The following is a 257344-nucleotide window of genomic DNA, read 5'->3' on the forward strand; positions in this document are numbered from 1 at the left end:
CGATCAGGTTTGGTTTAATAAAATGATAAATAGCTATTTGAAAAAAAAAAGAGGAACAATTAGATGTAACTTATTAACATTAGAAAAAATACCTTTGACAAAGTCTCCCTTTTTCCCTGCTGTACCCTATCATCCCCACACACATCCCAGCACACACACATCCCCTGCGAACTGTGTCTTAAAAAGATACACTATAAGATTGGAGGAAATGCTTTATTTTATCTAGAAATTGACTAAGAAACCAGGAATGAAGAGTTGGAACAGTTGCTTTTTAAAAAAGAAAACCGGTAGTTGGCTTCCTCAGTAAGAGGTACTGACATTAATCTAAAATGTTTACAGATGGAGCACTTACATTAAATCTCTGAGTTCACAATTGTATTAAACAAGTGATTTTTACATGTAAAAAAAATTAACAAAGAGATTTTAAAAGTCTGAGATGCAAGGAGAGAGAACAGAAGAGAGTTGAACTTTGGTATGGCTAAGGATAAGATAAGGTGTATGACTAGAAATAATTCAAATTATAATTGTGGGGACATGATCTTATGAGAGTGTAGACTTTCCCTACAGATTTTTGGAAGTTAAAAATGATGGTTCACGTTTAAAACATTTTTAATTTTATCTTTATTGTGGTGAAATATACATAACATAAAATTTACCATTATAACAATTCTAGTGGCATTAAATATATTTCAGTGGTATTAAGTATATTCACAATATTGTACAGCCATCATTATCATCCATTTCCAGAACTTTTTCATCATGTCAAACAGAAACTTTGTATCTATTGAACAGAAACTCCCCATTCCCCTTTACCCCTTATCCCTTGGTAAACTCTACTCTCTCTGTCTCTATGAATTTGCCTGTTGTAGGTACTCCTATAGGTGGAATCATATAATATTCGTCCTTTCATGTCTGATCTGTGTCACTTAGCATAATGTTTTCAAGGTTCATCCATATTGTAGCATGTATCAGAACCTGATTCCTTTTTATGGCTGAATAATATTCCATTGTATGTATGTTTTCTTTTATTTTTCCTTTTGTAGACAGGATCTTGCTCTGTTGGCCAAGCTATAATAGTGCAGTGGCACTCTTGTAGCTCATTGTAACCTTAAACTCCTAGGCTTAGGCGATCCTTCTGCCTCGGCTTTTCACAGCACAGGAATTACAGATGTGAGCCACCGTGCCTGGCTTATATGTTTTCTTTAAAAAGGAAGTATATACTATCAGCCATGCACTATGTTAAATATTTTATGGCCAATATCTCATTTAATCCTCACAACAGCGAATAGAGTAGATAATATTATTATCTCCAATTTATAGATGAGAACACTTTGCCCTAGAAAGTTTAAATAACATATTTTAGTAAGTGGTAGAGATGGGATTTAAACTAGGTCTGTTTATCTCTACTGTTCAGTTGCCAATCCTGAACTTCAAAAACTATATGAGGGCAGAGGAAGGTGGTAGAATAGAAGCCTATGCCGTTCGTCCCCCTCACTGGAATACCGAATTTTAACAACTGTCTTCACACAGAAAAGCACCATCACAAGAACTGAAAATCAGGTGAGCAATCACAGTACCTGATTTTAACTTCGTATTGTGGAAAGAGACATTGAGGAAGGCAGTCTTGAATTGCCGATGCCACCCCTCCCTCATCACCCAGCAGCAGCCAGTGTGGTGCAGGGAGAGAATTTGTGCGCTTTGGGGAGGGAAGAGCACAGCAGATGGGGAACTTTACATTGAACTCAGTGCTGCCCTGTCACAGCAGAGAATAAAGCCATGCTGGGCTCAGCCAGTGCCCGCACAGGGAGGGAGCATTTGGACCAGCCCTAGCCAGAGGCGAATCACCATCCCAGCTTTTGGAATGTGAGTTTCTCGGCAAGCCTTGCCACCGTGGGCTTAAGTGCCCTGGGATCTAGGTATACTAGAAAGGCTGTCTAGGGCACAGGACTGCAATTCCTAGGCAACTCCTAGTGCTAGGCTGGGCTTAGAGCCAGTGAACTATGGTGGCACCTGACCTAGGAAGACACCAGCTGGTGCAGTTAAGGGAGTGCTTGAGCCATCCTTTCCTCAACCCCAGGCCGCACAGCTCACAGCAACAAAAGTGAGTCCTTCCTTCTGCTTAGAGGAGAGGAGAGCAAAGAGTAAAAGGGACTTTGTTTTGCATCTTGGATACCAGCTCCACCACAGTAGGATAGGGCACCAGGGAGAGTTGTGAGGCACCCCATTCCAGGCCCTAACTCCTGGATGATATTTCTTGATATTTCAAGGGAATTGCTGCCTTGAAGGGAAGGACCAGTCCTGGTAGGATTCATCACCTGCTGACTAAAGAGCCCTTGGGCCCTGAATAACCACCAGTGATAACCTTGGAGTATACCATGGGCCTTGGGCTGTGAGATGTGCTGGCTTCAGGGGTGACTCAACACGTTCTTGACTGTGGTGGGAATGGTGAAAGACTCTGTTTGAGAAAAGCAGATGGGGAAGGTAAAGGGGACTTTGTTTTGCACCCTAGGCAACAGCTCAATCACAGCGGGGGCAGAGCAATTAAGCAGGGATCCCTGAGTCCAGGCCTAGGCTCTTGGGCAGCATTTATAGACCTGCCCTGGGTCAGAAGAGGAGCTTGCTGACCTGAAGGAGAAGTCCCAGACCTGGCAACATTCACCGCAAGCTGGGTGGAAGAGTCCTTGGGCTTTAAACATCACGGTGGCCTGGCAGAACTCCCTGGGGACCGATGGTGCTAGTGGCCACAGGGAGAGTCTCCTCTGTCTATAGAGAGAGGAGAGAAAGGTGGAAAGAACTTTGTATTATGGTTTGAGTGCCAGCTTAGCCACAGTACAATAGAACATCAGGTAAATTGCCAAGATTTTTTGACTCCGATCCCTAGGTCCCAGACCGCATCTCTGGACTTGCCCACAGCCTGGGAGAACTCACCACTCTGAAGGGAAAGGCCTTAGGCAAGGATGAACGGCTGTGCTGGCTTCATCTGACCCCACACAGTCCCAGTGTTGGTGGCCACAGGGATGCTTATATCACCACATTCCCAGTTCCAGGTGGCTCAGCACAGAGAGAGATATTCCATTTGTTTGGGAGAAAGGGAAAAGACTAACAGTCTCTGCCTGGTAATCCAGACACTTCTTCCAGATCTTATCCAAGACCACCAAGGTGGTACCTCTATGAGTCTGTAAAAACCACATCATTATTGGGCTTTGGGCCCAATTCCCTCAAAATACCTGGAAAGCCTTCACAAGAAGGACAGGCATAAACAAGCCCAGACAATGAGGACTGCAATAAATATACCTAACTCTTCAATACCCAAATGCTGACAAACATCTATAAGCATTAACAACATCCAGGAAAACATGACCTCACCAAATGAACTAAATAAGACACTAGAGACCAATCCTAGTGCCTTATTTATGCATCTATAAGCATCAACAACATCCAGGAAACATCTATAAACAACATCCAGGAAACATATATAAACATCTGTAAGCATCAACAACATCCTAGAAAACATGACCTCACCAAATGAACTAAATAAGGCACTAGGGACCAATCCTAGTGCCTAGAAGCAGACATGTAACCTTTGACACAATTCAAAAGGGCTGTTTAGAGGAAACTCAAAGAAATTCAAGATAGCACAGAGAAGGAATTCAGAATTGTATCAGATAAATTTAACAAAGAGATCGAAATAATTAAAAAGAATCAAGAAAATTTAGAGTTGAAAAATACAATTGACATGCTGAAGAATGCATCAGAGTCTCTTAATAGCAAAAAGGATCAAGCAGAAGAAAGAATGAGTGAACCTGAAGACAGGTTATTTGAAAATACACAGTCAGAGGAGACAAAAGAAAAATAAAATATAAAAAAAGAAGCATGCCTATAGGATCTAGAAAATAGCCTCAAAAGGGCAAATCTAAGAGTTAATGGCCTTAAAGATGAGGTAGAGAAAGAGATACAAGTAGAAAGTTTATTCAATTAGATAATATCAGAGATTTTCTGAAACCTAGAGAAACATATCAACATTCAAGTACAATAAAGTTATAGAACACCAAGCAGATTTAAGCCAAAGAAGACTAGCTCAAGGCATTTAATAATCAGACTCCCAAAGGTCAAGGATAAAAAAGGATCCTAAAAGCAGCAAGAGAAAAGAAGTAAATTACGTATAATGGAGCTCCAATATGTTTGGCGCAGACTTTTCAGTGGAAATCTTATAGGCCAGGAGAGCATGGCAGAACATATTTAAAGTGCTGAAGGAACAAAACTTTTATTCTAAATAGTATATCTAGCGAAAATATCCTTTAAGCATGAAGGAGAAATAAAGAGCTTCCCAGACGAACACAAGCTGAGAGATATCACCAACACCAGACCTGTCCTACGAGAAATGCTAAAGGGGGTTCTTCACTCTGTAAAGAAAAAGGATGTTAATGAGCAAGAAGAAATCACCTAAAGGTACAAAACTTACTGGTAATAGCAAGCACACAGAAACACAAAGAATAGTATGACATATAATTGTGGTATGTAAACTTCTCTTGACTTCTGTAGAAAGACTAAATGATGAACTAATGGAAACTAATAATGACAACTACTTTTCAAGGCCTAGACAGTAAAATAAGACATAAAGAAACAACTAAAAGTTAAAACGCAGTGTTTTTTTAATGCAATCAGTGTTAAGTTGTCATCAATTTAAAATAATGGACAATGGGCTATAAGATAGTATTGGCAAGCCTTATGGTAACTTCAAATAGAAAAACATACAACAATACACAAAAAATAAAAAGCAAGAAATTAAAGCATACCACTAGAGAAAATCACCTTCACTGAAAGGAAGACAGGAAGGAAAGAAGGAAGAGAAGACTGTAAAACAACCAGAAAACAAATAATGAAATTGCAAGGGTAAGTCCGTACATATCAATAATAACATTAAATGTAAATGGACTAAATTCTCCAATCAATAGACATAGAGTGGCTGAAAAAAACAAGACCCAGTGATCTGTTGTCTACAAGAAACACACTTCACCTATAAAGATACACATAGACTGAAAATAAAAGAATGGAAAAAGATATTCCATGCCAATGGAAACCAAAATAGAGCAGGAGTAGCCATACTTATATCAGACAAAAATAGATTTCAAGACAAAAACTGTAAGAGGAGACAAGATCACTATATGATGATAAAGGGATTAATTCAGCAAGAGGACATAATGATTGTAAATATATATGCACCTAACACGTGCATATATATTTACAATATATATTAATAGCATCGCTGCTGAAATCTACCAAATTACCCAGATATATAAAGCAAATATTATTAGAGCTAAAGAGAGAGATAGATATACCCCAATACAATAATAAATAGAAACCCCAATATAATAATAAATAGAGACTTCAACACCCCACTTTCAGCATTGGACAGATCTCCCACACAGAAAATCAACAAAGAAACATTGGACTTAATTTGCACTGTAGAACAAATGGACCTAATAGATATTTACAGAACATTTCATCCAATGTCTGCAGAATATACATTTTTCTCCTCAGTACATGGATCATTCTTAATAATAGACCATATGTTAGGTCACAAAGCAAGCCTCAAAGCATTGAAAAAAATGGAAGTAATATCAAGCATCTTCTCTGACCACAATGGAATAAAACTAGAAATCAATAATAAAAGGAATTTTGGACTATATAGACACTTGGAAATTAAACAATATGCTCCTGAATGCCCAGTGGGTCAGTGAAGAAATTAAGAAGGAAGTTGAAAAATTTATTGAAACAAATAATAATGGAAACACAACATACCAAAACCTATGGAATACAGCAAAAGCAGTACTAAGAGGGAAATTTATAGCTACAAGTGCCTACATCAAAAATGAATAAAAATTCAAATAACCCAATGATGCATCTTAGAGAACTAGGAAAGCTAAAGCAAACCAAACTCAAAATTAGAAGAAGAAAAGAAATAATAAGAAACAGAGCAGAAATAAATGGATTTGAAATAAAACAATACAAAAGATCAATGAAACAAAAGTTGGTTTATTGAAAAGATAAACAAAATTGACAAAACTTTAGCCAGACTAAGAAAAATGGAGGACCCAAATAAATAAAATAGATGAATAAACAAGATAAGAGACATTACAGCTGATACCATAGAAATTCAATGATCATTAGTGGCTACTATGAGCAACTATGTTCCAATACATTGGAAAATCTGGAAGAAATGAATAAATTCCTAGACACATACAGCCTACCAAGATTGAGCCATGAAGAAATCCAAAACCTGAACAGACCAATAACAAGTAAAGAGATGGAAGCCATAATGAGAAGTCTCCCAGTAAGGAAAATCCTGGGACCCAATAGCATCACTGCTGAAATCTACCAAACATTTAAAGAAGAACTAATACCAATCCTACTCAAACTGCTCCAAAAAATGGACAAAGAGAGAATACTTCTAAACTAATTCTGTGAGGCCAGTATTACCCTGATACCAAAACCAGACAGAGACACATCAAAAAAGAAAACTACAGGCTAACATCTCTTGCAAATATTGCTGCAAATATCCTCAATAAACCAGCAACCAAATTCAATGATACATTAAAAGCTCACTCATCATGACCAAGTGGAATTTATCCCAGGGATGCAAAGACGGTTCAACATAGGCAAATCAATCAATGTGATACATCATATCAACAGAACGAAGGACAAAAAGCATATGATCATTTCAATTGATGCTGAAAGAGCATTTGATAAAATTCAACATCCCTTTATTACAAAAACTCTAAAAATCTTGGTATAGAAAGAATATACCTCAACATAATAAAAGCCACATACAACAGACTGACAGATAGTGTCAAACTGAATGGAGAAAAACTGAAAGGCTTTTTTCTCTTAGATCTGAAACATGACAAAGATGCCCACTTTCACCACTGTTATTCAAAATAGTACTGGAAGTCTTAGAGCAATCAGGCAAGAGAAAGAAAGTAAGGGCATCCACATAGGAAAGGAAGAAGTCAAATAATCCTTGTTTGTAGAGGATATGATCTTATATTTGGAAAAACCTAAAGACCCCACCAAAAAACTATTAGAACTGATAAATTCAGTAAAATTGTAGCATACAAAAATCAATAGCATTTCTATATGTCATCAGTGAACAATCTGAAAAAGAATTCAAAAAAGTAATCCCATTTAAAATAGCCACAAAAAAGTACCTAGGAATTAACCAGAGAAGTTAAAGATCTCTACAATGAAAACTACAAAACACTGATGAAATTGAACAAGGCACCAAAAAAATGGAAAGATATTCCATGTTTATGGATTGGAAGAATCCTAAAATTTATGTGGAATCACAAAAGACCCAAAATAGCCAAGGCTATCCTGAGCAAACAACAAAACTGGAGGAATCACATTACCTGACTTCAAATTATACTACAGAGCTATAGTAACCAAAACAGTGTGATACTGGCATAAAAACAGACACATAGACCAATGGAACAGAAAACCCAGAAAAGAGAACTCACAGACAAATCCACACATCTACAGTGAACTCATTATTGACAAGGTTCCAGGAACGTACACTGAGGAAAAGACTATTCAATGATTGGTTCTGGCAAAACTGTATAAGCATATGCAAAAGAATGAAACTAGACCCACATCTCTTGCCATATACAAGAATCAAATAAAAATGGATTAAATACTTAAATCTAAGACCTCAAACTATGAAACTACTCCAAGAAAACATTGGGGAAAGTCTCCAGGAGTTTGGTCTGGTCAAAAATTTCTTGAGCAATACCCCATAAGCATAGGCAACCAAAGCAAAAATGGACAAATGGGATCACATCAAGTTACAAGACTTCTGCAGAGCAAAGGAAGCAACAAAGTGAAGAGATGAGATAACCCACAGAACCGGAGAAAATATTTACAAACTATTAATCTGACAAAAAATTAATAACCATAATATGTATGGAGCTTAACTCTATAGGAAAAAATCTAATCTGATTTAAAAATGGGCAAAGATTTGAATAGACATTTCTCAAAAGAAGACATACAAATGGCAAACAGGCATATGAAAAAGTGCTCAGCATCACTGATCACCAGTGAAATGCAAATAAAAATTACAATGAGATATCATCTCACCCCAGTTAAAATGGCTTTTATCCAAAAGACAGGCAGTAACAAATGCTGGCAAGGATATGGAGAAAAGGGAACTCTTGTATTCTATCAGTTGGAATGAAAATTAGTAAAACCACTATGGAGAATGGTTTGGAGGTTCCTCAAAAAACTTAAAACTAACATATGATCCAGCAATCCCACTGGTAGGTATATACCCAAAAGAAAGGAAATTAATGTATCAAAGAGATAGCTGCACTCCTATATTTGTTGCATCATTGTTCACAATAGCTAAGATTTGGAAGCAACCTAAGTGTCCATCAACAGATGAATGGATAAAGAAATTGTGTTACTTATTCACAATGGAGCACTATTCAGCCATAAAAAACGAGATTCAGTCATTTGTGACAACATTGTTGGAACTAAAGGTCATTATGTTAAGTGAAATAAGTCAGGCACAGAAAGACAAACATCACATTCTCATTTATTTGTGGGATCTAAAAATCAAAACGATTGAACTCAGGGAGACGGAGAATAGAATGGCGGTTACCAGAGGCTGGGAAGTGGGAAGGTGGCAATGGTTAATGGGTGCCAAGAAAAAAAAAATTAGAAAGAATGAATAAGACCTAGCATTTGATAGCACAATAGGGAGACTATAGTCAATAATAATTTAATTGTACATTTTCAAATAACTAAGGGCATAATTGGATTGTTTGTAACACAAAGGATAAATGCTTGAGAGGATTGATACCCTATTTTCCATAATATGATTATTATACATTCCATGCCCGTACCAAAATATCTAATGTACTCTATAAGTATATACACTTACTATGTACCCACAAAAAAATTTTTAAAAAGAAATATATACAGCTATAGGAAAACATATAGGGAATGAAATTTTAGAGTAAACAGAATTGAAGGATTTTGCTGTTGCAGGAACTAACAGATACATAATTTTTTTTCTGAATAGATGAAGGTAGAAAGGCAAAATGGTTGGAGTTAAATCTTGAAAGATATGTTTAGGATAAATGTAATATTTTTTGATAAATCCTGGAATATTAGAAATAGAGATCTTCCCTTAAAATTTTTCAACAGAAAAATTTTAAGTAAAGAGAATTACTGTATTATTTAAGAAGTAGAAGTCATGGAGATTGAAAATATAGATAGTTGTAAATAAGGGTTTATATAGGTTCACGTATTCTATTAAGAAAAAATAAGGATATTATGAGACTTCAACCCTAACTCGTTTTCAATTAATTCATTAATTTGTTTGTTTGTTTGTAAAGCCAGGGTCTTCCCATCTTGCCCAGGCTGGTCTTGAATTCCTGGCCTCAAGCAATCCTTAAGCTGATGGCATGTAAGGCAACTATACTGTCCCACATCACATGCTGTAGTCACATCTTTAAAGCCAGATGAATTAGCTTAAAGGTTATCTGTTAAACTTTCAATCTCCAACAAACTGTTCATTCATATGTACTTTAACACTTCCGATATTAGGAAGAACACAATTTCATTTCGTCATTGGACTATTCAGACATTCTGCTTTTGTTTGCTTGTTTGTTTGTTTTCTTGAGACAGAGTCTCACCCTGTTGCCAGGCTGGAGTGCAGTGGCACCATCTTGGTTCACTGCAACCTCCGACTCCCTGGTTCAAGTGATTCTCCTGCCTCAGCCTCCCTAATAGCTGGGATTACAGGCATGCACCACCATGCCCAGCTAATTTTTTTTTTTTTTTTTTAGTAGAGACAGGGTTTCACCATGTTGGCTAGGATGGTCTCCATCTCCTGACCTCGTGGTCTGCCTGCCTCAGCCTCCCAAAGTGCTGGGATTACAGGCGTAAGCCACTGCGGACAGCCAGACATACTGTTTTATGTTGAGAGTATATCTTCATCTTTTTACTTTCCAGCCTAGGGTCTTATTCCTTTCATGAGACTATGCAGAGCAAGTCTAATGTTTTCACCCCATGAGCATTTCAAATATTCGAAGACATTGTCAAATATTTCCTGCTTTCTTCCTCTTAATCTTAATCATGGCTCAAGATTAGTAGCCACGACTAGAGAGGCCAAGATACTAGAGAATAAAGTTCAGATTTTGCTCTTAAGATACTTATAGATTTCTAACAGGCTACAAAAGCACTTAACTATAAAGGAAAATATGAATAAATCAGACTTCATTAAAATTAAGAACTTCTTTTCATCAAATGATACTATTAATATAAGTGAAAAGTCAACTTACAGAGAGAAAGAAGATATTTGCAATATACTATGTCTGATGAAGAACTTATATCCAGAATATATGAAGAACTCCTAAAAATCAATAAGAGGTAACATACGAGATAACAGAAAAATAAGCAGATAAATTGAACTGGTACTTCACAAATGAATACATTCAGTTGGCCAATAAACATATGAAAATGTACTCAAATTATTAATTATCAGAAAATATAATTTTAAACTACAAAATACTTCTACTTACCACAATGACTGACATTAAAACAAAATCCCTGATAATACATAGTATTGTCTTAGAGGTGGAACAACTAGAACTCCCATATGCTCTTGGTAGATTGTAAATTATGAATTGGTACTAACATTTTGGAAAATGATGGAAATATTTACTAAAATTGAACATATGCAAATCCTAGGACACAGATTTTTTCCTCCTTGCATATTCCTTAAGATGCAAAAACAAAACAATCCAAATATTCATTGACAGTAGGATGATATATTTATCAAGAGTACACATACAATGGAACACTATGTAGTAAGGAAATAACTACCTTTATATACAATAACATGAATGAATCCCACAAACACAAATTTAGTGACAGAAGCCAGACACTAGATAGTATATACTGCAATTTCACTTACCTGAAATTCAAAAACATGCAAAACAAATTGATAGTGGTAGAAGTCAGAATAGTTTATTCTGGGAGGAGATAATTATTGAAAGATGATGGGAGGGAGGCTTCTGTTTTGCTGATTTTATACTCTATTTCTTGATCTAGTGGTAGCTACTTGGATGTATTCACTTTGTAAAAGTTTGTTGAGATGTATATCTATGTATCTGTCTCTCTCTATATGTATATATGACTCATATATACATATATACCTCATATATATATATGAATTGTATACTTTTCTGTATGTATATTAAATTTCAAAAAAATTAGAAGGAAAAATTGGCCCTAGGTGGGTCTAAAAATTCCAGTTACCTAAAATGTAGGGCTGCCATATTGTGTAATTGGTGAGTCTGTACTTTCATAATAATCACAATATAAAAATACTGAAACTTATGCTGCACGTAACAAATTAAGTTTTGTATTGGGACAGTCTGAAAAATACACAGACAGTCATTTCCTAATCCTTCTCCCCCAGTAAAAGAATTCTAGCTCATCCCTTTTTTAGCATGACAGCTGGGCAGTAAATGAGTCAATCACTGATCCAAATTTGTTTTAGACTGGGGTTTTAGAACATATATGAACTGCTCAATGTAGATTTGGCACATATCAAGCACCTAAGATATAAATTATTATCAATTTTTTGATATTTGCATCCCACTTTACTCTTGAGTTTGCTGCTAACTGAAATATCAGAGTCTCTTTCACAAATGGTACCACTACAAACCTCGTGCTTGTGCAAATTTTGAACCTATGTAGTAATTCCTGTTTTATTTTGGTACAATTTGTTCAATTTCCAGTCTGTTGAAATCTTTATGGATTGGGATTTACTTAATTTTATATTCAACATTGGTGAAAATGTTGGTCAGGGAGGACTAAAGATGAAACCTTGTAGACCATCCTTATTAACTTCTATCTTGGCTCACAGTGATCCATTAGACCCTTTTGGACATGGTCATTCAGTCAATTATGACTAGTGCTAATGGGACTCACATCTAGTCCATGCTTATTTGGTCAATAAGAATGTAAAGATAGAAATGACATAAAATGGCTGGGCGCAGTGCCTCACGCCTGTAATCCCAGCACTTTGGGAGGCCAAGGTGGGTGGATCACCTGAGGTCAGGAGTTTGAGACCAGCCTGGCCAACGTGGTGAAACCCCATCTCTACTAAAAATACAAAAATTAGCCAGCCATCGTGGTGGGCACCCGTAATCCCAGCTCCTCGGGAGGCTGAGACAGGAGAATCGCTTGAACGCAGGAGGCGGAGGTTGCACTGAGCCGAGATCGCACCACTGCACTTCAGCCTGGGCAACAAAGAGTGAGACTCAGTTTCAAAAAAGAAAAAAAAGAAAGAAATGACATAAAATATCTTTCATAATATTTTTAGATGTCTGTTAGATGTTTGTACTCTTATTTTAGCATGGTCATTTACCTAAACTTTGTTAAAATAGTGAAATATTTCCAAAGTCTCCTAATTTTTTTTACTGCAATCCTAACTCACAGGCAACATTTAATGTATGAATATTGCTTCCAAGAAGAGTGGTGGGATAATATGATGGCAAATTAATCTGGTATAATGAAAAATGTTATAACACTAAATTTTTTTTGTATAAAAGTGTGCTTTTCCAGGATGTTGTTTGAAGCTTCTTTACTTTTCACTTTTCTCTTTTCACCAGCAGAGGGCAGGTAAGGAAGAGAGAAGAAAATACTATAAAAGTATCTCATCCTCTATTCAATTATTTAAAACACTTCTCTGATACATTTACAAAGTGAGCTATTTTGTTTTCTCTTTAGTTATGCTATTTTGAAAATAATTGATCTAAGTATAAATTTTAATTTCTTACATATATTTGGTTTAATGAATCTCCAATGAAATTAGTACTTTGAATTTTTAATTGTTTATAAACCAATTATAAATTCAGACTTGAAAAGTCTGAATATTCTTTATATTTTGAAGTGATAAAAATGTCCCCTTTTATTTTGGGTAATTCAATTAATTAGACTTTTTCCTTTTATGGTTTTCTAATTCAATTATGGGTAAGTTTATGTGAATATTTTCCATAGACATCTTAATATAGCCATTTGGTCATTTCCTTCAACATGCAGAGTTGTTAAGCATGGTTTTCAGTTTTATTAATCAAGTAATGTATCTTATAAACATAACTGAAGGAAACTCAAATGGGATGTGATGGAGTTTTTTTTGTTTTTGTTTTTTTCAATAATATACCTTACAGGAATGTTTAAATATAGTTTTAGTAAGTATATTAGGATATTTTCTCTTGAAACTTTAAATTTAATTAATAATAAAACATCTTTTTCAAAACATTAGATGATGTGATAAACTATGTAATTCAACAGTTCAGAACAGCTTGCATGTAACCTTTGTTAAATCAAAAGTCAGGTGGCAACCTGGATTTTTGCCTTTTCAGCTTGAATAATGGCATTGTTCTGGAAGTACAGTAGTGGAGAGAGATTGAGTAATTCCTGGGAAGATAAATCCCCATATTGCTTATTCCAAGTACTAGAAATTACTTCTTTCCTTTGCTTATTGATTACCTCATCTTTAAGAATCTTTTTTTAACTGTCAAGCAAGGTTATGTATTAGGACTCCCCTTGGTCATACTAAGGAATATTTCCAAATACTGGACAAAAATGAACTTCCTCAGGTCACCTAATGAATACAAGCTTATAGTTATTATAGCTTAGAACATAGGTGTAGGGAAGAAAACAAAGAAAGGATCCCTGGGACTAAGCAAAAAGGAAATTCTTCCAATTAGGCAGAGTGATGAAGCTTCAGGCCTAGGGTTGCTGTGACAGCCTCTTTACTGATTGCCCATACGATGTCTTCCTTTTCCACTAGGCCACCATGTGTATTTATTCTACTTTTTTCTTTCTAAAATGCAACACGTTGATGTTATTTCCTTACTCAAAACCCCATACTAACTCCCTTTTGCCAATGATAGTAGGTGTGGGACTTTTCTGCCATTTCAGACTCTGAACCAAGGTCTCACTCTGATTTTCCACATTTACTCCTTCCTCTGCTTTTCACAAACCATGCAAACAGTGCGATTTCAAAAGTATGTCCCTTTCTACTCATATCTTTCTCAGTCATCTCTGCCTGTCAGAGGCCCCTTGTCTTTCTTTTTATTTAGTTTAATTTAATTTATTTATTATTATTATTATTATACTTTAAGTTCTAGGGTACATGTGCACAACGTGCAGGTTTGTTACATATGTATACATGTGCCATGTTGGTGTGCCCATTAACTCGTCATTTACATTAGGTATATCTCCTAATGCTATCCCTCCCCACTCCCCCAACCCCACAACAGGCCATGGTGTGTGATGTTCCCCATCCTGTGTCCAAGTGTTCTCAATGTTCAATTCCCACCTATGAATGAGAACATGCGGTGTTTGGTTTTCTGTCCTTGCGACAGTTTGCTCAAAATGATGGTTTCCAGCTTCATCCATGTCCCTACAAAGGACATGAACTCATCCTTTTTTATGGCTGCATAGTATTCCATGGTGTATATGTGCAGTGGCCCCTTGTCTTTCAAGATCCATTGTCAATGACATTTTCTCCTGAAGACATATCTTATTCTTAAGTGGATGATCTTTGGTGCCCTTAAGTCTCATGGCTATTTGCATCTCTAGAGTGGCCCTCATCATATTCTATTATTGGTATTTGTATATTTGTTTCTCTTTATATGCCAACTATAAACTCCTTGATAGTAGGGACTGTGTCTTGGTGTCCCCAGAGATTAGCATGATGTCCTGCAACTGGCAGAGTCATTCAGAGACACCAGGGCTCTTTGTATTTTTTCAGGCCCTCAGTATATTAAAAACTGAAAAATGCCAGGGTTACAAAATTGTGGCATATTTTAAATGTTACGTCAAAAAATGGATGTGATGAAAACACATACATGCCCACAATAATCCCCAATGTAATTGTGTGCTGCTTAAGATAATTATAGGATTTCTAAAATATTTAACTCATGCTATTTTTAAGTTGGCATAGTCTGATAACTGTACACAAGTATAGTGTTGTGTGTTTTGCATGTTTTCTTCTTTCTGTCTTGTCAGTTTACCTCTAGGACTGTTAATCTGAGGCCTTGGCCAACAGACCCTCTGGACTCTCTATGAGGGGCCCTCACATGTAGATCTCTGATAAATGTTCACTGAAATGAGTTCAGTTTAATTACACACCAAAACGATGCTATATATAATTATTATACAATGAATTTCTATTTTTGTGTAATCATATTATTCAGAAATAAGGTTGAAAGTTATTAAAGTCTAATTTAATATCTAAATTTAACTTTCAGTTATTTTACACTTTGAAGGTCAGAGAACTAGATATTGGGGAAGAGTTCTGGGATACATGTGCAGAAGCTGCAAGTTTGTTACACAGGTATACATGTGCCGTGGTGGTTTGCTGCAACCATCAACCCATCATCTACATTAGGTATTAGGTATTTCTCCTAATGCTATCCCTCTCCTTGCTCCCCACCCCCCGACAGGCCCTGGTGTGTGATGTTCCCCTCCCTGTGCCCATAAGTTCTCATTGTTCAACTCCCACTATGAGTGAGAACATGCAGTGTTTGGTTTTCTGTTCCTGTGTTAGTTTGCCGAGAATGATGGTTTCCAGCTTTATCCATTCCCTGCAAAGGACATGAGCTCATTCTTTTTTTATGGCTGCATAGTATTCCATGGTGTATATGTGTCACATTTTCTTTATCCAGTATATCATTGATGGACATTTGGGTTGGTTCCAAGTCTTTGTTATCGTGAATAGTGCTGCAATAAATGTACGTCTGCATGTGTCTTTATAGTAGAATGATTTATAATCCTTTGGATATATATCCAGTAATGGGATTGCTGGGTCAAATGGTATTTCTAGTTCTAGATCCTTGAGGAATTGCCACACTGTCTTTCATAGTGGTTGAACTAATTTACACTCCCACCAACAGTGTAAAAGTGTTCCTATTTCTCCACATACTCTCTAGCATCTGTTGTTTCCTGACAACAGAGTAGAATCGCCATTCTAACTGGCATGAGATGGTATCTCATTGTGGTTTTGATTTGTACTTCTCTAATGACCAATGATGATGAGGTTTTTTTCCATGTTTGTTCTCTGCGTAATAATGAGTATCCAAATAGGAAGAGAGGAAGTCAAATTGTCTCTGTTTGCAGATGACATGATTGTATATTTAGAAAACCCCATCGTCTCAGCCACAAAACTCCTTAAGCTGATAAGCAACTTCAGCAAAGTCTCAGAATACAAAATCAATGTGCAAAAATCACAAGCATTCCTATACACCAATAATAGACAAACAGCCAAATCATGAGTGAATTCCCATTCACGATTGCTCCAAAGAGAATAAAATACCTAGGGATACAACTTAACAAGGGATGTGAAGGACCTCTTCAAGGAGAACTACAAACCACTGCTCAAGGAAATAAGAGAGGACACAAACAAATGGAAAAATATTATGCTCATGGATAGGAAGAATCAATATCTTGAAAATGGCCATACTGCCCAAAGTAATTTGTAGATTCAATGATATTCCCATCAAGCTACTGTTGACTTTCTTTACAGAATTAGGAAAAACTAGTTTAAATTTCATATGGAACCAAAAGAGAGCCCATCTAACCAAGACAATCCTTAGCAAAAAGAACAAAGCTGGAGGCATCATGCTATCTGACTTCAAACTATACTACAAGGCTACAGTAACCAAAACAGCATGGTACTGGTACCAAAATGGATATATAGACCCATGGAACAGGACAGAGGCCTCAGAAATAACACCACATATCCACAACCATCTGATCTTTGACAAACCTGACAAAAGCAATGGGGAAAGGATTCCCTCTTTAATAAATGGTGTTGGGAAAACTGGCTAGCCGTATGCAGAAAACTGAAACTGGACCCCTTCCTTACACCTTATAAAAAAATTAAGTCAAGATGGATTAAATACTTAAACGTTAAGACCTAAAACCATAAAAACCCTAGAAGATAACCTAGGCAATACCATTCAAGACATAGGCATGGGCAAAGACTTCATGACTAAAACACCAAAAGCAATGGCAACAAAAGCCAAAATTGACAAATGGGATCAAATTAAGAACTTCTTTACAGCAAAAGAAACTATCATCAGAGTGAACAGGCAACCTACAGAATGGGAGAAAATTTTTGCAGTCTATCCGTCTGACAAAGGGCTAATATCCAGAATCTACAAGGAACTTAAACAAATTTACAAGAAAAAAACAAACAGCCCCATCAAAAAGTGGGTGAAGGATATGAACAGACACTTTTCAAAAAAAAAATACTCATTTTTACTACCTGATTAACTAGTTATGTATTTCCCTGCACTATGAGGCACATGAAAAGTCAAATTGTATTCTCCATGACTCTCCTGAGTTAGTAACAAAGATGAATGCTTCATAAGAATTAGTATAATTTATTTTTCAAAACTAGCCTACAGGTGGAAAATGAAGAATTCTGTCACTTCAATGTATTTAGAAATCATTACCATAAGAGTGCAAACTGATATGAATACTCAATCATTCTTTGTTATTGGACAATATAGCTTAATTTTGCATAGTTAGAGGTATGGGATACCTGAGGAGCATAAATACATGAATTATGTATCTTTGTAATTCTCTTTCTAGTATAGAGCATATAAATTAGCACACCTGGGAGTAAGAACTCATCATAAGAATTACCATTGTTTATTTTTTTGACATGTATGTATTTAGATTTTTTTATGATATAATCTCATTCCCTTAGACTAATTAGTAGAATGATATGTTTCAAGCCCTACTTTGCTAAATTAACATGAACCCAACCTTTCCTATAAAATTATTTTATAGTGAAAAGGAGAACAAGAAATGAGTTGTTATAATTCAGCAGTAAGAAAGGAAATTTGGTTGTTTAAACATTAGGCATCAAGTTTTTCTCCTACCTCCATGCAACTGAGAGATTTGATGCTTTTTCAAGGAGCAGGGTTGATTCAAGGAGCAAGGATAGAGATGGATTGGACATAAGGGGTGATGAAGTTTGAATTAATTAAATTATACTAAATGCATGTGCTCCTGAAATGTCCTCTGCAAGAATCACTTGTAAGAGATACATAATTTAATACAGAAAAACTTGAAAGATGAAGTTATTTGTGAAATTTATTATTTTAAATGTTAATTTATTTACACTTATTTAAAATGTATCACATGTTAAAAACATTTAAAAATCCATAATAGCACTAAAGGTTTTTCTATGACTGGAAGTAAGTTGTAATTTGAATAACCCATCCTCACACCTCTTTCGTATTCTCATTTTTATCCACAAATTTTTATATTCACCAAAAGTAAAAAGCATTTTGTTAACCTACAATTTGTTTTTAACTAAAGCGCACGAAAGCATTTTAAATAAATCACAATAGAACTTAACCTTGGGAAAACTGAATATCAATATGCAGATGTGATAAAAATAGGATTTTATGCAAAAAGGTGAGGACAGTTTCATAAAACCTAAGGAAAAATTTCAAGAAGACAGTTTGTACATACAAAAATATGCCTGAGGCTGGGCACGGTGGCCCATTCTTGTACTCCCAGCACTTTGGGAGGCCGAGGCGGGAGGATCGCTTGAGCCCAGGAGTTTGAGACCAGCCTGAGCAACATTGAGAGACCTCATCTCTGCAAAAAATAAACAAAATTAGCTGGGTGTGGTGGCACGTGCCTGTAGTCCCAGCTACCCAGGAGACTTAGGTGGGAGGATTGCTTGAGCCAGGGAAGTCGAGGTTGCAGTGGCCTGAGATCACACCACTACACTCCAGCCTGCACGATAGAGTGAGACCCTGTATCAAAAAACAAACAAACAAAAAATATGCCTGAAAGGATAGTTTTAATACTGCCCAGTACTTTTCAGTTCAGTAGGCATGTATATGTCCAACAGGCATCTGAAAATACACACTTATTTGTGGACAAAATCCTGTTAATTTTGTAATTGTGAAACATGCAACATAGTCCCAACCATGTCAAAGTCTCCAATGAAAATTTAAAATTTATCTTATTTGGAAGGACTATAAATTTTAATATTTATGTGCAATATTATAAAACAAAACCCACTACGTGGCTTGATTTATATATATAACCACATGGAATTTCATACTGAAGCCCAGCAAAACTTCCATTACCCTCCACATCCATAATTTATCCTTCACTCTTTCTGCCAACCACAGGTGTTGGACAATGATTTGAGGTCTTAGCCTGAACTTTTGAATGAGAGGTGCCCCATCAACTGGACTTCTCCTGAGTGTTGAAAAGGTAAGAGGGTTTTGCTTCTTTATTCACTCCTTTCTTACTATTTGCATTATAATATAACTCTCTTGGGACTCAAGGGAACAAACCATACAGTGTCTTTTGCTAAATGCCAAAAATCAAGAAGCCAGTTGAAGTTTTCAGTTCAAATTATTTCACAAGTGTTACACAGTAGAAAACCTTTCTGGTGGCTCACGCCTGTAATCCCAACACTTTGGGAGGCCAAGGTGGGTGGATCACGAGGTCAGGAGTTTAAGACCAGCCTGGCCAAGATGGTGAAACCCCGTCTCTACAAAAAATACAAAAATTAGCCAGGCATGGTGGTGGGCACCTGTAATCCCAACTACTGGGGAGGCTGAAGTAAGGAATTGCTTGAAACTAGGAGGCAGAGATTGCAGTGACCTGAGATCGCGCCACTGCACTCTAGCCTGGGCGACAGACCGAGACTCCATCTCCAAAAAAAAAAAGAAAAGAAAAGAAAAAGAAAAAAAAAAAAGAAAAACAACAACAAAAAAACCAAAACAAAAAACCTTTTTTTTGTGTGTGTCAGTTTGAGGTCTCTTGTTACAAATTTAAAGAAAATTAATTTTACAATTTCCTATTCTCAATGATTTTGATTTACTGATATTTTACCCTACAACAATATAGTGAAAAAGTGTGGTCATGGGATTGGTTAGACCTAATTCAGGACTACCAATACTAGATGTGAGGCAGGTGTGTTAAAGATTCTTTGGAATCTTATTTTACTCAAGAGTAAAATAGTATGTGTAGTAATAATTATTTCATAAGTATATTGAGAGCATTAAATGGGGAATAACAACCACATAAAAGGCTTAGCATATTAGAGACTTAATACAAATCAATTTCTTGCATTTTGCTTATCCTGGATATATCGTGGGTTTGCTTCAGATTGGAAAACAAGACAGCAACAAAGATCCATGTTTCATGCTTCAGTGACTTAAAATATTAGTTGTTCTGGCCAGGTGCAGTGGCTCACACCTGTAATCCCAGCACTTCAGGATGCTGAGGTAGGATGATTGCTGGAGCCCAGGAGTTTGGGACCAGACTGGGCAACAAAGTGAGGTCCTGTATCTACAAAAAATAAAAATCATAGCCAGGCATGGTGGTGTGCACCTGTGATCCCAGCTACACGAGAGGCTGAAGCAGGAAGATTGCTTGACCTTAGAAGGTTGAAGCTATAGTGAGCCTTGTTTATGCCACTGCATTCCATGTATTAGTTGTTCTACAAATAAAAATATTTTACTTTCAAAACATGTTTTACTAAAAGTTTTTCAGTAAGGATGTAAAAACTATTAATGGTCAACTTTGACTACTTCCAAAATGCTTTTTTTGAGTGAAATGTTACACCTCTTTGTTAGTTCATTGCAATAATACTTAAATATTTAAAATTGAAAGTCAGTAATGGTAAATATAGAAGAATTAGAGGATAAAATGAGTGGAGATATGGAAAGGTACAGATTGAATATAATTATTTAAGTAAAATCCTTTCCTAGAGAAAATAGAAAATAGAACTTTGAGGTTGAATCTCTTTTAATATAATGTTTTTCTCGAATCCAAGTGTTTTTACACTATACAATAGGAGTAGAAATTTGTCACCACTCTGTGGCCAAACTCACTTTTTCTTTCTTTTTTATTTTTACATTAAAAAAAAATTTTACTTTAAGTTCCAGGATACATGTGCAGGATGTGCAGGTTTGTTACATAGGTAAATGTTTTATTTTAAATTTAATTTAACACTTTTTATTTTTAAGTCATACAACTCTCATAGCCAGTAGTTAATATTACCTTGAAAGTTTGGTATGGTTGATGAATTGCATCCTGTTAATAATTGCTACAGATTTTTGAATAATTGCAGACCAGTTTGATGGTCCTGGGTTGGCATAAGAACATGAAGATTTACTTTTTCCTGTGAGCTTTCTTGGGATGAAGAAATTTAGTGGTTTTTTTTAATTTTTTAAGAAATATTTATTATTTTTTACATGATTTATTTCCCACTGAAAAATAAATCCCACTGGGCATAAAATGTGTTTTTTTAAGTCACAGAGTAACCCAACTTGAAGCTAGTTTTTCAGACTTAGGCAGTTCATGCTGTAAGCCCTAGATCTCATGGTCACCCTTGCAAGAGAAATATCTAATTGAAAAAAAATATGAAGAGTATTAATTTTGATAGTGCTAAAATGACATAAAGGGGTCTCACTGGGCTTGAGATATTAAGTATTAAAATTGTTAAAGGTTTAAATTGTTAGTAACTTGTTATTGCATAGAAAATGTGCCAAATGTCGGCCGGGCGCGGTGGCTCACGCCTGTAATCCTAGCACTTTGGGAGGCCGAGACGGGCGGATCACGAGGTCAGGAGATCGAGACCATCTTGGCTAACACGGTGAAACCCCGTTTCTACTAAAATTACAAAAAATTAGCCGGGCGTGGTAGCGGGCGCCTGTAGTCCCAGCTACTTGGGAGGCTGAGGCAGGAGAATGGCGTGAACCCGGGAGGCGGAGCTTGCAGTGAGCCGAGATCGCGCCACTGCACTCCACCCTGGGAGACACAGCGAGACTCCGTCTCAAAAAAAAAAAAAAAAAAAAAAAAAAAAAAAAAAAAAAGAAAATGTGCCAAATGTCAGTAAATAAAAAAACTTTTTTTAAAATAAAAATTTACAGAAAAATTATGACGATACTACAAAGAGGTTCTGTACAACCCCCTCCCAGTTTCTCTTACTTTAACATCCTAAATTAGTATGTTACATTTGTCACAATTAGCGAACCAATATTGATACATTAGTATTAACTAAAGTCAGTGTTCCTTTTACTGGAGAATGGTGTTAGAAACTAAGGTCTGGGCACTGTGGTATGGTGGTTGCTATTGAGATGTCGTTATTTTTAGGTTCTTTCTCAGCTGACAGAGCAAAGAAATATATGTGTGTATATTAACCTATGTGTACACATACATCTATGATTATTTCGATATGTAACATCTGTATCTTTATTAAGCTAAATATGAGTTCATATGGTGTCTTCAATTCTAATCAATTACTGTATAGATTATTCTAGCCTCTTCCTCTTGCTTATCTGTAACTTCCTATTTCAAACCGTGAAAAATCTGTCTTCCACCACCTACTATCTGCTTACCTAATTTCTCATTTCCAGTTTATGTATACAGTGGTTTCAGAATTATTACATATAGCCCTGTGGGATACAACTTTGTCAACTAGAGTGGTGCTTATGTAAGTTCTTCTATCTTTAGTTTTACTGACTCTACTCATTTCCGAAGTTGCTTAGTCCAGAACATTTCACTCATACTCCTCCTAGTGAAGTTGTTTCATATGTTAGTAACACAGATTCTTTTTTTGCAGTCTGTATTCCATTTTAGGGTTCCCTCCTCTCCAATCTCCTAAATTATTATTTTTTTAATTCATATACATCAAGGTTTATTCTTTGTGCTGTAAAGTTCTATAGGTTTTGACAAATACAAAGTGTCATGTACCCATCATTACAATGTCATACAGACTCGTTTCACTGCCCTAAAAATATCCCTTGTCCTTTGCCTATTCAACCCTTCCCCTCCTTTCCCAAACTCCTGGCAACCACTGATCTGTTTATCATGGAGCTGTGTCTCTTCCAGAATGCATATAATTGAAATCATACAATATGTAGACTTTTCACCCTGGCTTATTTTGTTAGCAATATGCATTTAACATTCATCCATGTCCTTATGTGGCTTGTAGTTCATTACTTTTTACTGCTGGGTAGTATTCTATCATAGAAATATACCACAGTTTGTTTATCCATTCGCTGATTGAAGTATATCAATATACCTTGGAACATGACTGCTAGATAGTATAGTAAGACTATATTTAGCTTTGCAAGAAACTGCCAAACTGTATTTTAAAGTGGCTGTACCATTGTGCCACCAGCAACTCCTGCCAGTAATCCAGTATTGTCAGTTTTTTGGGTTTTAGCCATTCTAAAAGGTGAGTGATGGTATCTCATTGTCGTTTTAATTTGTAATACCCTAATGACAACTGATGGTGGATTTCTTTTCATATGTTTGTTTCCCATTTGTATATCTTCTTTAGTATGTGTCTGTTCGGATGTTTTGCTTACTTTTTTTAAACTGGGTTGATTGTTTTCTTTTTCTTTTTCTTTTTTTCTTTTGAGACGGAGTCTCGCTCTTTAGCCAGGCTGGAGTGCAGTGGCGCCATCTCGGCTCACTGCAAGCTCTGCCTTCTGGGTTCAAGTGATTTTCGTACCTCAGACTCCCGAGTAGCTGGGACTACAGGCGCCTGCCACCACGCCTGGCTAATTTTTTTGTATTTTTGGTGGAGACGAGGTTTCACCATGTTGGTCAGGCTGGTCTTAAACTCCTGACCATAGATGATCTGCCCGTCTTGGCCTCCCAAAGCTAGGATTACAGGCTAGGATTACAAGTAGGATAGGCGTGAGCCACTATGCCCGGCTGATTGTTTTCTTATTGTTGAGTTTTATATTCCTTTATTTTGGAATGGAGTAAATAAGCACAATAAAACTGGTTGAGAAGATAATCATTTTAAAAAATCATAATGAATTATATGATACACATTCTATTATTTCATGAGAAAAATCATGGAAGAGTCAGTTCAATATTCAGTGAATCATTAATGTGAGGATGTAAAATTTGATACACACAATTTATTGAGCACTTATCCTATGTCAATCAGTGCGCTAAATTTTTTTCTTTTATATTAACTCATTTAATTCCCACTACAGCCCTGTGTAATGGAAGCTGTTCTTCCCACCATTTTATAAATGATGAAACCTTAGATCACACTCAGTGGAAGAGTTCTAAAGCCCTATGTGGTGCTGTCTGATAGAAAATATATTTTAAAATGAGATGATCTAAGGTATGTTTACCTACAGAGCTAAAGGAAAATATGTCTTAAATTTAATAATGAGTGATTATAGAAACAGATTACAGGAAATAGTCCATCTTTCTTGAATTATCCAAAGTGTTACAAGCCTCAAATTCATTGTTGTTTGTATGAGAACATATTTAGGTGATCGGATACAAGTATATAGTTTTTCCCAGATGTTTATTTCACATCAACTTTTTTTTCCTCTTTCCTTTCTTCAAGGCAAGTAGGATAGAATGTAATAATCAAATAGGTTTTTCCCCTACCCCATTTTAGAGCAGTAAATAATTCCAAGAGGCATTTGCTTTGTTATTGGATAAGTAATTAACAAAAAGAATTCCTAAAGACAATTAGAATCATGACCAAACTGGGTCTTGAAAACATAGCAGTGCAATCACAGCCGATGGCTGGCTTGGTGGCTGGCGATGAGCCTGCAGCATGGGACTGGGTGTTCCACCACGGCTTGGCTGTTGTCCAGGGAGCTTTCAGTCGCTGGGGTTCCCACAGTGCCAAGCATGAGGCAGGTGCAGAAAGGATGAAGGTTTCTGTTCCCCATTAGTGTTGAGGGCATGCAGGTCGTCTGACATGAGGGGCATGAGAAGTGAAGTTCCTGCTTTGCTTTGGGTAAGGAATCTGCATTGACAGGGGCTTAAGAACCTGCTCTTATACCTCACATGTCTTAGCCTGGCCTTTGAGATGAGTAGGGAGTTTGAGTGGGAGTTTGAGTTTCCTCTTAGAGAAACAGAACTGAGTGAGGCACTTTCATTTTTTAGTTTCCTAGTACTTTTGTTAAGAAAAAAAAAGCCAAAATGAGTGTTAAAAATTTAAAATTTTTAGATTTTAAATTTGCATTTAAAAAATTAATGCTTTTTTTTTAGATGGAGTTTTGCTCCTGTTGCCCAGGCTGGAGTGCAATGGCGTGATCTTGGCTCACTGCAACCTCTGCCTCCCAGGTTCAAGCGATTCTCCTGCCTCAGCCTCCTGAGTAGCTGGGATTACAGGCGCCCGCCACCACACCCAGCTAATTTTTGTATTTTTAGTAGAGACGAGGTTTCACCATGTTGGCCAGGCTGGTTTCGAACTCCTGACCTCAGGTGATCCACCTGCCTCAGCCTCCCAAAGTGCTGGGATTACAGGCGTGAGCCACTGCGCCCAGCCAAAATTAATGCTCTTAACATGTAAAAAGTAAAGTGCAGTGGAACTTTGGCACTTATGCAAGATAATACAACTTAAAAGATTTATAAGAATATTAACTGCTAATGAACAGTAGAGGGATCTAATTAACATTGAAAGTTACATGAAGAAAGTGTTTGTCTTCTATTCCCAACAGGGCATCTTTGTAACTATAATGACTCTTGAGAAGATTTTGTTTTCAGTCTTAAAACAGGAATGGGGGAAAAATGTAGGCCTGGGTAAGTATAAAAAAGAGAAATCGAAGGAGACTAGGGAGTTACTGTAGATTTTGCAGGGCTGAGGAAAGTCAGAATAAATACAAGAGACAATGATGCCGGTAATTTTCTTTGGGCTCAGAGAAGTAATGCTTTGCTTTGTCAGAGTTGTAGTAAAATTTAGTCCTAAGAAGCTCGTTGGAAGTTGTAGCAGAATCCTGTCTTGTTTACTATGTCCACTGCCTGGCACAGAGATGGAACACTATAAGCTTTCCAAAAACATTTGTGGAATGGAATCAGAAAGTCACTTTACTTTCCAAGATGCAATTCTTTATTTTGAAAGATAAATATTTTAAAAGTTTATAAATTTTTGACATAATTATGACATACATCCTTCCAGGCTTTTTTCAATGCTTATGCAAACATGTATATGTGACCTGTAGGTCTCCTTTTACCCAGTTTTTGGAGTACAAATAAGGTCACATCTCTTCTTAACTTTAAATGTTTAAAACATTGAAGTTAGCAAGAAGCCCAGAAACTTTTTCTAAAGAACTTTTTCTACCCCTAATTGTCCAAGAACTCCAAGTTTTCTTGGTTCAAAGAGGTAATTTCTGTTTCTAAACACTAGAAAAAGGAGAATATGAAGGATCTGACTAGTCCATTGTCACATGCCCCACCCCATTTTCTGCTGCAAGAGCCTCTGTCACCACAGCATTGTGTCACTGATGAAAATAGGTCCTCCCACAGAGTCAGATGCATCCCAGTCTATTGCTACTATTATCACCCTGTTGGAACAGATCCCTGCACAGGTCACAGCAGTTCCTGGAAGATGAAACTCATTCTCCCAGCCTTAATATCGGCCAGGAATACTTTATTCTTGGACTTCCAAAGTTGCTATAGTAGTTTCCAAAGCCCACCTAGCACCTAAGGATGGGTGAGTAAAGACAAGCTTCCAGTTTCAGCTGCAGAAACAAGAACCCATCTCCCACCACATAGTAGGTGTTGGCATTAAACTTCTCTCTTATGATGTAATGTGTTCTCCTTGGGATCTTTGGTATTTCTGTTTGCATACTTCAGTTGGGGTCATCTCAACACACCAAACAGATTCTAACTACACTGAATCTCAAAAGAAATAGAAGTAGTCTTTGTCAAGCCACAGAAAAGAGCTTGTTCTTCTTTCTTCTCCTCCTAGACACCTGCATACTTTTCATTCCTCTAATGAAGAGGGTCCATTCAATAAATTCAGAAGAAATGAAGAAAAAAATACAAGTCTAGTTTGTGATAAGTCCTTGTTTTCACCTAAACAGAGAAGCAGGAACATAAATTATATAAGGCACCTTCTCTTAATTAAACAAAAGAGTTCTATGTGGTCTAGTTACACAGAGATCACAGTGATTAACTACTCAGCTCTGGAGCCAGACAACTGGGTTTATTCAGATTCTGGCACTCTTTCTTGAATTTGGGCATGACATTTGACCTTCTGTACCTCAGTTTCTTCATTTTTAAATTGGGATGTTAATAATAAAATGTACTAACTTTATAGGGTCTTTCCTGAGGCACATAATGTAATTTAAACAACAAACAAGTATACATAACAGACATTTTTTTCTTACAAAGACGGTACCATACTAAACTTAATCTGCTTTTTTTGAAAAATTATATTTTTAGGTAAAACTTTGTAAGTTAATTTTTTTGGGTGAAAAACATGATACAAATTTATCAATTTGATTTTGCTTCATTAGCATGATATACTTTGTTCTAGAAAGGACTTAGGCAATTTTCATACATGTCTTTAAATATAATTTTTGCACATGTAGACAAGAGTTCCAAAGTATTTTGCCATCACTTCATCAGTGTTGCCTCTCAACAGCCTTTGAAGCGAGGAGATGCCAGTCACTGTCTCAGACACAAGGATGCAGGCTGTGGAGGCCAGTGAGCCATAGTCACCGAACTGGGAATTGGCTGTCCTTTTGACCATACAGATTAATCACTGTAGTTTCACCAATCACATTGAACTTGAAGATCAATAAATGACCCTAAAACAATGAGATTTCATAGACTCTTTCTATATAGTGGAAGTTAAAGCAAATCAGAAAGGAGTCCCTAAACCTGTGAATTCTTGAATTTTAGTTTTCCAGGTCAACAAGCCTTCTTTAAGTGACTTCATGTCCCGTCCTTGGTTTTTGATCATAGACTGATATAAGAAATGACCATAAAATAAATGTTTTTGAGAAAATTATAGCTGAAAATACTGTCCATGATACCACTCAGTGATATAAGTCTCTAAACAGCAAACTCTTCCATGAATGGGGTGGAGGGAAGATGGTTTTTCTTTCCAGGTGAACTTACATATTGCCTTTTCTCAGATATCAGATTATGAGAATAATACAATGGACTGGGCTTTGACAGCCAAGACTTTCAGAATTGCTGTTAGTGCCCATGTGCAATAAAATTTTTCTATCATGTCTCTCTTATTATTTCAAATGCCCTGTTTTACTGTTTTGATTACTAATTATTTAGAGGGAAACAGTTATAAATAAATAATTCACTGTTCTATTTACTATGCACCCCTGCCTTTCTAAATATAACTCTTCTATGTAGCATGTAAATTATCACAGAACTCATCTCAGAAAAAATATCACTACTTTTCTTTTTAGAATTCAAATTTATAATATCTAATTCTATAGATGGCATCTGGCCTTTAGCATGATATCACCAATGAAAATTTAATCTGTGTTATGAATTCCCTTGTTTCTAGAAAAGCTTCAGCAGGAAAATGAGAAGAGAACCCATAAAAACCATAAAACATTTCATGAATGGTAGATTTAGAAAATCTTACAGGATTTGGTAGCTTTTACATTTATGACAAAGTGGTATTTTTGATATAGTTCATAATTATTTCAGTTCATTAGCAGCATTAATAAGCTCCCGTTTTGTACAGCTTGAAGATCTTTAAGACTTCCTTAATGAGAAACTACCTTTAAGCTACAGAAGACCCATCAGGGTGCCAAATTCCATCTGGACACAGTTACAAATACACCACTGTTGATGAGCTGAAAATTAGAGCAACCAAACAACAGAGCTTTAAAATGTTATTTCAATGCAAAGGGACATTTTCACCATATAAAAATAGAAGTTTGCCTCTAAATAAAAATGATTTTACAATTGCAAGAGTACTTGTTTTACCCCTTTACATTTAGTTCAAATACCAACAATTTCTTAAGGAATGAGAAATTCCAGTGTTCCTGAGAATTCTGATAGCTTTTAGAGAGTTCAGTTTTCTGTAGCATTCCATTTTGCAATCCTATACAAATTTCTAATTTATAACCAGTGGTATGTAATGATAATTTCTAATATTTATTAAGTGTTTATTGGGTTCTAAGTGCTTTATGTCTGATATATGTATCACATTTAATTTATTTCATCCAGTGGTTCTCAACTGGGGACAACTTTGTACCTCTCTCCCCAACATATTTGGCAATCTCTGGAGATAGTCCTGGATCTCCAGATCTATCTGTCACAACCTAGGATGTATGTGGTCCTACGAGCATCCAGTGAATAGAAGCTAGAGATACTGCTGAACATTCCACAGTACAAGGGCAACCCCCACATCAAAGAATTATCCACACCCAAATGTCAGTAGTACTGAGGTAGAGAGACCCTAACTTAATCTGTTCAACAACCCTATGAGGTGATTTTTTTTTTTTTTTTGAGATAAGGTCTTACTCTGTCACCTAAGCTGGAGTGCAGTGGCATGATCACAGCTCACTGCAGCCTCGATCTCCCAGGCTCAAGCCATCCACCTACCTCAGCCTCCCAAGTAGCTGAGATCAGAAGCATGCACCACCACACCTGGCTATTTTTTTTATTTTTTGTAGAGACAAGGTCTTACTGTGTTGCCCAGGCTGATCTCAAACTCCTGAGCTCAAGCAATCCTCCTGCCTCAGCTTCTCAAAGTGCTGGGATTACAGGCATGAACCTTGGCACCTGACCAAGGTGGGTGTATTTAACCTCACTTTCAGGCAAGGAAACAAAAGACAGAAAAGTTAAGTAGCTTACTTAAGGTCACAGAGCTAAGTGTGGTGCCAGGATTGAAAACCTAGTTCTTTATTGCTTTAGCACGGGCTATTTCCACTATACTCTGTCATGTTCAGAGAATGCTGATGTCCATCAGTGGATTCTAAATTTTGAAGGATGGAGATACTGCCTTATTCTGTACATCTGCTTTAGCACCCAAGCTCTTGCTTGGTGAAAAATTAATAGTAAACATTCATCTTTTGAGCATCTTCAAATATCCCCTTTAGAATGACATTCAACTATTAGGTCAGTAACCCCAAGAGAAAATGGTTGTTTGAGTGTATATACTGTATTACAAAATAAGGGGTGAATTCAAAGGAAAACATAAGATGCAATTCGTGCCTCCAAGGAGGTTGTAGGGAAGAGGGGTTATGAATGTATGTAAATAGAAGTTGGTGTGCGTGTGTGTTTATAAACAGAATTGTCAGACCAAACATTATTTTGGAAGCAGTAAAAGTAAACTAGAATCTGGCCTAGTCATGTCCCAGGACACCTCTTTCAAGTCCTGAAACATCTTTGTAAGACTGTAATGTGTGTTTACATCCTAGGTAATCACTGTGGCCCACTGTTGAAGAGCTGTGGCTGTTCTTACCCTTCTAGCTTAGATAAACTTATAAGCACAACCAGACTACATATATGAAGCTGAAGAGACCTTGTCTTTTTTTAACGAGCTTTTCTTCCCGATAGGAATGACTATTTCTTTTCTTCTTCCACATTTTCAGGTTTTAGTGTACTTGTGATTGCTACCCACTTATCACTATTAAAGTCTACTCAGGAGAGAATCTGAGAAACACTCTCAAATTAAGTTGAACATGATGGATAAGTAAAGTATTGTGAAAGTTCACTCTCATGATTTCTAATGGTGAAACCTGGCAGGGTGACTAATCTTTGACGAGAAAGTTATCACTTATAATCTTTCATATATTGAGATCATTTGTAAGAAGCACCCAGCACATTGCTGCTGAACACAAAGTAGGTATTAAATAAATGTTGGCTTCCTTTTCTCCTACTCCTCCTCGCTCTTCTTTTTAATATACCTTTAAAATGATGCCACAGAAATGGCCACCCAGTCTTCTATATTTAAGGTCAGTTCTTGCATTAGGACATTCTATAGGGGAAGTATGTGTAGTCAGTCATTAAATGCTTGGGCTCTGGCCACAGATTGTTTAGGTTTAAATCCCAGTTTCCTCTTTTATTATTAATTGTGCAACTTGCTTGGGAAAACATGAAGCTTGTTTTTCCTCAGGTTCATTATCTGTAATATATAGTGAATGAAGAAGTTTCCTGTCCCATGAAGGTGTTGTAAAGATTTAAAAAAGCAAATTAGGCTGTGTATTTGTCATAATAATTGGCATATATGGTAAGTGACCAACAACCATAAGGTATTATAAAATTGTTATAAAATGATATGAGCTATCATTGAGCAGCATGAAAGAAGAGCTTCACTGTTTCACCTACTATCACCCTGGCCCATTAATCTCTTTCCTGTTCCTGACATTTCAGAGATACGTTTAGGATTTCAATCATGACCTTAAGCCACATTTGAACAATTTTCTGGTGGATAAGTCCTCATTCCCACATTATGTATGTACCTAGATGCAAATCCTGAATATCATGTCGCAATTAGTGCATTTGGACATGCTTGCTAACTGTGTTAAAGCTCTGAATAATGGTAAAGTTTTATTTCTACCAAAACAAATTTGGGCTGTAATGTTTTATGATAAAAATCTGTGGTCTTCCTATGTACATGTGTGTGTACATGCTTAAAATGCAATGTTATAGTTAAATGTAATTCATTAAAAGTATGTAACTCCAGTGGCTACTTAGTTTGGCTACTTGGTTTCTAGATTTCTGCTTTCCTGTTTCATTGTTAAACAGGTCTAGAAGTTATTATTTCATGAAACTAATATGAGGAAAAAGACTATGTTGATATATAAGTGACATTATATAAATACATGAGGGATGATTTGATTAGAAGCAGTATTACACAGTGATAGGAGTAATGGTTTAGAACTAGACTCAGGTTTGAATCTTAGCTCTATCATTATAGGCATTTACTTAACTTTTCTTGTTTGCTTACTCAACTGAAAACTGAAGATAATAACACCTATTTACATGGTTGTTGTAAGGGTTATATGAATAATGTCTGGCAAATAGTAAGAACTCAAGTAACTGTTTCACTTTTTCCAGAAGGAGATTGACTGAAAAATATTTGGAGTCTCCTCCAGCCATATTCCTTGGTCAGCTTCTATGATCCTCTTTGGAGCTTAATTCTTAATCCCTTTATTTTCACTTGCTTGTTGATAACAAAGAAGAACTAACTATTAATTTATTTCAAAATGCATGTATTATATTTGATGGACCACACTAACAGTTATAAACCAAACAACAGATTGGGAATGGGGAAGTGGATGTGGTGAGTTCAATCACATGTCTGGGAAAGTCAATAGTGAAGACAGAGTCTCACAATTTTTTGTCATAATGGAGAGATGAAAACACAGGTAGAGGATTTCAAACAACAGAGTGGATGGTGAGTTAAAAATGCTGAAGTTCTTTCCTGGTGTCTAACTTAATGCAATGTGGTTTATCTCTTTGCTCTTTTCTCTACTATTCAAATTTAGGATAATAAAGATTAAATGTTTCTAAATCTTACTTTACAATATCAAGAAAAAAAGGTATGCTTTTGCCCACTGAAGGGCAAAGCAGAGCTATGAAAACCTGCTGAACACATTCTTTATTTTCAACACAGGTTCTTGTCTTTCCGTCATGAAATGCACATTTTATTTGTACTGTATTTGGGTGACCACAAGTCAACAACAAGATAATTCACAAGACCCTTGCCTTAGATGTGTCGGCAATAAAGTAATCAGGCCAAAATTTTTACTTTCCTTTGAATTTTTCAATTCAAACACAATGTGTGCTTGCTTTTACACAGTAGCGTTCAGGGATTAGAGGGTTGGCTCTTTAAAAACCGTCAGAGACACAGGCAATCCTACACAAAATTCTCAGAAGGCAGGCGCCGACGCCTGGGAATGCCCAGATGCCCCTCAGAGAGTTGAAGATGGCGTTTCTCTGAGTCAGGTCAAAGTTAACACGTTACCTTCGCTTCAAAGACTGCTTGGATTCCTTTCGGTGGATTAGTCAAGATGTTTTGCTGACTGAGACTAGGAAATCTATAGGAGGGCGGGTTAGTTTACATTGTTCCTTGTCATTATCGCTAAAACACTCCAAAGCCTTCCTTAAAAATGCGCACTGGGCTAAAAAGGATAGACAAGGAACACATCCTGGGCCGGTAATTACGCAAAGCATTATCTCCTCTTACCTCCTTGCAGATTTTTTTTTTCTCTTTCAGTACGTGTCCTAAGATTTCTGTGCCACCCTTGGAGTTCACTCACCTAAACCTGAAACTAATAAAGCTTGGTTCTTTTCTCCGACACGCAAAGGAAGCGCTAAGGTAAATGCATCAGACCCACACTGCCGCGGAACTTTTCGGCTCTCTAAGGCTGTATTTTGATATACGAAAAGCACATTTTCCTTCCCTTTTCAAAATGCACCTTGCAAACGTAACAGGAACCCAACTAGGATCATCGGGAAAAGGAGGAAGAGGAGGAAGGCAGGCTCCGGGGAAGCTGGTGGCAGCGGGTCCTGGGTCTCGCGGACCCTGACGCGAAGGAGGGTCTAGGAAGCTCTCCGGGGAGCCGGTTCTCCCGCCGGTGGCTTCTTCTGTCCTCCAGCGTTGCCAACTGGACCTAAAGAGCGGCCGCGACTGTCGCCCACCTGCGGGATGGGCCTGGTGCTGGGCGGTAAGGACACGGACCTGGAAGGAGCGCGCGCGAGGGAGGGAGGCTGGGAGTCAGAATCGGGAAAGGGAGGTGCGGTGCGGCGAGGGAGCGAAGGAGGAGAGGAGGAAGGAGCGGGCGGGGTGCTGGCGGGGGTGCGTAGTGGGTGGAGAAAGCCGCTAGAGCAAATTTGGGGCCGGACCAGGCAGCACTCGGCTTTTAACCTGGGCAGTGAAGGCGGGGGAAAGAGCAAAAGGAAGGGGTGGTGTGCGGAGTAGGGGTGGGTAGGGGGAATTGGAAGCAAATGACATCACAGCAGGTCAGAGAAAAAGGGTTGAGCGGCAGGCACCCAGAGTAGTAGGTCTTTGGCATTAGGAGCTTGAGCCCAGACGGCCCTAGCAGGGACCCCAGCGCCCGAGAGACCATGCAGAGGTCGCCTCTGGAAAAGGCCAGCGTTGTCTCCAAACTTTTTTTCAGGTGAGAGGGTGGCCAACCGAGCTTCGGAAAGACACGTGCCCACGAAAGAGGAGGGCGTGTGTATGGGCTGGGTTTGGGGTAAAGGAATAAGCAGTTTTAAAAAAGGTGCGCTATCATTCATTGTTTTGAAAGAAAATGTGGGTATTGTAGAATAAAACAGAAAGCATTAAGAAGAGATGGAAGAATGAACTGAAGCTGATTGAATAGAGAGCCACATCTACTTGCAACTGAAAAGTTAGAATCTCAAGACTCAAGTACGCTACTATGCAGTTGTTTTATTTCATTTTTCTAAGAAACTAAAAATACTTGTTAATAAATACCTAAGTATGGTTTATTGGTTTTCCCCCTTCATGCCTTGGACACTTGATTGTCTTCTTGGCACATACAGGTGCCATGCCTGCATATAGTGAGTGCTCAGAAAACATTTCTTGACTGAATTCAGCCAACAAAAATTTTGGGGTAGGTAGAAAATATGTGCTTAAAGTATTTATTGTTATGAGACTGGATATATCTAATATTTGTCACAAGTAAATGATTCTTTAAAAATTGAAAGCAAATTTGTTGAAATATTTATTTTGAAAAAAGTTACTTCACAAGCTATAAATTTTAAAAGCCATAGGAATAGATACCGAAGTTATATCCAACTGACATTTAATAAATTGTATTCATAGCCTAATGTGATGAGCCACAGAAGCTTGCAAACTTTAATGAGATTTTTTAAAATAGCGTCTAAGTTCGGAATCTTAGGCAAAGTGTTGTTAGATGTAGCACTTCATATTTGAAGTGTTCTTTGCCTATTGCATCTACTTTGTTCCTGTTGTTATACTGGTGTGAATGAATGAATAGGTACTGCTCTCTCGGGACATTACTTGACAGATAATTACCCAATGAATAAGCATACTGAGGTATCAAAAAAGTCAAATATGTTATAAATAGCTCATAAATGTGTGTAGGGGGGAAGGAATTTAGCTTTCACATCTCTCTTATGTTTAGTTCTCTGCATGTGCAGTTAATCCTGGAACTCCGGGGCTAAGGAGAGACTGTTGGCCCTTGAAGGAGAGCTCCTCCCTGTGGATGAGAGAGAAGGACTTTACTCTTTGGAATTATCTTTTTGTGTTGATGTTATCCACCTTTTGTTACTCCACCTATAAAATCCGCTTATCTATTGATCTGTTTTCCTACTCCTTATAAAGTCAAAATGTTAATTGGCATAAATTATAGACTTTTTTAGCAGAGAACTTTGAGGAACCTAAATGCCAATCAGTCTAAAAATGCAGTTTTCAGAAGAATGAATATTTCATGGATAGTTCTAAATACTAATGAACTTTAAAATAGCTTACTATTGATCTGTCAAAGTGGGTTTTTATATAATTTTCTTTTTACAAATCACCTGACACATTTAATATAGGTTTAAAAATGCTATCAGGCTGGTTTGCAAAGAAAATGTATTACAAAGGCTGCTAAGTGTGTTAAGAGCATACTCATTTCTGTTCTCCAAAATATTTCATAAGGTGCTTTAAGAATAGGTATGTTTTTAAAAGTTAAGTTCCTACTATTTATAGGAACTGACAATCACCTAAAATACCAATGATTACAAACTTCCTTCTGGCCTTCTGGACTGCAATTCTAAAAGTGTAAAAAACATATTTTCTGCATTAAGTTAGGCAGTATTGCTTAGTTTTCAAAGTGGTAGGCTTTGGAGTCAGATTATTTTGATTCAGATCCTACATCTACTGTTTAGTAGCTCTGTTGCCTGAGGCAGGTCCCTTAACATCTCTGTGTGTGACTTGACCTTTAAAATTTGGAGACTGTCATAGGGGTTAATCCCTTGAGAAAATGAATGTGAAAAGTTAGCCTAATGTTAACTGCTATTATTATGGATTACCATATTTTCACATTCATCACAGTACATGCACCTTGTTAATATAAGATGCTCAATTCATCTTTGAGTATAATTTTGTAACTCTCAATCTGGATATGCAATGAGTGGGCCTGTATGAGAATTTAATTTATGAAAAATTGTGTTTCACGTGGCCTTACCAGATATACAGGAAACACTCCACATGTTTCTATTGTATGTTGTTAAATGCCTTAGAATTTAACTTTCTGAATAGGATCCCTTCAGTTTGAGAGTCATAAAAGAGTAAAATTATTATGGTATGAGTTATAGATTGTATTGAATATCTCTTTATATGTCTAGGTTTTTTCATTGGAAAACCAAAAAAGTTCGGAAAAAAATCTAAGTTATTTCTTACTTTCTTAATTTTGTGTGGATTTCACATCAAGTATAAAATTTGAAGAACATCTGAACTATCATAATCCATATATATATATATATATATATAATAAACATAATCTAAGAGAGAATTTCACCATGAAAAATTCAGGTAGTTCATGACTATCACAGCAAACAAGTACATTAAATTGAAACTTTTATGAAAATAACATTTATGAAATAGGAAGCTATTTTTAAACTAGAAGTGATATATTAGCATATAATTTATAATTCATATACAAGTGGGATTGATTTATAAATGGTCACCAACAGAGATTGTGCTATTTAATTTGGGAAAATTTTTTAAATTTACATTTTCTCACAACTTTTAAGGTAGTTATTCAGTTTGTTCCTCTCTGTCTCTTCTCTCATGCCCTGAATTTTTCATATTTCGTTTAGTTGTAAGAGTGTATATCAAACCATGTGTCACGTGACATAACTTGAATTTTCGTCGTGATATCTGTGCTATGTCTAGGTCTATACTGAGGAATTGTGGGAACCCCACAGAATCCAAGTATACAGTGCCACTGATTTCTTACAAGGGATGTGGGGTCTCCTGTAAACTCTGCAGTTAGTCTCAAGTAAGACCAAAGAGTAAAATATTGTTAGGATCTAAGGTGGAAATTCAGCAAAGAATCACATAGTCTAAGTCTCGAGTTTAACAGTAAGATAATTTGAGATACTTTTGTAATTATTAAACACAAAGTAATGAGATATTTTAAAACAAACAAATACACCTGAATTTATATATCAGAATAGGTATGGTGGTTCAAAATAGCTATCTAATAAAAACCACACTCGTATTCTAAACATTTGCCTTTGATCAAAATAATTTTGGGTCTCTTATTATGAAATTGCCTTTCTAAATAATACATAAATTTCTTCTCATAAGTATATATTAGCCACATTATTTTATAGTTATTGTTTTATATTCATAGCTTGCTTTAGATTAAAAATTATATTACCCAGTCTGGTCTCTTGGACTTGCTTCCAAGTGACTTTTGACTGTATCACAAAATCAAATTCACTCTGAAAATATAAAGATTTTTCATCATAATTTCCTTTGTTAACAGCCAAGTGCTACCTAATTTTAGGTGTTTTCATTAAAAAAAAATGCATTGCAAACTTTAAAGACAATTCTTTTGTTTGTTTATTTTTAAAAGACAGTCTCACTCTGTTGCCCAGGCTAGAGTGCAGTGACACAATCATAACTCACTGCAACCTCCACCTCCTGGGCTCAAGTGAGCCTTCCATCTTGCCTCATGAGTAGCTGGGTCTTCAGGTGTACAGGTGTGTACCACCATGCCTGGCTAAATTTTTTTTTTTAAGTTATATAGAGACAGTATCTCACTATGTTGCCCAGGCTGCTCTTGGAGCTCCTGGCCTCAAGTTATCCTCCCACTCAGTCTCCCAAAGTGCTGGGATTACAGGCGTAAGCCACCTCACCCTGTCAGCCTAAAGACAGTGCTTAATGAAGAGAAATATAAGTGCTTTGAGCAATGGAAGTATAATTAAAATTATACTATGAAAGATTTATAAAGATGACCATTTTGAATGGGACCACACTTATTTGGTTATATAAATTATGATACACTATTAAAAATTCATCATGATGATTTTGTATTTACATTTTATTTCCATGTTTGCAATTTGTGAGGAAAGCTAAAATTATGGCTAAGCCATAAATATTTTTGCAGTTTGTTGAGGGTGTTTGTAAAAGTGTTGCCAAGGAAGACCAGTTGGCTACCCAAACAAGGGTTTAGTCTAGGTCTGATCAATACATACGCATTATCTCAGGTTTGTCTATCAGAAAAACCTTAGGTTATCCAAATCAAAATAAAATAGATGCATAAAACAAAGGCCAATATGTGTTGAACAGTTATATTGTGATATACAACTGCCAAGCATTCCCGATTACCATGAGTCCATTTAGTCAGTCCATGGGCAAATGCCATCAATGAGGACAGCCCAGGGTTTCCATATTCTCTCTTGGCTTTACATCCTATAGGAATTGGAGGGGCCCACCTCTGGGATAGGAGCCCTTCTGTCTTGAACAATGTTATCTGAACACTAACAAATGTTGACTTTCTACACCAGTCCCTCAATAGTCTTTTCTATTTATCTTCCTTTTGCTGACCATGTTTTGTTATTACACAGTTGAGATTTTTCAGCTGGGAATCTGTGTTAATTTTGTATTAATTTTGATTAGCTTAACTCTCAGAGTTCTAAAAGTACCTCCTGTACCTGATATATGACAAAAATTATAATTACATTTATTTATATATAAAATATCTTTGTATATGTAAAGTATCTTTGTATATATAATTATATAATTGTTTCTTTTAGTTAATTTTGCAAATTTTAAAAAGTTCTCCTTTGTTTTGAAGTTTATTCCTATAGTTTTTTATATGCTAGTTAAATTATTAATCACTTGATTCAAGTAATATTCTTATATACTTATAAGGAATAGTGTAGTTTTAATATTTAATTCCTTGCTAAAGAGAGAAGTGGAATCTATTTTTCTTAGCTACTTCATCAATATTTTATGTTTGATGTGACAGTCAAAATATCCCTCAGAGCTAACTGTTACACTAGGGAAATCACGGTTTTCCAGTTTTCCATTTATGTTTTATGGGAGGGAGTGGAACTTAGTGTAATAATATTCAATACATAAATGTTAACACTTGTTTAAAGGTCCTTGAGTGAGTACTGCTATAAAATGCATTATTATTGCTAGTGTCATTTCACAAGAGTCTATAATTTCAGTGTGATAGAGCTACAATATAAGTATAGTATTGCAAAACCATCAGGAAGGGTGTTAACTATTTAGCATGCAGTTATGTGTTGGTTGTCAAAACGTTAAAAACATCTCTGACTCAGCAGCAATTTTGGCAATTTTGATCCTGCTGCATCTGTGTAGGGCATCTTCCTGGAGAAAAACCTCTGAGATGCAATGAGGTCAAAAGGGGAAAACAGACTATGATAAAGATCAAGTTGTTTGGAGATCTTGTAGAAAGATTAATTTACAAATATGTCAAGTGCATTATCCTGGAGGAAAACATTGCTATTTCTATTGGTTCTCTTCAGAGCTCTAGAATCAATTTACCACATAGTTGTTTCAGTGTGAAATTAGCATTACAAAGTGGCTTTACCGTAGGGCTTTGTGTCAGCAAAGAGCTTAGGCTTCTTTTAGCAAGAAGCTTGTAAAAATTTAATTTACTCTTAGATTGCTTGATGTAGAGAATTACATTCCTACAGAGCTCTGAAAAATCTTTTTTCAGAGTTTTTCACAGCTGTATTCAAGTTGCAAGGCTTGTCAACTTTGCTATTTTTCTGTGCAGCTCTGTTAACTTATTATCTTTTGACATAAATTATGATTTCAAATTGTAAAGCTCTGGATGTCAGGGCCTTTTCTAATTTGTTTAGTATGATATTCAGACCATTTCTAGACTCTTCCATGGAACAATTTAATAAAGATTTTTTTGTGATGTTAATGAGTTCATGGTGATCAACCCTAGAGACCTGTGTCTATTGTAGATCGATGACATTCAACAGTCCTGCAGTGCTGGCGTCATTTTGATAAAAAGGGGTCAAAGCAAGTGGGACTGTGGGCAGATTTTTAATGCTTAGAACAATTATTCCATCGAAGTTTTCTTGTGTCCCTTCTGCCTTAGCCTTTGTAGGATAGCATGCTTGCTAATTTCTTGCTCATGGGGTAAGGAAATGAAGATTTTTGCTAGGTCCGTAGGATTATTAGGACTCTCAGGCCTGAAGCTATGCCTGGATATAGCCAGAAAACTCTCCCATAGCTTGCTCCAAGGAGCTGAGATACAGCAGTACTTCCTTTGTAGGTCATGATTCTGGGTAACTTGGAAGATGACCTCATTCATATTCTGTATTCTATGTGAGACGTTAAGAAGGTAGAGGTGGCCAAGAAGGAAATTGTTGCTGCCTTTATGGAACAAATTATCTGAAACCCAGCTTTCTTGAGGGCTTCATAGAAGTACTCAACTGGGGCACTTAACTCAGTCTAAGGCTGGTCAAGGAAGGCTTGCTGGGGGAAGTGTCTTTTGTATTCACACCTAAAGGAGGTTATTCAATAGAATTATCCAAAGAGGGTAGGGATGGGCTAGGAAAAATTTAAACAGGTAGTGTGGAAGACTGACAGGATAAGTAAGCATGGCACCTTCAAAGTATCCTGAGAAGTTCCCTATGACGGGAACATAAAATGTGTGACAGAGATTTGTGGGAGATGGGTCTGGAAACTCTAGCAGGGGCCAGATCGTAAGGGGGCTTTGTAGGCTTTGTTTGGGCTTTATCATACTGGAAGTGAAAAGCCATGGCTTTTAAACAGGAGAGGGACATAATCAGTTCATATACTGTTGCAGTTTTGTAAAAGAAAAGATGAGCTGAAGGAGTGGCCATGGTGGAGGTGGGTGGGGTGGGGGGGAGGGGGCGGGGAGAGAGAGAGAGAGAGATTTGAAAGACATTTAGGAGGTAAAATCAACTGGTTTGGTAATCAATTAGTAGTTGAAGGTGAAGGAAAGAGAAGAGTTAAGGATAACATCTATATTTGTTGATTTGGATAATAGAGGGGACAGTGGTGCTGCTTATTGAATGAGAAAATTTAATCGGAGAAGAAGGCATGGAATAGGAGTGCAGACCTATGTGACTCTACTTCTCTCAAAACCAGAAACGGAAAAGATGTATATGGCTCAGGGTTAGGTAATATGGTTATTTGAAAATGTATTAAAGTGATTTAGAGCTTAGTCTTAGGTCAGAGATATAAGATGTCTGAGGTGACAGTTTTATAAATATGTAGAGTGCCCACTTGTTTGGCCTTATTGTAGCATAGTGTGACCTGAGAGTGTTAGGAAGAAGCAGCTGAGTTCTAGGGACAGTACTGGTTAAATTCTACTTAGAAATTATACTTACAACTCTCCTATATAACCCTCCTATATAACCTGCTAACTGATGTCTGAACCTCCTGATAACTTCACTCCTTTAGGTAGTGCTTTTCACATCATGGGACACAACATATGAGAGATCATAGAAACTCAATGTGGTATGAAAATCTGCTTGGGACTTCAGATATTGTCTCCAGTGATTGAATAAAAATAGGAGCTCACCTACTATGATGAGGTTTCTGTGTGTGTTAAAAGAAGGTTTTCATTACTTTTGAAAAGGTTATGTATCCTTGTTTTATGTTAAAACTTTGAGCTTTGTTAAATATGCAGAGTTCTCTTTCTTAGCATGGCCTACAGAGGTGCAACTACCTCCTACCTGACTTCACATCTACTCCCAAATGCCTAGTGAAGGCTTAATAATTTCAAAAAGGGACTCTAGAATTTCATTTGGTACCAGTCAGACAAATATGTGAAAATTAAGCATTATAGGCAGAATCCCAGGGGTACTGACAGCTGTGTTAAGAGGTGATTCAAGGGCCAAACCTTAGAGTCCAGCATTGGTTATGGGTGTGACAAGAAAATGAAGCCTATATTGGCTGGGATTAGCAACCACAGTTCTAGAGGAAGCAAGGTGGAGAAACTATATAGGGGGCTCCCTTTGTACGTTTTATTTATTTTAAACATCTCTATAAACTCTAGAAATTAAAACAACAATACCAACACAAAAGCATCACTTTTTCGACCAAAGACCAATTGCTATACTTTTTTGTGTAAAGGGCTAGATAGTAAATATTTTCAACTTTGTGGGTCACATAAGTCTCTGCAATAGACAATATGCAAACAAATGAGCATGGCTGTGTTTCAATTAAACTTTATTATGAACATTAAAATTTGAATTTCATATAACTTTTACATGTTGCAAAATATTCTTTATTTAAATTCTATTGCAATATGCTTTAAAAGATACAGTTTTTAGTCTTTCTAAGTTTAAAATAAAATCTAGAAAAAATTTTAAGTCTTTTATAACTGAATAATTTTAAAAGTAAGTGAAACATTTAGACATGCAAAATGGACTTTTCAGAAGAAAATGGTAGCTTAACAGTTATTAGATTATTGTCCAGAATAATTTTTGACTTATAAGCCTCTGTTGACCATTTCATTGCCTCTTTTTTTGGAATATGCATCTTTTAATGTGTCCTTCAAGACAAAGGCTCTATCTTATCTATCTTGTGTCTTGCATTTTCCCAGGGCAATGTTTTTCACAATTTTTTAAAAAAACAATACTATAATCAATTTTCAAATAAAATTTTCCATGGGACCGCAGTGTATACAAATAGCAGTGACAATAAAAGATAATAACTCTCCCATAAATACAAAGAAACAGTTAACCTAGTGCTCTAAAGTAAAGGCTACAGTGATTTTATATAACATTTATATGTAATTTTCTTGATCCTACATGCTTGTGTTTTTCACAGTGTTGCGTTTCTGAAATCGAGATGCCTTTTATAATTGATGTCAAAAGAAACTTGTCAGCCACCAGGCCCAGGAATAAGTTGTAATATGGGAACTTAGCAATACATAAAGGTATATATACTCCTGTGACCTCAGCTGAATTATTTGCATTGGTTGCATCCCACAAGGTTGACTATTAAATAAATTTAGTTTGTTGCTTGAAATTTCTTGGGATAAATTACTTTGTGATCTAGTTTTGAAAAAAAAACAGGTAATATTTAGTCTGAAGTTTGTCTGACATACTAAGCAATGTAATTAAAGTAGAAGTCACCTAAGCTCAGCACTTTATTATGCCTTGAAATTATACTGCCTGTCCTACAGGTGAAGGTGTTATGAATGCAGTTTGTCACTGTAACTCTATTCATAGCTCTGAAAGGCTGAGAGTGACTCAGAAGAATATTTTTGCTCTGAATATGAAGAACGCTTAGACTAAAACTTTAATTACGATGCTGAAGAAGAAAGTGGTAGGTGATTGCATGAATAAGTACGTAATATTGTTAATTTCTAAAAACTGTGTATAGTTAATGTAGTGCTTCTTTATGGAAAGGCTATTGTTAAATTGATGGTAAATTCTATAACCAATATCACCTTAAAGCAAGTACGCATGATAAAGTATTATAAAACCATGATATATCATATGTGGCTTATTATTGTTCCCTGAGTGTTGTACAACTCTGTTATGCTGTGATGAAACCTCATGCAAACAGGTATGTCAAAGATATGATGGGCTGTTAACTGAGCTTGGCCCACATATGGTGTAGTGACATGCTCACTAATGCAGTGCAGAGATAACCAATAACAGATCATAACAGGTTTAAGTATGTTCAAGGAGATGTCAGCAGAAGCTTTCCTACATAGTGAATACTAAACAAGCCTGACAGCCCAGGATCATGTTCGGATCAATCTAGTGTGCTAAAATTAACATATAGTCCTACATTTGAGAATGTGTGATTTTCTTGGTTCCTATCTATAAAATAATATTTTAAAATACATACATTTCAAATCAGAAGTTGGTGAATTCACTGAAATATTTCTAGAGAACACTAGGTATTGGGGCTCACAGTGTGAAAACCACTGACTTAATTCTTCCCGCGTCTTGGTTGTTCGTGATCTTCCTTTGTGTCCCTCATTCCAGCCATTTGTATCCTTAGAAAATGATCTCATATTCTACTTCATCTTTATCTTCATTGTCAACTGTCAGGTAGCAATATATGATGGAAGAAGCATGTACTTTGGAATCAGACAGACCTGGCTGGAATCCTAACTCTGTCACTTATTAACAATGTGATCTTAGGCAATTTACTTAATCTCTCTGAACCTCAGCTACTCTCATCAGTACAATGAGTTATCCTTATCTTTACATGGCACAGTATTATTATGATATCAAAAATTCATTGAGTATTTACTCTGCATATTAGTCAAGGTTCTCCAGAGAAGTAGAACCAATGATACACACACACACACACACACACACACACACACACACACACACACACACAATTTATTATAAGGAATTGACTTACATGATTATGATGGCTAACAAGTCCAAAATCTGCAGTATGGGTCAGCTGGCAGGAAACCCAGGAGAGTCAATGTTCCAGTTTGAGTCCGAAGGCAGTCTGTTGGGGAATTTCATCCTTCTCTGGGAGGCCAGCCTTTTTGTTCTATACTGGCCTTCAACTGATTGGATGAAGTTCACCTTTATTAGGGAGGGCAATCTGCTTTACCCAAAGTTTACTGATTTAAATGTTAATCTCATCCAAAAACACCCACCCAGTTGACACATAAAATTAACCATCACTCTCTGTAAGCACTTTCTATGCATTAAGTGATAGCAAATAATGCCAGACATAGGGTGTCTTTAATAAATGGTAAGCACTGTTATCAGCAACAATAGGATTATTATAATTAGCACCTTTTCATCTTTCTGTCTGGGCTCTGAGAAAGTACCTCTCTTCTCTAAATTAATCCCTCCTTTCCTATGAATTAGACCCAGTGCTTTCTCTGAATTATGAAGGTCACACTCCTACAAATGCCCCTTCCCAATTCCACATCTGTCGGCTTTCTTTGCCATTGACTTTTATCTCTAGCTTTTAAATTTACAGGCATATGTCAGTTAACAATGGGAATGCGTTCTGGGTAATATGTCCTTAGGCAATTTTATCATTGTGAGAATACTATAGAGTATACCTACACAAGCCTAGATGTCGTATAGCCTACTACACACCTAGGCAATATGACATAGTCTTTTGCTTCTAGGCTACAAACCTGTACGGCTTGTTACTATACTGAATACTGCAGGCAGTTGTAACACAGTGGTATTTGCATATCGGAACATGTCTAAACACAGAAAAGGTGCAATAAAAATACTATGTAGTGATCTCATGGGACCACCATTGTATATGCAGTCTGCTGTAGACTGAAATGTCATGCAGTGCATGACTGTATCTTAAATACTCAAAAGTATCACCTTTGTTTGTTTGTCCCCTTGTGTGCATCATCCTAACGTGGAATTTCTCTGTTGATTAGGGCCAGTGTATTAGTTTGCTAGGGCTACCATAACAAAATACCACAAATTTGGTGGCTTAAATAACAGGAATTTATTATCTTATGGTTTTGAAGACTAGAAGTACAAGATCAAGGTGTTGGCAGGTTTTTCTTCTAAGGGCCATGAGGAAGAGTCTATTCCATGCCTTTCCCCTACCTTCTGGTGGTTTGCTAGAAATCCTTGGCATTCTTTGACTTACAGAGGCATCACTCTGATCTCTGTTTTCATCTTCACATGGCATTCTCCCTGTGTGCCTGTCTCTGTGTCCAAACTTCTTTACTATTAATATAAGGATACCAGTCATATTGGATTAGGGTCTACTTTAGTGACCTCACTGGAATGTTATTACCTCTGTAAAGATCCTATCTCTAAATAAGGTCACATCCTTAGGTACCGGGGGTTAGGACTCAAACATACCTTTTTTTGGGGAAACACAATTCAACCTATAACAATCGATAACAGTCTTTAGGAGCAGAATGTGATATGGAAGTAATTTGAGACCATAAAGTATATACATGTAGGGAGTTAATCTATGAAACCTTTTGAAAGCCATATATACCTCATGTATAGTGGTCCATAAATAGCATGGAGACATTGCAGAGGATGTTAAGTGATATGATACAGGAACAATCCAAGAAGGTCATAAGAAAAAGGACCTTTTGCTCTTGAGAGGACTGAAGAATGACTTTCCATTTATGAAATTTTGGTACATGTCCACTAAAAATAGGATGAAGGCCAAACTTAGGAAGAATATTTTGATAATGGAGAAGGTTGCATATAAAAACATTTTATTGAGGACAATTAAATAATGTTGGCTGGAAGTTTTAGGATGATCATCTTTAGGACTCAGAAAAAGAGAAGAAACATTATTAAAGAATGGTCCCTGAACAAGTATAGGCACCCTCACATTTGCATTGCATTTACTATAGAATTGAAAAATGTTTTGACCTTTTTTTTTGGCTTTTAATATATTTGACCAAGAGTAACAGCTAAGCAATACCTATTTGCAATCAGTGTCCTCATGTGGGCTCTAAACATATCATGTTTGTGTAATTAATTGATTGACCCATTAATTTGTTCAATTTCTGCTCTGTTCCAGGCACTGAACAACATGATGGGGATAAAAGATAAATATTACACCTGACTTGTCCTCAAGAAGTTAGTCTTCTGAGGGAAAGAAATTAGCAAACAAATTGTAATCTCAGTTATGTGCCATGTTCCATGCTGGGCACAGGGGATACAGTAGCTTAAAAAAAACACAAGGTCTATAAGGTGTTTCTTCTTGTGGACCTTACAGTCTAGGGTGCTTGGAAACATGGGGCATTGGCAGACAAGTAAATACACATTTTGTGGTAAAGGCTCAGGTAGAAGAAGTACAGGATAGAATAGAGCACACCATGGGGAATTAATCTAGACTTCAGAGAGGCTCACACATACATAATTTATGTGTGACTATTTCAGTGCATTTGAGGTTTCTTGGAAATAGAGGTTAGGTTTTATTTTAAGGAAGTTACCATTTTTTTTTTTCAGTGTGATGTGGTTGAACCAAAGAATGCCATGCCCAGTGATGGTAATAGGATAATATTTTTAAAAATTAAGAGCCACCTAATAAATCAATAGTTTCATTCAGCGGGAGCTCTTGCAGAGTTCAAAAAGAAGAAAATCTGGCACAGCGTTTCCTTTAAAGTTCATTTTCCTAGAGTGTTAATGGAAGCAAGAGATTATAACATTTTGAGGTCAAAAAAATTCTGAAATGCCTATAAAAATGATTTTCTCCAAATTATCATCATTTGTGCTTTTAATGACCTGATTGCAAAGATGAACATTTTGAATTCTTAAATTGCTTATTAGGATTGGTTAATGAATCAATTATCTATTACTGTATGTTTTGCTATTGGAAAAAATAGCAACTTAAGTGTTTTGCAGACCTTTACTTAGGTATATGTTGCTTTTATGAAAAAAATGTAAATATTAAGTAAAAGGGATTTAAAGCAAGGCTTTTGAGGTAGAGTCTTATTAATTCCTTGGTAAACCTTGAGCCAATTGTTGTCTATGTTCTCTCCCTCTGTCTTGCTCCTTCCTTCTGGGATTCACTGTGGGAATGGGGGATTGTTAATCTGGGGATGCTGTCCAATCCTGCCTCTCTCAAGCTTTGCTATTGATCTCCCTCCCAGTGATAATAAAGCTTGAAGAAAATGAAAGTAGCGTTAGTATTGGTCCTCAAACTCAAGAACAGGATGAAACTTAAATCTTGAGTCATACAATTGTGTCTACATACTGCTCCCCAAAAAAGAGAAGTAAAGAAGATGCTAACTTTCCTTTTTAATTTGCAGTACTTAGCAATTTGTTTTCTTGAGGGTTAAGTAATAACAGTGGAAGAAAAAAAGGGTTAAAATGCCACCAAGAACCCAATTCCATGTTTAGTTTGAAAGTGGGAAATCAGCTGCCACTGGGAAGTCTGAATCCAATGCCATGATGTTCTTTGAATCCTTCTGAGAAATAATCATGTGTAGCCATAACATACCTGTATAACAGAGCAGAGAACATAAACAAATGAAGGTGAAGGGAAGATTAAGACAGAAGAGAAAAATTCCAGAATTGACTGATCATTTTTATCTGTTTAGGTGATTTCAGGCAGAATCCTAGAGACCAACTTTATCACAACTGAATTTTAAAAATCACCAGCTTTGTCATTGTGATGCAGCGTCAGTTTCAGTATTATCCTTGGAGTATTAATTCTTAATCATCTTCATCTTAGAACATTTCTGAGGTCACTTCTAGTCTCTATTTCACCAGTGAAGAAACAAAAATCCCCAAACTATATCAGGTGGAATTACACAGTATTTTTTTTTAATTTTGGGGAAAGTCGATTCAAGGCAGTAACTTGCAAGCTAGTGTTAGAAAGGATTTAATAAATAGTGGTTTTTCTGTACACATAGTGAGAGGTCATTACATCATTTGGTTGTTGAAAGTCATAAGGATGTCTAGCATGCGCTTTGCCTGTAGTGGTTCATGCCAGGCAGATTCCTGACTCTATAACCCAGAGCTTATCAGAGGATTTATGTCCCCAAAGAGAAATGTCACCTCCATCTTTCAATAAACACTTTAGCAAAGAAAAATCAAGTACTTTAATTCCAGATCTTGAGTTAATTCCAGAATAACAACGATGGCTCGGAAAAATATGGGTATTTCTGTCAAAGGACAGAGAAACCTAGTAGAGAGTATTTACTTTGGGTCCTAGTGATGGTATCTGAACAAGCTAGGTGAACAAAGAGCCTCAATAAGGGATTTTGAGGTCTAGAAAAAGAGAGGAAATACCAAATAAATGGAATAATTATAAAATAAATACCAGCAAAGTTAAATCAATATATCATGTGGGAGATATCCTTATATCACTCATGTGATTTCTATTTTGTTCCTATATTAGGCCAAAGAGAGGTGGAACTTGTTTTCCTTTTTCCCTCTCAGCTACAAATGGACATACTTAAAACTGTTTCTCTGCTTCTGTTCTCTAAAATGTGATTGTCTAACAGTAACCGTGATGACGTTTTGACAGTTGCACAAGTTTCTTTAAGCTTTAAAAATGCCAGCCAGTAACCCAGTGGCATTTCTACTATAAAATCTTAAGGCCAATCCATTTCCCCTCTTCCTTATTTTCTTGGTTTCAAATATATTTTTATTGCCAATGGAAATAAAAATCCTAAATTAGAGAGCAATGGCATCCCTTGTCTTGTGAATAAAGAGCTCCTAAATGTGAACTTATACAGGATGCAGCAATTTATAGGGTAGTTAATCATTCTTCTTTCTAGCCAGTTGTTCCAGCTACAGTTTTGTGGCTCTTGTTAGTGGCTTCATTCCCAGATAGAATAAAAATCAAACCAAAATCCTGGAAAGGCACTCTGAGGATGCTTCTCTAAAGTAGATGGGCATCAACTATAAATCACAATGCTTTGTTTCCTCTGTTATGTTTCAAGATGGGCGGGATTTTTTTTTTGTAGCATTACTTATTATTGCCTCTCAAGTGCTTGAGTCTTTGAAATCCAAGTCATGTGAGTGAATTAGATACAGCTGTTAGAAGTGGCCTTTCAATGCCAATGGTACACATTCCTTGGTTTCTTTACGATACTATTGCTCTTACAACTTTTATCTGAAGTCATAAATTCATAGTTGTCCCAGAAGTTAAGTTCCTTGCTTCTAGAGGACAGAAAACAAACAATTTACACAACTCATGGTGCATGTCACCAGTCCTTAGATCTCATGAAATATGCATGAAATCTTAAATCACTTGCTGTAGCCACCCAGCCATTAACATATTTGAAGGACTTTAGTGTATCAAAGTCAGGATAATGAAAATTTTGATTTCACCAGTTCTAGGAGTGAAAAATCAAATGTTTAGTAAAACTTTCTAAAATTAACACTGACAGTTGATTTCTGTATGCTGTTGTTCTTAATAATACCTTTATTGAGATATAATTCATATTCAAAACAACTTACCCATTTAAAGCATACAATCCAATGATTTTTTAGTATCTTCAAAAAGTTGCCTATCACCATAACCAATTTTAGAACACTTTCATCACTGTAAAAAGAAACTCCATTCCTATTAGCAGTCATTCCTTATTCCAAATCCCCCTGCTCGCCCTAGATAACTACAAATGTACTTTCCATCTCTATAGATTTGCCTCTTCTGGAAATTTTATGTAAATAGAACAAAGTGTTCTTTTGTGACTGGCTTATTTCACTTAGCATTTTTTTTCAAAGATTCATCCCTGTTGTAGCGTGTATCAGTGCATCATTCTTTTTTATTTTTTTAGAGACAGGGCCTTGCTCTGTTGCCCAGGTTGGAATGTGCAGTGGCATGATCATGGGTCACTATAGCTTTGAAGTCATAGGCGAAAGCGGTCCTCCCACCTCAGTCTCCCGAGTAGCTGAGACTACAGGCTTGCACCACATGACTGTCTAATTTATAATTTTCTTTAGAGACAGGGTCTTGTTATGTTGTCTAGGCTGCTCTCAAACTCCAGGGCTCAAGTGGTCCTCCTCCCACAGCATCCTAAAGTGCTGGGATTATAGGTGTGAGCCACAGCACCTGGCTTGTATCATTCTTTTTATTGTTGAATAATATTCCACTTGTAAGAATATGTATTTTATTTATCCTTTCCCCAGTTAATAGATATTTCGATTGTTCCTAATTCTTGTCTATTATAAATAATGGTGCTATGAACATTTGTGTACAAGTTTTTGTGCAGACATCCATTTTCCTTTCTTTTGGGCATATACCTACGAGTGTAATGGATGGGCCATATAGTAACTTTATGTTTAATATTTTGAGGATTTTTCAAACTGTTTTCCAAAGTGGCTGCATCATTTTAAATTCCTTCCACCATTGTGTGAGGGTTTCAATTTCTCCACATATTTGCAACACTTACTATTATCTACTCTTAAAAATTGCAGCCATCCTACTGGGCATGAAGTGGTATTTCATTGTGAGTTTTTTTTTTTCTTTTTCTTTTTTTCTTTTTTTGCTAATGTTTGTGGATTTTCTTTTCATTTTCTTGATGGTGTCCTTTGAAGCACAAAAGTATTTAATTTTGATAATTTCCAATTTATTTTTTGTTATTGCTGTTTGTGCTTCTGGTGTTGTATCTAAGTGTATGCTACTTTAAAAAATTAGTTGTAATATGGCAAATTGGATACATGTGTAGGCTTTGGTGTCACAATCCTAATTTTAAAATTCTAACTCTGCCCTTGACAAATTAACTAATTAAGCTTCCTTAGCCTCAGTTTCTCAACTGTAAGTTGGAGATATTACCAAGACCTACCTCTTGAATTGTTGTGGGGATCAGATGAAATAATGTATGTGAAATATTTAGAATTATGCAGGTCTATGGTAATGAATACTAATGTTAGCTATCATTATTGTTATAATCCCAATAATAAATTCTGGTGCTTTGAAAATTAAACCAAAGCCAAGCAGTTGATATGAAGAAGCATGTAATAATGTACAGACATAATGCTTTGTAGACAACATTGAATTTGGCTCTCATGAACATCAGGAATAGTGGTCATGGTAGTTATTATCTCCAGCAGGAACTGTAGCTGAGAGATCTTCAGAGCTTTTTCCAAGGTGATATCACTGGGAAATAATAGAGACAAGGTTACAAGCTAGGGCTGTGTTTTCTTCTTAAAATCTTTAGTTCAGTTTTTTTCAATAACAGATTTGTAGTAGGCATCAGGTGACTGGGGATTCGTATTCTTCAAGTTGAAATATTACCTTGTTGAGAAAGAAACCATGTGTGAGACAACCATGTTGAGAAAGAAAAAGTGATTTTATAGAAAATTAATATTGATAGTGAGCATTATATGAAAATCATGAAGTTAGAACATATTTGGCCAGAAAATTTACATTAATAGTTACCCATAGCAATTAATGCATTATAATTACACATACCTTTTCTTTAATGAAAAAGAATTCTTTCCTTCCAAAGTTATGCATGCTATTGTTAAACATTAGAGAATATAGAGAAGCAAAAAAGAAAATATCTTTTTTGATATTTTCTTAATATACGTCTGTTCCTAATAATGTTTATAGTTTAGAAGCATTGCATGAAATGGGTAGATCAATTTTCTATTTAATGTTTGGATTCATTAGGTACGAAGTTAGCAAATTAATTTCCATTAGGGTGCCTGTATGGTTGTAAATCCTGGACCTCCAGAAGATTTTTCAGTATTGGTTTGTAGTCTTTTGTTTAGCAGCAAATAATTAGTTCTCCAGAGCTTCTGAAATTAATTGACCACTTTAATGGTGTTTACCTACCTAGAGAAAGAAAAAGAACTTCTACAAGTCCCTTGGTAAAATTAAGCCTCATGAACAATTAACTCAAATATACACAAGGCTTGTCTTTAGCGAGCATATACTCCCTAAAGTTGATTAAGCTGACCAAGTGCTTATTGCTTATAAATTCACCATTTTATGGAGAAGAAGCAAACACTGCTAAATACCTTGTGGAATCAGAGGAGGGGAAATTAGTAACTTGACCCCAATACTGCGATTTTAAATTGAATTCTTGAAGCCTACAAGTTTTACACAGGACTTTAGAGAGCTGGATAGTGTCACTTTGTCAAGTCTTACTTTTACTATGATTCTTTGAGAAAAATACATCTGACTAAATAACTCTGAATCTAAATTGGATAAAATAAATGTGACATTCAAAATGTTATTTATGATTTTAGAAAAATATCCTTATAGACACTAGATGAGTTTTAGTCTCAAATCAATCCTCCCCATCATAGTCACTTATCAAAATAACTAAAGCAAAGTGGTAGAGCTGTGCTCTAGAAGTTTGGGATTTATGATCACAATCTTTTCCAATGAGTCCCCTCTTTCCTCTGCCTGTCTTCAACATTTGTTTTTTTTTTTGGTTAGGACTATCCAGATTGTGTGGCCTATTTCAAACTCATGGCAAATACATTGGATGATCGTAAATTATCTAATGTATTTGAATTTGTCTACACAAACTAGAGTAATTGCTATTAGTTCCTCAAGTGTTAATTATTTCATGCAAAAAGGAAAAAGGCTATTAGTCTTTAAGTGTATTAGTATGTCAGTATTTGAGAGAAGTGTCATGCAATTAGTGGTTTGAATTTGCTATTTTATTTTATTACATTTTATTTTATTTGCCTAGTCAAATAAAAAGTAATGTTAAATACATGGAAGCATGATTGTTTTCTACACTAAAAATCATTTTGACTTGAAAAGATCTGATATCCATGACCTTCATCTGAAGTTTTGGCAGATGAAAATGTCAGATGCGTCTGTTGGATTAATAAAAGGCAAATGTCAGATCGAAAAATGAGTATAAGCTTTAATTATATGACTTTAGAAGGATATGTTATGAAAATCAAAGCTTTAATAGTGATTATAATTGGCAAGTTCTTTTTTTATAAGGAATTACAAGTCACTCTATACAAAAATTGGAATTTTTGTCCTAAGAAATGAAATTTACTATAGTTTCATCTGTATGTGTGTGTGTGTGTGTGTGTGTGTGTGTGTGTGTGTGTGTTTAAAAAATCAAGTGATAGGGCTTTTCCTCAATAAAATCTGAAATCTCTTATAGTTAAGTGAACAGAACAGTGTATCTAGGATGCTAGACTTTTTTTTCAAAGTTAGTTTAAAACTTATACATAGTAAAATCTGTATGCCTTAGGGATCTCTGTTTGCTATCCCATAGTGAATGATTAATTAGCTTCTGTTAGAAATAGTCAGAACTAGGCTGGGCGTGGTGGTAGCTCATGCCTGTAATTCCAGGACTTTGGGAGGCCAAGGCAGGAGGATCTCTTAAGCCCAGGAATTTGCAACCAGCTTGGGCAGGCTGGTGAGATCCTATCTCTACAAAAACAAACAAACAAACAAAGGACAATAAGAAAGAAAGAAATAGCCAGAGCTTTGAACAAAATTTCTAAGTAGACCAATGTAAAAGTCTGTCGTCAATATGTAGTGGCTATGAATGGAGGTTATGAATGAAAGAGAAGGATAAGATGAACTAGAGGTGAGAGGAGAAGACAGCAGGCCCAAGTGAAAGGCAGAGCCGAGTTTATTGCTTTTTGGTTATTCCAGGTGTGTCTGCTTTGTCTCATGAAACACCTGGATGATCACTGATTTCTAGTGGAAGAAATGCTGAAAAGTCCTTACTGTGCATTTAAACATTCTAGGTTTAATATACTCAGGGTTTTTCAAAAGAAAGGGTGGCTGGAGTTTTGCACTAACTAATATTTCATAAAGTGTCTAAGTATAGATGTCTGGTTTTTTTTGTATTTCTAAGACTGGCTTGAGGTAGGCATGGAGAATTCTTTGATGGGACATAATTTTCTTCCTTACTTTTTTTTTTTTTTTTGAGACGGAGTTTTCCTCTTGTTGCCCAGGCTGGAGTGCAATGGCACAATCTCGGCTCACCGCAACCTCCGCCTCCCAGGTTCAAGCAATTCTCCCGCCTCAGCCTCCCGAGTAGCTGGGATTACAGGCATGTGCCCCCATGCCTGGCTAATTTTTTTTGTATTTTTAGTAGAGATGGGGTTTCTCCATGTTGGTCAGGCTGGTCTCGAACTCCTTACCTCAGGTGATCCACCCACCTCGGCCTCCCAAAGTGCTGGGATTACAGGCATGAGCTACCGCGCCTGGCCTGATGGGACATATTTTTCATTCAATTTTATTGATTTAACCTCACAAAATAAAATATTTCCTTAAGATGACTCTGTGGTCATTGTTGGGCAGCATAAGCTTAATGGATTTTAGTTATCATAATTTACCTTAAACCCAATTTGTATTTCAGGATATAAATAGAGGTTTATTGTAGTGATCTTCCAGGAAATACTAAGTGATACTAATAATTATAGATGGTGAACTTAAGTCTTTATATTACTGAATTTGTTTGGTTTGATGATGCTAGGCTATGGCATTCTTGCTAATCAAAACGATGTGTCATGGTGTAACATAACTTATTAAAATGGGCACAGATAACACAGGAAGCTTTTTATAAAAGCAGCTCACAAATTGTGTTACTTTGAACTGAACTGGCCATTTATGGGAAAGGTCACTGGGTTGTAAATAAGGACCAAAAGAATTACGTTTATATTTTTTAAAAGAGATTGAGGAGATTTATTTTTACATTTCTTGAAAATGCCTTTTTTTGGTATGGTATTGACAGATAGTGAAATTCTGCTCATTTGTAAATATAGTGTCATATTTTAATAATTTCAAACATATTGAAAATGCAGAATTTATTAATAGTGGGAGCACATTTTCCTTTTTACTAAATGTTCTACAGGTTCTTTTTCCATCCACACACAGTGCCATTACCCTCATTCTAAGCCTTTCAAACATCTGGCAGTAAGTGATCTGCTGCACTTAGCTCTTTCCAGCTGAGCTGATTTTTAAATTTTCAGAAAATTTGTGAGCTAATTGTTAAACATGGCCATTATTAAAAATTAAATTATTTCAACTTATAATTAAATAAATTATATTAAAACAAAAGTATTAAAAACTCAAAAGTTGGCTGGGCACACTGGCTCACGTCTGTAATCTCAGCACTTTGGGAGACCGAGGCAGGTGGATTGCCTGAAGTCAGGGGTTCGAGACCAACCTGACCAACATGGAGAAACCCTGTCTCTACTAAAAATATAAAAAAATAGCTGGGCATGGTGGTGCATGCCTGTAATCCCAGCTACTCTGGAGGCTGAGGCAGGAGAATTGCTTGAACCCAGGAGGTGGAGGTTGTGGTGAGCTGAGATTGCTGAGATTGCTCCAGCCTGGGCAACAAGAGTGAAACTCTGTCTCAAAAAAAAAAAAAAAAAAAAAAAAACCAAAAAAACCAAAAAACAAAAAGCAAACAAACAAACAAAAAAACAAAAATTATCACTTCCTAATTATTTTACATTTTACTATTATTTATGCTATTAACGTTATTTGCCTTCATTGTATTTGAAAGGTGGACTATATTCTATTGCACTTTCATTGTACTATATTCTAATATGGAACTGTGTATCCCTTCCCAACTCTGTGTTCAATGACTTTATATTTGGTTGCTTTAAAATGGTGACGATGAGAGTATTTATATCATAGAAATTGGCAAATGCCGTAAGTCAGTTTTTGTTTTTGTTTTTGTTTTCCAGAGAGGGGATTGTTAAATATTTGCCTGCATGCAACACCACTACATGCAGTCTGCTATCTTTTGTTCTTCCTGCTTTCAGGCTCTTCTCCCAGCTGTCTGTCTAGCACAACCCAGCATACCAAATTTTCTTAAATAGGGAAAGTTGAACGTGGTAAAAGAATGAATGAAGTCAAAAGAATGTGGAAAGACCTAGGCTTTGCCATTTAGTAAAGTTTAGCATCTCTAAGCCTCCATCTCTTTATCAATAAAATTGAGCAATGATCCCTTTTAGTTCTACCCATTGAAGAAGATTTTCAAATGAAAACCACAACCTGCTCATGTTTATGAAGGCACTTTGGAAAGCGCTAAATACACGGTTTTTTATTAGTAGTAAACACTTACTTCACCTTTTCACTTCTTGACTTTAGTTTACAAGGGCTCATAATCTAAATTATATCATAAATTGCTGTCCCAGATTTTTTTACAGCCTAATTGCCACCTGTATGTTCGACTTTCCTTCTGTTCTTTGTGTTAGATACTGGGATAGTATGCACCAGGTGGGTGTGCCATCACTTTCTCAGACGATGTCCACTGATGATCATGGCATTCATTTTCCTGCTGTATTCAGACTGGCCTCAACTATTTTCTTTATTGCTCTCCAGGAAAAATTACAAATGAATCAGACTGGGCAATGAAGGGTAAACCTAATTATCGCTCTTTGTTAAAGACAGCTCTTGTTAAAATGCGGATATTGCAAATTAATGGAAAAAATATGACATAGTAAACCATACTCACTTATTAATATCTTAGTAAGGAATAATTGATGAAGTTACTTAACCTTAGAGCCCTAATTCAGTTAAGTTTTAATGAAGGACAAGTTGTAGAGATATCGAGAACCCAGGGCAGGCGCCTACTGAAGAAGTTCCAGACCAAGGAAGTATAAAGAAGGACCTGGGTGGGAGCAGTGAGGTTGGATATGAGGGCCACCGGCAAAGTTTTGCCCCAGAACAGTGTCAAAACGTTTGCATTTGGCATAGCCCTTTCTCTTTTTGTTCTGAATGGCTTTGCTAGAATATCTTTTCTATAATGAATTTATCTTGCTTCTCAGATATTGCTAAAGCACTCCCTTTTGAATTTTGGTGCTTTAACATGCATTTTGATACATTACCAAATAAAGTCTGAATGACACAAATTTTAGAACTCTCCAGAGAAAAGAAAGATGCTGAGGGAAAAAGCATAGGTTTGGGACTCACTAAATCCCAGTTCAATTCCTTTCTTTAATAAATATATTCAATTTTACCTGAGAAAGCTCTCATGCTCTCGAATTTTATTTAGAAATTTCTCTTTGTACATGATTGATTTCACAATCCTTCTTCTGCCTCCTCTTCTACTTTCTTCTTTCTAGATTTTCCTATCTTTATGAAGATTATTCTGCCTTATCCTCAACAGTTAGAAACAATATTTTTGAAAATCACTAGGGTATCCTGCATAGTGATTTCCCATGCCAACTTTACTAATTTCCATTATAAATTATTATTTATTGATGCCTAGAGGGCAGATGAGTGTAGCTGCTATGGAGTGAGGAGACAAAACATAAGAAAGTTATGATCCTACCCTCAGGTAATGATTCAGACATGATAATTAAGTCAACAAATTGATAGAAACTAATCACTAACTCTCTGGCTATAGTCATTCTTTCAATGAATAGCTCATTACTGAGTATGCATGCTACAGTAACAAAATTATATAAGGCTGTTGATTAAATGTTGATTAAGTGCATGTCTTATTCAGAGTTTTTTTATATTTGAAATGGAAGAGGCTGGACTTCAGTAATTTGCTATAAACTGCTAGTATATGATTATTTGGGGGCAGTTATTTTTTAAAGAATAATTTAAATATGGAATGTTTAGCAGTTTGTTTTTTCCCTGGGAAAAACCATACTATTATTCCCAATCCCTTTGACAAAGTGACAGTCACATTAGTTCAGAGATATTGATGTTTTATACAGGTGTAGCCTGTAAGAGATGAAGCCTGGTATTTATAGAAATTGACTTATTTTATTCTCATATTTACATGTGCATAATTTTCCATATGCCAGAAAATTTGAATAGTATCAGATTCCAAATCTGTATGGAGAGCAAATCAAGTGAATATCTGTTCCTCCTCTCTTTATTTTAGCTGGACCAGACCAATTTTGAGGAAAGGATACAGACAGCGCCTGGAATTGTCAGACATATACCAAATCCCTTCTGTTGATTCTGCTGACAATCTATCTGAAAAATTGGAAAGGTATGTTCATGTACATTGTTTAGTTGAAGAGAGAAATTCATATTATTAATTATTTAGAGAAGAGAAAGCAAATATATTGTAAGTTTAATTCTTATATTTAAAAATAGGAGCCAAGTATGGTGGCTAATGCCTGTAATCCCAACTACTTGGGAGGCCAAGATGAGAGGATTGCTTGAGACCAGGAGTTTGATACCAGCCTGGGCAACATAGCAAGATCTTATCTCTACACAAAATAAAAAAGTTAGCTGGGAATGGTAGTGCATGCTTGTATTCCCAGCTACTCAGGAGGCTGAAGCAGGAGGATTACTTGAGCCCAGGAGTTTGAGGTTGCAGTGAGCTATGATTGTGCCACTGCACTCTGGCCTGGGTGACAGAGCAAAACCCTCTCTCTCTCAAAAAAAAAAAAAAAAAAAAAGAACATCTCATTTTCACACTGAAATGTTGACTGAAATCATTAAACAATAAAATCATAAAAGAAAAATAATCAGTTTCCTAAGAAATGATTTTTTTTCCTGAAAAATACACATTTGGTTTCAGGGAATTTGTCTTATTAGAGACCATGAGATGGATTTTGTGAAAACTAAAGTAACACCATTATGAAGTAAATTGTGTATATTTGCTTTCAAAACCTTTATATTTGAATACAAATGTACTCCCTGGGAAGTCTTAAGGTAATGGCTACTGGTTATCAAACAAATGTAAAAATTGTATATTTTTGAGTACCTGTTACATGCCAGGTAGAATATCTCCTCTCAGCCACTCTGAGTGGAAAGCATTATTATCTCTATTTTACAGAAAAGCAAACTGAGGCTCAGAGAGATAATATACTTTGCCAGTTAATGAATGATGGAACCATGATTCCAGCTGAGGTCTGTATTGCCTTGCTCTCTAGGAATGGTAGTCCCCCCCATAAAGAATCTCTCAGTTTCCTTTCCAATCAAAAGGTTAGGACCCTTTTGATTGCCAGTGACAGAAACCCAATTTACTAGCTTAAGTAAATAAAAAGAACGAATTTATTGGCTCATGAAGCCTGAACTGTGTGAAGACCTAGGTGGAGAACTGGCCTTAGGAACTCAATGGGACCAAGGACTCAAATGCCACCTGGTGGCATTTGCCTTATGCTGGTTTTATTTTCTCAGACCGGACCAGCTTTCTACATAAAGTGGGTCCCTGGTTAGAACTCTTTGCTCCTATCTTTAAGGACCACGAAAGAAGGAGCCCTTTGTCCTTGGCTAAATGTGAAAAATCCCAGAGACTCTTGAGTCACAGTGCTTACCCCTTTGGCCACTCGTAGTCTAGAATGAGCTAGGCTGAGTCTCGTGCCAACAGCACAGGCCTGATGCCAGATAAAAGGGAGAGTGAAGGGGGATAAAAAATAAGACATAGCTACTAAATTATTGCACCAAAGTAAAAACATTGAGTTGACTTGCAATTTGTTTCTTTTAATTAAATTCATTTCCTTTTTTTGGCATTTTGAAGGCAAAGTAAGATATTAAACTTTATTTTTATTGATTTTATTCAAAGAATTAAGCTAGTGGGAGTAGCAGATTCACACTTCTAAGATCAAGGGCCAGCTTCTATTATTGAACACTTGGTGTGTGCAAATGCCATGAGGTAGGGATACTTTGTTTTGTTTTTTATTTTTTATTGGGTTCGATCTCTTTTGTTTATGATGTATCCCCAAGTGCCTAGAATAGGGCCTGGCATATGGTATATACTCAACAAATATTTGTTGAATGAATCCATGATGGAATGTGAAGTGGCTAGCATTACACATTACATAGAAACCTGTAGCATTGCTGGAGAGATAAAATATATAAACATAATCCATTGCAGGTATATTGACAAGTTCAAAATAATATAATGGGTATTGAATATCTAAATGTTTGTTGTTGTTGTTGTTGCTGTTGTTTTTGAGACAGAGTCTTGCTCTGTTGCCCAGGCTGGAGTGTAATGGTACAATTTTGGCTCACTGCAAACTTTGTCTCCCGGGTTCAAGTGATTCTCCTGCCTCAGCCTCTTGAGTAGCTGGGTTTACAGGCACCCGCCACAACGCCTGGCTAATTTTTATATTTTAGTAGATGTGGAGTTTCGCCATGTTGGCCAGGCTGGTCTTGAACTCCTGACCTCAAGTGATCTGCCCACCTTGGCCTCCCAAAATGCTGGGATTATAGGTGTGAGCCACTGTGCCCAGCTTTGAATATCTAAGTTTTAATTGGATGCTGAGGGAATGATTAATCAGAGTAGGGCTGGGTTAATTGAAAAATGTGATACATTTGTATTTATGGCCAGATAGAGAACATGAATCTGAATTTGCAGAATTATCTGGCTTAACATTTTTTTCTTTCCAGTTTTCACTGTATCCCCCATGTTGATTCAATTTAAAAAATATACCTATTTTACTTCAATTCAACAATGCTATGCCAGTACAAACCCATACGTTCTATTATTTTTGTTTTGTTTTATTTTTGTATCTCTTCACCCTATTACTTCTTTTCTTATAAAATTGGTATTTGAAATTTATTGAAATACTTTGGAAGAGTGACATACCATTTTTGGTACTTTGTACCTCTGCACCCTTGGGAAGTGACCCTGGCTTCACATTTCATAACTGCCTTGTGACCATGGCCCTCAAGTGGTTGCCAGATGGTTGAAGAACATTAACCTATCTGGCTCAATTTTGTGACCATGGATTGAATCCTCTACATAACTGCAGTGTGCAAACCACACATCCGTTCCAAGATTGTAGTCAGGATATGAACTTTTTAAGAATAAAACTTCTTCCCTTCTGATCTGGGCCTGGTATGTGGTCCTACTAGAACCACATCACCTACTCTTGGTGCTAACAATTTGTGGCACCAAGTTGTTCAAGTTTCACCCATTAAAGAAATTCCCCGACCTTGCCTTCTGCTCAGGTAACTACCCCATTCTATTTTTTCTTTCATAGCTAACATTCTCTGCTCTCCTGGTCTCTCTACTTCACTTTCATTTACATCTCAGCTCCTGAAGTATGGTTTCCACCATGTTCCTAAAACTACATTGCCCAGGGTCACTAGAGACCTCTTATGAAATATAACAACACCTTTCTACATTACTTCGGTGTGGACCACTTTTTCACATTGAACCCATTTTGTTGGTTTATGTACACACCCCTTCCTTGGCTTTCCCATCTGATCCATTTCTCCTTTGATGGAGAAGGTGAGTCCGCTCCATATTTAGCTTCTTACTCTGAGTAACCAAATGTTATGGATGGGAGGTTAGCTCTGTGTGCGAGAGAAAGGTGGAGAAGCGTGTGGGGAGGGAAATAGATGGGAAAAGGTAATTAGGCTTTATAGAAGGGCTCTCATTAGCAAGCTTCTAGGGGATGCCAAGATCCATGCTTAGAGATTGCCAGGCTTGTCTTCAAATCTCAGCTGTATATTACTCATCTATGTTTTTTGTTTGTTTGTGTTGTTTGTTTTTGAGACAGAGTCTTGCTGTGTCACCCAGGCTGGAGTGTAATGGTGTGATCTCAGCTCACTGCAAACTCTGCCTCCTGGGTTCAAGCGAATCTCAGTCTCCTGAGTAGCTGGGACTACAGGCGTGCACCACCATGCCTGGCTAATTTTTGTAGAGATGGGGTTTTGCTATGCTGGCCAGGCTGGTCTTGAACTCCTGACCTCAAGTGATCTGCCCGCCTTGGCCTCCCAAAGTGTTGGGATTAGTGGCGTGAGCCACTGCCCCGGCCTATTACTCCTTTAGAGTGATTTAGAGCCATGTTTACTTATGGTAACTTGACAGTAATGGGAATAACCACTGATGAAACGTAAAGCCTTTGTCTAATTGTTTACCTAGTTCTTCCTTGTGGTTCATGAAATTTTTCATCTCTGTACAGTTTGAAAATTAAGATGATAATATTTAGAGATATTTTATTCCTTTGTGAAGAGAAAAAAGGCTTTCATTAACAGAAATCAGTGGCAATAACTTAATAAATACAATCAGCTGGTGTTCCTATAGTATTTAAAAGAAAACAGAAAGTTTACTAGATTTCAGCCAGTTTTCAGACTATTTAATGTCTATTCTTACTATAATAGAAAATATATAATTTGATCTTGTTCTCATTTTTCAAAGGCCTTTAATAAATGATTTTAGTAGTTGAAAATGAAGTTTAATGATAGTTTATGCCTCTACTTTTAAAAACAAAGTCTAACAGATTTTTCTCATGTTAAATCACAGAAAAAGCCACCTGACATTTTAACTTGTTTTTGATTTGACAGTGAAATCTTGTAAATCTGCCACAGTTCTAAACCAATAAAGATCAAGGTATAAGGGAAAAATGTAGAATGTTTATGTGTTTTTTTCTTCCACCTTGTTCTAAGCACAGCAATTAGCATTCGTAAAAGCCTTACTTTATTTGTCCACCCTTTTCATTGTTTTTTAGAAGCCCAACACTTTTCTTTAACACATACAATGTGGCCTTTTCATGAAATCAATTCCCTGCACAGTGATATATGGCAGAGCATTGAATTCTGCCAAATATCTGGCTGAGTGTTTGGTGTTGTATGGTCTCCATGAGATTTTGTCTCTATAATACTTGGGTTAATCTCCTTGGATACACTTGTGTGAATCAAACTATGTTAAGGGAAATAGGACAACTAAAATATTTGCACATGCAACTTATTTGTCCCACTTTTTATTCTTTTGCAGAGAATGGGATAGAGAGCTGGCTTCAAAGAAAAATCCTAAACTCATTAACGCCCTTCGGCGATGTTTTTTCTGGAGATTTATGTTCTATGGAATCTTTTTATATTTAGGGGTAAGGATCTCATTTGTACATTCATTATGTATCACATAACTATATTCATTTTTGTGATTATTAAAAGACTACGAAATCTGGTGAATAGGTGTAAAAATATAAAGGATGAATCCAACTCCAAACACTAAGAAACCACCTAAAACTCTAGTAAGGATAAGTAAAAATCCTTTGGAACTAAAATGTCCTGGAACACAGGTGGCAATTTACAATCTCAATGGGCTCAGCAAAATAAATTACTTGCTTAAAAAATTATTTCCTGTTATGATTCCAAATCACATTATCTTACTAGTACATGAGATTACTGGTGCCTTTATTTTGCTGTATTCAACAGGAGAATGTCAGGAGACAATGTCAGCAGAATTAGGTCAAATGCAGCTAATTACATATATGAATGTTTGTAATATTTTGAAATCATATCTGCATGGTGAATTGTTTCAAAGAAAAACACTAAAAATTTAAAGTATAGCAGCTTTAAATACTAAATAAATAATACTAAAAATTTAAAGTTCTCTTGCAATATATTTTCTTAATATCTTACATCTCATCAGTGTGAAAAGTTGCACACCTGAAAATCCAGGCTTTGTGGTGTTTAAGTGCCTTGTATGTTCCCCAGTTGCTGTCCAATGTGACTCTGATTTATTATTTTCTACATCATGAAAGCATTATTTGAATCCTTGGTTGTAACCTATAAAAGGAGACAGATTCAAGACTTGTTTAATCTTCTTGTTAAAGCTGTGCACAATATTTGCTTTGGGGCGTTTACTTATCATATGGATTGACTTGTGTTTATATTGGTCTTTATGCCTCAGGGAGTTAAACAGTGTCTCCCAGAGAAATGCCATTTGTGTTACATTGCTTAAAAAATTTCAGTTCATACACCCCCATGAAAAATACATTTAAAACTTATCTTAACAAAGATGACTACACTTAGGTCCAGAATGTTGTCTAATGCTCTTGATAATTTCCTAGAAGAAATTTTTCTGACTTTTGAAATAATAGATCCATAATATATATTCTTATGGAAATCTGAAACCATTTGGGCATTTGGGGGTAAAAAGTATTTTATTAGTAAATTTAAATGAGGTAGCTGGATAATTAAATGACTTTTAAGTTACCTTTGAGATGATTTTTCTCAATCAGAGCACCACCCAGAGCTTTGAGAAACAATTTTATTCACAGCTTCTGATTCTGTTTGATGTAATTTTTAGAAAATAAGTTTTGCTGGTTGCTTTGAATCAGGGTATGGAGTACAGTTCACTCTGATCCTATCATATAAATCATGTAAGTATATAACATTTTCAATAAGTGATTGTTGGATTGAAGTGAATGATATTTCAAGTAATTGTTATGTCATGGCCAAGATTTCAGTGAAACTCAAAATTTCTCCTGGTTGTGTTCTCCATTGCATGCTGCTTCTATTGATTAACCTAAGCACTACTGAGTAGAAGCTGGAAGAGGGGTCTAATTAGAAGGCCCCTTTCTATGCTCTGCTTGGCTTGTAAAATAATTTATTTCTCTAGATCCCACCAACATAGTAGTTTCATGTATGCAAGAACACCCACCTAAATGTCAAAGTTTGTATGATACATGGACATATCTATAGAATTTTTTTTGGTCTGGTGCATGCCAAAAAATAAACATGATATAGAAGAATTTAATATTTATTGAGTAACTAATCTGTTCCAGTTCAATATGAAGGTCTTTATGCAGATTATTTTACTTAATTTTCCTAGTAACTCCATGGAGTGAAAATTATCTCTAATTTATATAATAGGAAGTTGAGCGTGAGGCAAATTAAGTAACTTTCCCAAAGTTACACATATGATAAATTTGAGAGATATCCCAGTCTCTTTAGCTCCAAAGCCTTTGACCCTTTCACCATACCAGATTATGATTGCTATTAATATATAATTATAATTATAATGATTGTATTTAGGTACTCAACAGAATGGTGACTCTAGTAACCAGCCTTGGTTCTGCTGAGCTTCTCTGCGTCTTCTCAGGAGATACAGGCTACAGAGCTTGAAGGCTGAGGATTCTTCCAGGGTCACTTCAGGGGCAAATCTGAAACTTTCTTCAGGACAGGAATCAACGAGATCTTCTCACTTACTTATACCTGGGGGAGGAACTGTATGAAATCCACCCAAGAACCAGTCATGCTAAGGGCCAAACCTATAGACAAAAAAAAGGGATAGGAGAATGGAGTATGTATGGAGAAAGACTAAATTGTTCTTAAACTTCTCAAGCTTAAAAATATCCCAGCAAAAGAGATCGTAAAAGCCCTTCATGGCATATTAATTATCCATGCATGGGGGTGAGTGGAAAGGTACTCCTGAGCCCGAGGCTACAGCTTTGGAACTAGCAGCACCTTTGAAGGGGAAAGCGTGTTTCCACCATCTCAACTCCTACTGATAACCAATGGAATATTGGTGAGTAAAGGATCCTGGGGGAAGAAGCAGCTGAAATGTGTAGGTGAGAAGGCAGAGAGAAGAATATTTATATTGGGAATGGCACAAGTGTGATGAGGCTGCAGGTTTTTCACCCTTGTCATAGAGAAAAAACCACGCTGACACCATGCAATTTTAAATAGTGAGAAATTTGCAAATTGTTAGGTCTTAAATAATTTAGATAACCATAGTGGCCATTTAGATTATTGCAGTTTTTTCAGGATATCTGATCTCTTGATTTCATTCTTTTTGTCTCTTATAAGAATAAAAGAGGGGGAGAAAATTTAGCCATTATAGTATTTCTCTACATTTTCTCTGTCGTTTTACATAACTTACACCAGTGCCTTCCTATTTATAGTATTCTTTATGGGTATTTCTTCTTTTCTTTCACTGCGCAAGGATAAATGAGCCAGGGATTCTTGAAACTACTGTAACACTTCTCTTAGAAATAGATGGTCATACTTTCAGAATCTCTACACATTCTTAGTCCCTCTAAACAATGATAGTTGGTTGGTTTCAGGACTGATAGAGAAAAGTACTATAAAATTTGCTGTTAACTGTGAAAGGTTAAAAAAAAGGAGGTGCCATCATGAAGGAGCTCATCTTTCTGAAGTACTGCTGTAGTTTTAAATATTATTAGCTATGACTTCTCACCATTAACTATGCACTTGTTTTTTCTTCATCTGACTCAGCAGCCAGATAGATGCAACATTGTCTTTAACATTTAAGACTCCTAGCAAGTCCGGGCACAGGGGCTCACACCTGTAATCCCAGCACTTTGGGAGGCCGAGGTGGGCAAATCACAAGGTCAGGAGTTTGAGACCAGCCTGGCCAATATGGTGAAACCCTGTCTCTACTAAAAGTACAAAAATCAGCCAGGTGTGGTGGCGTGGTGGCGGGCACCTGTGGTCCCAGCTACTTGGGAGGCTGAGGCAGGAGAATAGCTTGAACCCGGGAGGCAGAGGTTGCAGTGAGCCGAGATCGCACCACTGCACTCCAGCCTGGGTGACAGAGCGAGACTCCATCTCAAAAAAAAAATAAAAAATAAAAAAAAGACTCCTAGCATGGAAGAGAAACTGTCTGTTGAAAACCTGAATGTGAGAGTCACTCAAGGATAGTTTGAGGGAAGCCAAGTAAAGGAAGCTCTCACAAGAAGATTGGTGAGAGAATATGATTATACAATGCATTTATTATGATAAGAAATTCACAAGCGTTCATTCAAAATACTCTTGATTCCTAGGCAGCTCTGGGCATATTTCTACCAACAAATTGAGGCATATGTCAGTGCAGCCTAGGTCAGACTACCTTTTTTCATTAAACCTCACAAAATTAAAGGACATACAAGAGAAGTCCTGGTACTCATGTTGCAGACTACAGTCTATATGGCAAAGGAGGATCTCTGTCCCTTATGTTTGGATGAAAACATTGGGTAGGCATTTGAATACAAGCCTACTGCTAATACGGGGCTAAGGTCTTTGGCCCCCTAAAGGGTTGCTGAAATATTACTGACAGGAGGCAGATTGATAAGAGGAAAGGCACATAAATATATTTGACATGTATACATGGGAGCCTTCAGGATGAAGACCTACCCTCTCAGTGCAGTATGGAAGCTTGTATACCATCTTGAGGTTACAGAAAGAATGGGGGTTTGGATCTTTGTAAAACAGGTTTCAGTGGCAAGACAGGTTATGAGAGGGAGAAAGGAAGAGACTTGGGTAGCAAAGGGGGTCTTGTTTTGTAGCTAAATCCTTGGCAGCCCACAGAGAAAATAGATGGTGAATGTTTCTTTTCAGACCTTGGCAGGTGTCAGATTCTCAGTTAATCTCTCCTAGATTTGAAAAAAAAAAAAAAAAAGGTCTAGAAAGGGAGAGCCTGGCTGCACTAACGCATTTTCTACAGATGCAAATTTCTCCCACAAAATACAGCTTTGCAGGTCCACTTCTGTCTGCTGGGCCTGTGGCAACCATTTCAAAATATGTGAATGAAATATATGTGGGGGTAAACTATTTTTATTTACTTCCCTAAAGAAGGGATGGTGTTCTCTCGGGAATTCTATGCATAGAGAGCCTGTGGCTTAGGCACTTTGATTTATGTATATCTCTTCCTGTGATTGGCTATCTAGGGACTGCTATCTCCAGCAAATCTTCTAAATGTCTGCCATGTAGAATTCCTTTCTCATCTTTCTGTCTCACCCCCTTATCTAGCTGCTTCTCTAACCCTAGAGTGACACTGCACTCCCCACAATCTCCTATGTCCTGAATATTTTACCCCATCCTAAACTCCATCTCTAACACAGATGCACTTTCTTGTGCTGCCTACTGCATTGTACATCTTCCCCTTAGTTCCCATGATGCAACTCTGCCCTATCCCAGAAAATGTAATTTAATTGGTCTGGGATAAAACCTGGGACACTATCATTCTTGAAATGTTCCCCAAGCGATTCTAATTATATAGCCAAGGTTGAGAACTACTTGTAGACAGGCATCAGCATGATCACTTAATGATTTGACTTTTGCTAGATCTAAGGTGAGGAAATTGGAGAGTGGTATCCATAGGAAGAACTGTTTAGTTTAATTTTTTTTATTTCTTCTTCTAAAAAAAAATCCAACAACGAGTTACATGTGCGGAACATGCAGGTTTGTTACATAGGTATAATGTGCCATGGTAGTTTGTTGCACCTATTGACCCATCCTCTAAGTTCCCTCCCCTACTCCTTACTTCCCAACAGGCCCTGGTGTATGTTGTTCCCCTCTCTGGGTCCACCTGTTCTCAATGTTCAACTCCCTTTTACGAGTGAGAACACATGGTGTTTGATTTTCTGTTCCTGTGTTAATTTGCTGAGGATGATAGTTTCCAGCTTCATCCATGTCCCTGCAAAGGACATGATCTCATTCCTTTTTATGGCTGCATAGTATTCCATGATGTATATGTACCACATTTTCTTTATCCAGTCTGTCATTGATGGGCATTTGGGTTGGTTCCATGTCTTTGCTATTGTAAATAGTTCTGCAGTAAACATATATGTGCATGTGTCTTTATAGTAGAATGATTTATATTACTTTGGGTATATACCCAGTAATGAGATTGCTGGGTCAAATGGCATTTCTGGTTCTAGATACTTGAGGAATCGCCACACTGTCTTCCACAATGGTTGAACTAATTTACACTCCCACTAACAGTGTAAAAGCGTTCCTATTTCTCCACAGCCTCACCAGCATCTATTGTTTCCTAACATTTTAATAACTGCTATTCTGACTGGCATGAGATGGTATCTCATTGTGGTTTTGATTTGCATTTATCTGATGATCAGTGATGCTGAGATTTTTAAAATATGTTTGTTGGCCATGTAAATGTCTTTTGTGAAGTGTCTGTTCATATCCTTTGCCCACCTTAATAGGGTTTTTTTTTTCTTGTGAATTTGTTTAAGTGCCTTGTAAATTCTGGAAATTAGACCTTTGTCAGATGGATAGATTGCAAAAATTTTCTCCCATTCTGTAGGTTGCCTGTTCACTCTGATGATAGGTTCTTTTGCTGTGCAGAAGCTCTTTAGTTTAATTAGATCCCATTTGTCAATTTTGGCTTTTTTTGCAATTGCTTTTGGCATTTTCCTCGTGAAGTCTTTGCCCGTGCCTATGTCCTGAATGGTATTGCGTAGGTTTTCTTCTTGGGTTTTACGTTTAAGTCTTTAATACATCTTGAGTTAATTTTTGTATAAGGTATAAGAAAGGGGTCCAGTTTCAGTTTTATGCATAATGGCTAGGCAGTTTTCCCACCACCATTTACTGAATAGGAGATCTTTTCCTCATTGCTTGTTTTTGTCAGATTTGTCGAAGATCAGATGGTTGTAGATGTGTGGTGTTATTTCTGAGGTCTCTGTTCTGCACCATTGGTCTATATGTCTGTTATCATACCAGTCCCATGCTGTTTTGGTTACCGTAGCCTTGTAGTATATTTTGAAGTCTGGTAGCGTGATGCCTCCAGCTTTGTTCTTTTTGCTTAGGATTGTCTTGGCTATATGGAGTCTTCTTTGATTCCATATGAAATTTAAAATAATTTTTTTTATTCTGTGAAGAATGTCAATGGTAGTTTGATGGGAATAGCATTGAAATTATAAATTACTTTGGGCGGTATAGCCATGTTCACAATATTGATTCTTTCTATCCGTGAGGACGGCACTTTTTCCATTTGTTTGTGTTCTCTCTTATTTCCTTGAGCAGTGGTTTGTAGTTCTCCTTAAAGAGGTCCTTCACATCCTTTGTTAGCTGTGTTCCTAGGTATTTTGTTCTCTTTGTAGTGATTGTGAATGGGAGTTCATTCTTGATTTGCCTCTCTGCTGCCTGTTGTTGGTGTAAACAAAGTTCATTTCTTGTTCTTATTTGTGAAATTTTGGAACCAAATCTATTTTCAAATTAGAAATTGCTTGTGATAATGGTTTTGCAACTTAGACTGGATATGAGACGATGAGATATTAGTTCTTTCATTCCTTTGTAGGAATATGGTGCATCTTGCATTCTTTTAGCTAACTAGTATCCTTTAATGACTAATGAATATGACATGGTGAAACAAAGTAAAATATATATGATGCACTAAGTATGCATTGTTTCCAAAGGTTCAGCTTTTTTTTTTTTTGTTAACTCTGCTGGGATCTGCTTTATGCACTGATAACATAAACTTATTTTATGATCTTAAGCAAATAAAAACACTTGTCTGGACCTCAGTTTCCTTAATTGTACAACTGAGGGAAACTGTATAGTATAGCTATAGTACAGTATACCATCTTTACCGTCACTTCCATCTTTTAAATTATGTGTATATAAGATGGGGCCTAGATAAATGATATTTATCTTAAATTACAGTGATACTAGCTTATAACTTAATTTGCTAGGTCATGTTGAACTGATAACAATGTGTGAACTGATGAGCGACTGATAAGTAACCAGGTTGTGTTATAACAGTTTGTTTTTGATTTAGGGATATCAGTGAGGGTGGCGGTGGGGAGGGGACTTTGGAGTCTAACTGTCTAGTTCAAATATTAGTTTTTGTTTATTTTTATTTTTAATTTTTGTGGGTACATAGTAGGTGTATATATTTATGGGGTACATGTGATGTTTTCATATAGGCATGCAATGTGAAATAAGCACATCATGGAGAATGGGATCCATCCCCTCAAACACTTACCTTTTGAGTTACCAACAATCCAATGACACTCTTTAAGTTATCAAATCACAGTTTTGCCAGCTACTAGCCATGTGATTTTGGGTAGGTTACTTAAATTCTCTTCATCTCAATTTCATTATTGTAAAGTGGAGATAATGATAGCACATTTTTTCTTTTTCTTTTTTCTTTTATTTTTTATTATTATACTTTAAGTTCTGGGATACATGTGCAGAATGTGCAGATTTGTTACATAGGTATCAACAACTCTATAAAACATGTTCTATCCAGCAAAAGAAACTATTATCAGAGTGAACAGGCAACTTATGGAATGGGAGAAAATGTTTGCAATTTAGATGGCGATTGCAATGGCGGTTTGCTGCACCCATCAGCCCATCATCTACATTAGGTATTTCTCCTAATGCTATCCCTCCCCTTGCTCCCCACCCCCTCACAGGCCCCTGTGTGTGATGTTCCCCTCCTTGTGTCCATGTGTTCTCATTGTTCAGCTCCCACTTATGAGTGAGAACATGTGGTGTTTGGTTTTCTGTTCTTGTGTTAGTTTGCTGAGAATGATGGTTTCCGGCTTCATCCATGTTCCTGCAAGGACATGAACTCATCCTTTTTTATGGCTGTATAGTATTCCATGGTATATATGTGCCACATTTTCTTTATCCAGTCTATCATTGGTGGACATTTGGGTTGGTTCCAAGTCTTTGCTATTGTGAACGCTGCAGCAATGAACATACATGAGCATATGTCTTTCTAGTCAAATAAGTTATAATCCTTTGGGTATGTACCCAGTAATGGGATTGCTGGGTCAAATGGTATTTCTGGTTCTAGATCCTTGAGGAATCGCCACACTGTCTTCCACAATGGTTTAATTAATTTACACTCCACCAACAGTGTAGAAGCATTCCTATTTCTCCACATCCTCTCCAGCATCTGTTGTTTCCTGACTTTTTAATGATCACCATTCTAACTGGTGTGAGATGGTATCTCATTGTGGTTTTGATTTGCATTTCTCTAATGACTAGTGATGATGAGCTTCTTTTTATGTTTGTTGGCTGCATAAATGTCTTCTTTTGAGAAGTGTCTGTTCATATCCTTTGCCCACTTTTTGATGGGGTTGTTTGTTTTTTTCCTGTAAATTTGTTTAAGTTCCTTGTAGATTTTGGATATTAGCCCTTTGTCAGGTGGATAGATTGCAAACATTTTCTCCCATTCTGTAAGTTGCCTGTTCACTCTGATGATAGTTTCTTTTGCTGGATAGAACATGTTTTATAGAGTTGTTGTGAGAATTAAATGCATTAAGCACATAGAATAGATTCTGGTACATAGCAAGTGCTCTCTCTATATATGGAACTCTATATATAGTTGGTGCAAAAGTAATTGTGGTTTTCACCATTGAAAGTAATGGCAAAGACCGTCATTACCTTTTCACCAATTTAAATATATGGAAGGAATATATATATAAAACCTATATATATATGTCACATATATGTCTCTAACCTATTATTATAATATATAATATAACATATATTATAATCATAATTGTATATAACATATGTTATATAATAATATAGTAATATTTATTCTAAATAAACATATAATACTATAAATAATATAATAATTTATATATATGATTATAATATAATATATAATAGGCTATATTATATATTATTAATATATGCATATGTGTATATATATGTCTTTCATAGACTTAAATATATAGCAGCAATAATAGGTTAGAAAATAGCAAACATATATATAAACATATATACATATAGAAAACATATATAAAAACATATATATATATGTATGTGTGTTTTCTGCCTTTCATTTTTAGAGACAGGGTCTCATCATGTTGCCCAGGCTGGTCTCAAACTCCTGGGCTCAAGCGATCCTACTGCTTTGGACTCCCGAAGTGCTGGGATTTCAGACGTGAGACACTGCACCCAGTCCAGTCCCTATATTTTTAAATAGACTCTCTACCTAAGTGCACAAATACTCATTATTTACATTTAGTTATTTCTGTATATATGCTATAAGCAAATCTTGTAGCACCAGTTTGATTTTTATAAGCCACAAGAATATATTTTACTAATGATTTAAAATGACAGCTAGATTCTAGTATTACTTTAGAAATTAAAATTAATATTTTAACACATCTTTCATTATTGTGTTATCTGAACCAAACCTATTATTGCTGCTATTTCAGCAAATCCAGGGGCTTTTTCTTATAAACTAGGAAGAATATAGCTTAGATTTCTAGTGAAGATGTTACCAGTAATAATTAATAAAATCAGTAAGCACTAAAAGGAAAATACCAAAACCAAAGCATTTTGAATTAGTCATTGAATCTAAAAGAAAGGTAGATTTTTTTTTTGAGATTCTGTTCTAGGTGTGGTATATGTGTATTTTTGCAAAAACTATAAACAATTGTGGCAAAATGAAGGAAATATTTAAAAACAAACCTCTTAATTCTTCAGTGGATTAAGCGTGAATATGTTTTTATTTTCTATGATGAATATGGAAAAATTGATTTCCTTAGCAATTTGTATGAACCCAAAAACTATTGTCAGACTCTGCTGTATCAAAATAGACAAAAAATTGACACTCACTTTTACCCTGCCAAAAGCAAAATCTTAAACTTTTGCTTTAGTATATAAGCCAGCATTCATTGTATCCTATGATAGGTTCTGAGTGTAGGTGTATTTGCTTTCTTCCATTTTTTGTATGCATGTTTTCTTTTTATTTATTATTGTAAGTTATATGAAATTTTTATCCAAATTTTTATTTTCTTCTGATTAATAATCAGAATAATCAGATAATTACTGGTAAATTTGATGTTAATCCTTCCAGCTTTTTCCCATGGGAATTTATACTTAATAAAGGGGAGGGGTCATCATTACATAATGTGCTATTAATCTGCTTCTCCCTTTAATGTGTTGTGAATGCCTTTCCATGTCATTAGATGTTTTTCTACCTAGTTACTTTCATGAATCATATGGCTGTACCATGATTTATTTAATCAGTTCCTCATCATTGAGTGTGTAAATTGCCTCCGTTTTTTTACTACTATAAAAGGTCCTTCAGTACACACCCCTTTAAAAGCTGACTCTTAGAAGGTGTTCTTGACTCTCTACCTAAGTGTAAAAATACAAATAAATTGCTTTCCAGAAAAGGTGCACTACTATTTTACTTTCCTGATACTAAACTATGAAAATTCAGTCCTAACAATAGATATTTAAATAAAGTTTTAAAAATGCCAAGTGAAAAAGAGCATATTATTATTTTCATTTGCATTACTTTTGGTTCCTGGTGAGTTTAATCTGTTTTTGTATATTAATTATGCATTTATATTTCTTTTTGTGTGTGTGAATTGCCTTTCATGTTCTTTGTGTGTTTTTATTTTGGTGTATTTGTCTTTCTTGATACATGAGAGAATATTTTCCCTAGCCTGTCAATTGCCTTGTAATTTTGTTTCTAGTGAGTTTTTTTTTTTTTTTTACAATTAAAAGCTTTAATTTTTGAAAAATTTGCTGGCAAATCTATATATCTTTTTCTTTGTTTTCTGCTTTGACATTATTCTTTTATAAAGGCCCATGCCACCCAAATATTATGTAAGCATGCATCTATGTTTTTATTACTTCATCTTTTACATTTAAATATCTACCCTATTTAGAATTCATTGTGATGCATGTATGAGGTAGAAATCTAATTTCAAAAAGATGAGTATCCAGTTTGTCCATCATTTATTGCATGATCTCTTTCTCCACTGAATTAAAATGCCGTATTTTATAATATATTAAAGTATTACATGTGCTTGGACATGTTCCTGGACTTTTGAGATAAATCAGTCTATTTCTTTGTCATGTCACATATTATTATGGCTTTATGATTTAATATCCAGTAATGTAAACCCTCTGACACATTATTCTTATTCCTCAAATGTTTTTGATGAATTTTCTTCCAAATGAAATTTATAATCATTTTATTCATTGATTCAACAAATATTTGTTGAATGGATATTCTGTGCTTAGTATTGTGCATGGTATTAGGATTGTTGCAAAAATTGAGACTGACAGTCCCTACTCTTACGGTGCTAAAAATTCACTTCCAAAAAAATCTTTAAATGTTGATGAAGATTGCACTAATCTTATAAAATAACTTGGAGGGGAATGTAATCTTTGCAACATTAAGTTCTTCATTTTAGAAAGTTTTAAGACTCTCCATTTATTTGAGACTTTTAAAATATGTCCCAATAATGTTTTGTGAGATGTATATTTTAAGATATATGTCTTATTGCTATTACAGTGTATCTTTTGTTATATTGTTACTATGAATGGGATACTCATTTAATTAGATGTCATTTTTGATATATAGAAATCTATTTTCTTAGCATAGTCATTTTTTAAACCTCGATCTATTAAATTCTTGATTCATTTACATTTGTTACACAATCATATTCTATGCTGATAATACTTCTTGCTTCTTCTTTCCAATATTTGTACCTCAATCATTTTTCTTGTTGAGTTGTATTAGCTAGAAGTTCTAGAAAAATGTTAAATGGTAGTAATAGCTAGTATTCTGTTTTTTCCTGACTCTAAATGTAATGCATCTAGACTTTTATAATTATGGCATTGATTGTTATTTTGAGGAAGAAATCCTTTTTCAGGTTAATAATGTATCTTTATATTCAAGTTTATTAAGAACATTTATTGGAAACATATTGAAATTTTATCAGATTCCTTTTCAGTTGTTACTGAGATAATCATAGGTTCTTCTGTATTCTTTTAATTAATTTCTCAAAATTAAACTGTCCTAGTATTCTTGGAATAATGACATATAAAGTACTGTATATTTAAAAGAAGTTAAAATGATAATGGTGATTTTATTAAGTGACCTCACACAATAGAAAACAGTGTAGCCTTAGAAGTTTTCCAAGTGACCATTCTACTTAGAAACAACCCTGCTTTGGGATCAGAACTGTAATTTTTAAAGTAAAGTTTTGCGGGTTTAATTCATTTAGTGTAATTACAAGCATGCGTTCAGGTTTCTATTTTTTTCACCTGAACTTTCCTTCATGGTTTGAATATCTAGAAAAAGCAGACTTTCCTATCTCTAGACTAAACATTTGATCCTATCTTAGGTATGCATTACAATTTTTTTAACCATAAATGGTTAAAGAATTTAGACTCATCTACAGTAACTTTGAAGCTCTGGTCTTGAAGAACATGTGAGAAATGAGATATAACTCCTAGAAGATATAGGAGACATTTTTAGTCTTCCAAATTTTCCCTGGGAGGCTGATCTAAATTGAGTCACAAAATTATTCCCACCAGGAGTGCAATCACTTGAGCTGTTTTCTAATCTGAGCCCCTCTACCCAGATGATCTTCTGAACTCATACTGTTCAGACTTTCATCCTTCTGAGTAGAAAACAGCCATAGTCGTGGCAGGATGAGGGCTAGGACAATTACCCAAGGAATTCTTGGCCTCTGCCATGGGACTCTGCAGACTCAGATCATATAATCAGAGATGTTAGCACTGGAGGGGACATCACAATTAGCTTTCTCCACCTCTTAGTTTATCAGTGAGGAAAACTGTCCAGAGCATGGAAGGGACTAAAATAACACAGCCAATGTAGGTAATGTGCTGGATAAGAATTTGGAATTCACGATTTTGAATTCAGTGTGTATTTCACCATCACGCTGGCTTACACATTGGTATCAGGCTTCTTCTATTATTGAAGTGAGCCATTAAGTGAATTCCATCTTGATCTGTGTCTGATACAGAGTAATAAACTATTTTATTAAATATCCAAATAATTATACATTCCTTCTTCTTACATGCAAGCCTAAGTTTGCTTGTACTATTTCATGTGGTAGCAAATCAGGACACTTCCTGTGTCTCTGAAAATACTCTGAGTAACGGAGTACAGTCAGCTTTCTTGTACCAAGAATATAGGGACTATGTTTCTCCCAGTCATTCTGGGGATAATTTTTGTGAAGGATTGCACTTCATAGATTAAGCTAGGTATCAGTTACCAGTGTTTTTTCCAAATAAAAAAAAATCAGGTGATATCTGTAAATGGTTCCATTGTAAATATTAAAGAACATGATGCTTAAAACAGATTAGGGAAAACTATAGAAGGGGTGGGGTTTCGGAGTGCTAATTTTGTCCTTGAATGGTAACAGCTCCATGTGGTGGTGAGGTTTATGTTGGTTTGCTGTTTGCAGATGATCTTATTATTAGAATTTTTCATACCGAAAATAAACTGCATTTTAGTTTGTAAACATGCCCTTCCAGAGTAATGCTACCAGTTCTTTGTGAAATAGCTACTGTTGTTCAAAGGATGACTATGTCCTCTTCGGTTGAGGAAAGATGACAACAAACTCAGTAATGACATGTAAAATAGGTATTACAAACCAGGTATGGTGGCATGAGCCTGTAATCCCAGCTACTTGAGAGGCTAAAGCAGGAGGATCTGTTGATCTATGGATTTGAGGCTGTAGTGTGTTGTGATGGCACCTATGAATAGCCCTTGCACTCCAGCCCGAGCAACAAAGCAAGACTATCTCTGAATTTTTGTTTTGTTTTGTTTTTTGTTTTTTTTTTTTGAGACAGAGTCTTGCTCTGTCGCCCAGGCTGAAGTGCAGTGGCGCGATCTCCACTCACTGCAAGCTCCGCCTCCTGGGTTCACGCCATTCTCCTGCCTCAGCCTCCCGAGTAGCTAGGACTACAGGCGCCCGCCTCCACGCCGGGCTAAATTTTTTGTATTTTTAGTAGAGATGGGGTTTCACCGTGTTAGCCAGGATGGTCTCGATCTCCTGACCTCGTGATCCGCCTGCCTCGGCCTCCCAAAGTGCTGGGATTACAGGCGTGAGCCACCGCGCCCGGCCCCTGTCTCTGAATTTTTAAAAAAGGCATTCCACTCAAATTAATACACATTTTAATTGTGTTTTGTTGTAAATTACAACTGAATAAAAATTTAACAAATAAGTCTATTGTGGTAGGGAAAAGTCTATTGTGATCTGGAAAATATAATGGAGAAATCCAGTGGAAGAGATTTTATTTCACATTACTCAAAAGAAAAAAATCTTATACAAGTCTTTACACTTCTAACTTGAAAAATTCTGTGCTAAAATTTAGCTTGGTTGCTAAAATATTTCTCTTTTTTTCTCAGAAGCTTCTTTTTAGCATCCTATAGACACAAGTTACTTTTTAAAATATTTGCATACTTGCTTTGCAATGTATTGTTTATCAGTAGTTCTATATTCTTTGAGATAGTCTATCCAGTCTTTCTGTATTTATCATATGTCTGTATAGATATATATTAGCAGATAAATGAGTTCTGAAAGGGGAGAAATGTGTTTATGCTAATCATAATATAAAGAATGACTTTATAAGCAGTGTTCACAGGTCATACCTTTCCCGTTATTGTCTTACAGTGAACAAGAAATGATGCTTTCTCTGGTATGCATGGTAAATAATGCCCCTTGCTCTCTGCTTCATGACCACATGTGATACTTCTAACATAGATAGCACATGTAAATCCAGTGGCCTTGACTGCAACTCAAGAGAGCATTTTGGCCAAGTACAAACCCACTAGTCATGAAAAAAAAAAAAAAAAACCAAATCAAAGTAAATTGATGGTATTGACATTTGTCTATGAAAAACAACATAATATAGAACAATTCTGGGGTAAAATGTTGATCTAAAATAATTTTAAGGATTAAATATTACCATTGTAAGCATACTATGAGCAATTATGTTTGTAATGCAGATATATTTATAATTTTAAATCCAAGATTTACCTTAATTGTACATTTTCCTAATTTAAAAAAGTTATTTTGAAAAAAAAATCCTCGAATCTAGAGAAAGGTTGGCAAATACATATGGAACTTTGTAAAAAACATCCAGGGCAGCACTTTCACTGACTGCAGTAGCTTAGGAGTGAAAAACAACACAACTGCTCCAATGTATGGCAATGGGCAAATATCCCGATTTATTCACAGGGTGGCATGTTAGGCAGTGCTTAGAATAAATGAGTTGGTTATACAAGTATCGATAGGGATAAATGTGAAAAACACAGTGTTAAGTTTTTAAAAAGTTGTAAAAAGCACAGTAGGTTATTTATATAAAATTTAAAAACCTCAAAAACCATTCTTCTTTGATATATATTCTAAAGATGAACATATATGTAATAGAAGTACAAAACATACATAAAATAATATACACTATGCAGTCATTTGTGTACTTACTTTTCAAAAATATTTCAGTAGATATAGCAAACAGTTAACATGTAATATTTGGGTAGGAGGTTGGCAATTTTCTTTTTAGCACCTGCCTGTCTGCTATCATTCAAACTCACATTTGAAATGTGGCTATATGAGATGACAGAACTATAATATTCCAGGTTTGTGATTAGTTTGGAAACTTTTTAAAAGTTTGAATGTTTTCTTGCATTCAGAGCCTTGGTTGACATAGTTAATTCAAAATAAAACATTGTATATAAAGCACAGAATGAGCAGCTACACAAAGCTACTCAATCAATGACAGCTCTATATGGGTTAGGGTTTCTTGTGGGGATGACATTGATGTAGAAAGCATGGTCATCTATTGAGAATGATGGGGCTGGAGGTATTGGATACTTGAGGTTTAGAAAGTACATTGTAGAAAATGGAAAAAAACCCCTCAAATTAAGGGATGAGGCAGAATAATGCTTGGCAATACCAGGGGTAGGCTGCAGTCTTTCTTGGAAATATATATTTTAAATGGAACCAATTATCATAGCATCATTTCCTTTCAGGGTTACCCTCTGATCCCTATTTTACTAAATCATTATAAAACAAAATGAGGAATTATGTGTCCTTCCCTTTTGAAGTCAATGTAACAAGATGGGTAAGAATTAGACCTCCTGAGTTCAAAATCCCTGGATTTAGATCTATTCCTGTATATTCAGGAGAAGTGGTAATAAATTCGATGGACAATTTGGTTTAGTAGTCGATTGAGGACCCTGATGAGGTATATTTGAGAAAACATAACTTCCGCTCTCTCTCATTGACTCACGGGCCTTTGAGGAGTCCAGGAGTCATTGGAATCTGGCCTGAGGTTGAGGCTGCTGGCAAAACTCCTTCCCCAAAGTCCATTCCTATTGCTGACTGAGAAGGGACTAGCATTGGAAGTGGCTGATTTTAAATACGACTAGTGCTGGTGTGCTCCTCCCTCCCATTGCCAGCTCTGCTTTATGTAGTTGCCTTGAGAAGCTAAGTTCATTCTGAAAATAATGCCATTGCACAAAACACTTTTGAAAGTTCTAGTTTGAAATTACATCAGGTCACTTGGTCTGTTTGGCCTCAGTTTCTTCATCTGCCATGTGAAAATAATAATGCCTACTCTGTAGCAAAGAAAGTCTCTATAGTAAACAAAAATAGCCTACTCTGATACTGAAAGTTGTTATGAAAAATAAAAAAGGGAAATGCTTTGGAAACTGTTAAGTGCTATGTAGATGTTACTAATTAACAAACCATTTCAGAAACTATACTTTTTATTTTATGGCCACTATTCACTGTTTAACTTAAAATACCTCATATGTAAACTTGTCTCCCACTGACTTTTGCTATAACAAATCCCAAATCTTATTTCAAAGTACCAAGATATTGAAAATAGTGCTAAGAGTTTCACATATGGTATGACCCTCTATATAAACTCATTTTAAGTCTCCTCTAAAGATGAAAAGTCTTGTGTTGAAATTCTCAGGGTATTTTATGAGAAATAAATGAAATTTAATTTCTCTGTTTTTCCCCTTTTGCAGGAAGTCACCAAAGCAGTACAGCCTCTCTTACTGGGAAGAATCATAGCTTCCTATGACCCGGATAACAAGGAGGAACGCTCTATCGCGATTTATCTAGGCATAGGCTTATGCCTTCTCTTTATTGTGAGGACACTGCTCCTACACCCAGCCATTTTTGGCCTTCATCACATTGGAATGCAGATGAGAATAGCTATGTTTAGTTTGATTTATAAGAAGGTAATACTTCCTTGCACAGGCCTCATGGCACATATATTCTGTATCGTACATGTTTTAATGTCATAAATTAGGTAGTGAGCTGGTACAAGTAAGGGATAAATGCTGAAATTAATTTAATATGCCTATTAAATAAATGGCAGGAATAATTAATGCTCTTAATTATCCTTGATAATTTAATTGACTTAAACTGATAATTATTGAGTATCTTCTGTAAACTGCCTCTGTTGTAGTTTTTTTTTTTCTCCTAATCATGTTATCATTTTTTTGGAATCCATGGTTTCCTGTTAAGATGACTCACACAGCCTACATAAAAGCAATTGACAAAATATCATCTTATAGTAAAATGCCACATATCTTTATGTTCAGCAAGAAGAGTATAATATATGATTGTTAATGATAACCCAAACAACGAAAGTTTTCACCTTAACTGGTTGTCATAAGTAGTAGTATCCACTGCCTTATTTTGAGTTGGATTTTTATCATCCTATGAGCCCTACAAATTTAAAGTTTTTGGAACAGCACGTGCATTGAACCCATAAGAACCTACTCTGCTTTTCTGCATGTATTGTCCAGACAAGAGACCAAGTTGCCGAGGCATCATTTAGGTGAATTCTAATTAACATTTAGCTACCTTACAACCACAATTCAAGGTTGTTTCAAAGGCATGTGCTTGCATCATCCTGATTCACTACCATGTGTTACTAACTTGGATCTGCAAAGTCATTATAAAAAGCTGTTTTTGAGGGACTTATTTGGATATTGCTTTACCCTTCTTCTCTCTTTTCTTTTATCAATGTAAAAATGTTATATGTTAAATACTTGGCTTTTAAGAGCATAGATCTAAAATCTGCCTCTAGCAAATAACCCATAACACTTCCAAGATATACCTGCAAGGTCAATTGTGTTGTAAAACCTTGATAACCATACTTTATTGTTCAAAGAAGCCTTTTATGAAGGCAGAAGTAAAAAACAAAAAAACAAAAAACCGGAGTCCACAGTTATCACCTCAGCTACAATCTCATCAGTTCACAAGTACCAGCAAAACATGTGATAAGTCAACAAATGTTTTATTTCAATCTGAACATTTTACCTAAGTGAAGACATTGTTAGATATCATTTGGAATGTGGAATCTACACAGTTGGCATATCAGAGAAGGTTGAATTCAGTTTAATAAATGTTTATAGAAAGTGCTTGTTATCATAATGATAATAGCTCAGGATGTGCATGACAAGCTTTTAAGCGATTGGGTACACTATCTCATTTGATCTTCTGCACAACTATTAATGGTAGGTACTATTATCCCTATCTTATGGATAAGTAAACTAAGATTTAAAAAGTACAGAACATGGTGTGAACACTGCTTCAAAATTTCTAAAATAGGTAAATCACGATCTCTAAACTGGAGGGTTGTCCAACCACTAGGGACAATAGAGTACTGATATTTAGTGGTCAGACTGTAATGCGGGAAGAGACAGGCATGGGCTAAACGGGTGTAGAGATCAAATAAGGGGCAGGTTAGTTTGTAAACATGTCCATATGTAACATTTAGCACAAATACAGGATATAGGTGCTTTCAGACCCAGATGCATTGATAAAAAGTTAGGTGGTATTGTATTTGTCTTCCTTTCTCAATGTTGCATATCTGTGTTCTTGCCCAGTTTGCTTCATCTCTCTAGCCACACTTATTGGCCTACAATGGCATCATCACCAAAGAAGGCAATCCCATCTCCGTGTGGCTTTGGTTTGCTCCCTAAAGTGAACCTTGTGTTTACTTTTCCCAGGTCTCATGCTTTCCCATATCTGACCTGTTTCGTCCTCATGGCCAGGATATGTGGGACCTTTCCTACAATGTTCCAAAGTTTGTAATAGAGCTCTTCTCTGCTTTGTTCCAAATTCTGCAACATTTTACTTTAAATAATGAATTTAAATACAAACAAACTTGAGCTTTGCCTATACTTTTCAAGAATGCAGAGATAACTAAATTAATAAAAATATTCATTGAGTCCTTACTGTGCACACAGCTCTATATTAAGCCTTGTGCAGAACTCAAAGTCACTCGAGACTAAGCCTGTTACTAAGTTATGTGCAATTTAGCTCAGTGGATTTCCCCCACTTCATATTGCTCTGATAATGTTTTGGAATTAACTGCCTTGATTCCTTCTTTTCTCTGCTTGTCTATACACTATTTATTATTCTACACCATCTCAAATTCTAACTCCTCAAGAAAATCCTTCCAGATTTTTCTAACCAGGAGTTTTAACTTTCTTTTAACTACCCTATTACTTTCTACTTCCTTAACTCATCTATCATATTATATTTAGTTATTTATATACTAGGTCGCCTTGAAGAAGGGATTGTGTTTTAATAAATCTTAATAATCCCCGAGGCATCAAGTAGAGTGATTTTCATTTACTAAATGCTCAACAAATATGTGAGGGATTCACTTGAAACTAATATTAGATAATTCCCAGTCAAAGTGATCTAATAGCAAATCAATTCTTCAGTTTTATAGGCAAAGTATGACTCTGGTTTTCCATAATCATAATTAATTTGTCAACTTTATAATTTTAATTAAGTAAATTTAATTGGTAGATAAATAAGTAGATAAAAAATAATTTACCTGCTTAACTATGTTTCATATAGCATTGCATTTTTCTTTGTAAAATTTAAGAATTTTGTATTAATAAACTTTTTTACAAAAGTATTAATTATTCAGTTATTCATCATATACTTTTATTGACTTAAAAGTAATTTTATTCAAAAGAGTTAGTATAGGACTACATGAAAAATTCAAGGCCAAGGCTTAATTTCAAATTTCACTGCCTTTAGCTCTATCTTTTAAAACAAAACAAAAAACTCCCACACAATATAAATGGGTATTTAAGTATAATATCATTCTCATTGTGAGGAGAAAAAATAATTATTTCTGTCTAGATGCTGGGAAATAAAACAACTAGAAGCATGCCAGTATAATATTGACTGTTGAAAGAAACATTTATGAACCTGAGAAGATAGTAAGCTAGATGAATAGAATATAATTTTCATTACCTTTACTTAATAATGAGTGCATAATAACTGAATTACTCAGTCATATTATAATTTTACTTATAATATATTTGTATTTTGTTTGTTGAAATTATCTAACTTTCCATTTTTCTTTTAGACTTTAAAGCTGTCAAGCCGTGTTCTAGATAAAATAAGTATTGGACAACTTGTTAGTCTCCTTTCCAACAACCTGAACAAATTTGATGAAGTATGTACCTATTGATTTAATCTTTTAGGCACTATTGTTATAAATTATACAACTGGAAAGGCGGAGTTTTCCTGGGTCAGATAATAGTAATTAGTGGTTAAGTCTTGCTCAGCTCTAGCTTCCCTATTCTGGAAACTAAGAAAGGTCAATTGTATAGCAGAGCACCATTCTGGGGTCTGGTAGAACCACCCAACTCAAAGGCACCTTAGCCTGTTGTTAATAAGATTTTTCAAAACTTAATTCTTATCAGACCTTGCTTCTTTTTAAAACTTTAAATCTGTTATGTACTTTGGCCAGATATGATACCTGAGCAATTCTTGTTCTGGGTTGTCTTATGTGAAAAATAAATTCAAGGTCCTTGGGACAGATAATGTGTTTTGTTTATCTTTGCATATCCATTACTTAAAACAGCATTGGACCCACAGCTGGTACAAAATTAATTACTGTTGAATTGAGCAAATATTTATTCTAAATGTCTCTGTCAAATGACAGAGTGTGGTTGTGTGGATTAAGTCCCTGGAGAGAGTTCTTTGTTCTCTCATGTTCTATGCTGTGGTTCTTGCTTTATGCAAAAAGAAGTAAGTTACTTAAAACCTGGACATGATACTTAAGATGTCCAATCTCAATTCCACTGAATAAAAATATGCTTAAAAATGCACTGACTTGAAATTTGTTTTTTGGGAAAACCGATTCTATGTGTAGAATGTTTAAGCACATTGCTATGTGCTCCATGTAATGATTACCTAGATTTTAGTGTGCTCAGAACCACAAAGTGTTTGATCATATAAGCTCCTTTTACTTGCTTTCTTTCATATATGATTGTTAGTTTCTAGGGGTGGAAGATACAATGACATCTGTTTTTGCTGTGCTTTTATTTTCCAGGGACTTGCATTGGCACATTTCGTGTGGATCGCTCCTTTGCAAGTGGCACTCCTCATGGGGCTAATCTGGGAGTTGTTACAGGCATCTGCCTTCTGTGGACTTGGTTTCCTGATAGTCCTTGCCCTTTTTCAGGCTGGGCTAGGGAGAATGATGATGAAGTACAGGTAGCAACCTATTTTCATAGCTTGAAAGTTTTAAAAATTATGTTTTCAAAAAGCCCACTTTAGTAAAACCAGGACTGCTCTATGCATAGAACAGTGATCTTCAGTGTCATTAAATTTTTTTTTTTTTTTTTGAGACAGAGTCTAGATCTGTCACCCAGGCTGGAGTGCAGTGGCACGATCTCGGCTCACTACACTGCAACTTCTGCCTCCCAGGCTCAAGCAATTCTCCTGCCTCAGCCTCCGGAGTAGCTGGGATTAGAGGCGCATGCCACCACACCCAGCTAATTTTTGTATTTTAGTAGAGACAGGGTTTCACCAGGTTGCCCAGGCTGGTCTCGAATGCCTGACCTCAGGTGATCCGCCCACCTCGGCCTCCCAAAGTACTGATATTACAGGCATGAGCTACCGCGCCCGGCCTAAAAAATACTTTTTAAGATGGTGTAAATATTACTTTCTGTATCAATGGTACATTTTTTGCTTGTCGGTCTCTAGAATTTCTTTATAAATATGTTGATTCAGTTCATTTTTGTAGATTATAAAACAGGTAAAAAAAGGATAAAACATTTATGTGAATTAAAGGGAATACCTAATTTTTGTGTAGAGTTTATTAGCTTTTACTACTCTGGTTTATGGATCATCACACCAGAGCCTTAGTTACTTTATGTTACAGAATAACTAATATGAGTGAATGAATGACTTACACAAGTCACTGCTTACGATAAAGGGCTTGAGTTTGTCAGCTAGAGTATGACAGAAAGTATCTAAGTTTTGGAGTCAAATAGCACTTTGTTTGAATCCCAGATTGCATGCTTACTAGTTATGTGACCTTAGTCAAGCCACTTCACCTCACTGAGTCTTTGCTTTTTTCATCTCTAAAATAGAGATACCCACCGCTCATAGGCTGTCATAAGAGATAGAGATAGCATATGGAATGAGTCTGTACAGCGTCTGGCACATAGGAGGCATTTACCAAACAGTAGTTATTATTTTTGTTACCATCTATTTGATAATAAAATAAATGCCCATCTGTTGAATAAAAGAAATATGACTTAAAACCTTGAGCAATTCTTAATAGATAATTTGACTTGTTTTTACTATTAGATTGATTGATTGATTGATTGATTGATTGATTGATTTACAGAGATCAGAGAGCTGGGAAGATCAGTGAAAGACTTGTGATTACCTCAGAAATGATTGAAAATATCCAATCTGTTAAGGCATACTGCTGGGAAGAAGCAATGGAAAAAATGATTGAAAACCTAAGACAGTAAGTTGTTCCAATAATTTCAATATTGTTAGTAATTCTGTCCTTAATTTTTTAAAAATATGTTTATCATGGTAGACTTCCACCTCATATTTGATGTTTCTGACAATCAAATGATTGCATTTAAGTTCTGTCAATATTCATGCATTAGTTGCACAAATTCACTTTCATGGGCTATAGTTTTATGTAGTTGGTCCAGGGTGTTATTTTGTGCTGCAAGTATATTATACTGATACATTATTAAAGAATTTCCTACATATGTTCACTGCTGCTCAATATATTTATTTCGTTAAAACAATTATCTAGATACTGAAGGCTGATTGGTAACTCACATGGAACTGGGAGAGTATACAATTCTGAACCAAATAAATGATTCTCTATTATTATATCTTAATTTATGTGTTATGGTATATTAAACATGAAAAAAATTGTATTTGGTTAGAATATGTTTGCTCTTCCTTAACTCGGGAACGACATAGGGTAATATTCACAGATTGGGTTCCTATAAATCCTCCACTTGAAGTGAAGTCAGTTCAAGTAATGAAAGCTACCTCCTGAGATAGAATCAGTACTTGGCACCTATCTCTAGTGTTCTTTCACCTCATATAACCTTTCACTGATTAGTAAAGATTATATCCAACAAAGAAAGTACAGCACAGACTGAGATATGATTACTGAGATAAATTTGGGCAAAATATAAACTACAGCATTTCTGTAGCAATGAGACCATTTTTCTTCAGTTGAGCTCCATGTTCTACAAACTCCAATCAAAAAAGGTTCTAGGAGACTCAGTGAAAGTTGATACACTGTTCAAGGAACAAATAATTTCAGCACATGGGAATTTCACAGGGAAAAATATACTAAAAAGAGATGTACCATTTTGGATGGTGTCAATATGGGTTATGAGGAATTCAGGCTGCTGAGTCCAGTATACAATGGTAACTGAGCTGCAGGTGTGTGATTGTAACAACAAAAGAAATGCTGAAATAGTAAGTCCTTTGCCATGTAAATAGAAAGAGTAAAAGAGTATTTATTTCCCAAACATTATTGCTCACCTGTTTTTGTTATGCCTTTCAAGATAAATCCAGGAAAGGAATTGCATTTTCTTTCCAGAAAACAAGTTCTTGGGGGAATTGTTCAATTGGTAGATGTTGTTTTTCTCATTAACAAGTGAGTGCTCCATCACACTTGCTGAGTGCTCCATCACACTTGCTCTCTGCGTTACTCCTCTGCCTGCAAACACATATATAGCAAGGGTGATGACAAGGATATCAGAGGGTCTGGTTTTCTCAAACTCATGATAAACTCATGGCTGGGTCATGGTGCTGATTTTACTTTGTTTTTTGTTGTTATTGTTCCCTCTTCCTCAAAAGATGAAATCTATCCCTCTTACTTGGAATTTCTCTTTGATATATAGCGAATGTTTGGTTGTAACCTGTATAATCTGGCATGAAATTGTCACTCGAAAAGGCTAGAAGTGTTGACGTAAATATGGGACAGCAAGAGTTGCTCCTACTCAAGAGAGCAAATATAATGTTCTGGAAGAGATTGGCAGAATTCACATCAAAGGAGTGATTACTTCAGCCTGGGCCACTGTTGTACTGGTCAAAAGGCTGTGCAAAGCTCTCTGAAAATCCACTCTTTTATTGCTCTTTAGTAATAAAGTCACTTTCAATTTTAAAAATAACAAACTGATATAATATTTTTATGACTCATAAAATGTTAGCAATTATATTATGGAGAATCTACTTTCTGGGTGATTCTTACAAATGTTCTTGGATCCATTTTTTTTTCTTATAGTACCTATTCTTCCCATTTTTCTCAGCTCTAGTTAATATATTTCAACAACAGTTCAACAAATTTAACATTTTTATAAAAAGTGTTTCCTATCATTTTATAAATACCAGCCTAGTCCATGTTATTCCTTTTCTTGTTGAGGAGAAAGGACACACATTGTAAATTCAAATATAGACCTCTACTGTGCTATTTAATCTTGGCAACAACTCCACAAAGGAGATGACATGTTTTCCTTCTATAGAGGTAGATTCTGTAAAGTCAGAGGGAAGAGTGACTTGCTTAAGATGGCATAGCTGTAACTGGCAGAACCAGGATTCAAAGCCAGGTGGGATGCCAAAATCATAATCTGTCTTCAGTGTCAAGTTACTGAAATCGGTAAACATTAGACCTAAATAGACGGAATTGCAGTCCGGGTTGGGCACATTAAACTCCATTTTCTTCATCAATGTGCTCAGATTACATTTTACTTTTCAGGCTAAAAATGGAAAAAAAGAGTCCCTCTTAGTTCTGCACTTGAGAATGAGAATAGCTTTTCTGAATTATACAAGGAAGAAGAACTAATGCCCAAATGCCAGGTACCCACATGCACTATGCCATGGCACAGCTGTTGCCCCCTTTCACCAGAGCCCTCTCTCTGTATCCTGGTTGACCTTTCCTTGGGCAAGAGCTGGGTGGGGAGGATCACAAGTGACTCCAATTTGGATGGCTTCGGGAAGACTGGGACCGAGCTGAAGGCAGTGTTGTCCTCTGCACTCCCTGTTTTCTGTCTGATGGAGCACTGAAGCCTCACATATGTATTAAAAAAGTAATTTCCATTTGCATTTCAGACTAGAAGATTGAACGTATAGTGTAATGTGATTGCAAATAATTATATTGAAATGAGACAGAGAGGATGTAGTATCTACTGTCATAATTTTTCAAAACCCACCTGCAACTTGAATTAAAAGAACCACTTGGGTTTTTTTTTTTTGTTTCAAACACAAATCCTGGAAACCTACTGAGACTCATTCAGTCAGTATCTCTAAGAGGCAGGCTTGAGACTGTATATTTAAAAAGCATCTCAGGTGATTTTTACACATGCCAAGGCTTAAGAACCACTTCTCTGTAGCTTATATGTTATTTTCAATGTTCCTCAAAGCCAAGTTAGAATTTCCAAAGTGCTAATCCATTAGACAATCACAGAATTGTCTTTTTCCTTTATAAATCTTGCAATGTTGTTCTCATTTCCATACTTAATTACTTAAAACACCAACCAACCAACAAGCAAAAAATGATTAGTCTAACTAATCTTACAAGTTAATAATGAAGTAAAGGTTTAAAAATAATGTCATAATAATGTTAATAGCAAATTATTAATTATAATTTAAAAATAATATTTACAAGTATTATGTGCAAAACACTGGTACTTTCATTGTTATCTTTTCATATAAGGTAACTGAGGCCCAGGGAGATTAAATAACATGCCCAAGGTCACACAGGTCATATGATGTGGAGCCAGGTTAAAAATATAGGCAGAAAGACTCTAGAGACCATGCCCAGATCTTACATTCCAAGATCCCTGATATTTGAAAAATAAAATAACATCCTGAATTTTATTGTTATTGTTTTTTATAGAACAGAACTGAAACTGACTCGGAAGGCAGCCTATGTGAGATACTTCAATAGCTCAGCCTTCTTCTTCTCAGGGTTCTTTGTGGTGTTTTTATCTGTGCTTCCCTATGCACTAATCAAAGGAATCATCCTCCGGAAAATATTCACCACCATCTCATTCTGCATTGTTCTGCGCATGGCGGTCACTCGGCAATTTCCCTGGGCTGTACAAACATGGTATGACTCTCTTGGAGCAATAAACAAAATACAGGTAATGTACCATAATGCTGCATTATATACTATGATTTAAATAATCAGTCAATAGATCAGTTCTAATGAACTTTGCAAAAATGTGCGAAAAGATAGAAAAAGAAATTTCCTTCACTAGGAAGTTATAAAAGTTGCCAGCTAATACTAGGAATGTTCACCTTAAACTTTTCCTAGCATTTCTCTGGACAGTATGATGGATGAGAGTGGCATTTTATGCCAAATTACCTTAAAATCCCAATAATACTGATGTAGCTAGCAGCTTTGAGAAATTCTAAAGTTTTCAGGTGATAAGACTCAATTTATACAAAGCTAATTGGATAAACTTGTATATGATTAAGAAGCAAATAAATACTTATTATGCTTTTTTGCTGTTTATTTAAATATTTAACCCAGAAAATAAGTCACTGTGACAGAAATAAAAATGAGAGAGAAGGGTGAGCCACTCTTAGGTAGTTCTGGCATTATTTAATCTAGGCCAGAGGTTGCAAATGGTGTCCCATAGAACTAATTTTGGCTCCTAGACCTGTCTTATTTAACCTTTCATTAAAAAAATTTGTATTGGTTGCCAGCAATTAAAAATTGGGAGATGTCTCACACACACACACACATAAACACACACACTCATGTGTGCAGCCTCTTTTGAAGAATTGGAATAACTAGTCAACTGCGTCCTCCTTTTCCACAAGCTGTGACAGCTCCCTGCTCACAGAGCACCTGCCCTCTCCTGTTCATCATGCTTTCTTCTCAGTCCCATTCCTTAATTATATCACCTATTTGGTCCTGAGACTAAGTGAGTTTGAGATCTGTGATTTAGACAAAGTGGTGAATCTAGCTCTGAATCATAGTAAGTAGCTCTGGGAATCATCTTGTCTTCTGTTAACCCATTGAGAGAGAAATAGAGAGAGAGAGAGAAAGAAAGAAGAAGAAACAGATCTGGGGAGAGTCACTGAATGGGAGCATAGAGACAGAGAAACAGATCTAGAAAACCAAACTGGGAGAAAATGAGAGAAACCAAGAGAGAGGTAGAGAGGAGCAGAGAAGAAAATGAAGAAGCAAGGCAAGGACCAGGCTTTTTCATTATTTCTTATGGCCAAGACTTCAGGATGCGTGGACTTAATTCTTCTTTATGCTCCTACCTTCCCTAGGGAAACTGATTTGGAGTCTCTAATAGAGCCCTTCTTTTATAATCACAGTTTGATGCCTTAAAACTAGTTATATACCTTCACATGCTTCCTTAACCCACAGAAGTGATGCTAATGAGGCCCTTAATAAGGAGCATGCTATTAAGATGAAGACATTCATTTTTTTCTCCGTCCAATGTTGGATTAAGGCACATTAGTGGGTAATTCAGGGTTGCTTTGTAAATTCATCACTAAGGTTAGCATGTAATAGTACAAGGAAGAATCAATTGTATGTTAAATCTAATGTATAAAAAGTTTTATAAAATATCATATGTTTAGAGAGTATATTTCAAATATGATGAATCCTAGTGCTTGGCAAATTAACTTTAGAACACTAATAAAATTATTTTATTAAGAAATAATTACTATTTCATTATTAAAATTCATATATAAGATGTAGCACAATGAGAGTATAAAGTAGATGTAATAATGCATTAATGCTATTCTGATTCTATAATATGTTTTTGCTCTCTTTTATAAATAGGATTTCTTACAAAAGCAAGAATATAAGACATTGGAATATAACTTAACGACTACAGAAGTAGTGATGGAGAATGTAACAGCCTTCTGGGAGGAGGTCAGAATTTTTAAAAAATTGTTTGCTCTAAACACCTAACTGTTTTCTTCTTTGTGAATATGGATTTCATCCTAATGGCGAATAAAATTAGAATGATGATATAACTGGTAGAACTGGAAGGAGGATCACTCACTTATTTTCTAGATTAAGAAGTAGAGGAATGGCCAGGTGCTCATGCTTGTAATCCCAGCACTTTGGGAGACCAAGGCGGGTGGATCACCTGAGGTCAGGAGTTCAAGACCAGCCTGGCCAACATGGTAAAACCCGGTCTCTACTAAAAATACAAAAAATTAACTGGGCATGGTGGCAGATGCTGTAGTCCCAGCTGCTCGGGAGGCTGAGGCAGGAGAATCACTTGAACCTGGGAGGCGGAGGTTGCAGTGAGCTGAGATCACGCCACTGCACTCCAGCCTGGGCAACAAGGCGAGACTCTGTCTGAAAAAGAAAAAAAAATGAAAATAAAAATAAAAAGAAGTGGAGGAATATTAAATGCAATATAAAAGCTTTTTTTATTTTTAAGTCATACAATTTGTTTCACATAACAGATCAGGAAATAATACAGAGATCATAAGTTTTGGAGCTGGGTTTGAATCCTGGCTCTGCCATTTACTTTCTGTGTAATCTAAGTCAAGTTACTTAACTTTGTGGGCCCTCTGGCTCTCCATGTGTAAAATGGAGAATATTAATATTTACCTTGCAAGTTTGTTGTGAAGACTGAAGGAGAGAATTTAGGTAAAACATTCATCAGAGTACCATGCACACAGTGGTTCCTCAATAAACATTAGCTTCTCTGATTGCAAGTTCCAGTCTAAAGTGCTTTACATATACCAGCCAATAAAAGGATGCGAGAGAGATATACCAGTGTATTGTTTTCTACCATTTTAAACCTATTTTCATCCACTGTTACAAATTCTATCATACTGCTCCACATAAAAAATATTATCAATGATTTTTAGTCTCTGAAGTGCAATATTTGATTATTGAGCACACCTGTTGAAGTTTTAGTTTCTTCTCACTTACATGGGTTGTGTAAAGGTAGGAGGTATAAAACCAATGTCCTAGGTCTAAAATCTTTCTTAATGTCATACTTTGGATTCATTGATATAAGTAACTTGAGCACCAGCGCTTCATTTTACTTCATTTTTTAAAGATATAGTAAGAGTAATTCCCATCTGCCTAGCAAAATTGTTTTGTAGAAAAGTTTGTGGATCAGATTTATTTTACTTTGATTTTAGGAATTTCAAGTGTCTTTGTAGGCATGAAGGAAAAATATGCAGTTTGACATTTTCTACTACTTTCAGGTCATTATTTTCCTACTCTGGTGCAAAAACCCTCAATTCGTGTCTCACTCCATCTAATCAAATAGGTAGCATGCTTGAGCCCTTACTATGTGCCAGGCACTAGGATAAGCACTTTATATGTTTTGTCCCACTTAATTCTCACAGCATTTCTATGACCTAAATAAAATTAATATTTTCATTTCACCAATAATAAAATGGAGGCTTCAAAAAGTTTAGGGACTTGGCTCAGCTCACACAACTGGCAAGGACTGAAAATGGATTTTAGTCCCAAATGTCATAGGCTAGAGCCCTTTCACTAAACTGTTGTCTTCCATCTGGTGGCATCCTCCTCCTCCAGTCTTTGTCACCTAATCTCTGGGCACCCCTTGATGGCATTTACTTATGATGGTGATGCTTGTTAAACTTCCTGTTTGCGACTTCAACGTCCATATAAACAAGTCTTCCAATACTGTACTTAGAACTTATATTTTGTAGTGACTTCTTCAGAAGCTTTCTCTCTTAGTCATATCCTGAGTTTTGTTAGCACCTGGACTTACCTCACTTTGGAAATGTTGCACTCTGAAATCTCTTTCTCAGCTTGGAATTTCCTAATCTTCCAACTGTTTGAGTCTTTTAATTCTACATTTACTGCCTTTCCATTTCATCAGGATTTCTAGTCTCTTTAATTCTTCCTTTTGAACTCCTCCTGATTTAACCTCTGCTTATTCGAAGAACAATAATTTCATTCTCTCAGCTGCACTCTCAATTCCCTTTTCCTTTTGGTGATTTTTCTTTTTCCTACAGAACACTTACTTTATCAATTTTGGAGAAGGAAGTGCTATCTGGGTAACAGTAGTGCTATCTGTTGACTCTAGTCAACTGTAAGTTTTATACATTTATTGTTTAAACCTTATATGGGTCTATAATCCTTCTTGGGAAATCCTTTCATTTGTCTTTAATTTCCTTTACCATTTCCCTAAAGGCTATTCCAGATTTTTATCACATTCACAAAATTCCCATCTTTTCTCAGGATCTGTTCACCCCCAGTAGATAGCCTTGTCTCCCACAATAGAGAAAATAGAGGCCACCGTCATATTTGAATGTTTCCAACTTCTCTCTTCACCTTTGGAATTATCTTTTTCTTCTTTTGTGTCTAAGAGAAAGATGTATACTTCTTCTTACCCTTGTCTGAACTATTCTATTTTGCTTCATCTTCTCAGAACAGGGGACCAGCAATTATTCTTCCTCCAGAAGCTTCAACATCTTTTGTCAACTGACTCCTTCTCATGTTTAAATATTTTCAAGTCAAACAATTTCTTTCCTGACTTTTGCTCACGCAGCCTCATGCCCAAAACCTTATCACTCTTCTTCCCTTTGCTGTCAAGGCTGTTCTCACTTCTTCACTTTTTGTGGACTTCTCCCCACTACAACATAGATTCTGCTATCACCAATCTATTAAAACTGTTATACTCTTGTGGAATTTATCATTTAATTTAGCTTCAGTGAACCGTTCTTTCCAGATTATTTTGGCCTCAGACCATGACTTCTAAGTCTGCCGTGCTTGCCACTTAAGTGATGATGGGCCAGTGGGTCCCCACCTAGGCCTCTGTGTTAGTCTGTTTTCACGTTGCTGATAAAGACATACCCAAGAATGGGCAATTTACAGAAGAAAGGGGTTTGAGGGACTCACAGTTCCATGTGGCTGGGGAGGCCTCACAGTCATGGTGGATGATGAAAGGCATGTCTCACATGGAGGCAGATAAGAGCATAGAACTTGTGCAGGGAAACTTCCCTTTACAAAACCACCAGGTCTTGTGAGACTTCTTCACTATCACGAGAATAGGATGGGCAAGACCCTCCCCCATGATTCAATTATCTCCCACTGAGTCCCTCCCACAACACATGGGAATTATGGGAGCTATAATTCAAGATGAGATTTGGGTGAGGACATAGCCAAACCATATCAGCCTCCTTCTGGCTTTTTATGTTCTCTGTGGGTGACCTCTCTCAGGCTCAAGTGATAACCAACGTGCTGATGACTCTCAAATGCGCATCTCTGGCTTCAGTTTCTTCCTTGAACTTCATACATATGTTTCCAAATTTCCTGCGTGTACCTCAAGGTTCTTGTTCATCACTTCCCAAGCTTCATAAACGCACTCATTTTAGTGTATTCTCTGTCTCCTTTGATAGCATCCCTGAGAGGCAAGTCCCTGGTGAGTTATATACGACTCCTCCCTTGCTCCAAACCTGAGAGTAAGTAACATTCCTATTAACATATTAGGAAGCTGAGGCTTAGACAGTTTAAGTAACTCAAGCATGGTTACACAACTAGCTAGGGCAGAGCTAAAATGTCAGGCTAGGCTTCTGTGACTCCAAAGCCCTTTCTCACTCAGCATATCATCACTTATTTTTTTTTTTAAATCACATATATGATTTTTTTTTTCTTTAAGAGATAGAGTCTTGCTCTATCACGTGGGCTGGAGTGCAGTGGCACAATCATAGCTCACTGTAACCTTGAACTTGGGCTCAAGTGATCCTCCTGCCTTAGCCTACTGAGTAGCTAGGGCTACAGACACACACCACCATGCCTAGCTAATTTTATTTTATTTTATTTTATTTTATTTTATTTTAGTTTATTTTAGTTTAGTTTATTTTATTTTTTGAGACAGAGTCTCACTCTGTCACCCAGGCTGGAGTGCAGTGGTGCGATCTTGGCTCACTGGAACCTCTGCTGCCCGGGTTCAAGCGATTCTCCTGCCTCAGCCTCCTGAGTAGCTGGGATTACAGGTGCCTGCCACTGTGCCCAGCTAATTTTTGTATTTTTAGTAGAGACGGGGTTTCACCATCTTGGCCAGGCTTGTCTTGAACTCCTGACCTCGTGATCCACTCACCTCGGCCTCCCAAAGTGCTGGGATTACAGGTGTGAGCCACCACGCCTGGCCACCTACCTAATTTTTAATTTTTTTGTAGAGACAGGGTCTCACTACGTTTCCCAGGCTGGTCTTGAACTCCTGTTCTCAAACAATCCTCCTGCCTTGGACACCCCAAGTGCAGGGATTACAGGCATGAGTCATTGCAGCTGACCTGTATATATGATTTTTAGTATATGTAAATATACATATTTATTAAATGTAAATATAAATATAAATGTGTGGAGTGATATCCATTGAAATGTTAAACATAGTTCTCAGTGGTACAACTACAGGTGATTTCTCTTTTCTTATTTCTGGTTTTCTATGTTTTCCAAATTTCTTGAAATGTGTCTTCTGTAATCAGAAATGAAAGTTATTAGTAACAACAGTCTTCCACTGGTACAAGTGCTTATTGGATAAAAGTCCCACTTTCTAAGCATGATACTCACAACTTTTAGGTTAATAGCCTTTGTCACCTTGCCATATACATCTGATCCAGCCACTCACACCATTCCTGAGATATATTTTGTTCCTTTGTGCCTAAATCATTGTGCATGCAGATCCATCTTCCCGGAACACCTATAACCATTTCTTAGTCCTGTGAAATCCTACTTACATCCTTCATAGCCTAGCATGTATGTCATTTATTTGGTCAAGGGTGAGTCGGTTGTTCTCTTGAATGTACTGCCATATGACGTGGTGTGATTTCAATGGTAGCACCAAGCACATTGCAATATTAATTCGTTTGTCATTCTCCCATGTAGGATGTTTGAAGTAGTTTCTAACACAGAGATTATACTCAATAAATATTTATTAGATAAATAAATGAATAAGGGAATAACAAATGCCTTTGTCTCATTTTAAAATACTTTCATTGTTAGCTACCCATATAATAAAAAACTAAAAGCAGTAGTCTTCAAGCATGATTGTTTATGTATGCCTTAAAAGAATTTTGAAAACCTATGTACCCCTGACACACTTTTAAGTTAACTTATAAATATTTCAACATAGTTTTAAGTGGTGGCAAATAATGTAGTTTCTTATGTATTTTATACTGCTTAAGTATGCTATACATGGATTTCTTCAAAACCCTGAAGCTGCAGTTTCAGTGCATTCAATTTATGGAAAAGAAATTAATTTATAAAATTGGTTCTTATTGTCAAGTCAATCAGCTAAATATAACTTGCTTTCTGTCAGGAAAAGTCTGACTTTAAAATACAGATAAGTAATAACTATTATTAATTAAATGATTAAAATTAAAATAATTAAATAATTTGTTAATTAAAATGCCTTATTCCCCTACTTATTTCTGCAATTTGACTCTAAGAATAGATAGGACACGTAGATTGCCTTAGGTTTGAAATCTGGGTGAAATAAAATACTGCCTCCTTCAGTATTTCTGCCTTTGCTTTTATGGGAGCCTCTTTCAAGAAAAAGTCATTCTCTCATGGTCCCTTTGTTTGAGTCCCAGAGGTTTTCCTACTCCAGAAAGTGCAACGTAATAAGACTAGTACTATACTCCCTTGCATGGTAAGTGAGAAGGCTGTCTGTATAAAATGAGGGAAGGACTCATGAGAGGGAAGTAGGTCAGGAGAAATGATAGGTTCTCAGGCAGGTTAATTTTAGGAAAGAGTTAATAGAGTCCCTTAAAACAAGGTGCATCTGCTTCTTCCTGATCAATCTTTAGGACTGTTTACTTTGATTTGAAGACCACTATGCTAAAGCTTCCCACGGGGGCAATAGTGAGGCAAGGAATTTTTAAAAGGGAATTACTTCTTCGTAGCTACTTTTGTGAAATGAATTCATTTGAATTATCTGGCAATCTCTTCATATTTATATTCAACAATAATTACTTAAAGAAATGCTTTGAGCTTCTCAGAGGAGGGTGCTACCAGTGTGATGGAGTAGAATTCAGATTTGGGTAGTGACTTTAAAGCTGTGTGACTTTAGTCATTTAACTGCTGAGTCACAGTCTACAGCTTTGAAAGAGGAGGATTATAAAATCTATCTCATGTTAATGCTGAAGATTAAATAATAGTGTTTATGTACCCCGCTTATAGGAGAAGAGGGTGTGTGTGTGTGTGTGTGTGTGTGTGTGTGTATGTGTATGTATTCATGTATGTATTCAGTCTTTACTGAAATTAAAAAATCTTTAACTTGATAATGGGCAAATATCTTAGTTTTAGATCATGTCCTCTAGAAACCGTATGCTATATAATTATGTACTATAAAGTAATAATGTATACAGTGTAATGGATCATGGGCCATGTGCTTTTCAAACTAATTGTACATAAAACAAGCATCTATTGAAAATATCTGACAAACTCATCTTTTATTTTTGATGTGTGTGTGTGTGTTTTTTTTTAACAGGGATTTGGGGAATTATTTGAGAAAGCAAAACAAAACAATAACAATAGAAAAACTTCTAATGGTGATGACAGCCTCTTCTTCAGTAATTTCTCACTTCTTGGTACTCCTGTCCTGAAAGATATTAATTTCAAGATAGAAAGAGGACAGTTGTTGGCGGTTGCTGGATCCACTGGAGCAGGCAAGGTAGTTCTTTTGTTCTTCACTATTAAGAACTTAATTTGGTATTCATGTCTCTTTTTTTTTCTAGTTTGTAGTGCTGGAAGGTATTTTTGGAGAAATTCTTACATGAGCATTAGGAGAATGTATGGGTGTAGTGTCTTGTATAATAGAAATTGTTCCACTGATAATTTACTCTAGTTTTTTATTTCCTCATATTATTTTCAGTGGTTTTTTCTTCCACATCTTTATATTTTGCACCACATTCAACACTGTATCTTGCACATGGCGAGCATTCAATAACTTTATTGAATAAACAAATCATCCATTTTATCCATTCTTAACCAGAACAGACATTTTTTCAGAGCTGGTCCAGGAAAATCATGACTTACATTTTGCCTTAGTAACCACATAAGCAAAAGGTCCCCATTTTTGTTAACATTAGAATTTTCAGAATAGATTTAGATTTGCTTATGATATATTATAAGGAAAAATTATTTAGTGGGATAGTTTTTTGAGGAAATACATAGGAATGTTAATTTATTCAGTGGTCATCCTCTTCTCCATATCCCACCCTAAGAACAACTTAACCTGGCATATTTGGAGATACATCTGAAAAAATAGTAGATTAGAAAGAAAAAACAGCAAAAGGACCAAAACTTTATTGTCAGGAGAAGACTTTGTAGTGATCTTCAAGAATATAACCCATTGTATAGATAATGGTAAACACTTGCTCTCTTTTAACTATTGAGGAAATAAATTTAAAGACATGAAAGAATCAAATTAGAGATGAGAAAGAGCTTTCTAGTATTAGAATGGGCTAAAGGGCAATAGGTATTTGCTTCAGAAGTCTATAAAATGGTTCCTTGTTCCCATTTGATTGTCATTTTAGCTGTGGTACTTTGTAGAAATGTGAGAAAAAGTTTAGTGGTCTCTTGAAGCTTTTCAAAATACTTTCTAGAATTATACCGAATAATCTAAGACAAACAGAAAAAGAAAGAGAGGAAGGAAGAAAGAAGGAAATGAGGAAGAAAGGAAGTAGGAGGAAGGAAGAAAAGAAGGAAGTAAGTAAGAGGGAAGCAGTGCTGCTGCTGTAGGTAAAAATGTTAATGAAAATAGAAATTAAGAAAGACTCCTGAAAGGCAATTATTTATCAATATCTAAGATGAGGAGAACCATATTTTGAAGAATTGAATATGAGAATTGGGAAACAAAATGCCACAAAAAATTTCCACTCAATAAATTTGGTGTCAGGCTGGGTGCAGTGGCTCACACTTGTAATCCTAGCACTTTTGGAGGCAGAGGCAGGTGAATTGCTTGAGTCCAGGAGTTTGAGACCAGCGTGGGCAACATGGCAAACCCCACCTCTACAAAAAATACAAACAAAAGAAAATAGCTGGGTGTGGTGGTGTGTGCCTGTAGTCCCAGCTACTTGGGAGGCTGAGGTGGGAGGATCACCTGAGCCTGAGAGGTGGAGGCTGCAGTGAGCCATGATTGCACCACTGTACCCTAGCCTAGGTGATAGGCTCAAAAATAAAAAAAAAAAAAATTGGTGTTCGCAATGCTAATAATACAATTTGGTTGTTTCTCTCTCCAGTTGTTTTCCTACATACGAAACAGCTTTTAAAACAAAATAGCTGGAATTGTGCATTTTTTCTTACAAAAACATTTTCTTTCTTAAAATGTTATTATTTTTCTTCTATATCTTGTATATTATTACTAGCAGTGTTCACTATTTAAAAATTATACCATAGGAGGGGCTGATACTAAATAAGTTAGCAATGATCTAAACAAGGATGTTTATTTATGAAAAGGTAGTAATTGTGTTTCATAGAATTTTTAAAATTAATTCTGCGTATGTCTTCAAGATCAATTCTATGATAGATGTGCAAAAATAGCTTTGGAATTACAAATTCCAAGACTTACTGGCAATTAAATTTCAGGCAGTTTTATTAAAAATTGATGAGCAGATAATTACTGGCTGACAGTGCAGTTGTAGCTTATGAAAAGCAGCTAGGAAGGCAGAGTTAGAGGAAGGCAGTGGTCCCTTGGGAATATTTAAACACTTCTGAGAAACGGAGTTTACCAACTCAGTCTAGGAGGCTGCCTTTTAGTAGTATTAGGAATGGAACAATTTATAGTTTTTTTTGGACAAAAGATCTAGCTAAAATATAAGATTGAATAATTGAAAATATTAACATTTTAAGTTAAATCTTACCCACTCAATACAATTTGGTAATTTGTATCAGAAGCTTAAAAGATAACCTAATAGTTCTTCTACTTCTATAACTTACCCAAATATGTTTGCAGAGATCTTATGTAAAGCTCTTCATTATAACACTGCTTTCAGGAGCCAAAAATTGGGTGGGGGGAGCCCTATAAATGTTGAATAATAGGGGTTTGATTAGATAAATTTTGGTGTAGTTCTATAATGGCATGTTATTCAGCCAACAAAAGGTTTGTTAAAGAATGACTGTGACAGATGTATATGATATACTCTTAAATGAATAAAGAGTTACAAAATGTTATGTACAAGTTACAAAATGTATGTACATTATGATCCATTTTTCATAAAATCATATGTATGTATATATGTGTGTCTGGAAGGATAAATTTATCAAGTTGTTATCTCTGAAATTTTGGGTATATTTTATATTTCTAGATTTTCTGTTACTTTGTTACTTTACTGATAAAGTAATAACGTTGTTGACTTTTGTCACTCTCCCCTATTAATAATCATCTAGGCTGCAAAAGGATCATGTCTTCTTTATTTTTATATTCCAAGGACTGTCAACAAGTGCCTAGCACTTGACAGGTATATTATAGAAATTTAACTGAATATCTTTAGGAAATAGATTTTTGTTGGTAGTTGTTCTAGTCTACATTAAATGTCTTGCACTTATGAAACTTCCTTGAATTATTTTAGTGAAGCAATATTAGTATAGAATTTTGCATCACTGGATGCCCTTGACTGAATGCTGGCTTATGGCATCTCAACAGTGTGTGGGGAGTTTCAGTCCTTCTGTTGTCTGCATCACAGCTGAAGCAGTGCTGTTGCTGACAATTCCTGACACCACCTTGTCTCTATTATTGATCATTGCCTCACTATAGTACTGAGTTTTAGCTTATTCTTGTAATAACTGGGACTCATATGTATAGAATAAGCTATTAGCTCACGTTTTTGCTTGCTTTTTATACAGAATACATGTCTGCAAATAGTTTTATCAATATTTTGGAATTTTGAGAGATATGAAGTTAAAAACATCATTGAATATATATATATATACACACACACATATATATATGACACTACACATGATTTATTTTATTTAATTTTTAAAATTTTATTCTTTTTAGAGATTAGGTCTTACTCTGTCACCCAGGCTGAACTTCAGTGGTGTGATCATAGCTCACTGTAACCTTGAACTCCTGGGCTCAATTGACCTTTCTGCTTCAGCCTCCCAAAGTGCTGGGTTTATAGGCATGAGCCACTGTGTCTGGTCCAATATGCATATATATATTTTTAACCTGGATTATCAGAGCTATATTGCGTTTAGGTTTATAAAGCTGTACTATGTGAAAATATCACTTCTAGGTTTAATTTTGTACAAAGGAATTTTATATAGAAATGAGGTAATTCAGATTTTTTCCCATGTAATAAGAATTGTAAAATTTACTGAAACAAACATCAAAAAGATATCTGTTACATGACCTTCCTTTCTTCTGAATATATTTCAGGTGATATTATTTATTAAAATTTAAAAATGAAAATTAAAATATATAAAAAGTTGGAAATTATTCCTTTCTTTACTGTCTCTCATCTGTCCATTTTCCATTCTCCTACATTCCCTCATCCAACCAAGGTAGCCAATCCAGGTAATTTTTTTTAGTATCTTTCCAGAGATGTTTCTCTCTCTATATATAATCAATATATATTTTTTATTGTTCCCCACCTCTCTTTTTATGTAACAATATGCAGAGTTTTGTTTCTTGCTTTTCCCACTATCTTGGACAACTTTCCATATTCAAAGCACAGAGGACTTGCACATATGTTCAGACTGCTGAATATTTCTGTCTCTCCCCTGCCATTCATATGTTGAAATCCTAATTCCCAAGGTGATGGTATTGCAGGGTGGGGCCTTTGGGAGGTGATTAGTCCATGAGGGTGAAGTCTTTAGTAAATGAGATTAGTGTCTTTATAAAAGAAACCTTAGAGAGACCCTCACCCCTTAGAGAGACCCTCACCCCTTTCTGCCATGTGAGAACACAGCAGGAAGACAGCTGGCTATCCAGGAATCAGGAGTCTCTTAGCAGACCCAAATCTGCTGGCACCTTGATCTTGGACTTCCCAGCCTCCAGAACTGTGAGAAATAAATTCCTGTTGTTTATAAGCCACACAGTTCATGGTATTTTGTTATAGCAGCCTGAACAAGGACACACACACACACACACACACACATGCACACACATTTAAATAGATGCATAGAATTCTATCATATGGATGGATATTCTATGATATAATGAATCACTATTGATTGACATTTGGGTTGTTTCCAATATTTTGTTAACACAAAGAACAACGCTACAAATAACTTTATATACATATCATTTAGCACATCTGCAATTGTATCAGTAGGCTTCCTATAAGTGGTCAAGCATTTGTGTACTTGTGATTTTGGTAGATGTCGTCAAATGTCCTTCCCTGAAATTTGTACCAATTCGTACTCATGCCATACACTCTAAATAGAGTGCTGATTTCCCCACAGCATTACTAACAGATGATATCATCTAATTTAAAAAGCTTCTCATCTTATAGGGAAAATAGTATGTCAATGTATTCTTAACTTGCATTTCTTTTATTATAAGTAGTGTAAAATATCATTTCAACTTATACACAGGAGGAATTTCCCTCTATATAAAGTGATCCTAGAATCATAATGAAAAATATCACCAACTCATTAGGAAAATGTACAAAGGATTGAATAGATATCTCATCAAAAATAAAAATATAAGTGGCCTTTAAACATTGAAAGGTAACATTTGAACAAAGACTTGCAGGAGGTGAGGGATTAGGGAATGCAGACTCTGGTAAGAGTCTTCCAAGTAGCAGGTGAAGCAAGTGCAAAGCTTTCAGATGGGACTGACTATACCTGTCTGGTTTGAAGAACAGTAAGGAGGTCACTGAGGCTGGCATAGAGTAAGACAGGGAGGGTAGAATACTGTCAGAGAAGTAATCGGCGGTGGAGGTAGGGGGTAAACCATAAAGTGCTCGTAAAGACTAAGGCTTATTTCTCTGGGTGAGATTAGAGGCCACTGGAGAGTTTTAAACAGAAGTAACAGGGCCACTTTGGCTAATGTTTTTAGGCTATTCTGTAGGGAGACAAGGGAGGAAGCAAGGAGATGAGTTAGGAGTCTATTGTGCCAATTCAGGCAAGTGATGATGGTGGCTTGATCCAGGTAGTGGTGGAAGTAGTATAGTAGGAAGTGATCAGATTCAGAACATGCTTTGAAGGAAGATCCAATAGAATTAATGGATAAGTTGAACAATGGCATATGAGAAAAGTCACAGAGGAGTCAAAGATGATTCCAAGCTTTCTGGACTGAGTAATTGGAAGGATAAAGGTGCCGTTTACTAGAATGATAATGGGAGAAACACGTTTTGGATGGAGTTTGGTTTGGGGATATTAAGTTTGAAATGCCTATTTGACATCCAAATAGAGAGGTTAGTTGGATGTACAAGTCTAGTTTCAAGGAAGAGGGGGCTGGTAGTGTGAAGATGGGGCTGGATAAGATTCTAAAGGAAAGAGGGTTTATAAGAAGAGAAAGGGGTGTAGGGGTTAGCCTAAGGGCATTCTAAGTATTAGGAGTTAAGGAGGTGGGTGAAGAAAACCCAATAAAATAAAAGTCTGAGAAGACAAAGCTAGTGAATGAATGTGATATCCCGGAACCCAACTGATGTCAAGCAGAAGGGTGTTATCAACTAGGTCAAGTGCTCATTCATCAAGTAAGATGAAACTGTTATAATTAACCGGTGTCTTTTGAAATACGGAGATAACTCACGACTTAATGAAAGCAATAGTAGAGAAGGTCAAACTTGACCAGAATGAAATTAGAAAGAATAAGAGGAAAGAAAAGACCAAATACAGACAACCATTGATGCCTTATTCTTTTGATATACTCCTGGAGTCCACTTGCTAATACAATTGACCCTTAAACAATACAGGCTTGAACTGCATGGGTCCACTTATTTGTGAATTTTTTTTCAATTAATACATTGGAAAATTTTTGGGGTTTTTTGACAATTTGAAAAAACTCACAAACTGTCTAGCCTAGAAATATCGAGAAAATTAAGAAAAAGTAAGATATGCCATGAATGCATAAAATATATATAGATACTAGCCTATTTTATCATTTGCTACTGTAAAATATACACAATCTATTATAAAAAGTTAAAATTTAACAAAACTTAACACACAATAACACCTACCCTACCTGGCACCATTCACAGTAAAGAGAAATGTAAATAAACATAAAAATGTAGTATTAAATCATAATGGCATAAAACTAATTGTAGTACATATGGTACTACTGTAATAATTTGGAAGCCACTTCCTGTTGCTATTACGGTAAGCTCAAGCATTGTGGATAGCCATTTAAAACACCACGTGATGCTAATCATCTCCATGTGAGCAGTTCTCTCTCCAGTAAATTGCATATTGCAGTAAAAAGTGATCTCTAGTGGTTCTCGCATATTTTTCATCATGTTTAGTGCAATGCCATAAACCTTGAATAACATCAAGCAATCCATACAAAGTGCCACTAGTGATGCACGGAAAAGCTGTAACAGTACAAGAAAAGAAGTTGAATTGCTTGGTATTTACCATATATTGAGGTCTGCAGCTACAGTTGCCTGCAATTTTGAGATAAATGAACCCAGTATAAAGACTGTTGTAACAAAAGAAAAGAAAATGTGAAACCATCAGTGCAGCTATGCCAGCAGGTGTGAAGTCTTGCACTTTTTGCAAAATACAAAATATGAAATATGTGTTAATTGACTGTTTATGTTATCTGTAAGGTTTCCACTCAACAATAGGCTATTAGTAGTTAAGTTTTTGTGGAGTCAAAAATTATATGTGGATTTTTGACTATACAGTGGGTTGGCACCCCTAACCTTCATGTTGATAAAGGGTCAATGGTATATTATTTAATTTTTTTTGTATTTATATTCATAAATAAGATTAAATCTATATTTCCAAGTAATCTCTATAAGATTTTGTTATTAATATTATTATTATTTTTGAGACAGAGTCTTACTGTCACCAGGCTGGAGCACAGTGGTGCGATCTCGGCTCACTGCAACCTCTGCCTCCTGGGCTCAAGCAATTCTCCTGCCTCACCCTCCCAAGTAGCTGGGACTACAGGCACGCACAACCACACTCAGCTAATTTTTGTATTTTTAGTAGAGATGGGGTTTCACCATGTTGGCCAGGATGGTATTGATCTCTTGACCTCATGATCTGCCTGCCTCGGCCTCCCAAAGTGTTGGGATTACAGGCATGAGCCACTGTGCACAGCCATTAATATTATTGTTACCCAATAAAAAAAATTTGGAAACTTGTCTTCTTTTCCCCTGATTCTGTTTAAATAGCACTGGAGTTACCTGTTTTGAATTTTTTTTCCAAGCAGTCCCTTATGAGTTTTCTCTGTGTTTTATTTGTTTCATTTCTTATAGCGTATTTTTGCAACTCCTTTATTGATACTTTTCTTCCTGATTAGGTTTCTACTAAAACCAAACAAGCTTTCCATGAATTAGCTTTTAGATTTACTTATTAGTTTAACGGTTCTGTTGTATTGTAACTCATTAATTTATAATTTTATCTTTATTAATTATTCTATTTTTCTTCTCCTTTTTTGTTGTTTTTCTAGTTTTTGAGTTAGATGTTTGACGCTTTTTTAAAAAGCTGTGCATTTTCCTCTGGGTAATAACTTTAGCTGTATATTATGGATTCTGATATATAGTGTTTCCATTACATTGTTTTCTAGAAAATCTGTAGCTTTGATTTATATTTGTTTCCTCTTTGACCTAAGATATCCTAAGGGAAAGTTTAACATTTTCCAGAAAGAAAACAAATTTTCTTTGTTTTCCAAGAATGTTGTTCAAATTATTTCTACTGCTTGGAATTTTTATCATTTTTGTGTATCCAGTAAATAGTCAATATTTGTACTTGCTCTCTGACCACATAAAAGAATATATTCGTGTAGTTTCTATTAATAGATTAGAGTTCAATTCAGATATTAAATGTACATCATTATTCATGATATTTAGGTCTTCTACATCTTCACTTATCTTTTTTCTACTTGCTTTGTCATTAACAGATAAAGTTGAATTAAAGGCTTCTATTACATACGTTTCTCCCTGTTATTCCTTATAGGTTCTGTAATTTTTGCTTCAAGAATATTGCTTTTTAAATTTAATATATAGATACTTATAATTACACTTTAGCATTATAAAGAGCCTTTTCTTTTTCATTGAATGTATTTGGGCCTGCATATGTCTAACATGAAAATTATAGTCCTTTTTTTGTTTCTTTGTTTGTATTTACAGTTTTAAGTTCCATTTTCAACCTTTATGCATTCTTTGCTTTAGGTGTGTCTCTTTTAGTTAGCATAAAGTTAGGTTTGTCTTTAATTTCACCTGAAGTCTTTTCCTCTTAATAGATGGGTTAAGCCAATTGAAAAATAAAACTGACTTATATACTTTTATTTCAAGTATGTCCTCCACAAATATTTTTTGAATAGATTAGCTTATATACTTTGGAATTTGTTAAAAAAAGATTTTTATAAAAAATAATTCTGGTGAAATGTACATAACATAAAATTTATCATTTTGACCATTTTTAAGGGCATAGCTCTGTGGCATAAAGTATACTCACATAGTTGTGCAACTATCACCTCCTTTTGATTTTTATTTACTAATTTTGTAAATTTGTTTCATCTGAGCTGTCTCATTATGTTTTGTTTTATGTTTTTCTTTCCTTTATTATGAAGTCACTGTATTGTCTGTAGGCTATGTGTATCTGTGAGTGTGTGTGTATATGTGTGTATTATGGTTTTTTAAAAAGTCTATATTTGTGTTCCAGTGGCTATACTTAATACTAATAACTTTATGTTAAATTTTTCATTCTATGTGACTCTAGTTCACTAATATGAGCTCTGATAAAATCAGTGCTTTTTCGAGGTTAGGAGATCAAGACCATCCTGGCTAACACAGTGAAACTCCGTCTCTACTAAAAATACAAAAAATTAGCCAGGCGTGGTGGCGGGTGCCTGTAGTCCCAGCTACTCGGGAGGCTGAGGCAGGAGAATGGCGTGAACCCAGGAGGCAGAACTTGCAGTGAGCCGGGATCGCGCCACTGCACTCTAGCCTGGGCGACAGAGTGAGACTCTGTCTCTAAATAAATAAATAAATAAATAAATAAAATCAGTGCTTTTTCTTCCTCTGCTACCTCCTTTCCTTCTACTCAGTTTTAGTCAGTAGTATTATCTTTTTTCAGATTTATCTTTGTATTGTTAAATCTGCTTATGCTTCTATTACTCTATTTATTACCTTTAAGTGATACCTTTTGACTTTCAGCTTTTCTTAATAAAGCAATCAGCAAATTTCCTTTACACTCCACACTTATACCCCATTTCCTTTGTTTGTTTATTTGGTTTTTACTTCTAACTTTTCTTATTGTCAGGACATATAACATATTTAAACTTTGTTTTTCAACTCGAATTCTGCCATTAGTTTTAATTTTTGTTCACAGTTATATAAATCTTTGTTCACTGATAGTCCTTTTGTACTATCATCTCTTAAATGACTTTATACTCCAAGAAAGGCTCATGGGAACAATATTACCTGAATATGTCTCTATTACTTAATCTGTACCTAATAATATGAAGATAATGAATCTACTTTGTAGGATTTCTGTGAAGATTAAATAAATTAATATAGTTAAAGCACATAGAACAGCACTCGACACAGAGTGAGCACTTAGCAACTGTTAGCTGTTACTAACCTTTCCCATTCTTCCTTCAAACCTATTCCAACTATCTGAATCATGTGCCCCTTCTCTGTGAACCTCTATCATAATACTTGTCACACTGTATTGTAATTGTCTCTTTTACTTTCCCTTGTATCTTTTGTGCATAGCAGAGTACCTGAAACAGGAAGTATTTTAAATATTTTGAATCAAATGAGTTAATAGAATCTTTACAAATAAGAATATACACTTCTGCTTAGGATGATAATTGGGGGCAAGTGAATCCTGAGCGTGATTTGATAATGACCTAATAATGATGGGTTTTATTTCCAGACTTCACTTCTAATGATGATTATGGGAGAACTGGAGCCTTCAGAGGGTAAAATTAAGCACAGTGGAAGAATTTCATTCTGTTCTCAGTTTTCCTGGATTATGCCTGGCACCATTAAAGAAAATATCATCTTTGGTGTTTCCTATGATGAATATAGATACAGAAGCGTCATCAAAGCATGCCAACTAGAAGAGGTAAGAAACTATGTGAAAACTTTTTGATTATGCATATGAACCCTTCACACTACCCAATTATATATTTGGCTCCATATTCAATCGGTTAGTCTACATATATTTATGTTTCCTCTATGGGTAAGCTACTGTGAATGGATCAATTAATAAAACACATGACCTATGCTTTAAGAAGCTTGCAAACACATGAAATAAATGCAATTTATTTTTTAAATAATGGGTTCATTTGATCACAATAAATGCATTTTATGAAATGGTGAGAATTTTGTTCACTCATTAGTGAGACAAACGTCCTCAATGGTTATTTATATGGCATGCATATAAATGATATGTGGTATCTTTTTAAAAGATACCACAAAATATGCATCTTTAAAAATATACTCCAAAAATTATTAAGATTATTTTAATAATTTTAATAATACTATAGCCTAATGGAATGAGCATTGATCTGCCAGCAGAGAATTAGAGGGGTAAAATTGTGATGATATTGTATCCCTGGCTTTGAACAAATACCATATAACTTCTAGTGACTGCAATTCTTTGATGCAGAGGCAAAATGAAGATGATGTCATTACTCATTTCACAACAATATTGGAGAATGAGCTAATTATCTGAAAATTACATGAAGTATTCCAAGAGAAACCAGTATATGGATCTTGTGCTGTTCACTATGTAAATTGTGTGATGGTGGGTTCGGTAGTTATTGCTGTAAATGTTAGGGCAGGGAATATGTTACTATGAAGTTTATTGGCAGTATACTCCAAATAGTGTTTCTGATTCAAAAGCAATATCTTTGATAGTTGGCATTTGCAATTCCTTTATATAATCTTTTATGAAAAAAATTTCAGAGAAAGTAAAATGTAGCTTAAAATACAGTATCCAAAAAAATGGAAAAGGGCAAACCGTGGATTAGATAGAAATGGCAATTCTTATAAAAAGGGTTTCATGCTTACATGAATGGCTTTCCATGTATATACCCAGTCATTCAACAGTTTTTTTTTTAGAGCCCCATTCTTATTTTTTATACACTTTGAGAGCATAATGAAAAGAAAAGCTACCTGCAAAAGTTTTGGACTTACCTCAAAGAGGATATACTTCATTCCTCAAAAGGCCTTCTTCCAGGAATAGTATTTCATAACCTGGAGGTTGGAAAAATCTGGATTTGTTACAAAAAAATCTGAGTGTTTCTAGCGGACACAGATATTTGTCTAGGAGGGGACTAGGTTGCAGCAGTGGTAGTGCCTTACAAGATAAATCATGGGCTTTATTTACCTACGAGTGGAAAAGTTTCGGAAGGTGCCTTACAGACTTTTTTTGTGTGTGTTAAGTATGTGTTTTCCCATAGGAATTAATTTATAAATGGTGGTTTGATTTCCTCAAGTCAACCTTTAAAAGTATATTTAGCCAAAATATAGCTTAAATATATTACTAGTAATAAATTTAGTACTGTGGGTCTCTCATTCTCAAAATGAGCATTTACTAATTTCTAAACACTGTGCTAGGTCCTGGGAATACCAAATTGAATAAGACATAGTCTATTTTTCTGAAGGGTTTATAGCAGAGTCCCCTGTGTTAATAATGAAGGAGTGTGTGGTATGTGAATCATATATCAATAGGGTTGTTAAAAATAATGAAAAAAGGAGAAGAGGAAGAACATCTTTTTTTTTCTGATTGCATAGGCAGCCTTAAAATTATTTTTGAAGTGTACAATTCAGTGTTTTTTTAGCATATTCACAGGGTTGTATTATCATCACCATATTTTTGGCCTCTTGAAAAGAAATCCTGTGCCTATTAGCATCCAATTACCATTCCTTTGTAGCTAAGTCTCCCCCATTCCAGCTTTAAACAATCACCCATCTACTTTCTGTCTCTATAAATTTGTCTCTTTTGGACATTTCACATAAATGAAATAATATAATAGGGTTTTTTGTGCCTAAATAAGCTTCTAAAGAAGAATAAGGTAAGGAATCATTATTCAGCAAATATTTATTAAGACTTGCTTTATTTTATACAGTGTACTAGGAGCTGGAGATGAAAATATGTGTAGAATATGAATCATATACTTCGGGAATTTGTGGACTAGTGGGAAAGATTGACATATCAATAACAAATCGAATTAGTGATGTAATAGAGGCATTTTTACAGGAGTAAAAGGAGGTAGCATGGACTCTATCTGGGTCTGAGTAATGTGAGGAGTAACCTCCTTACACAAAGAGGCACAAGGCTGATGTCCTCTGATGGAATGATTCACCATGCAATTCTAAGGGTGACAAGAATGAAACTTAGGGCCTTGAAGGAATATTTTGATTAAGAGCTGCCAATAAAGTAGAGTGAAGATTAGATTGATGTGAATAAGTGGGAGATTAATGAGTAAATGGTCACTGGCTTGTTGAGAAGATTAAATGAGATGTACATGTAATGTACCTAACACAACGTCTTGTACAAAGTGGCCATTCAGTAGAGACTAGCTTGTATTATCTCCCTTTGAGGTAAAGAAAACTGTTAGAAATAGTATTTCTACTACTGATAGTATTTCTTCTACTTATGCCTCCCTTTGAGGTGAAGAATACTGTTAGAAAACATGACATAGGAGAAATACCCCTGAGAGACATTTCTTATTAGTGACTACTGTGCAGAAAAGATGGAGGTTGGTATAATTAAGGAGAAGGAAAGCCATGAAGCCAAAGTATTATGAAAAAGCATCAATATGAATTTTCATGTTGACAAAGTGGTATAAAAGATAATTATAAAGATGGTCACTTATAAATACGGTAGTTCTGTGTGACACAATTTACAGAAGTTGGTATATCGTGTGGAAGAAAACAGCATAAGATCCTGAAGGTTTGAACTGTGGGCACATTGGTTCCATGCTCAGGAAATGGCAATGGGGTTGGGGAAGTGATTCCACTTTATGTCCCTTTCAGACACATAAAAATTACTTGTGTGAGTATCTTATGCCAGACACTATTCACTGTGTAGTGAGCATGGTGGGTATGAAATGACAACTTTATTGTCTTTGTCAAAGAACTTGTAGGCTGATTGGGGGAAAGAGACCATTTCAATATGAAGTGCTGAGCTAGAGGTACCCTTAGGGCACTACAAAAGCCTAGCTGATGGCTTTTAGCCTGGCTAGACAGTTCAGGATCTCTAAAAGCAGGTGCCTTGAAGGCTGAGTCAAAGACAAAAATGTATTTTGGACAGAGGAAATTGTATGAACAGAAACACAGGACATGAAACTACTTGGTTGGTGCAGGGTATCATCAGCATAGAACCAGACAGAACCAGAGTGTAAATAAGCCAGAAGGCCATGTCATGGAGGCCTTGTATACCAGTCTCAGGAATTTGGTTGTGGAGAGCTTTCATCAGGGGAATGATGTAATCAGCTTGGAAATGTAGATATATCACTGACTGTGATAGTGAGGAGCAGAATTAAGGTGGACATGATTAGAAGCTTTGTGAATAGCAGAAAGAACATAGATTTTGAAAGCTGACAGACCTAGGTTACTGAAGAAGGTTACTTAACCTTGCTATGTCTTAAGTTTTATCCTCTGCAATATGGGGATAATACTGCCTATTTTGTAGAGTTTTGTGGATTCTTCTGGCATATATAATAGAAAATAAAACAGCTATTATTATTATTGTTGATGGTACTATTTGCTATATCTGACTACAAGGAGAAAGACTAATAGGAAGCCATTTCAGGAATCCAGATATGGTCATGAAGGACAGGAAGAGACAGGAGTTACATAGAGGAATTCTGGGAAGATAAGAAATGTCATTTTTATGTACTATTTGCATCCATCAGACAAGGCATCAGGAAAAATGATCCTTCAGGAAAGAGTGATTTTTTTTCTTCAAGAAATTAGAAGAGGAGAGAAACCGGTTTAAGATTAAGGACTCCATGCATAAGAGAAATTGGGAGGGAAGACAGGTAGAAATGCTATGGGGTTAGGAAGGAAGAATGCAGAGGTGGATTACTTAGAATTGAGACATCTGATCAAGACAGAGGGATCACAGCTTTTGCTAACAAAGTACTAGTGGAGGATGCCACTAGGTGAGGTTTAATAAATAATTGTTGACAATAAGCTCCATTTAAAAAATAAACAATTTATGCTTCTTCTTTGCCTAAGTGTCAAATAAAACATTCAGATTTTTATTTCAAAGTATCCCTGAGTCCCTGTTCCCTTTTTTGTCCTGCTGACTTTTGGAACTGATTTAGGCTTCCTTAGTCATCTCATAATAGAAAAAATCACCCAGGTATTTCCTACATTTCTTGTATTTAAAAAAAATGTAATGGATGTAATGAATTTTAAGCAAATGTAATGAATACAATAAATAACTTAGTATATGCTGTTTTCTTCTCTATGCTGAATGTTTCATACATGTTATTTTCTATACAACTGCATGGTCAATTCCTTGAAAATATCAACTCCAAAATCTTTATTTTGGTATACTCCACATAGCACATTGAGAGAGTTTTAAACTCTTGTTGGATGACTGTTTCAAAAGTGTTTTGAAGTAGGCATGTCAGTTGCAAAAAGTTTGCTCAGCAAATGTTGTTCTGTCTCACAGTCTCAGACATTGAGCAGATGATTACATGACAGCACGTGATTGCTGGGAGTAACAGACAAAAGTAACTGAAAGTGCTTGGTTATCTTGACAGTCAAAATCAAAAGTGTCCCCTATTTTCAGTGACCTAAGAGTTTCTTTTTGTGTTTTTGGTATTGTTGTTAAATAAGTGTTCTCACCTTTGAAAAGGTCAATAAGAATTCAATACAGTATAATGTCTGTGTGCCAAATGAAGGTGCCCCTTATTTTTAAGTGTGGAGGAGTTTTGATCATAAGAACTTGAAATACCTACAGAATCCTTGATGGTTAAGCAGCTGGTGCCAGCACAAGAATCCCTCAATATGTTCTCTATGAAGCCCCGATCACCAAATGCAAACATTCATGATTCAGTATATTTTCATCTTGACTGCCAAAGTTGATCTGTTTCTTAATATATTACATCTAGACTTGGAACTGGAGATGAGAACAGAATATTATCTTCCTCATTTTTGTGTTTTTGTTCAACTCTAATGTCTGCAAAGCACTTGCGTATGTAATGATGCTCAGTGTCATAGGAGCAGGCAGGTAAGTGTAAATTTGTCTGGATAGGAGAAAGCATGCACAACATATTTCACATAGTTTTCTGATTTCAGTTTGTTTTTGCAAATTATTCACTCAGTGAGATAGCTTAAAGACGTTATCACAGGGAAAGGCATGGAGATAGTTCTGTGTTGATAGAAAACTTGTAATGTACAGCCATGAGTGAGAAGTCAGGTTCAGATTCTTCACCTTCAGTCCTCCTCTTTCATAAACAGCTCCATGTCCTGTTTTACATATCCTACTTTAAAACGAGATTATAGAAGAATGAATTTCTAGGCAAAGTGACACTTATTTGAAAATACTATTATGTATCCCTGTGCCCATTAACTTATCCTACCATTTTTCTTCCCCTGTGTCCAAACCACCTTTAGGATCTCCTCAATATTTGTAGCTATTGTAAACAGCACTGGAGACTTTGCTAGTTTAAAAGGAGAAATCAACACAATTAAGCCCTAGTTAATTTACTTATCCCTTATGAGATTATAATTGTATTTTGTTATTAAAAGGGGGACAGAGTACACTGTTCTCTTGCCTTTTTAATTTCCAGACTACCACTTCTCCTGCACTTGACAATACCGTAGTCTACCACGTAGTCCCATGGCTGACAGGAGGAGAATTCTAGGCAGGCCAGTGTTTGAGTAGTGAGTAATTGGACTGTCTTTACCCAGCAACTCACTGTTTTATAAATGTACCTGAGTTTGGAGAAGTAATTGGCTTTTATAAGGGGTGCGGGGTGGAGGGTTGGGGTGGGGAGAGTGAGAAGGAGGTCAGAGCTTTAGGATATATAATTGGTCTCCACAAAGTTGTTGTGATACTTTTGGAACCACGTAATGGTCTTCATTAACTAAGCGTCTGTCATGACAGCCATTACATATGCATTATAATAAAAATTTATTTACAGTGTAAGTTGAAGAAGGTAAAATCTGGATGTAGTTTCTAAACTCTGCTTGGCAGTTTTCATATTTAAGCCACTAGAAGAAAAAAATTGGGAGGAAAGCTGAGAAGAATTTACTGAAAGAAAAAAATACTTGGGAGGGAAATTGGCAAGAAGTATGAAAAAGCTTGGGAGGGAAGTAAGCAAATAAATGAGTTAATGACTGTTCTGGAAAATAAACTCTATCATGCAGATATCACATGACTGATTAAATTTGAATTTGACCTCCTGCTTTCCAGGTCTGGTAAAAACTAACCTGTAAGAACTTGAAACTTAGCCTTTGAATGGTCAATCCACCACTGTAGGAGAATTTATGAATGTTCAGTTGGGAGAACTGAAAATAAAGAAGTACCATAGGAATTAACATTTGCATTCAGTAGCCAAGATATAATGGACATCTGAAACAGGTATTTGAGGCCAGGTGTGGTGCCTCATGCCTGTAATAATAGCACTTTGGGAGGCGGAGGTGGGTGGATCACAGGAGGCCAGGAGTTCAAGACCAGCCTACTAAAACACACACACACACACACACACACACACACACACACACACACACACACTAGCCAAGCGTGGTGGTGCACGTCTGTAGTCCAAGCTACTTGGGAGGCTGAGGCATGAGAATAGCTTGAACCCAGAAGGCGGAGGTTGCTGTGAGCTGAGATTGCGCCACTGCACTCTAGCCTGGGTGACAGAGTGAGACTCTGTCTCAAAAATAAAATAAAACATATATTTGAAACACATTGAATTATGTCCCTTAAACAAGAATAAACATCACTAAATGACTGTACCTTGAACTACCTGTAATTTTCTCCTGATAGGTAATTAAGCTTCAAAGTACTGACACTTATTTACTGTAATATGAAGCAATAACTTTTTTTTAAAAAAAAATAAAACTATTGAACCAGAACCAAACAGGAATGCCACAGCATTTTGTAAACTAAACTGCTATTTCATTTCATTTGAGCCCTGGAACTTGAAAATAAATGCTAGCTAACATCTGTGAACAGAACATACCCATCAGTACTGTGCTAAGCACCTTTCATGAACTGGTCATTAAATCCTCACTTTCCATTTATTTAGTGACAACTTCACCCAGAGTTTGCAGTCAAAGTGAAAATGTGCTGAATTCCAAAAGTGTGAGCTAGGTTTTAGAAGTTAATCACAATTCTGGAACAAATTACTAGCTTAACAAATTAGAGTTCTTATGTCTCTAAAACCAAAATAGCCCTAAGTCTGTCCCTCCCAGTAAGATTTGGGCCAGTCAATGGAACAGTAATATACAAATATAATTACAGCTGTCTAGGAGCAAACTATCCTCTGAATAGATAATAAAATTAAGACACTTAAGCCATGTTTTCATATTAAAACACAAAGTAAAAATTCATTGTTTTCCAAAGATAAAAGCCATACTGTATCATGACATATATATGCCCGATGTTTCAACCCTCTTGAAGAATTGAGATTCTCGACTCTACACTCTTAGCATTTTCTATATTGAACAGATGTTTAATTTAAGGAGGTCAAGAGAAATCTTACACTTATTTTTTAATGGTACCTTAGACATAGAAGGAACCTCAGAAATCTCTGGCTGAATATTTCCATCTGCAGATGATCATGTTACTAGGCTTCTGACTCTATAGCCATAGAAAAATGTTCATGAAGACCTTTCAGGAAGGGAATGTTGGTATTTCTGAAAATTGAGTACAAGTATTCTCTAGACAAAACAGCTCTTGAAATGGCAGATTGTATTCCCATTATTATATTTCAGAATCAAGACATTAATACCTACTTTTTATTTACCAGGTTTAGTTATCCTTGAATTAGATTTTATAAATTAAAGAAATAGATTTCAATAAATATTTGTTGAGTTCCTAGTATGGACACATTGTGTTTGGCACCAGGGATGTTGCCTGCAAGTATAACAGGAGTTCGTATTTGTAACGAGTTTATGATTTACAGATATTTGGGGGGCAAAGATATCATTCAGTAAATACTTATGAGTGCAAACTTTGAACTAGGGACTGGGCCAAACTCTAGGAACATATTTGATGACAGAGACACAATCCCTGTCCTCAAGGAGCTTTCATTCTAGTAGAGAAGATGAAAACCAGTACAGTTTGGTAAGTTAGATGATATTGGTTAATGTAGGGTTCTTATGTAAGTCTAGAGAAGTAGCATTTAATCTGTTCTTAGAAGGTCAGGAAAGATTTCCCTGGAGGAAGTGACATTTAAGCTGAGAGAGGATGGATAAACAGGAGTCATCTGAGTGAACAACAGGGAGAACATTCCAGAAGGAGAACAAAATGTATGAGGCCTGATGCCAAGAGAGAACATTCATTGCATTGGGGAACTATAGTCACTTCTGTGTGGCTGGGATGTAGAATGAAATGAGCCTGGACCCAAGAGAGCACTTTGCCCTTTGGGGAAGCTGTAAGTATTACAGTAAGGTTGGAGTCTGGAAAGAAAGGGGTATATTGTGAGATCTGAATTGGGAGAGGACAGTTATATCCAGACCTTTATATGCTCCAGTAAGAAGACTGAACTTTACACTGGGGGGCCATGGGACTCACTGAATGGCATTAAATTTGAGAGTGGTCATGTGATCAGATTTGCATTTTACAAAGATTGTCATTGACTGCAACATGAAGTATGGAGTATTGGAGGAGCGGTAAGGCTGGTGGCAGGGAGATAATTTAGGAGGCTGTCGCAGGGCTTTAGGTGAGGGATGATAATGACTTGCCAGGTAGGAAGGAGTAAATTTCTTCCCAGTGGATAATTAGAAGATTGAATGGATGGACTTGGTCACTATTTGCTATAGAAGGGGAAAAAAGATGTCAAAGATGATGCCAATTTTTAAAAATAATTTAACTTATTTATTTTTAAATATTTTTTCAGCCTTATTAAGGTATAATGGGCAACAATTGTAGGTATATGTCATTTACAACATGATGTTTTGATTTATGTATACCTTGTGAAATGACTGCCATAGTCAAGCTCATTAACATATCCATCACTCACATAATTAACATTTTGTGTGTATGCAGTGAGAACATCAGGCTCTACTCTCTTAGCAATTTTCAAGTATAGATTACATTTGTTACCAACTATAGTGGCCACACTGTACAATAGAGCTCCAGGACTCATTCATCCTGCCTAACTAAAACTTTGTACTCTTTGACCAACATCTTCCCATTCGTCTGTCCTCCCCATGCCAAGTTTCCATCTTGGTCAGTTGGGTGGATAGTAGTACTATCTGCCGAGGCAGGTTGGTAGGGTGAAAACAATGTGTTCCCTTTTGGAAATGCTGAGGTGACCAGGGAACTTCCAAGGGAATCTGTCTGGATCTAGAGCTTAGAAGAGATGTTTGGGCTGGAAACAGACTTCAGGTATTCTTCAGTATATGGGTTGTAAATGAAGTCACAGGAGTGGGTGATATCACCAACGGTGAGTGTAGTATAAGAAGACTGGACTGAGGACAGATTTCCAAGGAATTTCAATACTTAAGAGGTATGCAGAGAAAAGAGGGGCTGTGAAGGACACCAAGGAGGAGACTAAGAGCCAGGAGGGAAAACTTTCAAGAGTATTGCATTATGGAAGGGAAGAAGAGAGAACATTTTAAATGATACGCAATGCTCAATAATGGTATCCGCTTTGGAGAGGACAAGTAAGATTCGTAAGTACCCATTGGATCAAGGTCCTTAATCTTACAAAAACTTATGCAAATCAATAATAAAGAGATGATAACCCGATAATCAAAAATCCAAGAAAATGAATTAAAAATATTCAAAGCATTCAACATATACAAATGTGCTCAATCTGATATATAATGAAAGAAAAGTAAATTAAAACAACAATGGGCATGACTAAATAACAGTATGAGGGAGCCTGAGGAGAGGGAGCATTTGAAATTTCAGTACAGAAGAGAAAAGGGGTGACTTATAGAAAAAGGAGACAGAAACCATAGAACATGTTTGGAGGATAAGACTCAAACAGGTAGTGGGGACCCTTTTCTAGAGTAGGATGAATACAGGTAATGTGTGTGGATGCAAATATGAGGTAGGATGTAATGGGAAGTTGAGCGAATTCATATTTAGTCATTCATTCAAAAATACTTAATTGAGTTACTGCTGTGTGGCAAGCATCATTCTACAAACAGAGGACACAGTGATAAGCAAGCCAGTTTGTACTCTCGTGTAACTTACATTCTACTTTGAGAAGACAGATTATAAATAGGTTAAAAAGTCAATAATATGATGTTTCAGCATTAACAATAAAAATTAGGGTGATGTATAGAGTGCCAGGGAAAGTGCTTTCATGGACCTCTTCATTCTCTCCTCTCCTGGTGTCATAAGCTACTCCTTCATCCATGCTGCCATTTCTCTTGGTTTACGGTTCCAGTATAGTACTCATCACATTATTACTATAGAGCCATCCACCTTATGAAGGTGAAGGTGTCCATCTCCTTACTTCAAAATAAAAAAACAAACAAAAAAAACACAAAACAAAAAACCCGAAAAACAAAAAAAGAGGCAGAAAGACAGAAGGTCCTCCACTAACTTTCATGTGCCATGTAACCAGCGAAATCCAATTATTTTACAGCATTCTAGCTATAGAAGAGTTTGGGAAGCGTAGTGCTTAGTGTTCTAGACTTTGTAGCACAGGAAAGGGCCTGGAAGGAAAGGAATTGTGTCTTCTGCAGTTGCTTTTCTTTATGGGGAAGTGCTATAGCCCAAACAATATTTTAGGAATTTTCATCTATTGTCAATATGCAAACTGGAAGGGGATAATGAAAATGTTGTGGTTAGAAGTTTATGAAATATTGTTATTCACATTTTAAAGTAAAAAGAGGGAATGTTTAAGAGACTTGTTTAAGATCACATGTCTCATAATTGGTGGGACCAGCAATACAATCCAAATCTAACTACTTATCTTTTTGCTATGCCCTATTAGTGTTCATATTAGAAAAGAAATTCTATCTCAGACACTAATGATTTGTTCTTTGGACACCAACGACTTTAAGTTAAAACTTCATACTAGTTAATTTAATTATGGTGTAGCAGTATTATTAAACTATCAAGACTATAAATTTTCTATTTGTAAAGGAGATTATGATACCAAAGATTAGTGAACTAATGATATTGAGAATTCTATGACATAATTTTGAAAAATATTTGCAGGATATTTATTTTTGTGTAAATGATGCTTTCAAGCTACCATAATCCTAAGTAAGTGTATATTTGGGAAAACCAACTATTCTAACACACTTGAAATTTAAATAAGTCAGGAAATTTTTTCCAGATCTTCTCCCAAATTATCTTCGTCTTTTTCTTCTCCCCTTGGGAAAGAATCTCTTCATGCCTCATAATATCCAATTTAAACTATGGAAGTCCAGGTGGTGGACAGTCAGCAAAAGGGAAGATGAGAAGCTTGTGTTATAAAGCCAGCTCTTGTCAGAATAACGATCTGGTAAGAACTTCAGAAGTAATGGGTAGGTAAGTATGAAGGCCAGCTCCTAAGATCTAAATTACAAAGCAGAAGACTTACTTACTAGGGAGCTGGAAAACATGTTAGGAAATCCAGAGCAGGAACAGATTTCAAGATAGCACAATAATATAGCAATGAAGTACTGAGAAAAGAGTTTTTTTCACGGGTTGGATTTATTCTAGCATTTTAGGCAGCATTTGGGCATTTCTAAGTGGTCAGACTTAGAGGAGATAGTTAAGGAATTAGCAGCTGCTAAATGCCAATTCTTGGACCAGTTGAATCAAAATCATCTAAAAAGCTTTCAGAAACCAGACTTTTTAAGGGCCATTTGAGAGACTCTCAAATCTGGAATCCAGAAATCTATAGCTAGATGAGTTTAAAGTAGAGCCAGAATAAGAAAAATAAAATTGTTTGTTTGTTTCAGGTATCTTCTCCAATATTACTTCCGAACCTACGCCAAACACCTTAAATCACTGCATTCTATAGCCATTCTTTTAAAAATGCTTGAGTTATTAGTTTTCAAAAACAAATACAGATCTGCACACATACAGAAATAAACATTAAAGAGACATAAAGATATTAAACAGAGTTACATATACTTACAACTTCACACATATATATTATATATAAAACTGAATATTAAGTGTTTGATATTAGTGACAAAATCTGTAACATCCATTATATTAGTGCTTTTTGTACTTTTTGTTGGGTGTAGTAAAAATTGCATTCGAATTTGAGTTTTCTGCTGTATATTTGGTCAGTTCCTATCAGTGAAGGAAAAACCTTTTTTTATTATTTTTTTATTTTTTATTTTTTGAGACGGAGTCTTGCTCTGTTGTCCAGGCTGGAGTGCAGTGGCATGATCTTGGCTCACTCCAACCTCTGCCTCCCGGGTTCAAGCGATTCTCCTGCCTCAGCCTCCTGAGTAGCTGGGACTACAGGCACCTGCCACCAGGTCCAGCTAATTTTTGTATTTTTAGTAGAAATGGGGTTTTGCCATGTTGGCCAAGTTGGTCTGGAACTCCTGACCTCAGGTGATCTGCCTGGCTTGGCCTCCCAAAGTGCTGGAATTACAGGTGTAAGTCACCGCACCTGGCCCCTTTTTATTTTTTAAGCTGATTGAAGATTCTTAGTTCTCATGCTTTCTAGTGGTGATTAATCTTTAGCCAATATTTCTATATACAGCTATTTGTAATCATGTTTGACTTAGGTCAACAAACGATCTTTCCTAAAAAAACAGAACCCCAATTTTAATTTCTGAATTATTTAGTATCTGTTTTCTGCTGTGGAAGTTGAATTATGTTGATATATATCATACAGGGCCATGTAACACTCTCAGCTACACGTTCACATGTATAGTAGCTGTATACAAAAATGTTACTTCATTCTCTCTCTCTTTATAATACTCTCTTGGCTCTCTTACGTTCTCTCACACACTCTACTCTTCCCTTCCTCTGTTCTTTCTACGTGTTCCCTCTGCTTCTACCACACTTATTCCCCCCTTGTCCATTTTCCTTGTGCATAAAGCACAAGTGCTTAGTAATTATCAAATATTAATAACAATGACACTAACCACCCAATGATTTAGTGTTAATGACATGCTTTATTGAATGGCATTACCTCTAAAGTTCATGTTTCCTTTACCCAACCAAGCTTCTTACCCTCCTCCCTTACCACAAGAATCTATATTGTCAAGGTTGTTATAAAGAGTAATAAGCCAGCCATTAAAAAAGGGCTTATGGTATTTTCCTATCTACAAAGTCACAGGAAGCTCAAATGTACTCAGTAAATATTGCAAAATTACACAGGACCATTAAATATAACACTCCACCCTTTCTCTCTCTCTCTCTCTCTCTTGCTCTCTCTCTCTCTTTCTGTCAATATAGCAACACCCTATATCATTGCCCTGTTGTATGTGCAAATCAGAGTTAATAAGCTTTATATTAGCAATTACTCCTTAACAACTTCTGGTTTGTTTGGTCCAGTTGAATAATGTAAGCACTTAAAAAAAATAAAATTATAAACATTTATGTGAAAAGTGCATATATCACATTGGATATGTTGTTATGCACTCCTTAATAATAAAGTAAGTTAATCTTTATTGCACACTTATTATATTACTTTGACCCTCTCTAGTACTCTTTATCTAAGTATTCTCAAGTGCTTTACAATCTCAAACAGACCCAATGTGTTGTATGCACAGAATCCTTTGAAGCTGACATTTGCCTTTCTGACCAGCTTGTTGTAAAGGAAATCAGCCAAAAAACAAGTATCTAGATGAGTAGCTCAAACATTAGTACACATAGTAATCACAGGTCAAAATGCAGATAGATTACCCTGTCCAAATTCTCCTGAGTAAGAGTAGGTGAAGCATTTTTAAATAAACTCCCCAGGTGATTCTGAAATTGGTCCAAGGACCACATATTAAGAACTAATGATCCAAACAATTTGACTTTTTATCGTAGATTAAACCATGCTGAGAAAATTATTAAAAATGGAAATGGCAGTGGAGGATGGTTTGAAAGAAAGGTTTTTCAGGGCCCTTTCAACAAGAAAATTAATTGAACACAATATTAAAACTCTATATTTGATTTAAGACTAAGGTTTTCATTGTTTTTAAATCTCAGTAATTTTTATGTAACAGGTCAATTCATACCCAGCATCTTAATTCCAATGAATGATTTCCCACAACAATTTTTGTGGATAACTCCAAGGGAACTCGAAGGAAGTTGTAGCATGAACAAAGAGAAGTAGAATTTGTCCCTGTGTGTAAGGCTTCTCTGATAAGCAGCACAGGCTCTCATACTGCTTTTTAAAAAAATTATGATAGCACCAAGTGGAATTAATTTTTTTTAGATTATACTTTCACGGAAGGGAAGATCTACTGTGAAGGCTGGAAAACCAACACCCTTAAGATAAATATATTACCAGATTTGAGTGCTCTTAGTAATCAGCAAAGATAAATGTTTAACAGTGCATACAAAATGAAGTGTTTTATGTTAAATCAAATAGAGAAAGCCAAACACTAATAATGTGGTTACAAATGAACAATAAATTAGGTAATCAGAACAGGTACAGACATTAATAGCAGGATATTGGTATTATTAATGTATTTTGTTTTAAAATAATGAACTTAATTACAATTCTCCTCATCCTACCCCCACTATTTTATTTTATTCCAGATTCAGCAGCTTCATATTATGATCTCTGAAACAATTATTATTAAAGTTATCCAAATGTACACATTTCTCTTTATATAAATGTTTCAGTCCAGAAAAGGAGGCCAAATACATTAGCTCAGAACATCAAATCTTCTCAGATGTGGGAATCTTTTATTTTCACACTTTTAAAGGTAATCTGTATTTCTAGCATCTATTATAGACAGAAAACTTTCATATGACAACATTCCTATTTTCTTAACTGCCTTGATAGGGGCGAAGACAAATTCTAAGTAGGACTTTTTACCCCATTCTTCTTACCATCATTCTTTCACAAAACCCCCAGCTTTAGACAATCGCTATTATGAATTTGACATGTACTATTCCAATCCATTCCCATAAATTTACACCCATATATACATATAGTTATCTATGAACAATATTTAGTAGCTTTTTTGTGTGTGGCTTTAAAATTTACATAAATTGCATAATTTGTGCACATTCTTCTTTAATTTGCCTTCTTGGCTACGGTTATCTTTTTGAGATCTAGCTATGCTGCTGGTATGTAGAATTCTATTTCATTCTTTTTTCATTGTTGTTTTGTACCCATAATGTGTCACATTTTATTTATACCTTCTGTTCCTGATGGACATTTAGATTCTTCCAGGATTTTACTCAATACTGCAATGAAAATCTTTGAATTTTTCTCTTTTGCACACATTCAAGAGACTTTTCTGACATATATATCTATAGGTGAATTGTGTGGTCATATGATACATACACACATTTTAAATTTCACTAGATACTGCCAATTTGCCCTTTGAAATAGCCATACAATTTATAGTACCACCAGCCACTTATGAAAGTTCCCATTTCCTCAAATCTTTGAAAGTTCTTATTATAAACAGACATATTAATTCTTGCCATTCTGATTTGTAAATCAGAATCTCTATTGTTCTACCTCTAGTTCTAATTTGGAATTCCCCAATTACTTGTAAGATGCTATATATTTTCATGTTTGTTAGTCATTCTGATTTCATATCCTTTGCCAATTATCTTTTTGGTAAGTTATTGTGGTGGCCATGAGATGTGCCTTACAGAGGCCTTGCTAGAGGGAATGTGATTGAATGAGAGCCCCAGATGCTGTGTATTAAAATCCTTCACTGAGTTTGTCTCAAGATTTCTCCTTGCACGTGAATGAATGAGTACAGCTGGGATACTAAAGCAGATGTGTATTTGGGAGATATGAGACTTCTTTAGTGGCTGATTTTTGGCTCATAAATGACTTTGCCAAACCTTCCTTAGACTGCTCAGTGTTCTAACATCTTCCATCCAGCTTTCTACCCTTCTTTCCTTTACTAGGGGATTGAATTTACATTGAGGTCTTGTAGCCTTCTCTGCCTCTCTCCTTATTTCCTTTTATACAAATATTTCCCCTAATAAATCCTTGCACATTTAATACTATTTTGCTATTTGCAACCTGCAGGTCCTGGACTAACACAGTTCTATACATTGCATTACCATTCTCTAGAGTGGGATCTTTTGTTGTAGAGAGTTTTAAAATTTTTATGTGGTCACTTTTATCCATATTTTTCTTTATGGTTTATATTTTTGTGTCTTCTCTTTAACACATCTTTTCTAGCAGAATTCATAAATATATTATTCTATATTGCCAAAAGTTTGAAAGTTGCAATCATTAGAATTAATTTTTGTATATTGTGTAAGTTAAGAATCTAATTTTATTGTTTTCCATTGGAAAGCCATTTGTCCCAAGATAATTTTTTTAGTAGTCCCTCCTTCCCCTATTGTCATTCTGACATATTTTTTCTAGGTTCCGATCTATGCATGTGTTTCTTTATGGAAGAGTTGGCCATTTTATCTTTGAGTTTCGAATCCATGGATTCAATCAACCACAGATAGAAAATATTTAGAAAAGCGTCAGAATTGAACATGTACATACATTTTGCTTGTCATTATTCCCTAAACAATATAGTATAACAACTATTTATATAGCATTTACATTGTATTAGGTATTGTAAGTAATCTAGAGATGATTTAAAGTATACAGGAAGATGTGCATATGTTACATGCAAATACTACCCCATTTATATAAGGGTCTTGAGCATTCATGGATTTTGGTATCCACAGAGAGTCCTGGAACCAATTCCCCACAGATGCCAAGGCACAACTGTATTTATTCTATCATCTACTTTTTAAATCTCACATCAGTATCTACTTTTGAAATAACAATAACTTTATTATTTAACTTTTTTATTACTTAGGATTAGAGAATTTCCTCTGGTGAGGCATCATAGTGTCTCAAGCTGGCCATAAAGACAAGTGAGGGCTAGGATCAGTAAGACTGGGCAGAGGAAGATACAACAGATCTCCTATGCATGAAGCAAAAGTGCAGCTCAGAAGCCAGCTCTTTCATTAAGTTGTCCTCTATACCCTCACTAGATTGTAAGCTCTTGAAATGAGAGGCTATACCTTAATTGTCTCTGTTATCTAAAGTACTTCACTCACTGCTTGGAACATATTGCCTGCAATAATTAAGCTTGCCCTGGCTCCCAAAGCATAGAGCAAATCACACTCCTCTCCTTGCCTTTGAGAAGCTCACAGTCTTTGAAGGTAGAGATATGTCAACAGATAAGAAAATGGATGACACGAGAACAGAAAGGCATGACTGTCAGAGAAGTCATTGGAGACTTTACAGTGGAAATTAAATTTTTATTGATCTTGAAAGAGTTTGCCAGATGAAATAGAGGACAGGCATTTTAGACAAAGGGAACAGGAAATGTGAAAACACAAAGTGATGGAAGTCATGGTGAGTTTGGAGAACTATAAAACTTCAATGTGGCTGAAGGGTAAGGTGGATATAGAGGAGTGCTGGGAGGTGAGGCTGAAGAAATAAGCTAGGAAATGTCTTTTTATGCCATTTTTTAAAGTTTGGACTTTATTCTGAAGTTCACATGGATCCAATATTTTTTGTTTTGTGTTGTTTTAAGCAGAAGCGTGACATGATCAGCTTGAATGATGAACAACTTGAATTGTTTAAAGTGGATCACACAGTCTACTGTTTTACAGTTATTCTTTGACCAAGATATTCTTTATTAACTGAGGAAAAAAGGGGCTTTCCTGAATTTTGCAGTCATGGGATATATGATAAGCATTCTTGATTTATCATCTTCAATCCTGTTACATAACATAATAACCATTGTTATTACCTTTAGCAATGCTTTCCTCAGTATTATTTAATGGCCTATAAAGTGTGACTTTCATTTGCAAATACAGTACATCTAACAAGAATTTACCACAGCTGCTATGCAAAATACCAATACAATTGACCCTTGGACAATGTGGGGGTTAGGGGTGCTGATTCCCCATGCAGTTGAACATGTTACATAACATAATACATAACCATTGTTATTATGTAACAGGATTGAAAATGATAAATCTTTGGAAAGTGGGGCAAATGAATTCTTATGAATTCCATATCTTCCACATGTGTTTTACTTTTTTGATAAGAAGTAGTAACCTAGTTCAGAAAGAAAATAATCATCCCCTTTTACTTATGCAGGATACCAAGTCTATCTTAGCACCATAATAGTGAATGATAGGAATCAAGCTCTATGAATACATTCACATGTACATATATATGGCTATATAGGACACATGCATGCACATATACATATATACACTTGCATATATGTGTATATACATGTACATATATGTATGTATATTCAAATGTATAGGTGTATATAGCCAAGTTATTGTACAGTTGACCTTTGAACAACACAGGTTTGAACTATGCAGGTCCACTTACACGTATTTTTTTTTTTCCATTTCTGCCACCCCTAAGGCAACAAGGCCAACTCCTCCCCTTGCTCTTCCTCCTCAGCTGACTCAACATGAAAACTATGAGGACAAAGACCTTTATGAAGATTCACCTCCACTTAATGAATAGTACATACATTTCTTTTTCCCCATGGTTTTCTTAATAACATTTTCTTTTCTCTAGCTTGCTTTATTGTAATAATATAGTATATAATACATATAACATACCAAGTATGTGTTAATTGACTGCTTATGTTATCGGTAAGGCTTCTGGTCAACAGTAGACTATTGCTAGTTAAGTTTTTGGTAGTTACAAGTTATATGTGGATGTTCGACTGCATGGGGAGTCAGCACCCCAACCCTCATGTTGTCCAAGGGCGTTGTCCAAGGGTCAGTTGTAATTGGTATTTTGGATAGCAGCTGTGGTAAATTCTGGTTAGATGTACTATATTTATAAATGAAACTCACATTTTATAGGCCATTAAATATTATTGAGGAGAGCATTTCTAAGGGTAAAATCTTGTCTAATGCTTGAAACATCTTCATTTTCCTGTCAGTTTAGATCTTTTTGAAGTAATTCTGAAAATCTCTCTTTTAAGCTAAATTTAACACAACCGAATAGCCAAATATTTAAGTTCCACTAATGAAGATATCTAAATTTCTGTTAAAAATTTAAGATATATATTAAACCCTTCTAATATAACTCTTCTCTCAGTCAAACTTTTTTTTTAACAGTTGCTTTGCTTCTTCTTTCAAAGTCATACTTCAACAAAGTTGCTATTGAATATGTCTGACTAAACATGTTAGCTATATGATAAGATGGCTGGATAAGAGATAAATATAGAAAATGTAGCTTTTTTTCTACTTGCAATAACCCTTTAGGAATTAAAATGGAAAACTAATAACTATTTGATTCATAATAGTAGCAAACCATAAAATATTTAGACATAAATCTACTAAGAAATTTATAAGACATATATGGAGAAAATTCAATTGAATAAACCGTTATTGAAGTATATAAAATAAGATCTGGATGAATAGAAAGATCATAATTTTTAATAAAATTTTGCATCTTAAAAAGTGAACCCTCTCCAAATATATGCACATTTAATAAAATTATAAATACATCCCAATGAGGTTGGTTTTGAAATTTTGTTAATTGGAACTTAAATTTCACCTAAGAAGAAAAAATAAAGAATAGTTAAGAGTGCATGCTTTGTAGACAAATTGCCTTAGTTAGAATCCTGGCTCTATCATCTATTAGCTATGTTATCTTTGGGATAACATTCATCTTTTCTTATAGATATGCTTAAAACAGTGTCTGACATATAGTAAGCACAAATATCCATTAGCTATTCTTCTTATTATTTATGTTATTAGTATTGTTAATATTTGTTATTATATGGAAGACTAAATGACCAAAGAGAGTCAAGAAATTTATGAATAAGATTTATGCGTTGTTAGATATTAGAGCCATTAAAAAAAAAAAAACCAAAGTGCCAAAAAACCTAGCACAATGTTAATACAGGCATAAAAAAATGGATCAGAGGAACCAAACAGAAAAGCCAGAAATGGATCTTAGGAAATATGAGAAAATGATATATGATAGATGCTAAATGAATTCAGTATAAAAATATTAATTTAATAAATCATGCTTGCTATCCAAGTAAAAGAAAATGAGGTTAGATTCATGTCTCATACCAAATATAACCATAAATTATACCTTGATTAAATTTTTTAATTAAAAAGCAATAATATTTGAAAAGAAATGTAGGATACTCAATGTATAACCTGAAGGTTGGGTAGTACTTTTCAACAAATATAGGAATTTGTCACTTGAAATACTAGAAGAAAAAAAGATAGCAAACAAATACAGGAATTCCAATTTCAAGCAGATATAATGATTTCATGAAATGTTAACTCTGCACGTGATAGATGGTCTATGGATAGTGTAAAAGAAAAAGAGAAAAGAAAAAATGTTTTTTAACATATGCAGCAAAAAAGGTTTTTAACATCTATTACATACAAATAAAAATGAATGTATGACACAGACTTCAAAAAAAATAGGCATTTCACAGGAGAACAATTCAGATGGCCAGTATTTACAATTTCATAGGTATTAAGGAAAATACAAATTAAAATGGCAAATTAGCAAAAATTGAGGTGTGATTATATTAATATCTGTTGGTGGTGGTGATTATGGGGAAAAGGGTACTTTCAAAACTTGCTAATATAAATATAATTCTTTTGGTTGTTTTGTAAAGGAACCTGACAATATCTTTTAAAAATAAAGAAAACGCATACTTTTGACCTAGCCATCCCATTCATGAGGGTATGTCTTAGAAAAATAAGATCACAAAATCATAGAGATTTATGTGCAATGATATTGTTGGTAGGTCATTTTTATGAGGAGGGGTGTGGATAGTAAATGCCAGGGTAAATCACATAGCATCTAATAAACGTATTTATGAACTACAAAAGCTTACACTTTCAGTCTAGTCTAGTCCAGACTGCAAATAAATGTGAGCAAGTGAATTCAAGCACAGAAGTGCTTGAAGGCAGGTTTCATAAATCTACTTTCTTACAGTATCCTGATATTGACTTATTGAGAAGGTTACTGTGGGGTTGATTATTAAAATATTTATGTATCTAGGTATTTTTCATTCAGTAGTATGTTATTCAATTAGCAACAAGTGTGGGGATTTAAAGATATTCTTGTTTGTTTTTACTGCTGAAACATATTCTAGTGGAAATTTCAAATAAACGATTAGTCATCCTAAAAGCAAGATACATTTTCTCAGAAAAGACAAGGTAAAGAACTTGTATATCCTCCCTCAATTCATTTATAAGGTAATAAGATGAATAAAAATATCATAGTACAATTTAGCAATGTAAAATAAAATTAATTGGTCATCTCTAGTGTGGTCGTGCTTGGAAGGTGAAAGAAGCCAAGATCTTGTCTGGGAACATCATGTCTACCTTGACCTCACCCTTAAGAATCCTAGCCTTTAGTTTAAAATCACATGGCTACATACATACCAACTTCAACAATAGTACATCTGGCAAGGTCATGCAAACCTGGGACTTGAGCTTCTGATTCTAAGTCCAGTGCTTTTTGTGTACATCATCTCTTGTACATACCTTATGATGATATGCTAATAAAAGCTACGTGATCAGGCCTTAAAAATCTGCTTTTTTTTTGTAATGGTAGAATGGGGCATATTATCACATCAGGTAAACACTCTATTCAAGGATAAATGGAAATGAATGTCATATATAGATCATTGATAAATATCTCATTACAAAATTATGAGAGTTACCAATGTTTGAGTGTATATTATGGGCCAGCCCTTTATATTAAATTACTTCAAATTTTTACAACTGTTAAAGGAAGATATTATTATACCCATTTTATAGATGGACAAGTTAGGGCCAGAAAAGACTTCCTCAAAGCTGTTAGTCCAGTAATGGAGACAGGGCTAAAAAACAGGTCATTTTGCTCTTTGACTAATGTTACTACTCATGTTTTGTATTTTGTTTAAAGTTTTATTTTATTTTACTTTATTTATTTTTTGAGACAAGATCTTACTCTGTCACCCAGGCTGGAGTGCAATGGAGTGATCACGGTTCATTGCAGCCTTGACCTCCTGGGCTCAAGCGATCCTCCCACCTCTCAATCTCCAGAGTAGCTAGGACTACTACAGGTGTGTGCCACCATACCTGGCTAAATTTTGCATTTTTTGTGGGGACAGGGTTTCACTATGTTGCCCAGGCTGGTCTTGAACTCCTGGGCTCAAGCGATTCACCTGCCTTGACCTCCCAAAGTGCCAGTATTACAGGCTTGAGCCACCATGTCCAGCCAAGTTTTATTTTAGAATTAAAAAAAATTCCACTTGGATTGTTACATTTTATCTCATTGCTTTATATTTATAGAATTACTTTATAAATGCCACTTTCTTAATTTTCATAGCTAGCACTCTTTATGAAACATAAACTATTATTTGACCCAGGTTTTTGTTAGAGGAATTGAGTCAGAGAGCTGTTAAGTAACTGAGATTTCACAATAAGCCAGACAGACCAGGGTTCAAATTCTGGGTCTCACATTATCCAATTCAATATTCCAGCTTTGTTACTTATTGAGCAACCACTACAAGCATAGTTTACATGACATCTGATAGCTCTCAAAATGAATTTTACAAACATAATTCAGATTTCAACTCAGCAGTGACTCAGGAGAAAGGACACTTGGATGCATTTCTTTATGGCATTTTTCCCAGGGTACACGCAACCTGGAAGATCTCCCAAGTATGGGGGAAGGTTTCACCCTGAGGAATCCCATTCCCTCTAATCTGGGACAAGGGGGAGGAGAGTACTGTCTCTTATCAGCCATCTCCCCAGGGAGGCCTGGGCCCTCCTGGAATGCATACCATGGCTTACTGACTCAAAGTGTTGAAAAGACCAGGCACTGGGAAACGCAACACTACTCTTAAAATAAAAAAAGAATCAGAGTAGCTTGTGGTTATAATTGAAATGGACAGAGTAACATGGTACCAAGAAACTATTAGCAATTCCTTCCCTAAATCCCTCATTTTCTTAAAGCATTTTCTCCTTTTCCTCAACAAGCTTTAAGTTGGATTTGAAGAATGATAAGACTAAAAGGAGGGCTGTTTCTGGTCTTTGGAGGAATTTGATATTCCATTCGATCTGAGTGTGCAAAGCCTGAGTTCACATGAATTCTTCTGATCTCTTTCTCTAATATTTTTTCACCTTATTCATATGGGAAAGATGGAGGGGAATACTTTATTTCCATTCTCCCTCCTCCTATTTCCTTGACTTGTTTAAAATATAAATGTTATAGACACCTAAGATAGAAATTTGACTGAAACAGCCTCTTAATTATTGTCTTAAAAAATTGGTATAATGAAATTGCATTTGTAGTCTTTGGACATTTAAATCCAGAAGGGATATTTTCTTTTTCTTTTTTAAAAATTTAATTCAATAGTTTTTGGGCTACAGGCGGTTTTTGGTTACATGGATAAGTGCTTTAGTGGTGATTTCTGAGATTTTGATATACCCATCACCTGAGCAGTGTGCACTGTACCCAATATGTAGTCTTTTATCCCCCCCCACCCCACCCTTCCTTTATCGTCCCCAAAGCACATTATATAATTATTATGCCTTTGCGGCCTCATCGCTTAGCTCCCACTTGTAAGTGAGAACATGCGATATTTGGTTTTCCATTCCTGAGTTACTTCATTTAGAATAAATTGTCTCTAGCTCCATTCAAGTTGCTGCAAAGGCCATTATTTCATTCCGTTTTTTGGCTGAATAGTATTCCATGGTGTATATATGCCACATTTTCTTTATCCACTTGTTGATTGATAGGCATTTAGGTTGGACCCATATTTTCGCAATTATGAATTGTACTGCTGTAAACATGAGTGTGCTTTTTTTTTTCCCCATATAATGACTTCTTTTCCTCTGGGTAGATACCCAGCAGTGGGACTGCTGGATTGAATGGTAGTTCTCCTTTTAGTTCTTTAAGGAATCTCCATACTGTTTTCTACAGTGGTTGTACTAGTTTACAACCCCACCAGCAGTGTAAAACTGTTCCATTTTCAGCACATCCATGCCAACATCTATTATTTTTTGACTTTTTAATTGTGGCTATTCTTGCAGGAGTAAGATGGTATCTCATTGTGGTTTTAATTTGCATTTCCCTGATAATCAGTGATGTTGAGCATTTTTTCCTGTGTTTGTTATTTGTTTGTATATCTTGAGAATTATCTATTCTGTCCTTTGCCCACTTTTTGATGGAATTATTTGTTTTTTTTTCTTGCTGATTTGAGTTCCTTGTAGATCCTGGATACTAGTCCTTTATCGGATGCATAGTTTATGAATATTCTTTCCCACTCTGTAGGTTGTCTGTTTACCATGCTAATTATTTATTTTGCTGTGCAAAAGCTTTTCAGTTTAATTATTTCCCATATATTTATTTTTGTTTCTGTTTTATTTGCTTTTGGGATCTTAGTCATGAACTTTTTACCTAAACCAATGACTATAAGAATTTTTCCAATGTTATCTTCTAGAATGCTTATGTTTTCTGGTCTTAGATTTAAGTCTTTGATTCATCTTGAGTTAATTTTTGTATAAGGTGAGCATTGAGGATCCAGTTTCATTCTTCTACATGTGGCTTGCCAGTTTTCCCAGCACCATTTATTAGATAGGGTATCCTGTCCCCACTTTATGTTTTTGTATGCTTTGTCAAAGATCAGTTGACTTTAAGTATTTGGCTTTATTTCTGGGTTCTCTATTCTGTTCCATTGTCTACTTGCCTATTTGTGTACCAGTACCAGGCTGTTTTAGTAACTATAGCCTTGTAGTATAATTTGAAGTCGGGTAATATGATGCCTCCAGATTTGTTCTTTTTGCTTAGTATTCCTTTAGCTATGTGGACTCTTTTTTAGTTCCATATGAATTTTAGGATTTTTTTCTAGTTCTGTGAAGAATTATGATGATATTTTGATGGGAATTGTATTGAATTTGTAGATTGCTTTTGGCAGTATGGTCATTTTCATAGTATTGATTCTACCCATCCATGAGCATGGGATGTGTTTCCATTTGTTTGTGTCACCTGTGATTTCTTTGAGCAGCATTTTGTAGTTTTCCTTGTAGAGATCTTTAACCTCCTTGGTTAAGTATATTTTCATGTATTTTAGTTTTTGTTTTGTTTTGTTTTGTTTTTGCAGCTGTTGTAAAAGGGATTGAGTTCTTGATTTGATTCTCAGCTTGGTTGTTGTCAGCAGGGACATTTTCTAAAGTATAGACTGTAGTTCCTTATCTTCTATCTGTTTCTTACTGTCCCCTTCAGTATTCTTGTCCTTTTTTCCCGCTATTATCTTTTTGACTTTTTAATATGTAGATATCTACTTCTACTTCTGACAATTTTTGCTTCTCCAATTTTCTTTCTTTTTCTCCTCTGCACACATTTATTTATTTTCTTCTATGTACTTTATTTTTAACTTAATATTTGATTAACTTCCCTTCCCTGTCTCTTTTCCTTCTTTCCATAAATCTTCATTAATTGCCTGCACTGGGCTAGGATTCTATACTCTCTAAATCAATAATCTATTTTCTATAGTCAACTGTGTTATAATCGTACTGTCAAGATAACTACTTATTTTTAATACTTAAAAATATTTTGAAATTTTAACCAATTTAATTAATACAATGTTGAGTTCAAATTTGAAAAAAACAATGGAAAACTGTAATAATTCTAGCAACCTCCTGCTTTTTAATAACGTATTAGAAAATTTGCCTCTTTTTCAAAAGCCTACAGTGAATCTATTCATACAAGGCAAAAGCAAACCATTCTCTTCATTCTCTTTTTTTCTCCAAAAGATTTAAGTGTTTTTTGTTTGTTTGTTTTGTTTTGTTTTTTAGATATTGAGTCTTGCTCTGTCATCCAGGCTGCAGTGCAGTGGTGTGATCATAGCTTGCTGTAGCCTCGAATTCCTGGGTTCAAGCAATCCTCCTGCCTCACCCTCCTGAGTAGCTGGGGCTACAGGTGCATGCTATCATGCCCAGCTAATTTAAAAGAAAAAAAATTGTGTAGAGATGGGTCTTGCTATGTTGCCCAGGCTGGTCTCAAACTTCCAATCTCAAGCATTTCTCCCACCCAGCATCCTGAAGTGCTGAGATTATTAGTGAGCCACTATGCCCAACCAGATTTAGTTTTTAAAAAGAGAATACGATTTGAAAAAGGAAAAATGTGAGGCAGGAGAGAAGAAATACACACACGAGCTGTTTTGTAATTGCTGTAAAACTGAAATCTTCAGCCTCACTAAAGGAGCACTTGCATGAACACCTCTAAATTACCTTATTACCTTCTAAATTAGGTGTGAAGTCTAACTTCTAAATTATGAGTGAAATCCACTGCAATTCTTGTTATTTGGATGGAATCCTAGGTATGTGGTCCAGTTCATGAGTTGAACAAAAGCATGCTCATTTAGGCCAGGTAGAAAGAAATAAAGACCTATGTTTTACATGTCTCATAACCACTGAAGGTCCTTCTCATAAGCAGTGCTTATGGGTATTAACGACCTCTCTATATTTTACTTCTCCTGTGCCTAAGTAGCCGAGTCCACTGAGTCCTACTACATCTCCTCCAACATGTCAGCATTTTTTTCACAGGCCTTTTGTTACTCTAGATCAGAAATGTTGATAGCAACAGTTCCTTGAGGGCAGCAGCTAGCATGATTCCAGCCAACAGGAACCACCAAATGGTTCTTAATATAAATTACTACTTATTAATCTATTTACTTTGTGCATTTGGAGTTTTGCAATGTGAAGTCCTATTTATGTCCATATGGTAGATAAATGGAACAAATGAATAACAGAAGTAACCATTTTGACACTTTAGATATAGATAATATTGGATTATTTCTGGATTGTGAAAGAAGAAGGAAGAAGCATATGGAAGAGAAGTTTTAGTAGAGGGGAGGAAGGAGGAGGTGGAAACGAATGTACAAGGATGGGAGGAGAAAAGGGAGAGAGCCTTTTTTTTTTTTTTAAGGCGAGAGTTTACTACCTATCTAACTCTTCACAGTCTTGAAGTCTCAGACAAAATCCCATTGGTTTGAAAGCCTCTAGGCTATTCTATCTATTGCATACTTCTGTTATGTACAAAATTAATTTGCCAATTAATTGTGAACTGTTTTATAAACTATCTTAAAATGGTTAGTTAAATCTTTGGGATAGTATGTAGCTTTCTCCAGGATTATGACTTACCTTCTAAATTAGACATACAATGCCTAGGAGTCAAGGACTATTTTGCATAAATTCCAGTCTTCTTTTACAATGCCTAGAATGATTGTTACCACAGAAATATTCATTACCTGGGAGAAAGGATGACAGGAGGGGCAGAATGAATGGAGAGAGGTCATGAGAATGAGGTGCTGAGGATGGACGAGGAAGAAAGCTGTTTTAGTTGGGAGGATAGGTGACAGAAGCATGGAAAGGAATTGCCTTGGACCCATGGAAGCCCAGTGAAGATACTTAGATCCTGCAGGGGTGTGAATAATGTTCTTTTAGTTTCTCTTCTTAGGAGGTTTGTTCATTTTGGGAGATTTCTTTTGAAAAGAGTGAACTTACATTGGAGAAAAGTACATTTTAGTATGTTGATAACATTTGAATTTGTAAAATGGACCTATGGATGATCTACACATATTTACATACCCATAAATATACACATATTTTAATTTTTGGTATTTTATAATTATTATTTAATGATCATTCATGACATTTTAAAAATTACAGAAAAATTTACATCTAAAATTTCAGCAATGTTGTTTTTGACCAACTAAATAAATTGCATTTGAAATAATGGACATGCAATGTTCAAAATTTCAACTGTGGTTAAAGCAATAGTGTGATATATGATTACATTAGAAGGAAGATGTGCCTTTCAAATTCAGATTGAGCATACTAAAAGTGACTCTCTAATTTTCTATTTTTGGTAATAGGACATCTCCAAGTTTGCAGAGAAAGACAATATAGTTCTTGGAGAAGGTGGAATCACACTGAGTGGAGGTCAACGAGCAAGAATTTCTTTAGCAAGGTGAATAACTAATTATTGGTCTAGCAAGCATTTGCTGTAAATGTCATTCATGTAAAAAAATTACAGACATTTCCCTATTGCTTTATATTCTGTTTCTGGAATTGAAAAAATCCTGGGGTTTTATGGCTAGTGGGTTAAGAATCACATTTAAGAACTATAAATAATGGTATAATATCCAGATTTGGTAGAGATTATGGTTACTCAGAATCTGTGCCCGTATCTTGGTGTCAGTGTATTTGTTTGCCTCCTAGTATAGTTTACTACAAATGGAAAACTCTAGGATTCTGCATAATACTGGACAGAGAAGATGTAAATATCTGTTAGTTCCATCATAGACCCTGCCACTCCAATGTACACACCAGCTTTAGGCTTCTTGGTATAGATAAACATACATTTTCAAAATTTTTCATCATAATTTTCATAACAAAATAGGAAGGCAAATGATGTCACTTGGCTTAAAATCTATAATATTTAAAATAAACAGGACAAATGCATTAACATTGTTGGGGGAGGAGGTCCCTTAGTAGAAAGACTCTTGGTCCAAGCATTTTAAAGCTGTCAAAGAGATGTAAATATAGATAATGTATGTCAAGGAGAGAGCTTTGTGGTTAAACTGTAACTTTCAGTTTAAACAATTATTGGTGACTCTGATGTCAAATGTTTCTCAAGCTTTATCTGAACAAAATTCTTCTCACTTTGTTGCCAAAGTCATTAACAAGAAATCACATTGACTCATTGATGTTTTGGCTCCTTTCCCTTCCTTTCCGTTGCTTTCCAAAAGCTGAGACAGGAAACTAACCCTAACTGAGTGCCTGCAATTGCCTGGTAGTATTCTAGTCATGTGTGTACTTCTGTGTGTATGTAATCCCCTTACAGCTCTGCAAAGTAAGAATTGTTCTCCCTGCTTTACAGAAGAGATCATAAGATAATTGAGGCTGTTAGATGTTAACTTGCCAAAAGCCATACAGGAAAATGGTAGAGTCACAATTTGAACCAGGTCCTTTTGATTCTTTACATTAAACCATGCTTTGATCTTGGAAATACACTGTAAGGCAATAAATCAATAGATACGGATAATTCACAGGCTTCTAAATAAATGGAAGCTGATTGTTTTTATCTGTGAGCCAAAGTAAGACTTATTCTAAGCATTCCACAAATTTAGATGAGATAGAGTATATGGCTTCTAGACATCCAACATAGAACTGAGTTTGTGTTATCAGTTTAAGATTTGGTTTTGCTGTAAGGTGCACACACTTTGAGGAACTAAAAATAATTGTCTATTCTTATTCTGATCAGAATGTGTAATGTGTTGTCCAGTTTTGGATGATGAATTTCTTATTTCTAATCTCATAAGAAACTTGTCATAGATGTGAGGGAGAGAATTAAGAACAGAGTGTGGGGAAGAAACTGTGTACATTTTGATGGGATCCATTATGTAGCTCTTGCATACTGTCTTCAAAAATAAGTTACACTATAAAGGTTGTTTTAGACTTTTAAAGTTTTGCTATTGGTTTTTTAAAAAAATTTTAAATTGGCTTTAAAAATTTCTTAATTGTGTGCTGAATACAATTTTCTTTATTACAGAAGTACCAACAATTACATGTATAAACAGAGAATCCTATGTACTTGAGATATAAGTAAGGTTACTAACAATCACACCTGAAAAATTTAAATGTTATGAAGAAATTATCTCATTTCTATTAATATGGGAACTGTGTCTTCATCTTTATTACTGTTCTAAGGTCAACTCAATGTAGATTTTACTTGCTTATAGTTTCATATTTTAGCTAAATAGTAAAATAATATGGATATACATTTTGTTGTGACTTACTCATACTTTCCTTATTTGGAACTTTTATGAATATGATATAGAGACTGAAACTACAAGGAACAAAATGCAATATCAATTATACAGTTGTGGCAGCACTGCTATCAATTTGTTGATAGTGGTTAACACTTAGAAAAACATTTTAAAAATAATTTCACATAAGTAATGTAATTTATTAGCTGTCTCTGACATTTTACAGTTTGGAATAGTTTATTTTCTTTTTGGTGTCCTCACCAAAACCCAACATCTTCAAGGGCAGGAACTGTATAATTTTTGCCATTGTATTTTGAGCATATAGCATGGTACTTGCCTCTAAATAGATACTATTGTTAAAATATTTTTTAAGGTAATATTTTAAAGTGTATGCTATGGTACAGTTCAGTTTGTGACTTTTGCTAGTTTATGCCACTTACAGTTAGCAAAATCACTTCAGCAGTTCTTGGAATGTTGTGAAAAGTGATAAAAATCTTCTGCAACTTATTCCTTTATTCCTCATTTAAAATAATCTACCATAGTAAAAACATGTATAAAAGTGCTACTTCTGCACCACTTTTGAGAATAGTGTTATTTCAGTGAATCGATGTGGTGACCATATTGTAATGCATGTAGTGAACTGTTTAAGGCAAATCATCTACACTAAAAGACCAGGAAATAGAGAGGAAATGTAATTTAATTTCCATTTTCTTTTTAGAGCAGTATACAAAGATGCTGATTTGTATTTATTAGACTCTCCTTTTGGATACCTAGATGTTTTAACAGAAAAAGAAATATTTGAAAGGTATGTTCTTTGAATACCTTACTTATAATGCTCATGCTAAAATAAAAGAAAGACAGACTGTCCCATCATAGATTGCATTTTACCTCTTGAGAAATATGTTCACCATTGTTGGTATGGCAGAATGTAGCATGGTATTAACTCAAATCTGATCTGCCCTACTGGGCCAGGATTCAAGATTACTTCCATTAAAACCTTTTCTCACCGCCTCGTGCTAAACCAGTTTCTCTCATTGCTATACTGTTATAGCAATTGCTATCTATGTAGTTTTTGCAGTATCATTGCCTTGTGATATATATTACTTTAATTATTATTATACTTAACATTTTTATTTACTTTTTGTGTTAGTATTTTATTCTGTCTTCTCCTTAGATAGTAACCTTCTTAAGAAAATATATATGCTAAGTGTTTTACTGGTTTAATATAGGTGAATGCTTAGACTACTCATCTACCTCAATACTTCCTTGGAGATCTCCTCCTCAGTCACACAGAGCTCAGGACTTATATTTCCTTGGAACTCCTGTTAGGGTCCAATGTACATGAAATTCCCTAGACAGACAGACAGTCAGTTATATGGCTTGATTTCAAAGTTTCAAAATGATTTAATGGACTATCAAGTAGTTTATTAGGAGAACAGTTATTATACTCTTCTAAAAATAAAGATTTTAAGCAATAAAGATGTATATGTATATAAAATGGCTGGGTTATTCCTAGAAGTACCTTTCTTAGAATTTAGTTAAATTTAATATCCAAGATACTATCTTTTCAACCCTGAGATTGTGAAAAGTAACTTCTATCAATATAAACTTTACTACATTTGTATTGTGTTAGTGTGTTACAGTATAATCTAGAACAATGTGTCTTTCTATATGATATATGACATTTTAATGCCTAAAAAAACTGATATGTCTTAGATGATTCTAGTCAGGATTTACTTCTAGAATAGATTAAAATTCTATTTGAGGAGAGTCAAATTAATTATCGAATTCTCAGTTGTTATTATTGCTGTTTTATTTTTAGTGAAACAGATTAGTCTTAATGTAAACACTTGAGAAATAAATTGGTGGTCAACCTAAAATGTAAAAAAGAAATTAATAGAAAATTTAAAGAGCAACAAAGCTCTGACATTTAAAAGAAATGAAGTACAAATCTCTAGGGACCTTAAAGATCATCTAATAATTTCCTCATTTTCTAGATAAATAAACTGAGAGACCCAGAGGATAAATGATTTGCTCAAAGTCAAATATCTACTTAATATAGGAAATTTAATTTCATTCTCAGTCTGTTAACATGCAACTTTTCAATATAGCGTGTTATTTCATGCTATCAGAATTCACAAGGTACCAATTTAATTACTACAGAGTACTTATAGAATCATTTAAAATATAATAAAATTGTATGATAGAGATTATATGCAATAAAACATTAACAAAATGCTAAAATACGAGACATATTGCAATAAAGTATTTATAAAATTGATATTTATATCTTTTTATATCTTAAAGCTGTGTCTGTAAACTGATGGCTAACAAAACTAGGATTTTGGTCACTTCTAAAATGGAACATTTAAAGAAAGCTGACAAAATATTAATTTTGCATGAAGGTAGCAGCTATTTTTATGGGACATTTTCAGAACTCCAAAATCTACGGCCAGACTTTAGCTCAAAACTCATGGGATGTGATTCTTTCGACCAATTTAGTGCAGAAAGAAGAAATTCAATCCTAACTGAGACCTTACGCCGTTTCTCATTAGAAGGAGATGCTCCTGTCTCCTGGACAGAAACAAAAAAACAATCTTTTAAACAGACTGGAGAGTTTGGGGAAAAAAGGAAGAATTCTATTCTCAATCCAATCAACTCTATACGAAAATTTTCCATTGTGCAAAAGACTCCCTTACAAATGAATGGCATCGAAGAGGATTCTGATGAGCCTTTAGAGAGAAGGCTGTCCTTAGTACCAGATTCTGAGCAGGGAGAGGCGATACTGCCTCGCATCAGCGTGATCAGCACTGGCCCCACGCTTCAGGCACGAAGGAGGCAGTCTGTTCTGAACCTGATGACACACTCAGTTAACCAAGGTCAGAACATTCACCGAAAGACAACAGCATCCACACGAAAAGTGTCACTGGCCCCTCAGGCAAACTTGACTGAACTGGATATATATTCAAGAAGGTTATCTCAAGAAACTGGCTTGGAAATAAGTGAAGAAATTAACGAAGAAGACTTAAAGGTAGGTATACATCGCTTGGGGGTATTTCACCCCACAGAGTGCAATTGAGTAGAATGCAATATGTAGCATGTAACAAAATTTACTAAAATCATAGGATTAGGATAAGGTGTATCTTAAAACTCAGAAAGTATGAAGTTCATTAATTATACAAGCAACGTTAAAATGTAAAATAACAAATGATTTCTTTTTGCAATGGACATATCTCTTCTCATAAAATGGGAAAGGATTTAGTTTTCGGTCCTCTACTAAGCCAGTGATAACTGTGACTATAAGTTAGAAAGCATTTGCTTTATTACCATCTTGAACCCTCTGTGGGAAGAGATGCAGTATAAATAACTGTATAAATAAATAGTAGCTTTCATTATTTATAGCTCGCAAAATAATCTGTATGGAAATAGCATATATAAGGTATATAAACATTTAGCCTCTTGATAGGACTAACTCACATTCTGGTTTGTATATCAGTCTTGCCTGAATTTAGCTAGTGTGGGCTTTTTTTTATCTTGTGAGTTTGCTTTATACATTGGGTTTCTGAAAAGATTTCTTTTAGAGAATGTATATAAGCTTAACATGTACTAGTGCCAATCTTCAGACAGAAATTTTGTTCTATTACGTTTTAAGAATAAAAGCATTTTATTTTTAAAACAGGAAATAATATGAAAAGGAGAGTTTTTGTTGTTTTAGTAGAAAACTTAATGCCTTGGATGAAATGAGCCATGGGCAGGGTTGTAATGAATTGATATGTTTAATAGTATAGATCATTTGTGAATAATGTGACCTTTGACAAGACACAAGCCATTAACATCTGTAGGCAGAAGTTTCCTTCTTTGTAAAATGAGGGAATAAAATAGATCCCTAAAGTGTGTAATTTTAGTATTTCTATACTTTATGAAGGTTTCCTAAATGATAATTCATCTATATAGTGTTTTTTTGTGTGTTTGTTTGTTTGAGATGGAGTCTCGCTCTGTCACCTAGGCTGGAGTGCAATGGTGCAACCTCGGCTCACTTCAACCTCTGCCTCCTGGGTTCAAGCTAATCTCCTGCCTCAGCCTCCTGAGTAGCTGAGATTACAGGCATGCACCACCATGCCGAGCTAATTTTTGTATTTTTAGTAGAGAAGGGGTTTCATCATGTTGGCCAGGCTGGTCTTGAACTCCTGACCTTGTGATCCACCCACCTCAGCCTCCCAAAGTGCTGGGATTACAGGCATGTGCCACCACGTCCAGCCTGAGCTACTGCGCCCAGCCCATCTATATAGTTTAATATCAATCTAAATGAATTTCTCAATCCTGAGCCTAAAAATTTAGTTGTAAAGAATGATATCCTTGACTAATAATAGTTTCTATTAATGGATTGCATCTAGTGCTAGGTGGCATATATTTAGTCCCCACAACTACCCTGGAAGGTATTTAAAATTTTTCACATTTGCAGATAAGGAAACTAAAGTTCAGAGTTCAGCAACATGCTTGAATTCAAGCGGCTCCTAGGATGTTAATGGTGGAGGTTGGTTTCAAATCCAGATCTGTCTGACTCAAAAAATGCATACTCCTAACCAGTGCACTATATCCCAATTCCATAGGAGCCCTTCTTTGTGATTCATAGCACTTTCCCATGAGTTTTGTTGATTTTGTGAGAAACAAAACTCTTTTACCTTTGGACTGTCTGGAATCTCTCTTTTTCAAATTTTTGAAATGTATTTCTATGCCAAAAGACAAAGATTTCTAGAGGAATATGCCTAGGATGAGAATTATGTAATTTAAATCACAGCTGGAAAGAGAGAAAGTCCTAAGTTACTAAGAAATGTTCAAACACAAATGGGCTTTCAGTCTATTGGAAGACTTTTATAGCTAGAAGTATACTGAACTGTACTTGTCCATGGACCCCTGAAGAAACAGGTTAAATCAAAGAGAGTTCTGGGAAACTTCATTTAGATGGTATCATTCATTTGATAAAAGGTATGCCACTGTTAAGCCTTTAATGGTAAAATTGTCCAATAATAATACAGTTATATAATCAGTGATACATTTTTAGAATTTTGAAAAATTATGATGTTTCTCATTTTTAATAAAGCTGTGTTGCTCCGGTAGACATTATTCTGGCTATAGAATGACATCATACATGGCATTTATAATGATTTATATTTGTTAAAATACACTTAGATTCAAGTAATACTATTCTTTTATTTTCATATATTAAAAATAAAACCACAATGGTGGCATGAAACTGTACTGTCTTATTGTAATAGCCATAATTCTTTTATTCAGGAGTGCTTTTTTGATGATATGGAGAGCATACCAGCAGTGACTACATGGAACACATACCTTCGATATATTACTGTCCACAAGAGCTTAATTTTTGTGCTAATTTGGTGCTTAGTGATTTTTCTGGCAGAGGTAAGAATGTTCTATTGTAAAGTATTACTGGATTTAAAGTTAAATTAAGATAGTTTGGGGATGTATACATATATATGCACACACATAAATATGTATATATAGACATACATGTATACATGTATAAGTATGCATATATACACACATATATCACTATATGTATATATGTATATATTACATATATTTGTGATTTTACAGTATATAATGGTATAGATTCATATAGTTCTTAGCTTCTGAAAAGTCAACAAGTAGAACCACTACTGATATTTTATTATTTCATATTACATATAAAATATATTTAAATACAAATATAAGAAGAGTTTTTAATAGCTTTTTAATAATAAAGGTTAAGAGATTCAAAAGCTCAAAGTAGAAGGCTTTTATTTGGATTGAAATTAAACAATTAGAATCACTGTTGATATTTTATTATTTCATATTACATATAAAATATATTTAAATATAAAGATAAGAGTTTTTAATAGATTTTATAATAAATGTTAAGAGATTAAAAAACTGAAAATAGAAGGCTTTTATTTGGATTGAAATTAAAGGCCAGGCATGGTGGTTCATGCCTGTAATCCCAGAATTTTAGGAGACTGAGGGGGGAGGATTGCTTGAGCCCAGGGGTCAAGACCAGCCTGGGCAACACAGTGAGACACCGTATCTACAAAATAATTAAAAAATTAGCTGGGCATGGTGGTGTGTGCCTGTATGCTACCATTAACTAAGGAGGCTGAGGTGGGAGAATCGCTTGAGCCTGGGAGGTCAAGGCTGCCCTGAGCTGTGATTGTGCCATTGCATTCCAGCCTGGGTGCCAGAGAGAGACCCTATCTCTAAATAAATAAATAAGTAAATAAATAAACAGCAACAACAAAAACACTCAAAGCAAATCTGTACTAAATTTTGAATTCATTCTGAGAGGTGACAGCATGCTGGCAGTCCTCGCAGCCCTCGCTTGCTCTCGGGGCCTCCTTGACCTTGACGCCCACTCTGGCTGTGCGTGAGGAGCCCTTCAGCCCTCCGCTGCACTGTGGGAGCCCCTTTCTGGGCTGGCCAAGGCCAAAGCCGGCTCCCTCAGCTTGCGGGGAGGTGTGGAGGGAGAGGTGCTGGGGGAACTGGGGCTGCAGGTGCCCTTGTGGGCCAGCGCGAGTTCTGGGTGGGCGTGGGCTCGGCAGGCCCCGCACTCGGAGCAGCCGGCCGGCCCCGCGAGCCCCAGGCAGTGAGGGGCTTAGCACCTGGGCCAGCAGCTGCTGTGCTCGATTTCTCACTGGGCCTTAGCTGCCTCCCTGCGGGGCAGGGCTCGGGACCTGCAGCCTGCCATGCCTGAGCCTCCCCTCCACCTGCCGCTGCAGTGGGCTCCTGCGTGGCCCAAGCCTCCTGACGAGCACTGCCCCCGCTCCATGGCGCCCAGTCCCATAGACCGCCCAAGGGCTGAGGAGTGCGGGTGCAGGGCGCGGGGCTGGGAGGCAGCTCCACCTGCAGCCCCAGTGCGGGATCCACTGGGTGAAGCCAGCTGGGCTTCTGAGTCTGGTGGGGACTTGGAGGATCTTTATGTCTAGCTAAGGGATTGTAAATACACCAATCAGCACTCTGTATCTAGCTCAAGGTTTGTAAACACACCAATCAGCACCCTGTGTCTAGCTCAGGGTTTGTGAATGCACCAATCAGCACTCTGTATCTAGTTAATCTGGTGGAGACTTGGAGAACCTTTATGTCTAGCTAAGGGATTGTAAATATACCAATCGGCACTCTGTATCTAGCTCAAGGTTTGTAAATACACCAATCAGCACTCTGTGTCTAGCTCAGGGTTTGTAAATACACCAATGGACACTTTGTATCTAGCTAATCTAGTGAGGAGGTGGAGAACTTTTGTGTCTGGCTCAGGGATTGTAAACGCACCAATCAGCACCCTGTCAAAACGGACCAATCAGCTCTCTGTAAAACAAAGCAATCTGCTCTCTGTAAAATGGACCAATCAGCAGGATGTGGGTGGGGCCAGATAAGAGAATAAAAGCAGGCTGCTTGAGCCAGAAGTGGCAACCTGCTGGGGTCTGTAGAAGCTTTGTTCTTTTGCTCTTTGCAATAAATTTTGCTACTGCTCACTCTTTGGGTCCGCATTGCGTTTATGAGCTGTAACACTCACTGGGAAGGTCTGCAGCTTCACTCCTGAAGCCAGCGAGATCACGAACCCACCAGAAGAAAGAAACTCCTAACACATCCGAACATCAGAAGGAACAAACTCAGGACACACGGCCTTTAAGAACTGTAACACTCACTGCAAGGGTCCTTGGCTTCATTCTCGAAGTCAATGAGACCAAGAACCCACCAATTCCGGACACAATTTGACTGCAGAAAATGGATGTCCAACCCTGTGGTTTCCCTGGGCCACATTGGAAGAAGAAAAGAGTTGTCTTGGGCCACACATAAGACACACTTACTATGGCAGATGAGCTAAAGAAAAGAAAAAAGTCCATGCGTAATCTTTGTGATATGTGCCACCACCAATAAGCAAAATTGTTCTCTTATTCAAAAGGTTGGACACAGCTGCTCTAGATATTTTATTATTAAATATGCAGGCAATTACTGTTTAAATGAAGATTTCTTCACAGAATGAGATTGAAAGTATATATTAGTGGCTTAGCATTCATTTTAGACAACCATTTTAGAGATTCAAATCACACACTTGCTTACAGAAATTTTGTTGTCTTCAATGTCCCCATTGTGGTTTCTTTACCAAGCCTCTACTGTTCTTCACATCACCAAGTTAAAAAAAAAAGGGGGGGTGGGCAGAATGAAAATTGCATGGTAGGCCACAAGTTCAGATCCTCATCGACACAAGAGGCGCCTGAAGCAGTGGATGAGGCTTTTCTATGGATCATGAGCAGCCACATAAATGCTTAAAAGGGCCTGGCAGGGAGCATCAGTGGGTGATGTGGCTGGGAGGCTGAATGGAGAGCATTTGTTCTTCAGTTATCTATAGAAGGCAGCTGTCACTCAGAACCAGCTAAGGGCTTCCCATGAGGGAACTGGAGATCAGGTTTCCCAGATCTTTTTATGTATCAGGATAAGACAGAGATCCAGCTTTTTTTGGGTAATTATTTCCTATTTTAAAATACGGGTAGTTGATTAAATAAAAACAAACGAATGAACACCATATGGGCACAACAAAACACATCTGTGGCTTGGATTCAGCTTGTGAATGATTACTGCAGATATTTATTCTAGAGGACACCCCTGGGTATGTCCTAATATAAAACCTAAATCTAAACTCAAGGCCCATGCTACCTTCAGAGAATAAATGACCCAGAAAAAGAACCACCTCTCCTAAGGAAGTATAAATGTGTAAATAACTGAGACCCAAACTTACAACTATACATTTTTCTTATTGTTGGGCTGTTGCTAACCTCAATTAAGAAGGCTTGATGATATTTGTAAAGTGTCATCACTCCACCATGGTCCAGTAACATCTGATCACTCCACCATGGTCCAGTAACATCTGAATGGTCAAGAAATATCTAAACATATGTACCAAAAATTTGTGTATACTACTGTACCAATAAACCATTTGTTTCCATTTGATCTCTGAGTGTGGTAATACATGTTATTTGCCCTGCTGTTGTAAATAAACAAACCAAATGGAGGCTTGATGCAAGATGCAGTGTAGCATAGTGCCAACTCTGGACTCCGACTACTCAGGGTGTAAATTCTAACTCTGTTCTATTAACACCATGAAACTGAGCAAGTTAGTTAAAACTCGCTGGGCCCATTTTCTCATTTATACAATGGAGATTTTAATAGTACAGCTACATAGGCCATTTTGTGGTTTAAAATACATCATGATTATAAAACACTTAATGTAGGGCTTGCTACATAATGAGCAAGGTTTGTTGCTGTTATCATTAATATCCTTAATTCTCATTATTATAAAACTTGAGATAGTATGAGGTGAACAAGTTCATGACAGCAATATAATGAAAATTTTAATAATTCCTTTTATACTTTAACAAAAATACGAGATTGGGTAATTTATTATTTTTACATGAGTAATAAATATTGCATTAAAATATATTTAAAATTTACCACATTAATGTCTGCCAGTCATGCCAAATGACCAACATGAATGTGAATAAAACTCAGTCTGTGCCCATTTAATCTTAACCAACCCTTTATAATTGTTAATGATTTGAACCTCTGCCTTGAAAGATCACATTACTTGATTGTCTTCAACTTATCTGAATGTGGTAGTGATTTCTGTAAATTTATAGGACCTTTGTCTCATGCAGCTCCATGGAGTTGAACTTATGCACCTTTAAAATGGTATATACTTAATTAAGTGTTGATCTGCTTCACATGTGTATAATATTATTAGCTCACTAAACCAAGAAAACAGTGGTCCTTTAGGGAAAGAAACTAAATTACAACAGAGAATATAAATACCATATAAATATCTATTATTTATTGAACTGTCACAATTATTGCAAAAAATTACCTTTTAGTGGACAAAACAATTGATATTGCCCTTTTCTGGGAAAGAAATAATGTAATATATGATAAATAGTTTTGGCCAGTATTCTCTAGACCTTGCCAGTTAACTGGCTCTCAAAATTTTGAATAATAAAAACTTGGTGATAATAGAAAAATAGTAATTTTTTAAAAGTATGTGCACAATTATACAACTAAACAATTCATTCACCAGTGTTCACAATTCTATTGCCTTCTTTGAATCAAAATTTACATAGTTTTTCTTTTAGACTAAGCTCCTTTATGATACCAGTGTGCCCATTTCTCATTACCATTGAAATGTCTCATGAGCACGTCACATTCTGGTACAACTGCTAATCCAGGATGACAGTTTAGTTCTTTTAAATCCAATTGAGAGCCTTCTACTCATGACCAGAGAACCTAAAGAAAGGTTAAGATACATTTATTCCTTGGTGTAAGTGATTTGTCTATTTTTAGTTTTCCTAAGGGTCATATTTCAATTTAGATTTATTTTTTTTTATAGGTTAGGTAAAATATGCTTCCCTTTTGCAATATGAAATATGTAGTCTTTTAAAAAATTTCTTCAAAGCTATTAAACTGAAAAAAATTAATTTGGTCTATTCAGTTTGTTAGCACTTACCATTTTGGAAAGAGAGTGACTCTACTTTTGTATTTGGTAACATTTTCCCTACTATAGGGCAGTATCTTTTGTAAGTTCTTAGATATTAGCACCAAATAAATAGGCAAAAAAATTCTATTATGTTAATTCTTAGAACCCCTGCTTGGCAGTGCATCATTAACTAGATGGAGAAGAAATGAAAATAATACATTAGGAAGCAGTTTCCTGGTTCTTTTGAAAACAACTAGAGAGTCTTGTTGTTGACTGGAATATCTGAAGATCCTGTTTAATGCTTTCATTCTATGATTGTTAAGAATATGTCATAGAACTGCTGTATCCTGTTTCTTTATGTCTTCCCTTCTGTTTGCTGATTAGAAATCCCTGAGTGGCTTTACATTATTAGTACAGTAGATATGTAGTATATTCCCATAATACTACTGCTGCTATTGACTAATAGTAATTATTTTAGGGCAGCTTTATGACAGTTGGTTTATGTTTTAGGGTGTCATTTGACTTGTGAAGCATTGAAATCTGGGTATTAAGCACACTGTTTTCTATGTGGTATGGAATGATTCTTAAAGCCCTGAGAAAATGGAAAATAAAAATATTTTTCCTTTTTACCATAATCACCTACGACTGTCACTCTATCATAAACTGCATAAACTTTATAACCTCAAAGCATTTTGGAAATGAAATGACAGAACTTGCTTACTCAATTGCTTCTATATACACCAAATATTTTTTTTAAGTATTATGTTAAGTCCTTGAAAATATTTTGTTCTAGTCAATAGAAGCAGTTTAGGTTGGTAGTTCTATGTGGAAACAGTGAGGAAATAATTTTATATTATGATGACTAGACCAGTCTTTGAACATCACTTTGGTTATTTTTCCATTAGTAAATATTATAATTATTTCTGAGATTTACTCACCTTCAAAGAATGTTGGCAATGCCAGCATTATTAACACTCCTCTAGTTAGAACAAAGAGGAAATGTAATAACAAAACATAATAATAGCCAAATAAAGAGTGACTTAGAATGTACACCCTTATCTAGGATCCTGAGTAATTCGATTATTCTTAGGAAATACACTTTTGTGCTAGAACAAAGACTTTTGAAATAGCTAGATAATTTCTGGGTTTCTTTTCATTTTGAATTAACTTGAATTTCAAGGAAACAAGGATAGTTTTTACTGATACAGTGCATAGAAGCTCTGTGTACAATGAAGAAAAGTAGGAAAGTGAGAAAAATGCCATTAGATTTTTCATCGTTATACTATCTGATATGTGAATTTAACTAAAACTTATATACCTCATTATAGTACTTCCTAATGTAATTTCTTAATTTAAGTGTTCCCCATAAGGTTTTTTTAAATATAAACTTAAATACTGTTAAATATTTAAGGCAAATTCAGATATAAAATAAGACTTGTTGATATCTTATTCCAAGCATATTTGTTTTTCTCCTATTTATTTTTATTCTGTGTTCATTTCCAAAATTGTTTTACTCACAACTGTTTGTTTTTTCTGTTTCATTCTGTGGTAAAGGTATTATTTGGCTAATTGTATAATTTCAGTGTCATTTCTAATATTCCAATTGTGATAGTATCAACACAAGATTAAATTTCTCTACATGGTTTATGAGAATGGAATGCCAAATTGAAATAGAACAGAGCACAGATGATCGAAATATAAAAAGAACTACAAAAATCACAGTTGTTTAAAAAGGTTTTTTGTTTGTTTATATATGGTGCAGAACATTTGTTCCTTAGCCAAATGTTTCCACCTTGAGAAAGCTATAGAGATTCTATGTAGTCCTAGTACCAATAATATGTTTTAACCTGAATGTACCTTATCTTTATTCATAAACTGTGACTTTTTACACTGTTGAAACTTTTTTTTTTTAAGACAATCTCACTCTGTCGTCCAGTCTGGAGTGCAGCAGTGGTGTGATCTTGGCTCACTGCAACCTCTACCTTCTGTGTTCAAGCAATTCTGGTGCCTCGGCCACCTGAGTAGTTGGGATCACAGGTGTACACCACCAGGCCTGGCTAATATTTTTTGGTATTTCTAGTAGAGATGAGTTTTGCCACATTGGCCAGGCTGGCCTGAAACTCCTGGCCTCAAGTGATCTGCCTGCCTTGGCCTCCCAAAGTGTTGGTATTACAAGTGTGAGCCACTGTGCCTGGCCTGAAACTCATAATTCATTTCCATTAATATTAATCTCACCTTTTCCAATAATTAATTGATTTCACAAGTATTAGTCTCCTATAATCATTGAATGGCTAATAAAATTATTTATAGCAAACAGATTAATTATCTGCCAGCAGGCTGAGATTAGTTTCTTTAAAAAATGTTTATTATTTAAAACATTCAGCTGTGATCTTGGCTTTCTTGTGAGGTTCAGTAGTTTCTGTTGAGTAAAGGAGAGAAATGGCAGAGAATTTACTTCAGTGAAATTTGAATTCCATTAACTTAATGTGGTCTCATCACAAATAATAGTACTTAGAACACCTAGTACAGCTGCTGGACCCAGGAACACAAAACAAAGGAAGATGAAATTGTGTGTACATTGATATTGGTACACACATCAAATGGTGTGATGTGAATTTAGATGTGGGCATGGGAGGAATAGGTGAAGATGTTAGAAAAAAAATCAACGGTGTCTTGTTCCATTCCAGGTGGCTGCTTCTTTGGTTGTGCTGTGGCTCCTTGGAAAGTGAGTATTCCATGTCCTATTGTGTAGATTGTGTTTTATTTCTGTTGATTAAATATTGTAATCCACTATGTTTGTATTTGTTTCATTTCTCCCAAGCATTATGGTAGTGGAAAGATAAGGTTTTTTGTTTAAATGATGAACATTAGTTGGGTGAGGTGACACATTCCTGTAGTCCTAGCTCCTCCACAGGCTGACGCAGGAGGATCACTTGAGCCCAGGAGTTCAGGGCTGTAGTGTTGTATCATTGTGAGTAGCCACCGCACTCCAGCCTGGACAATATAGTGAGATCCTATATCTAAAATAAAATAAAATAAAATGAATAAATTGTGAGCATGTGCAGCTCCTGCAGTTTCTAAAGAATATAGTTCTGTTCAGTTTCTGTGAAACACAATAAAAATATTTGAAATAACATTATATATTTAGGGTTTTCTTCAAATATTTTAATTTAATAAAGAACAACTCAATCTCTATCAATAGTGAGAAAACATATCTATTTTCTTGCAATAATAGTATGATTTTGAGGTTAAGGGTGCATGCTCTTCTAATGCAAAATATTGTATTTATTTAGACTCAAGTTTAGTTCCATTTACATGTATTGGAAATTCAGTAAGTAACTTTGGCTGCCAAATAACAATTTCCCTTTTGCTTTACAGCACTCCTCTTCAAGACAAAGGGAATAGTACTCATAGTAGAAATAACAGCTATGCAGTGATTATCACCAGCACCAGTTCGTATTATGTGTTTTACATTTACGTGGGAGTAGCCGACACTTTGCTTGCTATGGGATTCTTCAGAGGTCTACCACTGGTGCATACTCTAATCACAGTGTCGAAAATTTTACACCACAAAATGTTACATTCTGTTCTTCAAGCACCTATGTCAACCCTCAACACGTTGAAAGCAGGTACTTTACTAGGTCTAAGAAATGAAACTGCTGATCCACCATCAATAGGGCCTGTGGTTTTGTTGGTTTTCTAATGGCAGTGCTGGCTTTTGCACAGAGGCATGTGCCCTTTGTTGAACCTCCATTTGACTGGCATGCACATGTCTCAGATATTATAGGTTATCATATATTGTTGCTCCTAGTATTTCTGTGTTAGATAATTAGAGTAGCTTGGTTTGTAAGAATGTGATGTTGGTGGGACTGTAGCAGAACAAGAAGGCCCTTATGGGTCAGTCATACCTCTCTTTTCAAATATTTGGTCTAGCTCTCTTCTGGGCATCTTGTTGCCAATATATAGTATTGCTCAAAAGGGCAGGAGATTTGAAGTGATCAAGGAAAATATATTTTTTCTATTGATTAAGTCTTTTGATGGGGTAGAATAATCTAATTTCATGTAACTGCTCAAAGTTATATGGTAGGGGGATCCCAAATGTATTTTAAAACTATTTTTATATCATCATATTTGAAGTAATAGAAAGTCAGAGTAGCAGAATAAAGGTACTAAAAATTTTAAAAACTAATAAGGTACTTCGAAAGAAATCAATTATGTTGATTCCTCATTAGACAAATTTGCACTTAAAGACTGAGGTTAATAAGGATTTCCCCAAGTTTTTTCATAGCAACCTGTGAGCACTTTCTCTGTTGAGGCATTTGTGGTATGAAAAGATGAGTAAGGCACAGTTCTTGCCCTGGAGAAGGTCACAGGTGAGAGGAGGAGTTGACACAGAAACATTTGATATAAAGCAAGGAATAAATTCCAAGACTAAAATTTTCAGAAATCTAAAAAACTCAAGATAAGAAAAACCCATCATATTTTCTGGGTAACAAAATTTCAGTGTTATTAACATGTAGGAAGATCTTGATATTTATTCTGAAGCCCGTGTGTGTTGCTGAAATATTGCCTCATTTGCATATACTCATCACCATCCTCTGTTTTGGAGCTAAGAATTTTAGACTCAAGATGTCTAATTAAGTTGATCCATTGATTTTATTTTTTATGGAAATCTGAGACCCACAGAAGGCAGGGGATTTGCCCACATTTCTAGAAGAGTCAGACATGAGCGATGAGGCACAGTGGAAAGAACATGAGCATTGCCTGACCTCTGAGTTGGCGCTATAAGAGCAGTGATCATGGGCAAGTGATTCTTCTGAGCCTTGGCCTCCTCACCTGTTAAGTGAGGAAAAGAATATTTCAGAAGATCTTTGTGAGAATGAAACAAGGCAATTTACTTGCCTGCTACATAGCCAATGGGAAATCAATATAAGTTCCCCGTGGTTCCCTTCTGTGGGGTTTTGTTCCCACAGAGGGTGCACTGGCCATTCCACCTCTTCTTTTCCAAGCTCCTCATTCCCTTTAACACTGTTCATAGTTGGTTCCAAACCATTTGAAATATAATAAGCACCAGGATGGTTTTTTCTTTCCACCAAAGCAAATTTCATTTTCTAAACACCGTTTATAAATATCAATGGCTATTTTTTCAATTTTTGATTATCATGAAAATATACAAATATGTTTAATTAAATATGCTAAAGAATGTATTAATAAATATGTGTTAAATAATTCCTACATATAAGGCCTTTTTGCTTGGGGTATGGGTGATACAAAATAAATGTGGCATGAGCCCACTGACCTCTAGCAATTTATAACCTAGAAAAAGAGTTATGATATGTTTATAAGTTCCTGTGATATAAGACATGCATATAGTCATTATAACAGAGGTGCAAACAAGATGTATCAAGTATGTCCAGAGGAGGAAGAGATTAATCCCAGCTGGAGGAAACACTGATGCTTTCTTGCAGCAGGGGCATTTGAGTTGAGAAAGGGAGGAAACATAGATTTTGACAATGAGAGCTGAGGGGAAAGGGGTTTCAGGTGGAGGGAACCGCATGGGGAAAGCAGGGAGGTAGGAAAGTGTAGAGTGTGTTTAAAGAATAGACCAGTTTGGCTGAAACAGGATATTTGAGCAGAGGAAGCTTGTACTAGGTAGGTGGGTTAAGGCCAAATTATGCAAGGCATTAAATATTAAACTAGGAATTTTGGACTTTATCCTGCAGTTTATGGGGGGTAAATGATAAGATTCAATATCACTTTATTTGTACAGTATTATGTTACATTTTATCTAATTGTTTGTTTAATTCCTGTCTAGACAATGAATTCCTCAAGGGCAAGGAGCATGGCTTATTCACCTCAGTAATTTCAGTGCCTAGCATTGTGCCTGGTACAAAGTGGACACTTGTATATAACCTTTTTTAACTGAAGCAACAAGTTGTCAACCTTACAAATGTGAATCCGTGATTCAGATGACAGGTTTAAATGTAGATTGTCCGCGAAGAGGGCAGAAAGAGAGTATGACAAAGGAGGACAAGACAGTGGGGCAGGCAGGGAGAGAGAACAGCCAGGGTTTTGGTAGAGGTATGTCAAAAAGGTATGGAAGTCAGAGGAGAAGGAGACCCCTATGTTATGGAATACAAATGGAAGGGAAATGATGACAACAGTAAGTTGTCATTAAATGCAAGGTTGCAAAAGTAAGATTGTAAAGCAGGATGAGTACCCACCTATTCCTGACATAATTTATAGTAAAAGCTATTTCAGAGACATTGGTCGTTACTTGAATCTTACAAGAATCTGAAACTTTTTAAAAGGTTTAAAAGTAAAAGACAATAACTTGAACACATAATTATTTAGAATGTTTGGAAAGAAACAAAAATTTCTAAGTCTATCTGATTCTATTTGCTAATTCTTATTTGGGTTCTGAATGCGTCTACTGTGATCCAAACTTAGTATTGAATATATTGATATATCTTTAAAAAATTAGTGTTTTTTGAGGAATTTGTCATCTTGTATATTATAGGTGGGATTCTTAATAGATTCTCCAAAGATATAGCAATTTTGGATGACCTTCTGCCTCTTACCATATTTGACTTCATCCAGGTATGTAAAAATAAGTACCGTTAAGTATGTCTGTATTATTAAAAAAACAATAACAAAAGCAAATGTGATTTTGTTTTCATTTTTTATTTGATTGAGGGTTGAAGTCCTGTCTATTGCATTAATTTTGTAATTATCCAAAGCCTTCAAAATAGACATAAGTTTAGTAAATTCAATAATAAGTCAGAACTGCTTACCTGGCCCAAACCTGAGGCAATCCCACATTTAGATGTAATAGCTGTCTACTTGGGAGTGATTTGAGAGGCACAAAATTTATTCCCAAAATCACTGGCCACAAAGTGTGACATTTTGGCATTGGCATCACTATTTGATGGAAGCCAACCTCCCCCCAAAAGGCCTGTATTAGAATGAAGATGGATTCCCTGGGTGGGTTACACTTGAAACTAGCCTCACCCATGAACACTTTGGCACAGATTAGCTAGCCCATTCCCCCACAGTAAGGACCATAAGGAAGGGACAGAAGCAAAGATAAGTTTTAGAACAAAAGAGAGGGGAAAGAAAAATCTAGGGTTTTATGAGGGCTGTCCCTGAGTGATAGATGTGAATAGGCCTCCAGAGCAGGCTGGCTCAGAGGCTGACTCTTTGGGTTGGGGTGACTGATTGGTGGTGAGAGTGGAGAAGAAAAGGGGAGTGGAGGAGGTGAAAGTGACCTTGGAACATTAGGTCTCCATAAGTGACAGGATTTAAGGAGTGTTGTAAGCTGTGGTTGTTGGACCAGGTTTAAGCACAGCTTCCTGAGCTTCCTGACTGGTTTAGGTCAAGCTCCAGAGAGCAAATGCCACAGTCTCAGTGATCTCCTTGGAGAAACAGTTGGAATAGGATGTTGCCCATGTTGGGATGAGTCATTGTCCGCTCTTGCTCTTTCCCTACCCCTGCAAAATAATAATACTGTATTTGATTGAACATATAAAACAAAAGAAGGATTATCACGTAAGTATGTATATATAACCAACATTGGCAGGTGCAGAAAAACCAGACTGTCAGTTTGCCTCATCTGAAATGATTGACACAAACAAATATATTTACTGTCCCAAGTGAACTTTGGCATTTTGGATATCCTTCAGTTGTTTTGTTTAAAGATATAACTTAGAAGCAGCTGATGGAATATTTAAATCCATGCGTTGAATTCATGCATTCAAAGAAACATGTCCTGAGTCACTAAATGCTGACATTTGTTTTTCATGTTAAGAGTGTAAATAACTGGTCCCAAATATAATATTATTACATCAGATAAAAACTGGAATGTGAACCTCTTAACTTGATTGTGAAAGTATTTGCCAATGGTGCCTCTTGATAATTATTTGAGGCTCACTTCAGAACTCCTCTGGAAGGGTTAATTTTTAAATAGTCATTTTATAAATTAACATTTTTGACATATGTGATGGCTCTCAAATTTTTTCTTTTATGCCAGTTTGAATCATTTCTGCTCAATTTTTTTTTTAATTGGGATGGAGTCTCACTCTGTTGCCCAGGCTGGAGTGCAGTGATGCAATCTTGGCTGACTGCAACCTCCACCTCCTGGGTTCAAGCGATTCTCTCGCATCAGCCTCCAGAGTAGCTGGGATTACAGGCGCGCACCACCATGCCTGGATAATTTTTGTATTATTACTAGAGATGGGGTTTCACCACGTTGGCCAGGCTGGTCTTGAACTCCTGAACTCCTGACCTCAAGTGATCCACCTGCCTCAGCCTCTTAAAGAGCTGGAATTATAGGTGTGAGCCACTGCACCAGGCCCTGTTCAACTTTTAATGCTAAGATTCATTTGTTGTTGTTTCACAAGTGATTAGGCAGAGGTCTTTTATATTAATTTACTCATTTTATTTGTAAGAGAGTCTCATATTAAGGAAGCATAATATATGACAATCCAAATACAGTACAAATTTGGTTAATTTTGATTTTGTTAAATAATTAATCACAGGGGTCCTTTAAATTGTGAGCTCCTCTGGTTATACTTATGTTTTACCTCTGGTTATACTTAATTTCAAACAAATGAAATTTCATTCTATTCATGACATTTCAGAAGCAGATCTGTTGCACAAAATAAAGCATACCTATAAATTTTCTTTTTTTTAAAAAAAGTCTCTGTTCACTCTATTTTCTATTATTTTTCTCTTTTTAAAATTTGAATTTTATTGTGGCAAGTCCACTTAACATGAGATTTACCCTCTTAACAGATTTTTATGTGTAAAATACAATATTGTTCACCATGGGTAAATGTTGCACAGCAGATCTCTGGAACTTATTCATTTTGCACTACTGAAATTTTATACCTGTTGATTAGTATCTCCCCATTTCCCTCTCTCCCCTGTCCTGTTACCCATGGTTCTGTTCTTTGCTTCTTTGAGTTTGAGTATTTTGATACCTCATGTAATCTTCATTCTATTTTCTAACTTTGACAATGTTCTGACAAATTTGCTTTCCGGATTGGAGCACTGTATAGTGAAAATTGAAAATCTTGGTTATTTTCTACAGATTCCCACTATTTTACCTTGAGCAGACACTTATCTTGAAGGGTCTCAGATTTGTCACTTGTAGAATGGGGAATATAAACCTGATAATGGTCCCTTTCAGTTCTAAAGTTATATCAGTTGAAAATACATGTGTCACTTATGGAAACGGGTAGAGAACTGGCTCACTGAATAGCATATGGATATTATAAAGTGGTTTTTTTTTAATCCTTTCTGCTGACAGTTACTTTATTTATACTTTATTCAAATGGATTATTGTGAAGTAAGTGTTAGTGGACTTTGTACCTTTTAAAAATGTATGTATTTGGTGTAATGTAGAAATATAGAAATTTATTAAGTATGATTTATTTCAATGTTAAGCATGAGAAAATATGCTCCGAAAGGTTAGATAGCTTGCCTAAATGACAAGCTTGTATTTCAAGCAGAACTTTCTGAATCAAAAGACTCCAAGATGAATGCCCAGCTTTCAAAAATTGTCTAACCAAAATAAATCCTAAGATTCACCTTCATACTAAAATTATTTAAAAATAGTTTATTTTAAATTAATATTCACTTAAAATGTATTTATCATGCAATACTTTAAAGTGTCTGGGAAATGAAAATATCCAAAGATCAAAGAACACCATGTTTTCAAACTTCAAAAATGTTATCAGCGACCTAAACAATTTTTAAAATTTTCATAGAGCCTATGAAAAATGTACTTGCAAATGGCTACTTTCTGACTAGGAATAGAATGGGGAGAGTACTTAGTCCAACACTGATAGACTGGATTAAGAAAATGTGGCACATATACACCATGGAACACTATGCAGCCATAAAAAATGATGAGTTCATGTCCTTTGTAGGGACATGGTTGAAATTGGAAAACATCATTCTCAGTAAACTACCGCAAGAACAAAAAACCAAACACCGCATATTCTCACTCGTAGGTGGGAATTGAACAATGAGATCACATGGACACAGGAAGGGGAATATCACACTCTGGGGACTGTTGTGGGGTGGGGGAGGGGGGAGGGATAGCATTGGGAGATATACCTAATGCTAGATGACGAGTTAGTGGGTGCAGTGCACCAGCATGGCACATGTATACATATGTAACTAACCTGCACAATGTGCACATGTACCCTAAAACTTAAAGTATAATAAAAAAAATAAAAATAATAAAGTTTGAGGTGTTTAAAGTATGCAAAAAAAAAAAAGAAATAAATCACTGACACACTTTGTCCACTTTGCAATGTGAAAACGTTTACTCACCAACATGTTTTATTTGATCTTACAGTTGTTATTAATTGTGATTGGAGCTATAGCAGTTGTCGCAGTTTTACAACCTTACATCTTTGTTGCAACAGTGCCAGTGATAGTGGCTTTTATTATGTTGAGAGCATATTTCCTCCAGACCTCACAGCAACTCAAACAACTGGAATCTGAAGGTATGACAGTGAATGTGCGATACTCATCTTGTAAAAAAGCTATAAGAGCTATTTGAGATTCTTTATTGTTAATCTACTTTTAAAAATTCTGCTTTTAAACTTTTACATCATATAACAATAATTTTTTTCTACATGCATGTGTATATAAAAGGAAACTATATTACAAAGTACACATGGATTTTTTTTCTTAATTAATGACCATGTGACTTCATTTTGGTTTTAAAATAGGTATATAGAATCTTACCACAGTTGGTGTACAGGACATTCATTTATAATAAACTTATATCAGTCAAATTAAACAAGGATAGTGCTGCTATTACTAAAGGTTTCTCTGGGTTCCCAAATGATACTTGACCAAATTTGTCCCTTTGGCTTGTTGTCTTCAGACACCCTTTCTTCATGTGTTGGAGCTGCCATTTCGTGTGCCCCCAAACTCTACTTGAGCTGTTAGGGAATCACATTTTGCAGTGACAGCCTTAGTGTGGGTGCATTTTCAGGCAATACTTTTTCAGTATATTTCTGCTTTGTAGATTATTAGCTAAATCAAGTCACATAAACTTCCTTAATTTAGATACTTGAAAAAATTGTCTTAAAAGAAAATTTTTTTAGTAATAATTAATTTAGAATTAGCCAGAAAACTCCCAGTGGTAGCCAAGAAAGAGGAATAAATATTGGTGGTAATTTTTTAAGTTCCCATCTCTGGTAGCCAAGTAAAAAAGGAGGGTAACTCATTAATAAAATAACAAATCATATCTATTCAAAGAATGGCACCAGTGTGAAAAAAAGCTTTTTAACCAATGACATTTGTGATATGATTACTCTAATTTAGTCTTTTTCAGGTACAAGATATTATGAAATTACATTTTGTGTTTATGTTATTTGCAATGTTTTCTATGGAAATATTTCACAGGCAGGAGTCCAATTTTCACTCATCTTGTTACAAGCTTAAAAGGACTATGGACACTTCGTGCCTTCGGACGGCAGCCTTACTTTGAAACTCTGTTCCACAAAGCTCTGAATTTACATACTGCCAACTGGTTCTTGTACCTGTCAACACTGCGCTGGTTCCAAATGAGAATAGAAATGATTTTTGTCATCTTCTTCATTGCTGTTACCTTCATTTCCATTTTAACAACAGGTACTATGAACTCATTAACTTTAGCTAAGCATTTAAGTAAAAAATTTTCAATGAATAAAATGCTGCATTCTTATAGGTTATCAATTTTTGATATCTTTAGAGTTTAATAATTAACAAATTTGTTGGTTTATTATTGAACAAGTGATTTCTTTGAATTTCCATTGTTTTATTGTTAAACAAATAATTTTCTTGAAATTGGATATATATAGATAGTATTATCCCTGTTTTCACAGTTTTAAAAACCGATGCACACAGATTGTCAGATAGCAATTCTGTGATTGAAGGGGAAATATGTCACCTCTTCATACTCATATTGGTGAAGGGTCCTAGCTTCAAAATTAATAGATTCCTAAAGAGGGGAAATGAAACATTCGCATTTACACACACACACACACACACACACACACACACAGAGTTCCTCTTGTCGGTAAGTTTTGCTTTTTTTAAATCTCTACTAGATAAAATTTGTTATCTAATTGTGAGTTTTACACAAAGAAAAACTGTCACAGAAAAGAAAGACAGTGTCACATTTTTCAAAAGAAAAAGAAGAAAAGAAAGTGCCATGTTTTTCAAATACAAATGTTCTGGATTGATTTTAGGATCTTTAGTGAAAAACAAAGTATTTCATAATAAGTAAAATAAAAATCTATGTAGGTAAATTTGTTTCTCTAATTTAAGAATTTGAATTTCTGAGTATTTATGATAAGTGTTGAAATAACTTCTTATATGTGACAGTGAATACTGGCAGAGCAAATGCCAAATCAATGCCAAATCTGTAGGATCATTTGATTGTAGGAACAGAATTCTACTCAAACCAAAAGCAGGCATTTGCTGGAGTTACAGAAAGGCCTCATGGAACACCGAGAAGGTGGTGCCATTCGACTCTTAAAGAAGCTGCAACAGGCACAAGAGAGTCAGCTGCAGCTCTTCTTCTTGAGTCTATATCTGTCCTGGGTCCATTCCTTTTTGTGGTTGCTTCATTTCTTTCTCTCTCTGAAGACTGGTTTTTCTGGTCTACCAGGGCTATGCCACATTGACTTTATGTAGTGTCTCCATTCTGGCCTCCTGAATTTACAGGAGAGTTCCTCTGTACAAACTCAAAGTCCTGGAGAGAACAGAAAACAGCTTCCTTTTGGCTCAGGGGTCCAACTGCAGTCTACTCTGCTGCTATGAGGATAGTGGGTTCACCACCTTTGTTGTTCTCTCAGCTAGGGCAGGGGGAATGACTCTATGAAAGGAATATACATGGGCAGGCAAATGTACTACTCCTCATCAGTACTGTAATTTTAAGCAACTTTAAAACATTCTTTTAAGTTATTTGAAAATAAGATCAAATAAGGCTGAATTACATAAATGAAGATTTGTTAATAATTAATTCAAACCAATATAACACATGCTATAACATGGTTGAGTGTGATTGAGTCTTGATTTATTAGGGGCAATAATCAAAACATTTAACAATCATTATAGTACAGAACTTACCAATCAAATCAGATGCTCAGCCAGAGTGGATGTTGTCCACCCAGCTATTATTATCCCTGGCTCAATTGGTCTTCAGCTGTGTTAACTTGCAAACATTAATTAACTATCTAAGCCCCTCATTTTCCTCAAGTGTAAATAGACACAATAATATTACCTATTCCATAGGTGTGGGGTGAATAGTAAATGTAATAATTTGTCCAAAACACTTAGTATAGTGCCTGGTCCATGGTAAATACTAAATAAATGTTATCTTACTTATTATTAAAATTTTATCTTCTCAGCTTAACCTTCAGAACAGTAATATATTGGGGTCTAGATAAATCTTACCTATATGAAAATAATTTAATACTACATGCAGATATATGCTGTGTATATTATGCCTTCTGTTAGAGGAATTGCAGAAACAAAAATTTCAATTAATAATAAGATGAATTATTTCTCCCAATTGTAGAATCTTTTGACAATTTTATCATGCATTACAGATGTAAGAACTCTTGATTGGGACTTGATAGTCTAACTTTATAATAATTTAAGAACATTCCTCTTAGAGAATTTTTATGGCCATAATACTGAACACATGAATTTTAATTAGCGGTCCTTTTTAGCCCTAAAAAAAATTTATTGTAATTAAACACTTAAGTATTGTTCTTCCCAGGTACAGTAATCTTTTTTTTTTTTTTTTTTTTTTTTTTTTTTTTGCATAGAGGGTAATCTTTTCTCTTTCCAAATGGCAGAACTGTTAGTTTTCTGACTGTTCGGTGAAATTCTAAGTCCACTTACTTCCCAATAGCATGCAATTAGCAAAGGTCCTCCTTGCAAAGGCATAGAGCACACCTAAACATCTTGCAGATGCTGTTTGGACACTCTTCCCCTGCTTTTGGTCTCTTTGTAAAGCAGCTCATCTGGATACAGGATCTCTTTTCCCCATTGCCCATTCTAATATTTGTTACCGTTATTACTTATAGAATAATAGTAGAAGAGACAAATATGGTACCTACCCATTACCAACAACACCTCCAATACCAGTAACATTTTTTAAAAAGGGCAACACTTTCCTAATATTCAATCGCTCTTTGACTTAAAATCCTGGTTGAATACTTACTATATGCAGAGCATTATTCTATTAGTAGATGCTGTGATGAACTGAGATTTAAAAATTGTTAAAATTAGCATAAAATTGAAATGTAAATTTAATGTGATATGTGCCCTAGGAGAAGTGTGAATAAAGTCGTTCACAGAAGAGAGAAATAACATGAGGTTCATTTACGTCTTTTGTGCATCTATAGGAGAAGGAGAAGGAAGAGTTGGTATTATCCTGACTTTAGCCATGAATATCATGAGTACATTGCAGTGGGCTGTAAACTCCAGCATAGATGTGGATAGCTTGGTAAGTCTTATCATCTTTTTAACTTTTATGAAAAAAATTCAGACAAGTAAAAAAGTATGAGTAGTAGCATGAGGAAGAACTATATACCGTATATTGAGCTTAAGAAATAAAACATTACAGATAAATTGAGGGTCACTGTGTATCTGTCATTAAATCCTTATCTCTTCTTTCCTTCTCATAGATAGCCACTATGAAGATCTAATACTGCAGTGAGCATTCTTTCACCCGTTTCCTTATTCAGGATTTTCTAGGAGAAATACCTAGGGGTTGTATTGCTGGGTCATAGGATTCACCCATGCTTAACTGAGTGGTGCCAAATTGTCCTCAAGTCTGTTGTACTGATATATATCCCCATCAAGAGAGTACAAGAGTTCTCATAGCTATGTATCTTCAACAACACTTGGTGTCTGGTAGATGTGAAGTGATTACTAAAAATATAGGGAAGCTGCATACATAATTATTGGCTTTTGCTGTTCTCTTACATTAATTTCTTATTCATGTTGATTACTCATTTGTCACCTAGTTTTTTCTTCCTTAATTAATTTGTAGGAATTTATGAATTATGGATTGATCATCAGCTCTATACATTTCAAACATAATCCCTCAGTCAGTGGCTTGGCTTATAGAGTCTTTTGATGAAAAGAAGCTTTTAAGTTTAATAAAGTTCAATTTATTGTCTTTTCCTTTATGTTTTGTGCTTTTGGTATCTTGATTAAGAACTCCTTCCTTATCTTGGGTTCTCAAATTTAGCAGCATAACATTTTCATACTATTATTTAAATTTTTTTCACATTATTTAGTGATAGCACCTTTCTTATTCCTAAAGTGTTTATCATTGCCTTCTGTCTTTCTGCTTGATAAATATTGCCACACATTTGTATACTTTATTAGTGTGTACAAAGACCACATTTTAGTTGTGTTATTTCTCTTGTTTTGGTTTTCTAGAATGCAGAGCCATTAATATTATAGTAATGCCTTTGTGCTAATACCATATCAGGGGCACAAATCCCATTGCAGCGGGACTGAGAAATTAAAGGAAATGATGCACATTTACTCATTTTTGTTTAAAAAATCAAATGCATATTTTTCAATCAGACTATATGGTTGGTCTGGATAGCTTCATCATTGAATTTTTAAAGTATTTTTGTACTACTGTATTTAAAATTATTCATTCCCCACTGCTTTTGTAGATGGTTTAGAAACCCCAGTTAGGAATGACTGTACAACACTATTATTATACTCTTTTTAAAATTATACTTTTTGCTTAAGTTTCTTTCCTTGTTCTCTGAGACAGTGTTCATGTTCCCAAACCACACACATTTATTCAGCTATAAAATTTGTATGATCAACTCCTGTCAGAACAAACATCATTATAAAAAATATCTCCAGGAAAAAGAAAACCCTTTTAATGCTCTCTTCTGGTCCATGTGTCTTCTTATTTTCTTCAAGCATTTTCATAACCCATTGAGCTGTAATTTAATTGGAACATGATTTATACTAAAGTTGGTTTCTTTACCTTTAACTTTTTTTTTTAGTTTGATCAGCTCTCTTTAGCTTCTGTAGTTCAGTCTTTAATTCCATTCCAGTATGCTTTTGGAGTTGGGTCTCATAAATGTATAGAAATGTTTCTGTTGGAAAACAGCAGGAGAATATTAAATAAATATTGTGCTTACATCTATTTAATTCTTTGCCCAACTTTCTACAACTTTGACTTTACATTTAAGCTCCTCATGCACTTACATGTTTCTTTACCTAAAAATATCTTTTCACCATGGGTGTGTACAATTCCTTTCTCTTTGCTGTATTAATTTTCTTGGTTTACATAGTAGCCTCTACACATTGATGTCAAAACCTCTGTTTGGTGCATTTCTATTCTGCATGTTCAATCTCCATGAAAGTTTCTGTAAGGTATTTTCATTCCTCTAGTTTTTCACATGTGCATCCTGGCTTTGTGACCTGTGCTTTGATATCGTGCCTTTCATCTTGTGGCATTGAAGGATCTTTGCAAGGACCTATTGTGTTATAATACAGTCTATGAAAAATATCAATATTTGCACTTGATCACATTTAAAAAATCACATTCTTTTGTTTGAATATCAAAGCTAATATGTGAGTGATTTCCCTGCCAAACAGCACAAGTAGCCTTTCCTGGGTGTTTATGGGCATTTATCTGGTTAATGATTCCCATCATAGTGCTGTTACCCATGCCATTGCTAAACTTATACAGTAACTTTTTTGTTTTCACCTCAGCATATGTTGAGAGTAGGAAATAGATAGGACTATGCCCTCAAATTTTACGTTTATATGATGTTAATCCTAAAGGTCCTTGTGACTTCTGAAGTAAAAACTCAGTGTTGTCATTTTACTTACTGAATTGTTAGCTGAATTTAGAGTTGAGTTTACAATGGAGTAAACAAGGTGTTTGGTTTGATGTATGCTTTTAGTCTTTCAGAAAAAAATGTTTATACTTGGAAAGAATAGTTTATTTACCCATCTGGCCTAGTATAGACAAAAACACAGAGTCAAATGTCAACAGAATTCTGAAGTTATAAAAATGACAGTGTGGCTTTTTTTTTTTTAACCTTCCACCTGGTGCTTATGCCCAAGTGCCTAGCTTTCTTTAGCTCTCAACTAATAAAGGTAATGTTTAGATAACATTTAACCTCAAGTTGCATTGTGTTTATGATCACATATCTGAAATATTGGTACACGAAACTGTACAACAACCTTTTTTATTAGATTTTCCTACGAAATTCCTTATCATATTCCCTAAGATAGCTTTTTCCCACCTTCTTCTTCCTTCTCCCTTCTCAGGTGCTCCAATAATTCCAACCCTTGCAGCCAGTGACTTTATTATATCTTTTTTTAAAAATCTAAAAAAAAAAAAAAAATTGATGCAACCAGGAAGAATTTTCTCATTTCTCTCCACCAGTTGTACCAGCCTACTGCACCTCTCCTCATGCACCACCTTCTGCCTGTGTTCTTGCTCCTATATTCAGGAGCAAGTAATATGCAATACCTCCCTCTTTGTGGGATCTTTCTCATTAGCATAAAAATACTTTCCCTTGATCTCCAGCTACTACCCCATTTCTTTGACCTACATATAGCAAAATATTTGAGAAAGGACCACTTTCCATCTTTTCCTCAATCTACTTCCATTTTTTTCTCAATCCACTTTCATTTCATAGTTCTCCTCAACCCATTCTTTCCACAACCTACTTCATTTTATTTCCATCAGCCCCATAACTCAGGATCAACATCTTGCCAGAGCCAATTTCCTTGTCTCCCTTAACAGCTCCAGCAGTATTTATGCCATGGACAAATTATTCTTCTTGTGATACTTTCTCTCTTGCTTCCATGACACTACTCCCACTTCATTTTCCTTCTACCTCTCTGGCTCTTCCTTGGTCCCTTTTCCTGGCCCCTTCTCTCTTTCAGATCTCTAAACATCAGCTATATCTCAGCCCTGTCCTACTGACACTCTCTAGCTGTTATTTTCTAAACCCATGTTTCAGAAACCATATCTTGATGAATCTTGGAAGGCCGAGGCAGGCGAATTACTTGAGGTCGGGAGTTTGAGACCAGCCTGGCCAACGTGGTGAAACCCCGTCTCTCCTAAAAATACAAAAATTACCTGGCCGTGGTGGCATGCACCCAGCTACTTGAGAGGCTGAGGCACAAGAATCGCTTGAACCTGGGAGGTGGAGGTTTCAGTGAGCCGAGATCCTGCCACTGCACTCCAGCCTGAGCAATAGAGGAGACTCCATCTCACACACACACACACACAAAGAAAATAAACCATCTCTTGATGAATCATAAATTTGTGTCTCTAGTTTAGACCTCTATCCTGCTCTCTAAATGATGTATCCAACTATCATCTTGACACCATCATATGTTCATAAAACACAATTATAGAATATCTTTCAGTAGGCTTGACATTTTAAGGCATGAGTTTCCGTTCAGTATCTCCTTAAAATATACCCAGGGTCTCAGGAGACTATTCAAACAGGACAAAGCTTCTATTCTACTTACTAATGTGTCTGGCCCTATTTGGCAGGTTGGATAAAAAGTCATCTGAACATTGTCACTTTATGAATAATATAGTTTAATAGTTTGTGAATCACCCCTGCAATTTAAAAAATAGTAAAATTATCAGAATCTAATTTAATAATTCCTATTGGAACACCCCATGTTAGGGGATTTCCAGTTATTTCAACTGATATCTCAATGTTTTAAAAATTGTTTATTTCTATTACTATTTCACTCTTTATTTAACATAAATTGTGGCTATCTATCTCTATTCATTTCAATTATATTTCTCATACCATTCTATAGATGGGGTGAAAAGAAAAGTGTTAATTTTTTAAAACTCCATACCTCAAATACTATATGAATTTATAGTTGTTATTGCTAAAGCAATTATCTTACATCTTTTCCTCCAAAACAAAGTTATGTGCTGGTTTATTTTCTTTGTACTCATAAGATGCCTTCCATTTTTAGTAACATAAGTCTTGTCTTTCTCCTATTCTTAGCTACTTAAGCATTATGTAGCTTAAATAAGCACTAAAGATTCCTATCTCTATGAAAAAATAAAGATTAAATAAATAGGATCTAGAAAGGGTGACAAGGTGATGCTTCAAAATGAACCATACCAAGCCATCTAGCGATTGATAAATTACTCACACTCATAATCACATTGTTGGAAAGAAGCCATTGACAATTCAGTTTGTTTCACAACTATGACATAGCACAACTAAAAGACTACTTTTTGTCTTTTACTGCTTGTTTTGTTGATCAAGTGACTGATTGTACAATGACCAACAGGAAGTCTGATGTGTAGAGAAAAGGGGAACCTGGCTTTTCTGCCTTACTCCTGCTGCCTAATTCTGAGCATGTGAATATTATTCTGTTTCTTTAATTGTCCAAGTGAAGCAGCAGATAAGCCATCCTTGTTTCCATTAGCTGTCTACCCTGTTCAACTGTGTGTTTCTAATAACATAAGAATAAGAAAGCCACCAGGGTGAGCAGGGAAGGCAATGAATCTGCAAGGCTTGTGGATAGATTTCTGTTAGTGAGGCTCTAGAAAGTTCTTCCAAGATTGATGCAATCTGAGAAGAGTTTTCTGTCAATACAAACTCCCTCGGTTTCTCCTTTGTCCTTTTATTGCCTGTGTTTGTTTTGGGTTCCAGTAAAGATCAAGTGACTGATTGTACCATGACCAACAAGAAGCCTGATGTGTGGAGAAAAGGGGAACCTGGCTTTTCTGCATTACTCCTAATGCCTAATTTTCTTGTACTGAAAGTAGTTTTTGCTGTAAGAATCTGAGGGGAGGAGTCATTTCTTCAATTTTTTTTTGGTCTCCTTTTAATGGTTTCTTGATCATGTCTATCCTTATTTTTCTGTTTTCACAAATTTTTGTGGTATATTTTCCTCTCATGACCTCTGTCTCAAGACTTCTTTCCATCCATCTCTTCTCATTTCATCCTGTAGAGTGTCTGTGATAAGAGCCCTGCATTCTACTCTGGCCTTGCCATGTGTGGCCTTGGGCAAGTCCTAGCCTCCTTGAGGGTCTTATTTTTCTCATTTGTAAAATGAAACAGTTTGATGAGAAGTTTTCTAAGGTTCCTTCAAGCTTTGACAATCTCTCTCTTCTGGATCTTTTTCCCATGAAAAATTTCAACTCTTGATTAGCATGTAGGCAGGGATTATTCCACATCCTTATAGGAATCACATTTCTGCTACTGTCCCTGAATGCTAGAGTCCATTGATTAAGTTATTCACTGCTGCAATTGTCAGAGCTGATCAAAGAACTCTGAACCAGTGTGTTACTAGAACTAACAAAGAAAATGCCATTATGATGTTCTAGAGTCTTGAATTAGTAGAAGAGGTTTAATAAGAACCCTAAGGGATTGCTGGAATGTTAAAAACAAACAAACAAAAAAAAAGGTTGAAAAGTTTAGAAAATTCACTGGTCTTTGTGCCCATCATTTTACTTCCAGGGTTTAGATAATCTCATTTTTGCAATGAAGGAATGGATTAGATCACAAGTTCTCATCCTAGTAGCACATGCAGAATCTTTATAAAAACACAGAGTAGCCAGGTGCGGTGGCTCATGCCTGTAATCCCAGCACTTTGAGAGGCTGGGGCAGGTGGATCACTTGAGAATAGGAGTTGAAGACCAAGCTGGTCAACATGGCAAAACCCTGTATCTACTAAAAATACAAAAATTAACCAGGCATGATGGCACATGCCTCCCAGCTACTGGGGAGGCTGAGGCAGGAGAATCGATTGAACCCGGGAGATGGAGGTTGCAGGGAGCTGAGATAGCTCCACTGCACTCCAGCCTGGTGACAGGGTGAGACTCCATCACAAACAAAACAAAACAAAAGAAAGCAAAAACACAGATTACTCAGGGTCCACTAAGACCAGTGAAGTCATTTCTCTTGGTAGGGGGCAGGGTGACTGAGCATGATGTTTGTAATTTTAAAAGTGCTCCAGGTGATTCTAGTGTGTATCAAGCAAGACTTGTGAACCACTGAACTACATGCTAAGACTCATTTTAGCTCTGATTTTCTGTGAGTCATAGCAGAGGGCTCAGCAAACTTTTTCTATAAATGCTAAGATAGTAAATATTTTCAGCTTTGTGGGCTGTATCGTCTTTATGACAACTCAACTCAGTCTTTGTAGAGCAAAGCAGCTGTACATAATATGTAAACTAATGGGAGTAGCTAGATGTGTCCTGTGGGCCATAGTTTTGCTGACTCCTGGTCTATGTCATAGAATTTCCTTTTGAATTGATGGACCACCAGCAAATGATTTTTGTCCTGTATCAATCAATGATACATACATAAATCTCTACAAGACATGTAAAGGATGAGGCTTAATGACAGAGTACTTTGGGGAAGACACAATATTGCAAAATTAAGATGCTTAGAGAAAAATCATATTAAAATAGTGAAAACTGTGAGAAGGTATTTTGATTTGTTGTTTTGGATTCCTCTTTTTGCAAATTCTTTTGAAATATTTTCAGTGGAAGCTACATAGATCCAATTGCATTCACCAAGCTAGATTGTAATTAAGCTCCAGAGTAAGTAATAGATTTGATGAGTGATGTCCGACCTTTTACATGGAAGAGTAAGTTTGAGTCTTCCTTTGCCCATTGACACACTTAGTACCATGTTTACCAAAGTTCTTAGTTATTGAAATGGGCACCAGCATATTTTGAAACGTTGGTGTTAACTTGGGATATGCCTTTTGTCATGTTGCAAATAGATGTTGTTTCTGTTTTGTGAAGATCACCATCTCTGTCACTTCTGATAGAAAAAGTGACACTGACTTCTCAAGTGATTTGACACAGGTTAAAATATGTAAACCATTTCTGTAGAGAGCAAGCTGTAATAATATACTAAAGGGCTAGGTTTATAGTATAATATAAATAACTCATTTATGCTGTTAATAATTTATAGCAACATGGCATTTGACTGACTTTTTATGTGCTCTAGTCATGTAAGTAATAGATGTGGAAACATAGACCAGAGTTTCAAGAACATGTTTTGGGCAGAGTCTGTTTTCTTGCTATTATCTCTTAAGTTTATGTTCATGGCCTAAAGATTATGCTAATGGATCTGCCTTGGTCTTGGGTGTCAGGTCTGTGTTAGAGAGTATTGAAAAGCATAGTTTTTGCCTACTGGGAAGGATTTATGATTTAAAAGCCCTAAATCTCCCCTTTTATGTACTTCATACTTAGAAAATTTTTCCTGTAAACTGTGTGACTTTTTTACATTGTGCCAGTTTTCTAGATGACTCTCGTCATATTTATTTCTTGCAATCCTTCTATAACTATCAGTTATGAAGTCTCTTTATAGTGTTGCCAGCCAAGTCTCAGGTGTGTGAAATGTATTTTCTATTATGACTTTTGGGGTATGATGGCACATAGTTTGGGTGTTAATGCCTAATCTTGATGTGCTGGCTTCTGAACAACCAAAAGGATGAAAGGAAATAGAACAAATATTTTTGTGAGGGAGAGGAGTCTGGCTTCTTGACTTACTCTAGAAAAAGCCTGTAAGCCTCCTCTTCCCTCTTTGTCACACAAAGTGACAAGGAAAATCAAGAATTGTTTTCTTCTTGGCTTAAATGCATCCCTTATAAAGTAAGGCTGAGATCAGGCTGTGAAGCTGTCTTTTTGTCAAGACTGTCATAATTCCAAAACACTTTGTTCTTCTAATGCTTAGGTTAGTAACTTTAAACATTTTTATAAAGATAGTGAGGTCCAGTTTTAAGGATTGACCCCTTCTCAAGGGGCTCAGAAGAGGTTTTGGAGAATAATAAAATTAAATAATGAAACCAATAATTTAAACCAGATCATGATCCTTAAGAAAAAATCCCATCAAATTTGGGCTAAACTCTAATGTACAGAGGTCTGCACAACTTATGTCAAGTATTCTTCCCCACAAATGAAGAATGGGGTTCATTGTGTCATTGGTTGGGTCTCATTTTGGCTTCATCTTCTATTTCTCAAAGTCTAAGAAAAGTGCTCCTACTGAAGTGGGTGTTGGCTATCATGAGACTTTGCTGCTGGCAGGCCAGCTTGCTGCTCTAGACAGAGATATCCCTTGATCCTCCTTGGACAACTCTTTTCTGTGCACAGGAAGCAGCAGGCTGGGGTTAAGGAGTTTGCCAATCCAGTCATTCTGATAATTGCTGAATATGAATTTCTATCCAGCACAATCTAGGTAGGTACAATGGCACAGTAGTTTTTATGTATCAGGTGAAAATGTTTAATAGGCACTCTAAATGAGAGAAAAGGTTAAGTGAGGTTAAAAGCTCAATGAAAACAAATAGATGAGACTAAAAATAGTTCAATAGGTTGTAACTTCCGTCTCATCCAAATAGCAATGAATATTTTGAGGCTGAGGCGCTGAGGGGTAAAATTGCAGCCTGGACTACTTGCTAATGTAGACCTGCAGCACTGTCATTCTTACTGCACAGACACTGCTTTCTGCATAGGAGGTAGAATAATGAATTCATTTATTATTAACAAAGATTTATTAAGTGACTGCATGGTACTAACCACTAGATGGGGAGGGATGTTTTGAACTGTCCATTGTTTGACTATAACAAGGAACGCTTTGAACGAGGTTACTATAATAGGCAGAATTTGTTTAACATGAAGCCTATGAGACATAAGCCACAGGTCCTCTCACGTGCAGGAACTCCTTTGAAGGCCCTATACTTAATTTTATATGCATAGTTTGGATTTGGATTCTTTTTTTTTTAAGAGTTCCCCAAATTACTTAAGCTTCAGGCTCCACAAAACCTGAATCTACCCCTGGTAGCAGCTATGAATCTTTGACTATGAAATTAAGTGTACAAGAAATATGACTTTACTTTTTCTGTGATTGAGTTTATTTTCTATTTGAGCACGCATTCCACTGAGTGAAAGAAATAATATCATTGAATTCAGAGATTTTGCTGGGTTCTAAGTGGAGTTTACAGAATGCCATCATATTAGGGATTAAGGAGTGTGTTGCCCTACATCATCTTTTGTCCGTGCTCACTGTCTCTGAGGCACTGATGTTCCTATGTGACCTAGAGGGGCATGGTCCAGGTAGATGGAGTCTGTCCTTGTTCTAACTGTGAGCTCTCACTTGCTGACCCTTCTTCAGCTTCTTCCATGCCCCTGAGGGGTAAAAAGATTCAAATCTGAAGCTATATCAAGCCATCTGTGCATAGACATTCCAAGCAACCATGTTCACTCTACTGCTCCCATGTCATGCAAGGCACAGGAAGCTTCACTATGGCATGAGTATTTCCTGGGCTTTGCCTTGGAATTCAGGCACAGGCCTCCTTTGTTCTAAAATTCCCCAAATCTACTTGAGGATAGAACCAGGATTTGGTTGCAAGGCAGAACTTTTCTTAGAGGACCTGGTATCTAAAACCTCTTGTTATCCCCATTTATGGACCCCATTTATGGGGTGAGGAGAGTGACTGCTTCTAATCCATCATAATTTTTGTCTATGGCTACTGTTTTTGCATAGACACTATGTTTTGAGTCCTTAGGCTTTGGCTTTTGGCGCTTAATGGCCAATATTCACATGGCTCAAAATTTTCAAATGATCCATATCTGACTTGAGTTTCAAAAGCCAGTTTTTGAAACTTAAATGATCAGAATTGATTTGTTCTGCTCTGGTTCTGATGTGGCCTCTCCTTCCAGAGGTACTGGAGGTAGAATATCCAAGGTGGAAAGCCCACGACTACAAGGAATTGGTTAGTAATTCATAATGTTAGCTGTCCACATCTATTCAGTAATGGCATTTCAGTGGCTGCACAACTGACCATGGTGAAAGTGTCTGCACAAGCCACTTTTTCTTCCTGTCAGAAAATGTTCTCACCCACTGAATTGAATGACTGTCTGCTCATATGCTGTGAATGAGTGCCCAGTCTTAAGATTAAATCACATGTTCTTGCCTACGCATATTTGGGCATGCTGTGGGGAGTTATAATAGGCTGTCTTAGAGTCACATTAAGCAGCTATACTGTAAGAAAGACAATGAGTTGGAAAGTTACATTTTCTAAATTTGATTGGTACATTCCATTTGTCACATTTGACATTAGAAGTTCTGGATTCACCCTCTATGGTGAGCTTCACTAATGGAGAATGTAATTTGCAATGCTCAAACACAAGTCCTAAACAGAAAACATTGTATGTTACATTCCAGTGCTACCAAAATAGTGGTTTTGAAAGTCCTTATTTTCTAATACTACTATGTGTAATTTTGAGTCATTTAGATAGCAACAGTTAAATGTTTTATAGATTGTTTGGAAGTATTAAAATGTGAAGGATTTTTGTTATATAGTGTCTTTCCTATCTTGCTTAATAAAATATAAGTTTAGAATTGTGTATAGAATTAACATGCAAAAATATCAAGTCTCAACTTTATACAGTTAATCTACATTTGTGTATACCCTTCAATTATTTCAAGAGAGGGATACTATTCTTATGCAGGATAAATACAATAAGATATTTTAAATGCATTTTAACTACATCTCTGGCAGCTTCATCTCAATAGTAGTTGTAATTTTATCTCCCAGACCTTATTATAGACTAGCAGCTCTCTATGAAAATTATTGACAGTGTGAGTGTATTTTAATTCAAAGTTAATCAAGAGTGACTGAGTCAAGAGTTAGCTACCCCTGAAAGTAACTCATAATTCAGAATTTAAAATATTACATGTGGAACAATCATGACTATATGCCTTTTACTTTCTCTATCATTATTTAGGTTGTGGGCTTTGGGTCCTTTTCACATCCGTTAGCAGTGGGCTTGACTTCAAAGGATTATTTTCTTGAATCTTGAATAATTGCTGAAGACAATTTGAAGATATTTTCAAGATGAAGGAAACTGAAGCACAGAATCACTAGAGTGAAAAAAGAACTTCACAAACAGTGCAGGCTTGATCAATGGCATGGGAAAACAGGCAATACAGTTAGAATTGCTAAGATGGAATTTTAAAGTTCAATTAAGGATCTATCTCTAAACTCCTCTGCTTTATCCACCAATCATTCCATATTAAAGATAAAGAATTGTTCCCATTTCACCTTTTGATAATGAAAAATAGAAATAACAGAAGCAAATACACTTTTGCCCACATTTTTTTCCAAAAAGAATAATTTTTGAAGTCTAAACGTTTGGTGTAAATAAGACGATGTGTTAATATTGTAAAGGAAAGCTAGTTAAGTTTTTGACTGAATAAAGCCAGCATCAATAATTACTAGTAAGACTAAAAATAAGAGCAGTAAAATTGTGTCTAATCAGCTACTAATATCTGGGAAGGATTGAGCCACAGGATCAAAGATGATATCTTTTAAAAATAGAAGTTGAGTGAATTCAGTCTTCAAATTCTTTCTTTTTATTCATTTATATTTATTTACTCATTAGTATATTCATTCCTTTATTCATTTATTGTTCAAATATATATTGGGTACTTATTATATGCCAAGTTGTTTTTAAAATCACATTCCAAATTCCCGTAAGTCATAATTATTCAGAGATGTATGTGTTTTTTTTAAAAAAATTGAACACCTTTAAAAATTATCGAGTCCTTTTATTTCTGTATGCATTAAAGATAAACTTTACTAAATGTTACATGAATATATTTATAAAGCAGATAAATATTTAATTTCAAATATAACCCTTATATGCAATTATATTTTCCTTAGCACTAAAAATGAATATTTAAGTAATTTATATTAAAAGTGTAATTATTTAACTGCAGATATATGCTAATGACTTAAGTTGTTTAAAAATTATAGCAAAGTTGTTTAAAATTGTCTAATCATGAAGAGTTCACTTAACCACCTGGTTGACACATAAAATTATAGTTAGTTACTAAGGTAGTTCGAGAGAAAGAGAAGAATCTTCAGTAGTGGTTTTGAGGTGTGGTACATTTTATTATAATATACCGGTTATACAGCATTGTGCAGTGCTGCTCATAGTAGAAATAAATTTTCTCCTTGATGTCATCTATTCCCTTGAGAATAGTTTGGCTATTTATGTGTGGCTTACATAACTGAGAATTAGGTGATCACAAAAATAAACAGGCCTATACAGAGCCCATTTATATAAGTCCTGGTTATTTCTCTTCAGTTAAACTTTTAATTATATCCAATTATTTCCTGTTAGTTCATTGAAAAGCCCGACAAATAACCAAGTGACAAGTAGCAAGTGTTGCATTTTACAAGTTATTTTTTAGGAAGCATCAAACTAATTGTGAAATTGTCTGCCATTCTTAAAAACAAAAATGTTGTTATTTTTATTTCAGATGCGATCTGTGAGCCGAGTCTTTAAGTTCATTGACATGCCAACAGAAGGTAAACCTACCAAGTCAACCAAACCATACAAGAATGGCCAACTCTCGAAAGTTATGATTATTGAGAATTCACACGTGAAGAAAGATGACATCTGGCCCTCAGGGGGCCAAATGACTGTCAAAGATCTCACAGCAAAATACACAGAAGGTGGAAATGCCATATTAGAGAACATTTCCTTCTCAATAAGTCCTGGCCAGAGGGTGAGATTTGAACACTGCTTGCTTTGTTAGACTGTGTTCAGTAAGTGAATCCCAGTAGCCTGAAGCAATGTGTTAGCAGAATCTATTTGTAACATTATTATTGTACAGTAGAATCAACATTAAACACACATGTTTTATTATATGGAGTCATTATTTTTAATATGAAATTTAATTTGCAGAGTCCTGAACCTATATAATGGGTTTATTTTAAATGTGATTGTACTTGCAGAATATCTAATTAATTGCTAGGTTAATAACTAAAGAAGCCATTAAATAAATCAAAATTGTAACATGTTTTAGATTTCCCATCTTGAAAATATCTTCCAAAAATATCTTATTGCTGACTCCATCTATTGTCTTAAATTTTATCTAAGTTCCATTCTGCCAAACAAGTGATACTTTTTTTCTAGCTTTTTTCAGTTTGTTTGTTTTGTTTTTCTTTGAAGTTTTAATTCAGATATAGATTATTTTTTCCTAGTTATTTACTATATTTATTAAGCATGAGTAATTGACATTATTTTGAAATCCTTCTTATGGATCCCAGCACTGGGCTGAACACATAGAAGGAACTTAATATATACTGATTTCTGGAATTGATTCTTGGAGACAGGGATGGTCATTATCCATATACTTCAGGCTCCATAAACATATTTCTTAATTGCCTTCAAATCCCTATTCTGGACTGCTCTATAAATCTAGACAAGAGTATTATATATTTTGATTGATATTTTTTAGATAAAATAAAAGGGAGCTGAAAACTGAATTGCAAACTGAATTTTAAAACTTTATCTCTCTGTGGTTAATTGCAAACACAGATACAAAAATATATAGAGAGATACAGTTAGTAAAGATGTTAGGTCACCGTTACTAACACTGACATAGAAACAGTTTTGCTCATGAGTTTCAGAATATATGAGTTTGATTTTGCCCATGGATTTTAGAATATTTGATAAACATTTAATGCATTGTACAAATTCTGTGAAAACATATATATAGGATGTGCAAAAAGTCCCTGTGTATCATGTGAAATGGCTTAAAACAGAACACCATAGGTATTCATATCAGTGAATACCATAGGTAGCTGAAAGTGTTTTTTCCTGGGGTCGCCAAGATGAATGCCAAAAGTGATATCATTATTATAAACAATAGCCAGAATAGGTTGGTATAAACCTGGTAGAAAGCCTTGATAAATTGACTTTCTCTCCTCCTGACATCCTGCCACCCCTTTGCTTTGCTGATGCTCATTTGTCCACTAAATTAAATTCAAGCAAGCCCTAGTAAAGTAATAGAATTTGTGGAGTCCTCATTAGTATAGGAAGTTTCCCTGATGTGAGATTAGTAATTAGAGATGTAGCAAAATGAGAAAGAAGTAATATGCTTAGGTATTTCATTTTCTCTGAACCTGTATATACAAAATAGGCCATGCGTGTTCAGTAACTATTCACTGCAAGGCACTCTCTAGGTACTTTGGGGGAATTGGAAATTACTCACATAAGGCTATGGATTGTGCCATTTGTCAAAAGACAAAATGACAACAAATTTAGTTTAAAGACCTCAATCAGCTTTATTTTCTATTCTAGATTTGGACAGTCCTTCATTTCACAAATTGGAATAAGTGTTCCAATAAGTTGAGCAAAGGAGCTTGGCTTTATAGACCCAAAAAAAGGGCCAAAGGAAGCAGAAACAAAGAACAATAAGAGAATTGGTCATTTCAAAGTTACTTTTCTTGAAAGGTGGGGACAAGGAGACAGAATAATAGAAAAGTCACTGATTGGTTAACATTGGATTAAGAATTAAAACAGAGGAAACTTTAAGATTGAAGTTTGAAACTGACTTGTTTGGGAAATCAGGCTGTCTTCTTTCTTGATTTCTTGGAAGGCCGGATAACAACTGAGTTTTGCTTTGGTGAACATGGGTGATTCCATTTTTACTTTTAGTCTGGTCTGTTGAGGCCTCATGAGAGAGCTTAATCTAAAACAATGACTTCCTATAATTTTTGTTTGACACATCCAAAGACGGACTCTAATATTTATTGAGAGCTTATCATATCCTAAGTACTGTTTAAACACTTTTTTATTTGCTATTACATTTGATCTTATTATAACTCTAAAGGCAGAAATGATTGCTTTTATTTTCCACAATGGAGGAAACTGAGGTTCAATTAAGTGAGTAAGGAAGCAGGGATCTTAAACCCAGATACCATTGCTCCTCTTTAAAGGTGGAAGAACAGAAAACATGGGGCAGGGGAAGAGAGAAAGTTTCTGTCCCAGGAGATGATAATCTAAAAGGGAAAACGTAAGATCCACTGAAACCTGAGGCAGATTTATTGTGGCAATAACAAAGCTTAAGTTTCACAGACCTTCATTTGCCTGAGCCAACTTTGAAGGCCCTGTATCTAATTTTGTATTTATAATTCTATAATCTTTATTCTTGAAAAGAGCCCTCCCTCCAAATTTACAAGCTTTGGGCCCCCAAAATCCTTGAAATGCCCTTGAATAAGAGATATCCAGGTAAATGCTATGGGAATTCAGAGGAGGAAGCAGTTAGTATCAGTTGGCGGAGAGTTAGGCTATTAAGAGAAGGTTTTATACAGGAAGTGGCATTTAGAATGAAGCTTTGAGAACTGAGCTGTGTATTTGAACAAGTAAAGGTGGTGTTGCAGAATTTTGCTCCTTAGTTCAATTAAAAACCCGGGTTCTTGTCACATGATCCGGAAAATTTAGGCACACAGATACATTGAAGCATGAGTAGAGCAGGATTTTATTGGGCAAAAAGGAAAAAAAGAAAACTCAGCAAATCGAGATGGAGTCTTGCTCACAGATTGAATCCCAGGCCACCACAAAGGAACTGAAGAGATCGGGCTTCTCCCCTGCATAAGGTGCAAATTCCCCATGGCTCCACCCACTTCCCCTTAGTGTGCATGTGGGGCTCCAGTCCATGGTGGGCATGCCCAGACAAGCCTTGGGCAGGTTCCCTCATCTGTGCAAAAGCATCTGATGTAAACACTTGAGGGGTGGTTCGGAGATTCTCTGGGACCCTTTTATTTTTTTATCTGCCTAGGCATTTGGCTGTCTCAGTGGGTGGGAAAGGGTGCTCCAGGCAAAGGGCATAACATGAGGCAAGGGGCATGCACAGAAAACAGTGACTGGTTCAGTCAGGTTGGGGGATGCCAAAGGAAGTAATGGGAGACAAGATTGGAGCAAGATAGATAAGAGATTGTGGATTTTTTTTCTTTTTTATCTATATAAATACAGAGACAGGGTCTCACTATGTTGCCCAGGCTGGTCTCAAACTCCTGGCCTCAAGTGATCCTCCCACCTCATCCTCCCAAAGTGCTAGGATTACAGGCATGAGGCACTGTGCCCAACCTCCAATTTTGGATTTGGAGAGCTAAAGCAATATAGTCGAAAACTCAGATAATCCAGGTAGATTTTGCTATTAGGTGCTATTTGGTTCCTGGTACAGAGCTAAAACCCTTGGAATTTCCTAAGTGATAAGAGCTAAAGGAGCATCTTTTGTTATATGTTTCCCCGCCTAGTTCCTGAAATAGCTCTAGAGAAATACAGGTGAATAACATCCTTTGTTATTCATATCAAGCCCCTATCAACCATACCCCAGTTTCTATTTATGAGGTGGCTTTTGGGAAGTCCCTAAAGACAGGAGTGGGGAAAGGCTGGTTGTCAGGGGGATGGGTTGAAACTTTCATCTTCCCCCCTTGACCTCCAGGGTGGGATGAGTGGCTGAAAATTGTGTACAATCAACAATGGCCAGTGATTTAATCAACCATGCCTATGTAATGAAGCCACCCGATAAGCCTTAACTGGAACTTTTTTGGAGAGCCTCCAGGCTGGTGAAGACATTGAGGTGCTCAGAAGGTGGTATTCCAGAGAGAGCACAGAATCTCTGTTCCCCTTCCCACATTCATTTTGCTATGCATCTCTCCCATCTGGCTGTTCTTGAGAGGTATCTGTTTATAATAAACTGGTAACCTAGTAAGTAAACTGTTACCCTGAGTTCTGTGAGCCATTCTAGCAAATTATCAAACCTAAAGAGTTCATGGATACGTGCAATTTACAGATGCACAGTCAGAAGCACAGATGACAATCTGGGCTTGCCATTGGCATTTGAAGTGTGTTGGGAGGCAGTCTTACAGGAATGAGCCCTTATCCTGTGGGGTCTATGCTAATAACAGACAGTTGTCAGCATTGCTTGGTGTCGAAAACCCACATTGTTGGTGTCAGAAGTATTGTCAGTAGGATAGGGAAAACAGTTTGTTTTCTTTTTTTAGTGGTCTTTGGTCATCTTTAAGAGCAGGGCTTCTCAAAGTGTGGTCCTTGAACCAGCATCACCTGTACCACGTAAGAACTTATGAGAAATGTTCATTCTTGGGCCCCAACAAAGAATTAAAAATTCTGAGGGTGTGAACGGGGTCTGAGTTTCAGCACAACTTCCCGACCATGCTGATGCATTCTTGCCCAAGCATGAAAGCCCTCCCTTGTTTAAGAAGGCCATTAGGGCTGGGTGTGGTGGCTCATGCTTGTAATCGAGCACTTTGAGAGGACATAGTGGGAGGATCACTTGAGCCCTGGAGTTCTAGACAAGCCTGGGCAACATGGCAAAATGCTGTCTCCACAAAAATCACAAAAATTAGGTGGGCGTGTGTTGTGTGCCTATAGGCCCAGCTACTTAGGAGACTGAGGCAGGAGGATCGCTTGAGCCCAGGAGATTAAGGCTGCAGCGAGCTGTGATGGCACCACTACAGCCTGGATGACAGAGTGAGACACTGTCTCAAAAAAAAAAAAAAAAAAAAAAAAAAAAAAGAAAAAGAAAAAAAAGAAAAAGAAAAAAGAAAGGAAAATGAAAAAGAACACCATTAGGTATAAAGGAGCGATGGTAAAAGACCAGTTGCAAAAGGTTAGGGAATGGGTGGTTACTGAAATAAGAAGCTATGTAGAACACTAGTGTTGGTGGCAGGGAGTAGAAAGCAAGAGCACTGCTCTGTGGGGGATGGTCATAGCAAATGCAATATGGAGGCATTTTCCTCTGCACTGAGGAGAAAACTATCTTTTCCAAGATAGGAGGAAAGGAGATAAGTGGAGTTAAAGAGAACCTTTGAGCACAGAGTTGGGAAACTGAAGGTATTTGTGTTGTCCTCCCTCAATCTTTTAATTCAACTATAAGCTAAACCCATGAAACTTGAGTAGTTTCAGTTATCTGACTTTTTTCTTCTCTTTTGATACGGTGTTGGCTATTCTGGGTCTTTTGCCTCTCTTTATGTACTTAAGAATCAGTTTGCCAATGTATGCAAAATAACTAGCTGGGATTTTGATTGTGATTGGCTTGAATCTATAGATGGAGTTGGGAAGGACTGACATCTTGACAATGTTGAAGCTTCCTATTCATGAGTTAGGGAGTATTTCCTCTGCTTCTACATTTGAGAAGAGATTGCAGAGAATTAGTAAAATTTCTACTTTAAATATTTTGTGGAATTCACCAGTGAACCCATCTGGACCTGGTGCTTTCTGTTTTGGAAGGTCATTAATTATTTTAAAATAGATATAGGCCTATTCAGATTACCTATTTTTTCTCATGCGAGTTTTAGCAGATTGTCTTTCAAGGAATTGGTCTATTTCATTTAGGTTATCAAATATGTCAACGTAGAGTTATTCATAGTATTCTTTTATTATCCTTTTAATGTTCAAGGGATCTGTAGTGATGTCCCCTTTTTTGTTTTATTGATATTAGCAATTTGTGTCACATCTTTTATTTTGCTTTGTTAGCCAGGCTAGAGATATCTCTATTTTTGATGTTTTTGATGAACCAACTTTTTGTTTTATTGATTTTCTCTGTTGATTTCATGATTTCAATTTCATGATTTTTAAATTATGCTTACATTTGATTTAATTTGATCTTCTTTTGCTAGTTATCCAAGGTGGAAGCTTATATTGTTAAGATCCTTTTGCATTCTTATGCATTCAATGATGTAAATTTCCCTCTAAGCACTGCTTTTTCTGCATCTCACAAATATTCATGAGTTGTATTTTCATGTTCATTTAGTCTGAAATATTTTTAAATTTCTCTTGATATTTCTCTTTTGACCCATGTGTTACTTAGAAGTGTGTTGTTTAATCACCATTTTAAAAAATTTTCTAGCTATCTTTCTGTTATTGATTTCTAGTTTAATTCCATTGTGGTCTGAGAGCATATATTGTATAATTTTAATTTTTATAAAATTTGTTAAGGTGTGATTTATGGCCCAGAATGTGGTCTATCTTGGTGAATGTTCCATGTAAGCTTTGGAAGACTGTGTATTCTGCTATATTTGAATGAGGTAGTCTATAGACATCAATTATGTCCAGTTGATTGATGGTGCTGTTGAATTCAACTATGGCCTTACTGACTTTCCACCTGCTAGATCTGTCCATTCTTTGCAGAGGAACACTGAAGTCTCCAACTCTAGTAGTGAATATTCTATTTCTTGTTACAGTTTTATCAACTTCTGCTTCATGTCTTTTGATACTTTGTTGCTAGAAACATACACATGAAGAATTGGTATGTCTTTTGGAGCATGACCCATTTATCCTCATATAATGCCCCTCATTATTTCCTCGCCCTGATGTCTGTTCTCTCTGAAAGAAATATAGCCTCTCCAGGTCTCTTTTGGTTGGTGTTAAAATGACTTAACTTTCTTTATCCCCCTTACTTTTAGTTTATATGTGGTTTTAAATTTAAAGTGGGTTTCTTGTAGACAGCAAATAGTTCAGAGTTGTTTTTCGATCCACTTTGACAGTCTTTGTCTTTTAATTGGTATATTTGGACTATTGATATTTTAAGTGATTATTGATATAGTTAGATGAACATCTACTATATTTATTACTGTTTTCTGTCTGTTACACTACTTGTTCTTTGTTTATATTTTTATTGTCTACTCTTTTTCTTTCCATTGTGGTTTTAATCGAGCATTTTATATGTTTCCATTTTCTTTTCTTAGCATAGTAATTCTTCTTTAAAAAAACATTTTTTAGTGGTTGCCCCTAGAGTTTGCAATATACATTTACAACTAATCTAAGTCCATTTTCAAATAATACTAAATAATTTCATGTGTAGTGCAAGTACCTTTTAATAATAAAACACTCCCAGTTCCACCTTCCAGTCTCTTGTATTATAGCTATAATTTAGTTCACTTACATATATGGGTATACCTAAGTATATACATTATCATATTTATGATTGAATATATTGATGAAATTATTTTGAAAAAACTGTTATCTGTTAAATCAATTAAGAGTAAGAAAAATAGAAGTTCTAATTTTATTATAAAATCAAATACCTTCATTTATTCATTCTCTAATACACTTTCTTTCTTTATGTAGATCCAAGTTTCTGACCTGTATAATTTTCCTTTTCTCTCTTCAGCTTCTTTGAACATTTCTTACCAGCCAGACCTACTGACAACAATTTTCCCCAATTTTTGTTTGTCTGATAGAGACTTTATTTCTTCTTGACTTTTGAAGAATAATTCCACAGGGCACAGAACTCTAGATTGGTGATTTCTTCCCCTCAAACCCTTAAATATTTCATTCCACTGCCTTCTTGCTTGCATTGTTTCTGAGAAGTTAGATATAATTCTTATCTTTGCCTTTCTATAGGTAAGATGTTTTTTCCTCTGGCTTCTATCAATATTTTTTCTTTATGAACATGATATGCCTTTCTTTTTGAACATGATATGCCTTTCTTTTTGAACATGATATGCCTTTGTGTCGGATTTTTTTTTGGCATTATTCTGCTTGGTTTTCTCTGAGTTTCTTGGATATGTGGTATGGTATCTGACACTAATTTGGAAAAATTCTCAGTCATTATTGCTTCAAATATTTCTTCTGTTCTTTTTCTTCCTTTATTCTCCTTCTGGTATTCCCATTACATGTATGTTACAGTTTTTGTAGTCATCCTGCTGTTTTGGATATTCTGTTTTTTTCAGTTTTTTTTTCCTTTGCATTTCAGTGTTGGAAGTTTCTATTGACATATTCTCAAGCTCAGAGATTCTTTCTTCAGCTGTGTTCAGTCTACCAATGAGTCCATCAAAGGCATTTTACATTTTTATTACAGAATTTTTGACCTATAGAATTTCTTTTGATTCCGTCTTTGAATCTCCATTTCTCTTCTGCTTTTCATCTGTTCTTGCATGTTGCCTACTTTTTCCATGAAAACCTTTAGCTTTTTTTTTTTTTTCTTTTTGAGGTGGAGTCTCACTGTTGCCCAGGCTGGAGTGCAGTGGTGTGATCTTGGCTCACTGCAACCTCTGCCTCCTGGGTTCAAGTGATTCTCCTGCCTCAGCCTCCCAAGTAGCTGGGATTACAGGTGCCTGCCACCATGCCTGAGTAATTTTTGTATTTTTAGTAGAGATGGGGTTTTATCATGTTGGCCAGGCGGGTCTTGAACTCCTAACCTCAAGTGATCTGCCCACCTTAGCCTCCCAAATTGCTGGGATTATAGGTGTGAGCCACCATGCCCTGCCTTTAGCATGTTAATCATAGTTGTTTTAAATTCCTGATCTGTTAATTCCAACATCCCTGTCATATCTGACTGTGGTTCTGATGCTTTCTCTGTGTTTTCAAATGGTGTTTTGTTTTTTTTTTTTTGCCTTTTAGTAAGCCTTGTAATTTTTTATTGAAAGGTGGACATGATGTGCTGGGTAAAAGGAACTGTAGTAAATAGGCCTTTAGTAATGTACCGGTAGGTGTAGCAGAGGGTGAGGGAAGTATTCTGTAGTCCTATGATTAGGTTTTAGTCTTTTAGTGAGCCTGTGTGCCTGCAGCTTGGAAGCACTTGTGAAGTCTTTTTTCACCCCTTTTGGTAGGACATAGTGACTAGTGTGAGCGGGAGTTGAGTATTTCCCTTCCCCTAGGTCAGGCTCTGAAAAAACCCTGATAGCTTAGGCATGGTAAAATAGTCTCTTTTGAGGGCAGGCCTTGTTATAAGAATAGAATGCTCTGGGGCCAGGTGCGGTGGCTCACGCCTGTAATCCCAGCACTTTGGGAGGCTGAGGCAGGTGGATCACCTGAGGTCAGGAGTTCGAGACCAGCCTGGCCAACATGGTGAAACCCCGTCTCTACTAAAAATACAAAAATCAGCCAGGTGTGGTGGCACACACCTATAATCCCAGCTACTCAGGAGGCTGAGGCAGGAGAACTGCTTGAACCCAGTAAGTGGAGATTACAGTGACCCAAGATTGTGCCACTGCAGTCTAGTCTGGGTGACAGAGCAAGACTCCGTCTCAAAAAAAAAATGAATGCTCTGGCATATTTGAAAATGGTTACTTTTCCCTTTTTTTCTCTGATCTTCACTGTGAGAACCTGGTAAGCATCCTATAGGCAAAATTCATAAAAGTATAGAAGTCGGCCAGTGACTTGGACCCACTTGGAATTTTCTTGCTCTCACATCATGCACACTGAATCTCCAGCAATTTTTCACTTACAGTTTAGGTTTTCCTACCCTACTACTGGTTCTCTCAGAGGTTTCTGCTTATTGGTTTCTGTTTTGTAAGTTGTGATTCTCTGTACCTACTTGCCTGTCTCCCATTCTGGGGGGCAGTGGTTTGCCCTGTGACCTCACTTCTCTGACAGATCTAAGAAAAGTTGTTGATTTTTCAGTGTGCTCTGCTTTTTACTTGTTACGATGAAGCCAACCACTTACAGAATTTCTACAAACCAGATCAGAATCTGGAAGTCCTGTTTTTTTTATTTTTTTTATCCCTTTGTTTAGCATGTTACCTATCTTAATACATTTTAAATAAGTGAATGCATAGCTTATATCTACTTCTAGGTTATATGCTTCCTTAGAATAGGAATTGATTCTTAAAATGTCGTTCTGCTCACGCCTGTAATTCCAGCACTTTGGGAGGCCAAGACAGGCGGATCACTTGGGGTCAGGAGTTCAAGACCAGCCTGGTCAACATGGTAAAACCCTGTGCCTGCAAAAAATACAAAAATTAGCTGGGCATGGTGGTGGCCATCTGTAATCCCAGCTACTAGGGAAGCTAAGGCATGAGAATCACTTGAACCTGGGAGGTGGAGGTTGCAGTGAGCTGAGATCGTGCCACTGCACTCCAGCCTGGGTGACAAGAGCAAAACTCCATCTCAAAAATAAATAAATAAATAAATAAACAAACAAATAAATAATAAAAATAAAAAAATAAAATAAAACAAAAATTTTATTCTGAGCAGTCTCTGAAGAATATAAATTCTACTGCCTTGCCTTTAGAACTTATAACAGCATCTCGCAAACTATCACAAGATGCTCCAAACATACTTCTTATGTGCTGAATTAAGAAGTCAACTCAAATTTAGTATACTAGTAATATTTTTGGATATCCCAAAACACTGCCAGCTCAGCTTTAGGCTGCCCTTCTTGGGGGGGAAAAAAGCAGTTGAAATTTAGGACTTAAGTGGGCATCTCGTTTAATTTTTAATGGATTTCTATGTTGTTGGTTATGGTGAAGAGGTGAAAAGAATAAATATTCTGTGCAGAAAAATTATTCAGTCTTCATGTGAAAACACTTTGTCCATAGCAATTACTTTATGAAAAAGATGTGGTATTACTTTCTTTGCTCTCAACTGAGACCTTTAATTTAAAGAACCTATACTTTACAAGTTTTTATTTTCAATGCATGAAAAATGTAGCAGCTATTTCACAACCTTTACTTTTAAAATCCATTTTTCTTTTTAATCTCAAATAGTTTTTTCTTAAAACCTTTTGACTTTTTATCTAAATTGTAATAGCCAGAGCACCTTCCCACAACTAGAATATCTCATCCTTTTTGTCTTTTCTTTTTCCTCTCAAAATGCCTACTGGGAACTTAATTTGGAGTCAGATTCTTCATGATAAATCTGGACTTAATCAAAATTCCTCAGATGGTATATTGTATATATCACAGTACTGGATAGTCCTCTGATTAAATAGATATTTGATAGTACTTTAAGGTCTATACTTTTGGATGAACTTAACTGCTTTCTCCATTTGTAGTCTCTTGAAAATACAGAAATTTCAGAAATAATTTATAAGAATATCAAGGATTCAAATCATATCAGCACAAACACCTAAATACTTGTTTGCTTTGTTAAACACATATCCCATTTTCTATCTTGATAAACATTGGTGTAAAGTAGTTGAATCATTCAGTGGGTATAAGCAGCATATTCTCAATACTATGTTTCATTAATAATTAATAGAGATATATGAACACGTAAAAGATTCAATTATAATCACCTTGTGGATCTAAATTTCAGTTGACTTGTCATCTTGATTTCTGGAGACCACAAGGTAATGAAAAATAATTACAAGAGTCTTCCATCTGTTGCAGTATTAAAATGGCGAGTAAGACACCCTGAAAGGAATGTTCTATTCATGGTACAATGCAATTACAGCTAGCACCAAATTCAACACTGTTTAACTTTCAACATATTATTTTGATTTATCTTGATCCAACATTCTCAGGGAGGAGGTGCATTGAAGTTATTAGAAAACACTGACTTAGATTTAGGGTATGTCTTAAAAGCTTATTTGCGGGAAGTACTCTAGCCTTATTCAACAGATCACTGAGAAGCCTGGAAAAACAAATCCCGGAAACTAATTATTATGTGCCAATTATATAAACAAGAAGACTTTGTTGGGTACAAACCAGTGATTCCTTGCCTTTGAAAAATGTGTCAGATATCATGCATTACCAGCAGTTCAATGATATAAGGAAACCAGAGTAATAGCTAAAACCTTTAAAGCTAAACCAAAGATTTACAAATTGCCTCTTCATCCAGTCTTTCCCAACCTAAAAACTGAGTTCTCTAAAAATTTTAGTATTTGTTTCTGAAGAAAAGGGAACATGGACATTTATCTAATCCTCATTAGAAATCTGACTAATGATAACAAGGATTTAGACCTCAAGCACTTCTTACCAAAATTCTTGATATGACTTTATAGCAAATTACTTTCACCTATTGAACTTTCCTTTCTTTTATTCCCCTGTACCTCACCTGCACTGGGCATATTCAAGTTGCTTATACAACACTTTACTATTGTGTTAGAAAAATCATGACACATGATGAATGTGTTTGTGCAACATGAGCTGATTCATAAATGAAAATGTGCATTGAAATTCCACAATATTTTAAAATTAGGAGTTTATCTAGCAATTGAACAAAATTGATTAAATCCATTATTTGTTAGATCAGCTAAATTACATAAGTTCATTCATCTGCTCATAAATCCATCCATTCTTCCATCTGGCTATCCCTTAGTCAATTCAAATAAATATTTATGGGGCACTTTGGGTAAGCCAGGTGCTAAGAATTCAATGCAAAACAAGATAGACTCCCCTGTCCTTGTTGAACTTATATTTTTGGTACAAACAAAAGCAATAATCAAGAAAAAATAAAAAAAGTACTGACTGTGATTAATAATATGAAGAAATTCAACAGGGTATTGTACTTAACATTTGATTGATCTGATTTTCTCAGTTGTCTGAGAACAAACATTTGTGAAAATCTCATTGTAGAGTTCTTACGATGGATAGGGGGTCAACTGTGTCATTATTGCTTATCAGCTTATCCCAAAGACCTAGTTTATTACCAGATTGCAAATAGTGTTCAATAAATTATTCTTATTAAGGGTTGTTATGTACTCTAAAACATTTATTGTGGTCCCTTCACTGGTTCTGATTTACAAACTTACTTGTCTATGATGACATAGTATAGAAATTGAGAGTGAATATTTAGAAGTTCATTTTTATTATATATTTTTGAAGTATTGATATGTAGTGAATTAGAAATTTAAAAAGAAAACAAAACTGTCCTTCACTACAGATTGAAAAGCATTATACTAAAAGACCATTTGCTCAGTTATGGTATATAAAGGCCAAATGACTTAAAAACAAATTATGTAAGGAGAAGGAAACAACCATTTATTCAGTGCCACTAACTGTCAGCCAGTTTTTTCAGTGGTCAGTTAATGACTGCAGTGGTGTTCTACCTTGCTCAAAGCACCCTCCTCAAGTTCTGGCATCTAAGCTGACATCAGAACACAGAGTTGGGGCTCTCTGTGGGTCACCTCTAGCACTTGATCTCCTCGTGCAGTGCATGGTGCTCTCACGTCTATGCTATGTTCTTATGGTGTTTAGGTAACAAGAATAATTTTCTTTCTTTTCCTTACTATACATTTTGCTTCCTGAAATTCCCTTCTCGCCAATCCGGGTGAATGTCAGAATGTGATTTGACAACTGTCCAAAGTACTCATTCACTGAGGAGTGGTAAGGCCTTCGCCCAACCTGCCTTCTCTGGGAATATACTGCTGCCTGAACATATCATTGTTTATTGCCAGGCTTGAACTTGACCAAATTAATTTATTAGGGTCAACATCTAAATATTAGAACTATTTCAGATTAATTTTTAAGTCGTATCCACTTTGGGTACTAGATCAAATTGCAGGTCTCTGCTTCTGGCTTGAGCCTATGTTTAGAGATGATGTGCATGAAGACACTCTTTGCTTTTCCTTTATGCAAAATGGGCATTTTCAATCTTTTTGTCATTAGTAAAGGTCAGTGATAAAGGTAGTCTGCATCAGGGGTCCAATTCCTTATGGCCAGTTTCTCTATTCTGTTCCAAGGTTGTTTGTCTCCATATATCAACATTGGTCAGGATTGAAAGTGTGCAACAAGGTTTGAATGAATAAGTGAAAATCTTCCACTGGTGACAGGATAAAATATTCCAATGGTTTTTATTGAAGTACAATACTGAATTATGTTTATGGCATGGTACCTATATGTCACAGAAGTGATCCCATCACTTTTACCTTATAGGTGGGCCTCTTGGGAAGAACTGGATCAGGGAAGAGTACTTTGTTATCAGCTTTTTTGAGACTACTGAACACTGAAGGAGAAATCCAGATCGATGGTGTGTCTTGGGATTCAATAACTTTGCAACAGTGGAGGAAAGCCTTTGGAGTGATACCGCAGGTGAGCAAAAGGACTTAGCCAGAAAAAAGGCAACTAAATTATATTTTTTACTGCTATTTGATACTTGTACTCAAGAAATTCATATTACTCTGCAAAATATATTTGTTATGCATTGCTGTCTTTTTTCTCCAGTGCAGTTTTCTCATAGGCAGAAAAGATGTCTCTAAAAGTTTGGAATTCTCAAATTCTGGTTATTGAAATGTTCATAGCTTTGATAGTGTTTTTCAGAAGACCAAATTTACAGTGGGAGCCTTGGGCTTTTGTTTTTTAACAGCTCTTTTTTGTTCCTGCTTCAGTGGCCTGACCTCCAAGTTAGCAATCGCCAGGTTGAGAAATGCTTTGCGGGACATAACAGATGCTCCTGAAATAACAAACACTTGGAATCATGAGGTAGTGGAATTGAAAATAGAAAGTGTAGTGATTGTTTTTTGTTATTTGGATGGGATGAACAATGTCAGATTAGTCTGTAACTATTTTTTTTTTTAATGTCACTCTGATTTGGTCACAAAGGATCTCTAGTCTCATTGCCTTAGTATCATTCTATGAATTAGAATGTGTTACTGTGTAAGAGCACTTCTTGTATATGAGAAAAATAGCAACAGTTCCAGTTTAAAGTGATATAAATGGAAACCAAGAAATGTCTTTACTGGGACCAAATCTGGACAGCATTTACTGTATTTTTGCTGGTATTTTCTCTAGTCTTTCCGGGTATATTCACATTTAATGATCACTTTTCTCCCTTTGTGCTAATGGACACTGAATGCATTCCACTACCATAGTTCTTGCTAATACTACTCTACTTTTTACACAAAATTAAAATGCCAGGAGCACCTCCAGGTAGACTGACTATAAATCTAGACTGAAAAAAAAAAGCTTGTATTTCTTAACAGATTACCTTGTGGAACATTTGCTCCTTTCAACTAATGAGGCACTAAATATTGTAACTGCTCAACTGGTGCTTTTAATTTATTTGTCTAGACCTTGTCATGTTGCCAGAAGCTTTATCCTGGTTGGAGTTTTGAAAACAGTATTGTTTCTTCAGAAAGAAAAAAGGGATTGTCAGATGATCTAAAAATAAAGAAACACTGGAAATACAAGTATCCCAAGGTGATAGCATTAGGCAAAATAAAAATGTTGAAAAGCGAAAAAGAACTGGTTGATAGAGAAGTGTTGTTATTCAGTAGAACCTAAGTCTTGTGGTCCCATTTTTAATGAAAAATAGTGAATTTTTTGGTTTTTATTGTTCTTGTTCACACAAATTTGCCCATTAGAATAAGCCAAGCCCTAAAAATTAATTTCAGTTTCACTGGGAATCCTTTAGTTTATCTACTATGTAGTAGAGAGGTTTTGTTTTATTGCATGTTTGACGTAGGAACGTATATATGCAAGACATGGAGGAAAACCAAGTGGGCCAGAGTTTTGAAAATTCTTTATCTTTTCTTTCTGCCAAAGTGAGTCTCCCAAGTTTGTCTTTTTTTTTTTTTCATTTCCACTCTTCTATGGTTTCTAGCATTATATAAACCAAACAAAAAAAAATACGTTCAGAGATTCCTTCAGAAATGCTGGATGATCTTGATATCGATGCTTCTCATATATGTGTTTATGATGCTGGTTTCTGGGGCTGGCTCTCAGTATCACAAAGATGTCTGTAAACAGAATATGCTATTTCTTCTTTGTGACAAATTTTGAACATTATGTGAATGTCCAAGAAAGAGCAAAAGAGGGCAAACTTCTCATACATTTTTGATGTCGAAACCAAGAGATGCTTTTATTTTCCTAACTTTTCTTTGAAAGTTCAAATTAAGTAATTTTATCCTGTCCTAAAGTTTAAAAAGAAAAAAAAAAGGAAGAAGGAATTAAAAATCCAAAGAAAATTATGTTTGTTTGCTTTTCCGTTTTTTTCTTCCTTCCAACTCCGAGACTTTGCAAGGGCATAGTTCTGAGGATCTCTGACACTGAGACATTAGAGATCTCTGTATCAATGGATCATTTGTTTTCAGACATATGAAACAGGAACTTTGAACAAGAAATTTCCCCTCTTTTTCTCATAGTGATCCTGAGACATCAGCTGTGGAATCACAACATGTCATTAGTTTTGGCAGGTCCTTGCAGGTGTTTTGTTTTGTTTTATTAATGTTCTTCCCTCCTGTAGCTAGACAGCGATCTTGGAGAATGCGCCAGCTTGGAAGACTATTGTGTAAATTTCAAGGTGGAGCCTCCTTTAATTTGTTCTGTGTTACCTGTGAGCTGTGAGGTCATGAAGAGGAGACAATGAGGCTAATCATGAGAGCCCCATTGGTTGAGGCAATTAGAACAACAAGATCTAAAATGGTTTATTAGCCTTGAATTGTGTTAAGCACATAATTCATAAAAAACAGAAAAAATATTTTTAAATGTATGTCTAAATCTTCAGTTACAAGTTTGAAAGGTGACAAACTATTCTGAGGAAATGATTGGGCCTATTCTTGCAATGAGTCTTTATGATCTGAAAAGAATCTATGTCCACACATAACTCCCACCTCAAAGTTGGGGCGTCTTTTGCTCTGGGAGATATCAAATGCGACCAAAACAAGTGTTTGTAGATTTGAATGATGATTCAGCAGTGTAGCAGTTCTCACTCATTTTATAATAATTAACAACTTAATAATTAATTATTAAACTCCTACATGCTTAACATTATAAGTATGATAACTTCTGTGGTTACATAAAAGGTATACATAGCACTTGTCCTTGATCTGTTACAGTGAGGTCCCAATCCAACCTATGAGCTTCAAATGAAAAGTTCAAAATTACACTCATTGTCATAAGTCAGAGATCAAAGGAAGAAAGGATTTAACCAAAATGATAAATTAAATATAGGTGATTAAATATAGTCATGGGTCAAGGCATGGGCTAGTTAGGGAGTGTGATGTGGGTAATTATGAAAGGCCAGCTCCCAAGCCCTGTTGTTGCTACTCCCCCACATCAGTGATCCTTCCTTTTTTTCTACTCCTACTGCAGTGCCTTCCTCATCTTTTCCCTTGCATCCCTCCATTATATGAGTCATACAAATTAGACTTTTCAAAGCAACATTAACATTGTGTGAATTTGGGGTTTTTGACTAATCCCAACATTCCACCCCCACATTCCAGTCCCACATGGGATTTGGAGCCTTGTTTGTAAACCTGGCACTTCTAATATATCTTATATTAGAGTAATCCTTGTATTTGTTTAATTTCCACTTAGCATTGTAAATACTTGCAGGTATCCTAGTTAAGAAAGTAAGGTTTAAACACAAAATCATCACCAATTAAAGCAGGCTAGATAAAGAATGTAATAGAAATGCTAGATAAAACAGATTTTTTCTTACTAAGTTTTCTGTCCCTTATAGAGTGCATAACACAATAACTTGATAAGAATTCAATGTACGTTGTTTTGTGCTGAATCACTAAATGCTTGATTTCTGTAACAGGAGACTGTGGTTCCATCAGTATCTGGATTTTAGTCTGTGTAATCTTAGGCAAGTTATTTGATTTCTCTGTGCGTCTGTTTTCTTGTCTGTAAAATGAGTATAATGGTAGTAACTAATTCATTGTGTTTTTGTGAGGATTAAATGAGTTAATAACTAGTACTCCTCCCTGGCACATAGTAAGTACAATATGCTGTGCTGTGGTGGTTGTTATTATTTTTTATAGTTCCTTGAGCAAAAGAAATAATGTCCCCATCTTAGTATAATATTGGAGGTATATACCATAGAAGTGAACAAAAGAATATAGTTTCACAAAGAAAGTGATAATTAAGGCGGTTCATAAAGGGTCATAAAGCTTGTAGATTTTAGAAATGTGGGGGCATGAGGATGTGGAGAGGGTATTCCAGGATGCCAGACAGGGAGATTATGGATAAGTACTAAGATGAGAACTAGAAAAAGTTGAGGGGCAAAAGGTCAGAGGAGGCCACAAATTAGGGAGTATTAGGAAAAAGAAGTTAATACTTGACAAGTGCCAACATGGCTTCACGAGGAATGGGTTGGGCCTTTTTGAGTGAGGAAGAGGCTGGTGAAAGGGTGGTGGAGGACACTGCTGCTGCTGATGGCATGGGGTGTAGGTGGCAGGAGAGGCAGGGACATGAGCTAGGAAACTCTCCAGCTATGAAGTGATGAGTCTGGAGTAATATAAGGACAGTAGGGGTGGAGTGCTGAACTTAAGGGAGGAGAGAAAAATAATTGGTATGGAAGTAGGTACAATGCAATTTTATTATTTCTGAGCCTAAAAATGTGAAATTTTTGATTATTTGGTCAGACCAGGAAAGTATTTTCTTTTATGCTATCTCTGAAAATGTATATACTAAAAAGTTGTAGTATAAAAAGGTTGTAAAGCATTAAGTAATTTTAGAGGAAACAATAATTTGGATATTTTACATGCAATCATTTATATGCAAATATATATAAATATTACAAAATTATTCTATATTTGTTACAAACCTTAAATATTTTTGACTGAGGAATATTTTATTCATCTAATTATAGCTACTTTGTTCTAACTAATAGATATTCTTGAAAACAAAGCAACACTTTTTTGGAGACAGAGTCTTGCACTGTCACCTAGGCTTGAGTGTGTTACCTTGAACTCCAGGGCTCCAGTGATCCTCCCACCTCAGTCTCTTGGGTAGGTGGATTACAGGCCCACACTACCATGCCCAGCTGTATTAGTCCATCCTTTCATTGCTATAAAGAAATACCGGAAACTGGGTAATTTATAAAGAAAATAAATGTAACTGGCTCACGGTTCTTCAGGCTGTACGGGAAGCATAGCAGCATCTGCTTCTGAGGAGGCCTCAGGAAGTTTTCAATCATGGCGGAAGGCAAATAAGAAGCAGGCATGTTACATGGCGAATGAGGAGCAAGACAAAGTGAGGGAGGAGGTGCCACACACTTTGAAATGAGCAGATCTCATGAGAACTCAATCACTATCATGAGAACAGCGCCAAGAGGATGGTGCTATACCATTCATGAGAAATCCACCCCCATGATCCAGTTACCTCCCACCAGGCCCTGCCTCCAACACTGGGAATTACAATTCAACATGAGATTTGGGCAGAGACACAGATCCAAACCATACCACCAGCTAATACAAAAAAAAAAAAAATTTTTTTTTAAGACATGGTCTTACTATGTTCTACAGGCTGGTCTTAAACTCCTGGCCTCAAGTGATCCTCCCACCTTGGCCTCCCAAAGCACTGGGAATTCAGACATGAGTAACAGTGCCTGGCCAATACTTATTTTTAAACATTCTCTACCATAAACTTAGGATCTTGATTTGTTCACATTGAACAGATTTTTATTATACAGATTGAATTTATAAGAAAATGTTGCAGACATTGTCAAAAAGGGATGTCCAAACCACTGTGATATTTATAAGCATTTGGGCCACATTTTGATAGAACTATACATGGAGTGTGTATATATATATACACACACACATTATTTATATATATGTATATATGTATATATATGTATTTATATATGTGTATATATGTACACATTATTTACCTACCTACTGTGTGAGTGTGTGCATATATACACGCACACACACACACACACACACATATATATATTTCCCTTCTGAGCCAAAGCCAAACAGCACTGTATGCTTAAAGAAAAACAGTCACACTTCCCACTTATGTAATTTATATTACATCCAGTCACCACACCAGCCAAACTGCTTTATTGTTTTTTGTTTGACATCCAATGCTAAAGCATAATGCCTGCTGCAGTGAAATATACATGAGCAACCCTGAGAACTCAATATAGCCTCACGTGTTGCCACTGAGTTGAGTTGAGGAGTCAAGCTGTAGCAAAAAGGTTTGTCACCGGGTGAGTAATGGTGCTCTTATTTTTCTCTGGGTCTCAAGAAGTGCTCTTTATGACATATATGGCATTAAATAAATATCAGATATTTGCACATCCTAACTTTCCTATTGGTGAAGTTTCTTAAAAGAGAGATAAAGGGCCATTGTGTGATTGATAGTTTCAGGTATATTTTTTGCTGCACAGTCAGTCCGAGTGTACCACGTTGGGCAAACCACGTAACTTCTCAGGGCCTTGACTGTTTCATTTGTAAACCAGAGAAAAGGACTTGCGTGACCTCCAAAGACCTTTCAAATTTGGAGATGAGTTTGTGGAAAGTTCAAACAGTTTAGAAAACAGAACTAAGACACCCACTGGCACCCCTGGAAGCAAGAGAGTGCCAGGTACTATTTGTAATACAGGAATGAAATACCTAATTGTATGAAATTGAATTCTAACTGAACCAGTTTGTTCAGTTAAATTTTTTTTTTCAATTAGAGTGCTTACTTCAGTATCTAACACTAGACAGTAAACTGTAGACAAAAGACCTACAGAATTTCTGAATGGTATCAAATTCACCACACTTAAAACTTTGGGATGTCTAATTTCAACCAACAGCTTTCTTTCTTCATAATGTTGAATATATGTGTATCTATTTTAGCTAAATTTAATATATATCAATATACTTTGATAGATATTTTATATAAACTATTAGACTATAATATTATGAGTAAAAGACCCACCATTTCCCAAGCAATTATAAAGAACGATCAAAATTTTAATGGGTTGTTAGTATTATTTCTTTAAAGATTGTGATACTGATAAATATTTGGCCACATTTTAATAGAATTATACATGGGGTGTGTGTGTGTGTGTGTATATGTGTGTGTGTATATATATATGGCAGTAGAGATATATATATCTACACACATCTAGATATATATATACATGTATATCGATATATACACACATATCTGTGTGTATATATACATATGTATATATACATACATACATATGTACATATACATACATACATATATCTGTACATATATATATATAGTGTGTGTGTATATATATATATATATATTTTTTTTCTGAGCCAAAACAAAATACTAGGTTGTAATAGCTGTTCTTTCAGAAGGAAGAAAAACAACATGTGCTGAACTCTGAGTTTGATGTTTTTGTATTTTACTTCCTATTTTCATATCAGTCCATTTATTTATTCAGGAAGAATTTATTGAGCATATATTATGAACACAGCTTTTGCTAAGGACAGGGTATGCAGCAGTTATGGCCTAGTAGGAGAGATGGATGTTAAAAACAAAATGCTCACAAATGCACATATAATCTTAATACTCACTGTAAGCTATGAAAGCAGAGTGTGAGTATTATGAGACCATATGTTGGGAGATTTTATTTGGTATTGAGGATCAGGAAAGATACCGCTGAGGAAGTGATATTTAATTTGAAACCTAAAGAAAGCAGTTGGCCATGGGAAGAAGGTAGGGAATGAGATTCCCAAGCAAGAGGAATCCAATGTGTGAAGAAGCTGAGGGAGTGAAAGAAAGCTAGTGTGGTGGCAGGAAGAAAGAGAAGAGAATGGAGAAGGGCACTAAATGAGTCAGAGAAGTAGGAGGGGCTAAACCATGTAGGGTCGTGTAGGCCATCTTAAAGGCCTGAGTGTAGTGGAAAACCTTTGAAGGTTTGTTAAAAGGTCAATGAAATGTTCTAATTTCTGTTGTAGTGAATTGCTTTGATTGCTGAATGCGAATGGATGGGTAGAGATGCAAGAGTGAAAGGGAAGAAATCAATTAGGAGGCTCTTGCCCTGCTCCAGATAGGACTGATAATTAATTTTATTTGGGAAGATCAGGGAGAAAGATAAGTCATGAATGACTCCCAAGTTTCTGGATTGAGGAAATGAAGGTACCATACACTGAGATGGGAAAGCCTAGGGGTAGAGTAGCTTTGAGAAGAAAGGTAGCATTTCCCCATTTCATAAAACATGGAAGAACAAAGAGGCTGGGTTCCTGTTTGTAGACATACCTTCCAGGCCAGAACTGCATTACTACAACATCTTTGCAAGCCACATTGCCTTTCATAACTCTGTGTCAGTGTTGATGCCGTAACATCTTTGGCCTTCCCCCTACCATCCTCCCGCAGTCCTCCATGATAATGCCATTATTCCGTTTCAAATTGTGTGCTTCCATTGGATGTGTGAGTCTCCTTGAAAGTTATAATGAGGCTGTAGCCCATATGAAACGCTTCGACTCAGGTCCTGCATAGGAAGAGGAAGCTAATCTCTCCAGGAACTGAGCCTGTGGCTAGAGGGATGGATAATTGTTTAAATAAAGAATATGCTGCTGAGTACTGATGGGCTCTTTATGTACCCATTAGGCTGCTGCTGCCCAACCTTTAATCTTTCCTGAGCTTTAAATAGGAAGGAAAAAATGGTCCACAAAGGATTTGAGCCATTTTGCTGTGGTGATGAGGAGCACAGGTTTAGAGACAAACACTCCTGTGTTTGAATTCCAGCTCCTACTGTCTCCTAGCTAAGTGACCTTGGACAAGTCACTCACCTTCTCCAACCTGCTGTTTCTTCATGTACGTAATAGGATTTACCTCATGAGGTTGACATGAAGATTGAAAGAGATAACATATAGAATGAGCCTGTCCCAGGACATGGTTCATGATAAGTCTGCCATAAATGGGAGCTATGTGTCCCATCCTTTTGGAGGAGATAACTGTTCTGTAGCAGGTAATATATTGTTTGATACTTGGTTAACCCTTACAATTATCATTTCCTGTTCTTCTCAATAATGCTAGAAACCTTTTATTTAAAGAACCACAATATAAAATGAAAAATATATTAAAAAAAGCAAATGGAAAAATTCTATTGGCAAGGCTTTTTAACTTTATATACTAAATAAATCCAATTGCTTAAATAATGAACTGACTCGAGTTCTCAGCACTGCTTCTTGTTTAATTCTCTTTAGTTTTTCAGAATTCTCCAATAATGACCTTTGTCTACTCTCTTCAGTTTATTCAGAAATTACTTTTATTTACATAGAAGTTTGGAGGTGGATACACAAACATATCCCTCACATATCTTATGATCCTATGAGTCATATGCTCATCTCTTATATTCCCTCTGTAAAGCAATGTAGGTACCTTTCAGGAAGGTGATTTTGATGTAGGTTGAGAAATATCAGCATGGAGGTCCTAGCTGACCTCTCTAGAGAGTTTCTGAGACATTTGACAACAACTTTTTCTTTAAGTCATCAGTTATGCCCCGGGGTATGAAATTTCTAACATGATCCTCAGTAAACTTGGCTGCCTTGCTGAGGATACTCTCCATCTGCCTGAGAGACACAGACACCATTAATTGGGAATTGACTTGACTTGTGTGGTTCCTTGTGGACCAGATGGCCACTAAATAGTCTCATTTCAAGGCAATTGGTAAAAACTACACTTCAAGAAATTTCATTCTTAATTCCCTTTAGTGGATGTTATTAACCAAAGGCAAAAGAAAAAAGGGTAAAAAAAATTCTAAATGTTAATATCAAAAATATTATTTTCAATTCACCCCAGGCACAGAGAACTAAGTATTATTATTGCTATTGCACCGACATTCCCTAACGAGACAGTGATTTTCTTTTAAGACATTTTTAAATAATATAGGCAGAATTAAGTAGACGGTGATCTGGTAAGTAGATGTTTCAGGGTAACAGCTGTGCAATGCTCCATGCAGGGAATTAGATTGTCATTTTGTTCCTTACCAGGAACATGCATTCAGTTAAACAATTATTTGACTTCTGCTCTTCCACTGATTTCTAAGTTGAGGCTCTCTCTTGTGCCTGTCTGATCAGATAAGTAGAGTTGTGCCTTGGTTTATAGATGAGATAAATGTGTATTTGAATAAGCATAAGTTAAAGAAATTTCAAAATCCCTTAGGAAGCAGGCTTATCAGAGGAATCCAGGGAAATACATTAACAAACTAGGAATTTGTTCTAACAGGTTAATTATAACTCATAAACTTACTGGGTTTTTCTACTTTTTAATTTTATATTACATTTGCTTATAATAAGGAATATTGCTAGGAATAAAATTTTTTAATATTCTACAATTAACAATTATCTCAATTTCTTTATTCTAAAGACATTGGGATTAGAAAAATGTTCACAAGGGACTCCAAATATTGCTGTAGTATTTGTTTCTTAAAAGAATGATACAAAGCAGACATGATAAAATATTAAAATTTGAGAGAACTTGATGGTAAGTACATGGGTGTTTCTTATTTTAAAATAATTTTTCTACTTGAAATATTTTACAATACAATAAGGGAAAAATAAAAAGATATTTAGGTTATTCATACTTTCTTCTTCTTTTCTTTTTTGCTATAGAAAGTATTTATCTTTTCTGGAACATTTAGAAAAAACTTGGATCCCTATGAACAGTGGAGTGATCAAGAAATATGGAAAGTTGCAGATGAGGTAAGGCTGCTAACTGAAATGATTTTGAAAGGGGTAACTCATACCAACACAAATGGCTGATATAGCTGACATCATTCTACACACTTTGTGTGCATGTATGTGTGTGCACAACTTTAAAATGGAGTACCCTAACATACCTGGAGCAACAGGTACTTTTGACTGGACCTACCCCTAACTGAAATGATTTTGAAAGAGGTAACTCATACCAACACAAATGGTTGATATGGCTAAGATCATTCTACACACTTTGTGTGCATGTATTTCTGTGCACAACTTCAAAATGGAGTACCCTAAAATACCTGGTGCGACAAGTACTTTTGACTGAGCCTACTTCTCTCCTCACTGGTATGGCTCCAACCATCAGGCCCTATCTTGGTCCATTTAGGCTGCTAAAATAAAATACCAAAGACTGAGCTGCTTATAAGCAATCTTTGGAGGCTGAGAAGTCAAAGATCAAGGTGCCAGCAGGTTTGCTGTCTCGTGACAGCATACTTCCTGGTTCATTGATGGTGCTTTCTTGCTGTGTCCTCACATAATGGAAAGGGCAAGACCTCTCTGGTGTCTCTTCTACAATGGCACTAATCCCATCATGAGGGCTTTGTTCTCATGACCTAATCACCTCCCACATGTCCTACATTCTAATACTATCACCTTGGGGGTTAGGATTTTAACATATGAATTTGAGGAGGTGGGGGGGGACACAAATATTTAGACCATAGCATTTCACTCCTGACCTCCAAAGTTCATGTCTTCTTCACATGCAAAATACATTCATTCCATCCCAATAGCCCCCAAAGTCTTAACTTGTTCCAGCATCAACTTACAAGGCTAAAGTCCAAGGTTTCATCTAAATATCAGCTAAATCAGCACAAACAGCTAAGTTAGGTAGAGTGGGACTTAAGGTGTGATTCCTCTTTAGGCAGATTGCTCTCCAAGTATGAAACTGTGAAATCAAACCTATTATGTACTTTCAAAATAAAATGGTGAAACAGGCACAGGCTAGACAGTCCCATTTCAAAAAAGAGAAATAGAAAAGAAAAAAGGAGTGACAGGTCTCTATAAGTCTAACACTTTAAGGCTTGAGAATAATTTCCTTTGCTTTGCCTCCAGGCTCACTGGGGTGGTGTCTTACCTCTGGACACACCGGGGTGGAGGCTCTATCCTCATGGATTTGAGTGTCTCATTCTTTGTGGCAGGTCTGTGCTCCAATCCCACACCTATGGCTCCCTGAGTGTGCAATTGCATGCCTGGTGGTTCTACTGGTCTGGGATTGCATAGGTGGCCCAGCCTTCATAGCTCCACTGGGCATTGCCCTAATGTGGGCTCTATGTGGTGACCTCACCCCTGGGCCTCTACCTGGGTCCTGTGACTCTCTGGGTTCTTGAAATCTAGGTGGAGGCAGCCATCCCCCTACAGTTTTGCTGAGTGTAATGCATGAGTGCTGGGGTCTGCTAGAGCTATACCTAGGGTGGTGGAGATGTATGGCAATGGAGTATGGGGAGCTGATATGGTTTGAGTGTGTCCCCACCCAAATCTTGTCTTGAATTATAATCTCCATAATCTCCATGTGTTGAGGGAGAGACCTGGTGAGAGGTGACTGGATCATGGGCATGGTTTTCCCATGCTGTTCATGTGATAGTGAGTGAGTTCTCACGAGATCCAATGGTTTCATAAGGCAGTTTTCCCTGCTCTTGCACCCTCTTTCTTGCCTGTCACCATGTAAGACATAACTCTTTCCCTTCCGCAATGATTGTAAGTTTCCTGAGGCCTTCCCAGCCATGTGGAACTGTGAGTCAATTAAACCTCTTTTCTTTATAAATTACCCAGTCTCTTTACAGCAGTGTGAAAATGTGCTAATACAGGAGCAAAGACTGCAGTGTGAGGTGGCAATGTGAAGTCTGCAATGTGAGGTGGCACGGGGCAGTTGTAGCCCCTCCTTTGAAATCTTTCTTCCCTACCCCAGGCCTCTGCACTCTGAACTATGATGGGAAAGGCAGCTTGGAAGATCTCCAAATGGCTTTGGAGTCATTCTTCCATTGTCTTGGAATATAAATTCTGGCTTCTGTTTAGGTGGCTGACTAATATCCCCACTGTCTGAATGCATAGCACCTAGTTTCTGTTGAGATGGCTAGTCCATAGTAATTTACTTATCAAATTTGGCCACACCCTTTGTATTCTCTCCTGAGCAGGCTTTCTCATCTTTCACAATATGGATAGGCTGAGAATTTTCCAAATTTTGAAGTTCTGCTTCCCTTTTGATCAATAATTCCATTTTAAAGTCATTTCTCATCTTGAATTTTACTATGAGCAGTCAAGAGTAACTAAGCTGCTCCTTCAACTTTGCTTGGATATTTCCTCAGTTAAACATTCAATTTCATTGCTTTCAAGTTCTGCCTTCCACAAAACACTAGGACACAAACAGCTCAGCCAAGTTCTTTGACATTTTATAAGAAGGATAGCTTTTCCTCCATTGTCCAATAACATGTTCCTCATTTCCATCTGAAAACCCATCAGATTGGCCTTTACCGTCCATATTTCTGGGAACATTCAGCTCATGACCACTTAGGTATTCGGTAAGAAGATAGTAGCTTTCTCTACAGCTCTCCTCCTCTCTGGAGCCCTCACCAGAATGGCCTTTAATTGTCCATTCACAGCAATGTAGGCTTTTTCTAGCATGTACCCGAAAACTCTTCCAGCCTCTACTCATTACCTGGTTCCAAAGCTGCTTCCACATTGAGTATTTGTTACAGCAGTACCCAGATCCCAGTACCAATATTCTGTCTTAGTCCATTGGGGCTACTACAACAAAATACCATAGACCAGATGTCTTAGAAACAACAGTAAAATTTATTTTTCACAGTTGTGGAGGCTGGGAAGTTCAAAATCTGGTGCCAGCTGATTTTGTGTCTGGTGAAGGCCTGCTTCCTCACAGATGGCTGTGTTCTCACTGTGTTGTTACATGGCAGAAGAGTGGGCAGGCTAGCTCTCTGGGATGTCTTTTATAAGGGCACTAATCCAAATCATGGGTTTAGGGTAGAGCCCTCATGACCTAAATCACCTCCCAAAGGCCCCACCTCCTAATACCAGCATCTTTGAAGTTAGGATTTCAACATATGACTTTGGCAGGGGGACAGAAGCTTTCAGTTTATAGCAAACCCCATAGGTAGCACTACTTCGTCCTTTCCTAATCAATTTGCGTCAATGAAACATGAATTAGAAGAGACCTAGGCGACTCTACTATACTGGGATTATTCCCAGTATAAAGTATCATCTCTCCACACCTTCTCATCTACTCCCTATCTGAGTTCTGAAGCTCTCCACTACAAGAAGGAGGCTTTGGTTTGACTTGATATACTTCTCTGGGAAACAGGTTTAGCACAAAACAGTGATGCTCATTCTAGAACACCTGCAAATGACAATAGTTTTCTTTCGAAGTCGCCAGGAATCGTCTGCCTTTGGGTATGTGGCTGTGAGCACTGCCGGGCAAAATGCCATATGACCTAGATGAGGCATATGCCATCCTTCAAAGCCATTAGGACATTATATAGGAAATATATTAACTAAAATGGAATAAAATTTTCTAAACAACACCTTATGTTTATCCAACAGGTGGTTCATTATACTTGAGGGCATTATACAGAGGAATTTGGTGGGGAGGACAGCTGGAGAAATTCTCGAAATTCTGGATTTCTTTAACAGAATACTCTAGCTATAAACTTATAATTTAAAAAAATAAGCATTATATTAAAGAAAAGGGAACATAAATTATTTTGTTTTATTAAACTTAAGTCCAAAGGTCTGGATTGTGGCAAAATAGGATCAGGGGACCTAAAATGTTGAGCCTCAAAGGTCTTCTTAGAGAACAACTGTATTCCACTATTAGCACTTTTGGTCCTTTTAGCCCAATTTCTGTTTATCCCAAATGTTCTTCCCTTTTCTGCCTCCCTTCACAGTGGACCCTGCCAGGAGCTTTGAAATGCCTGTGAGTGTTAAACACTTACCCGTTGAGTGCCCAACCTTAACATGCCCCTAATAAAATGTACTTAGATTAACCGTTTTCATTATCAAAGTTTCCTTATTACCCAACAAACACAGGCGCTTTAAAGAAAACATTAACTAAATTGCAAGTGACACATTTTAAGATCTTTGATATGACTTCAGAGAATGCACTATAGTAACACAATGCAATGGGAGGGAAACTTGGGAGGGAAGACATTAGCCTTTATAAAATCTGCAAGTATTGCCAAATCAAAATAAAATTTACAGGAAAGCAGGATCATAAATATAATCTAAAATCTTAGAACCTGTGGTTATGATTTTAAATACTAATACAATGCAAAATTTTTACCTGTTTAGGTTTTTATTTCATCAGTTCATATTTAGGTATATACTTTTACTGTTCTCCTTTTTTATAATTTACCATTCGCAAAGATGATGATGTTAGTCTAACTTTAATGCCATGAGTGCTTTGAGTAGTAGTGCTAAGTTTTTGTTGAGTAGTAGTGTGCTTTTTTGATTAGTAGTGATAGGTTTTTGATGAGTAAGCCTGCTAGCAGCATACAAACAAACAAGCAAGTATCAGCCTAGAGAAGCAGAAAAGGCATTTGGGTTTCAAAGTCACAAGGCCTAGACTTTAGTCTAATACAGCTGATAATATAATTTGTCCAAACAGGACATTTTTGGGTGTGTCAAACACTAAACTGGACAGGACATTATGACAAAAGTGCAAAGCAGGACTTTCCAGGGCAAACCAGGATGTATGTCATCTCACTGAGTCCTCTCTTTGTCCTTGCCATGACTAGTATCTCTAGAGGTAAATGAATAGAGTAATGACAAATAGCCAGACACCTGAATCTTATCCCAACAGCACCTCCTACATAATTCCCCATTATCCCAAATGAAAATTAAAAATATATACAGTGATAATTCCAGGCCAAGAAATGCTTTATTTCTAGCTTGGACTTGGCTTCCAAGTCCAGTGTAGAATCTTATCCTTGCTGATCTGGACTGTATCTCATGAAGCCATGACTTGTACCTAGTTACTAGCTGGAAGGCTTAGAACAAAAGCTGGTCCAGAGAGCCTCCTTTTTCCTTATTTCCTGGGTCCACACCTTTACCATGGCAGTCTGCCTATCATTTGATGGAGGAATTTAAAGCAAGTCCAAGGGAAGGAAAGAGAGTTTCTAAAATCTAGAACTTGGACAGTTTAATTTACCCATCCCAAAACAGCTTAGGCCCAGACAGCTTCTCTCCAAGATTGGTGCCAAACTGAAATTACCAGCTGTGTAGACCAAAGAGAATTTCAAAAGAAACTGAATCCCAAGAGAAAAAAAAAAAGACTTCTGGCATTGTGGCCCAATAAATTGGTAGGATTGTTGTGACTTTTCAAGTTTACATGTAAAATGGGCCCAGCGTAGTGCCTGGCAAATATGGGTACTAAGTAAAAGTAACTATAATCATGTTTTTTAAATCTGGACTTCACTTGGTCATCCTTTAAATGGTGTCCGACAGAATCCTAGTTCTTGTCTCACTTTACTTAGTTTCCCTGGGAAATTTCATGTGTCCTTTTGGCTTTAATTAATATCTCTATTTTGATGACCTCCATTATCTGCCTATTCCCAGAGCTTTCCACCTGATATCTCAGCACATGAAAAGCATCTTATGTCAATAAGTGAGTTCCTTCCCTGCCCCACCACATACCTGTCCTGTGTTCCTAATTCCACTGAATGGCATCCCACCCTCCAGTTTCCCAAGGCCAAGACCTGGGACTCATCTTTCACTCTCAAGTTCCTCCACGGGTACCCACATGTCACATCCTGTCAATGCTGTCCCTGGGGAGTATCTGAAATATATTCACTTTTCTTCATTTCCACCTGACACCACTATTAACACTTGCACAAATTTCTGAGGTTCCTGGCTCATTTCCCTCATTGACCCCCAATAGTTCATTCTGCTCTTTGCAGCTCTGGTGATCTTTCCAAACCCCACATCTGATCACTTGTTTCTTCCCTTCATATGGCTCCTTAATGCCTTCTGGACTAAGTCCACACTGCTTAAGGTGGCTTACCAGGTCCTTCATGATTTTGTCTTTGTTTGGCTTTCTACACTCACTGCCCAACTTCCCCTTACTTCCCATGATTCAGTTATACTGAATTTCTTTGGTTCTCTAAAGCACATGTGCTTTCTGTTCTGCAGAGGCTTTTTTGTTCACTTGCTGTTCTCTACCTGGGAAACTCCCCCAGCCCTTCACTGCCTCCTTCTACCATCTTTCAGGCCTCTCCTTACACATCACTTCTTTCCAAAAATCTGCCTTGACACTCCAGGTCTCGGTTTCCTAGGTGTACCCTATAACTCCACCCCTTTCATAGCATTTCTCACTCTGGCTGGAGATTTACCTTTTAACTTGTCCATGTCCCCCACTGGAGTGAAAGTTCCTGGAGGTCAGGGATTATATCCTATTAATTGTTGTATTTCCAGTGCCTAGAGTAGTCTTGCATACATGGATGGTATTCAATAAATATTGGCTGAATGAATAAGGAGTTCTTTCATTTCATATGTAATAGATCATGGAAATAGCCTTGTGATTGATACACAGCAGGTATTACCATCCTCACTTTAGAATGAGGACTCAGAGCCTTGAGATGTCTGAGGGCCTTGACTGGGACAGCTGGCAGATGCAGGAGCAGAGCTGCATCACCCCTGTGGGCTATCTCAGGGTTGTCCGTAATCTAAGTACAATGTCTGTTGATTTTGGACTGAAGGCTTTTTGGGTAATTGTTTGCTTTTTCAATACTTATAAAATAGTTTCCATCCTTACTCATTGATAGTAAGGTTAGTTATTTTAGAAAACAAGCTAAATAGCAGAAATAGTGGCCTTTTAAGTTGAAAATTTACCCTGAAAAATCTACAGAGTAGCAAACAGAGTATCAAAAGGAGTTGACTGTATCTATTTTTATAACTGCCACTTATGGATTATTCAGTAAAACCACAATTCACTTTTATGATTTTTTTTCATGTTTCTCTGTCACAAGAGCAAACTCTTGCTCCATAATAACATTCCAGAATACGGCAATAGCAAAAGTCAACATTTTGAATCCTTTACAAACTCTTAGACATTTTTTTTTTTTTAGTTTAACGTGTTACAAAACAAAATTTCTTCTTTTTTCACAGCAGTTTGGGAAGTACATACTATTTATTAGCTCATCAGCATGAAGCTGGCAAATTCTTTTTCCTAAAGTTCTTTATATCTACAAACTGTTGATGTTTTCATTTATTTATTTTTAATGCTAGGTTGTAATGAAAATCATTAGAAAACTTTAGATTCTAGTAATTTTGAAGTCTTCTTACTTTGGACAGGACTGAGCTAAAGTTTGTACTTTTTTAAATTTATTGAAAAATGGTTTCTAATGATAGTATTAACAAGATTATATTGGGGGCAGGACGCAGTGGCTCACACTTTTAATCCTAGCACTTTGGGAGGCCGAGGCGGTTGGATCACCTGAGGTCAAGAGTTCGAGACCAGCCTGGCCAACATGTAGAAATCCCCTCTCCACTAAAATACAAAAATTAGCTGGGCATGGTGGCAGGCACTGTAATCCCAGCTACTTGGGAGGCTACTTGGGAGGCTGAGGCAGGAGAATTGTTTGAACCTGGGAGTCGGAGGGTGTGTGTATATATATATACACACACACATATATATACATATATATACATATTTAAAGGACAAAGGATTCTGCTGCCACAGATCGCTAAATCAGATGATCTCTAGCAATTTCCTGTTTGTTTGTTTTTTGCCCATAGTGCTTATCTCTTTGAACAGTAATTTTCCACTTACTATTTTTCTCCCCTTTTGGACCATAATTTCCTTTAAGGCAGAGCCTCCTGTTACTCATCTTTGAATCTGGGGTCTGTCAGAGTACCTAGAATTTAATAAACTCTCATTAAGAGCCAGTTGAAAGAATATATGACTAAGCAGTCATTTACATCCAAAAGATCCGTAGGAGAATTCTTATCAGCACATGTGATTGGTAACAATAACTTTGTACTTTTCAAAAACAATTACTAATCTATCTTGCTTTCCATTATCTCACCAAAACCTATTAGCATGTCTGGCAGAAAATAGATACTTAATAAATTTCTTAAATATTTACTGACTTCAATTTTAAGTTTTATTAACTATGTTGACATTTCTCTAATGAAGATGATTCTAAAAAGCTTTTTACTATACTTCACAGTGAATAAAACAGTGAGATAGGAATATTGCAAAATGTCCCCTGTGTTGGTCAGTCTTAGTGTCATTCATTTTAAAAATTCTGTTCTCTAAATATTGACAGTTATATATAAATTTATGTAATTGTTTACTTCTAATAAAGAATTTCATCTGGGGAAAAACATACTTTGCTCAGCTCTTTGCCACAAGTGCAAAGTCTAAGACAGTCAAATAGCTTTCCTAGTACGGCCTTAGGAACTTAGTATATGACTGGTGTGAATCTAGAGGGAGCATACTGCATTCTGACCAAAATCTCCACCCTGTTACTATGGCCATCACTAACTTCGCAGTATTGCAGTACTTCCTGCTAGCTTAGTTCCCAAGGCAACTTGTGAAGGAAAATTTTTACAAAGCTGTTGTCACACAAAGGTAGTGTTTCAGTTCCTGAGCCCATGTCCTTGGAGTTGCCCAGGCTCCAATAATACTAATAATTACTGTACATTAGGTACTTACCATGTGCCATATTCTGTGGGAGCCGCTTTCCACAAATTATCTCTGGTAATCCTTGTAACAACCCTTTGACATCAATATTATTATTTTCTCCATTTTTTTACATATGAGATAAATGAGACTTAAAATAATGCACCTGATATCATCAGCAAATGAGCTGAGGAGGGCAGATTCAAAGCTGATTGTGTTTGACTCTAGAGCTGCAGTCTTAAGCCAGACCTTTTCTTGCTGGTTAATTTTACTGGAAAAAAAAAAACCCCCTCAAATACTGCTGATTGATCTAAAGTACTAACATTTCTATCAGTGTTAGGGAAATTTTAATTTTATAATTTGATTTTGTGAGAAATTTATAGCATCTTGAATACTCACATGCAAAGTGATATGTCTTAGATAACATTTTACAATGGCAGAGCTTAAGCCAGTGCTCAGTCATTCATTCATCCTCAAGTTTTGATTCATTTATCATTCATCAAAACTCTGTTTTGTTTGGCCACCCACATTCTAGGAGCTCAGTACCTATTTGATAAATGAATGAATTGTTGAGGTTGACAGTTACCCAGGACTGGCATTAGGAACACAGAGCTGAAGAGCACGTTTTTACCCTCAAGAAGCTTACAGTCTAACGAGGGAACTTGCACAAATACTACTATCACTAGGTGCCTGGTTGAATGGCTTAAGAGATGATCAGGGATATTCAGAAGGATATGTCAGGCTCAGCAATGGCATCACTTGAGAGCATCAAGGTGTTTAGGGAACTACAAGATGTTTGGTTCTGCTGGGAATAAGAGTGAAGGGGGCTCCATTTGGATGCCTCATACACCAGGTGAGAGATCTTAGATTTTATTCCACCAGGAGGAGAACTACCATAGGATTTAAAACAGAAATGATATGGTCAAACCTACATCTTAGGAAGATCCCTGGGGTGTTTGTATGGTGGACTTGCAATTTGACTAACTGAGATTTGTAGGATGATGCTTAAGAGATGATGATGACCCAGACTGGGGTCACTATAATAGAGTTGGTAAGGAGGAGAATGATTTAAAAAGTAGTTGGAAGAATTCTAGGGATGGAGATAAACATTTGAAAATTATTAACTTATAGGTGGTCATCAATACCCTGAAAATGACTGGGATCTCAGAGGAGAGTCTGGAGAGTTGGAAATGACAAAGACTAATATTCAAGGGGGCAGGAAGAGGGAGAGTTGTTCACACATGACAATAGGAAGAAATGGCCATAGAGTGTGTGGTTTCTCTTAAGCCAAGGAATAGATGTTTTAAGAAAGAAAAATTCTTGTGGTGGGAAGCAGTAGAGACGACAGATACACATTAATTTCTTGAGATTTCTAGATGACTAAATGGGCAGATGTTGAATGATAGCTAAAGGAGAACCCAGAAACAAGGGAGGGATTTTGTTTTTGTTTTTTAAAAAAGATAGACCATAGCAACTTCATAGACTGAAACAATAAAAAAGTTGAAGGCACAAAGAAAGACACAGGTCCTCTAACTCCCTGCCCAGTGCCCTTTATTCATATTCTCAGCACTTGTATTTCTAAGTTTTATGTTTGAGTCTTTGGGAATACATCAGAGTGGTCCCCCTTGTCTAATAAATGTGTTTACATTTCCTGCCATACCAGAAACTCTTCTCAAACTTTAATGAATTTCTACAAGGTGAGATTACTTTAATGAGAAACCAACCAAGGAAAGGAGTATCATCTGCAATATACTTTCAAATGTTTTTTGCTTGTTTGTTTCTTGTCCAGCTAAAAAAAAAAAAAAAGCCATTGGTCCTAACACAACTTTCATATTCTACCCCAATATCAAAGAGGCTTAAAATCTCCTGGTCATGTGATGGGCACACAGTTAATTTTTTGTGAACAAACACAGTATTATGGGCCATTTCTGAATTTATCTCTGAAATCATAAGATTCTTTCTGAGCCATTATCTCATTCTATATTACAGTCAGGTGGAGCCCATCTTACCTCCTCGTACTAAATTCTAGACTTCTCAAGGGCAGGAGACAATCATCTGTATATCTCTTTGGCCTTCATACACTCAGGAGTACTTGCCAAAAATAAACATTTAATGCACATTTATTTGAATAATTGATAAGATCCAATACTTCAATAACTTTGTCATATTTTTATAGAATGGGTTTCTATATCTCATTTGCATTTTCAAACTTTACTTTTACTGTCTAGCTTAAAAAAAAAAAGCCTTTGACCCTAATACAGCCCTCATATTCTACCCCAATATCTAAGAGGCTTTATGTCTCCTAGTGTTATACCACTATTTTAACTCCAGTATTTTTTACTTCATAGTTTTATCTATTTGTTACAGTTAGTTTTTATGAATTCAAGAGATGAATAGCAATTTTCCATATGTAATTTAAAAAACCCCACAGTTGATTATTTTATGCTATCTTTTGTCCTCAATCATGACAGAGTAGAAGATGGGAGGTAGCACCAAGGATGATGTCATACCTCCATCCTTTATGCTACATTTTATCTTCTGTTTACATAAGATGTCATACTAGAGGGCATATCTGCAATGTATACATATTATCTTTTCCAGCATGCATTCAGTTGTGTTGGAATAATTTATGTACACCTTTATAAACGCTGAGCCTCACAAGAGCCATGTGCCACGTATTGTTTTCTTACTACTTTTTGGGATACCTGGCACATAATAGACATTCATTGAAAGTTTCCTAATGAATGAAGTACAAAGATAAAACAAGTTATAGACTGATTCTTTTGAGCTGTCAAGGTTGTAAATAGACTTTTGCTCAATCAAATTCAAATGGTGGCAGGTAGTGGGGGTAGAGGGATTGGTATGAAAAACATAAGCTTTCAGAACTCCTGTGTTTATTTTTAGAATGTCAACTGCTTGAGTGTTTTTAACTCTGTGGTATCTGAACTATCTTCTCTAACTGCAGGTTGGGCTCAGATCTGTGATAGAACAGTTTCCTGGGAAGCTTGACTTTGTCCTTGTGGATGGGGGCTGTGTCCTAAGCCATGGCCACAAGCAGTTGATGTGCTTGGCTAGATCTGTTCTCAGTAAGGCGAAGATCTTGCTGCTTGATGAACCCAGTGCTCATTTGGATCCAGTGTGAGTTTCAGATGTTCTGTTACTTAATAGCACAGTGGGAACAGAATCATTATGCCTGCTTCATGGTGACACATATTTCTATTAGGCTGTCATGTCTGCGTGTGGGGGTCTCCCCCAAGATATGAAATAATTGCCCAGTGGAAATGAGCATAAATGCATATTTCCTTGCTAAGAGTCTTGTGTTTTCTTCCGAAGATAGTTTTTAGTTTCATACAAACTCTTCCCCCTTGTCAACACATGATGAAGCTTTTAAATACATGGGCCTAATCTGATCCTTATGATTTGCCTTTGTATCCCATTTATACCATAAGCATGTTTATAGCCCCAAATAAAGAAGTACTGGTGATTCTACATAATGAAAAATGTACTCATTTATTAAAGTTTCTTTGAAATATTTGTCCTGTTTATTTATGGATACTTAGAGTCTACCCCATGGTTGAAAAGCTGATTGTGGCTAACGCTATATCAACATTATGTGAAAAGAACTTAAAGAAAGAAGTAATTTAAAGAGATAAATTAATAGAACAATGGACATATTATCAAGGCAAATACAGATCATTACTGTTCTGTGATATTATGTGTGGTATTTTCTTTCTTTTCTAGAACATACCAAATAATTAGAAGAACTCTAAAACAAGCATTTGCTGATTGCACAGTAATTCTCTGTGAACACAGGATAGAAGCAATGCTGGAATGCCAACAATTTTTGGTGAGTCTTTATAATTTTACTTAAGATCTCATTTCCCTTGTAATTCTTGATAACAATCTCACATGTGATAGTTCCTGCAAATTGCAACAATGTACAAGTTCTTTTCAAAAATATGTGTCATACAGCCATCCAGCTTTACTCAAAATAGCTGCACAAGTTTTTCTCTTTGATCTGAGCCATGTGGTGAGGTTGAAATACAGTTAATCTAAAATGGCAGCATATTACTAAGTTACATTTATAAATAGGATATATATACTTTTTGAGCCCTTTATTTGGGGACCAAGTCATACAAAATACTCTACTGTTTAAGATTTTAAAAAAGGTCCCTATGATTCTTTCAATAACTAAATGTCCCATGGATGTGGTCTGGGACAGGCCTAGTTGTCTTACAGTCTGATTTATGGTATTAATGACAAAGTTGAGAGGCACATTTCATTTTTCTAGCCATGATTTGGGTTCAGGTAGTACCTTTCTCAACCACCTTCTCACTGTTCTTAAAAAAAACTGTCACATGGCCAGGCACAGTGGCTTACGTCTGTAATCCCAATACTTTGGGAGGCTGAGGTGGGGGGATTACTTGAGGCCAGGAATTCAAGACCAGCCCAGGCAACATAGTGAGGCCCCATCTGTCTTTATTAAAACAAAACAAAACTGTCACAGCTTCTTTCAAGTGATGTTTACAAATTCCCTATGGTTTAGTCACAAGGAAGTTCTGAGGATGATGTATCATGTCATTTCTGTTCAGGCTTTTGAGCCTCCTGGATGTAAATGGTTTCCTTGCTGAAGGCTTGTTATTACCATGATTATCACTAAGCTTGAAGTAACAAATTAGGGGGGCAGACTCACAACCTCTTGCCCTGCCATGGACAAGTTCAAGAATCTAAGTAAAGTCCTCTATTGTCTGATCTTGGATTTGCTCAACCTGAACAAGCCAAGGAGGTGTATTAAACTCAGGCACATCCTGACCAATTTGGAATTCTTAAGCTTCAGATCACTGTGGAAGAGGCTCAACTCTTTATGGTGCTGTAGACTTACACTCATTTTCTAGGTAATTTATAAGGGACCTAATATTTTGTTTTCAAAGCAACTTCAGTTCTACTAAACCTCCCTGAAGAATCTTCCAGCTGCTGAGTAGAAAATCACAACTAATTTCACAGATGGTAGAACCTCCTTAGAGCAAAAGGACACAGCAGTTAAATGTGACATACCTGATTGTTCAAAATGCAAGGCTCTGGACATTGCATTCTTTGACTTTTATTTTCCTTTGAGCCTGTGCCAGTTTCTGTCCCTGCTCTGGTCTGACCTGCCTTCTGTCCCAGATCTCACTAACAGCCATTTCCCTAGGTCATAGAAGAGAACAAAGTGCGGCAGTACGATTCCATCCAGAAACTGCTGAACGAGAGGAGCCTCTTCCGGCAAGCCATCAGCCCCTCCGACAGGGTGAAGCTCTTTCCCCACCGGAACTCAAGCAAGTGCAAGTCTAAGCCCCAAATTGCTGCTCTGAAAGAGGAGACAGAAGAAGAGGTGCAAGATACAAGGCTTTAGAGAGCAGCATAAATGTTGACATGGGACATTTGCTCATGGAATTGGAGCTCGTGGGACAGTCACCTCATGGAATTGGAGCTCGTGAAACAGTTAACCTCTGCCTCAGAAAACAAGGATGAATTAAGTTTTTTTTTAAAAAAGAAACATTTGGTAAGGGGAATTGAGGACACTGATATGGGTCTTGATAAATGGCTTCCTGGCAATAGTCAAATTGTGTGAAAGGTACTTCAAATCCTTGAAGATTTACCACTTGTGTTTTGCAAGCCAGATTTTCCTGAAAACCCTTGCCATGTGCTAGTAATTGGAAAGGCAGCTCTAAATGTCAATCAGCCTAGTTGATCAGCTTATTGTCTAGTGAAACTCGTCAATTTGTAGTGTTGGAGAAGAACTGAAATCATACTTCTTAGGGTTATGATTAAGTAATGATAACTGGAAACTTCAGCGGTTTATATAAGCTTGTATTCCTTTTTCTCTCCTCTCCCAATGATGTTTAGAAACACAACTATATTGTTTGCTAAGCATTCCAACTATCTCATTTCCAAGCAAGTATTAGAATACCACAGGAACCACAAGACTGCACATCAAAATATGCCCCATTCAACATCTAGTGAGCAGTCAGGAAAGAGAACTTCCAGATCCTGGAAATCAGGGTTAGTATTGTCCAGGTCTACCAAAAATCTCAATATTTCAGATAATCACAATACATCCCTTACCTGGGAAAAGGGCTGTTATAGTCTTTCACAGGGGACAGGATGGTTCCCTTGATGAAGAAGTTGATATGCCTTTTCCCAAACTCCAGAAAGTGACAAGCTCACAGACCTCTGAACTAGAGGTTAGCTGGAAAAGTATGTTAGTGCAAATTGTCACAGGACAGCCCTTCTTTCCACAGAAGCTCCAGGTAGAGGGTGTGTAAGTAGATAGGCCATGGGCACTGTGGGTAGACACACATGAAGTCCAAGCATTTAGATGTATAGGGTGATGGTGGTATGTTTTCAGGCTAGATGTATGTACTTCATGCTGTCTACACTAAGAGAGAATGAGACACACTGAAGAAGCACCAATCATGAATTAGTTTTATATGCTTCTGTTTTATAATTTTGTGAAGCAAAATTTTTTCTCTAGGAAATATTTATTTTAATAATGTTTCAAACATATATAACAATGCTGTATTTTAAAAGAATGATTATGAATTACATTTGTATAAAATAATTTTTATATTTGAAATGTTGACTTTTTATGGCACTAGCTATTTTTATGAAATATTATGTTAAAACTGGGACAGGGGAGAACCTAGGGTGATATTAACCAGGGGCCATGAATCACCTTTAGGTCTGGAGGGAAGCCTTGGGGCTGATGCAGTTGTTGCCCACAGCTGTATCATTCCCAGCCAGCACAGCCTCTTAGATGCAGTTCTGAAGAAGATGGTACCACCAGTCTGACTGTTTCCATCAAGGGTACACTGCCTTCTCAACTCCAAACTGACTCTTAAGAAGACTGCATTATATTTATTACTGTAAGAAAATATCACTTGTCAATAAAATCCATACATTTGTGTGAAACTTCGTTGTTTTCAGATGCGTTCACTTGTCATGTTTCATCAGTCTCTCACTCCAATTTCTAAGCTTCATGGAACATGAAACATGAATCTGTCTTTTAGATATAGCCTTTTTTGAGAATTCACATGAATTAGAACACACATTTTTAGTTATCTGTTTAAACTATGGTAAAATATACATAACATAAAATTTTCCATTTTAACCATTTTAAAGTTCAGTTCAGTGTCATTATGTACATTCACTTGGTTGTGCAAATATCACCATCATCCTTCCACAGAATTTTTTTCTTGCAAAACTGAAACTCTTTTTACCCGTTAGTCAATAATCCCCCATTTATCTTTCCTCTAATGCCTGGCAACCACCATTTTACTTTCTGTCTCTGATTTTGACTACTCGAAGGACCTAGGAGTGGGATCATACAGTATTTGTATTTTTGTGCTTATTTCATCTAGCATAATGTCTTCAAGCCTCATCCATGTTGCAACATGGGTCAATTTTCTTCCTTCTTAAGGTTGAATAATATTCATTATAGAGTAGTCCCCCCTTATCCTTGGGGAATATGTTCCAAGACCCCCAATGGATGCCTGAAATCACTGATAGCACTGAACCTGATTACTGTGTTTATTCCTATACATACACACATACATATGATAACATTTAATTTATAAATTAAGCACAGTAATAGATTAACAACAATAATCATAAAATAGAACAATTATAACAATATATTATGACACGAGCGATACAAATGTGGTCTCTTTCTCTAAATATCTCATTATACTGTGCCACAGGTAACTGAAACCACAGAAGGCAAAACCTTGGATAGGGGGACCACTCTATAAATATGTACCACATTTTTCCTCACCCATTCATCCATCACTGGCTACTTGGTTTGCTTCCACTTTTTGGATATAGTGAATAATGCTTCTATAAATGTGGGTGTACAAATGTTTCTTCATGTCCCTGCTTTCATTACTTAGGATATGTTTGAAGTTATTTTTATTTTTAAATGGAGGCTTATAGAACACAAAAGATTTATATTCTGCAAGTGTCCATCTATTTCTTTTAAAGCTTATTCAAAAAGTGGTAGCTATCTCATAGCTCTTGATAAGTTAAAAATCTTCATCAACGAAAATACTATTTCTGCGTTGGCACCTGCATGGATTTTCTTTGTCCAAATCCCTCTTTTTAATTGATGAGGCTTCTTTAGTTCCTTTTTTTCTTCCTTGTTGAGCTTCTTCATGAAATGTGCAGTTGCTAGCATGTGGTGGACGGACTGCAGATCCCTACTGAATGCCAGGCCCTCCAGCCCTGTGTTCTCTTTCTTGGAGAGGTTTGTTTTCACACGTAACCCCAAGAGGGCAGTCTCAGAGCGTGTTCTAGTCTAGTTCTTTTTTTAAAATTACTAAACTTTATTTTTTTTAGGGCAGTTTTAGGTTCCCATCAAAATTGAACAAAAAGTATGGAGAGTTCACATATAACTTCTCCATACATGATAGCCTCCCCCATTCAACATCCCACACTAAAGTAGTACATTTGTTACAACTGTGAAAGCAAATAGAATTTCAAGACCCCAAGCTCACTATGCCAAAGGGCAAGTTAAGCTTCAGAGCTGAATTACTCAATATTGCCTTCTTTTGTTCCCTAACAGCCGTAACTTCACAATCTTGTGTGATAGCCTCATCCATAAACCAGGTTCCTACAATGATAGAAGGCCACATATCTCCCCAAATGACCTCCCTCACAATTGTGCCCAAGGAAAATCCTTGTGAGACCCTATCTTTTAGGATACATATCCCTCCTATAAAATAGCCCTAAAACTGAGTTATGTTGAATTTCACCCTGATGATGTCAATTACCAGCTTGTCTTCATAGGCACAGGATGCGGGCAAGACCAGAAATCATCGCGCTGTCTACCCTGCAATGAACACATAATTGACTTTTCCTCTACTCCCTCTTTTTACCTATAAAATTTGGATTTACTGAACACTAACCAAAGCCTCACCTGAATAGAACCATTTGCCTCACTGCCTACCCTCTATCCTCTTTTCCTTCTCCGTGTTTGCACTTTACTCTTTAAATATTAAAGTTCCCAAACCCTCTTTGGAAAAGCACAGGTCACAGATGCTCCTCTGGCTTGTGTTCTTCCTGGGTGCATCTGCAAACTTTGGCTAAACAAACCTCTATCGATTAAGACACCTGCCTCAGTCACTTTTTCCTTAACACAACCAATGAACCTACATTGACACATTATTATTGCCCAAACACAATAGTTTATATTAGGGTTCATTATTGGTATTTTACATTTCATGGGTTTGGACAAATGTGTAATGACAAGTTAACTGCCATTACAGTATCTTACAGGGTAGTTTCACTGCCCAAAAAATACTTTGTGCTCTGCGTATTCATTCCCCTTTCTCCCCTAACTTTTGGCAACCACTGACCTTTTTATTGTCTCCATAGTTTTGCCTTTACCAGAATGTCATCTACTTAGAATTACGCAGTATGTGGCCTTTTCAGATTGGCTTCTTTCACTGAGTAATATGCATTTAAGTTTCCTCCGTATCTTTTCATGGCTTGATAGCTCATTTCTTTTTAGTGCTGAATTATATTCTATTGTCAGATGTACCACAGTTTATTCATTGACCTACTAAAGGACATCTTGGTTGCTTCAACGTTTTGGCAATTTTCAATAAAGCTGCTGAAACATCTGTGTGTGGGTTTTTGTGTAAATACAAGTTTTAATTTCTTTGGGTAAGTACCAAGGAGTTCAATTGTTGGATCATATAGTAAAAGATGTTTAGTTTTGTAAGAAACTGCCAAACTGTCTTCAAAGTGGCTGTACGATTCTGCAGTCCCACCAGTAACGAATGGGAGTTGTGGTTGCTCCTTATCATTGCCAGCATTTGGTGTTGTCGGTGTTTTAGAATTTGGCCATTCTAATAGTTTTGTGGTGGTATCTCATTGTTATTTCAATTTGCATTTCCCTGATGACATGATGTGGAGTATGTTTTCATATGCTTATTTGCCAGCCGTGTATCTTTTTTGGCAAGGCATCTGTTAAGGTCTTTGGCCCGTGTTTTGATCAGGTTGTGTCTTGTTGTTGAGTTCCTTTACTGGATTTCTTTTGTTAGCATGGTATAACTTTATCCATCCCTTTATTAATCTACCTGGGGCTTTAAATTTAACTAGGTTTCTTATAGACATCATGTAAGTCTTGCTTTTTGATTCACTCTCACAATCTTTGTTTCTTAGCCCTTGACATTTAAAATGATTATTGATATAATTGGATTAATATCTACCATATTTATTCCTGTTTTCTGTTTGTTTCCTTTGTTCTTTATTCCTATTTTTACTTTCCCCATTTTTTTGCCTTTTTAACTTTTATTGAGCATTTTACAGGATTCTATTTTCTCACCTTCTTAACATAGCAATTCTTCTTTTTTTAAACTTTTTTAGTGGTTGCCCTACAGTTTGCAATAAACATTTACAAGTGATCCATGTGCCTTTAAATAACAATATTCCATTTCATATTAGTGCAAGTACCTTAAATTACAAATTTCTAGCTTCTGTCCCTTTTACCATTTCAGGTATTCATTTCATTTATATATTAGCTTATATATATCCCGACACTTGATTTTTCCTCATATCAGATTTTCTTTCCTCTTTCCCATTTAAAAAAATAAAATAAACTATTTTAGCCACAGACTTTCTATTTTTATTTGTTTTCTGTATTGAAGTCTTGATTTTGGGGCTTTACTTGTCCCTGTCTATGCCCACTGCTATCTGACACACACTTTCTTATTTCCTAGTTGTTTCACTTTGTTTATCTTCATTATGAGGAAAAAAAGCCAAAACCTGAAATGAATACGCTTCCTTCCAGTAACCAGGGACCTTCCATGGTTGGGAAATTGTTACCTATTCGAGTGAAAGGCTAATAAAACCCCCAAGGTAAATATTTTAGTACTTCACTAAAGAAAGAACCTCAAATACTATGTGGAAGACAATTTAAAATGAGGTTTAAAGAGCTCAATATAAAAACCTGTTTGACCTGTTAAAACAGGTGTGGACAATCACAATTCCCTATTTAAAAATACAGTGAAAAAACCTACAAATGCAAGACAAATACATTGGAGCATGAGAACTCCAAATTGTTAGGTTAGGAATTAGAAGCTGTTCCCAGTGTGTAGAGCTAAGAGACCCAAGTCATTGTCAGTTGACAGGGAGCGGGGACTCAATACCTGTGTACTTTCTCAGAGAAAGGAGAGGTCTTGGCAAAATTTTGGGTTTATCCTTAATTCCATACAGTGGGAATATTCAATTGCTCTTTAATCACTCAGTATTGATAGGGACAGGGGGCAGAGAAATTCTAGGCAGAAAAGGGCGGGTCCCTGGTGAAACCCCACCCTCAATCCGAAAAACCTGAAACTGCCACCGAAAGTGAGAACTTCTATCCCTGTTTTCCCACTCGAATGTTGCCTTTTTCTAAACTACCCGTGGCCTGCTCCACCCCCATCCTTTGCCTATAAAAACCCCAGACTCAGTTGGTACATGGGACTATAACTGGACATTGGAGAGAAGTGGCTTGACTTCAGAGCGACAGCTTGACAGCATACTTTGGAGAAGAATCTGACAGGAGAAGGCAAGACTTCAGGGGAAGATTACCTATCTGCCCTGTCCCCTGTTCAGCTCTATTTCCCACTGAAAGCCACTTTCATCAGCAATAAAATCCCTCATTTACCATCCTTCAATTCGTTCATGTGACCTCATTTTTTCTGGACGCCAGACAAGAGCTTGGAGGCCACGAGTATGGATACAAAAGGCTGTCACACTGGCTGTTTGCCCTTGCTGGTGGAGGGCAGCTGCCTCACATGAAAAGGCAAAGAGCTCACTGAGCTGTTAACACTTAAGCCTTCCGCAGACGGCAGAGCTGAAAGAGCACTGCAACACACCCTCTGGGCCTTCAGGCTCTCAGGCACTCCTACCTGGATGCGGCTGCTGGGCCCGCACAGAGTTTGCTACTGCCGGCACCTGAAAGCGGTTGGCTGGTTCCTGCACTCGCTCGTTCTGGTTCCTGCACTTATTCATTCGCACGCTCCCTCCCACAAGGGGTAGACGGGGCGGGATGGGTAAATGAGGCACCCCTGTCTCAAGTCCCTTGAAGGCGTCAGGGAAATAATCTGCTTCAGTTTCTCTAGTTGTAAAATGGTTAAGAACATTATGAAAGGTGGTCAACAACTTTTAAGTGAATATGCTAATGCTGGCCTTAATTCTAAAAAGCTACTTGGATCAAAAGTTATGATTCAGTTCCAATACATCTTCTATTCATTGAAGTACAGAATCTGTACACAAAGTACAATTGTATCTTCAAAAACTGCCACCTTGTGGAGATTTGGTTTTATTGTTAAGACAGCCAATGCCAACAACAGAAATGAGTACAGAGCCTCACATACTAATGTAAGTGAATCTCAAAGACATTTTATCTTTTTTTTTTTTTTTTTTTTTTTTTGAGACGGAGTCTCGCTCTGTCGCCCAGGCTGGAGTGCAGTGGCGCGATCTCGGCTCACTGCAAGCTCCGCCTCCCGGGTTCACGCCATTCTCCTGCCTCAGCCTCCCGAGTAGCTGGGACTACAGGCGCCCGCTACCACGCCCGGCTGATTTTTTGTATTTTTAGTAGAGACGGGGTTTCACCGTGTTAGCCAGGATGGTCTCGATCTCCTGACCTCGTGATCCGCCCGCCTCGGCCTCCCAAAGTGCTGGGATTACAGGCGTGAGCCACCGCGCCCGGCCGACATTTTATCTTTAAGCCATTTTGAAAAGTAGAAGTTAAGCCTGAATAGTTTTGGGGCACAAATTGCTCTTTAACTCTCTTCTTTCCCATTCACCTTTGTCACTGATGGAATAATAGAAGGAGCAATCTTTGTCAGCAATGGCAGATGTGCTGATAAATGAAACCAAAACTGAATTGACAAATATTGACACAAATACTTATAGAAGAAATTTAAAAATCTACCTTGCAATTAATCCTTATGAAATTTAAGTCATAATTTACTAAAAATTATAATATAAAGAAACTTTCTCTGTTTTATTAAAAGAAAGGATCAATACATTTGGCCACAATTCATTGGCCATAATTTTTGTCAATGTTCTATAAGCTAATTGAAAATAAGACTATTTTAAATATAATTATCTCTCTTCTCCTTTGCCTTTTCATTGGCAGCAGGTGCCATGGGCTTATTCATATTCTAAAAGAGAAGTTGTGTGAGCAAATTTGTCATCATAGGCAATCCTCTTGTAAGGAAAAAATTATGATTTGATTTTTATTTTCTCTTATCTCCCAATTGGGTCAGATACTCCAGTGTCCTTGGGGAGCCAAACCAGGAGCCAGTGTGTCCTTACACAAACACAGCTTCCTTCCTGCTTGGAGCTCACACCAAGCATTTGCATTTGAACCAAGCAATGTTGACAGGCTATTGAGCCACAGAAGTTAAACACTCCAAGTGAGCCTGAGACGACCATTACATTCTTTTACATTTTCTGGTCGATTAAAATTTTAATTGTTTAAAATTTCAAGTAGATACAAAAATAGACATAGAGTATAATAAACTTCACACCGCTGTCACTGAACTTCAATAGTTATCAGCTCACAGTCAATCTTATTTCATCTATGCTCCCTCATGCTTCCCTCCTATATTATTTTGTGCAAATCCAAACAGCATATAACTTTAGCTCTATGTGTCTCTAAAAGACACGGCTTTCTCTATCATTCTTTTTCTTTTGAAACTGATCCATATTACCTTTACCAGAACTAGAAAAACAGTCATCTTTAATATCCTCAAATATTCACTCCATGTATAAATGTCATTGTCAGTTTTTTCCCAAATATAGGTAGTCCTCATGTTGCACATTAATATGGCACTATGAAAATCACCATGCAAGATAATTTAAATAATTAATGGGGGAAAAATTGTTCCATGACCTTTAAAAATATTAAAAATTTAAAACTTTCTTACTGTTGGTTATAAACAATAGGGACACAAAAATAGTGAAACATTTAGTAAGTAATTTAAAACATTAGAAACACTGAGAATTAAAATGTTTCTTTTAAAGTACTTATCAAGAGTAGTTTGAGCAATACTTGGTTTCTTTTGGTTATGTAACTTGCAATATGAAGAAAGCATCTTTTCTATGCCTGAGCAAGTTGTCATACTCCTTTCTAATTTAGGACCAGCTTCCAACATTGTATCCTTCGTGACTTCAATGTTGTAAAATATCTCCAAGAGTTTGTTTAAGGTAATGATTTTTGCTGATGTCACCTCCTCTGGGGCATCTGACAGGCATTCCTGCTAGGTCAACCTATAGCAGAGGGTGGAAGGGCCCAGAGATGGGAAGAGAGAAAAGGGGGGAACCTTTTAGAGGTGATTAGGCTATGAGGGCTCTGCTTTCATGAATGGATTAATGCCATTACGGCAGTGAGTTCATTATAAAAGGACAAGTTTGGCCCCCTTCTCTCTCTTTCTTGCTCTCTTTTGGCCCTTTTGCCTTCTGCCATGGGATGACACTGCACGAAAACCCTCACCAGATGCTGACCCCTTGATACTGGAATTCCCAGCCTCCAGAACTGTAAGCCAACAAATGTGTGTTCTTTATAAATTACCCCAGCTGTGGCATTCTGTTATAGCAGTACAAAATAGATCAAGACAAAGGGGGATTGCAGGCAGGAAGGGAGCCCCTGACCTCTTAGTTTCACTCATCTGGAATTTAGCCACTACAACACAAGAGCTGGGGCTTAAGGGGATAAGAAATGCTATTGACCTGCACTTCCCAGGGTGATAGTACAGTTCCAGGGTGTAAACTCAAGGGAGAGGGAATGCCATCATCTTGGCCACATCAGCCTGGAGTAGAGCTTCTATCACACCAAGTTGGGGGAGGGAAGAGGGAGCAGCTTGTGACTGAAGTGCCATAAACTTTTGTTCTTACTGAGATTAGTATATTTTCTGGAATAAACGCTGCTGCTTTTGCTGTATGTGCTTAGGGCCATTTTCAGAGACTTTAAATGATTGATAATTGTTACCAGTAATGGTTATTTTGATGGGTAGTTGGTCCACAGAGCTCCTCACCTTGCTGTTCTAGAAATTGTCTTTTAGCTTAGTATTAATTCCTGAATTTTTCAGTTTTTCTGATCTTTTACCTCCAGGATGACTCTTTGAAACAACTCTTATTTAAATTATTGACTGAAACTTTTATGTATAATTCTCATTTTGTTCTTCACACAATCTCTGTGAAGGAGGTTCTAAGAACTAAGAGGCTTAGAGAGGGTAAGGATCTTCCCAGAAATTACACAGCACTCCCAGATTTGGAACCTTTAGAAAGTTTATATACTTATTGGAAAACTTAGCTCATTTTTAATCAGAGGGAAGTCATTTTACAGTGCCCCACACAGGGAGTCAGATAACTACTTCCTAGTTACGTTTTCCTCTCTGTAGAGAGTCAACCAGCCCTGCTGTACTTCCCCGTGGGATCTGAAACTGCAGAAATCTACTGAGAAAAACAGAATGCTCACAGCAGGATAAAGCTCATTTTTTCTAGCACTACTAAGATTCAGGCTTATGCCTCTGTGTTTGATTTTTTAATAGTCTTGCTAATGTCAAAGTGATTCTATCTCACACACCCCAAAGTCTGTAAAGGTGTAATAACAAGGGGTGAGATTGTCTTAAATCTGCAGTTTCTTGATCTGTTTAGTGGGCTACTATAGGTTACTGCAGGACCTCTCAAGGTTTCTAGTATGCAAAGGTGCATTTTGACTCTGTAAGAGTGGAATATCATGTGTAATGTTTCTCAATTGATTTGTCTACATAACCGTATTTTCTTGTGCCATTTATATCCTGTGTTTTGGGGAAGGTTGGCCTAGAACATTTATTCTAAAAGGAAAGGGCATGGGAAATTCTTACCATTGGCAGTGTCGGGGAGGAAAAATTGCATACTTCTTACCCATTTAGTTTATTTTGCTAGTTTACAAATTAAATTGAGATAAGACAGATTAATAGGAGAAAATCAACTTTAATTATGTGTGTATACATGGGAGTCCCACAAAAATGTAAGACTCAAGGAAGCAGCCAGATGATTGAGACCTATATATTATCCTGAGCTACAGAAAGGGATAAGGGTTTGGGGCTTTTGGGGGGTTGTGGAGGCAAATTTTGGGAAGGCGAGGAGAGGAAATGTATGATCAATAAACGTTGCCTTGTTGTGCAGATAAAAGTATCTCAGGTGATAAAGATGTTTCCAAAGAGTAGTTCTCTTCATGGTACAGACATTTTACTCATGATCATTTCCTTTATAGATATAAATTTCCTTTACAAAAGGGGGAATTTTATTTTATGTAGTGGAGAAGTCGGTAAAGAGCTTTTCCTGTATTGGCTGATTCTCAGTTTCTTTTAGCTCAAAATGATCAATATGCCGAAGTGGCATGTTCTGAAATGACATATTCTGAATCCTTTCAGCTGGAATATATTTGTATATCAACAGTGTTTCCATCTGTCAGCCGTTAGGGTCTGCTTATGGAAGATATAAGCACCTGGATGACCATGACGAAAATCTGGAGATTTTGAGAAAACACTGGTGCAAGGCTCCATCCAAAATCAATTAAAGAAGAATCTTGGAAGATGGGGTTAGGTCACTGATAGCTTGAAAGGCATCCCAGGTGATTCTAATATGCAGCCAGTTGAGAAGCACGGATTTTTTTATTGGGTTTTTCAGGCTGGCTGAAAGAACTGCGATGCTCAGGAAACCAGGGGTGCCTGGCAGGAGTTTGACTGGGGAGACTGAAGCCTGTCAGCAGAGACAAGAACGGTAGGCTGGTGCCTGGCACCTGAGGGTACTTCAGAGGTGCTCATTAAAAAAGAGGAGGAGACATCAAGCGAGAATTCTTAATCAGACATTCAACAAATTGAGGGTCGTCTATGTGTTCTAGGTGCTAAGAACTCGGCAGCAAACAAGGCAAAGTTCTCAGTGTCATGGAGCTTACATTCTGGTGGATGAGGACAAAAGTAAGTAAATGTGAAAAATATATAGCAGATGGTAACTAAAGAGAAAAAGCAGAGAATTAGATTATTTGCTGTAACATCATCAAAAAGTCATTAGTATGGTGGCAATTGAGCAGAAACATGAAGGAAGTGAGGAAGTCAGCTGTGTGGGTGTCTTGAACAGTGTTTGAAGCAAAGGGAAGAGCAAATGTAAAGGCAGAATCATGGTTGGGATGTTGGAGGAGCAGCAAGGAAGTGCTGTGAATCTTGGGGAAAAAGAGGTTTAGATGATATGGGCCTCTGTAAGAGCCCTGGCTTTTACTTTAAGTCATAAGGGAAAACTTCGGAGTTTTGAGTGAAGAGTGATGTGATTGGAGGCACATTATAGCAGGGTGACTCTGATGCTGTACTGACACCAGACTGAAAAGTGTGGAGCATGGAAGCAGGGAGACCAGTTAGGAGTCTATTGTAATAGTCCTGGTGAGAGACCACAGCGGCTTGGACTAAGATGGCAACTAAGGTATATCTGAGAGGTGGTCAGATTCTGCATTTATCTTGGGAACAGAAGCATCCAGATTTGCTGATGAATTGTATATAGTGTAGAAGGAGAGGACTCAAGGATGATGTGAAAGATTTCAGTCTGAGGAGTTTTAAGGATGAGACTGGGAAGAATGAAGGAGAAGTTGGTGGGATGGGAAGGATTTAGGGCATTTTAGACATTAAGTTTGAGACATCTTGGTGGAATGACAAGCAAGCAGTTGAATCTGAGTCTGAAGTTCAGGAAAAAGATTCAGAGTGGAGACAGAATTATAAAAGTCATCAAAATGGAGATTGTATTTAACACAACGAGTGTGAACTAGATTCTTGTTACTTGCACCATCAACATCACCTGGGAGCTTGTTAGAACTGAAGACTCTCAGACCCTACCTCGGAACTGCTGAGTCAGTATCAGGATATTGTCATGATCCCAGGTGATCTGTAGGTACTTTAGAGTTTGAGGATTCCTAAATTAGATTATCTAGGGTATGAATGAATGTAGAAGAGAAAGACTGAGAACCTGAGACAATCTATCTCTGGAGGCCTTGGAAAAGAGCTGGAGACTGAGATGATATAGGAAAGGGGAATTTAGAGAGAATAGTGTTCAAATCCAAGTTAAGAATGTGTTTCAAGAAAGAGGGAGTTAAATGCGTAGCTCAATTAAAATGAGGAATGCTAGTTTACCACTGGATATAGAAATATGAATGTCATTTGTTACTTCTGTAAGAGCATTTTAATAGGATTCAAGATATTGGGAAGAGAAACGTTAGAGACTGAGGATAGACCTTCATGAGTTTTTTCTAAAGGAAAGGAGAGAAAGGGGAGGTAAGTGGATGGGAAACTCAAGGCAGGTAAAAGTTCTGGGCACGGTGGCTCATGTCTATAATCCTAGCACTTTGGGAGGCTTGGGAGAATTGCTAGAACCCAGGAATTTGAGACCCCATTTCTACAAACTTAAAAAAAAAATTAGCCAGGCATGATGGCATGTGCCTGTGGTCCCAGCTACTCAGGAGGCTGCGGTGGGAGGATTGCTTAGGCCCCGGTGGTTGAGGTTGCAGCAAGCTCTGATCACGACACTGCACTCCAGCCTGGGAAATGGAGTGAGACCCCATCTCAAAACACAAAAAAGATGAGAGAAATAACATCCTACTGGCATAGTGGATATATAGATAACAAATTAAGGGGTGGGGCATTTGGTGGAGCTGGGGGTATGTGGAGGCCAAAGCAACTCTGTCTTGGAGGCTAATTCACAATTTTGACTTCTGATTAACCCCTTTTCTGGGAATGCCTCTAAGATTTCTATTTTATCTACTGTTCCTTGTGTAAGAGCATGTACTTACCATAAATCCTGCCCTTAATCAATTGTTCTATACATCCCTTCTGAAGCATATATATATCCTTTCCCTATGGTGTATAAGCCCGGGGTATGGAAAGTAAGAGTGTGGAGATCCAGCATCTTGTCTCACTGCCACTGAGATACAGACATGGCTTCTGTTTTTAAGTCTCTATTAAATGTTTCTTTCCAAGAAACTGGATACATCAGCCTCTTCCTTCAGCTTCAGCTTCTAAGTTTGGGTATATCCGCCCACAGCAGAACAGGGGAGAATTGAGAGTCATTCCAGGGTACCCTGAATAGTTGAGAGGGAAGGAACCCTTGGAACAAGAGAAAGGATCACCTTTTGTGAGGAGGATGGAAAGTCACTCCTAGAAGTAGGAGAAAAGGTAGCTTGGTAGATGTGGGGATAGAAAATTTTAAGTTTTCTTTCAATTGACTCAGTTGTTATCAATGTAAAGGGAAGAATGTCATTAATTAAGAATGAGGATGGGAAAGAAGGTACTGGAGATTTAAGGGGAATAACATATGAACTGTCACTTAAGACAGTTTCCCCCAACATTTTAAAGCCATGGCACACATAAAAAATGAGAATATTTGAGTGACAACTAGGAGGGGATTTGGATCCCTGGCCAAGTTTACTGGGGCAGGAGGCAAATGGCTCAGGGGTTCTGGTTGCCATTTGCCCAGATGGCTAAAGAAAGTAATATCTTCTGGCGTCCTGGTTCTGTTTGACACATGAATTGGGGAGCTCTGAAAGAAGAGATGGGAATGAATAAAGCAGAGACAGGCAGAAAGGTAGTCAGATAGCAGGAAATACCTTATGTGAAGTGAAATTCATGAATTTGAAGAGGAGCTGGTGAGGATGGTCATATTTTTAACTACTTCAGCTACACAGGTATAGTAATGCAATAGGGGGAGAACTGGATTTAACTAAGTTTGGGGTTATGCCTAGCAAGTATGACAGAGAGGGGATGAGGGAGTTGAGGAGAGATGCCAAGTGTAGACTAATTATGATCATGTAATATAAACTAGGTGAGAAGAGATATTAGGACATGGAATAGGAAGGGAATATTGGAAAGGTAGTTTGGATTCTGAATTTTGTGGGGTTTCACTGTTTTTGGAGATAAGAGAGGGAAGGAGATGACTGGAGAATAGAATGCTTGCAATTGATCACTGATGAGATGCAGGTGATGGTAATGACAAAGTCAGGGTGTTATATGGGAGTGGGAAGTGGAGGCACCGTGGAGGAGAAGAGGCTGTTGGACTGAGAGGTCATGGTATTGGAAGAATTATTTACATTGATATTAAAATCTCTAAGAGTGATGGCAGGAGGGTGACAGTGAACCTGGAGGTAAAATTCAGCAATTCATTTGCTTCATTGAACAAATGAAGCAAATTTAGTAGCAAATTTTGTTGCATAACCCCAACAAATTTACATGACTATGCAAAGAAGGGCCAGTGTAGTCTGGTGGTAGAGTCTGAGGTCAGAACTTCAGAAAGGGGCATTTGTCGGGGAGGGAGATACAATGTGTGGAAGTGACAATAAGGAGCAAGGAGGCCATCATCCTCTACCTCCATGTCTGCTTATCAAAGATATTGGGGGAGGAAAGCAGCCTGCTTGAGAAGGCCTCTGGAAAAACTGTGTTCCCCAAAGGCAGCCAGGTTTTCATTAGGACCATGTGGTGAAAGAACTGTTTAAAGATGCAGGAAGTTTTGCTGAGAAGGTTATGACTCTGGAGGGCACAAGGAGATAGTTTGGGGAAATTGAGAAGGTTTGAGAGATGAGAGCCCATTGTGGGATGTGTGAGGTACTAAGGAGATGAGAGCTCAAGTGCCAAGGTCTGGCTTGAAGAGGCAGGCTTCTTGTTGCGAAAACTGCTGCTTTATGGATACTGGAGAGCAAACAACTCCAGATAGCTTCAGTGTTTTCTACCCAAGCAACTACAGGTTATCTAACATCACTTTTCAGAGATCATGTTTCTTCTGCAGACAGAAAATAATTTCCCCATAATCCAGCTGAGAAAATTGCTTGGCCTTCCCTTAACCCTTCCTTGAAACTTTCCATAAAATTATCGATTCCAGAAATGAGAATGAAAGAGAATCTTGTTTTTGTTTGTTTACTCTATTTTGTTTTGTTTTGTTTTGAGATGGATTTTAGCTCTGTTGCCCAGGCTGGAGTGCAGTGGTATGATCTCGGCTCACTGCAACCTCCGCCTCCTGGGTTCAAGCAATTCTCCTGCCTCAGCCTCCCGAGTAGCTGGTATTACAGGTGTACACCACTACGCCCAGCTAATTTTGTGTTTTTAGTAGAGACAGGGTCTCGCCATGTTGGCCAGGCTGGTCTTGAACTCCTGACCTCATGATCCACCTGCCTCAGCCTCCCAAAGTGCTGGGTTTACAAGTGTGAGCCACAGTGCCTGGCCAAGAATCCTGTCTTAATCCTCTGTCTTAAGACAATTTATCCTGGAAAAATGATTATCCATTTTCTTCAAGGCTCTCTCCATAAAACCTCTTTATGGAATCTCCTTTTGATTTGAACATTGATCCAAATCGTAAACAATCCTCATTCCCTCTTAATGTTATGTATCACGGATGTGAGACTGGGTATATGTGGGGGAACAGTGGTGTCCTGAATGCCCTTTAGACCTGATCTTTATGAATCACCATGATATTTCTATTTCCTATGACCTATGTGATTTTTGGTTGTTACTTATCTTGACAAATATTCTTTTCAAAAACATTGTGCACTGAAGGACATCTGGAAAATTCCAGGAGTCTGTCTAGGTTCTAATTGAGATGCAATTTCCTACCTTCATAGCCTTTTATTGGGCAATGTTTGTTGACACTTGTTTTCCAAGTTACTGGATTACTCATTTCAGAGTTCAGTTACCCAGAAACCACCTACTTCTATGCCTACAATAAGAAGCAAACAAGAGGTTTTTGCAATAAAGACAATCAGTATCTAGGATAAGGGCTGGCATGTGGGCTGGTCCCATCTTTGCTGTGAAGCTACGGGGAGGAGGTAGGGAGGGAGAGTCTGGCTTTCTCAGTTTGTTGAGTAACCCCAGCGGGACATCCTGCCTCACATCCTGGCAGTTGAATTAGCTGGGCTCTTCAAGGTCACAAGAAGGAATCCTATACCCATCACCTGCAATGATAGGAGTTTATTGTTCAAATAGTAGGTAGGAGGGGAAGGATGGGAAACTTCCTCATCACTGTTCAATTCCCCCTGGTCCCAGGGCTTCAGAGCTGGAATAACACACAACAGACCTCTTACCTCCAATCAAAGGGCAGGCAGGTAATTTGTCTTCTTTTTGTTTCCCTCACACAATGGAGAGTGCACAATTGGGTCGGCTTTTGATCTCTCACTATAATGCTCTACAACTGGACATGGTTACCAAGTCGCTTCTGTGATGGTCAGCTTTTCCAGCATTAGGAGTTTTAACTGAGGCTTCAGGGATTCATACCCTGCCCCCCGCCCCGGGATTTTGTGCCAGAATGAGGGTCTGAGCATGTGTGCATTTTTTTGCGAAAGGATATGATCCTGTTTATAAAGGGGCCTCAATCTTTGCTTCAATTCACTGTGGCTAGCGTAACAGATTTATGTTTTACTCATGGCTCGTGACAATGCAGGCAGGGATGAGCCCATTTGAATCACCATCCTCAAAAAGAATCCATATGCTGGCAGCGAGTGACTCCTCCTGCAGCTGGTCACTCCTGCAGAGTGTTGTGTGAGGTAATCCCCTCACTTCCTCACACTGATTTCTGATACCTCCTCTGGTCCTTCCACAAGTCACAGAAATGCCCCCATCTTCTGGCTGTGTACACGTGCTCATACACCACCCCTGCCTCCATGACAGAATGTAGAAAAGTTTTCTTGTGTGGTTCTATAGCCAAATAAGTCCCTTTCATGCTATTCAAATAGGGTTTCATAGTGCTGCACTCAGTTCTATTTTTCTTTTAAAATGATCAAGTTTGACTAAATGAAAGGCATTTCAGGATTTTTAGTTCCTAGAAAGCAGATGGTTTATATATCAATCTCCTACTTTTTAGTAGCAAAGATTCTACAACTGCACATACAAACTTCAAGAATTCCAGGCAATCCTAAAGGTTTTCCTGGGCCAAGCCTCTGTGCAGAGGTATGTTTTTAACCATCTCCAATGGGATTTTCAGTATTTTCAGCATTGACTCAACTCCAGTCAACAGCAATATCAAAACAAGTGAACATCAAGTCTGAAAAGAAAGTCTGAATACTGTTCTCCAATCACAAAAAAGACGGGTGATGTGAATGTGTGTTGCTCTTTAAAGTTGGTTATTTTAAGTCAAATCCACTCACCTTTCAATATAATCAGTAACCTTCATAGCTTGGGGCTGCCTGGGCTTCAGACAGCAGAGTTAGAGAAAACAGAAAGGTGATTTGTGTGTTAGGCTTTGGAGCAATGCAATATACAGTTCAAATTCAACCTCATTTCATTAACTCTGTAACTGAAGTACCTGATAGCAACTACCAAAACTAACATGTAGAAAATAAACTTTATTTCACCCAAGAGTTCAGTTCACTGACATCAAAAGGCTTCAGAGATTTGGATCACATGAATATAACATGAGAGCTTTACAATTTTTAAAAACAAGTATGTTTAGAATAGGGATGAACACTATTCTGTCAGCATCAAGAATCATTTCTAATTCTTTTCCATGATAAGATCAATGTAATTTGTAACAAATTACCCTTGGGTTGAGTCCTTGGAGAAAGCTGGACTCATTTTTAAAAAGTGAATGAAAATTAATTTCAATCAAAGGCACTTAAGGCTTTTATTTATACTTTGCATTTGTTTTAGGGAATTTTTGTACGTTTAAATAGTCTTTTATTACAATATTTTATCCTTTGAGGTTAAAAAAAAAAACAACAAAACAAAACAAAAAAAACCTGGCTGGGCATGGTGGCTCACGTCTGTAATCCCAGCACTTTGGGAGGCCAAGGCAGGCAGATCTCTTGAGGCCAGGAGTTCAAGACCTGCCTGGCCAATATGGTGAAACCCCATCTCTACTAAAAATACAAAAAATTAGCTAGGTGTGGTGGTGTTCGCCTATAATCCCAGCTACTCGGAGGCTGAGGCAGGAGAACTGCTTGAACCTAGGAAACGGAGGTTGCAGTGAGCTGAGATCATGCCACTGCACTCCAGCCTGGGCAACAGAGCCAGACTCTGTCTTAAAAGAGGCAAAAAAGCTAATATTCAGTAATACGTGCTTAATACAAACCTTAAAGTTCCCATATAAACCTGGAATCAATTCTAGGAAAGACACATAAAATATGGTGATTATATTTTATTTCACTCTGCTGTGGGAAGAGGCTGGGATAATGTTTAAATTAAAACAAAAGTGACAATACACCTATGAAGGAGACCAGGTCAACATAACCAGCTGGCATCATGTTTATCTTCTCAGCATTTAAAACACACACACACACACACACACACACACACACAAACTTTTTGGCTCTACTTCTGACCTTGGCTTTTATATTGGTGTTCATTTGTTTTTCAGAGGGGCTTGGTTCTTTTATTTGAAGATATATCCTATTTGTTGGAAGAACTTCCATTAAATTATCTTGTCAGTTCTCACTAAATTTTCTTTTCACAGCTCTTGCTGTCTGGGTTATAAAAACCCATGGCAAACATGGGAGGCCCCAAAGGAATGTGTGCTGGGATCCTCTTGAAATATTATTGCCCTGGATCCTTTGAGCTCTTTGAGTCCAGAAAGCAGCATGGAGAAGGAGGGCAAACCTGCATAGTTTCTCAGAATGGATGAGTTTTTCTTCAGAGTAGCCATGTAGAGCAGCTCAGGAAATGACTGCTCTTAAGCTGACAGGCTGGCAGAATATTAATAAATGCAAAATAAGCAACTGTCCTGCAAGTATTTCTTGGATGCTGTTTATACTTGATTTCTATCCAATGCTCTTTAGCACATCTTCTCAGAGTCTAGAAAGTTGTCTCCTTTTTCCCTCAAGCCAAATGGGTTACTGCTTTCAAGCTATTTTTGCTATGAAGACAACAATAACAAAACAGCTATGCCAAACTACTTCTTATTTTCAAAACCAGTTTGATTTCCTCTGACAAACCATCAGGCCAGTGTGACTTTGCATCACTGGATTAGGTTAGTGTAGGTGCTGTGGTTTGAATGTGTTCCCTAAAGCTTATTGGAAACTTAATCCCCACTGCAACAGCACTGAGAAGTGGGAGCTTTAACAGCTGAGCTGATTAGGTCTTGAGGGCTCCATTCCTTGTTACTGGGTTAATGTCATTATAATGGGAGTAGGTTAATCAGCCAGGGAGTGAGTTCCTGATAAAAAGATGAGTTCCCCAATTCCCCTCTTCTCTTCTGCAACAGAAATGCTCTCTTGCCCTTCTGCCTTCTCCCATGGGATGACTCAGCAAGAAGACCCTTGTTAAATGTGTGCCCCTCAGCCTTGGACTTAGCCTGCAGAACTGTAAGAAATAAATTTCTATTCTTTACAAATTACCCACTCTCAGGTATTTTGCTTATTTATAGCAGCACAAAATGGACTAAGACAGAGTGTAGCTAGATGTATGAGGAAATGACCTCTCTCTACCTCTGTCTATCTTTGGAGTACAGCTCCAGGTGGACAGTGGCATTGTTTAGGCTTGCTAGGAGGACAGCTAGGAGTGAATTAAAAAAATCCATTTTGCTTCTAAAACTAAAAGGGTCATTTTAATTAAAATAATACCATAAACATAATTTATATTAAAAACAAAGTCATATACAAATTAGAGAAAAATACAAAGAAATGCCATTTCCTAGGTTTGATTCGGGCATCTTCATTTCTAAAATTAACTATTCCTGAGTTCTGCTAATGTGTCCTGCCACAAGTGTAGGCATAAAAAGGTGAAGGAATTAAACTACCAGGCTCTGAATCAAGGGACTTGTTTAATAGAATTATGTATAATGAAGAATCCTACTCACTTTGAATTCAACGTGGAAGTTATTCCTCCCACCAAAAGAAGCAGAGAGGGAAGGAACCTCCCAGAAAAGTCCAGGCAGAACTTACAAGTTTGAGCCGTATGAAACAGGTAATATTTGACCATTTTTGCTGAAGAAACATATCAATTCCATATTGATTGACACAATAGAATCATCAACTTCTATAATGGGAGCTGTGGCCTTTTCCACTTTTTCCTTTCTCCTATATTTGAGCAGAAATTCCCAGAAGGGAGTAAAACTTGCTCTGCCCCTAGAATAGGCAAGAAATTGTTTTCTCTTCCTCCATCCTTCTGCAATATCAAAAAATATCTTTAAGTATTCAAGAGACATGAACATTATTCCTATTCTCTCCTGGGATTCAGCCATCCAGCCTTCTTTACCCCAGTGGGCCTCAAAGTTCTCTCTCTCTCTTTTTTTTTTTTTTTTTTTTTTCTTTTGAGACAGGGTCTCCATCATCCAGGCTGGAATGCAGTGGTGCAATCACTGCAGGCTCAACTTCCCGGGCTTAGGTTATTCTCCCACCTCAGCCTCCTGAGTAGCTAGGACCACAGGTATGTGCTGCCACACTAGGCTTTTTTTTTTTTTTTTTGTATTTTTAGTAGAGATGGGGTTTTGCCATGTTGTCCAGGCTGGTCTCAAGCTCCTGGACTCAAGGGATCTACCTGCCTTGGCCTCCCAAAGTGCTGGGATTACAGGTGTGAGCCACCACGCTCAGCCCTTAAAGTTCTCTCTTAATTAATCCTCCTAAATTTGCTGGGGCAGAGGGAGGGTGGGGCGGATATGGGAGTACTTTATATGTATAAAATTTTGCCATAGTGTAGGTTTTAATTCTCAATTCTTATGTTTTCATAATTTCTTGGAGTAAAGAACTCCTTCAGGTATTGTTCATGATATATATCTATAACCTCAACTGACTATCTCAATTAAGATTTTGGTACCCAATGAGTGTAGGCCACATAATCCTCATCCCTTAGGGAATGCTGTTTAGTGAGTGTTATACCTGTCTAGGCATGTTTCTTGTTACACTTACGTAAGTTTTAACTTTCTTGAAGGCTGTCTCAGAATATATTCCTATGGCTCAATGCCTTTTATGTTCTTGGCTTCCTGTCAGTAGAGGCCATAGCAACGTGTGCTTGCTCACCTCATCTGCTGTTCAACTGAGCACACATTACCTGGCATGGGGAAATAACTTCAAATTTCTTCAGACAAAGGTCCAACAGGCCAGACAAGCTCATGGCTAGTTCCTTAACCTGAACAATCTTGTTATTTACAGAATCTCCAACATTCAAAATGGAGGAACTTCCAGCTCATGATTAAACTCTTTAGCATCCTTTCAACATTGGCACCATTATATATTTCGATTAACAGCATTTTAAAAAGAGATAGTGTATTAGCTTCCTGGGCTGTTGTGACAAGGGACCACAATCTAGATGGATTAAAAAGCAGTTATTCTCTCACAGTTTTGAAAGTTCTGGAAGTCTGAAATCAAGATATTAGCAAGGCCATGCTCTCTCTGAAGGCTCTAGTGGGGGATTATTTCCTGTTTCTTAGCTTCTGGTGGTTGCTGGTAATCTTTGGTGTTCCTTGGCTTGTAAATGTATCCTTTGAATCTCTGCCTCCATCACATGGCACTCTCCTTCTGTGTGGCTGAATTTCTCTCTTATTATCCTTAAGGATACCTTCATCCAGTGTGGCCTCATGTTGATACGATTAAATTTGCAAAGACCCTATTTCCAAGTAAGGCCATATTCACAAGTTTGGATAGACATGAATTTGGGGCATACTATTCACCTCTGTGCAAGTAGTCTTGAAGGTTTGCTTCTAAATATAATAAATCCATTTAAATAAAACTAAATGTGATTCAAATAAATACTTAGACATAAATAATCACCACTATGTCCCAAGCTCCATCAGCTCCATGTTTATATTTATTCATTTGTTAATTTAACAAATACAGATTAAAAGTCTATCATGTGTCCTGAGCAGTACTGGGGCCAAAATAATGAACCAGAGGGACAAGGTCCCTGTTTACGGGATGTTTATGTTCTAGCTGGGAGAGTGATAAACAAGTACAATTTCATTTGTGCTCTCAAAGCAATATTGAGAACTGACCAAGTGACAGTCACTGAGAATGAAAAGGTGAAAAGAGTAAAGTCCATGTCTTCATAGAACTTACGTTCTATTGGTAGGGAGATAATGCATAAATGAGTAGATAAGTACACAAACAAATAACATTAGCTAGTGATAAGTGCTATCAGGAAGTAAGAGGCAGGGCAAATGGTTGCAGGGTCAGAGAGCTTTGTGTCTTTTCATCTGAGCTCTGAAGGAAGCCAGGGAATGAGTCTTGTGAATGTTTGGGTTTAGTGTTCTGGTGGGAGGAACTGCAGATACAAAGACCTTGAAGAGAGCAAGTTCCTGGTGTATTTGGGAAGAACAGGAGGCCAGTGAGGCCTCTTGATGTGAATCAGGACAGAGAAAGGGATTGAGTGGTAGCCTGGGGCTCAAACATCCTGGTAAACCATGACAAGAGCTGTTACTCCAAGTACTATGGGAAAGCAAGCAGAGGGTTTTGAGCAGGAGAGCAACATGAATGTACTTGAATTTTAAAGGGAGACCCTCTGGCGACGGTGTGAGTACTGGACTGTAGGGGACAATGGGTGGAGAAGAGGTCACGCTTGGGTGGGATTTTGACTACAGAGCCTGTGGTATTCAGAGAGTGGAAAGTGCTATGAAGTAGACATGGCATGATGGAGAGGGGGGTAGGAAGGAAGGTCATTCATTGGGTAGCTAGCATGTAGAGAGGCTTCACCGAGAAGACGATGTTTTCACTCATATGTGAATGACTAGAAATCGCCAGCCTTGTAAAGATCTTGGAAGATATTTTCAAGTAGAAGCAAAAATTGGAAAAAGAAAATTGGAAAGCTCTAGATGTGGTGTGTTGGAGAAAAGAAAGGAGGACTGTTGAAACCTAGTAAGCCAGAAGATGCCCTATAGGAGACAAAGGAAAACAGGGAGGCAGCGCAGTGTCAGGAAGGCCCCTGTGGTCCTTCCTGGTACTGTGAACTTCCTGAAAGTACTAGAAGAAAGAGTCTCTGTCCATAGCTTGCTGGCGCCTGCTATTTTCTATGGTATAGCATTACCCAATGTGAGAGGAGGAAGTGATGAACGTTCTAAGGTGCATAGAGTTAGAGGATGTCTCTACAAATTTTACAGGTCACAATTTAAAAATGTCGATGGCCTTACACATAGCAAAATAATTTCTAGGAATTTATCCTACAGAAACAAAATTACAGATACTTAAATTTAGAGCATAAATATTTTACTGTGGCCTTGACTACAATAGCAAAAGTAACCAAAAATAACCAGAAACACCTGGAAACAGTCCATTGTTAAGAAAACAGATGAATAATTTATGGTGTGTGTATAAATGGACATGAATTTAGCTATTAAAATAATGTGTGGGAGCTATATTTGTTGTTGACTTAGAAAAATGTCCACAATTTATATTTCGAATGGTAAATTGACCTACATAAATAATATGTAAATAAAGTATAATACACAAAATATAAAATTATTTTTAAGAACTCACCGTGGTGGCTGGGTGCAGTGGCTCTCGCCTATAATCCCAGCACATTGGGAGGCAGGCAGATCATTTGAGGTCAGGAGTTCGAGAGCAGTCTGGCCAACATGGTGAAACCCTGTCTCTACTAAAAATGCAAAAATTATCCGGGCGTGGTGGCGCAGGCCTGTAGTCCCACCTACTTGGGAAGCTGAGGCAGGAGAATCCTTTGAACCCGGGGGGGCGGAGCTTGCAGTAAACTGAGATCTTGCTACTGCACTCCAGCCTGGGAGACAGAGCGAGACTCCGTCTCCAACAAAACAAAACAAAACAAAACAGAAAAACAACAAAAACACCCACCGTGAGGTGATGTAAGTGTTTTAAATCTTAATTTTGCTGGTAGTTTCACAGGTGTACACAACTGTCAAAACACGTGGAATTATACTTTAAGGAAAGGCAGTTCCTTGAACATAGTTTCTCAAAGTTGAACAAATGTTCTGTATCTTAAAAAGTGTCTGTCTTCTATCATTTTGGTGTGTACCTACATTTGAGTAGGTTTCTATGAGCAAAGGAAGAAAATATAGGAAGATACAGTGGTTACATAGAGATGGGTTTGGAGAGAATGGTACCTAATTTTGTAACCCTAGAGTGTCCTTAGCCCCAAATTCCTGTCCAACCAAAATATCTCAATGTGAAGATACACCTTTGTTGTCTACTGAGCAGAGGTAGCTAAACATTTGGACTGGCTAAGTAAGGAAAATACTTCCCATGTCACTTCTGAACTTTTTGTACATGTGCGAGTTGGGGAGAGGTGGCAAGGACATTCTCCAGCATGGTGGTAGTCAGCTAAAATTAAACTTAAGCCAGTGATTGGAGCATCAACAAAGGGATAATTATCGTTTTGCAGTCTATCATGGAACATAGTGGAAGAACAAGATCTTTGAGGTCAGAAATACCTGAATTTTAACTCCAGCCTTGTCCCTTCCTGGTAGAACAAGTTTTGTGTGGCTTTGGAAAATTAATCTACATGGTCTTTATTTTCCTCAAATGCAAACAATAACTCCCATAGTGTTGTAGTAAAGACTAAATCAGATGAAATGGTCACAGGGCCTTCTATATTGTAGAATGTCAGTACTTGATATCATTATCCACTGTGGAAGAAAATATTGTAAATTTCTTATTCTGAGGATTAGTGAGTTTAAAGTGCTTATTTGCATGGTTGGCCTAGGTGTTGTTCTTCAAAAAGGACTAATTCTAGACTCTGCTACAAGCCCACTATACAATATTGTTGTGATCTGATAAGCTTTTAAAAATTGAATCTGTAGGCCAGGCGCAGTGGCTCACGCTTGTAATCCCAGCACTTTGGGAGGCCGAGGTGGGCGGATCACGAGGTCAGGAAATTGAGACCATCCTGGCTAACACGGTGAAACCCCATCTCTACTAAAAAAGAATACAAAAAATTTAGCTGGGCATGGTGGTGGGCGCCTGTAATCCCAGCTACTTGGGAGGCTGAGGCAGAGAATTGCTTGAACCCGGGAGGCGGAGCTTGCAGTGAGCCGAGATCACGCCACTGCACTCCAGCCTGGGCGACAGAGCGAGACTCTGTCTGGAAAAAAAAAAAAAATTGAATCTGTAATGACTTCAGCATGCTCTCCAATATCCCAATGGAATCATTATGTTTAGTCAGATTGCTCAAAATTTTCTGAGCTCTGTTGTGCCAAGTTTAAGGCAGCCGGAACTCTCTTCCCTTGCAGACAGTGAAATTTCTCTGGTGTGAAATGATGCTCATAGATGTTTATATGATGCTCATATTGGGAGGATGACTTGCCCCAAATGGCCTGTCACCCCAAATGGTTGGTGGTCTCGTGGTCTATTATCCAGGGAGACACCATTGCTCCCTGTCACATTGGTGACAAGCAGAAGAGATTAGGTTGTCCTTTGATTTGTTGATACACATGCCACACTGTCAGATGATATTTGAGATTATGCCCTGAGCTCAGAGATGCATGGCGTGAGGATGACATGTGACGGGTATCTCTGTGCCCCATTACTGTGGAGCAGCCTCTGCTGCAAGACCTGACGTCTCTCGCATTTACAGAAGATCCTCCTTATCCATGGTTTTGCTTTCCATGATTTCAGTAATGTGAGATCAACTGGGGTCTGAAAATAGGTGAGTATAATACAATGAGAGAGAGAGAGAGAACATTAACATACTTGTTACTAAAGTATATTGCTATACACTTTCTATTTTATTATTAGTGTTGTTAACTCTTACTGTGCCTGACTTACAAACTAAATTTTATCATAGGTATGTATGTATAGAAAAAACGTATATAGGGTTCAGAACTATATTCCATTTGAGGCATCCATTGGGGGTCTTGGAACATATCCTCCACAGCTAAACAGTGACTTCTGTACCCTCTCTCAGTGCAGAATGAGGTGCACTGCATTAGCATCGTAGGCCTCGGTTTCTCTTTACAACAGACTTGGTAGGTAGCTTTACGTTAATCACTTTGGGTCCAAGCTATGCATCTGGAAACTGGGGATAAGAATACTATTTCCATATCTGTCAAAAGGCAGAGGAGTGACCACGTGGTCCTTCCAACTTTAAGTGTTATTACACCCAATTTTTTATTTTTCTGCTTTTCTCTTGCCAAATTCTTTCTGGTTGTCCTGTCCTTTGTAGATAGGACATCATCACCTGAAATTGAGATATGGAGAACCAAGCTCAGAATTTTACGTTAGAAACTACTATCCACGCACTTCCTAATTTTTAGAGGGACAGAATAAGGGTGATTTGCATGTTTGTCTTTACTCTCCTGACAACTGAGACAGGAAACCAAGGATAGGAGCTCATGCAGGTAAAGAAGAAACAAGTTCAGATGTGGACATGACAGCTTTGAAGTCACTGTCTGACATCTACTTCACAGCCAATTAGATCAAATTTACAAGCCACCACACACATATATAGTGCTAGTAAATATCAGCATATAAGTGGTTAAACCATGGGAGTGGATGAGATCCCTCAGGAAAATTGCATTGAGTTGAAGAGGAGGTGTCAAGCGTAAACTGTGCTTGGATGTTTGGGGTGAACAGAAGAAGACATTGCAGTGAAGAAGGCTGAGAAGCACCATCAGAGCAGAAAGAAGACCAACAGCACTTGGTGTCATGGGGGCCATGGAAGGAGAAAGCCTTTATGGGGGCAGGAGGAGCCTGATCAGTAATGTTAAATAGAACAGACACTGTATAATCGAAGGCTTTAACAACAAACATGAAAAAAGGCTCAACATCACCGATCATTAGAGAAATGGGAATCAAAGCCACAATGATATACCATCTCATGCCAGTCAGAATGGCGATTATTAAAAAGTCAAGAGACAGCAGATGCTGGTGAGGCTGTGGAGAAATAGGAATGCTTTTACACTGTTGGTGGGAATGTAAATTGGTTCAACCATTGTGGAAGACAATGTGGCAATTTCTCAGAGATCTAGAACCAGAAATACCATTTGACCCAGCAATCACATTACTGGATGTGTACCCAAAGGAATAAAAATCATTCTATTATAGAGATACATGCACGTGTATGTTCATTGCAGCGCTATTCACAATAGCAAAGACATAGAATCAACCCAAATGCCCATCAACGATAGACTGGATAAAATGTGGTACACATACACCATGGAATACTACGCAGCCATAAAAAGGAATGGGATAATGTCCTTTGCAGGGACATGGATGGAGCTGGAAGCCATTATCCTCAGCAAACTAATGCAGGAACAGAAAACCAAACGCTGCTTGTTCCCACTTATAAGTGGGAGCCGAACAATGTGAACTCATAGACTCAGAGAGGGGTAAAACACACACTGGGACCTGTTGTAGGGAGGGGGATAAAGAGAGGGAGAGCAGGCCTGTTGTGGGGAGGGGGATAAAGAGAGGGAGAGTATCAGGAAAAACAGCTAATGTGTGCTGGGCTTAATACCTAGGTGATGGGTTGATAGGTGCAGCAAACCACCATGGCACACTTTTACCTATGTAACAAACCTGCACATCCTGCACATGTATTCCAGAAATTAAATTTAAAAAAATAATTGAAGGCATTAAAAATTACCTTTTGCTTCTGAAGACCAGACAGTCATTGGTGATTTTAGGAAGAGCGTTTTCACTAATAGAGTGGGCATAGAGCACATTTTAGTTGATAAAAGAATAAAGGAGAGGAAGACAAGTCTGGATTAGACAATCTGGAAAGAGATGTCAGTTGTTAGAAGGTGATCCTTTTTGTCTCTTCATTGGGGCTTTTTGAGTGACATGCTGGCTCAAGGGAAAGATCCTCAGCAAGGGAAGATGAAGGCAACCAAGTAGATCATTGAGGGAGCAAAGTCCTGGAGTAATTGTATAGGTGAAAGGGAAAAGTCTCATCTTATTATCTTTTGTCATAAGAAGTAGTTTAGTTCATTTTCTCTAAGAAGCAGCTATGAAGATGTGATTAGATGTGCAAGAGATTCGTTGAGATAACACTTGTAAAGGATAAAGAAGAGAGAAAGAGAAAGTGGGGAGACCCTTCAGATCTCAGGAGAGGTCTGACACCTGTGAAGGAGAGGGGAAGAAAGGACCAGGTAGGAAATGTGTCTAGCTGTAACACAGTTCCAAGAAAGGCCTATGGAGTGAAAAAACCTTCAGTTAAAGAAGACACATGTCCCACAGAAATGGGCATGGAAGTGTCCCCTCCATTCTCAGTCACCAGTTGGGAGCAGCATGCTGGAAGCCTGGTCCCAAAGCAGATGCAGAGGGGGACCCAGAGTGTAGCAGCTGAAGTCAGCAGCAATTACACATGCTCCGGACATCTGAGCAGTGAGCTTTCATGGTAAAACCCTGATATAACTGGCTGATCTGGATGTGAAGAAATGAGAACAGGAAGATAAGTGAGTTCCCAGGTGGTGGCCTCATTTATTTTTGAAGTATGAAGTATTAGGATTATTCTAGCTAGAATGGGAATAGAGAATGGAATTGGAGAAACTTGAGTGATGGTTTAGAAGAGCAGAAACTGAAAGAAGGTAGGACTTTGATCTGCACAAGGTCTCAATGAGAATGGGTCCCGTAAGGGACTGTGATGTGTTGTGGCGTTAACATGGCATGACTATGATTTTCCTCTAGAAGGATGTAGTAAGAATAGAGAAGGTAGATTTTGTGACTTATATCTTTACTGTTAATGCCACTCCTGGTTCCAAGGCTGTCCCAGTTTTATAATTCTTAAGTTATTAGTAACTTGTCCTTTATTTGATTAAACACAAAAAAAAATACATTGATTGAGCCTTATGTATGAAGCACAGGAGGAGATATAAGAATGGATTTCCGCCATCCAGGAATGTGTAACTTAACAGCAATACCTATGATGCAAGGCAGACTATGACAGGTAATATAAGAGAGGTAGAAATAAAGCCTATGGAACTTCAGAAGAGGAATAGAGTATCTGAGTAGGTAAAAGAGAGGACAAACTCAAAGACTTTGTGGAGGTGGCTTGGTTTGGGATTCATAAAGTGGGTATAATTGTGACAGATTTGTTACCTATGTCTACTATTGTATGGTAGAAACCTTTCTTCTTCTTTTTAATCTGCCTTTCAAGGCCTTCATCTAGGCTGGATGGTGACCACCTCATGCCCAGATTACTAATGAATTGCTCAGTCCCTCTTTAAATCTACTGTCTCATATGTTTGATTACAAATACAACTGGGTAAATTATGTTGTTCATATAACCTAGAAGTTTTGGGGCCCTCTCCCCTGTTTCTCAAGCATAACTGATGCTACAGTACTTTGTCCTTTTTGCACATTTCCATGATGTCTTATTGTACTAATAAGTGCTCTCTAGACTGTGATGAACTAGTTGAGTTATAACCTTGGGTAGGAAATTACATATGCTTGGTACATGGTAGTGTTAGAGCAAGGTCTTAGTTATTTGCTTAGTTTTCTCACCTGCCAGTGAGTTTGTAAATCATAGTCAAGGTCTTTGTTTGGAGAGGAAGAGAGGTAGCTCTGCTGTATTATCTAATCTGATTTTACCAGTAAAGAAGCTAATGTTGAATGTTGATTCTTCACTTGGATAAGACTCCAGTTGTTTATAATATGGAATTGTAATATGGAATAATATTTTCACACCTCAGTAATCCATAATGAGTTCCTCTTCCACCTTTCCAGTTACTTGGGATAAAAACTACCTGAAATTACAAGATATGCAAAATGTTGTATAATCAGGGCCTCTATCTTAAAAACTGATTTACTACTATTTCTGGGAAATGTGCCTATTATACACTTTGGACCTTATTCACTGTTGTTAAATTTTTCAGATAAAGCTCAACACAGTCCAGCAACTAGCTATGCTTAGCCTCCTTATCTTCATTTTTAATGCGACACCGTGAACTCCAGTCAAGAAAACACATTTAAGACCCTTTACACTTGACTGATGCACCTGAGGCTTTGCAGTGTTATGCAGAGGTATCAGTAAATATTTAATAGTTGTGAATGAAATTAAAGTCCTGGAACACTTGTCCAACTAAATAGGCCCCTCCAAGATACTGCTCTGATGTCATTTACTCACATAGCCAGTGCTTAGATGCTTCATGATTAGTAATTTTTATATCCTTTCTGGAGGTTTTTTGCTCTCCATTTGGTGGTAAACTCTGGTAACGAATTTTTCACTCCAATTTTTGGCTAGCTTGCTACTATTGGTCTATTAGGGTGCCTTCTTTTCAGACGAAAAGACATCATCTTATAGGAAACCTTGTCAAGGTCAACAAAACATGAACTTATTTTAATAATCCTTTTGTATTAACAGTATTTACTTTTAGGATTATGAAGATGTGTTTATCCTTCCAAGCAGCAGTCTGGGTTGTTGGCACTTGAAAAAAAAAATATGGTCTATTGGAGTTGGAGAATAGGCAGGAACCTTGATGTCATAAAGGAAAGGAGGTAAATGGACAGTACCTTAGTGTGGTTAAGGAAAGGGCTGAGGGAGGTTTAGTCTCTCTCAGATGTGGTAGAAACTTCCATGTGAGAACATTTTCCAACTCAGATGAGAACACTTTTTCCATTCTCCATAAGTCTAACTCTAAGCTTTTTTTTTTGTACTTTATTTTATTCTTTGAGAGGTGGAGAGGTGAGCTGCCCTTTCTTTGACTTAAGGTTCTTACTTTTTTGGCTTACAATTCTCAGAGACTCTGGCTGTCTGCATACAGAGGCCATTCAGAGCTCCATTTCAACAAGCAATTGCATCTTTGATCCAATAATCCTCCAGCACGAGGATTTGGCAATCCTTTCCAAAACATTTTCCAAATAGTTCTTAAAACCATCCCTTTTCATTAGGCAAGTGCCAGGTGAATAAACATGGCTAAACACTGTCCACCCTGCCTTGGCAAGGGAACATCTAAGGCTTGGGTAATTGATTTCCCCATGGTTGCAAGAAGTTCACATAACATTATTCAATCATCTCTCAAGTTTGCTTGTGATTGCTAAATCACTTGTGACATTGGCCTGACCTCTTACATTTAGACTTCCTTATTCTTACCTATAAAACAAGATAAAAGGATTACTTGATTGATGTCTCCAAATGGCCAGTCTGTGGACCACTGAAGCACACTGGCTGCCTCATGTCCAAGTTCAACTGTGAACTTCCTATAACACAAGCCTTAATAAATCCATCCTCTTCCTCTCCAACTCCTCTCTTAGAGACCCTTGTAATTAATTTAGGTAAATGGCCAGCGCTTAGGCCTAAAATTAGGATCTGCCAAAGGAATTTACCATGAAGTTACACTTGTAATGACCCTCCCTAAACCTCCAAATATTCTCCTCAGGGGTTGCATGATAATGAAGTAGTCACAGCCATGTGCTACAGTCCTACACCAGCTAGACCTGTACCCTCATACTTCCACTACTTGACCCTGGTAGATCTCATCCAGAATCAAAGTCTATCTTTTGCTCCAAGTAGAAAAATATGAATGAGTAAGATTGTGCTTTCTGGTCCAGATGATCATGACTCAAACACATGGCCATCTGGCCCCTCCATCTACAGTTAGAAGCACCACCATAGCAATAATTGAAATGAACTTTCAACAAATCTGCTAGAGTCAAGACTGAATTATGTATTGTTTTATAATATCATTGCCATATGAAGAGGGAAACAATTGTGTGTGGCCTATGAAAAAGGCATTACCATCCCTGGATTGCAATTTTTTTGTTAGTTTTTTTTTGAGACAGAGTCTCACTCTGTAGCCAGGCTGGAGTGCAGTGGCGTGATCTCGGTTCATTGCAACCTCCGCCTCCCAAGATTAAGCGATTCTCCTACCTCAGCCTCCCAAGCAGCTGGGACTACAGGCATGCACCATCACACCTAGCTAATTTTTGTATTTTTAGTAGAGACGGGCTTTCGCCATGTTGGCCAGGATGGTCTCGATCTCTTGACCTCGTGATCCGCCCACCTTGGCCTCCCAAAATGCTGGGATTCCAGGCATAAGCCACTGTGCCTGGCCTGTTAGGGTTTTGTTTTTTTGGCATGACAACTTTATTGAGATATAATTCACATACACATAGGATATCATACAATTTGCCCATTTAAAGTATACAGTTCAGTGGCTTTTAGTATATTCAGTTGTGCAACTATCACCACTATCAATTTTAGAATCACCTCAAGAAGAAAACCCATTCCTTTTAACTATCAGCCCCTGTCCTTTCTATCTCTCCCAGTCCTAAGCAACACTTAATTTACTTTCTATCTCTGTATATTTGTAAAATTTTAAAAAAAGATTGTTCAATTGGAAGAAATTTTAAAATATATTCACAATAATATAGTTTATATGTGTTATATATCATTTTCTTAACATGTGTTCTCTAGCTTGGATTTCTCCCGTTTCTAGATCATTGATGTGGAGAAATAGACACTGGGTCCTGTTCTCTGCCCTCCATTTGATCTAGTGCCCACAACTAAACCCACAATTTTCTTCAAAAATTAAGGCAGGACAAATGAGATAGCATAACTGACCCTTCTGATATACTTTTTTTATTAAAAAGGGGAAAAAATTATCTTCTCACGTTAGGAACTACAGAATTGACCTGGAAAAAGAGTGGGCCCAAAAGAAAGATTCCTAAAGTATCTCATTAGTGCCATGACTAGCAGGCAACATAAGCAGCTCGATTAGCTCACTGTATGATTGACAGGAGATGGAGAAAATGTTGGGGGTGGTGGTGGTGGTGGTAGAATTGGGGGAAGAGTTATTTATATTTGGGTGTGGCATATGAGTTTCCTCAGAGATTCTTGCTTTGGGTATTAAAAGTGTTTAATTTTTATAAACATTTTCAATAAAAAGGCAAATACCTAAGTGCCCTGCAGAAGTTTGAGACTTAGATACCAATTCAAAATTCAAGAATTATGACTGTTCTAGAAGTCTTATGAAACTTGTATACTTCATCTGTGTGATTTTTGGCAATGTGCATCTTGACTTTGGCATAGATAAGTCACTCACCTGAGGTTTTAAAGCAATAACTTTTTAATTTAGGGTAGACTCTTTTTTCAGCTTGTTCACGAGTGATAGATACTCTGGGAAGGTGGACACTTTTTTCAGTCGAAGGGAGGTATTATTCATATGGAATTCTATATAAATGTATATAAATGGTGTCCCCTAAAGCATAAGTCTGTTGATGAGTCTTTAAAGAGACTATACTGGTTAGATTCTACAATATACAGGTTGACAATATCCGACGGGAAATGTGGCTTGATTTGAAATTAGAAGGCAGACATTCAAATGACTAATCTCAAGTCTGCCCCCAAGGTACTGTATAATTCTATGATTCTGGGCTTCATTTTTGAAAAGTCTAAAGAGATGATGAAGTACATCTGTCAAGAAAGGCATGAGAAGAAACAAAATGATCCATCTTGGCTGTGCAAATGCTGTAATGAATGGGGAAGTTGGTAGATGTGGTCTTAACAGGGTGTAGGCTTGTGCTGAAGTAAATAAATAAATACAAACCACAAGACTGACGTGACTGCCCAGTTGTGAACATTGTATGAAGGATTAGTTGGCAGAGTAATGCTTTTCAAGTATGTTGGATAAATATTAGGTTTAAAGGCCAAGATACTTATAAGTATTTACAGGATTAAGTGAGGTATAAAATAATATTTAGTGTCTCAAAGGATGGGAAGGAAGATAGTGTTGTGGTCATTCCACAGAGGAAGTTAGAACTGCACACCCAAAATTTGGTTCAGATATCAATGCTAATGATGACACAAATACACACATACATATACACATACACCTCAAGATGGTTTTAAAAATTTTATTATTCATAAAATGAGGTCTTCTGAGAAAAGCAGACCAGGCTCCCAAGCAAGTCTAAAAATGGATTGAGAGAACAGGGAGGGAGAATTGACTTGGGGTTTTATGTGGTGGAGTAGTGTGGCTGGAGAGAGAGTTGTTTTGCGTAAGCTGGGGCTTATTTGGTTTGAATTTTTCAATAATGCAAAAGTTGAGGCATCCAAGCATCTCATCAGCTTCTCTAGATGTGGCTTGAGTTGCCAGGAGGCAAATTCAACTGTTAGTGTTTTGTGTCCTAAGACATCTTATCTAATCTGAGGTAAAAGCTTTTTCCTAATTTTTAGAAGGTGTATAATTTTGGCTCTTCTGCTTAGCTCTACCATCCATTTTGAGTTGATTTTTATATATGTTATAAATTAAGGATTGGAGTTTTCTTTTATTGGTATTTATTGATAATACAACTGTTTCAGCATCATTTGTTGTAAAGATTGTTTTTCTCCATGGAACAACTTTGGCACTTTATAAAAAAAAATAAGCATGTGTGAGTGGGTCTATTTTTGAACTCTATTCTGTTCCAGGATCTGTACATTTGTCCTTATGCCAGTACCACCTTATCTTAATTACTGTAGTTTTATAGTAAGTATTTTCTGTTAATGCCAATTCTACAACTTTATTTTTTTCAAAATTGTTTTGACTGTTTTATATCCTTCATATTTCCATATAAGTTTTAGGTTCAGCTTATTATTTTTTATAAAAAATCAGAAGTTTTTTTGCAACTTCCGCAAAGGTTATCAAAAACCATCAAAGGAGATTGCTTTGAATCTATGAATTATTTGGGGGAGAATTGACATCTTAAAAATATTGATCCTTCTCATCCATTGACATGGTACATCTCCATGTTTTTTAGGTTACAGTGTACACATCTTATATATTTTATTAAAGTACCCATAGATATTTCTTAATTTTGATGCTATTATAAATATCTTAAATTACAGTTTGCTAGTATGTGGAATTACAATTTATTTTTATATATTGATCTTATATCTTATGACCTTGCTAACTTATTTATTAGTTTTAGTTGCTTACTTTTAGATTCCTTAATTTTTGTAACATCAATCACATCTGCAAAAAGTTTTACTACTTTTTCACCACGCAAACTTTAATTTTCTTTATCTTGTCTGTTTGTACTAGCTAGAATCTCAAGTACAATGATGACTAGAGGAGGCAAAAGTGGTCATCTTTGTCTTATTTCTGATCTCAGGGGCAAACATAATGTTAGCTGTGTTCATTTTGTTTGTTTTTTACAGATGTACTTTTCAAGTTAAGTGCCTTCTCTTCCTGGTCAGCTGAGAGTTATTTTTTAATCACAAATGAATGTTAAATTTTGTCTTATGTTTTTCTGCCTGTATTGAAATGATCATGTGTTTTCCTCTCCTGTGTTTCACCTTTGTTTTAGAAAGATATTTTCACTAGATAAAGTTTTTAGGTTGACAGTGTTTTTCTTCCAGCACTTAAGAAATACTTGATTTTCTTCCAGCACTTCAGAAATATTTGATTTTCTTCTGCAGAATACAGTTTATGATAAATCGGAAGTCATTCTTTCCTGTAACATGCCTTTTTCTTTGGCTACGTTTAAGATTTTCTCTTTATCACTTAGTACTTCCTAATTAAAAATCCATGCCCCAGCAGTGGTCAGCTAGCATTCTAAAGAGGAATGCCGAGGCAGCTACCACAAACACTTCTCTAACTTTAATATTGATTGACATTACAGCCTTTGCTAATTAGTGTAATAAATGTCAGAAATTAGTAACTTGACAGTCAGCTTACTGGAAGTTAGAATTACGATCTTGTTGGTTAAATAAGTATTCAAATTCTGTAGCCTGGCTAAAGTATTTTGAAGACACTCTTGAGAGAGACTAGAACATAAGCATCAAAGGAACCCAAGCACCTTCTGCAAGGCAGAAGGGGTTCGGTGGGTATGAAATGATGGAGGTGAGAAAGGAAGATCAAAAAAGGGGTTGGGTAATGCCAAAACCCAAATACTGGGGATTATTAGAAGACATGGTTCAAGAGAGAAGCTAATCCATGGGTTCAGGCCAGTGTCCAGAGAGAGAGACCACTGCAAGAGGCCCTGTCTGGATGTTCAGGACCTCTGAGAATACATTGTTTGCTGGCTGATTGCCCACTTTCCACAGGGCCAGTTCTATTTCTTTGTTTTTTGCCCTCCTATTATCCACTTACTCCATGAAATGTGACTGCAAGAGTTCTAAAAGCCTACATAATAGACATGTAGATACCTGTGGTGGTGACGGAGGTGGTGAGAGTGAGAAACTCACAAATTTAATTGAGAGGAACTTGAACTGAAATGGGTTCTTGGTTAGGCTAGGATACCACCATTATATCATGATGATCATATTTTTATAGTTCTTGTCAAACATATATCTCCTATAGTACTTGTATATGATAGTACTAGGTATTGGAAGCCAAAATAAATGAGTAAGGTATGAATGGACTTTGCCTTCAAGCAGCTGACAGAGTTTGGTTGGTAGTAAATATTTGGAACATTTTTTTTCCCCTTAAATTTCCTGGACTCAGCTAGGACTAGCCAAATGAAATGTCTCTTTACCAAAATGCTCATCTTCAGCCTGTGTTGCTTTTTTGCACTCGTGTCCACTTTTCCGGCTTTTGGCCCATTTCCTTGGCTTTGTTGCTCCCCACTTCGGTTCCAGCAGTTCCTTGGTCACTACCCCCCACTTAACAACATGCACCTGGGGGCATCGCCTGAGCTTAAAGGCCCCCGTTCCTCAATTGTATCTGATTCCTTCCCTCTAACTAAATGCAGGATTCTGATTCCATTCCCTCAGCATTTGGGCAGGAAAAGAAATCTCAACTATTTGAGATGTGCCTGATGAATTACAGAAGCAAAGAATTCTGGAGTTAGAAGCTACCTTAGTTCCAAGTTAAAAATCCAGGCCCAGGAAAGTGTCACATGGTCAATGACACAAATCACTCACCGGCAGAACAGGGAGGAGTTTCACTACTTCAATTCTCTATTTACCATATCACAAAATATGTAATATATCACATTCTAATAATGTAATTCAGAAATAAGGAAGAAAAGGTTAGCGTAGCAGGAACACCACACCTTGCCTCTCAAATTACACCACACAGAGGCTGCATATTACACTAGTTCCAATTTCATTATTCACAAAGCCAATCTTGAAAATGCCCAGGTAAAGTAAATTGTCAGGAAGTTCTGAATAATAAACTCGTTTGATAAAACCAACTCACGCTGCTTCTTCCTTAAAAATATTTTGGTGGAAATATTATTATATTTGGACATAAATACCCCCTGAAGGACTTGTTAGGAAGAAAACAGATCATTGTTTAGGTCCCTTAGCACAGAGGTCTGAAAGTCAAATAAACTTGGTCAGGCTGTTTTCTCTTCCTAAAGAGAATAAAAGGCCCCCAATCAATGGGTGGTCACCATAGAAAAAATTCGGCTCTAAGTCAGAGTGACTTGAATATCTGTGTGCTATTTTTATTTCAGAAAACCAAGAAGACACACCAAAAAATCCTGATTAAAAGGGAAGAAATGTGTTTAAAGAGCTTGTTGACTTCTTAAAAACAAAAATTCCTGCATAGATTTTGGTTAGGATTGCTTTAAATCTGTAGATTTGGAGATTTTCAAAAATATAGTAGATTATTATTATTGTTTGAGGCAGAGTCTCGCTCTGTTGCCCAGGCTGGAGTGCAGTAGCACGATCTCAGTTCACTGCAGTCTCTGCCTTCTGGGTTCAAGCAATTCTCCTGCCTCAGCCTCCCAAGTAGCTGGGATTACAGGTGCCTGCCACCACACCCAGCTAATTTTTGTATTTTTCGTAAAGACAGGGTTTCACCATATCGACCAGGCTGGTCTAGAACTCCTGACCTCAGATAATCCACCCCCCTCAGCCTTCCAAAGTGCTGGGATTACAGGCATGAGCCACTGTGCATGGCCAATATATTATTATTAACCGTAGTCACCATGATGTGCAGTAGATCTCTTGAACTTGTTTCTCCCTTCTGATTTTTCTTTTTTTTTTGAGACAGGGTCTGGCTTTGTTGCCTAGGCTAGAGTGCAGTGGCATGATCTTGGCTCACAGCAACCTCCACCTCCTGGGCTCAAGCCATCCTCCCAACTCAGCCTCCCAAGTAACTAGGACTACAGGTGTACACCACCACACCTGGCTAATTTTTTTTTGTATTTTTTGTAGAGATGGGGTTTTGCCATGTTGCCCAGGCTGGCCTCAAACTCCTGAGCTCAGGAGATTCACCTGCCTCAGCCTCCCAAAGTGCTAAGATTACAGGTGTGAGCCACCATGCCTAGCCTTTAACTGAAATTGCGTGCCCTTTGAGCAATACCTTCCCAATCTCCTCTCCATTCTACTCTCTACTTCTATGAGTTCATATTTTTTAAAGATTCTACCACGTAAGTGAGATTATGTGGTATTTGTCTTTCTGTGCCTGACTTATTTTGCTTATCATAATGTCCTCCAGGTTCATCCATGTTGTCACAAATGACAGGATTTCCTTAAGACTGAATAGCATTCCATTTTGTATGTATGCCATATTTTCTTTATCCACTCATCTGTTGATGGACACTTAGGATGATTCCATATCTTGGAAGTTGTAAATAGTGCTACAGTAAACATGGGAGTACAGATAATCTCTTTGACACGCTGACGTCATTTCCTTTGGAAATAGCCCTACCAGTAGTATGATTGCTGGATCCTATGTTCTATTTTTCTTTTTCTTTTTCCTTTTTTAAAAATTTTTATTTTTTGAGACGGAGTCTCGCTCTGTTGCCAGGCTGGAGTGCAGTGATGCAATCTTGGCTCACTGCAACCTCTGCCTCCCAGGTTCAAACAATTTTCCTGCCTCAGCCTCCTGAGTAGCTGGGATTACAGGTGCATGCCATCACACCCAGCTAATTATTGTATTTTTAGTAGATACGGGATTTCACCATGTTGGCCAGGATGGTCTTGATCTCTTGACCTTGTGATCTGCCTGCCTCAACCTCCCAAAGTGCTGAGATTACAGGCATGAGCCACCATGCCCAACCTATTTTTAATTTTTAAAGGAACCTCTATACTGTTTTTTATAATGGCTGTACTAATTTACATACCTACCAGCGGTGTACAAGGGGCCACTCTACATCCTCTCCAACACTTGTTACCTTTAATCTTTTTCGATAGCGATTATTCTAACAGCTGTGAGGTGACATATCCTTGTGGTTTTAATTTGCATTGCCCTGATGATTCATATGTTGAGCATTTTTTCATATCCCTGTTGCCTTCTCTTGAGAAATATCTATTCAAGTCTTTTGCCCATTTAATTGGGTTGTTTTCTTGCCATTGAGTTGACTTTTTATATATTTTGGATATTAATCCTTATCAGCTATGCGGTTTGCAAAAATGTTCTTCCATTCTGTAAGTTGCTTCTTCACTCTGTTGATTGTTTCCTTTGCTGTGTGATGCTTTTTAATTTAATGTAATTTAATCTCACTTGTCTATTTTTCCATAAGAAGAGTTGCCAGTGCTGTTTACCCTGGCTGCTACATACCCTGATCCCTGAAGACCCTTTCTTGAACCATTCTGCTCTAAAGTAATCCTCCTTCCATGATCGTTACCAAGTGCTTTGTATTATTAATACATCACTATACTGATTTCCTTTATAGAACATACACAATGAAAAATTATCTTGCTTTATTTATTTACTCACTGTCTCAGCCCTATTAAGATGGAAGATGCCTGGCATGTCTTAATGCTTTATTCCTAGTCCCTAGCACGATATTACTTTAATGAATAAGTAAGGTTTGAAGCCACTCTGAGCAGATGTGAATATTTGAATTAGCTTAGGAGAAATATATTCTCGATTTCCTTAAATTACAACTGAAATGACTTTTGTGATATGCATAGCTGATGCCCTTACTGTAAGGTATCAGGATATACTGGAAAAACTTGCAGGATTTTTTATTTTTCCATTGTGTTTTTCTTTCTAGGAGGCAGAAAAACCTTCTGAATTTTTACCATGATGACATTAAAGCCAGAGATGTTAAGTGTCATTGTAGTTAGCTCTGTGGCCAGAACCTGAGCTGGCAACTCCTGATATGAGTGCTTCACTATGAAAGGCAGACTAGATATGGAAAGTAACTGCACATTCCTTCTCGGTGTGTTTCCCAGTCTTCTCTTTCAAATTAACACTCAATGGGCATCCTGATACACAACTAAACATACATATTCATGGTCAAAACCAGGCTAATAGAGGATATCTATTCACTCATTTCCTCCTTTGACACCTGTAGAATGTTATCTGAATAAAATGATTTTGCAAAGGGATGGGACAGAATTTAGAAAGCATCGCATTACTTCAGAGAGTGACTTTTCTTTAATGGGTCTTAGTTGTTAAGAACAGATGCCTAAATACGGTGATGCCTAAAGTGATGCCTGGGGCTAGTCAACTGAATTTAATGTTCACTAAGGATTAACTGCTCACAAAAAATACTGTATTTGTGAAAAATTGACCTTGTCTATCCAAATTGGCTACTTTTAATAACTAGCTTTTATAGTCTACTTGTTTTCTTTTTTACATAAACAACTACAAAATGTATTAGTCTATTTTGGAGAAACTCTTAAAATAGAATGAAATTGAAAATTGCTAAAGTGTTATAGTTATTTTCAGTTAGATATTTCTATGAATTATTTTATACACTCATGGTTTAAAATCCAATTTTCATAATATAGTTGCCAGCATCTGTGAATTATTACAATTTGAAAAGATTTGGAATGCCATAACTTTTTAAAAATGTTCTGCTCTGATCTTTATTTCCTTTCTTCTAACTCTGGGCTTAGTTTGTCCTTGTTTTCTTTTTTTTATTATTATTATAATTTAAGTTCTGAGATACATGTGCAGAATGTGCAGGTTTGTTACATAGGTATACACGTGCCATGGTGGTTTGCTGCACCCATCAACCCGTCATCTACATTAGGTATTTCTCCTAATGCTCTCTCTACCCTAGCCCCCCACCCACCGACAGGCCCCGGTGTGTTGTTCCCTTCCCTGTGTCCATGTGTTCTCGTGGTTCAACTCCCACTTATGAGAACATGCGGTGTTTGGTTCCTGTGTTAGTTTGCTGAGAATGATGGTTTCCAGCTTTATCCATGTCCCTGCAAAGGACATGAACTCACCCTTTTTTATGGCTGCATAGTATTCCATAGTGTATATGTGCCACATTTCTTTATCCAGTTTGTCACTGGTGGGCATTTGGGGTGGTTCCAAGCCTTTGCTATTGTGAACAGTACTGCAATAAACATACTTGTGCATGCGTCTTTATAGTAGAATGATTTATAATCCTGTGGGTATATACCCAGTAATGGGATTGCTTTTCTAATGTCTTGAGGTATGACATTTAGGTTATTTTGGATCTTTGTCCTTTTTTAATGTATATTACTATAAACTTCCCTCATAAAACTGGTTTGCCGTACCCCATAAGGTTTGGTATGGTGTTTCCATTTTTGTCTCAAGACATTTTAAATTTGCCTTTTAATTTGTTCATTGATCCATTGGTAGTTAAGCATGTTAATTTTCATATATTATTGAATTTTCTGAAATTTCTTATTGATTTCTAATTTCATACCATAGGTCAGAAAAGATATTTGATATGATTTCAATCTTCTTAAAGTTAAGTCTTGTTTTGTGGCTTAA

At 36.5% G+C, this 257344-nt stretch overlaps 1 protein-coding gene across 1 annotated transcript; it reads left to right on the forward strand.

Annotated features, from left to right (window-relative positions):
* The first annotated feature begins 33478 nt into the window (after positions 1-33478).
* On the forward strand, positions 33479-216850 carry CFTR (CF transmembrane conductance regulator). Its single transcript, XM_055114832.2, has 28 exons — positions 33479-33628; positions 55017-55078; positions 58017-58127; positions 62814-62922; positions 80346-80561; positions 83726-83815; positions 84698-84861; positions 86003-86128; positions 89537-89783; positions 91448-91540; positions 98103-98285; positions 108617-108808; positions 136891-136985; positions 139505-139591; positions 141094-141817; positions 144082-144210; positions 151987-152024; positions 152678-152928; positions 155820-155899; positions 159666-159816; positions 160727-160954; positions 163723-163823; positions 176644-176892; positions 190739-190894; positions 201121-201210; positions 212865-213037; positions 213641-213746; positions 215091-216850. The coding sequence occupies exons 1-28, from the start codon at positions 33479-33481 to the stop codon at positions 215289-215291; spliced, it is 4602 nt and encodes a 1533-aa protein (XP_054970807.1). The 3' UTR covers positions 215292-216850.
* Positions 216851-257344: the final 40494 nt, after the last annotated feature.

Source organism: Pan paniscus, chromosome 6 (assembly GCF_029289425.2).
Source record: "Pan paniscus chromosome 6, NHGRI_mPanPan1-v2.0_pri, whole genome shotgun sequence".
NCBI lineage: Eukaryota > Metazoa > Chordata > Mammalia > Primates > Hominidae > Pan > Pan paniscus.

What these genes read in the sequence shown, in the direction of transcription:
- CFTR (XM_055114832.2), top strand. Translation starts at nt 33,479, where the DNA reads ATGGGCCTGGTGCTGGGCGGTAAGGACACGGACCTGGAAGGAGCGCGC. An exon ending in CTATCTGAAAAATTGGAAAG is followed by an intron (nt 58,128 to 62,813) that starts GTATGTTCATGT and finishes ATTCTTTTGCAG; the next exon opens with AGAATGGGATAGAGAGCTGG. An exon ending in CATTTCCATTTTAACAACAG is followed by an intron (nt 160,955 to 163,722) that starts GTACTATGAACT and finishes GTGCATCTATAG; the next exon opens with GAGAAGGAGAAGGAAGAGTT.